The 288,358-nt window shown below is 45.7% G+C and overlaps 1 protein-coding gene and 1 pseudogene across 1 annotated transcript; both read right to left on the bottom strand.

Moving 5' to 3' along the window:
- Window positions 1-68,034: 68,034 nt before the first annotated feature.
- LOC144769997 (erythroid membrane-associated protein-like) lies at window positions 68,035-269,283 on the bottom strand. The gene is made up of 5 exons (XM_078654193.1): window positions 269,232-269,283; window positions 167,513-167,608; window positions 165,869-166,000; window positions 159,920-160,063; window positions 68,035-68,528 (listed from the first exon to the last, which is right to left on the bottom strand). The coding sequence occupies exons 1-5, from the start codon at window positions 269,281-269,283 to the stop codon at window positions 68,035-68,037; spliced, it is 918 nt and encodes a 305-aa protein (XP_078510319.1).
- On the bottom strand, window positions 191,830-191,982 carry LOC144771157 (5.8S ribosomal RNA; annotated as a pseudogene).
- Window positions 269,284-288,358: the final 19,075 nt, after the last annotated feature.

The following is a 288,358-nucleotide window of genomic DNA, read 5'->3' as shown; positions in this document are numbered from 1 at the left end:
CTCTTCCTGGCAGACACCTCACAGATCCATTGAGAGAGCAGCGGAGGGCCCTCCCTCTTCCTGGCAGACACCTCACAGATCCATTGAGCCAGCAGCGGAGGGCCTGCCCTCTTGCACCTGGCAGACACCTCACAGATCCATTGAGCCAGCAGCGGAGGGCCCTCCCTCTCTCTGGCAGACACCTCACAGATCCATTGAGCCAGCAGCGGAGGGCCCTCCCTCTTCCTGGCAGACACCTCACAGATCCATTGAGCCAGCAGCGGAGGGCCCTCCCTCTTCCTGGCAGACACCTCACGGATCCATTGAGCCAGCAGCGGAGGGCCCGCCCTCTTCCTGGCAGACACCTCACGGATCCATTGAGCCAGCAGCGGAGGGCCCGCCCTCTTCCTGGCAGACACCTCACGGATCCATTGAGCCAGCAGCGGAGGGCCCGCCCTCTTGCACCTGGCAGACACCTCACAGATCCATTGAGCCAGCAGCGGAGGGCCCGCCCTCTTCCTGGCAGACACCTCACAGATCCATTGAGCCAGCAGCGGAGGGCCCTCCCTCTTCCTGGCAGACACCTCACAGATCCATTGAGCCAGCAGCGGAGGGCCCGCCCTCTTCCTGGCAGACACCTCACAGATCCATTGAGCCAGCAGCGGAGGGCCCTCCCTCTTCCTGGCAGACACCTCACAGATTCATTGAGCCAGCAGCGGAGGGCCCGCCCTCTTCCTGGCAGACACCTCACAGATCCATTGACCCAGCAGCGGAGGGCCCGCCCTCTCTCTGGCAGACACCTCACAGATCCCTTGAGCCAGCAGCGGAGGGCCCTCCCTCTTGCACCTGACAGACACCTCACAGATCCACTGAGCCAGCAGCGGAGGGCCCTCCCTCTTGCACCTGGCAGACACCTCACGGATCCATTGAGCCAGCAGCGGAGGGCCCGCCCTCTTCCTGACAGACACCTCACAGATCCATTGAGCCAGCAGCGGAGGGTCCGCCCTCTTGCACCTGGCAGACACCTCACGGATCCATTGAGCCAGCAGCGGAGGGCCCGCCCTCTCTCTGGCAGACACCTCACAGATCCATTGAGCCAGCAGCGGAGGGCCCTCCCTCTTCCTGGCAGACACCTCACAGATCCATTGAGCCAGCAGCGGAGGGCCCGCCCTCTTCCTGGCAGACACCTCACAGATCCATTGAGCCAGCAATTGAGGGCCCGCCCTCTTCCTGGCAGACACCTCACAGATCCATTGAGCCAGCAGCGGAGGGCCCTCCCTCTTCCTGGCAGACACCTCACAGATCCATTGAGCCAGCAGCGGAGGGCCCTCCCTCTTGCACCTGGCAGACACCTCACAGATCCATTGAGCCAGCAGCGGAGGGCCCGCCCTCTTCCTGGCAGACACCTCACGGATCCATTGAGCCAGCAGCGGAGGGCCCGCCCTCTTCCTGGCAGACACCTCACGGATCCATTGAGCCAGCAGCGGAGGGCCCTCCCTCTTGCACCTGGCAGACACCTCACAGATCCATTGAACCAGCAGCGGAGGGCCCGCCCTCTTCCTGGCAGACACCTCACGGATCCATTGAGCCAGCAGCGGAGGGCCCGCCCTCTTGCACCAGGCAGACACCTCACAGATCCATTGAGCCAGCAGCGGAGGGCCCGCCCTCTTGCACCTGGCAGACACCTCACAGATCCATTGAGCCAGCAGCGGAGAGCCCTCCCTCTTGCACCTGGCAGCTAAGGCTTCCACCTGTATCTCAGGACCTCACCGCATGCAGCAGCAAACAGCTCCAGCACTTCCAGTCCTTAACAGGTGATTTGCTGCACTCTATGAATGCTTAATTGATTGAGGGGAAGAGAAAATGCAACTTTAGATGGAGGAGAATGACCTCTTGATCACTGAGGTGACAGAGCGTTAACATCGGCTATTCGTCACTTCCCAATTGCCATTCAGAAAGAAAGAGCCCATTTTACAGTCCATAGTGGCCAAGATCAACATCGTGGGACAAGCTAGGAGGGCCGTCACCAACTGTAAACGCTGGCACGAATATAAGCCCAGAACAAGAGAAAAACTGACCATAACCAAAAGACAGCCATGCCAACTGGAAGAGGCAGCCCTGCGGCACTTCTAGTGGGAAGTAAAACATGAATCACCAGAACTACAATCCCAGAATACAAAGCAAAAAACATTGAATGGAACAACACTTCATGCATGGACACATTAACCCTGCCCAGCCCCACTATGCTGATGCAGGCCACCTTGCACTAGGAGGCCACTGCACACAAGTCTGAACTGTAAAGGGATGCAATGGAATGGGCCTGTCAGAAGAGAAACTGCACATCTGAGAGGGGTGTCAGGTGTGGTGCATGTGTAGGATTAACACATAGGAACATGCCAAGAGACATGTGTATAGTAAACTGCATGAAACTACATAGCACGCAGCTGGTCTGATGTGCGGGGTGAGAGGACACAGGTGTCAGCTGCCATGGTAGGGACCTGCTGGACATGTGTCATGAACGATATCACACTGGGTGTGGGGTGAATGCAAGTAATGCACCCCCGAGGACCATGTGTGTTGAAAGAAAAGATGGCGTGTGGGCCCCTGCTAGTGCAGTGCATTGTAGGTGTGGCTGAGCACATTGGACTGGCACTGTGTCTGAAGGGGAGAGTTTGCACAGCAAGGAGGTGAGAAGGAATATGTGTACTGCAAGGAAGCCTGACCAAGGCACATGTACTGTTGTGTCTGACAGTGTCACACTTGTGTCACAGCTGGGAAGGGATGACAGAGAAGAGAGACCCTTGTGGAACCACATCCCACATTTGATGTGTTCCTGGGTGAAGATGTAGCACGTGGCAGGAGGGAGTCAGAAGGCAAATTGTCTCACCACGCCACATCTGTCAAAGTGGAATGATGTGAAACAGGGATCTATCTAGGATGAACTACTTTGCCGTCACAAAGGGCGGTAGTCAGGGATGGTGGAGGCTGATGTGGATGGGCCCAGTTGAGTGGCAAAGCTTGGTAAGTGCATGTCAGCACTTCCAGCACTGCCACCCTGTGGGCTACAGCTTGACTCATAGTCATGTCAGTCCATTGCTATGGTCACGCATATTGTTGGTGTTGTAGTCACATGAGAGTCAATGTATGATCTGGGTTACATGAGTGTGTGGCAGTATGTTGAGTGCCTGACCCAAAATCAGGATTTCCAGAGGAGGCACGTACACTTGCAAGTGAGGGGGCCTGAGTCAAACGATGGGTGAAACTCGGCAGATTACCAGCTCTGGCAATGATGAAATGACTGGGCCCATCCTCTTAGAGTTGGTTCAGTCCAGTTTGTGCTATACACATCTAAACAAATGTTGACCTGAAAGTGAATTAGTAGGAAGTCTGAATGTCAACCTGATGCCTCATATCACCATCTAACATAGATCAACATAGATCTATTTCATTGCAGTGGATGCACCAACAACTCCTGACCAGCTGCCTGTCCCAGATGAGGATCCTGATGAGGATGACAGAGGCCAACCCTTGACCGAGACACCCTCCAGCAACTACTGTCTCCATTCAGACACCATCTCTGGTCACGAGAAGGGCGGGCATTGTTGCCAGGTCTCCAGAGGATTCGCTTTTCACCCAACAAACACCACCGGCCAGCTCACCAACCCCAGCCCTGCACTCCGAGGACCCCCAAGTTGAATTCTGACTTGTGGTAGGAGCACAACAGGAGCTGGTAGATGAGGTGCAGGCGGCGATGGAGACCATGAGGGGGCCCCTGAAGGGAGTCCGAAGGTGCCTCAGACCCAATAAGGACACCTAGGAGGCTACTAGAGACACCTACCCTCCGCTCCATGGCTTGGAACAGTCCCTGGCTGACATCACTGGTGTCATCTCCCTGCCAACGTGGCACCACCAAGGTTGCCACCCAGCTGTGGGTGATCTGCAGCATCCTGGAGGCCATGGAGAGGAAGTTGGACTTGCTAAATAGCAGCAATGGGTGTCGTACACCACAACATTGTCTCTGTGCTGGCAAACCAGCAGGCCCTTCTCAGTGCTGTTCTGTCTTACTTGTTGGTGCAGAGAAATTCTGCTGGGGACAGGGGATCAACATCTTTAGGCCCTGATGTGTGTGTGCCTCCATTGCCTCTGGCACCGACAATACCAACCTCACACATCAGAGGAGAAAGATGTGGACTGCACGTCTACCTACCGGAAAACTGTCCATCTGTGGACTGTCGATCTGGCCAATCTTCCGTAATGGCAATGTGGTCCTCCTCCTCACTGGTACACTCCTCTCCTCCACAAGCCCTGTGACAAGTGTCCCTCAGGGACCATGTCTGGACATCCAGCGGCTCACAAACTATGTTGCGGTTCTTGCTCCAAGGACTGCCACTTGCTCCTTCCTTCTTGGTTCATATGTGAATAAACTCACTTACCTGTACCAGCGTGTTGTATGTCTGTTCATGAACGGACTAAGTAGACCACGGTGGGCGTGTTGACCCTAACAACACACCTACCATCTAAAGGGAAGTGTGTTACAGAGACCCGTCGGAAAATCTGCACAGACCAAGGGTAATAGTATATGTGAACCCTATGTGTATCTAAACTAGCAAGTAGTTACCCAAGGTCCAAGAATCTCGGGGAGAGGATGAGTCCCAGTGGCTAGAGTAGTCGACCTCGAAGCAGGCGAACAGGGTTCAAGTGTGGGCAGGGACGATCAACATCCTGCGATTCTGAGCAAATCACTTAATCTCCCCGTGCCTAACAAAATGAATGTGTCCTTCTGTAACGCAACTGGTTTCTCATGTAAAGCGCCCTGATACCCTCGGGTCAAGTTTGTGCTATATAAAACTCCCGAAAAATGCATGAAGTGCAACGAGTAGCATTTAGCCAATGGGAAGGGTGAATGACGTTATAGCACAGGTGAGGAGCACTTCCATGGATACTAGCCAGCAAACAACACTGCTGCGACAATAACATGATGCAAGGGTGGCTGGGATGAGTGTGTGAGCCGAAACATCCCAGAATACTGACAATTGTTTGGCATGATCATCCATGTAGCACATGTAGCACTATTCACATGCGCACTGGAACAGTATGGGGATACCTGTGTGTCCATTCTCAGCAAGAGTGACACTTTCATTGTCCAATCATGTGTGAAGATCCCATAAGTGAATCCAGTGAAACCCTGACAGGATCATCCATGTAGCACATGTAGCATTACTCACACACATGCTGCAACAGTATGCCTGTAGGTATTCCACCTAGTCAGACATGTAAACGAACACTGCATGGAAACTCCACCGCATGTGTCTGACACCACCTAACCATAGACGTCAACTCCTACGCAGTTAATCACAAAGGAGTTGGGAAAGTAGAACACATTGTTTATTCATATCTAATTTCAACATATGAAATCAAAACCTAACTACACTAATTTATCCTGCCTATTATAAATAAGATAATCCTAAACTAACCTTACATCTCTAACCTACACTAACTTATCTAGAAACTACCTTAATCTACCTATCCCTAACGTTGTTCTATTCTACACTATACCACAATAGACACGCAAATATATATTTTTTACTACATTTTTTTATTTTCTGTTTTTATTTTTTCTACAGATAATAAACATCAAACCCCTTCCTTAACAAACAACCCACCCATATCCCCACCCAACAAGATAAAAATAATACAATCTTTAAAATTACTACCACAAAACTATCCCTATTCTCATGTCTAAACTAACCTATGCTACTGTACAAAGAGTAAAATTTACTTAAAAATAAATGAGAAAGGGCAGGATGAAAAAGAGAGTCTCAAATGTTTGCAGCAATCCAGTCCACCACCTGCTGCAAACTACTATGGTTCCACATTATAATGTCTAGCTCGTGCTCTATTCCAGCAACACGTCTCTTGGCTGCCCTGGGCTGGTGGGTGTACCTGTGGTGAGGTTGCCATTGGGCCAGTAGAGGTTCTAGGAAGTGACACGTCTCTTAAGTTCTACCAGGTCATTCAGCGCCTGCTGCTCCAAGCCAAGGGCTGCCCTGGGGTGGTGGTGTACCTGTGGTGATGTTGCGGTTGGGCCAGTAGAGGTTCTAGGAAGTGACACGCCTCTTAAGTTCTGCCAGGTCATTCAGTGCCTGCTGCTCTCAGCCAATGGCTGCCCTGGGGTGGTGGGTGTGCCTGTGGTGAGGTTGCAGTTGGGCCAGTAGAGGTTCTAGGAAGTGACACGCCTCTTAAGTTCTACCAGGTCATTCAGCGCCTGCTGCTCCCAGCCAATGGCTGCCCTGGGGTGGTGGGTGTACCTGTGGTGAGGTTGCCGTTGGGCCAGTAGAGGTTCTAGGAAGTGACACACTTCTTAAGTTCTGCCAGGTCATTCAGCGCCTGCTGCTCCCAGCCAATGGCTGCCTTGGGGTGGTGGTGTGTCTGTGCTGAGGTTGCCGTTGGGCCAGTAGAGGTTCTAGGAAGTGACACGTCTCTTAAGTTCTGCCAGGTCATTCAGCGCCTGCTGCTCCCAGCCAATGGCTGCCTTGGGGTGGTGGTGTACCTGTGGTGAGGTTGCAGTTGGGCCAGTAGAGGTTCTAGGAAGTGACACGTCTCTTAAGTTCTGCCAGGTCATTCAGTGCCTGCTGCTCCCAGCCAATGGTTGCCCTGGGGTGGTGGTGCACCTGTGGTGAGGTTGCAGTTGGCCCAGTAGAGGTTCCAGGAAGTGACCCATCTCCCCGCCATGGGGCACATTGGCTGCCTGGCTGGGTCCTGCCTTGGTTGCTCCTTGGTGACCCTGTTGTCCTGCAGCCATGTGCCAGTGGCCTTCTTATCTACATATCTGTGGCCCATCCTCCTGTATGGCTGGGCAACATGACTGAGGTGGCGGTAAAGTTTCAGCCTGATCCCAGGTGCCTTCACCTGGTCTGTCGTCATGTCTGTTGGTAGAGGATGGAAATATGTATCAGACAAAGCTGAGCCTGTAGCTATTTGATTCAACATTAGGCTTTAGTCAACAAAAGCATCACATGTCACAAGTCCTGACCATAAATTTACATTTTGAAAGTGACAAGGACTCTTTTGAAATATATACGTCTCCAAAAGTAATCATGCAAAGGTGCTCATGTTTCAAGACTGTGGGTATATAAAATAACAGGGTATGCCCCAATATTCCTGTAAAACTAAAGTGTGTTGAACGTTGCAAACACTCACCCCCAGTCAACTGATCTGGGTTTAATCCATCATCATTCTTTAGCTCACTCAGCCACCCCAGTTCAGCCATGTCCAAATATACCTGTACACATAATAAAACTGAAACAGATTTGCAGATGTGATGTTGTGCATACAAGGAATGGCACACATGGTGACAGAAGCTACTCCCTGGGGTGATTCAAGCAACATGCAATAGGGTTGATCCATAGATTGGGGGTGGACAGCTATCCTCCCGTCATGCTGGTCTATTGGACACGTCTCCAATCTCGACACTTGTAAACACATGGAACCATACACCAAGCTCTGAGTACTGAGTTCAAGCAGAACCATGTGGCCCTAGACACACCCTAGTGTCTGCCCCAACAGGTCAGTTTGGTTTGTTACCATGATGTACATTTCCTCAATCCACAGCCATGTGATGAGTGTGTGCACGAATGCCGCCGTTCTCGTATGTGTGAGTACCCTGTGCTGTCCCTTGAATGTCTTTTCCTAGTTAATCAAGGCTGACATTTTTCATAGTGACCCAGTCTGGGTAACACAACAGTAGTTGGACTGTGTGATGGCACGTACGCAGGCCACACAGTGCAGACATGCATGTGTACCATTGAGTTGGGTAACAATATACATCTGTTATTCAGCGCCTTGAGACCCTTGGGTGATATGTGCGCTTTACAAATACACATGTGTTATGTTCATGTGCACATTGTCCTATCACTTCCAAATATATTAGAATTGTATGATCACGTGTTGCTCATGGGTCATTGGGCACAGTAGGACATGAGTCAGGCTTTTAACTGCATTGCCCTTTGTGGACTGGTGACATGTGCCATATCTAGTCATACCTGATTGGCCTACACTGAGGTAACAATGTTTACATCCTGTGTGGCCCTGACTCAGAATATGACCACACACTTCCATGTGTACAACCACACTGACCACATGCAGCGGACAGGCAGATTGCCGTCGACCCGTCTAAAGGCATGTTCAGATGGTCTTATATCAAACAGCATCAGAAAACAAAGTCATGTTAGACATTCATCCTCAACCTCCCCTTCTCACATTTCACTGATCTGCAGCAATCTGAGGGATGCTCTGGTACCCTTGATGCGGGATGACACTTCACACATATCAGGATACATGTGGTCGAAGGAGTCTATCCAAGTACATGTTTGCCACGGCAGTCACACACAATCCTCACAGAGCACAGAAAACACTCATATGACACTCACTGGTGGCATTGGGATCCCTGAGTGTTGTCACCTCCCCCGCTGTGTATGGTGCAGGTCCGCCTACAACACAGACCCATGGAACCATGCTCTGTGAACTTAGGACAGGTACACTGTGTACATAAGAAGCAAAGTAATTTATGTCTCAAATGTCTCTTAAAATCTGCACATTAGACATGCAGCATAAGGCAAAGTTGATATGGCCTAATGGTGAACATAGGTATTCCATGCTGCAGTGTTTACTGGTAATACCAGGGAAGAAAAATATCAACTTCGCAGAGTGCATACCAAGGGCCTCATTCACTGTTTTGAAACGTAAGGGAGCACAGCATGTCACTTTGCTGCACCGCCCTGCATCAAAAGAAAAGGGCAGGAATGTACTGTATCTATGAGATACTCTCCTCTTCCACTGTGCTGGCACACGCGCCATACACAGGTAGCCTTGCATCATGGTGCAAGGGTGTCTGCATTGTAGGAAGGAACACTTTCCTGCAAACAATCACACGGGGTGTTGTGAGAAGCTGGGTTTCTGTTGCAGTAACCCCCCCCCGACCCCACTTTTTGCCAGACTACTGATGCACTTTGACTTGATGTGCCCTGGGTCCCTGCCAATCACGTTCCCAGGGAATATGTTATTTCCCCAAAACTGTACCAAACCCAATCGGCATCTCTGACCACAGGCCAGGCCCTGGTAAATGGTACCATAGGTACCCAGGGCACTGTGTCCAGGGAAGACATCTAAGAGCTGCAACACTTATTATGCCACCCTTAAAGGCTCTCTACCTTTACACTCACACACTGCCATTGCAGGCTGAGCGTCTTGGTGCAGAACAAGGTGAAGAGTCGACATGGCACACATCCCCGTGTTATGAATGGTCAGCGCACTCCTCTAATATCCAAACAAAATGATTCCAAAATGAATCAATGTTGCGTGCTACCCAGTGAGCGGCAGCCAGCCTCGAATACATGCAGCACTGCAGGTGAATGTTCACCAGTACGCTGGGTGCACAGCGGATAGATAGAATCAAGCTCCACCAAACTGAATACAACAATCAAACAAAACACACGTTGCTTTAAACACGTACGAACAGTATTATCACCAATGACAGTGGAGTCAAATGAATGAACAAGGAAACTGCCGCTAAAGCGGCTATAATGGGCTTGATAATATGCCCTTGTGAATTCCCCTAGAAGACCAGGTTCTGGTGTGAATAGGAGAATAGGCAATGCAGTGTTAGACCATGATAGATATAACTGAGTGAAAAGAAAAGACCAGAAAATACTCACAAGGTGAAATGATCAACCAAAAAAAATTCAAATATAAAAAATTTAAAATAAAATATTGAAATGACACACGAATCATACCACGAACCAACCCGGTGATCTTGATGCAATGTGTCCGACCTCATCAGAGGAACTAGCTGTCATGCGTGAGATACCAACATGCAAGAACAAGCATCGTGAATGTTGAATAATGACTCACTGTTTGCTGTGTCAGCCACATGCCACTATCTACTACTATTGTTCAATGGAAATGGTGCTGGATCTAAAAAATTGCATAATCAATGTCCTCCCTGTTCGCTCTCTAAACGTACTGGTCTTAGACAGCGTGGGCCAGCTAACAAAACCAGGGTTACCTCAATGATATATCTAGCTGAAAAGGTTCCTCCGTTGTCTTTACTTAATAATCTGCAAGATTCTAATAACTATAGGCTCGTCGCAGTAACAACACTATCCACCACCTGTACCGAACTGCACCATGACCTGTTCAACGGGGGGGATTTTATTTATTAACCAGGAATCTTAAAAACCATTTTAAGGAAGCAAGTAAGACTTTTATCTAAGCGAAACGACCTGGGGTTTATAGAGTCCTCCAGCAGTAATATTGGGATCTTAGCCAGTGCCTACAAGGACAAACTGAGCCAGCCATATCTTGACTCGACACGGAACAAATCAATCTTAAAGCAACACTTGTCAGTCAGACTCATGGTCATGCCAATAAAAGACATCAACGCTGGCTGCAAATCCCTCGAGACGATCACCTCCTGCGGATTGTGTCATCAGTATGAGGAGTCGTTCTCCCCCTAGTCTGTATCTGTCCACATCTGAGTCAATCACGCTTCACTTTATTGAAACCTCTGTACTCGTACTTGCCGTGAAGCAAGAAACTTCTTTTTAACCTAGAGACCCCCATGGAACTGGCTAGGCTAGCAACGTTTGCACAACAACCTAAAGAACTAACTAAGTGTTCCGTGTCAGCAAGGTCGGTGCTTCTACTGTCATGGTGATGGACTTTGCCTTTACACTGTGTTAAGTTAGCATGAGCTTATTAGAAGTGTAAACACCATTTTCCCCTCTGCTGCTTTTGCACACGGCACATGATATTATAAATGTTTAGAGTCTAGCAGAATATTTTGCTTCACACGAGAATAATATTTTTTTCCTATAGTATCAGCCTTGCTTGGTAAGCTATGTCTGCACAGTGAGTGCCGAGACCTTCAAGGTTATTTCAACACAGTGGTTGTTGCTCAGTCTGATGAGCGCACGTTCTAGACATAACAAATATGCATCTGTGGGCACCTCTGATTTTGGCGCGTTTAATAAAGCACTGCGCAGAGCACGCAGACACAGTTTTGAGAACATTCGCATGCAGAGAGCTGGAGTAGAAAATGATGTGATACCTTTCTACTAGGACCAGAGGTAAGCGGCCGCCCTTGTGATCCCAAGAGACCTTCTGTAGATATAATATATTATACAAGCAAGGGAGGGTAAGATTTAGGTGCCATTTAGCCTTCTTCCCTTTAGCATTTTAACATGCTTTCTCCCTTTGTATTTTATGGAATTGTAACTATGCTGATAACCTTGTTGCTTATAGTATGTTTGCTTGTATTAGCTAAGATACTGCGCTTGAAAACACGGCATTAGAGATTAAATATTTCATTCATTTGATAACTTTATTTCGGTCAAGAGACCATAAAAGTGCAGGTAAAATACATACAAGATAGCACAAAGCAATAAAACAATAAATAAGAATCCAGTCAGATATTAGACATAAAAAATGTATTAAACTAGATGGTTATCAAAGACAAAAAAGTATAAAATTCATGATTAAACACAGGTGTTATACATAACTTTTCCTTCTGCACCACATACCAAATAGGAACCGTGAACCGTGGTACAGCAAAGACAATAGGGGGTGAGTATCATACCTTAACCCCTTCGACGCTTGTGACGGAACCATTCCGTCATCAGTCCCGGTTGAGCTGTGCTGATGACGGAATGGTTCCGTCACGACCACACCCGCGATTGGAATGTTCAGCACAGCACTGAAATTCCTGCCGCACGGAAGCTGTTAAAACCCTACAAGCTTGAATACAATGTCTAAAACCTAGGTTCCGGCATAGTGGAATCAACCAGCATTTCCTTATTGCTTGATAGGCGGGGCTGAAAAACAGAACGTGGCATACATATTCTTGCCTATGGTTACCTGCAGGGCAAACAGTATTTTCTAATTTAGCCCATTTACAGGTAAGTGCCCTGAGTGGTCGACTGCCATGTCTAAACTGGATGTAGAGTTTTCTCGCAAGAGATGGATAGATTACATCTAAGAATTCCTCCATTCTTGATTCAATTTTTACTTTGAGGAACTCTACTGTCAGTCTTCCCAGAGTTGTTGATCTCTGTAGGGCTAGTAGATTCTGGTGCCTCAGCCGACACAAGAGTTCTGATTTAGTTATCCCTGAGCAGCTTACCTCAGGATTCTCCCAAAGCTCGGATAAACCAAGCCGAGTGCTGAGAGCCCTGATATGGAGTAGACACAGGATACACTTACTTTTTAGAAGAGCCCAAACCTCTATGAATGCCTCTCCATAGGATGCCAGTTCAGGCACTGACCGGAGTCTCTTCCAATAGAGCATGGGCCGTGCGGCTACTAGCTCCTCTATCGGTTCCAGCCCCAAATCCAATCGCAGGAGGGTAAGCGGTGTACTTACTGGTAAGCCCAGGAGGTTCCTCATAAAGCCATGCTCCACCCTCAGGAGGTTAGATGTACTTTGATGGCCCCATAATTCATCTCCATACATTGAGGCCGTTCTAGCCTGTTGTGTATATATTTCAGTGACCGGGGCTGCTGGTTTGAAATCCGAAGGTATGTGGACTTTGCTAACACCCCCCGCTACTTGGGATAACCTAAGAGCTGCTATAGCAATTTGAAAACCCCAATCAAAGTTCTCCGTCAGGGTGATACCGAGGTAATCAAATGTCTTAATTCTTTCTAGGGGAGCAGCATTCAGATAAAGGTTGGGGCGGGTCTGCTTCGGGGGATTAAAAATCATAAACTTAGTCTTGTCCAAGTTTATCTCCAATTCGCGCAAAGCACAGAAAACTGCAAAGCCATCCAAAGAACGCTGGATGCCCGTTGATGTTTAGACAACAACAAACTGTCGTTTGCAAACATCAGAGCGGGCACCCGCCCGGTGGCCAGCCTTTGGGCGTCATTGTCTTTTACACCAAGTAAAGGGTCTACTAGGCCATTGATGTAGAGGCAGAATAACATTGGCGCCAGGACACACCCCTGGGGTACCCCCTTCGATACAGGAAAACGGGCCGACAGGTCACCATGCCTCCCGCACCTTACTTGGGCATAGTTGTTCATGTGGAGTCTAATTAAGATGTTCAATATGTAGGTCGGAAGACCCAGCTCTGCTAAAACTCTCCACAGCTTCTCCCTTGGTACTAAATCAAAAGCGGCCCGCAGGTCAACAAAGATGAGGAAGAGGCTGCCACCCTCCACTCTCACCGTTTTCCAAAATAATACCTGGAGCCTAAATATTTGATCAAGAGTTGAAATGCCCATCCTAAACCCAGCCTGGAATGTAGTCAGAGTCTCGTTTTCCTCAATCCACCCCAGGATTCTATCTAAGATGATCCTGCCCATTAGTTTTTGTGGAGTATCTATCAGACTGATGGGTCTTTATTTAGATGGAGTTAACGGGCAGCCTTTTTTATGAACAGGGACAATCTCAGCTCCAAGCCAAGTGCCTGACAGGTCAGTCCCCTTAAGTATTGCATTAAATAGGACAGCCAAGTATGGTATCCAGATTTTGGGTTTGGACCGAAATAGATCCCCGGGCATTTTGTCTAGTCCCAGGGCCTTATTAGGTAGCAGTTTAGCTATTGCGGACTCAACCTCCATGAGGGTGATGACCTCAAACCCATCTAGTTGGTACTCATACCTGGGGGACACAGCATCCTGTGTCTGTTCAGCATCCAAGGGCCCCGCCAATCGATACTCATGGCGGGGTCCTGGGATAGTCAACAGAGGAATCTCAACAGCTTCTCCAAAGTCCGAATCCAACATCCCCACCAATCTATACTCATGGGTGGGTTCGGGATTAAGGAGCAATACGATCTCTTCACCACAATTGGCATAAAGTGCTCCGAAATGGGCTTCCCAGACTGCAGGTGCTATATTCGGCAATGGTGCTGGTACACCACCTCTCGCACCAGAACTGACAATGGCCCAAAACGCCTTAGAATCCTTATGGGAAAGTGCTGATCTAAGTTCTTTCCATCTGTTCTCCTCCCAGTTGTTCTTTCCCCTAGTAATAGCCTTTTTATACACAAGTCGGCATTGCTTTATGCTGGTTCTATCCTTTGCTTTTATTGCAGTTAGCAGATCTTTTTTTGATTTCCTGCAGGATAAGTCATACCAAGGATGTGTTCTAACTGGGGTATCTTTCTTACTACCCACAGGGTAGAACACATCAACAAGTTTGGCGACCAGATGCTAGTGAGTTTCAGAGGCCCTAGCCTGGGAATATGGATCCAAGTCCTTATTGCCGATTTCCCCCATTTCTGATAGCTGCGGTAGTACCAGCTGGTATATTTCAGCAAGTTTAGTTGGAGAGCCCTGACAATGAGACCAGTTATTCCTCCGCCTATTATTAGATAGCAAAAGGGGCGGCAGAACACTATTGGGGTTGGGGGCAGGATTAGACAGCCCAAAGCTCCCAGGTTTAAGTGTTAAGACGAGGGCGTTGTGGTCACTATCATGCCTTGGGTAAACCCTAAAATCCCGCACCTTATCCCAGTGTCTAGCTTCCATCATTATATAATCGGTTATAGAAGTTTGCCCTAATCTGTTAAAGGTAACTAACCATAAAGCGTACCATAAAAGGGGTATTTTGGGAAAATCTTACAACTACACATGATATTTTGTTAGAGGAGGCTGACTGGCCCCCACCTTTTGTTCTCGCAGCTCCGCGAGGGGAGGAGGTGATCCTCCCTAGTTTCGCGCACACAGTCTCGAAGGAGCATGCGCTGAATTTTGCAGAAGAGTGGGCTAAGTACCTTGCACCAGCTCTATACCGTACGCATTGTGGTTGGGATGTATTTTCCCCAAACCACGAGATTCCCTTACGGTCTATGCCACAGCCTCAACCTCCATATCCATCCGACGTGAAGCTAAGGCTTCCGTGGCGGAAATCCTTGAACAATTGGAATATCAATGTGTAATTGAAACTCGTGTGTTACCAATGAATAACCCACTTTTTACTGTGACCAAGCCTGACGGATCGTACCGCTTGGCATTTGAACTCACATTGCCGTACCTGTGCAGTACAGAATACCCACGGCTCTGCCTTAGTGGATAGTCTTGAGCGAAAACGGTTTAAAACCACGCTTGACATATACAATGGTTTTTTTGCCCACCATTTGGATGGTCTAAGCTCCAAATGGACCAGTTTTACAAGTGGCGGTAAACAAGGCCACTTTAAACGCTTACCTGTGGGCTGTAAGAATGGTCCGGGTGTGTTTGCTACCCGCATTGTCTCTCTCTTAGAGAGAGTTGACCCAGATGCGTGTTCGTATGTGGATGACATTTACCTCACAGACAACAAAATGTGGGCGCATCTGTGTCGCGTTGACTGCATAATTTGTAGCTTTGCGGACTTCGGTTACAAACTTAACTTTGCAAAGGCTCACATTGCAGAGTACACAGTGTTGTTCCTGAGCTACGAGCTCAACAATGAAGGTCGAGGGTTGGCCTCTCACTTCATGGAAAAATGCGCACAGTTGCGCGCTCCTTCAGCGCTGAAAAAACTACAGTCCTTGCTGGGTTTTTGGAATTTCGGGCGTATTTACATTCCCGAATATTCCCAGCGTATCAAGCTTTTGTATGCTTTGATACAACCTACTTTCAACAAATCGTGCTGGCTGCCTGACCATACAGGTACAAAAGGGGGTGGTGATGGACGGAGCATCTGAACCAATCAAACACTCACACCCAGTCAAAAGATCTGGGTTAGATCCATCACCGTTCTTTAGCCCACTCTGCCACCCCAGTTCAGACATGGCTATATGCAAATCAGTCTGACCCTGTGCCTCATGGGAACAGTCCAGCCTGAACTGCCAAGCCATGCCTTCCCTGGACCGGAAACAAGCTTCCGAGGACCGGTTTCTGGCATTCCAGCCGTCTTCATCCCGGCTTGCTTGAATCCAGTGGCAAAGTGAGCAAGGGACTGACGTCTGAGCATACCCTGCCACACTTAGGGTGGCCAAAGCGGTACAAAAGGGGGTGGTGATGGACGGAGCATCTGAACCAATCAAACACTCACACCCAGTCAAAAGATCTGGGTTTGATCCATCACTGTTCTGACCATACAGCCATTTTGCAATCTTTGCAGGCTAATCTTTTAGAATCGAAATTCTTACTGACTCGTGATAACCACACCAACCTGGTGATAAGAATCATCCCTGGGGTGGTGGGTTTCACTTACCTTACTTTTAATGAAGGAGACACAGTGCCTATTGCTTACAAGTCACACTTGTACACTTCGGCTGAAATGCGGTTTTCCACTGTGGAAAAAGTTTTGACAGCAGTGCAGATGGCGATTCTGAAAGAACGTGCAATGTTGCAGGGAAAGCGCATGTTGGTTGTTACCCCGTATCCTGCACTAGAGGCAGTGACGAGAGCCAGTGTACCTAATTCTAAAGCTTTGCAACTTCGGTGGATACAATGGGCAGCATCTTTGACGTCTCCGGATGTCACGTTCATTTTTGATGCCTCCTTACAGTTACAGGAGTTTTTGCCGTATGAGTTTGTTCATCCTGCGCCATTGACTATGCGGCCTTTGGAGGATTTCCATTGTATCATTTACACTGATGGACCAGCGCAAGTTGCGCATGGGTCTAAACATGCATACTCTTCTGCTTGCGCTATTGTGGTAGGTACCATGGTGAATGATGAATTCAAGTCCAAGGTCGTGCACACGCAGACTTTAGGGGACTGTACCGCACAGAGCTCTGTGCTCTGATGCTTGCATTAGAGTACACTGATCCTAGTTTGACGACTCTTATTGTGAGTGATTCCTATTACTGTGTCCAGTCTTACAATGAGAACCTGAATTTTTGGATTCAGAATGATTTTCGTGATTCCAAGGGTAGCACAATAAAACATAAAATGATCTGGGTCTGAGTGGTTGGGCTTAAAAAGCAGTTGCCACTCGTGTATGTCATTAACACTCTCGGTCATCAGCGTGTGGGAGTTCACGCTGTTTTCAATTCTTTGGCTGATGAAGCCGCAAAAACAGCAGTATGGACATGTTTGGTTGCAGCAGTTACACGTTCTAAAAGTAAGATTGATGATGAAATCTTAGCGGCTGCTGCTGCCACTGAGAAGGGAAGTAAATATCCTTAGGGGTTCCCTTCGAAGTATTCTTATCACTTAAGTTCTGATAAAGCCTGTTAGACCTGGCATCATTGGCATGAGTCTCTCCCCCATTTTTTCTGTTTGCCTCCTCTGTTTACAATGTTTTTGCTGGTATAATGCTTTGGGCACTGTGCCACTGCTGATCAGTGCCACAGTGCAAGTGCTCCCTATGTGAAATTGCTGTATTGATTGAATTCCATGTTTGGCTTATTTGGTTTACTGTCAGTCCCTAGTAGAGTGCACCAGGAGTGCCAGGGCTTGTAAATACAAATGCTGCTAGTGGGCTTGCAGCACGTGTTGTGCCACCCACAAGAGCGGCCTAGTAAAAGTATGTCTACAGGTCTGCCATTGCTAGACCTACGTGCAGTCTGGTACTGTCACGCAGACTGCGCAAGTACACCTACTTGCCAGTCCCTAAACCTTCCCTTAACTTCACGTTAGTCACCCCTATAGTAGGCCCAAGGGCAGGGTGCATTGTAAGCATAAGGTAGGACACACCTGACAAGGTTGGCATGTCCTAATAGTGAATTACAGCCATATTCGTTTTTCACTATTGTAAGGTTACCTGCTCTCCATCAGTTAGAATGGGCTGCCAGGATTATTAATGCTATAATCCCAGCGGGCTCGGGGAGCATGGTGCAATGTCGAGTTTGGTATCCCTGAACTCAAGGTTTAATAACGCATCCGTTTGTGTGGATGGTTTTTGGACTCTGTGTTTGAAAATACCACTTTTAGAAAGTAGCTATTTTCTTGTCTAACTGTCTACCGGTCTCTGCTGGTTCTGGTGTGCGTGTGAGAGGAGCTGGGTGGCTCCAGAGGTCTGAACGAGTCAGTGTGGTGTGAGTGGGGCATTTGCATTGAGAGTAGGGGAAGAGTAGGTCCTGATAGCCTGCCCTGCTGGCTCCGCCCCCCTGCCAGGTGACTGATGACTCTGAGCCTGCCAGGGACTTTCCTGGCCCCACCTCCTGCCGGGCAACTGATGGCCCTGCCCCTGCCAGTGACAATGCTGGCTCCGCTCCTGCTGGGCGGCTGAAGACTCTGCCCTGCACAGTGAATAGACCAGGTGCCTAGGCCTGGCAACACCCACAACAAACCCAAGATGGGGGGAAATTCCCCTGCATGGACAAAGGGATCAAAGCCAAAAAGGGGTATAAGAGAAGGACCCCTGAACCAAGAATTTAGATCACTTCTGACAAGGAAACCTGAACCAAGGACAAGAAGCCTGCTGATCCAAGGACTGCCTACCCCTTCTGCCAGAGTGCTGTTTGTTGGGGGAATCCTGCAGTTGCTTCTTTATTTTTTCCAAGGAACCAGGAGAGAGGAACTGAGTGTGTACTCTCAAACTTTGCCAAGGAAAATCTCCAAGGGCTGGAAGAGTGCCAGCCTCCTGTTGAAGTCACAGGGGCAAAGGACTTCATCTATTTGCTAAAAGTGCTTGTTGCTGGAACCTGAAATCCAGCACCTCTGAAGAATCCAGCAATCTCGACGCCGACGGACGCCGCCGAATCCAGCTCGACATCATGAGTAACGGCTCCAGTGTCCCGCACCTTCGACGCCGGCCGCCGGGCCCGATCGACGCCAGTAGCGACGCCAGTGAGTAGCGAGTTCGGCTCCAGCTACAAGTGACCCTGTGTCGACGCCACTGCTGATCGCATCGACGCCGAGCCCTATGGACGCCGTGAGAGCTGCTCACTCTTGCAACATCGACATCGACGACGACGCCGTATCCTGCTTCACCTCGTGAGCGCTGCTCCTGCCTGACTTCGGTCGACGCCGCTGCAGATCGCCCAGACTCCGAGGCCCGATCGACGCCGAAGACGCGACGCCGGACATCTCGACGCCGCTGATCATCGAGTGCTTCACTTTTCCAAGGTACTGTGTTGTGGGGGTCTGTGCGACTCCGGGCTCGACGTAGCGCTCCTCGCGGTCGACGCCGAACCTTTGGATTAACTTTGCCTCGACGTCATGTGACTCCCGTGTGGGTTACATTGTTGCCAAGAACTGTGTTTTAAAGAAGAAGAGTTGCTTTTGTTACTAAAGACTTTGTGCTAAGAAGAAACCGTGCTTGAACTATTATTTTTCCTTCCAAGAGTATTTATTAAGATTGTGGTATATTTTTGTCGTTATTTGGTCTTGTGCTAAGCCTTATATAAACATTCTTATTTTTATAATACTACTGTGTCGTGTCCATTTGTAGTGTATTTACTTTATTACTGTATGCGGTCATAAATGCTTAACGCACTGCCTCTGAGATAAGCCTGTCTGCTTTGCCAAGCTACCAAGGGGGTGAGCAGGGGTTATCTAAGTGTGTGATCCCCTTGCCCTGACTAGAAAAGGTGTGTCCCTATTTGTCAGAAGTGCATACCTCTGCCAACTAGAGACAGCCGCTTCTAACAAAGCCCCTTATGTGAAAATACCTGATGTTGGTGAACGGTTGATTCCCAACGCTGACCCAGACCGCATGTCCACACTGATTACAGCTGCCCATGAAGGTGTGGCGTCTGCACATTCGGGTGTTTCGGCTACTGTTTCTCAGTTGCAACGACGTTTCTGGTGGCAGGAGCTGTACAAACAGATGCGTGATTATGTCCTTCAATGTGACGTTTGCCAGCAGATTAAACCTTCAACTGCTGCGCGTCCTCCCCAGACACAGTTGTACATTTCTAATAAACAACTTTGTTGTGTTTATTTAGATCACTGCGGTCTCTTTTCTTCTGATACTGCTTAAAGGTACATCTTAGTAGCAGTTGATTCATGCACACGCTTTGTGTGGGTGTGGCCACACAGCAGCGCTGATTCGCGAACTGTCATAAGAGACTTGCGTGTCTTTGTAGGGATTATTGCCTGTGGCACCTTCCAGTCGGATCAGGGTCCTGCTTTTGCCTCTAAGGCGTATAAGGATACCATGGCTTCGTTGGGGGTCCAAGTCAAGTTTTCGTCTCCATACAGACCTGAGGGTAATTGTGTTGTGGAACGAATGAACTGTGTTTTAAAGCAGTCTTTGACAGCTAGCGTTATAGACACTAGCAGGAACTGATTGGCCCACCTCAATACCGTGCAGCGTGCCCTTAATAATCTCCCTTGAAGGTCTCTGGGTGGGCAGACCCCATACAAAATGCTCTTTGGTATTAATATGTTCGTCCCGGACCTTGACGGTGTAGACCAGGCGGCTGTTGCTGCCTCCTTTAACGTAGATGAACATTGCAATGTTTTACAGGATCTACAAAAGACGAGAGACAGTCTTGCAAAGGAACATTTGCCCGGCACATCTGAGGCTGCGTTGCAGATTCCGGTAGTTGGCTGGCTACCCCAAGTTGGAGAACTGGTTCGAGAGAAGATCGAAAACAAGAAGGAATTTGTTCCCTCATATCAAGCTCCATTTCCAGTGCTTGGAGAGAAGGGCCCAGTCATTTGACGACCACTTCCAGGTAGTAAAGAAAAGAGGTATATCTCCATTGACAATGTTAAAATACACAGAGTGGCAGATTCTTCTTAGTATGACCCCGGCAGTCTCATGTCCAACGATTTTGAGAAATTCTGTTTTGGCCCGGCTTCCAATCCTAGACCTGATGTTGCCCTCGAGATGCCTGCAGTTTCAAGTCCTTTATTGAGTTCACTGCCTGGTGCTCACCTTGATGAGACTGACTATACTTACCCCACTTACTTATCGATGCTTGATTTGCAAACTCGTTTGGCTACAGAATCCAGATTTTCATTTGACACTGACTCTCACACATCGAAGACCCCTTTGAAGTACTGGGTTTTTCAGAACTCAGAACCGCTGAAAAGTTCAAGGCATAATGCAACAACGTTAAATTCACAAGGGAAATTAAAAATTGAAGAGAAATCTGAAATAAAATCAACAAATAAAATAAAATAACAAATAAAGTGGACGACACAGTAAAAACCAAAGGAGGATCAGTCCTGAAACAGCAAAAACCGCAGGTAAATGTCCAAACACAATAACCTCATTGTGAATTGCAGGCACAAAATTGTTCAAAATGGCTTACAGGAGGAAATAAGGAAAAACCAGTAATCACAATTAAAAAAAGATACGAGTTGCAAAGCCCAAGTAGATCAATTCATGAAAACGAACACACGCTTAACCATCACGGTAGGAAATAAAGGAAGGATATGTAATGCTCCGCTAGGAATCACACAAAGGGATATGGAGAGACCAATCATAAGTCACATACCAGTTGAGTTAGAAACTAGGCACCACAACGAAGCGGTGATATTATTAGGGTTTAGTCCATCAGAAGTATCCACTGTCGAGCGCCCTAGACTAAATAACCCTCGGGATCAAACAGAGGAAAAAAGTGAATTTAGCCAGAAACAGAAATTCCAAACGGTCTCTATAGAGACAGGCTGTAAACTATTATTCAGGCCTGAATTTCAAAGAAAAGGAAAATGGACATACTGAATCTGGGGAACATACTGAGATTGTTTAAAGAGATTCCTAAAATAAGGGGAATAACATCAAAGGACCTCATAGCAGTAGAATTTGTTCAAACACACAAGGATATAGAAGAGGAATCAAGCAGTACCACATGGGCATCAAAAGAAATAGTGGAGCTCATTTTTTCAACAAGAACAGATTTTGCAGGATGGGGAATAACATAGGAGTATTCTATGCCCATAAAGTACCTATTTCCACTATTAAACAGCATGGTTCCCCAATCGAAAAATACAAAGGGAAAAACATCCTCTATTTTAATTGGAGCAAGAAATAAAACAATCACCCAACAAACAATGAGGGAACCCGCGTCCAACAGTGCAAAAACAGGACAACCAAACCACGGGTCGAAGGAAGAGCAGGATTGCTCTTGGATAGCACAAGTCTTAAATTCTCATCGATCCTGATGGAAGCAACTCAGTACACAATAAGCAAGCGCAAAACATAGAGGTATGCAAGAAACCAGAGAGAAAAATAACATTTTTCTCTTGGAACGTTCATGGTTTCAAAGAAATGGAACAAGATCAAGAGACAATTGCCTTTCTGAGTAAATTCGATATAATACTCCTCCAGGAAACATGGAATGTCACCCCCAGACAAATTGCTGGTTACGAAGAACACCATGTAATAGCGGAGAAAATCGCAAAGTATGGGCACCCAAGGGGAGGATTATCCACATACATAACAAACGACCTTTATTGGAAAACAGAGACACTTGATCCAGGGGTAAATTGGATACAAGTCACTAAGCTAGAAACTAAATAACGTAAAAACGAAGCAGGGTGGAAGTTACTGACCTTAAAAATATATATTCACCCTGAGAAGGCCACAAAAACCAAAAAACTGTTAGTGCTACTGAATTTAATAAAGTTCTACAAATAACACATCAATCCCATGGGATGTTAATTACAGATGACTTCAACAGCAATTTGACAAGAGTCATGGGTAATAAAAGCAAAATCCAACGAGCTGGAATCTTTGGGACTAATGACTCTAAATGGAAATACGAAGGGCGATCAACCCGCAAGAATCACCTTTTCGAGTGGAATCAAAAATTCCTCAATAGACTTCACACTAATCAGTAAAGACCTTATACAGTTGGTCAATCACTTCGGAATCACAACCCGACCAGAAAGTGACCACTTCCTGCAAGAAACCATACTAAGCTTAAACATCGAAGAAAAAACAAGCATAGCGTCACTAGCTATAATCCCAGAAATATATAATTTGAAGAAACTCAAATGGAGAGGTCCGATAATTAGCGAGATAATGGATACAGTGTTTACGCACGTAACGAACACGAGGCCCTGGAAAACCAATCACTTGAAAAAACTTGGGAGAACTTACACACGCTTGTGTTAGAAAAATGTCCGATAAAACCAGTAGTGAAACATGCATATGATTCCAACAAAGAGCCATGGTACACTACAAAGTTAAGAGACGAAAAAAGGGAAATCGCTAAAAAACTAAGAATAAAGGCCGCGAAAAAAAGGTTGGGAAAAGATATAGAAAATAACGAAAAACAGAAAATGAGAAAAGAATATAAAGAGGAATGTAGAAAGGCAAAAAGGTTTCACACTGGGAAAATTTGGGAAGATCTGCTACGTACCAGCAAATTACCTAACAGCAGTGAATTCTGGGGCATAATAAATAAATTATCAAAAGGAACGGGAATGCAGCAAAACATAGGAATAAGTGAAACTACATGGCTACAATATATCGACAGCCTATATAACACCCACATGTACTAACTCCCGCTCAAGGAATTGAATAAAGGCATAGTAAAAGGAACACAGCCGGGAGGTGTAGTAATCAGATATGAAATAGACAAACGAGAAGAAGATCCGCCTAGTGGTGAACCGGAAGACCTGCCCTTTTTGACAACAGTAAAACAAACAACCGCCCTGATAAAAGGATTGAAAGCCGAAGGAGCCGCAGGCCTCAATGGACTACCAAATGCCTTATTCAAACACGACCCCGATTTTTGGGCAAATTACCTCACTCCACTCTTTAACCAACTGTTCATGGAAAATAAGATACCCCGGTCCTGGCATGGCAACATATTCCATCCTATATACAAAAATGGGTGTAGAATGGAACCCGGGAAATATAGGCTGATAGCCCTTATCGATGTAGAGGCAATGCTTTTCGCATCCTGCATATTGCGTCATCTACAGGAATGGATAAACAAAAACAAAATAGTACCGAAATTCCAAACGGGATTTAGGGAAGGCATGGGTTGCACCACAAATCTCTCAGTTCTGGTGCTGTTAATCGAGAGAGCTGAAAAAAAGAAGGCAGGACTATTGGCATGCTATATCGATTTAAAATCCGCCTACGACCGAGTTCCAAGAGACCGTTTGTGGAAAAAACTTGAATCATGGGGTCTCCCTCAGAAATTAATTGACATTATAATAGCTTTATATAGCGAAACATGGGCAAAAGTAAAGCTTGGAGATGGGAGAAGGATATACTCAGAAATAAACACAAGAAACGGCCTAAAACAGGGCTGTGGGCTCTCTCCAAGCCTATTCAATGTATACCTAGCAGACTTAGAAATTCATCTGCAGAATGTCAACGGACAACCACTGATGGAGCGAGATTTTAAAATAAATTTGTTTTAACTCGCAAAGTTAAACTTCCATAATAAAAATAATTGTATTAATATGTGTGGAGTGAATATTATTAACCAACCTAGATTAAATTGCAAAATATGACATAAGGGATTAATATGTGTGCTCATATATGTGCTTTATGTTGCAAATGCTTGTTCGTGAAAAATAATAAACTAATTTCGTTAATTATTATGTCAGAATTAAATGTGGCTGTTTTATTAATGGCATGTGCTTATTTCTGTGTGCTCATGTTTTGTCTTTTCGTCTTTGTGTGGCACAATTCTGTTTGTTGCTAAAATGCTTTGGCTAGGTAACATTTATTAATGGGTTAATAATTAGCAAAGGTGGGTGGGTAACAGAATGATTTCTAATTCTTGTATGAATTATTTTTTTGTGTTTGTTTGAACATTAGTTAACAAGAAAGAGTCTTGAGGCCTAGCACGAATTAAACATGGTTTTGCCGAGTATCTGTCCAGAAAAGAGCAAGAGCCTGCGTGGAAAGTTTTATCACTTTTTAAAAATGCAAGTTCCATTGAAAAATGTATTATTCGTGCTCTCGGATGGACTAAAACCAAGGACGGTGACCGGTAGAGATTGCCAAGCTAAGGAAGTCACTGACTGTCATTTACAAATGTTTCATTTTGGAGGAAGCTGCGTGAATTGTGAATAAGAGACAATAGACTCTAAGAGAAAAGTTTGAACCAGGCTTCGAATAGATGACGACACCATATGGGTTGACGTCTGTCAACCAATGAGAACTTTGGATGGCAGGAAAGAAAGAATACATTTAGTGAGATTAGTTAGGGAAAAAGGTATAAAAACTGTCCCCATGGGAGGGAGGGGGCTCTTCTTCTCCCGATTCCTGTTAGGCGTGACGTGCTGACGGACTCTTTGGAGCATGTAAGGATCAATAGGGTTAAATTACTTTTTACCTTATATTCTTTTAGGTGAAGTGAATTTTAGACAGGGAAAATAGGGCTTAGATGATGGAAAACTGTTTATTCTTCATTAAACATGCTATTTGATTTTGCTTGAAACTGACAGACTATTTTGCAATTCCTCAAACAATGCGGCTTAAATAAAGAGTTTCTAATAAAATGCGCTTTCTTTGAATAAATAGTTTATAAATAAGATTTTTGAAAAGACAAGCTGGTCTTGTTATTTCATGGTCTTGTTACCATCAGCAGATCCATTTGCCTAAGTGACTTAATTGAATGCTAAGTTTTACAAAAACCATGGTGAAATCATTATACTGCAGTTGTATATAAATGTACATATATATATATATTTTGTGAATAGGTTTTATTAATTAGGTCACATGATTCAGTTGCTCAAAAATATGTCTTGTTAGTTTATGGGCCTTGTGAGTGTTTTATGATTAATAGTGAGTATTGTGGAGTTGGGTAGTGTTGTTATGACATATTTTCTATAGGGGCGCTGGATCAAATCTCTGGTAGCAGAGTCCGGTTGCTATGTTAACTGACATGTTACATGGTAATTACATAGGATCCATGACTAAAACATGTTAAGTTTGTCAAAGTTGTTATATGTTGTCGAAAGGTTTTTTCCAGCAGTGTGAAAATTCCTAGTTATGCCGGCATATGAGTGGTGTGACAAGTGAAGTTGCACAGTGCATTTGTTCTGTTTCAAAATAGTGGTATTGTCATATATCACTAGTGTTGTGGACGTACAACACAAGTTTAGGGATTTTAGGTGTGCTAGGTAGAATGTATAGTGAGGATTGTCTATGAAATCGTAGCTTTCGAGTATAGGGTCTTAGAGCCTGTTTTAAAACTCACTGCGAAAAGAGTAGTAGAATTTATCCAAACTTGAGTGAAGGGTAAAGTAACGTTGTTTATTTTACTGATGAATGTGGATTTCTATGGTTGGTTAAAGTCCTGCCAGGATTTCATGTATGTATGGTTAGGGAAACTTTCCGTTTGAAAGTGCGTAAATGATTTTGTAATTCCGTTCGAGTTAAACTTTGAATTGCTACTTTATGTGCATTCAGTGGGAAACGAGTTTGTTATTACCTGTTAGAAGGGTAGAGTAAAAGTTTACTTTATCAACGATTGTATATTCTGTGAGAATAGCGTCGTCTATTCCACGCAAAAGAATACTTGTAAGACTGTAAAAGCTATCACTTTATTTTAGCGAATCAGACAAATGGTTTGTTTTTCTGTTGTTATTAACTGAAATTCATTGAAAAAGTGTTCTTAAAATGGCGCTGTGAAAAGATTTTGTAAAGGAGGGGTGAGCTCTAGAAGTGAGAGACGAGAAGCTGCAGCGGCTGTGTACGTCACAGGGTCCGCGCTGTGATTGGCTAACATACGTCACAGCTAGCGCACTGATTGGTTCGCGTGACTGAGTCAAGCCGTAAGCTGATTGGCTCTTCCAGAAAGCAGCAATTCTATTGGTTGAGCAAGGTGGTGACGTAGCTTAACCTGATTGGCTTGTTGGAGAGTTTCGCGCACGGATTGGCTGGTTTTGCGGAACAACCAGGAAACATTTACGATCATTTTGAATTAAACGGATTTGATTAAAAACATGAGTTATTATTACAAAAAAAAGAGAAGAAGCTTACATGGCTTCAAAAATTGAAAAATATATTTTCACCTGATAAGAAAATTGAAACGCGAGGTGGAAAATTACTTCATAAGTACAAAACACCTGCAGCCTATATGGAAGGTGAATATGGTTATCATACTTGTCTTTGGTTTGACAATTGGATGGATTACACCAAAAATGATGGTGTGTTAGCATGGCCAGAAGATGGTTCATTTAATATGAGGGTTTTGAAAAATTTAAGAGAAAAAATGATGGCTCTTGTGCCGAAGCCTAGACCTACACAATTGAGGCTTTAGTTGAATGGGAGGATGAGATGTTTGAACTTCAACGAGAAGCAACGAGAGGTATAACAAGAGGTCCAAAATTAAACACTCATAGAGAAACACATGAGGATAGAATGCGTTGATGGAGACAGGCAGACATGTGTGATGGTTTATACCCAGTAAGAGTGATTGTTACTGAAATACCAGGTCAAAAGAATACCCAAAAGAAAAATAATATTGAAGAAAGGGAATTAGAAGATCCAGTTGTTTTAGAAGAGATTTATATTACAAATCAGAAACAGACTCCTTTTAAACCAGCTTGTACATGGTCTACCCCAATGGTTTCTCCAGGAACCACTCCGAGTGCACCACCACTTACTGAGGAATCACCCAGATTTTACCCGAATAATCCTGAATCTCCTGAAAGAGTAGAAACGAGAACTAATTCTAGTGCATATGGAAATTTTCCTGAAACCCTAAATTTGGGAAATGAGGCTTCTAGAAATCTAGTGGGAGCAGGAAGAGACGAGGGAACTCCAAGTATATCAGAATATTTACGATCAAAAGAAGAATGAATTCATCAGTTAACTAAAGGCATGGAAGCAGTGACAGTACCAGTAACGATTGGTCCTGTTCAACCTGTATTTGATCAGGGAGAAATTAGAAATCCAGGTTTAACTATTCCGTTAAGTGCGGAAATTCAGAAAGTGGCTGAAATTTTTTATTCAGAATCAACTGAAATACACCGAGAGAAAACAACGATGCCTGATTTAACTTTTAATCAAAATTCATCATGCAGAACTCCAGCAGGTGCAGAGTCAGATACTGAATCCCCAGAAAAGAGTGCTGAGAAAACAGATTCAACCCCAAAGCTTGATGTTGCAAGACTAAAAGCAGATTTAGAGGAATTAATAATTGGCACAATTGGTCCTGACAATTTGAAGCATTATCAAGATGATGAATTGTTATTCATTTGCAAAAGTGTACAGTGGAAAACGAAAAATAAATATGAACAGTTAGAAGAATTGGCTGCAGAATTAGAGATTGATTTGAGCAAACAGAAAAATTTGGGAAAACATTACAGATTAGAATTTTCTGAAAAAGATATTGAGAATTTTAATACAATGGGAAGAATTCTGCATATAAAAGATTTGATTGTGTACATAAAAAGGTTGGGTGATTTGAGCAAATGGAGAGTGAAATGGACAAAGAAAAGAGAGGAAAAAAGGAGAGAAAGAGGCATGGTGGCTAATCAGTACCCAATGGGAGAAATAGCAGGAGGTGGTTATGTGCATGTTCCCTGGTCAAGACAGGACATCTTGTTGTTCACAAATGATTTTCCTCGGTTGAGAGAAAAGCCAGTGGAATGGTATCGACAGGTGGACAGATTCATAAAGGTTTCGAAAGTTCTGTGGATTGATCTTGATGGATTCTTTGACATTGTTGTCCCATCAGATCTTTGGACAGAATGCAAAATTGCTGTAAGTTGGCCAAAAGTAGAACCTGCTCGAGATGCTTCAACAGGTGCACCATCATCAGAAGTCATGGGACTGTATGATAAAGTGATTTACTGGTTGAAAAATAAAATTCCCCCGAAAGAAGTTGATTGGGTTAAAATAGACAGAACAAATCAGGAGCCAAAAGAATCAGTTCATTCATTCTATGAGAGATTACTGTTGATTTTTAAACAGTACAGTGGCTATGAAAAATTAAGTGAATGGTATTGTCGGATGGCAATCACTCTCAGTTGATGATATACTGAGAAAATCAAAATACTGCAGTGAAGAGATAGATGCAAAGCAGAAAAAGCTTAAGGAAAAGGCAATGTGGGCACAGGTGAAAGTAGCTGAACAGCAAATTGCAAATTTGCAAAACAAAAATGTCAATGTTAATCAGAATCAGGGTCAAGGAAAATTTAAGGGTAATTTCAATAAACCGAAATTCAATGTTAATATTGAAGAGCTGAAACAAAAGCTACCTTGTTTTAATTGCGGCGAAATTGGACACTGGAAGCGTGAATGTAAAAATCCGCCCAGAAATTTAAAAAATGCATCATTAAATCCACAGATGCAGAATGATGTAAATCTGCAGCAACAGCTACAGCGACAGTTAAATGAGCTAAATCTACAGCAACAGCTACAGCGACAGTTAGTGAATCAGCAGAGTCAGATTCCACAACCACCACTTCCAAACTGTGTGAATGGTCAGAGGTACAATTCGGAAACAGGATTCTACGGAGGTGATCAGGTAATCAGACCGCAAAGAGTGAATGTGCCAAATGTTTCTCAACAATTTTTGTTGACAGAAAATGGTGGAAGTGGTTCTGAGGATTACTTATGATGGTGCCTGAGAGAGGGGGAAGAGTGTGTGCTTGGAGCCACTCTTGAGGTTGACCAGTCTGGTCCATATGTAAATGGTAAAGTGAATGATGTAGAAATCACTTTTCTTGTGGACATTGGTGCTACCCGTTCTACTGTTAGATCAGTGGAATTAGAAAACCTGCCTCTCTCTGGGGAAAGCATCCAAGTAGTTGGCGTAGCTAATCAACAAATTAAAACAGATTTGACGGAGCCTGTTAAGGTAGAAATTGGCAAATTTAAGGACAGACACAGATTTGTAGTTTGCAACAGCAGTCCTGTAAACTTGCTGGGAAGAGACATCCTATGCAAGATGAACTGCAAAATATACTGCTCACCGGAGGGTATTGAGCTTCAGACACTAGAAGGAGATGGGCTGTACAAATTAACAATGTTAATGGTTGAAGCAGAGGAAAGCAAATTATTTCCTGCATTTGATAAAGACAATTTACCTGAAGAACTGAAAAAGACAGTCAAAGCTGAAATTTGGGATTTAACAGGAAGTGAGATGGATTTGATGAAAAATGTAGACCCAGTTAAAATCACAGTGAAACAAGGAATAGATTTTCCAAACATTCCTCATTATACAAAATGAAAGCAGAAACAATTGAAGGTGTCATTCCTGTAATTGACAAATTCATAAAACAAGGTGTTCTAAAAGAAATTGAAAGCAGTCTATGTAATTCACCGATTATGGGGATCAAAAAGCCAAACGGAACGTACAGAATAGTTCAGGACCTGAGAAAGGTTAATCAAATAGTTGTTCCATGTTGCCCAGTGGTTCCTAACTAACCTGGGCGAAGCACTACGCTACGCTCGCGTAGTTTGCAAAGTTTGCGCAACTTCGCACTACGCGAGCTGCACGTAGCACAGTGCGAACACGCGTAGTGCAAGGTAGCGTAGTGCAGCAGTCATTTTTTGCTTGTTCACGGTCCTCAGCGTCATGTTCGCGACCGCGAGCAAGCAAAATGACATCCCGGCGAGATTCTCAACGCGGGGAGGTCAGGTTTCTCATTGCGAGTGGTTGCGCATGCTTGCGACTGCTCGCAATGAGAAACTACCAGTTCGCGTTGAGAAAGCTGCTGCTCGAGTAAAAATCTACCCGAGCAGCAGAAAACTACAGCTCGCACTGTGCAAGATGCCGTTTTCAATGATTGCACAGTGCCGGGTGCTTGTTCGCACTGTGCAATCATTGAAAACGCATCTTGCACAGTGCGAACATGCTACTACGCAGCTCGCGTAGTGCTACGTGAAGTTCGCGTAGTGCAAAGTGCACTTCGCGTAGCTTCGCGTAGCTTCGCGTAGCGCTACTTCGTGAACTACGCCCACCCTTATTCCAAACCCAGCAGTGATTCTTAACCAAATTCCGCATGATGCAGAATGGTATACAGTCATCAACCTTTGCAATGCGTTCTTTACTGTTCCATTGCATCCAGATAGCCAGCAAATGTTTGCATTCCGGTTCCAAGACCGCATATTAGCATGGTGTCGCATTCCTCAAGGGTATACAGAGAGTCCATCTATCTTTAATCAGTTGTTAAAGCAATCTTTGGAGAATCTAGAGTTACCTGGAAAATCGACATTGGTCCAGTACATAGATGATCTCATTGTTGCAGCAAAAACCCGAGATAACTGTGTCACAGATACAATTACTCTTTTGAATCATCTGGCAGATGAGGGACATAAAGTGTCACCTGCAAAATTACAGTTTTGTAAACAAGAAGTGAAATACCTTGGTCACAGAATTGCAATTGAAAGAATAAAAATAATTCAGGGATTGCAACCTCCCAAAACACAAAGACAGGTCAGAATGTTTCTAGGAATGGTTGGCTATTTTCGCCAATGGATTAGTGGATTTTCAGTAATTGCAAAACCACTGCAGAGACTAACAAAAACAGATATAAAAGACCCAATTGTTCTTACAGAAATTGAGATGGAAGCTTTCGAAAAGCTAAAAAGAAGCTTGTGTGAAGCTCCATCTCTAGGCATGCCAGATTACGAAAAGGATTTTGAACTGTACTGCAGTGAAAGAGAAGGATGTGCACTGTCAGTTTACTTCAGAGACACGGAAAACTGAGAAAGCCAATAGCATATTTCTCAGCAGTGCTTGATCCTGTTGCAAAAGCATTACCAGGCTGCTTAAAAGCAGTAGCTGCAACTAATGTGAGCCTTGAGCAAAGTGAGGGAATCATAATGGGATTTCCTGTAAAAGTCTATGTACCACACTCTGTAGAAATTCTCCTTACCAGAAGCAAAACACAGCATTTAACGAGTAACAGGCTTACAAAATACGAGAACGTTATTCTGGGATCAGATAATGTCTCGATAGCAAGGTGTGTGAATTTAAAGCCTTCCACATTGTTGCCTGATGGTACTGTAACAGAAATCAGAAATGAAAACGACATTGATCATGAATGCTTAGATGTTTTGGAATATTGCACCAAGCCTAGGCAGGACATTAAGGATGTTCCTTTGCCTGTATCAGATTGTGTTTACTTTGTTGATGGTTCTTGCCTGAGAACAGAGGAGGGTTTTCTGGGAGCAGCATATTCTGTCTGTACAGTTGCTACTGTGATCGAAGCATCATGTCTCGAAGGAATTCGTTCAGCTCAAGTAGCAGAATTGATTGCTTTGATTCGTGCATGTGAAAGAGCAATAGAGTTAAAAATCACCATAGTGACTGATAGCCAATATGGGTACGGAGTTGTTCATGATTATGGTCAGCTCTGGCCTCAAAGGGGTTATTTTACCTCTGCAGGAACACCAATCAGAAATGCAAAATTGTTCAAGAGATTGATCGATGGCATTCAGTTACCAGAACAGATTGCTGTCGTGAAATGTGCAGCTCACAAAAAAGGTGAAGATTTTATCACTAAAGGAAATGCCTATGCAGACGAGATAGGCAGGTACTGTGCGAAAAACAATTGTTCAATTAATCGGGAAAAAGATGATGAACATGTCTTGAATTCACTTATGCTAACATCTGTAGTAGAAACATGGCAGGGAGTAAAAGATTTACAAAATGAGGCAAGTGATGAGGAAAAAGACACATGGTTAAAAGGATGTTGCAGACAGCGAGAGGAGGACGAGATTTGGGTATACAAAGATGACAGACCAGTTTTACCAAATAGCATGATTGCTGACATGGCTAGGATGTACCATGGTCAAGGACATATTGGAAGAGATTCCATCATTAGGCTATTCAGACAAACTTGGTATAACCCAAAGTTCAGAATAATTGCAGAATCTCTTTGCCAAAGGTGCTTAGTTTGCCAACAAATGAACCCCAACATAAAAACAGTTGTAAGCATGGGAACCATAGGACGGGAGGGTGGTCCTTTCACAAGGTTACAAATGGATTTCATTGACATGCCACCACATAACAAGCTACGTTATGTAATAGTAATAATCTGTTTGTTTTCAAGGTGGGTTGAAGCGTTCCCCACACGTCCCAATGACTCAGTTACTGTTGCAAAATTACTTTTAAGAGAGATCATACCAAGATACGGTTTCCCGGTGACTGTGGAACACATTTTGAAAACAGATTATTACAAATGATTTGTGAAGCTTTGAACATAAAACAGAAATTACACTGTGCATACAGACCAGAAGCATCAGGTGTTGTTGAGCAAGTGAACGGAACTATTAAAAATAGGATTGGCAAAATGTGTCTAGCTACAGGTATGAAGTAGACTGATGCACTTCCACTTGTTTTGATGTCACTAGGAGGTACCCCTGATAAAAAGACAGGTCTAAGCCCACATGACATTTTCATGGGCAGAGTCATGAGACAAGCATTTATACCAGTAGGAAAGCTGATGAGTATAAATGATAGCGTCATTTTGGAATATTGCAAGAACCTGTCTGACGTTGTGACTTCTGTGTTCCATCAGGTGGGAACGGAAGTGCAAACAAGAGAAAAAGAGCAAGCACATGATCTGTTACCAGGTGACTGAGTGAGGACAAAAGTTCATCGAAGAAGAAACTGTCTGGTACCCAGGTGGCAGAAAGCAAGGCAAGTCATTCTTGTCACAACAAATGCAGTGAAGTGCAAGGGTTTGAAGAGGTGGATTCATGCAAGCCACACCATTCGTGTACCTCCACCTGAAAATCCTGACGAAGAAAGTGACACCACTACTGATTCAGATTCAGAAGAAGAACCTGAGAAAAATCCAGATCCTGAAGATCGACAAGAAAGTCGACATCTGGAGAGTTCAAATGCGAATCAGGCATTGAATGAAAAAGATTTGGAAATTGTGATACTAGACTCTGACAATGATGAAGATGTGCTAGAAAAAGAAGCAGAAAAAGAGTCTGAACAAGTTGTGACTCAAGACCAGGAGAGTATTGAAAAGCAGAAAAGAAGCTCTGAAAGCAGGAACAAGAAATCTGAAACTGGGAAGTTGTAGGTAATTGAAGAAGAAAGAGAAGACGAATTACCAAGTACCAGCTATAAAGATGATGTTCCTAACGGAGTGAAGCTGCCGAGTAAAGAAAGTCCTAAGTACAAATTTCAAGTATCAGATACAGAATCTGAAGAGAGTGATGAAGATTCTGATATAAGAAAATTCAGAAAAAGAGCTTGGAGAGCAGAGTGTAATGTGACCGAGCCAAAGAAGAAATTACTGAGAAAAGGTGATAACTGGCCAAGAGAAAATGAAGGCCTGAAATTCAAATTGGTAAACAGATCAAAGGAGCAAGTAAATGAAATATCAAGTCAAAAAGGTGATCCTGAAAAGAAAAGTGAAACAGGAAAGAAAATAGAAGTCATTAGTAGTAGGGCAAAAATAGTTGTGAAACCCAACCAGAAGTACAAGTCCCCTGAATGGACTTACATCATTATTCCACCTGTAGTGGAAGTTAACAGTAGTAGTCAGGGAGAGATAGATGACAATAGTGACAACGATTGAAATATCTTCTGTTAAAATTTTAGGTTTTCGTTTTTGGCATAAGGCTGAAGAAATTGTGTTAAGTGACACGAGGTCGAAGAAATTGTGTTAGCTGGAAAAACACATTGATGTAAGACGCAAGGTCGAAGAAAAGCTGTTAGAAGGTGGGTTTTTTTTCAAAAAAAAAAAAATTAAAAAGGGGGGTGTTAGAAATTAGAAATTTTAAGAAATTTAAAATTTTTGATTTTTGTTTTCCTTGCAAGGCTTTCTTAACAGAGTGAAAATGCCTTACACTTTTACTAATAGCAAATAAAGATGTTCCATTTTTAGGAGATGCTGCAAAATGTCTTTGATTTGTGTGGTCCTAATAATCTTGCTTTGGTTAGTTTTAGCTGTCATTTTCCCTTGTGGAATTGACAAGGAGATGTATACAGCTAACATGACGAGCAAAGCTTTAGTTAAACAAGATAAACATGGTCTAACAAGCAAAACTAACAGAGTTATTGATCACAATCCAGAGATTCACCAAGATAGATCTGTTGGTGATTTTTCTAGCAATACTTTTTCAAGGCTTCTGGCTGAGTATGTAAAGGTTATGGAAGCCAAAGACTGTTACATATGTGTGAAATTGCCTGCTTCTGTTTCGGAGGGAGTTACCTACAACATGCTTCCTCTTACTTATGGCATAACCTGCAGTGTGATAGCTAGCTTATTTTATCAGACTGGTCGTTTAGAATATTACTATTCGATCCATGGCGAGATTTTTGCAAACCTGAAAATTGAGAAAAGCTTAAATAAGCACAAACAAGCTAAACTGTTGAGGGAATTTTTCATCGTGACAAATGAACTCACCTATGAGTATGCATTTAAGAACAATTTGACTTGTAAATTGAGAACTGAGGAAAAATCTTTCCTGAATTTAGTTGAGGAGAAAAGAGCAATTTATAAAAGAAATGAGATGCTCAAACAGACCAAATCTAAATTCTGGCAGTTAGAGGATGAAAAAATTAATGGAAAATCTTTTGAAAATGTTGCTATTCACATTGACAAACCAATTAGTGGAAAATTTTGTATCAGGAGAGATAACACATTGTTTGACAATTATTTTGTGGGTGCAAGTCATTGTGAGGACACTTATCAAATCATGTGGGGTTGGGGATTCAAAGGTGGCAAGGATACAATTTTCCCTGGAATTTATTTTGTATGTGGAGACAAAGCTTACTACAACCTCCCAGATCACTGGTATGGGACGTGTTTTGTTGGATTAGTTTTTCCCAAAATATTCCATGTTGACAGAAATGCAGAAGGTTCATTTGAAATCAGCAATCATCTGAATAGATTTAAAAGAGAAAGTTTCTCAGAAATTTTGGGAGACATCTTTCAAGCAGCAATACCTTTAGTGGGTATAACCCTGAATGCAGGAAGAATCAGAAAATTGTCTACAATTGTTGACAGGTTGTCAACTGATACAGCAAGTGACTTTCAATTAGTGGATACTGAGCTCATTGCTATACGGTCCATGGTAATGCAGAATCGTCTTGCTTTAGACATTCTGCTAGCAAAAGAGAGAGGAGTTTGTGGTATTTTACATGTCCAACACTGCTGTGCCTATATCCCTGACAAGAGTCAGAGTATTGAGATGTACATTAAAAACATCACTGAGTTGCAATCAGAAATTATACCCTTAGAAGAGGATGATTTTTCAGAATGTTTGAGCAAAAGATTTGCAGCAATCAAAACCTGGTTTCAACAGATTGGTGGTTCAATTCTTGGCAAAATACTGACACCTTTATTAGTTATAGTCTTTGTGATATTGTTGTTGAAGATCAGTTGCATGCTACACAAGAGAAAGAAATACTTGAGGGAAAAGAAGAGAATATACAAGCTTAGAAAGGAACAGGAGAGAGGAATAGAACTGGGCGAGTTTCGTAGAACTCAATATGAGAGTTGCAGACAAACAGCTGAGACAAGACTTTAGAAATACTAACACAGTGAAAATCAAAACATGTTCTTCTTTGGGATAAAAATTTAGCTACATTATTTGGGTGTAGTTTGGTGATTTTGAAATCACCAGATGAGGGAGTTGATGGAGCGAGATTTTAAAATAAATTTGTTTTAACTCGCAAACTTAAACTTCCATAATAAAAAATATTGTATTAATATGTGTGGAGTGAATATTATTAACCAACCTAGATTAAATTGCAAAACATGACATAAGGGATTAATATATGTGCTCATATATGTGCTTTATGTTGCAAATGCTTGTTCGTGAAAAATAATAAACTAATTTTGTCTATTGTTATGTCAGAATTAAATGCGGCTGTTTTATTAATAACATCATGTGCGAACATTGGCATATGGACGCACCCGTATATATGGGCACTCTCTTCAGGTTCGGTCAAATAATGACAGACTCCTCTTTGATTTATCATCAAGTTCTTAGTTATTTTTAATGTTCATTTCATTTTTAATTTCAGTTCCATTGGTCAAATCATTTTCAAATCATACTTCATTATATTGCTCAATTGCTCCGATGCATTTCGGGCAAATGCGCCCTTTTTCCAGGAGCTCTGAAATGATTAAACACGAATAAGCATTTATAATCATGAAACCATGGTGTTCATCAAAAAAAATCCATACATCATGCTCTTCAAATCATCATTGCGTGCTTGACCCGGTATGTAACGTTATTAAAGTATCACAGGGGGATAGAGTGCTGAGGTGGGTGAACCCGTGATAGTGGAACAGTGCACGAAAATGTGAAAATGCAAACCGAACGGGTAAATAAAAAAGCTTACGTGTCCAGTTCGGGCAAAAAATCACTCGAATCTGAGAACGAAAAACATACGTGATGTTAGGTTGCTAAAAGCATTGAGCTCGGAAAGCTCAGTGCGGGAGCCATGGCGAGAATGATTCTCGACTTACTTGAAATTATCTGGCCGTTGCTGATGACGGGACGCTGATGGAACAGAGGTACGGGAAGCAGGTGAAACAGCAGTTCGCATGGCTAGATTGGTGAATCGTTTTTAAAGCCATATAAACAATCAAAGGAAGCGGATGTGACGAAAACCGGCACTGTAGCAAAAATAAAAGAAGGACTCGGAAAAAGTGATCGACTGCTGTGTCAGCCATGTTGGATGTGTAAAGGATTCAACATGAGGTGTAGAGCATGGGATGAAACATAAAGTACAAGAAGCTTCATAAGCCACAAGGGTGCATAGTGTCATAAATGCCACGAATTTTGATTACAAAAAACAACTTAATTCAATACGGTCATTAAGACCGAACGGTTTTTGTGATTGCAAACGATAGATCCATGTCAATTCACGTTGTAGGAGGGTTTTATTGTTGTCCCTTCCCTCTTTCTTTTCAATGATCTCCAATACCATAAATTTCAGTTGTGCCACATTGTGTTGATGCTCAGTAAAATGTGTCGCTATGCTTGATTTGGTGTTTTTTGTCCGTATATTAGATTTGTGTTCGTTTAGACAAACCTTTATTTTCCTTTCTGTCTTTCCAATATAAATCTTCCCGCAGGGACATTTAAGAAGGTAGATTAAATTGCTGGAGTCGCAAGTTGCGTTGACATTTAATTTGATGTTATTGCCCTTCATAGGGTGGCTTATTGTATTGCCTTTTATTACGTTGTTGCAGCTGTTACAGTTCAAACATGCTTGAGTACCTTTGTATGTGACTTGCAAAGATGGTTCCTTAGATACGATCTCTTTGAGATTGTCAGCTCGTGTGAAGGCAAATATGGGTGGTTGTTTGAATAAATCCTTGAAATCAGGTTCTGATGATAGAATTCTCCAATGATTTAGGATTATTTTTTTATATCTTCCACTGAGGGTTGAATACTTAGACACTATAACCATGCGCGTGTCTTCTGTTTTCTTTACTCTACTGAGTGCTTTCTCCCTTGTGATGCCTGATGCTCTGTTAACTGCTTCCTTCACCATATCTTGTGGGTATCCTCTCTCTAGGAACCTTGTACTCATCTCATTCATGCGTTGAGCGCATGTTTCTGGGTTTGAGGTAATGCGTCTAACCCGTAACATCTGGCTGTAAGGTAAATGGCGTTTTAAGGAATTCTGGTGGAAACTTGAATGGTGAAGGGTATTATTGCGATCAGTCTCTTTCCTGAATAGATCAGTCTCTAATCCTGTGTTTGTGCGTTTGATTGAAACATCCAGAAAGGTTATTGCGTACTCACTCAGTTGCCATGTGAGTTGTATCCTGTGGTCTTTTTCGTTTAGTTCCTCTAGAGCTGTGATTAAGTTCTCTCTTGTGTCTTTCCAGATGAAAAATAAGTCATCGATGTATCTCACATACATCTTTAAGTTGTTCATCCAGTTGGAGTTGCCATAAACGTTTGTAGATTCGAATTCTGACATGTAAATATTCGCATACGTTGGCGCTGCACAATTGCCCATGGACATCCCTGATAATTGTTGGTACCATCGGTCTTCATGCACGAAATAACTGTGGTATAATGTAAATACCATCAGTTCCATAAGGAACACTTGCATTGATTTAGGAATGTCGCTGTTCAGTATTGCCTTTTCAATGGCATCGATAGGTTTACACCTGGGCAGAAGTTTATGCCCAACGCCGCCGAAACAAACCTTTCAGCCAACAAACGGATACATCGTCATCAGGCAGTGAGTCGTCCAATCGTTCATGCGCATTCCCCGTGGACTCAGGATTGCACTTAAACCTTCCCTTTGCAAGAAGTCAAAAGAATTCCAAGACAAGTGGAATGCAATCTTAAACAAGTGCAGCCTTGATTTAATTCTGCTGATAGTGGAGGAATTATCAAGCATCCTTAACGATCTAACCAAAGAAATTGATGACATTGAGAAAGAATTGAAAGGCTTCACAACATCTGAGGAACTTAAGAAAATTAAATATAGGGAAATATAGGCTGATAGCCCTTATCGATGTAGAGGCAATGCTTTTCGCATCCTGCATATTGCGTCATCTACAGGAATGGATAAACAAAAACAAAATAGTACCGAAATTCCAAACGGGATTTAGGGAAGGCATGGGTTGCACCACAAATCTCTCAGTTCTGGTGCTGTTAATCGAGAGAGCTGAAAAAAAGAAGGCAGGACTATTGGCATGCTATATCGATTTAAAATCCGCCTACGACCGAGTTCCAAGAGACCGTTTGTGGAAAAAACTTGAATCATGGGGTCTCCCTCAGAAATTAATTGACATTATAATAGCTTTATATAGCGAAACATGGGCAAAAGTAAAGCTTGGAGATGGGAGAAGGATATACTCAGAAATAAACACAAGAAACGGCCTAAAACAGGGCTGTGGGCTCTCTCCAAGCCTATTCAATGTATACCTAGCAGACTTAGAAATTCATCTGCAGAATGTGAACGGACAACCACTGATGGAGCGAGATTTTAAAATAAATTTGTTTGAACTCGCAAAGTTAAACTTCCATAATAAAAATAATTGTATTAATATGTGTGGAGTGAATATTATTAACCAACCTAGATTAAATTGCAAAATATGACATAAGGGATTAATATGTGTGCTCATATATGTGCTTTATGTTGCAAATGCTTGTTCGTGAAAAATAATAAACTAATTTCGTTAATTATTATGTCAGAATTAAATGTGGCTGTTTTATTAATGGCATGTGCTTATTTCTGTGTGCTCATGTTTTGTCTTTTCGTCTTTGTGTGGCACAATTCTGTTTGTTGCTAAAATGCTTTGGCTAGGTAACATTTATTAATGGGTTAAAAATTAGCAAAGGTGGGTGGGTAACAGAATGATTTCTAATTCTTGTATTAATTATTCTTTTGTGTTTGTTTGAACATTAGTTAACAAGAAAGAGTCTTGAGGCCTAGCACGAATTAAACATGGTTTTGCCGAGTATCTGTCCAGAAAAGAGCAAGAGCCTGCGTGGAAAGTTTTATCACTTTTTAAAAATGCAAGTTCCATTGAAAAATGTAGTATTCGTGCTCTCGGATGGACTAAAACCAAGGACGGTAACCGGTAGAGATTGCCAAGCTAAGGAAGTCACTGACTGTCATTTACAAATGTTTCATTTTGGAGGAAGCTGCGTGAATTGTGAATAAGAGACAATAGACTCTAAGAGAAAAGTTTGAACCAGGCTTCGAATAGATGACGACACCATATGGGTTGACGTCTGTCAACCAATGAGAACTTTGGATGGCAGGAAAGAAAGAATACATTTAGTGAGATTAGTTAGGGAAAAAGGTATAAAAACTGTCCCCATGGGAGGGAGGGGGCTCTTCTTCTCCCGATTCCTGTTAGGCGTGACGTGCTGACGGACTCTTTGGAGCATGTAAGGATCAATAGGGTTAAATGACTTTTTACCTTATATTCTTTTAGGTGAAGTGAATTTTAGACAGGGAAAATAGGGCTTAGATGATGGAAAACTGTTTATTCTTCATTAAACATGCTATTTGATTTTGCTTGAAACTGACAGACTATTTTGCAATTCCTCAAACAATGCGGCTTAAATAAAGAGTTTCTAATAAAATGCGCTTTCTTTGAATAAATAGTTTATAAATAAGATTTTTGAAAAGACAAGCTGGTCTTGTTATTTCATGGTCTTGTTACCATCAGCAGATCCATTTGCCTAAGTGACTTAATTGAATGCTAAGTTTTACAAAAACCATGGTGAAATCATTATACTGCAGTTGTATATAAATGTACATATATATATATATTTTGTGAATGGGTTTTATTAATTAGGTCACATGATTCAGTTGCTCAAAAATATGTCTTGTTAGTTTATGGGCCTTGTGAGTGTTTTATAATTAATGGTGAGTATTGTGGAGTTGGGTAGTGTTGTTATGACATATTTTCTATAGGGGCGCTGGATCAAATCTCTGGTAGCAGAGTCCGGTTGCTATGTTACCTGACATGTTACATGGTAATTACATAGGATCCATGACTAAAACATGTTAAGTTTGTCAAAGTTGTTATATGTTGTCGAAAGGTTTTTTCCAGCAGTGTGAAAATTCCTAGTTATGCCGGCATATGAGTGGTGTGACAAGTGAAGTTGCACAGTGCATTTGTTCTGTTTCAAAATAGTGGTATTGTCATATATCACTAGTGTTGTGGACGTACAACACAAGTTTAGGGATTTTAGGTGTGCTAGGTAGAATGTATAGTGAGGATTGTCTATGAAATCGTAGCTTTCGAGTATAGGGTCTTAGAGCCTGTTTTAAAACTCACTGCGAAAAGAGTAGTAGAATTTATCCAAACTTGAGTGAAGGGTAAAGTGACGTTGTTTATTTTACTGATGAATGTGGATTTCTATGGTTGGTTAAAGTCCTGCCAGGATTTCATGTATGTATGGTTAGGGAAACTTTCCGTTTGAAAGTGCGTAAATGATTTTGTAATTCCGTTCGAGTTAAACTTTGAATTGCTACTTTATGTGCATTCAGTGGGAAACGAGTTTGTTATTACCTGTTAGAAGGGTAGAATAAAAGTTTACTTTATCAACGATTGTATATTCTGTGAGAATAGCGTCGTTTATTCCACGCAAAAGAATACTTGTAAGACTGTAAAAGCTATCACTTTATTTTAGCGAATCAGACAAATGGTTTGTTTTTCTGTTGTTATTAACTGAAATTCATTGAAAAAGTGTTCTTAAAATGGCGCTGTGAAAAGATTTTGTAAAGGAGGGGTGAGCTCTAGAAGTGAGAGACGAGAAGCTGCAGCGGCTGTGTACGTCACAGGGTCCGCGCTGTGATTGGCTAACATACGTCACAGCTAGCGCACTGATTGGTTCGCGTGACTGAGTCAAGCCGTAAGCTGATTGGCTCTTCCAGAAAGCAGCAATTCTATTGGTTGAGCAAGGTGGTGACGTAGCTTAACCTGATTGGCTTGTTGGAGAGTTTCGCGCACGGATTGGCTGGTTTTGCGGAACAACCAGGAAACATTTACGATCATTTTGAATTAAACGGATTTGATTAAAAACATGAGTTATTATTACAAAAAAAAGAGAAGAAGCTTACATGGCTTCAAAAATTGAAAAATATATTTTCACCTGATAAGAAAATTGAAACGCGAGGTGGAAAATTAATTCATAAGTACAAAACACCTGCAGCCTATATGGAAGGTGAATATGGTTATCATACTTGTCTTTGGTTTGACAATTGGATGGATTATACCAAAAATGATGGTGTGTTAGCATGGCCAGAAGATGGTTCATTTAATATGAGGGTTTTGAAAAATTTAAGAGAAAAAATGATGGCTCTTGTGCCGAAGCCTAGACCTACACAATTGAGGCTTTAGTTGAATGGGAGGATGAGATGTTTGAACTTCAACGAGAAGCAACGAGAGGTATAACAAGAGGTCCAAAATTAAACACTCATAGAGAAACACATGAGGATAGAATGCGTTGATGGAGACAGGCAGACATGTGTGATGGTTTATACCCAGTAAGAGTGATTGTTACTGAAATACCAGGTCAAAAGAATACCCAAAAGAAAAATAATATTGAAGAAAGGGAATTAGAAGATCCAGTTGTTTTAGAAGAGATTTATATTACAAATCAGAAACAGACTCCTTTTAAACCAGCTTGTACATGGTCTACCCCAATGGTTTCTCCAGGAACCACTCCGAGTGCACCACCACTTACTGAGGAATCACCCAGATTTTACCCGAATAATCCTGAATCTCCTGAAAGAGTAGAAACGAGAACTAATTCTAGTGCATATGGAAATTTTCCTGAAACCCTAAATTTGGGAAATGAGGCTTCTAGAAATCTAGTGGGAGCAGGAAGAGACGAGGGAACTCCAAGTATATCAGAATATTTACGATCAAAAGAAGAATGAATTCATCAGTTAACTAAAGGCATGGAAGCAGTGACAGTACCAGTAACGATTGGTCCTGTTCAACCTGTATTTGATCAGGGAGAAATTAGAAATCCAGGTTTAACTATTCCGTTAAGTGCGGAAATTCAGAAAGTGGCTGAAATTTTTTATTCAGAATCAACTGAAATACACCGAGAGAAAACAACGATGCCTGATTTAACTTTTAATCAAAATTCATCATGCAGAACTCCAGCAGGTGCAGAGTCAGATACTGAATCCCCAGAAAAGAGTGCTGAGAAAACAGATTCAACCCCAAAGCTTGATGTTGCAAGACTAAAAGCAGATTTAGAGGAATTAATAATTGGCACAATTGGTCCTGACAATTTGAAGCATTATCAAGATGATGAATTGTTATTCATTTGCAAAAGTGTACAGTGGAAAACGAAAAATAAATATGAACAGTTAGAAGAATTGGCTGCAGAATTAGGGATTGATTTGAGCAAACAGAAAAATTTGGGAAAACATTACAGATTAGAATTTTCTGAAAAACATATTGAGAATTTTAATACAATGGGAAGAATTCTGCATATAAAAGATTTGATTGTGTACATAAAAAGGTTGGGTGATTTGAGCAAATGGAGAGTGAAATGGACAAAGAAAAGAGAGGAAAAAAGGAGAGAAAGAGGCATGGTGGCTAATCAGTACCCAATGGGAGAAATAGCAGGAGGTGGTTATGTGCATGTTCCCTGGTCAAGACAGGACATCTTGTTGTTCACAAATGATTTTCCTCGGTTGAGAGAAAAGCCAGTGGAATGGTATCGACAGGTGGACAGATTCATAAAGGTTTCGAAAGTTCTGTGGATTGATCTTGATGGATTCTTTGACATTGTTGTCCCATCAGATCTTTGGACAGAATGCAAAATTGCTGTAAGTTGGCCAAAAGTAGAACCTGCTCGAGATGCTTCAACAGGTGCACCATCATCAGAAGTCATGGGACTGTATGATAAAGTGATTTACTGGTTGAAAAATAAAATTCCCCCGAAAGAAGTTGATTGGGTTAAAATAGACAGAACAAATCAGGAGCCAAAAGAATCAGTTCATTCATTCTATGAGAGATTACTGTTGATTTTTAAACAGTACAGTGGCTATGAAAAATTAAGTGAATGGTATTGTCGGATGGCAATCACTCTCAGTTGATGATATACTGAGAAAATCAAAATACTGCAGTGAAGAGATAGATGCAAAGCAGAAAAAGCTTAAGGAAAAGGCAATGTGAGCACAGGTGAAAGTAGCTGAACAGCAAATTGCAAATTTGGAAAACAAAAATGTCAATGTTAATCAGAATCAGGGTCAAGGAAAATTTAAGGGTAATTTCCACAAACCGAAATTCAATGTTAATATTGAAGAGCTGAAACAAAAGCTACCTTGTTTTAATTGCGGCGAAATTGGACACTGGAAGCGTGAATGTAAAAATCCGCCCAGAAATTTAAAAAATGCATCATTAAATCCACAGATGCAGAATGATGTAAATCTGCAGCAACAGCTACAGCGACAGTTAAATGAGCTAAATCTACAGCAACAGCTACAGCGACAGTTAGTGAATCAGCAGAGTCAGATTCCACAACCACCACTTCCAAACTGTGTGAATGGTCAGAGGTACAATTCGGAAACAGGATTCTACGGAGGTGATCAGGTAATCAGACCGCAAAGAGTGAATGTGCCAAATGTTTCTCAACAATTTTTGTTGACAGAAAATGGTGGAAGTGGTTCTGAGGATTACTTATGACGGTGCCTGAGAGAGGGGGAAGAGTGTGTGCTTGGAGCCACTCTTGAGGTTGACCAGTCTGGTCCATATGTAAATGGTAAAGTGAATGATGTAGAAATCACTTTTCTTGTGGACATTGGTGCTACCCGTTCTACTGTTAGATCAGTGGAATTAGAAAACCTGCCTCTCTCTGGGGAAAGCATCCAAGTAGTTGGCGTAGCTAATCAACAAATTAAAACAGATTTGACGGAGCCTGTTAAGGTAGAAATTGGCAAATTTAAGGACAGACACAGATTTGTAGTTTGCAACAGCAGTCCTGTAAACTTGCTGGTAAGAGACATCCTATGCAAGATGAACTGCAAAATATACTGCTCACCGGAGGGTATTGAGCTTCAGACACTAGAAGGAGATGGGCTGTACAAATTAACAATGTTAATGGTTGAAGCAGAGGAAAGCAAATTATTTCCTGCATTTGATAAAGACAATTTACCTGAAGAACTGAAAAAGACAGTCAAAGCTGAAATTTGGGATTTAACAGGAAGTGAGATGGATTTGATGAAAAATGTAGACCCAGTTAAAATCACAGTGAAACAAGGATTTTCCAAACATTCCTCATTATACAAAATGAAAGCAGAAACAATTGAAGGTGTCATTCCTGTAATTGACAAATTCATAAAACAAGGTGTTCTAAAAGAAATTGAAAGCAGTCCATGTAATTCACCGATTATGGGGATCAAAAAGCCAAACGGAACGTACAGAATAGTTCAGGACCTGAGAAAGGTTAATCAAATAGTTGTTCCATGTTGCCCAGTGGTTCCTAACTAACCTGGGCGAAGCACTACGCTACGCTCGCATAGTTTGCAAAGTTTGCGCAACTTCGCACTACGCGAGCTGCACGTAGCACAGTGCGAACACGCGTAGTGCAAGGTAGCGTAGTGCAGCAGTCATTTTTTGCTTGTTCACGGTCCTCAACGTCATGTTCGCGACCGCGAGCAAGCAAAATGACATCCCGGCGAGATTCTCAACGCGGGGAGGTCAGGTTTCTCATTGCGAGTGGTTGCGCATGCTTGCGACTGCTCGCAATGAGAAACTACCAGTTCGAGTTGAGAAAGCTGCTGCTCGAGTAAAAATCTACCCGAGCAGCAGAAAACTACAGCTCGCACTGTGCAAGATGCCGTTTTCAATGATTGCACAGTGCCGGGTGCTTGTTCGCACTGTGCAATCATTGAAAACGCATCTTGCACAGTGCGAACATGCTACTACGCAGCTCGCGTAGTGCTACGTGAAGTTCGCGTAGTGCAAAGTGCACTTCGCGTAGCTTCGCGTAGCTTCGCGTAGCGCTACTTCGTGAACTACGCCCACCCTTATTCCAAACCCAGCAGTGATTCTTTACCAAATTCCGCAGGATGCAGAATGGTATATAGTCATCGACCTTTGCAATGCGTTCTTTACTGTTCCATTGCATCCAGATAGCCAGCAAATGTTTGCGTTCCGGTTCCAAGACCGCATATTAGCATGGTGTCGCATTCCTCAAGGGTATACAGAGAGTCCATCTATCTTTAATCAGTTGTTAAAGCAATCTTTGGAGAATCTAGAGTTACCTGGAAAATCGACATTGGTCCAGTACATAGATGATCTCCTTGTTGCAGCAAAAACCCGAGATAACTGTGTCACAGATACAATTACTCTTTTGAATCATCTGGCAGATGAGGGACATAAAGTGTCACCTGCAAAATTACAGTTTTGTAAACAAGAAGTAAAATACCTTGGTCACAGAATTGCAAAAGGAATCAGACAAGTGACAATTGAAAGAATAAAAATAATTCAGGGATTGCAACCTCCCAAAACACAAAGACAGGTCAGAATGTTTCTAGGAATGATTGGCTATTTTCGCCAATGGATTAGTGGATTTTCAGTAATTGCAAAACCACTGCAGAGACTAACAAAAACAGATATAAAAGACCCAATTGTTCTCACAGAAATTGAGATGGAAGCTTTCGAAAAGCTAAAAAGAAGCTTGTGTGAAGCTCCATCTCTAGGCATGCCAGATTACGAAAAGGATTTTGAACTGTACTGCAGTGAAACAGAAGGATGTGCACTGTCAGTTTACTTCAGAGACACGGAAAACTGAGAAAGCCAATAGCATATTTCTCAGCAGTGCTTGATCCTGTTGCAAAAGCATTACCAGGCTGCTTAAAAGCAGTAGCTGCAACTAATGTGAGCCTTGAGCAAAGTGAGGGAATCATAATGGGATTTCCTGTAAAAGTCTATGTACCACACTCTGTAGAAATTCTCCTTACCAGAAGCAAAACACAGCATTTAACGAGTAACAGGCTTACAAAATACGAGAATGTTATTCTGGGATCAGATAATGTCTCGATAGCAAGGTGTGTGAATTTAAAGCCTTCCACATTGTTGCCTGATGGTACTGTAACAGAAATCAGAAATGAAAACGACATTGATCATGAATGCTTAGATGTTTTGGAATATTGCACCGAGCCTAGGCAGGACATTAAGGATGTTCCTTTGCCTGTATCAGATTTTGTTTACTTTGTTGATGGTTCTTGCCTGAGAACAGAGGAGGGTTTTCTGGGAGCAGCATATTGTGTCTGTAAAGTTGCTACTGTGATCGAAGCATCATGTCTCGAAGGAATTCGTTCAGCTCAAGTAGCAGAATTGATTGCTTTGATTCGTGCATGTGAAAGAGCAATAGAGTTAAAAATCACCATAGTGACTGATAGCCAATATGGGTACGGAGTTGTTCATGATTATGGTCAGCTCTGGCCTCAAAGGGGTTATTTTACCTCTGCAGGAACACCAATCAGAAATGCAAAATTGTTCAAGAGATTGATCGATGGCATTCAGTTACCAGAAAAGATTGCTGTCGTGAAATGTGCAGCTCACAAAAAAGGTGAAGATTTTATCACTAAAGGAAATGCCTATGCAGACGAGATAGGCAGGTACTGTGCGAAAAACAATTGTTCAATTAATCGGGAAAAAGATGATGAACATGTCTTGAATTCACTTATGCTAACATCTGTAGTAGAAACATGGCAGGGAGTAAAAGATTTACAAAATGAGGCAAGTGATGAGGAAAAAGACACATGGTTAAAAGGATGTTGCAGACAGCGAGAGGAGGACGAGATTTGGGTATACAAAGATGACAGACCAGTTTTACCAAATAGCATGATTGCTGACATGGCTAGGATGTACCATGGTCAAGGACATATTGGAAGAGATTCCATCATTAGGCTATTCAGACAAACTTGGTATAACCCAAAGTTCAGAATAATTGCAGAATCTCTTTGCCAAAGGTGCTTAGTTTGCCAACAAATGAACCCCAACATAAAAACAGTTGTAAGCATGGGAACCATAGGACGGGAGGGTGGTCCTTTCACAAGGTTACAAATGGATTTCATTGACATGCCACCACATAACAAGCTACGTTATGTAATAGTAATAATCTGTTTGTTTTCAAGGTGGGTTGAAGCGTTCCCCACACGTCCCAATGACTCAGTTACTGTTGCAAAATTACTTTTAAGAGAGATCATACCAAGATACGGTTTCCCGGTGACTGTGGAACACATTTTGAAAACAGATTATTACAAATGATTTGTGAAGCTTTGAACATAAAACAGAAATTACACTGTGCATACAGACCAGAAGCATCAGGTGTTGTTGAGCAAGTGAACGGAACTATTAAAAATAGGATTGGCAAAATGTGTCTAGCTACAGGTATGAAGTAGACTGATGCACTTCCACTTGTTTTGATGTCACTAGGAGGTACCCCTGATAAAAAGACAGGTCTAAGCCCACATGACATTTTCATGGGCAGAGTCATAAGACAAGCATTTATACCAGTAGGAAAGCTGATGAGTATAAATGATAGCGTCATTTTGGAATATTGCAAGAACCTGTCTGACGTCGTGACTTCTGTGTTCCATCAGGTGGGAACGGAAGTGCAAACAAGAGAAAAAGAGCAAGCACATGATCTGTTACCAGGTGACTGAGTGAGGACAAAAGTTCATTGAAGAAGAAACTGTCTGGTACCCAGGTGGCAGAAAGCAAGGCAAGTCATTCTTGTCACAACAAATGCAGTGAAGTGCAAGGGTTTGAAGAGGTGGATTCATGCAAGCCACACCATTCGTGTACCTCCACCTGAAAATCCTGACGAAGAAAGTGACACCACTACTGATTCAGATTCAGAAGAAGAACCTGAGAAAAATCCAGATCCTGAAGATCGACAAGAAAGTCGACATCTGGAGAGTTCAAATGCGAATCAGGCATTGAATGAAAAAGATTTGGAAATTGTGATACTAGACTCTGAAAATGATGAAGATGTGCTAGAAAAAGAAGCAGAAAAAGAGTCTGAACAAGTTGTGACTCAAGACCAGGAGAGTATTGAAAAGCAGAAAAGAAGCTCTGAAAGCAGGAACAAGAAATCTGAAACTGGGAAGTTGTAGGTAATTGAAGAAGAAAGAGAAGACGAATTACCAAGTACCAACTATAAAGATGATGTTCCTAACGGAGTGAAGCTGCCGAGTAAAGAAAGTCCTAAGTACAAATTTCAAGTATCAGATACAGAATCTGAAGAGAGTGATGAAGATTCTGATATAAGAAAATTCAGAAAAAGAGCTTGGAGAGCAGAGTGTAATGTGACCGAGCCAAAGAAGAAATTACTGAGAAAAGGTGATAACTGGCCAAGAGAAAATGAAGGCCTGAAATTCAAATTGGTAAAAAGATCAAAGGAGCAAGTAAATGAAATATCAAGTCAAAAAGGTGATCCTGAAAAGAAAAGTGAAACAGGAAAGAAAATAGAAGTCATTAGTAGTAGGGCAAAAAGAGTTGTGAAACCCAACCAGAAGTACAAGTCCCCTGAATGGACTTACATCATTATTCCACCTGTAGTGGAAGTTAACAGTAGTAGTCAGGGAGAGATAGATGACAATAGTGACAACGATTGAAATATCTTCTGTTAAAATTTTAGGTTTTCGTTTTTAGCATAAGGCTGAAGAAATTGTGTTAAGTGACACAAGGTCGAAGAAATTGTGTTAGCTGGAAAAACACATTGATGTAAGACGCAAGGTCGAAGAAAAGCTGTTAGAAGGTGGGTTTTTTTTCTAAAAAAAAAAAATTAAAAAGGGGGGTGTTAGAAATTAGAAATTTTAAGAAATTTAAAATTTTTGATTTTTGTTTTCCTTGCAAGGCTTTCTTAACAGAGTGAAAATGCCTTACACTTTTACTAATAGCAAATAAAGATGGTCCATTTTTAGGAGATGCTGCAAAATGTCTTTGATTTGTGTGGTCCTAATAATCTTGCTTTGGTTAGTTTTAGCTGTCATTTTCCCTTGTGGAATTGACAAGGAGATGTATAAAGCTAACATGACGAGCAAAGCTTTAGTTAAACAAGATAAACATGGTCTAACAAGCAAAACTAACAGAGTTATTGATCACAATCCAGAGATTCACCAAGATAGATCTGTTGGTGATTTTTCTAGCAATACTTTTTCAAGGCTTCTGGCTGAGTATGTAAAGGTTATGGAAGCCAAAGACTGTTACATATGTGTGAAATTGCCTGCTTCTGTTTCGGAGGGAGTTACCTACAACATGCTTCCTCTTACTTATGGCATAACCTGCAGTGTGATAGCTAGCTTATTTTATCAGACTGGTCGTTTAGAATATTACTATTCGATCCATGGCGAGATTTTTGCAAACCTGAAAATTGAGAAAAGCTTAAATAAGCACAAACAAGCTAAACTGTTGAGGGATTTTTTCATCGTGACAAATGAACTCACCTATGAGTATGCATTTAAGAACAATTTGACTTGTAAATTGAGAACTGAGGAAAAATCTTTCCTGAATTTAGTTGAGGAGAGAAGAGCAATTTATAAAAGAAATGAGATGCTCAAACAGACCAAATCTAAATTCTGGCAGTTAGAGGATGAAAAAATTAATGGAAAATCTTTTGAAAATTTTGCTATTCACATTGACAAACCAATTAGTGGAAAATTTTGTATCAGGAGAGATAACACATTGTTTGACAATTATTTTGTGGGTGCAAGTCATTGTGAGGACACTTATCAAATCATGTGGGGTTGGGGATTCAAAGGTGGCAAGGATACAATTTTCCCTGGAATTTATTTTGTATGTGGAGACAAAGCTTACTACAACCTCCCAGATCACTGGTATGGGACGTGTTTTGTTGGATTAGTTTTTCCCAAAATATTCCATGTTGACAGAAATGCAGAAGGTTCATTTGAAATCAGCAATCATCTGAATAGATTTAAAAGAGAAAGTTTCTCAGAAATTTTGGGAGACATCTTTCAAGCAGCAATACCTTTAGTGGGTATAACCCTGAATGCAGGAAGAATCAGAAAATTGTCTACAATTGTTGACAGGTTGTCAACTGATACAGCAAGTGACTTTCAATTAGTGGATACTGAGCTCATTGCTATACGGTCCATGGTAATGCAGAATCGTCTTGCTTTAGACATTCTGCTAGCAAAAGAGAGAGGAGTTTGTGGTATTTTACATGTCCAACACTGCTGTGCCTATATCCCTGACAAGAGTCAGAGTATTGAGATGTACATTAAAAACATCACTGAGTTGCAATCAGAAATTATACCCTTAGAAGAGGATGATTTTTCAGAATGTTTGAGCAAAAGATTTGCAGCAATCAAAACCTGGTTTCAAGAGATTGGTGGTTCAATTCTTGGCAAAATACTGACACCTTTATTAGTTATAGTCTTTGTGATATTGTTGTTGAAGATCAGTTGCATGCTACACAAGAGAAAGAAATACTTGAGGGAAAAGAAGAGAATATACAAGCTTAGAAAGGAACAGGAGAGAGGAATAGAACTGGGCGAGTTTCGTAGAACTCAATATGAGAGTTGCAGACAAACAGCTGAGACAAGACTTTAGAAATATTAACACAGTGAAAATCAAAACATGTTCTTCTTTGGGATAAACATTTAGCTACATTATTTGGGTGTAGTTTGGTGATTTTGAAATCACCAGATGAGGGAGTTGATGGAGCGAGATTTTAAAATAAATTTGTTTTAACTCGCAAACTTAAACTTCCATAATAAAAAATATTGTATTAATATGTGTGGAGTGAATATTATTAACCAACCTAGATTAAATTGCAAAATATGACATAAGGGATTAATATGTGTGCTCATATATGTGCTTTATGTTGCAAATGCTTGTTCGTGAAAAATAATAAACTAATTTAGTTAATTATTATGTCAGAATTAAATGTGGCTGTTTTATTAATGGCATGTGCTTATTTCTGTGTGCTCATGTTTTGTCTTTTCATCTTTGTGTGGCACAATTCTGTTTGTTGCTAAAATGCTTTGGCTAGGTAACATTTATTAATGGGTTAATAATTAGCAAAGGTGGGTGGGTAACAGAATGATTTCTAATTCTTGTATTAATTATTCTTTTGTGTTTGTTTGAACATTAGTTAACAAGAAAGAGTCTTGAGGCCTAGCACGAATTAAACATGGTGTTGTCGAGTCCTGTCCAGAAAAGAGCAAGAGCCTGCGTGGAAAGTTTTATCACGTTTTAAAAATGCAAGTTCCATTGAAAAATGTATTATTCGTGCTCTCGAATGGACTAAAACCAAGGACGGTAACCGGTAGAGATTGCCAAGCTAAGGAAGTCACTGACTGTCATTTACAAATGTTTCATTTTGGAGGAAGCTGCGTGACTTGTGAATAAGAGACAATAGACTCTAAGAGAAAAGTTTGAACCAGGCTTCGAATAGATGACGACACCATATGGGTTGACGTCTGTCAACCAATGAGAACTTTGGATGGCAGGAAAGAAAGAATACATTTAGTGAGATTAGTTAGGGAAAAAGGTATAAAATCTGTCCCCATGGGAGGGAGTGGGCTCTTCTTCTCCCGATTCCTGTTAGGCGTGACGTGCTGACGGACTCTTTGGAGCACGAAAGGATCAATAGGGTTAAATGACTTTTTACCTTATATGCTTTTAGGTGAAGTGAGTTTTAGGCAGGGAAAATAGGGCTTAGGTGATGGAAAACTGTTTATTCTTCATTAAACATGCTATTTGATTTTGCTTGAAACTGACAGACTAATTTGCAATTCCTCAAACAATGCTGCTTAAATAAAGAGTTTCTAATAAAATGCGCTTTCTTTGAATAAATAGTTAATAAATAAGATTTTTGAAAAGACAAACTGGTCTTGTTATTTCATGGTCTTGTTACCATCAGCAGATCCATTTGCCTAAGTGACTTAATTGAATGCTAAGTTTTACAAAAACCATGGTGAAATCATTATACTGCAGTTGTATATAATTGTATATATATATTTTGTGAATAGGTTTTATTAATTAGGTCACATGATTCAGTTGCTCAAAAATATGTCTTGTTAGTTTATGGGCCTTGTGAGTGTTTTATGATTAATGGTGAGTATTGTGGAGTTGGGTAGTGTTGTTATGACATATTTTCTATAGGGGCGCTGGATCAAACCCACCAAAACTGGCAAAAGAATCGATTCAGTTTCTACAATATGCCGACGATATCGTGGTATAAAGTCAAACCCCGATAGGCCTGCAAAGGGTCATAACCAAATTAACTGAATATTTCGACCTAGTAGGCCTGGAACTGAATACCAAAAAAACAAAGGTAGTGAGATTGGCGGGCCCAAGCAGAGGAGCATTTAAATGGTATACTAAGAATACACAAATCGAGGAGATAACCTCATACAAATATTTAGGTGTCAAACTAAGCAAAAACATGTCCCTGCTGAATAAAAAACGGGATATTACAGCTAAAGCTCAATCACTCATTTTCGCTTATAAACTGCTTCAAAAGAAACTTCAATGCCCTTCATATGGTCATCTTTTAAAAGTAATGGCAGCCGAATTATTACCAACCTTGTCCTACGGGTTGGAAATATGGCATGGGAAAGAAACTGATACCCTAAACAAATTACAGACAAAAATATATAAATCTGTGTTTAATCTTTACAAAGGATCATCTCCAGCGCAAATACGACTGGAATTTGGCCTGCAAAACCAAGTTTACCACAGGAAAGCTGTCTTTGCAAAATGGTGCTGGAAACTTAGATCATCAGAAACAGGATCACTAAATAACATATGTTGGCTGGAAATTAAGAAACAATATGAACAACAGGATCCAAACTCTTGGGGTGACTACTTGCGAACAGCCCTGGAAACTTTAAACATCGAGGAGATTTGGAACAGCCACTTGGAACGAGCATCATTTAACAAAAAAATGTGCAAACTGAATGCAAAGGCTCTATCCTTGGTAGAAGATAAAAGGAGTTTGGCCAAACGCCGTCATGCATGGACCGTAATACATTCAGATAAAAGATTAAAACCGCAACCTTATCTTGAAGCCCAATTCCGGTTATGATTAAAAATGAAATTTATGGCATTCAGATTGGGTGATCATTGCTCAAAAGACTTGATTCTGACGTGGAAAAATAAACAGCAAGAAACGTCATGCCGACTATGTGGGTACCACACAGAAAATCTGTATCATCTAATGTGCACGTGTGAGACAGTAAAAGAGGAAAGAAGAACTTTGTTGAAATCAGTTCTAAACTCCCTACAAACTCGCACCTGCAGGTAGGCAGTCACAAGCTGGATGGGTGCTGCTTCGAACATTTCATATGCCGCGGTGTAAAATTCATGACCCTAGTAGAGACTCTACTCTCAAAAGTTGAATGAGTTTAAGACATGGGTCTGGAAAGTAAACCTTTTTTTAGAAATATAAATATTTTAAGAATATGAATTTTATTTTTTATACTTGATTGCTATTGTATATGTATACTTTATGGTTGTGATAAACCAAATAAAGTTAAATTTGACTGACTGACTGACACTCAGTACCTCCTGAGCATGACCTCACCAGCATCACCTCAGGATCACTTTGCACCACCTCAGGGTCACTCTGCACCACCTCTGCAACTCTCGATACCACCTGAGCACCACATCAGGATCACTCTGCACTACCTCGGCATCACTCTGCACCACCTGAGCACCACCTCAGGATCACTCTGCACCACCTCTGCATCACTCAGTACCACCTGAGCACGACCTCACCAGCATCACCTTGGGATCACTTGGCATCACTCAGTACCACCTGAGCACCACCTCACCAGCACCACCTTAGGATCACTCTGCACCACCTCTGCATCGATCACTACCACCTGAGCATCACCTCACCAGCACCACCTCAGGATCACTCTGCACCATCTCTGCATCACTCGGTACCACCTGAGCACCACCTCACCAGCTCCACCTCAGGATCACTCTGCACCACATCTGCATCACTCGGTACCTCTGCACCACCTCTGCATCAAACTGAACCACCTAGGCACCACCTCACCAGCACCACCTAAGGATCACTCCGCACCATCTCTGCATCACTCGGTACCACCTGAGCACCACCTCACCAGCACCACCTCAGGATCACTCTGCACCAACTCTGCATCACTGTGTACCACATAAGCACCACATCAGGATCACTCCGCACCATCTCTGCATCACTCGGTACCACCTGAGCACCACCTCACCGGCACCAGCTCAGGATCACTCATTTCCCAAACTCCACCCTCCCATTTGTCTCCCCCCACCCATAGCAAAAAAGTTATTACAAACCAGCATTAGAATAGGCAGAAAAAATTTGCGAGCATTTTAAGGACAAAAAAAACGTAGATAATATTTTCTACGTTCATTATTTTCTTAAAAGGGTCGGTCACTTGTCCATAATGTCTTCTTAGTTATATATAAGGTGACAAAATTGCTTTTAACACTTTTTTATCATAACTTTTCAACATGCTGCTGAAAAGGCACACAGCTTAAAAACATTGGCGAAGCCAATAGCTCTGGCTAAACACTTATAAGGTGCCAAAAGTGAGACCAATTGTCTATGCCATTGCTTGTTACAAAAGTCATCATTTGCTAAGGTTTCAGCTCCAACTTTGGAAACCTGGCTAAGTGCCTAGAAGCCTCAATGAATGAGTGCGGCAGACTGGTGTATTTTACACTTTAAGAGTACGTGTGGTTTCTGCAGTTTTTTTCAGGTCTCGCCTACACAGCGCGCAAGCGCTGCATAGGAGACCTTTAGCCGTTGTTCTGCTCTTTTTCGAAGCACATACTCTTGCTTGTGGCAGCATCCACATAGCGGGAGCGAGCAGCAATGCACCACAAGCACGAGTATGTGCTTCGAAAATAGAGCAGACGCTCTCCCAAGTGCACGCGCTGCACGGCTTATTTCTTTTTTACTTTTAGAGCGAGGCGCTCACACGCTTGTTTGCTTAGCTATCTGTCCCTCCCTGGTTTCACAGCACATGAGATTTACCCCATCCCACATCAGTTGAGGCATGCCAAGTGTTGGATTTAACCTGCTGAAACGGTTGTCTATTAACAGAAAGTAAAGGAACTGTTTTTGTTAATTAAATAAAATATGGACTCGGAGTGCCCCACAGATTCCCCCGTCTTGAACTTGGATTGAGGACATGAAATGAGACTGCAGCCCTCAAATGTGGCCCTGTCCTGGTTGCCAAACAAACTTCCTTCACCCACCCTTGCTACAGCTCCAGCCCCTCCCCTCCTTCTGAAACTCACGCTGCTCCTTAGGATTTACATCGGCCTCCCAAACCTACCCTTTAGCTCAACCCCTGCTCTCCACTCAATCGCTCCTGTCCTTAGGGTTCATTAGAAGTTCACCTTCCAACTGTAGCCTTCCAATCTTCATTCAATTAAATGCCAGAGCTTTTCCGTCGTTGAATGGCACCTTCCTTCTAGCCTTACATTCATCCTTCCTGCTCACTCTTTAGCACAACTTCTTGCAAACAAGAGGTGATAAACGGTGGAACAGCATACGTTATTCAAGTAATGTATAGAAATCATCAACATCTTACTACTCATTCATACTGACTTTCCTAGAATCATCCCCATGCATTCCATTTACAACATCATTCTCTATTTACATATTACACATCAGCAAAGCCATTATGTGCATACCATAGTAGACTCACACCCTTTCAGACACTCTGAACACCCCCACCCCCAAGAAGACAATTTCTCAAAACATATCCACATTATATCACAAAATGATCAAATCTCGTCCTTCCTCCAGCTATGAAGGTGAGGCACAGCAACACAACGCTATGAAGGTGAGGCACTGCAACACAGCGCTGTGAAGGTGAGGCGCAGCAACACAGCGCTAAAAAGGTAAGGCACAGCAACACAGCACTATGAAGGTGAGATGCAGCAACACATCCATGTGAAGGTAAGGCGCAGCAACACAGCGCTATGAAGGTGAGGCTCAGCAACACAGCGCTAAGAGGTAAGGCACAGCAACACAGCGCTAGGAAGGTGAGACACAGCAACACAGTGCTGTGAAGGTGAGGCGCTGCAACACAGCGATATGAAGGTGAGGCGCAGCAACACAGCGCTAAGAAGGTGAGGCGCAGCAACACAGTGCTATGAAAGTGAGGCACAGCAACACAGTGCTAAGAAGGTGAGGTACAGCAACACAGCGCTATGAAGGTGAGGCGCAGCAACACAGCGCTAAGAAGGTGAGGCACAGCAACACAGCGCTAAGAAGGTGAGGCACTGTAACACAGCGATATGAAGGTGAGGCGCAGCAACACAGCGTTATGAAGGTGAGGCACAGCAACACATCGCTAATAAGGTGAGGCGCAGCAACACATCGCTATGAAGGTGAGGCGCTGCAACACAGCGCTATGAAGGTGGGGCACAGCAACACAGTGCTAGGAAGGTGAGGTGCAGCAATGCAGCGCTATGAAGGTGAGGCACAGCAACACAGCGCTAAGAAGGTGAGGCACAGCAACACAGCGCTAAGAAGGTGAGATGCAGCAACACATCCATGTGAAAGTAAGGCGCAGCAACACAGCGCTATGAAAGTTAGGCACAGCAACACAGCTCTATGAAGGGGAGGTGCAGCAACACAACGCTATGAAGGTGAGGCACTGCAACACAGCGCTAAGAAGGTGAGGCGCAGCAACACAGCGCTATGAAGGTGAGGCACAGCAACACAGCACTATGAAGGTGAGGTGCAGCAACACAGCTCTATGAAGGTGAGTCACTGCAACACAGCGCTGTGTAGGTGAGGCGCAGCAACACAGCGCTAAGAAGGTAAGGCACAGCAACACAGCACTATGAAAGTGAGATGCAGCAACACATCCATGTGAAGGTAAGGCGCAGCAACACAGCGCTATGAAGGTGAGGCTCAGCAACACAGCGCTAAGAAGGTAAGGCACAGCAACACAGCGCTAGGAAGGTGAGGCACTGCAACACAGTGCTGCGAAGGTGAGGCGCTGCAACACAGCGCTATGAAGGGGAGGCGCAGCAACACAGCGCTAAGAAGGTGAGGCGCAGCAACACAGCGCTATGAAAGTGAGGCACAGCAACACAGTGCTAAGAAGGTGAGGTGCAGCAACACAGCGCTATGAAGGGGAGGCGCAGCAACACAGCGCTAAGAAGGTGAGGCACAGCAACACAGCACTAAGAAGGTGAGGAACTGCAACACAGTGATCTGAAGGTGAGGCGCAGCAACACAGCGCTATGAAGGTGAGGCACAGCAATACAGCGCTAATAAGGTGAGGCGCAGCAACACAGCGCTATGAAGGTGAGGCGCTGCAACACATTGATACTTAAAACTCTCCTGAGGTGGAAGCCAGGAGACAGCACTTGTAAGCTACTTTTAATGCACTGTATTTGACTGCTTTTTAACCACAAGCAACTCACCTCTGGGCACTTTCCCACGAAATTCGCCATCACCATTTCCCCCGCGCAGCGGATCTTAGCGCTGCCGCGGGCTTGGGAAAGAAACCGCCGCCATCATGCGCCAAGCTCCCTGGCCACGCCCACTCAAGTGAGGCCACGCCCACTTCTCCTCAAGCCTTCATAAGCGCGCAGACTGCTAGACGCGCCATTGATACTTAAAACTCTCCTGAGGCAGAAGCCGGGAGACAGCACTTGTAAGCTACTTTTAATGCACTGTATTTGACTGCTTTTTAATCACAAGCAACTCACCTCTGGGCACTTTCCCACGAAATTTGCCATCACCTTTTCTCCCGCGCAGCGTATCTTAGCGCTGCCGCCGGCTTGGGAAAGAAACCGCCGCCATCGCGCGCCAAGCCCCCGGCCACGCCCACTCAAGTGAGGCCACGCCTCCCACCACCCTATTTCAATGTGCAATCACCAGACGCGCAGCGGACAAGCGCAGCGGGCGAGCCGTCAGCGCGCCAAAGGCAAGCCCGTCTGCGCCCGTCCGTGCCAGACCGGGCCCAGGGCCCGTAACCCCTGGAGGAAACACACCTGCACTAAGGGTTTGTGCACCCGAGATGCTACTCTCCCTGAGACTCCCTGTCAAGCAAAACTGCAAGATCCTACATAATGACCGGCACAGCTCAATCTCTTGTCCTTCCTGCAACTTTCAGCTTGGGGTCCCTCTGCCGTGTCGGCCCATTTTCACAGGCCGCAAGCTGTCACACACGTGGCATCTCAGCAGCCTAAATTGCAGGTCTCTCTGCAAACAGAAAAGAAACATCCACGACCTTCTGTCAGACAACTCACTGGACGCTTTATTTCTCACAGAGACGTGGCTGCATGCCAGTTCAGGCCCAGACATTGCAGAAACCCTACCGTCAAACTATGCCATTGTTAGAAAAGATAGAACTACCGGTGTGGGGGGCGGCATAGCAGTCATTTTAAAAAAAACACTGCAATGCACTTTGGAACCGGTCTCCTTAAATGCCTGTGAGATGGCCCTTTTTAAACTCCAACCTCACCCGAATTTCACCTTCACAGGTCTTCTGATCTATCGACCACCTGGGCCCATTCTTCCATGGGCCACTCAACTTGTGGACTGGACCGCATCGGTTCGGGTAAACTACAGCAATCTGTCCATCATAGGTGACCTGAATATACACTTTGACGATCCACGAAACAAACTAGGCAGTAATTTAATTCACGATCTTGCTGCTATGAACCTCACTTTGTGGAACTCGGGAGCAGCACACAAAGGAGGTCACCTCTTGGACCCTATTTTTTCCAGCATTCCCTTGTCACACTGCCTTCCAGCCTTGCCCCTGCACTGGTCAGACCACTTTCTCATTAATTTCAGCGTGTCTGATCCAAGGGCTTCTAGCCCTCCTAGCTTGGCAGGACAGTCTGGTAAAAGGAATTGGAAGATGCTGGACATAAATCAATTCATTTCCGTCCTTGACTCTGCACCCTTGGGTGAGATATTTGATACGGAGGACATAGAGATTGTAGCCTCAAAGATTAACAAATGGCTTTTAGGAGCCTTGGACGCTTGCCTGTCTTTGGCTCACAATAAATATAAATCCCACAATACTCCAGCGCCATGGTATAATGAGTCACTGAAGGCTGCAAAATCCAAGTGTAAACGTTTGGAACGCCTTTGGAGGAAAGACTACTCCCCTGCAGCCAATTCGACCTACAGAAATGAACTCAAGCTTTACCACAAAGCCTGCACCACAGCTAGAGCCACTTACGTTGCGAAAACAATTTCTGAGGCCACAAACAAATCAAAAACATTGTTCAATCTTGTAAAAGAGTTAGCAGGCTCTAACACCACAGCCAAACCCCCTCCATTGAATAATGTTCAATGTGAAGAATTGGCGCAGTTCTTTACAAACAAGATTGAGACAATCTATCAGGATATCGTTAAACATCACCTAGCACAAGCAGCGACGGATCCGGATCTTGGCCCGAAGGCGGAGGTCATTGCCCTTCCGCCAGACCTGTCCTACGAGCCATTGAGATCCTGGCCAGAAATTAATGTCCAGGGCCTTCAAGACATCCTAGGGAAAGTAAAATCCGGCTCTCCCATTGACCCCCTCCCAATTTCCGTACTCAGACTCCTGGACACCCCACAACTCTCCATCATCTGCCAGACTTTGAATCTATCCCTCTCCACGGCAAAGGTCCCAACCATGTGGAAACATGCCATGGTCTCACCCCTTCTCAAAAAACCATCGGCAGATCCGAAAATCCTGGCCAATTTCCGTCCAATATCCCTCCTGCCTGCCTTCTCTAAAGTATTGGAGAAACATGTCCACGGACTCCTCGCCAGGTACACGGAGGTGAACGACATTCTTCACCCCTCTCAATCGGGTTTCCGCCCAGGCTTTTCGACAGAGACGACATTACTCGGTGTGATGGACAATCTTCGCCTCCTGGTAGACAGAGGGGATTCTGCTGCGCTGATTTTACTTGATCTCAGCGCAGCATTCGATACCATCGCCCATAACATTCTGTTAAAATCGCTCTCTGCCATGGGCATCAGGGGCAAAGCATTGGACTAGCATCTTTTCTGACACTCAGGACATTTCAAATCACATCCAGTACCTCGTCCTCAAATGTCCATCTATCCCCCTATGGAGTCCCCCAGGGCTCGGTGTTGAGCCCTCTGCTCTTTAACCTATACTTAACCCCGCTCACCCAGATCGCAGAAGCAGCAGGTCTAAATATGTTCACCTATGCCGACGATTCGCAGATCGTTTTTTCACTGTCCAATGGAGACCAAGACTCCTCCTCCCTCCTGCAGTCAGGCCTCAGGAACATTGCTACCTCGATGAGTGACAACATGCTCAAATTAAATGGTAGCAAAACAGAGGTTTTAATACTGGGTGCAAATCACCATCTCTGGAACCCAAGACACTGGCCATCTGAAATGGGTTCCCTACCCTCCCCGTCGCAACAAGTATGCAATCTAGGCATTATCATCGACAATGACCTAACCATGGAGCCCCAAGTCACTAACCTCACATCAATTTGATTTACCATCCTGAGGTGGCTCAGGAAAATTATCTGGATGCTACCTGACGACACACAAAAGTCTGTGGTCAACGCATTAATCACCTCCCGTTTAGACTACGGTAATGTCCTCTACCTAGGGTCATCACAGGCAGTCATGAGACGCCTTCAACTTGTGCAGAATGCCGCCGCTAGATTGCTCTGCAAGTGCCACAGAATGGAACGCATGTCCGGTCATCTCAGGGCACTCCATTGGCTACGAATTGAAAACAGGGTCAAATTTAAAACACTTAGCCTTATGCACAGAATTAAATGGGGCAACGCCCCCAGATACTTACAAGCCCTCGTGCAAACCTATACGCCGGCTCGCTGCCTGAGATCCTCATCTCAAGGCCTCTTCTGTGTGCCCAAAGTGCGCCGAGCGAGGATGGGGGGAATATCATTCTCCCTATTAGGCCCCAAGCTTTGAAATTCCCTCCCTCAGCAATTACGCTTGGAAACCTGCTACACCCATTTCCGCAAAGCCATTAAGACATGGCTTTTTAACCAGTAGCTTGCTCCTGCCTTTTCCCTGAGTTTTTACGATCCGCTCACTGGTTAAGTATATCTTAGCGCCGGGAAACCCTTTTTGGGTAGCTGTCGCGCTTTAAAAGCCCAATAAATAAATAAATAAATATGAAGGTGAGGCACAGCAACACAGCGCTCTGAAGGTGAGGCGCAGCAACACAGCGCTATGAAGGTGAGGCGCAGCAACACAGCGCTAAGAAGGTGAGGCACAGCAACACAGCGCTATGAAAGTGAGGCACAACAACACAGTGCTAAGAAGGTGAGGTGCAACAACACAGCGCTCTGAAGGTGAGGCGCAGCAACACAGCGCTAAGAAGGTGAGGCACAGCAACACAGCGCTAAGAAGGTGAGGCACTGCAACACAGCGATATGAAGGTGAGGCGCAGCAACACAGTGCTATGAAGGTGATGCACAGCAACACAGCGCTAATAAGGTGAGGTGCAGCAACACAGCGCTATGAAGGTGAGGCGCTGCAACACAGCGCTATGAAGGTGAGGCACTGCAACACAGCGCTATGAAGGTGAGGCGCAGCAACACAGCGCTAAAAAGGGGAGGCGCAGCAACACAGCTCTATGAAGGGGAGGTGCACCAACACAGCGCTAAGAAGGTGAGGCACAGCAACACAGCGCTATGAAGGTGAGGCCCAGCAACACAGGGCTAAGAAGTTGAGGCACAGCAACACAGCACTATGAAGGTGAGGTGCAGCAACACAGCGCTATGAAGGTGAGGCACTGCAACACAGCGCTATGAAGGTGAGCCGCAGCAACACAGCGCTAAGGAGGTGAGGCGCAGCAACACAGCGCTATGAAAGTGAGGCACAGCAAACACAGTGCTAAGAAGGTGAGGCTCAGCAACACAGCATTAAGAAGGTGGGGCACAGAAACACAGTGCTAAGAAGGTGAGGCAGAGCAGCACAGCGCTAAGAAGGTAAGGCACAGCAACTCAGCACTATGAAGGTGAGGCGCTGCAACACAGTGCTATGAAGGTGAGGAGCAGCAACACAGCTCTAAGAAGGTGAGGCGCAGCTACACAGCGCTGTTGGACTTGGGCCTTAGGGCAGGTTCACCCCTAATCTTTTTGCTTTTATTTGTGACCCTGTGTAGTGATTTTTGGGTCTCTGCGCACTTTTTCCCTGTGTCCCAGAGTGAAAGTGCGTGCGTGTAGTATGGCTGGCCTGCCCTCCCATAGGAATGCATGGGGAATGTGTGTGTCCATGTTAGTTCCTGATGCGTGGGGAGTGCAGGCTTGAGTTTGGTATGTATGAACTCGTGAGAATGAATGCTGCGCAATGGTATGTGCGGCTTGTATGTGTCTAGAAGGGAAGTGCTACTTCTGGACATTGATGTATGTGTGCAGTGAGGATACTGGAGCGTGATTGGCTGGAGCTGGCTGGCATGCCAGGCTCCAGGAAGTCTGGATGGGTCTGCCCGGTGGTGATTGTGAGATCAGCATGAGTGATGTGTGGGAGGAGTGCACCTGGGTCCTGGATGGGCTGGGTTTTTCCCCACACAATGCTGGCTCGGCCCCCCTGTGGTGTGTCTAACGACCCTAGCCTCCCCAGTGAAAGAAATGGGTGGTTGGGCCCTCAAGAGTGCTCCAGAACCAGCTGCAACTGGTTTTCCCCCCCACCCTGCACCTTGAAACAAAGGATTTGTTAGTATAAGAAGGGGCTGTGTCCCCTTGGAAAATGTTCCACTTTTGGATCCTTGCCAGAGGGGGCTGTTGCTGCTGCTGGGGCCAGGAGGACCGCCACTTGGACTGTCTCCCTGCCTGGAGACCCAGTGTGCTGGCTCTGGCCCAGCTTTGCCCCCCCTGTCTGCCTCCAGACCTTGCTGGAGCTTTTTGCTTTTGGCCAGAGCGCCTAGAAGCGCTTTATTCCTCCCCTCAGCGCTGGGAGCGCTTTTGCTTATATTTCTAGCGCTGTGAGCGCTTTATTTTGTCCCTGAAGCGCTGGGGAGCGCTTTTCGTGCAGCCGGTGCCCACCCGGCATCTGCCCGTTTTATTTTGCCGATTTTCGGCATAGCAAGTGCCCACCTCGCTTTATCTTTAATCTGGAAGCCGGTGCCCACCCGGCATTGCCCCGTCTGTGGATATTGAAATTATCACGAGGGAGCCCACTCCTCGGATACTGAGAGCCCGCCTACCTGCCTGATACGAGCCGCCGCGCTGCCCGCGGCGACCCGGAAGTGATTGGTGGGCCGGCCAATCCCTGCGCGGCCTGACCGAGAGACCCGGAAGTCCCGCCCTCGGCACTGCGCGAGGAGAGGAGAGAGGCTGCCGGTGCTCACGGGGCTCCCGTGAGGAGTGGAGAGCCCCGCACTGCCAAGAGGAGAAGCCCAGCCAAGAAGAGCCGACGCCGCGAGGAGACGCCGCCTCCCGAGGTATCTGGTGAGTGCGGGCGTGCCCCGGGTCGCGTCTCTGGCAGGGCATTCCGTTGATTTAGAGCCACGCGGCTCTGGGGGCATTTATTTGTTCTGAGTCCCCCGTGAGGGACTCCAACGACCGGCCCCATTGTGGGAGAGCCAGAGAGGCTCCAAGGCACCCACCACTAAGTTGTATTCACGAGCCCCGAGGCTCGAGGGGGGCAGTTCTTTGTTCTTCGAGCCAAGTAGGCTCACGGCGCCATTTGTTCATGAGCCCCCGGGGCTCCCAGCCCATGATTGATTTACGAGCCTGAGAGGCTCTAGGGGCACTTTATTGTTTAGAGCGCTGAGGCTCTTTAGTGCCTATTTGCTTTGCTAGTTGTTCTACAAAGCCCGGAGTAGGCTCACAGCGCCCACATTTGTTATTGAGCCCCAGAGAGGCTCTTGGGTGCCACATTTGATTTGCGAGCCCTGAGAGGCTCGAGGTGCCCTTACTTCACAGAGGCTCTTGGGGGGCACAGTTCGTTGGTTAGAGCCCCGAGGCTCCCACACTGTGTTTGGCCCCCTCACCCTTGTTCTTGAGCCCACGAGGCTCCAACGTTGGCCAACAGTATTCACAACTGTCCAGCACTTAGTGGACAGTTGCTTCGTTTAAGCTTTGTGTTCTGTGCTGCCTGCGCAGCTGCCCTGACATTGAGACTCAGGGCATTTCAGCCCCTTTCGAGGCCAGTTGGCCTGGGGGACAGTTCTAGTGTTGTGCTACATGCACCCTGCGCAATTTATGACCTGCTTAGGTGATTCTTTATGTTTTATTCCCCTTTGCTAAAAGTGACCTGCTTAGGTAATGCCTTGTGTTTTTATTCCCCTTTGCTAAAAGTGACCTGCTTAGAGGAATGTTGATGGTTTATTGCCTTTGCTAAATGTGACTTGCTTAGGTGATTATTTTAGGTTTCCTTCCCTTTGCTAAATGTGACTTGCTTAGGTGATAGGTTTTCCTTCCATAGGTCCTGATGTTAAGGTCCTAGTTCCCTGCGTGATTTCCCTACAGTGTTTAGGGTGGCGTAGGAGGTATTTACCCTTTACCAGGAAGTCCTGGTTGTGTGCTACATGTAACTATTTTGTGTGCTACATTCATTATATGTTTATGTGCTAAGTGTTATACCTACAAATATTATTTCTGAAAAGTGCATACCCCTGACAGTGGTCCAGGTGGCCCTGTCCTGTACATAATCCCTTGTAAATCTTGTCCGTGCCTGTTGGCACATTGTAAAGTGTGTGTCTTATCTAATGTGTTTTTATTATAATACAAAGGCTATTTTCATATAACCTTGTGTGGAGTTTCCTTTGTGGTGGGCCTAGGGTGTTGTTGCTGGGGTGCGCGCGCAAACGCTTTACACATCGCCTCCGAGATTAGCCTTGCTGCTCGCGCCACGTTACCTAGAGGGTGAGCGGGGGTTATCTTGGTGTGTGACTCCTTTGCCCTGACTTGGAAGTGGTGGTCTCTGACTGACGTTGGCGCAAGCCTTGGCCAGCCAGAGATCCCGTTTCTAACAAGCGCTATGAAAGTGAGGCACAGCAACACAGTGCTAAGAAGGTGAGGCTCAGCAACACAGCACTAAGAATGTGAGGCACAGCAACACAGCGCTAAGAAGGTGAGGCTGAGCAACACAGCGCTTAGAAGGTGAGGCACAGAAACACAGCGCTAAGAAGGTGAGGCTGAGTAACACAGCGCTAAGAAGGTAAGGCGCAGCAACACAGCGCTAAGAAGGTAAGGCACAGCAACTCAGCACTATGAATGTGAGACGCTGCAACACAGCGCTATGAAGGTGAGGCACTGCAACACAGCGCTATGAAGGTGAGGCACTGCAACACAGCGCTATGAAGGTGAGGCACTGCAACACAGCGCTATGAAGGTGAGGCGCAGCAACACAGCTCTAAGAAGGTAAGGCACAGCAACACAACGCTAAGAAGGGGAGGCGCAGCAACACAGCGCTAAGAAGGTAAGGCACAGCAACACAGCACTCCATTTATTTATTTTTTTTATTTATAAAGTTTTGTATAGCGCGGACTAGATCCCGAAGGATATCAGAGCGCTTTACAATTATAGGGAAAGGTAACAATCAGATCATGAATCAAACATGGGTCGTAAAATAACCATGAGATCAAATAGTTCACACATAACAATGCAATTATAAGTCCAGAGTGGGCAAGGAGGGGGCTATATGATGTAGCGTGGTGATATAAGGGTAGTAAGTGAATAATCATATCCAGGAATAATAGTCAATTCTTCAGTAAAATCTAAACATGAATAATATGGGGCTTTGATGAAGCATTAAACCAAGTGGTGAACAACTAATAGAACATTTTACAGACCTGGGTGAGCGCGGGACGGGCAAGACGACGTCACATCATGATTAAAGGGAAGAAAACACAATAATAATGTACAGGAATCAAATCACTACCAAATAATAATCATTTACAGGAATGAATCAGACGATACAATGTCCGATGCATTACGGGTGAAGATAAAGTACAAGAAAGGTATATATAATGTCCCTCCTATTAAGGTAAGAACTTCTTCATGAGGAATTTTTTTGCTTCTAATTCGACAGCGGCCTTGGAAGAGATCCACAGAATGTCGGGTGGAAGAGAGTTCCAGATTTTAGGAGCAGATCCAGAGAAAGCTCAGAGGCATCTCCCATTCCTACCACCCTCGGGAACATCTCCGGCTCCCCCCTCCCACAGAGACATCTCCCACTCCCCCCTCCCTCAGAAACATCTCCTTCTCCCTCCTCCCTCAGAAACATCTCCTGCTCCCCCTCCCTCAGAGACATCTCCCGCTCCCCATCCCTGAGAGACATCTCCCGCTCCCCCTCCCTCAGAGACATCTCCCGCTCCCCCCTCAAAGTGGACTCTATCAGTGGATGAAAGGAGGTCTTTCAGTGGATGAAAGGAGGTCCATCAGGGGATGAAAGGAGGTATATCAGTGGATGAAAGAAGTTCTATCAGTGGATGAAAGGAGGTCTTTCAGTGGATGAAAGGAGTTCTATCAGTGAATGTAAGAAGATCTATCAGTGAATGAAAGAAGATCTATCAGTGGATGAAAGGAGGTCTATCAGTGGATGAAAGGAGGTCTATCAGTGAAAGAAAGGAGGTATTTCAGTGGATGAAAGGAGGTCGATCAGGGGATGAAAGGAGGTCTATCAGTGGATGAAAGGAGTTCCATCAGTGGATGAAAGAAGTCTATCAGTGGATGAAAGGAGGTCTATCAGTGGAAGAAAGGAGTTCTATCAGTGGATGAAAGGAGGTCTATTAGTGGATGAAAGGAGGTGTGGAGTCCCCTGGGGAGGGGGTTACTAGATGCAGGGAATCAGAGCGGGTATGAAAGGGGCTGGGGGACTCCTGTTAGCTCCTCTCTGCCCTGTTACAGTCCTGGTGGGGGCCAGGGGGGGCTCTGTTACACCAGGCGGAAGTCTGCTCCTGGCCAGACCCAGAAGAAGGGGTGCACCCCCCCGGTGAAGGTGACATTGAAGGTGGAGAGATGCTCCCAGGTGTCTGCGTTGTAGAAGGACAGCCGCCCCCCCTCATAGTCCAGGTAGAGCCCCAGCTTCTGGGGCGGACGGGGGGACAGGAGGGGGGGAATGACGGCAAGAGTCTCGTAATGACCATGATCCATCCTCACAGTGTGTGCTTCGCCCCATTGGCAGTCCATGGTCTCCCTTCCCAGACTCCTCCCTGCAACGCCCACATAACCCAACCCCCCCTCCTCCAGCACCTCCCAGTAATGTCTCCCCGAGGTGAACCCCTCCCCCCCCAGAACACAGGAACAGTTAGTGAATCTCTTGGGATTGTCCGGACGGGGCTGAGGTCTGTCTGTCCCTCTCACACGTCTCCCGTCCTCAGACAGGATCAGGCGTTCATGAGCCGTGTCTGGATCCAGAGTCACCAGCGCTGCAGAGAGAGAGAGAGAGTTAATGACACACTGTGTGACCTCACACAAGTCACTGTCCCACCCAGAGACCCCAGCACTGCAGAGAGGAGAGAGTTAATGACACACTGTGTGACCTCAGACAAGTCACTGCCCCACCAGAGACCCCAGCACTGCACAGAGAGGAGAGAGAGTTAATGACACACTGTGTGACCTCAGACAAGTCACTGCCCCAGCACTGCAGAGAGAGGAGAGAGAGTTAATGACACACTGTGTGACCTCAGACAAGTCACTGTCCCACCCAGAGACCCCAGCACTGCAGAGAGGAGAGATAGTTAATGACACACTGTGTGACCTCAGACAAGTCACTGTCCCACCCAGAGACCCCAGCACTGCAGAGAGAGGAGAGAGAGTTAATGACACACTGTGTGATCTCAGACAAGTCACTGTCCCACCAGAGAGCCCAGCACTGCAGAGAGAGAGAGAGAGAGAGTTAATGACACACTGTGTGACCTCAGACAAGTCACTGTCCCACCCAGAGACCCCAACGCTGCAGAGAGAAGAGAGAGAGTTAATGACACACTGTGTGATCTCAGACAAGTCACTGTCCCACCCAGAGACCCCAGCGCTACAGAGAGAGGAGAGGTAATGACACACTGTGTGACCTCAGACAAGTCACTGTCCCACCAGAGACCCCAGCACTGCAGAGAGGAGAGAGAGTTAATGACACACTGTGTGACCTCAGACAAGTCACTGTCCCACCCAGAGACCCCAGCACTGCAGAGAGAGGAGAGAGAGTTAATGACACACTGTGTGACCTCAGACAAGTCACTGTCCCACCAGAGACCCCAGCACTGCAGAGAGGAGAGAGAGTTAATGACACACTGTGTGACCTCAGACAAGTCACTGTCCCACCAGAGCCCCCAGCACCGCAGAGAGAGGAGAGAGAGTTAATGACACACTGTGTGACCTCGGACAAGTCACTGTCCCACCCAGAGACCCCAGTGCTGCAAAGAGAGGAGAGAGAGTTAATGACACACTGTGTGACATCAGACAAGTCACTGTCCCACCCAGAGACCCCAGCACTGCAGAGAGAGGAGAGAGAGTTAATGACACACTGTGTGACCTCAGACAAGTCACTGCCCCAGCACTGCAGAGAGAGGAGAGAGAGTTAATGACACACTGTGTGACCTCAGACAAGTCAGTGTCCCACCCAGAGACCCCAGCACTGCAGATAGAAGAGAGAGAGTTAATGACACACTGTGTGACCTCAGACAAGTCACTGTCCCACCCAGAGACCCCAGCGCTGCAGAGAGAGGAGAGAGAGTTAATGACACACTGTGTGACCTCAGACAAGTCACTGTCCCACCCAGAGACCCCAGCACTGCAGAGAGAGGAGAGAGAGTTAATGACACACTGTGTGACCTCAGACAAGTCACTGTCCCACCCAGAGACCCCAGCACTGCAGAGAGGAGAGAGAGTTAATGACACACTGTTTGACCTCAGACAAGTCACTGTCCCACCCAGAGACCCCAACGCTGCAGAGAGAAGAGAGAGAGTTAATGACACACTGTGTGACCTCAGACAAGTCAGTGTCCAAACCAGAGACCCCAGCACTGCAGAGAGAGGAGAGAGAGTTAATGACACACTGTGTGACCTCAGACAAGTCACTGTCCCACCCAGAGACCCCAGCACTGCAGAGAGAGGAGAGAGAGTTAATGACACACTGTGTGACCTCACACAAGTCACTGTCCCACCCAGAGACCCCAGCACTGCAGAGAGGAGAGAGTTAATGACACACTGTGTGACCTCACACAAGTCACTGTCCCACCCAGAGACCCCAGCACTGCAGAGAGATGGGAGAGCGTTAATGACACGCTGTGTGACCTCAGACAAGTCACTGTCCCACCCAGAGACCCCAGCACTGCAGAGAGAGGGGAGAGTGTTAATGACACACTGTGTGATCTCAGACAAGTCACTGTCCCACCCAGTGACCCCAGCACTACAGAGAGAGATAATGACACACTGTGTGACCTCAGACAAGTCACTGTCCCACCCAATGACCCCAGCACTGCAGAGAGAGGAGAGAGAGTTAATGACACACTGTGTGACCTCAGACAAGTCACTGTCCCACCCAATGACCCCAGCACTGCAGAGAGAGGAGAGAGAGTTAATGACACACTGTGTGACCTCAGACAAGTAACTGTCCCAGCAGAGACCCCAGCACTGCAGAGAGAGGAGAGAGAGTTAATGACACACTGTGTGACCTCAGACAAGTCACTGTCCCACCCAGAGACCCCAGCACTGCAGAGAGAGGAGAGAGTTTGTGGTAAATAAATAATTAATTACCGGATCTATTTTTGACTGGATACGATATAAACAGATAGCTCAATAAATAAGAGTCAAGATTCGAGGTAGCTGGAGTTTTGCAGGTTTTAATATATCATATTAAATATCATATTAATATATCATATTTAATATATCATATATCACTTGCCTATTTGCACTTACTTAATTGTGACACTGGTCACACTGTTTTCTGCTCCCTCCTCGGACCGCACAGCAGATTGAACGCTGTGGCGGCTCGAACCGGGGTCAGCCGCCATCTTAGGGAGGTGCAGGGATCGCGGTCTAGGCTTTCAGACCCTCCCGCCCTCCCGGGGTACTTAAACGCCCTACTTGCACTGACTGGTGATTGATACCAGCGCGTTTATTCTTCCTGAGGCGAAAAGCCGGGAAGCATCATTATTGCACATCCAAATAGCGTGTAAAAGTGTGACTTTATTTTTTCTACTGTTCTTTGCTTTTAAACTTTTAAAACTTGCCTATTTGCACTTACTTAATTGTGACACTGGTCACACTGTTTTCTGCTCCCTCCTCGGACCGCACAGCAGATTGAACGCTGTGGCGGCTCGAACCGGGGTCAGCCGCCATCTTAGGGAGGTGCAGGGATCGCGGTCTAGGCTTTCAGACCCTCCCACCCTCCTACTGTATAAATGTGCATCTTTTCCCGTCCGCGCAGCGGGCGGGCGCAGCGGGCGCGCCGATGGCGCGCCGAAGGCGCGCCAAAGGCGTGCCCGTCTGCGCCCGTCCGCGCCCAACCGGGCCCCGGGGCCATAACCCCTGGTCCCTTTCCATCGGCTTTGCGCCCATACTCCAGAAAACAATTACTTGACTTAAGATCTGTCAATACGCATATAACGCACTCCTTTGATTTGCTTGGTAATTTTCCTCTGCATTGCCCTGATTGTCCTTTCCTATTGAATACTACTGACTTATGCAAAAGTCAGCAACATTTAGTTACCAATCCCTTTCCTCCTGGTTTTACATTCATCAGCCACAACTGTCGCTCTCTACCCAAACATAAACGCAATCTTTTTGATTTGCTTACTGATGAGGCGCCTGATGCACTATTCATTACTGAGTCTTGGCTCAACGATAATTCTGGCCCTGATATCGCCGAAGCATTGCCCAGTGACTATGCTATTGTCCGCTGCGACCGACCTGTAAGGACAGGTGGCGGTGTGGCAATAATTTTTAATAAAAAATACCAATGCCATGCGGATCCCATTACTTTGAGCAAATGTGAGGCTCTCCACTTCAAGCTCACTTTAAACCCCAATTTTACTATTACTGGACTTTTAATGTATTGTCCCCCTGGCACTACTAATTCCTGGTACACTCAATTCCTGGATTATATGGCTTCTGTGCTTGTATCGTCCAGTAACTTTTTTGTCATTGGGGATTTAAACTTGCATTTGGACAACCCCAATGATAAGGCTGCTGATAGCTGCATTACTGATCTTGCTGCTATGAATTTAACTCTACATAACATGGGCCCCACCCACAGGGATGGTCATCTTTTAGATCCTGTTTTTTCAAACTCCTCTTTTATTACAAGTTTTCCTGCCTTACCTGTCCCTTGGTCAGATCATTATCTAGTTAAATTCACGGTAGCTTCCAATAAGACTCAGGCCACATCCAATTCCTTTTTTAATCTTAAAAGGAGAATCTGGAAGAATTTGGACATTACAGCGCTCAACGTAAAACTGCTTGATCTTTTGCCTAAATATCAACTCAATTTAGATAACATGAACCTAGCTGCTAATTCAGTGAATTCTTGGCTGTCAGATGCTATAAATATTTGTCTCCCTCTCACAGACAAGAAAAATGTTGTCCATAATTCTCCTGCCCCATGGTTTAATGAAATTCTTCGCCTTCACAAAGCCCAATGTAAGAGATTTGAACGGGCTTGGAGGAAGGATTACTCTATTGCTGCTGGGCTTACGTATAAAGCCGAATTGAAATTATACCACAAGGCCTGTGCTCACACCAGAGCCACCTATGCCACAAATTTGATTACAGAAGCCATGAACAAATCGAATGTTTTGTTTAAAGTGGTAAAAGACCTTGCTGGCTCTCAGACAGTCGCCATACCCCCTCCTCTTTCGAGTAAGAAATGCGACGAACTTGCTCAGTATTTTACATCTAAAATTGACATAATATATAGAGATATTAAATCTCTTGAGGAATCTATTGACTACCCTGGGCCATCCCCTGTTAGCACGGTTCCCCCCCTGGCTTCTCTGCAGACCTGGCCTGATCTTGTACCTGCTACTCTCTTAGAAATTCTAAACAACATCAAATCTGGCTCACCCATGGATCCCGTACCTATTTCGGTTCTACGCCAGCTTGAATCCTCCCAACTTGAAGTGATCTGCTCTTTGCTCAATGCTTCCCTTGCTTCTGCCACGGTCCCCCATTGCTGGAAACATGCAATGGTTACTCCGCTCCTCAAGAAACCTACTGCAGATCCTAATGTCGCTGCCAATTTCCGGCCTATTTCATTGTTGCCAGCTTTTTCAAAAGTTTTGGAAAAACACATTCATCTACATCTCTCACGTTTTGTCACTTCTAACAATCTTCTTCACTCATCTCAATCTGGCTTTCGCCAAGGATTCTCTACAGAAACCACCCTATTAGGCGTTACTGAGAACATTCGCCAATTATTGGATCAGGGTCAAACAGCTGCACTGATTCTGCTTGATCTCAGTGCAGCTTTCGATACTGTCTCCCACAATATCCTCCTCGATAGCCTTGCCTCTTTTGGCATTTGCGACAAAGCCTTACTCTGGTTTTCGTCCTTTCTTTCCGATAGGACTTTTCAAATCTTTTCAAATACTTCCACTTCGAACACCCACTATTCCCCTCACGGTGTCCCCCAGGGTTCTATTCTTAGCCCTCTCCTCTTTAATCTGTATGTTGTTCCGTTAGCCCATGTTGCACAGCTTTCTGGTCTCAATCTTTTCACTTATGCTGATGATTCTCAGATTGTTTTTTCTTTATCTCAAGCAGATCCTTCTTCACCTTCTTCTCTGCAATCCGGTCTCAGCGACATTTCCCGCTGGATGAGCCGTAATTTTTTAAAACTTAACAGTGAAAAGACGGAGGTGCTTGTCTTCGGTAACAAGCCTGACCTTTGGAGTCCGAGACACTGGCCATCAACCATGGGCGTTCTACCTACTCCTTCTGAACGTGCTAGGAACCTCGGGGTTCTCATTGACAGAGATCTGTCGATGAAAGACCAAGTGAATAAAGTCTCAGCCACCTGTTTTACTATTCTTAGATGGCTGAGAAAGATCTTCTGGATTCTGCCATCTGACACGCGGAGATCTGTTGTGACGGCCTTGGTGACCTCTAGATTGGACTACAGTAATGTGCTCTATCTGGGGGTTACCAAGGCGGTCTTGCGTCGTCTCCAATTGGTCCAGAATGCTGCTGCTCGACTCCTGTGTGGATGTCGGAAATATGATCCTATCACGAAACGAATTAAGCAACTTCATTGGCTTAACATCGAAAATCGTGTAAAATTTAAGGCACTATGCTTTATGCATAAGATTAAAACTGATGTTGCTCCTACTTATCTTAGAGCACTCGTCAAGCCTTATTTACCCATCCGCTCACTCCGTTCTTCTTCCCAACATTTGTTCTGTGTACCTAGATTCAGACTTTCTAGAATGGGAGGCCATTCCTTTGCTGTACTGGGACCCAAATTGTGGAACTCTCTTCCTATGGACTTACGAATGGAGCAGTGCCATCTCCGTTTTCGAAGAGCCTTAAAGACCTGGCTATTTGCCTAATAATTCTTCTCCTCAGGATCAACTATGTGCTTACTGTCAATCAGCGCCGGGAAACCCTTATGGGTAGCTGTCGCGCTCTATAAGATTAATTAATAAATAAATAATAAATAAATAAATAAATCATAAAGGACAGGAACAGGACAACCTGCACGGGAATAGGATGGCAGCTGCCGGGGGCCGGATCGGGACAACAGCTACTTTAATAACAGTGCATAACATATATATACTAAAACAATTGCATTACAGTCAATACAGTAGGCGTAGCAGTAGGCGGGGTTTGTAGCAGTCGCGAAAGATAAGGCATAAAGTGGGTGTAACAAGAGGTGTGTACAGGGCGTATACATAGACATGTGGTGTAAACGTAACAGAATATGTCATAAATGGGGCGGAAACATGGAGGGGGCTACCTAAGGAGCCGGGACCTTTAACCTAGTGGTGCGCGCAAGCTGGCAATGACGTGATACCAGGAGGAACTGGGGGCTATGGCTTCTGCACTAGAAGAGGAGACTAAAGTCTGGAGTGTCAGAGCGACATGTACCTAAACACTATCTAGTATCTGATGTTTAGAGAACATGTTGATAGAATCCAAAAGAGTTATCAGGGCAAAGGCTAACAGACTCTAAGACTGGTGCATGCATTATTCTACATGTAGCGCGTGTGCAAGGAAGATTTTATGAATATTAATACAGTATTTCTCTTACATGGAGACATAAAGGCTAGACCATGACGGAAACTATTGATGCGATTCAGTAGCTTAGGAATGCAGAGAAGGAGAGCTGGACTGATAACTAGAATCATAACATACTCTTGGCAGACTGAGAGGCAGAGCCAGGCCGGGCCGGGCACTGTGAGGCAGGAAGTAAGTGAAGGGTCAGGGATGCAGGTGGGGGCTGTATCGCTCCTCGGAGAGGGTTCAGGAGACAGGAGCTGAATCTGAGTCCGGGCCCTTTTGAGGCCTAGAAACGGGGACAATTCAATGAATTAACGTGCACACTGTAAAACGTGGCAACATAGGCTTACATAGGCCTAATACTCGTAGCTTTCACGAGAACTGGAAACTGGCATACTAGAGTTGGACACAACTGTAATTGCGTCTTTAATTGATCAGAAAGGGAATACATGCATATTAATCATGCACATATAACATAAGATGGGGGAACACGTAGGGACACAGAACATGGCAAAATTTACTTTTCCACATTCCCTCCTTGTCACTACGTTTCCATCAGGAAACATCAATATTCATGATACCATTTATCATTTCATACAGTATCATTTGCTCGTCTCGAATTGGCTTGGAACGGGACTTAGAACTAGGAATACAGGATGTAGCACAAATGCCGCAAATCGCAGGGCCACATTGTAAACAGAGGCAGCAACTGAAAATGATCATTACTGCTATACCTAGGAATGACAATACTTTCCATCCCCAGGCAGAAATTATACTCCAGAGCCAACCGGACCATGTCCAGGTGCCTGGATTCTGGTGTAACTGATGGGCAATTTTATGAAGTCTGGTTATAGCTGAATAAACAGACGGTGCGTTATTAGGAATAAAAATGCAGCAACTAGATCCGATGACTCTACATGCTCCTACTCTATCGGCCAGTATGACGTCAAGAACGAGACGATTTTGGAGCACGACAAATCTCATAGCAGATTGCTCTTCGGTTAAGTTACCTAGAGCAGAAGTAGTCTCATTCACTACTGCTTCAAGGGTTCTGGTTAATCTACGGATTAACTTACTATTCTGGATAGGTCCTATAAAGAAGAAGAAGCCTTTATTAAAATCTTGATACTGTTCTAGAGCAGTTTCAGTTTGATCGACAATTGGGGACTCGATCTCCCTTCTATGTCTAATGTGTACTAGATGTGTGTTTCTATGATAATCAGATGGGGCTAGAAAAACTGGTGGCAGTAGGAAGGCAATATAACATGTTCCATCCAAATCGAGGGGCAGACGAACATATGCGGTCTGACCACAAACAAAATAAGAATGACGTGAGGCTTTGAAAATAGATTTCCCACTGTCACTATACTTGACAATAGTAGTACAATCACTATGTCCTACATGTGTGGAACCATTCTTTCGGACACATAATTCGCCTTTGACTGGTAGTACTGAAATAGCAGGTAAATCTGGAGTAGTATCGGACTGAACATTCAGGATCATAAAATTCGAAGAATAATTACCTAAATTATAAACTTCATTTTCTAGATCTAACCCTGTTCTATGGGTGAGACCTTGCTTGTCTGGATAACATGTACTATTCAGAAGGGACATATCAGTTGTGGATGACGTTAACGTGGGCCAGGCTCCACACGAACCATTATGTGAAAACGGATAAGGAAAGAGTGGCAGAACTCCCTTCGGTGTCTGGAAAGGGGGGAGTCGACCACACACCCAACAATTAGTGGCATTGCTGGTCTGGTGTGAATAGTGTAACATTCTGATAAACGTATTGTTTCTCATAGCAAGACGATAGGATAGCTCGTGAGGAGGCAGATCACTAAATGTGTGCTCTACTGTAGCATTAGAAAACATATTTACATGTGAACTTGGAAAACATAAATGTAATGCATAACTTGTGCAGGTAACCATAAGACTTAGAAACAATATAAAACTTAGAAAAACGATACATCTGATAGAGTTTTGACTAACTCTCTCACTATGGGGGTCTATCTCATACATGTCAGGGACCTGTCTAACCGCTTCACCCGAGGGGGACTTAGACAATTAAACTGGCTGACTTATTTTACTAGACCTGAGTTTCTTTTTATACTCCTGCTGCGGAGTTTCCTCTAACAGGGGAGGCTTGGATTCAAAGTCAATTGTTAGGCAGTCCTTAGAAATGTTCTTGGCAAATGTTTTTATGCGACATCCATGGAATTTCTTGACGTGGGACAGGTGGACCCACCCCTTGCGGCCTTCCAACTTCACGGCCGTGCGGGTGGTCAGGAGGACAAGTTGCGGCTGTTTCCAACGAGGCTCCCGCGGACTTGAACGATCAAAGTTCCTTACAAGGACTAGGTCGCCTGGAATGACCTCATGCGGTTTCACTTCGGTATTGTCTGGAAATGCGGCGGCAACCTGTGAACGACAAGAGTGTAGGGCAGACATCAAGGAAGCTAGGTAATCTGTCAGCATATTACTGGAAACATCTGTAATACTTCGGGGTCTAGGTGTACCCCACATATTTGGGGGGCGGCCGAATACGACCTCGTACGGGGACAGACCTGATCTTGAATGTGCAACCATGCGCATATAAAATAAAGCGACTGGCAGAGCTACGAGCCAGTCTACACCTTTCTCTTTACATACTTTGGCAATGCGGATTTTCAGAGTCTGGTTATGTCTCTCTACGAGACCTGCTGCTTCAGGATGGCGTACACAATGAAACTTCCACTGGTACCCTAACAGAAGGGACACATGCTTCATTAGTTCAGATGAGAATGGCTGGCCGTTGTCTGAATACACGACCCTAGGGAGTCCATAACGAGGAAAGAATTCACGAACCAACTGCTTGGCAGTGGTCGCGGCTGTGTAATCTGGGACTGGATATGCCTCTGTCCACCTGGACAAAGCGCATACAACTACGAGGACATACTTGAAACCTCGACATCGCTCCATCTGAATATAATCCATCTGGAGGACTTCAAAAGGGTGGTCAGGAGGTTGGAATCCACCTTGTTCCACCGGGACACTTTTACCTGGATTGAACTGGCAACATATCATACAGGTACGGACTTTCTGCTTGGCTCCAGCTCGTAAATGCTTGTTGAACCAAATGTTCTGGATACTGTCTAACATAGCTTTTTCTCCTAGATGTGCTGGACTATGTGCGGTATTAATAATGACTTGAACCATTGAGTCGGGGAGAAACCATGTGGCTTTTCCCTTCGTCAACCATCCCTGATCTGTCTGGACCCCTCCTTGTTCGGACCATTTCTTGATTTCATCGGGAGTAGCATGTAACTGTATATCTATGACATCTTGTGTAGGGTCCTTAACTGTCATACATGTAGTCGGATCTGGAGTGGATGTCGGTGTCGTGTTAACTGGAATGTCTGGAGTCTGAGCTGTAAGCTTGGCTGTTCGATCTGCTAGATCGTTACCTTGGGAGATGATATCAGTAACTTTCGTATGTGCTTTGCACTTCATAATAGCGATAGCTGTCGGTAAATGTATTGCATCTAACAGAGCTTGAATGAGGAGACCATGCTGAATCTTGGTTCCATGAGAAGTCATGAAACCTCTCTCTTGCCAGAGTACTCCAAAGTCGTGTACGACTCCGAATGCATAACGTGAATCTGTGTAAATATTAACTTTCAGGTTCTTGGCACGTATGCAGGCTTGGGTCAGAGCGACTAGCTCTGCGGCTTGAGCGGACAGGATATCAATACGTTGTGTCTCTATAACTTCAGTGTCAGTAGTCACTGCATACGCGGCTACTAGTTCTCCTGTACTTGTTCTCATACATGAACCATCCACATAAAGTGTCAGGTCGGGATCTGGTAATGGAATATCTGTCAGATCTTGTCTTGGCTTTGTCATGGTGTTAACTACTTCCACACAGTCCTGTGTGGTAGGATTTGAAGTAACTGACGGTAACAGTGTAGCAGGATTTAGAACGTTGCAGCGTCTGATTTCTATGTGTGGCTGGAACAGTGTCAGTTCATAACCTGTTAAACGTGCAATTGTCAAGTGCTGAGTCTGTGTTCGGTTTAAAAGAACTTCCACGGAGTGTGGAACTTGTACTGTCAGGGAGTGTCCTAACACTATGGAATCGCTTTGTCTGATAGCTAGAGCTGTGGCTGCAACTGACTTGAGGCACGCAGGCAGAGCCTGGGCTACTGGATCTAATGTGCTCGAAAAATAAGCACAGGGCTTGTATTGTCCTGCTTGATCTTGTGTGAGAACAGATAATGCGGTACCATCACGTTCTGTGACAAAAAGTGTAAAAGGCTTACTGTAGTTCGGTGTTGCTAGAACAGGTGCTTGACATAAGGCTTTCTTTAATTCATTAAAAGCAAGTGTATGTTCAGATGTCCAAGGGAGGACAGTCGATACGGCTGCCTCCTGTGTCGTTAACTGTATCAGTGGCTTGGCTAGAAATGCATATTGAGGAATCCATTGTCTGCAATAGGAAGTGAGGCCGATAAAAGCTCGTACCTCTTTCTGGGTCTTGGGCTGAGGAAGACTCGCTATTAACTGGGTACGGTCAGGCGTCAACTGCCTACCCCTCTTGGACAGTAAGTGTCCTAAGTAGACCACTTGCTGGACACAGAATTGAAGCTTTGAAGGGGACACCTTGTGCCCCATTTCGGCTAGGAAATACAGAACTGTAAGTGACGCACGCTCGCAGTCACGTTCAGAACGGGCTGTGATCAGTAGATCATCGACATACTGGAGCAGGGCAGTGTCAGTTGGCATGTGAATATTGTCTAGTTGTCTCTTAAGTGCTTGACTGTAAATACTAGGACTTTCTGTGAAACCTTGAGGAGCTCGTGTGAATTTATAGCTCCTTCCATTTAAACAGAATCCGAAAAGGAACTGGCTGTCTGGATGGATCGGGACACTGAAAAATGCATTCTTGAGGTCTATGACAGTGAAAAATGTAGCTTCAGAATCAATGGCTGTCAATTGGGAAGAAATATCTGGGACCACTGGGTACTGGGGTATGATACATTTATTAAGTTCTCGAAGGTCAATCACTAATCGATATACTGGAGGTGCATTTGGATCAGTACGTTTCGTGACTGGAATGATAGGAGAATTACATACATTGGAGTCAGTTTCTACAACCACTCCTTGAGCAATGAGCTCGTCAATAATTTTGGATAAGGCTGCTACAGCCTCAGGTGGCAATCTATACTGTCTGATTCGGGGTAACACTATACCTGGTTTCAGAGTCACACGATGGGGTGTGATTTTCATACAACCAACATCAGTTGGACCTTGCGCCCATAGATGCTGCGGGACATTCAATAGTCTTGGATCAAAATCACGTAATACATAGTGACCTTTAAAGTCTCTTAAAAACAATCGGATTCCTTCTGGGGAGCAGCAAATAACTGCACCTAATTCTTTCAGTGTTTTAATGCCTAATAGATTTTCTGGACATGACTTCGTAAGTAATAAATCAGTAGTTCGGGACAATGGACCTACTTCTAGAGAAACTGGTTTTGAAATCTCGTTAACAATTGGTTTTCCTGAAAATCCAAGGGAAACATTTTTAGAGCCTGAGAGCGGAGCCCCTGGAACCTCGTCATGACTGATTGTAGTCCTACTTGCCCCTGTATCAATCAGAAACTTTCTGTCTTTCCCTAATACTTGACCGTGAACATAGGGACCCTCTTGATCTACAGGTATCTCGATGAGAGGCAAGCCTACCTCCCTCTCTAGGCTGTTTCATGAATACTGCTGATAGTCTGGATACTCGGACTGTGCATACTGGTACATCTGCTGTGTAACATGCTGTGTTGCAGCTATAGGCTGCGGTGCTGATACTGTCTGTTGTGCATTCTGTGATGTCTGAGAAGTCTGTGAAACTTGTTCTTGTCTAGGCGGACGTGGTCTTTCTTTAGTCTTACCGGTAGCTATGTTGTGTTTCAGAACTGCACACTCGTTTATAAAATGACCTGGCTGTTTACAGTAATTGCAGGTCCCTTTAACAGGAACTGCAGGATGACTGGCTTGATTCGGACCCCTCTTCTGACTGTCTTGTGGAACAGATTGTGCAACTAATACTTTCATTTTCGTGTCTTTCATACGTTTCCTTTCGTGTTCTTGCTCTTCTCTGATTCTATTCTGGTGATACTGGAGCATCTGAAGCATTTGGGACGGGGTATTAGCTTGCCAGGTACTTTCGACTTTCAAAACTCGGTTTTTAACTTGTGGACTTGAATTCTCGACTAGTTTAGTAACAAAAAGATGAGGGTATGACTCGCTACTTGTCTTCAAACCACTGTTAATAATAAAACATTTTTCAAATCTAGAATAAAAATCACTAGTATCTTCGTCTGGTTTCTGTTTACAGGCTGAGATTGCATCCCAGTCTTCCTTTTTCGTGGCTAGTAATCTTGGCAAGACCTGTATTAACAGTTCAGGCAATTCTTTACATTTGTCTCCTAGACCGGTACCTGGTACTCGTATTTTATCTTCAGCTTCTAGAGCTGTCCAATCAATCTTTTTCTCTCCCACCTCCCATTCTTTTTCCTTGAGTTTCTCATATACCCCTGCGGGCAACAGGACCTTTAGCATTTTAATAATATCTGGATATGTGTATTCTCCCATACGGAGCATGTCTTTTAATTCTCGATGGAACCCTGCTGGATCTTTGTCGTGACAGGGAATTAATTTCTTCATCTCTAAGAGTTCCATCTTTGTGATAGGGGTGTAAACAAATACTCGTTGCATTTCACCACCCGCTGTCCTAACTGGGTGTACTTCTCGTAACGGATGCTGTCTATCTATGTAGAATGGTTTACTTTCTGGGGGTGAGACATGAACAAAATGCGGATTCAGAAATGTTCTATATTTGTGGCGCTGTTCCAGAATGATACTAATTAAATCGGTACCTAGACCTTTCCATCTATACTGTAGTAACTCGTTTAATACATCATGTAACGGACCTGGATCAGAATGCTGACCCTCATACAGTGTAATGAGGTGCTGGATCATATACATACCCACCAGTCTCTGCTCGGCTGGGGGCAGCTTCAGAAACATTTGTGCCACTATTTCGTCTGGAAAAGTGGTAGAATCAGTAGCCCATCGGACTGCTGATCGGGCTAGTTCTTGTTCATGCATAGTACTAAGTTCACTATAACCGATTCGTGATTTCAGAATGTGATCGGTAACTTGAAATACTTGCTCAAGAGAACCTTGTTCTGGTGCTGGAAGAGGAAAAACTTTCTTGTGTTCTAGACGTGAATGTCGGTCGGAAAGTCTAGTTCTTCCTACATACGCTATTCTGGTGGGATTCTCGTCGTTTACCTCTTCAGTATCAGAGTTGTCTTCTTTCTCGCTTACTTGTGCTGCTTTGCGTTTCTCGTGTAACCTTATTATTTCCGTACGAATTTTCTTGTACATACTCTCTATACTACTGAGTGTCCTGTGTCTTCCCTCTGCTATATGATCACTCCACTTTGTCAGGACTTTCATTTCGGTCGGATCTTTATCTGGATAATCTTGTTCCCTTATTAAACAATTAATTAGAAAGTTTAAAAGCATGAGCTGGGTCTCAGCTTTCCTTTGAGACATGGCTTCGCCAATACTTTCTGGGTCTGTTCCTGTACGAATGAAACGATATATTCTGTCTAGATCTTCTTTCATATTCGGTAGGGTGTCCAAATACTCGGTCACCCGTCTTACACGCAATGAATATATGACCATATTATCATCGCCTGGGACTGGATCATAACGGCATTCGGTAAGAGCTCGCCTGATATCTGCAACGGACTGATGTTTGGGCGTACGCTGTAACGCACGCTCATGTAACTCGACTAACGTTACACGTTTGTGTGGCGGCGGGGTACCAGGAGGACCTCCCCCCGCGGCCCCTAAACTGGAATCATCGACTGATACTCTTCGTGCTGGCAGAGTGACCGATGTAGCGGGTACTTGTACTGTAGGCTGGACCGGGGGTACCGTAACAGGTGCTGTAACAGGTGCCCCGGTGGCTGGAGGAACAGAAATTACATTATTTACAGGAGCTGGCGGAGCAGGATTTGCATATTCTGGGACTGTGTCGTCCAAATAGGACGAGAGAAAAATATCAGCTGCGGTCGGTTTATGACGTAGCTTGGTTGGAACTAATGATGGCGGGAAATTACTAGATGCCTCCGGGGTTGCCTTTGGCAAGCCCTCGGCAAGAAGAGGGTACATACCCTTAATAAGGGCATTCCTCTGTCTGTCTGACTGTTCTGTTTTAACTCGTTCACCTATTTCGATTAATTCCCTTTCTTGGGCTCTTTCTGAGGACTCCCTACTTAATTCTGTCTTTCTGATTTCTTTTTCTGTTCTTTTATGAGATTCTTTGCGCCATAACTCGATGGCATCTTTCTGGGACTGTCTGGCTTTCTTTTTCCATAATGCTTTTTCTACTCGCATGATGCACTCGGCATCCCATGTGCCTGATACAGGCCATCTATATTTATCTTCTAGTTCTTTAGTATACTCGACCCATAAGTCTAGATATAATATGGCACTTATGCCATGCTTATGATACATAAAATGACCTGGACTGTCCCTAAGCAGGACAGGAACTGCTTCCTCGAGCAGACCTTTTCTAGTTCTTAACTGACGTAACTTGGAGAACAGAGGCATGATTTAGACTAGAATACTGAACACAATACAATATACGATAAACACAATAATGACTGAGAAAACAAATCATTCATACCACGACATTGAAAACACATTGAAAATACATTAGAATAACAGTTCGGACAGAAACATTACCTGGAACACATGAATTTCTCGAGAACAGAACTTACTAGAATTACTAGATGCACTGCTGAAACAGTACGAAACATACCGGTCCCATAAAGAGACACGTCAGGACCCGCATCCACCTAGGTGGACACTTCGTGTTGGATTTGCGTACCCAAACCCACGGACCAGAGACAAATTAATTGACCCTGTCTAGATACTACCCCAGCAATGGTACTCACCGGGCAGCAAGAACGGAAGGCCTCGGACTGGACTGGACTGCTACGACGACGGACTATGAACTTCGGACTTCAGTTACAGGTGGGCCTCCGGATACCTCGGACCTTGGACTCTCGGCTTGGGCTCTGGTCGGGACTCGCCGCGTTCCTCCACCGCCTCGTCTGGACGCTAGACCGCAACCTCCGTCTCCTCCGTGGGCCTGAGGGATACTTGAAGCAGAAATATCTGCACGTGCACGGTATGGCTCCGTCACGGCTGCAGAGGGTCAGGGGGCTTGCGTGGCTTCTCCGGCGCGTGGGGAAAGGGCAAGTCCCTATTCGGGCGCCATTATGTGGTAAATAAATAATTAATTACCGGATCTATTTTTGACTGGATACGATATAAACAGATAGCTCAATAAATAAGAGTCAAGATTCGAGGTAGCTGGAGTTTTGCAGGTTTTAATATATCATAAAGGACAGGAACAGGACAACCTGCACGGGAATAGGATGGCAGCTGCCGGGGGCAGGATCGGGACAACAGCTACTTTAATAACAGTGCATAACATATATATACTAAAACAATTGCATTACAGTCAATACAGTAGGCGTAGCAGTAGGCGGGGTTTGTAGCAGTCGCGAAAGATAAGGCATAAAGTGGGTGTAACAAGAGGTGTGTACAGGGCGTATACATAGACATGTGGTGTAAACGTAACAGAATATGTCATAAATGGGGCGGAAACATGGAGGGGGCTACCTAAGGAGCCGGGACCTTTAACCTAGTGGTGCGCGCAAGCTGGCAATGACGTGATACCAGGAGGAACTGGGGGCTATGGCTTCTGCACTAGAAGAGGAGACTAAAGTCTGGAGTGTCAGAGCGACATGTACCTAAACACTATCTAGTATCTGATGTTTAGAGAACATGTTGATAGAATCCAAAAGAGTTATCAGGGCAAAGGCTAACAGACTCTAAGACTGGTGCATGCATTATTCTACATGTAGCGCATGTGCAAGGAAGATTTTATGAATATTAATACAGTATTTCTCTTACATGGAGACATAAAGGCTAGACCATGACGGAAACTATTGATGCGATTCAGTAGCTTAGGAATGCAGAGAAGGAGAGCTGGACTGATAACTAGAATCATAACATACTCTTGGCAGACTGAGAGGCAGAGCCAGGCCGAGCCGGGCACTGTGAGGCAGGAAGTAAGTGAAGGGTCAGGGATGCAGGTGGGGGCTGTATCGCTCCTCGGAGAGGGTTCAGGAGACAGGAGCTGAATCTGAGTCCGGTCCCTTTTGAGGCCTAGAAACGGGGACAATTCAATGAATTAACGTGCACACTGCAAAACGTGGCAACATAGGCTTACATAGGCCTAATACTCGTAGCTTTCACGAGAACTGGAAACTGGCATACTAGAGTTGGACACAACTGTAATTGCGTCTTTAATTGATCAGAAAGGGAATACATGCATATTAATCATGCACATATAACATAAGATGGGGGAACACGTAGGGACACAGAACATGGCAAAATTTACTTTTCCACAAGTTAATGACACACTGTGTGACCCCAGACAAGTCTCTGTCCCACCCAGAGACCCCAGCACTGCAGAGAGAGAAGAGAGAGTTAATGACGCACTGTGTGACCTCAGACAAGTCACTGTCCCACCCAGAGACCCCAGCACTGCAGAGAGAGGAGAGAGAGTTAATGACACACTGTGTGACCTCAGACAAGTCACTGTCCCACCCAGAGATCCCAGCGCTGCAGAGAGAGGAGAGAGAGTTAATGACACACTGTGTGACCTCAGACAAGTTACAGTCCCACCCAGAGACCCCAGCACTGCAGAGAGAGGAGAGAGAGTTAATGACACACTGTGTGACCTCAGACAAGTCAGTGTCCGACCAGAGACCCCAGCGCTGCAGAGAGAGGAGAGAGTTAATGACACACTGTGTGACCTCAGACAAGTCACTGTCCCACCCAGAGACCCCAGCACTGCAGGGAGAGGAGAGAGAGTTAATGACACACTGTGTGACCTCAGACAAGTCACTGTCCCACCCAGAGACCCCAGCGCTGCAGAGAGAGGGGAGAGCGTTAATGACACACTGTGTGACCTCAGACAAGTCACTGTCCCACCCTGAGACCCCAGCACTGCAGAGAGAGGAGAGAGAGTTAATGACACACTGTGTGACCTCAGACAAGCCACTGTCCCACCCAGAGACCCCAGCACTGCAGAGAGAGAGGAGAGAGAGTTAATGACACACTGTGTGACCTCAGACAAGTCACTGTCCCACCAGAGACCCCAGCACTGCAGAGAGAGAGAGAGTTAATGACACACTGTGTGACCTCAGACAAGTCACTGTCCCACCCATAGGCCCCAGCACTGCAGAGAGAGGAGAGAGAGTTAATGACACACTGTGTGACCTCAGACAAGTCACTGTCCCACCAGAGACCCCAGCACTGCAGAGAGAGGAGAGAGAGTTAATGACACACTGTGTGACCTCAGACAAGTCACTGTCCCACCCAGAAACCCCAACACTGCAGAGAGAGGAGAGAGAGTTAATGACACACTGTGTGACCTCAGACAAGTCACTGTCCCACCCCGAGACCCCAGCACTGCAGAGAGAGAGGAGAGAGAATTAATGACACACTGTGTGACCTCAGACAAGTCACTGTCCCAACCAGAGACCCCAGCACTGCAGGCAGAGGAGAGAGAGTTAATGACACACTGTGTGACCTCAGACAAGTCACTGTCCCACCCAGAGACCCCAGCGCTGCAGAGAGAGGGGAGAGCGTTAATGACACACTGTGTGACCTCAGACAAGTCACTGTCCCACCCAGAGACCCCAGCACTGCAGAGAGAGGAGAGAGAGTTAATGAAACACTGTGTGACCTCAGACAAGTCACTGTCCCACCAGAGACCCCAGCACTGCAGAGAGAAGAGAGAGAGTTAATGACACACTGTGTGACCTCAGACAAGTCACTGTCCCACCCAGAGACCCCAGCACTGCAGAGAGAAGAGAGAGAGTTAATGACACACTGTGTGACCTCAGACAAGTCACTGTCCCACCAGAGACCCCAGCACTGCAGAGAGAAGAGAGAGAGTTAATGACACACTGTGTGACCTCAGACAAGTCACTGTCCCACCCAGAGGCCCCAGCACTGCAGAGAGAGGAGAGAGAGTTAATGACACACTGTGTGACCTCAGACAAGTCACTGTCCCACCCAGAGGCCCCAGCACTGCAGAGAGAGGAGAGAGAGTTAATGACACACTGTGTGACCTCAGACAAGTCACTGTCCCACCCCGAGACCCCAGCACTGCAGAGAGAGGAGAGAGAGTTAAAGACACACTGTGTGACCTCAGACAAGTCACTGCCCCACCCAGAGACCCCTGCACTGCAGAGAGGGGAGAGAGAGTTAATGACACACTGTGTGACCTCAGACAAGTCACTGTCCCACCCAGGGACGCCAGCGCTGCAGAGAGAGGAGAGAGAGTTAATGACACACTGTGTGATCTCATGCAAGTCACTGTCCCACCCTGAGACCCCAGCACTGAAGAGAGAGGAGAGAGTTAATGACACACTGTGTGACCTCAGACAAGTCACTGTCCCACAAAGAGACCCCAGCACTGCAGAGAGAGGAGAGAGAGTTAAAGACACACTGTGTGACCTCTGACAAGTCACTGTCCCACTCAGAGACCCCCGCACTGCAGAGAGAGGAGAGAGAGTTAATGACACACTGTGTGACCTCAGACAAGTCACTGTCCCACCAGAGACCCCAGCACTGCAGAGAGAGGAGAGAGAGTTAATGACACACTGTGTGACCTCAGACAAGTCACTGTCCCACCCAGAGACCCCAGCACTGCAGAGAGAGGAGGGAGAGTTAATGACACACTGTGTGACCGCAGACAAGTCACCGTCCCACCCAGAGACCCCAGCACTGTAGAGACAGGAGAGAGAGTTAATGACACACTGTGTGACCCCAGACAAGTCACTGTCCCGCCCAGAGACCCCAGCACTGCAGAGAGAGGAGAGAGAGTTAATGACACACTGTGTGACCTCAGACAAGTTACAGTCCCACCCAGAGACCCCAGCACTGCAGAGAGAGGAGAGAGAGTTAATGACACACTGTGTGACCTCAGACAAGTCAGTGTCCGACCAGAGACCCCAGCGCTGCAGAGAGAGGAGAGAGTTAATGACACACTGTGTGACCTCAGACAAGTCACTGTCCCACCCAGAGACCCCATCACTGCAGGGAGAGGAGAGAGAGTTAATGACACACTGTGTGACCTCAGACAAGTCACTGTCCCACCCAGAGACCCCAGCGCTGCAGAGAGAGGGGAGAGCGTTAATGACACACTGTGTGACCTCAGACAAGTCACTGTCCCACCCAGAGACCCCAGCACTGCAGAGAGAGGAGAGAGAGTTAATGACACACTGTGTGACCTCAGACAAGCCACTGTCCCACCCAGAGACCCCAGCACTGCAGAGAGAGAGGAGAGAGAGTTAATGACACACTGTGTGACCTCAGACAAGTCACTGTCCCACCAGAGACCCCAGCACTGCAGAGAGAGGAGAGAGAGTTAATGACACACTGTGTGACCTCAGACAAGTCACTGTCCCACCAGAGACCCCAGCACTGCAGAGAGAGGAGAGAGAGTTAATGACACACTGTGTGACCTCAGACAAGTCACTGTCCCACCCAGAAACCCCAACACTGCAGAGAGAGGAGAGAGAGTTAATGACACACTGTGTGACCTCAGACAAGTCACTGTCCCACCCCGAGACCCCAGCACTGCAGAGAGAGAGGAAAGAGAGTTAATGACACACTGTGTGACCTCAGACAAGTCACTGTCCCACCCAGAGACCCCAGCACTGCAGGCAGAGGAGAGAGAGTTATTGACACACTGTGTGACCTCAGACAAGTCATTGTCCCACCCAGAGACCCCAGCGCTGCAGAGAGAGGGGAGAGCGTTAATGACACACTGTGTGACCTCAGACAAGTCACTGTCCCACCCAGAGACCCCAGCACTGCAGAGAGAGGAGAGAGAGTTAATGACACACTGTGTGACCTCAGACAAGTCACTGTCCCACCAGAGACCCCAGCACTGCAGAGAGAAGAGAGAGAGTTAATGACACACTGTGTGACCTCAGACAAGTCACTGTCCCACCCAGAGACCCCAGCACTGCAGAGAGAAGAGAGAGAGTTAATGTCACACTGTGTGACCTCAGACAAGTCACTGTCCCACCCAGTGGCCCCAGCACTGCAGAGAGAGGAGAGAGAGTTAATGACACACTGTGTGACCTCAGACAAGTCACTGTCCCACCCAGAGGCCCCAGCACTGCAGAGAGAGGAGAGAGAGTTAATGACACACTGTGTGACCTCAGACAAGTCACTGTCCCACCCTGAGACCCCAGCACTGCAGAGAGAGGAGAGAGAGTTAAAGACACACTGTGTGACCTCAGACAAGTCACTGCCCCACCCAGAGACCCCTGCACTGCAGAGAGGGGAGAGAGAGTTAATGACACACTGTGTGACCTCAGACAAGTCACTGTCCCACCCAGGGAAGCCAGCGCTGCAGAGAGAGGAGAGAGAGTTAATGACACACTGTGTGATCTCATGCAAGTCACTGTCCCACCCTGAGACCCCAGCACTGAAAAGAGAGGAGAGAGTTAATGACACACTGTGTGACCTCAGACAAGTCACTGTCCCACCCAGAGACCCCAGCACTGCAGAGAGAGGAGAGAGAGTTAAAGACACACTGTGTGTCCTCTGACAAGTCACTGTCCCACCCAGAGACCCCCGCACTGCAGAGAGAGGAGAGAGAGTTAATGACACACTGTGTGACCTCAGACAAGTCACTGTCCCACCAGAGACCCCAGCACTGCAGAGAGAGGAGAGAGAGTTAATGACACACTGTGTGACCTCAGACAAGTCACTGTCCCACCCAGAGACCCCAGCACTGCAGAGAGAGGAGGGAGAGTTAATGACACACTGTGTGACCTCAGACAAGTCACCGTCCCACCCAGAGACCCCAGCACTGTAGAGACAGGAGAGAGAGTTAATGACACACTGTGTGACCCCAGACAAGTCACTGTCCCGCCCAGAGACCCCAGCACTGCAGAGAGAGGAGAGAGAGTTAATGACACACTGTGTGACCTCAGACAAGTCACTGTCCCACCAGAGACCCCAGCACTGCACAGAGAGAGAGAGAGTTAATGACACACTGTGTGACCTCAGACAAGTCACTGTTCCACCCAGAGATCCCAGCACTGCAGAGAGGAGAGAGTTAATGACACACTGTGTGACCTCAGACAAGTCACTGTCCCACCCAGAGACCCCAGCACTGCAGAGAGAGGAGAGAGAGTTAATGACACACTGTGTGACCTCAGGCAAGTCACTGTCCCACAAGAGACGCCAGCACTGCAGAGAGAGGAGAGAGAGTTAATGACACACTGTGTGACCTCTGACAAGTCACTGTCCCACCCAGAGACCCCAACACTGCAGAGAGAGGAGAGAGAGTTAATGACACACTGTGTGACCTCAGACAAGTCACTGTCCCACCCAGAGACCCCAGCGCTGAAGAGAGAGGAGAGAGAGTTATTGACACACTGTGTGACCTCAGACAAGTCACTGTCCTACCAGAGACCCCAGCACTGCAGAGAAAAGACCAACCCCAGGTGCTGATGCTCCCTCCACCCCAGGTGCTGATGCTCCCTTCACCCCTGGTGCTGACGCTCCCTCCATCTCAGATGCTGATGCTCCCTCTACCCCAGTTGCTGATGCTCCCTCCACCCTAGATGCTGGTGCTCCCTCCACCTAAGGTGCTGATGCTCCCTCCACCCCAGGTGCTAATGCTCCCTCCACCCTAGATGCTGATGCTCCCTCCACCTGAGGTGCTGATGCTCCCTCCACCCCAGGTGCTGATGCTTCTTCCACCCCAGGTGCTGATGTTCCCTCCACCCCTGGTGCTGATGCTCCCTTCACCCCAGGTGCTGATGCTCCCTCCACCCCAGGTGCTGATGCACCCTTCACCCCATGTGCTGATTCTCCCTCCACCCCATGTGCTGATGCTCCCTTCACTCCTGGTGCTGATGTTCCCTCCATCCCAGATGCTGAAGCTCCCTCCATCCCAGATGCTGAAGCTCCCTCCACCAAGATGCTGATGCTCCCTCCACTTAAGGTGCTGATTCTCCCTCCAACCCAGGTGCTGATGCTCCGTCCACCCCTGGTGCTGATGCTCCCTCCACCCCAGGTGCTGATGCTCCCTCCACCCCAGGTGCTGATGCTTCCTCCACCCCAGGTGCTGATGCCCCCTCCAACCCTGGTGCTGATGCTCCCTCCTCCCCAGTTGCTGATGCTCCCTTCACCCCAGATGCTTATGCTCCCTCCACCCCATGTGCTGATGCTCCCTTCACCCCATGTGCTGATGCTCCCATCACCCCAGATGCTGATGCTCCATCCACCCCAGGTGCTGATGCTCCCTCCACACCAGGTGCTTATGCTCCCTTCACCCCAGGTGCTGATGCTCCCTCCACCTGAGGTGCTGATGCTCCCTTCACCCCATGTGCTGATGCTCCCTTCACCCCAGGTGCTGATGCTCCATCCACCCCAGGTGCTGATGCTCCCTCCACCCCAGATGCTGATGTTCCGTCCACCCCAGGTACAGATGCTGCTCCCTCCACCCCAGATTCTGATGCTCCCTCCATCCCAGATGCTGATGCTCCCTCCACCCAGGTGCTGATGCTCCATCCACCCCAGGTGCTGATGCTCCCTCCACCCCAGGTGCTGATGCTCCCTCCACCCCAGGTGCTGATGCTCCCTCCACCCCAGGTGCAGATGCTCCCTCCACCCCAGGTGCAGATGCTCCCTCCACCTATGGTGCTGATGCTCCCTCCATCCCAGATGCTGATGCTCCCTCCACCTAAGGTGCTGATGCTCCCTCCACCCCAGGTGCTGATGCTCCCTCCACCCTTGGTGCTGATGGTCCCTCCACCCCAGGTGCTGATGCTCCCTCCACCCCAGGTGCTGATGCTTCCTCTACCCCAGGTGCTGATGCTCCCTCCAACCCTGGTGCTGATGCTCCCTCCACCCCAGGTGCTGATGCTCCCTCCACCCCAGATGCTTATGCTCCCTCCACCCCATGTGCTGATGCTCCCTTCACCCCATGTGCTGATGCTCCCATCACCCCAGATGCTGATGCTCCATCCACCCCAGGTGCTGATGCTCCCTCCACCCCCGGTGCTGATGCTCCCTTCACCCCAGGTGCTGATGCTCCCTCCACCCCATGTGCTGATGCTCCCTTCACCCCAGGTGCTGATGCTCCCTCCACCCCTAGTGCTGATGCTCCCTCCACCCCTGGTGCTGATGCTCCCTCCACCCCTAGTGCTGATGCTCCCTTCACCCCAGGTGCTGATGCTCCCTCCCCCAGGTGCTGATGCACCCTTCACCCCATGTGCTGATTCTCCCTCCACCCCATGTGCTGATCCTCCCTTCACCCCTGGTGCTGATGTTCCCTCCATCCCAGATGCTGAAGCTCCCTCCATCCCAGATGCTGAAGCTCCCTCCACCAAGATGCTGATGCTCCCTCCACCTAAGGTGCTGATTCTCCCTCCAACCCATGTGCTGATGATCCCTTCACCCCTGGTGCTGATGCTCCCTCCATCCCAGATACTGATGCACCCTCCACACCAGGTGCTGATGTTCCCTCCACCTAAGGTGATTATGCTCCCTCCACCACAGGTGCTGATGCTCCCTCCATCCCAGATGCTGATGCTCCCTCCACCTAAGCTGCTGATGCTCCCTCCACCCCAGGTGCTGATGCTCCCTCCACCCCTGGTGCTGATGGTCCCTCCACCCCAGGTGCTGATGCTCCCTCCACCCCAGGTGCTGATGCTTCCTCCACCCCAGGTGCTGATGCTCCCTCCAACCCTGGTGCTGATGCTCCCTCTACCCCAGGTGCTGATGCTCCCTCCACCCCAGATGCTTATGCTCCCTCCACCCCATGTGCTGATGCTCCCTTCACCCCATGTGCTGATTCTCCCATCACCCCAGATGCTGATGCTCCATCCACCCCAGGTGCTGATGCTCCCTCCACCCCATGTGCTGATGCTCCCTTCACCCCAGGTGCTGATGCTCCCTCCACCCCATGTGCTGATGCTCCCTTCACCCCAGGTGCTGATGCTCCCTCCACCCCTAGTGCTGATGCTCCCTCCACCCCTGGTGCTGATGCTCCCTCCACCCCTAGTGCTGATGCTCCCTTCACCCCAGGTGCTGATGCTCCCTCCCCCAGGTGCTGATGCACCCTTCACCCCATGTGCTGATTCTCCCTCCACCCCATGTGCTGATCCTCCCTTCACCCCTGGTGCTGATGTTCCCTCTATCCCAGATGCTGAAGCTCCCTCCATCCCAGATGCTGAAGCTCCCTCCACCAAGATGCTGATGCTCCCTCCACCTAAGGTGCTGATTCTCCCTCCAACCCATGTGCTGATGCTCCCTTCACCCCTGGTGCTGATGCTCCCTCCATCCCAGATGCTGAAGCACCCTCCATCCCAGATGCTGATGCTTCCTCCATCCCAGATGCTGATGCTCCCTCCACCCCAGGTGCTGATGCTCCCTCCATCCCAGATGCTGATACTCCCTCCACCCCAGGTGCTGATGCTCCCTCCACCCCTGGTGCTGATTCTCCCTCCACCACAGATGCTGATGCTCCCTCCACCCCAGGTGCTGATGCTCCCTCCACCCCAGATGCTGAAGCTCCCTCCACCCCTGGTGCTGATGCTCCCTCCATCCCAGATGCTGATGCTCCCTCCACACCGGGTGCTGATGCTCCCGCCATCCCAGATGCTGATGTTCCCTCCACCTAAGGTGCAGATGCTCCCTCCACCCCAGATGCTGATGCTCCTTCCACCCCAGGTGCTGATGCTCCCTCCACCCCAGGTGCCGATGCTCCCTCCACCCCAGGTGCCGATGCTCCCTCCACCTGAGGTGCTGATGCTCCCTCCACCCCAGGTGTAGATGCTCTCTCCACCCCAGGTGCTGATGCTCCCTCCACCCCAGGTGCTGATGCTCCCTCCACCGAAGGTGCTGATGCTCCCTCCACCTGAGGTGCTGATGCTCCCTCCACCCCATGTGGAGAAGTGTGGCTCAATGGTTAGAGCGGCAGACCTTGATCCAGAGGTGTGGCCCGGGACCAGGGTTCAATTCCTGCCTCGGGCGGGTCTTGGTCTCAAATTACCTCGGACCTGATAATTCTCGCCTCGATGCCTATTCTAATCATGGGTTCCACTCTGCAACTCTGGGCAATAGCTTGCTTAATCTCCACAACGGCCCTAACAGCGCTGGGATGCCTGGCTTCACCTTGGGGGTGCCCAGGAGTGGGCATTTCACAGGTAAAAACCAGGAAGGGTTCCACATCGGTATGCGTACAGCGCCAAGACACCTCAGGGTATAAGTGCGCTATACAAGTGCAAATTCATTTCATTTCATGTGCTGAGGCTCCCTCCATCCCATGTGCTGATGTTCCTTCCATCAGAGGTGCTGATGCTCCCTCCACCCCAGGTGCTGATGCTCCCTTCACCCCAGGTGCTGATGCTCCCTCCACCCCAGGTGCTGATGCTCCCTTCACCCCAGGTGCTGATGCTCCCTCCTCCCCAGGTGCTGATGCTCCCTCCTTCCCATGTGCTGATGTTTCTTCCATCTCTCCACCTAAGGTGCTGATGCTACCTCCACCTAAGGTGGCAAGCTATTAGAAGATAGCCGCCAGTTCACGTCTATTTTCAGGCGACATTATTGGTTTCCACTTGCTGCCTACAGATAGACGATTACTGGAACAGTTTACTGTCCGTGGTCCGACTACTTGGAAACCAGTACTTGCCTATCCATGTCGGGAATGGATGAGATATAGGTAGGGAGGAAGGGGTGGTCCTGTTTAAATTGCTTTTTTATACAAACGTTGTGGATATAAATTTCATGACTAACCAATTGGTTTTGGCCGCATGTTACACATGGAGAGTGCGCATCCTTTATTGCTTTACACATCACACATTAGATGCAGACTACCTCCTTAGACACTTTAAGATGGCCGCGCTTTCTCTAACTGAAGTCATGTGATCTATTTGGCTGACACCCTCTCATAGTTTCTTTCAGCTTTTTGGATATTGGGCGTAACTTTGTTGCTGCATTTACTTTACCGTGATGGTCGATCATGACCGCATTACTTTTTTCAATTCCTGACATTAGTCTTGTACGTATTTCTTGAAGGGCCTCAGTCTATCCTTTAGGCTGGGACTCCTATCTTTAACATCGATACTCCAAGATGGCCGCCACTATTTCTGACCGAGTCCCGTGACCTACGGATTCCGCGCTCTTCCATCCGCGTGCTATTTAAGCTCTGGTATTCTCACTGCTTATCTCTGCTGCTGGACGGACCCCAGTACCTTTGTCGTCCGTGGTGACCGCGTTCTTGGCCGTGACCATTATATTACGGAAAGCGATACCAATGGTGGTTATTCCCTTCGTATACTGGGAGCTTTGGGCGTCGTGGCTATTCCCCTTGCATCTTTCGACGACTTTATAATTATTATGATTGTGGGAAAATATTTTGTGTACTAGGGTTGGAAGGACTGGGCTATCAATATGCGAAGGGAGTTGGACTTACTTGTTTTAACTGGAACTCGGCATTACATCTTTTCTTCCTCCCATGATGGCTGTCTTTTGATAAGTAATCTGAAATGCGCACTGGGGATAACTTCCCCACCCAGCCTTGTATACTGATGTCAGGCTTCTTTTATCTCCTTATGCCTAACAGAGCCTGGTGGTTATGCCTGATGGGGCATTTCCTTCTACAAATTAGGTGATTCAAGGACATTATTTTTAGGTAAGATGGAGCTTGCTAAGTAGTGTACAGATCTCTTTACAACTATAACTGTTCCTCTGGGTGTAATTGATTATAGGTCCTGTGACTAGAGAATGAACCAGGTGTCTCATGTCGTACTTAATAGACTTATGATTAGGGTAATATCATGAGTTCAGTGTAGATGACGTGATGTGCTTCTCACATTATAATTATTATTGTTTTTTCCTTTGAATTAGAGACATTATACGTGGTCCCCACCTCCCCAAACTCTCGGGGTTGCGGTGATAGAATCACTGGATCAATCTAATGGTTAATTTTCACTTGCCCATCGCGAGAAATGCGCATGCGCGGCCGCCCGCACATGCGCATTGGTTACCAGACGGCGCCGTGAACGAGCAGAGGGAGCCCCGGGCCGCCGCGGACAAGGTAAGTGTATTTTATTTATTTTTTGTGCCCATTTAATTAAATTAGGTATGTTCGGAAGGGCGGGAGGGAGGCGGGTGGCGGGCAACTTCGCTACGCCCAAGGAGTGGGCGTAGTGTTGCCTGCTTCGCCTACTTTGCAAAGGGCGAAGTAGGCAACACTACGCCCACTTCGTGGGCGTAGCGAAGTTGCCCGCCCAGGGTTAGTGATTATGGGGAAATACTGAAGAATTTAATCCCGGGCCCCTTTGTTTCTTTCTGCTGGGAAAATCGGAGGAAGGAGTCTCCATTTCTTTTGTCTCTTCTCCACGGCACTGGAGGACCGCATGGGGCTGGAGGCAGAGGCGGAGTTACCAGCACACCACTGCTACCCAGTACGTCGCTCCAGGCTCTTGTTTCGGGCTGCCACAGCGAGCGTTTGTTATCATGGCACTGAGGCAGCTTGTGCTGGGACACCGCGACATGCAGCAGTGGTGGGGCACGACACAGCACAGCATTGCTCCGTCCCACGCCGCAATTTGGTAAGATGGGTGCTGGGGGGAAGTGAGTGTTGGTGTATGGATCCAGACCTCGCTCCCGCCCCAGATTTGTTAAACAATCCTGGTATAAGTGGATGTGGGGCAGTAGCTCTGCAGTTTGTAAAGAGTAAGACTGATCCTCTGGGAAAGCTGCAAGCAGGGGGGGCACCCGTATTAAAACCATCTCATGGTAAAAATCGTTACCAATTGCGCTCCAAATCTGAACTTAAGTCTAAAGGGGGTCAGGACGTTGCAGAGAATAGTGTGGCCCCTTTAACACCACGTAAAAAGAAAGTTGAAAAATCAGGGGAAGTTAAGAAGTTAAGGGGGTCCAAAACAATACGCCCTCCATTAAAGACAACACCCTCTCTAAAATCTTATTTCAGGATAATGGAGCAGTCAGTGATATCAAGAGAGGCAACTTCCTCCCTGCAGAGCTCATTTCCAATTCCTTTTGAAAACCGCTTCTCTCCTTTTGTGGGTATTTCGGGAGATGGGGGGTCAAACAACTCGCCCTTGTATCTGGTGATACTCCTCCGGTAGTAGCTGTTATTTCTTCTCCCACGGATGCTGCTGCTTTAGCTGTCTACTCTTCTCCGGTTGTACCTCCTCCATTAGCTTTATCAGCTTCCTTGCTTCCGGTACCTGCCTCTACCATAGCTACTGTGGCTAGAGATAATGATTTAGTAGCAGTAGCTAAGGAAACAGACGAGGAGTTTATCCCTCAGGCCCCAAGGGGGGAGAGATCAGATATATCAGATTACGGTCAGTCACAGTTGGAGTCTTTGTTTCAGTCCCTTAGGGGCGATTTGCTCTCCAAGTTTGAGATATTGGAATTCGTGAGAAATGTGAAGCGATGGAGACAAAACTTGATGATATCTATGCACGGACTGGGTCTCTCGAACTTGAAGTTAAATCCCTCGCCGAAACGGTGTAAGACAATACGAAAGATATAGAATCCATGGAACAGTCTACCTGCCGAAATTCGCCATATCCCTCATCTCCTCCCATTCAGGAAACGTATCAAAACTTGGCTCTTTCCCCTGTCCCTATAACAAAAATAACTGGCCTTTTCCAGCTCCCCCCCGTCAATAAACCACAGAAGTAGCTATCAGCGCCAGGATACCTGCCAGGTGACAGTCGCGCTTTATAAATATTTTAAATAAATAATAAAAATAAACTCAGAACAGATCCCTACAGGCAGATATGGAGAGGCAGGAAATGCAAGCACGGAAGAATAATCTAAGAATTCTTAACATACCAGAAGGATCTGAGAAAGAAGACATTAAGGGATTTGTGTGTAAATTATTAAGAGATGGAATTTTGAAGGACAGAGAGGATATTGATTTGGAATTTGAGATCCAGAGGGTGCACAGAGATCCTTTTAAGTTGCACTCGGACAGGAAAGCGCCAAGGAAAATATTAGTTAATTTTCAGATGCATACGGTCAAGGAATTGATTCTGGGGAGAGCCTTGTCCCAGAAGGCTCTATATTTTGATTCTGGGCTGTACCAAATACGTTCTGACATCGGGAAGAGAACTGTGCAAAGGCAGTGGGAGCTTGGCTCCAGAATGCCAGAGTTAAGGAGCCTGGGGGCTCAAGTACAAATGAAATTCCCCGCATTGCTTAAAGTAATGTGGAAGAACAAAATGCGCAATTTTAGTTCCCCAGAGGATGTAGATTCTTTTTTGGCCGAGATGAAGGATTAGTCATGATTATATAGGATTTTGAGAAGCTTCCATTGGAACATGGGTAGAATTGGATGGAAAATAACTAAAAGTAGATACAGAGAGAAAAATTTGTAATGTAACTACTTGCAGAAAAAAAAGGGAAAAGAGGAGAAGAAAAAGAAAAAAGCGTAAGAGATGAAAAAAGAGAGAAAAAGGAGAAAGTAAACAAGAATGTAAAGAGAAGAGGGGAAAGGAAGGGAAACAAAAGGGTAGAGGGGAAAGGTGAAGAAAAAGAAAAAGAAATAAAAAGAGAGAAAGGGAGAAGGAAAAAAGAGGAAAATGAAGGAAGAAGAAAAAGAGAGTTTGAAAGTACAGAGTTTTTGGGGCCTAGGGTTTATATGGTTAGTACTGGGTGCTATTGGCCTTTTTTTTTTCTTTCTTTTTTTTTCTTATGTAATAGCCCTTGCTGATCCGAAGGGAGGTCCCGAATAGGCGGTTCGTATCGCCAAGGGATGTCAGGGGTGTTCCTCATGGGGGGGGCGAGAGGGGGAGCACTGGGTGTGGGGGGGTTTGGGTGAAAAATGGGAAAAAATGTCCTCATTCATGTCATGATGGAATGTTTTAGTTTAAGTTGGGAAGTTCTCCGCTTTAAATATGAGTAAGCTGAATAAAATCAAATTCCTTACCTGGAATGTCAATGGTTTGAGAAATGGGATTAAGCTGTCTCGGGTTTGCGAGTTTTTAAAGGGTAGTGAAGCTCATATTTGCCTGTTAGAGGAAACCCACTTAGAGGCTCCGGAATGTAAATCGGGGTTTAGTAAATTAAGCTGAGTGCAGGACGTATTATGTTCTAAACAAACGGGTTGCACGAGGGGGTGGCACTAATTGTAAGAGGAAACGCAGGGATTAAGGTGGAAAAATCAGATACAGATCAGTCAGGGAGATGGTTGGTGGCCAGCCTGACAATTTGTAGTTCCCCATTAGTCTGCGCAGTTTATTATGGGCCGAACAAAGACAACTCAGGGGCTCTTGTGAATTTAGAGGGTAGTTTGTTGAATACCTTGGGCCCGGTTATAATGGGAGGTGACTTCAACCTCATATTTGATAAACTGTTGGACCGGACCTCGAGAGTTAGATATGTTAGTCCACCCGGGACATTTTCTGTCCTTAAAAATATTATTAAGGGCTTTAATTTGTTAGATATCTGGAGGGTAAAAAACAGCAATCGAAGGGAGTTTTCGTTTTATAGTAAGAAATATAAGAATCACTCCAGAATCGATTATTTTTTGGTGGATCATATACTATTCTCAGAGCTTGAGTCCATAGCTTAAATTCCAGCTATTTTATCTGATCACTCTGCTGTTGAATTGGTTTTGAACTTCAGGCATAAAGAGCGTCAGAGGAGATAGGCATTGCTATCAAATGAGGAGGTGAGGTTTGAGCTAGAAAGGAAAACAGAATAATTCCTCAGGTTCAATATAGACACAGCCAAGGATCAAATAGTTTGGGAGGCCTTTAAAGCCTATTTAAGGGGACTGTTAAGCTCTATTATGATCAATAAAGGAAGATCCTTGAGAGAGGTGAATGCTGACAAGATAAAGAGAATTAAGGAAAATGAGATTAAGTTACAACAGGCGGCCCTGGTTGCCCGGAATCTTATGCCACAGCTGGAGAGAGAGTTGGTGCTTCTGCAGGCTGACTTTCAAGCGAATATTGATAAGACCTTGAAAGATCGATGGGATGCCGGCAAACTGCAGCATTTCGCATATGGCGAAAAATGCGGCTCCCTTCTGGCTTGGAAGTCTAGGGTGGATAGGGTCAGGAGTCATTTAAAGTGCCTGGTTCAAAGTGGGTCAGGGGCCATATTGCATGATGATGACTAAATTAGAGAGGAGGTAAGGTCATTCATGCATGTCCTGTATAGGGAAGATATTGATTCTAGTCCAGAGGAAGTCAGGGAATGCCTCCCCCAGCTGTCTGAAGATGATAGGCGGTTTTTGCTTACTAGCATAACTGAGGGAGAAATCAGAGCGCAATTAAAGAAAATGAGCAGGGGCAAGGCAGCCGGTCAGGAAGGACTTCTGGTGGAGGTTTAACATGGGTTACTGGATAGGGTGGTGCCGGTTTGAAAAACTCTCTTTTATAAAATCTATATACAGGGAGAGTGCACCCCCCTATCAGGGTCAGAAGCAACAGTATCCTTAATTCTTAAGCCGAATAAGGACCCACAGAAAGTTGACCCGTATGGACCTATCTCGCTTTTAAATGCTGACCATAAAGTCTTTGCTGGGATACTGGCCACGAGGGTAGCGAAAGTCATTAAGTCTGTTGTACATCCAGACCAGAGAGGGTTTATACCTGGCAGGCAGCTCAATGAGATAACTTTTCAAGTTATATGGGCAATAGATGTTGCAATGGACCAAAACCCGCCACTCCCAATAGTTGCTATAGATGCCGCTAAGGCATTTGACCAGGTCAACGGATTCTATCTTTGGGAGACCTTGCTTAAATTTGGTTTCCCGGGAAAATTTCTACAGGCTGTTAAATCACTTTCTTTCAACCCTCAAGCAAAAGTTTTAGTTAATGGCACTCTTAAGGAGTGGTTTCGTATTTCTAGAGGCACCAGGCAGGGCTGTCCTCTGTCACCATTATTATTTAATCTTTATATTCTCTTAGACCCCCCTATTAGGTCTTTTAAAATCATGGATCTAGAGCTTAAGTTTGCCTTATATGCAGATGACCTTCTCATGTATACCTCGAATCCTACAGAATCTATCTCCAGGCTGTTTGATCTGGCTGAGATATTTGGCAAGGTCTCGGGGTATAAAATCAATAAGGAGAAGACGGATATAATGCAATGGAACTGTTTGAATACACTACAGGGGGCGAGGTGTCAAATGAGATATCTAGGGATTCATCGAGCTCAGACTTTGGCAGACACAGTGAAGATCAGTTGGAATAAGGTGTCTAAAGAGCTTGGCAGTTTACTGTTACGTTGGGTAAATCTTCCATTGAATGTTTACGGGAGAGTCAACCTTGTTAAAATGGTAATTTTGCCCAAATTAACTTTTTCCTTTAATTCCATTCCATTATCTTTCAGTGCTAAGGATATTGCTACACTTCAGGGTAAAATTGGGTCTTTTATATGGGCCAATAAAACTCTGAGAATTGCTTGGAAGAAGCTCAGGAGAGGGTTAGGATTGGGGGGTCTTGCTTTACCTGATTTGCTCCTGTATTGCCATGCATTCCGCTTTAAGAATTTTAGAATCCTGGCTAATAAAGTGGATTCTTCATCTCTAGGCTTATTATTTCAGGCTTTGTTAAACGATTTACCGCAGGGACATGATTTATTTTTATACAAATTTGGTGATCCCAAATTTTTTAAGAAAGTTCGACTAAAGATCTTGTGAGCATCACTTAATAACTGGATTTATGTCGAAAGGGCCCTGACAATTCCATACTATGCTGTACAGGCCCCAATCTGGGGATCCCCTGGCACTCCGGAATGCCTTCAGGACCAACTATGCCAGCCACTTAGATTAGCAGGTATCAGAGTCTGGGGAGATCTTCAGAAGGACTCGCAGTTGATTAGTTGGGAGGCACTCTCCGGCTTGACAGGTGGAACACTGACACGGTTAAAGTTCTACCAGCTATCCTCATGGTGGGCAACATAGTCATGGGGGGTGGTTAATGTAAGTTCTAAATCCGATTCAGTGTCCAGAACAGACATGTGGAAACGTGAACCTTCATTCTGGTATGGGGCCTTACTGGAAGCTGGGGAGTGTCCGGAATTGGAAGTTTGGAAACTCTGGAACAGTGTTTTTGGGGGAGAAGTGGAGACACTATGGAAACTCAGGTGTGACTCCTTTATTATGTTACAGGCAGTGGTAAAACCAGCTACACTCAAGAGGAACCACCTTTACACTACTTACAGAGTTTATTGGACCCCTAAGAAACTATCAAAAGTAACTGGGGGGATCTACGGTTCTCCCTAGCAACACACGGTTTCCCGTGTGCTGTGATCGGGAGTGGGACTGGGAAACAGCTTTACCTTGAGGGATAATTTCGCTCCTCTCCCACTGGCATTACACAAGGGTGGCACCGACCGTGTCTGTTGGGAAGGTGTGGAGGAATGCCATTCAGTATGTACCCGCAGGCATGTATGAGGACTTAAAAAGATATATATATATTTTTTTTAAAAGAACTCTTGAAATCTAATAGTACTGTGGATTCTTTTTGTCGTTTATTGGTCTTGTTGTAACTCTATATAAAATGTACTTATTTTTTATATAAAACCTTGTGTGGTGTCCATTTGTAGTGTTGTCACTGGGTTACTGTATGTGGTTACAAATACTTAACTTACAACGCCTCTGAAATAAAGCCTTGCTGCTCGTGCCAAGCTGCCAAGGGGGTGATCAGGTGTTTTTTTGGAGCCTGGAGAGGCTTGAGGCCATGAGTGTTTCGGCCCAGCAACAAGGAATGTGTGTAGCTCAGAGATTGAGCTTTGCTGAGTTGGAGGTGGAGTCCAGATCAGATGGTGGCAGCAAAATTGAATTTTGTAGTGCTGAGGGAGTAGTACACACACACCCAGAGATGAGGCACCTGACTTGGAGGGGGTTAGCATACACCAGGAGGTTCAAGGACATGAGGTAGCTCCAGTAGTGCGCAGTGTCCTTGAGGGGAATAGGGTAAAAGGCGTAGGGGTTCATGGTCCTAGTGGTGGGAGGGACACTCTACTGACTCTAGATGAGAGGTGCAGGGAGCGGGGTTCCCCCAAAGTTGAAGTCCTGGTATGTGAGTATGGAGACCGCCCATAAGAGTGTGGGTTGTGTGACAGAGACAGTCAGATACTGTCTTGCCAATCTCAGGAGAATGGTGTGAAGTACCTGTGTGAGGCACTGGACGGTGAGGTGAAGGATAGTTTGGTTAACCCCTGTAGGGGGCTGTGTGATACAATTGTGTGAGAGCATATTGTAAGTCCCAGTTTTCCAGAGCTATGCCAACACCTGTTGGAGACTGAGCTTTCTGACCCCAGGGAACTCACATTGGAGGCAGACCTTTTGGTGGATTCCAGAGGGTCTAGAGAGGCATGGGGGAGTGACCCTGTGGGGAGTGGCTCAGGTATCCTACAACCAAGAGTGGTGGAAGTCGTTCATAGTAGCCCAGCTAGATCCGGTTGTAGTGGGAGAGGTGTAGGGACTCACGGTCTGTCTCAGTGGAGAAGGAGTGAGTGTGGGGCTGCGTTTTCCCAGGTGCCTGAAACCCAGTCTCAGGGACTGCATGGTTCTTTAAGGGTACACCAGGTGGGGAGCCTAGGCTATCCTGATGGGCCGCCCGTTGAGGGGGATCCCCTAGTATCTGGTGAAGAAGGAGTGTCTGTAAGTAGGCATCCGTCAGTTCTGGTGTCTGGCAGTGCCGCTCCTAAATGGAGGGTGCAGAAGTCCAGAGTGAGGGGTGAGAGGGGAAAAGAGTCACCAGTGGAAGAACCAGTGGGTCGGGGGCCAGCCAGAAGGGCTGCGTTACCAACGCATGACCATGGTGACACCACTTCTGTCCTGAGGGATCTTCACGCACTGTCAGATGGACCAGGCAGACTGTCACACAACACATGAGTTATGTGTTACCCTCGGGGGGGGGCATGCATGTGCCCCAGGAAGACCTGGTTTGCCAGGCAAGTGTTCAACTGCGGGGTTTTGTCCCTGGGTTGGGAAGCCATGTTCAGGTGTTTTCTGACCTGGACGAAGGGGCAATTGTAATCAGTGTCCTGACCGAGGTAGCTTCTAGGGGTACCACTCCAGTTGGGAGGGTGCAATGCTCTGGGAGGGGGTGCAGAGGGAGGGAGTCCTCACCTCAGACCCCAGTGCAGCCTGAGGGTTTAGACCCTATGTTGAAGGGCCAGGTTCAGGGTGTCTCCCATGACCTGGTACCCCAGTTGCAGGATAGAACCCTGAATTGGTGGGCGAATTGTGCATGACACCTGCTATAGGCACCCTGATAATTCTGGAAGGGAGTACAGCTCCAGTTGGGAGGGTACAAAGCCCCAAGGAGGAGGACCGGGTGTGGGAGAACCCACCCCAGTCTCTGGTCCAGCCGCCGGGTACAGGCCTGGGGCTTGTGGGTCAGTGCCAGGATGTTGTACCTGGCCTGACAAGAGGGAGAGTGGACAAAGGGTGCCAAGCACCTGGGGCTACTGCCCCCCGCTCTTAGATGCCACAGAGGTTTGAGAGCCCTGAGAGGCATAAGGCCTGGGTCTCCTCCCTGACTACTGTCAGTGGCCACTGTGACTTGCTGTCTGTCTGTTGGGACACACCTGTGAGCAACTTAAAGTTAGATGCTGAAAAGGTGGTGTCCACAGGTGAAGAGAAGGGTTCCCCATGGATTAGCATGGTGGACCCTGACAGTATGGCCAGAGGAATTGAAATGGGTTCAGATTGGCATAGAACTGGAATGTGCCCCTGCTGTTGAGGGCCATGTCCATTTTCTATCACCCAAAGCAGAGAAGCCCATCAAGGTAGTGATTGGTCTACCCTGCATTTTGGCTGGAAGTGGGTTGTGTTGAACTTAGCCCTTTTTGCAGGGTCATCCCTGAACTTTTTGCCTTCCTCCTATATTTTTGCTGACCTGTTGGCTATTTTATGACTCTAGGCACTTTTACCACTGCTGACCAGTGCTAAAGTGCATATGCTCTCCCTATTGTAAATACATATATTAATTGGTGATTCCATGATTGACTATTTGGTTTACTTGTCAGACCCTAGTACAGTGCACTGAGTGTGCCCAGGGTGTGTAATTCCAAATGCTGCTAGTGGGCTTGCAGCACTGGTTGTGCCACCCACAGAAGCGGCCTTATAAAACGTGTCTAAAGTCTGCCATTGCAGAGCATGCATGCAGTCTGGAACTGTCATGCTGACTGGGTAAGTGCACCCACTTGCCAGTCCCTGAACCTTCCCTTTTATTCATATTAGTCACCCCTATGGTAGGCCCACGGGCAGGGTGAATTGTAAATATAAGGTAGGACAAGCCCTGATGTGTATGGCATGTGCTAATAGTGAATTACAGCCATTTTTGTTTTTCACTATTGCAAGGCTACCTGTTCTCCAAAGGCCAGAATGGGTTGCTAGATTATTACATGTTTATAATCCTAGCAGACTCAGAGACCATGGTAGAAACTCCAGTTTAGTATGCCTGGACTCAGAATAATAGAATACATCTTTTAGTGAAGTTTATTTTAATATTCTGCGTTTGCAAATACCACTTTTAGAAAGTAGGTATTTGCTTGCCTAACCATTTGAGCCTGCCTCTGCGAGATTGTGAATTCCTTTGTCTGGTTTTGTGAGTGACAGGGCTGGGGGATTCCAAGAGACAGGCAGGGGCAGCCCGGTGGTGAATAGGGAGATCTGCATCTATTTATTTATTTATTTATTTTTGGAATTTTTAATGCGCAACTACTACCCTTGGGTGTCTAGGCGCAGTGAGATACTCTGGGATGCACAAAATTCAGAGCGTGAACTTATTGGTTGAATAGCCATGTCTTCAAGGCCTTGCGAAAGGCAATGAGTGTTGGTGCTGTTTTAATATGCAAGGGGAGTGTGTTCCACAGTTTGGGAGTTGCTACCAGGAAACGTCTATCTCCCCATGTGGCCGTTCTTGTACGGGGGACATGCAATAAACAGCTTGCCGCTGATCTTAGATCCTTTCCAGGTATGTACACCTGAAAAGCTTCTTTTAGGAATTTCGGTCCAATCTGATGGATGGCCTTATAGGCGATACAGAGCGCCTTAAATTTGATTCTGCTCTCCACCCTTAGCCAGTGTAGATGGCGTATGGCTACTGAAGTGGGGTGTCGCCAGGGGATATTAAGTAGGATCCGTGCTGCCATATTTTGCACAGACTGTAGTTTATTCAGAATGTATTTGTGTGTACCAAGGAAGAGGGCGTTTCCATAATCCAGCTTTGAAAACACTAAGGTGGTAATGAGTGTTTTCCCTGCCGAGGCAGGCAGGTATGGCATGAGTTTTTTTATTTTCTTCAACACGAAGAATGCAGCAGAGACCACCTTATTTACATGGTAACCAAATGATAACTTGTTATCAAAGATAACTCCCAAATTCCTAACCTTAACAGCAGGAACCGGGGGGGAGCCCATCTGACTGGGCCACCATGTTGAGGACCATTCGGGGGAGATCTTACCGAAGGTCATCACTTCGGTCTTCTCTGCATTAAGTTTCAGGCAGTTACTGTGCATCCATGATTGTACATCCAGTAGCCCCTCCTGAAACTTAGCTGCCACCACTGGACCATTCTTGTGTACTGCCAACACAAGTTGGGTGTCATCCGCATAGGTAGTCAATCGCATCCCATGAGATTTAATGACCCTCGCCAAGTCCGCAACGTAGATATTAAAAAGCGTGAGACTTAGCGAGGATCCTTGAGGGACCCCACAGAGCAATTCAGAAGTGGGCGAGTAGTAGTTGCCCAATTTGACTGCCTGTTTACGATTGACTACGAAAGAGGCTATAAGATCTTTAGCCAGATGACTGATTCCAAGAGCTGCGACACGGTCGACCAAGATGACATGGTCGACCGTGTCAAAGGCAGCAGACAGGTCCAACAAGATAAGCACTGCTGCGCCTCCCGAATCCATGATCTCTCGAATTTCATCCGAGGCTTTTACCAATGCTGTCTCAGTTCCGTGTTCCTTCCGGAACCCGAACTGAGTATCATCCAAGAGCTTATGTTGTTCAATGAACTCAGAGAGCTGTTTATTCATTATTGCCTCTATTATTTTGGCAGGGAAGGGAAGGCAGGCAATAGGTCTGTAGTTGGAAGTGATGGTAGGGTCTAAGGAAGGCTTCTTAATCAAAGGTTTAACAATAGCCTTCTTCCAGATCTGTGGATAGACACCGGTTTTAAAGATGCTATTACATATGTTGGTCAGCGGCTGAGTAACCACATTGTGTAGTTGGTTCATTATGGTCGGAGGGCATGGGTCCAAAGGAGAGCCTGATTTAATCCTGGCAATAAGTACGTTGACCTGATCTTCGGTAGCTGACTGAAACTGAGTAAGGGAAGGATACTTCAGTGCTGGTTGAATGGTTAAATCAGCAGTTCTTCCTGCCAGCTCTTCGGAGAAGGTGGAATAAATATCCATTACCTTAGTGGTGAAAAATGTGGCTAGTGCGGTGCAAAATTCCTGCGAATTCTCTATTGTAGATCCAGCTGGAGGATTGGACAGAGAGTTCACCACTTGAAATAGCATCCTAGCTGAGTTCTGTGCGTGCTCAATTCGACCAGTGAAGAACAGATTCTTTTGTATACTGATGGCTTTTTTATATATTGCTAGAGCACTTTTATATTCTTGTTTAGCCGAAGGACTATAGTGCTTTCTCCAGCGCCTTTCTAAATTTCTACAGAACTGGCGCTGGAGCCGTAGCTCCTCTGTGTACCATTGAGCAGAAGGAGTCGCTCTGTTGGGGCGATAGATTTTTTCAGGTGCAACTTCGTCCGCTGCTTTTGAGATCCATTCCTGAAATTTAATGGACATGGTTTCAGTATCGCCTCCGTTTTCCGGGGCTGATGACAACAGTAGATTGGAAAGATGTGGTATATCTACATTTTTCCACATCCGCGCCCCCACTGATGCTCTAACGCTAGTCTGAGGGGGTTTTTAGGGGGTAGTTAAATGGGAGCGAGGAGTTGCACCTGGGACCTGAATAGGGCTGTGCCTTCCCTCTACAATGATGGCTCCACCCCCTGTGGTGCGTCTGATGTCTCTGCCCTACACACCAAAAGAAGAGAAGGTAGACTGTCAACAAAGTGCTCCAGGACTGTACTTGCCTTCCACAATTCTGGCTCTACCTCCTGTGGGGCGTCTGATGTGCCTGCCCTGCGCTGTGAAAGGAAAGGAGAAGTCTGGTAAACAGAGTGCTTCAGAACTGGCTTTAACTGGGCACAGGCCCCTCTCTCCTCAGAGAACAAAGGATTTTGGGGTATAAGTATTGGGCCCCTGATCCCATGAAATTAGATCACTTCTGGATTTACAAGACAAAACCTCTGCTGAGGAGAAGGAACTTGAAGAAGACTGAGGAGAGACTTTTCTCAAGCTGAAATGCTGTTGGGGGATTGGCCTAAAGTAGTCATCTACTGTTGAAGGGAGGGTAGGAAGTTGGGGTATCAGTACTATTGTTAAAATGCCCATTCCACAAACTCAGAAGGTTACTAATAAAACCTTTACTTGCATTGACAATGAAGGCAGTGCATGAGCCTTTGCCTTGGATGCCTGATTGCCAGCAGTCTTTTGAGCAATAAAAAACTGCGCTATGTTCGGTTCCGGTGCTTGGCACACCGAATTGTAAGAAACCATTTGTGCTCTATCTTCATGAAATGGCTAGTTGCGCACTTTCTGTCTTAACACAAAAGTTTGGGGACAAACAGAGGCCTTGTGCATACTTTTTGTCTGTGCTTGAACCTGTCGCAAGAGCCCTCCTGAGCTGTCTGAGAGCAGTCGCGGCTGTGGCCACTTCAATCAGACAATTGGCTGGACTCATACTTGATACAGACCTCAGAGTTATGGTAACACATGCTGTGGCTATACTTTTGAAAAAGACAAAGACACACCACCTTACCAGTGCACATCTTACTGGCTATGAATTCATAATGTTTGCTAAACACATTACAATCAAAAAAAGTGCCACTCTGAATCCAGGCACATTACTACCCCTCCCTTCTGAGAACGATGCAGTTGACAAACATGACTGGATTTTCCCGACGGAAGAAGAGACGAAAGGATGGGTAGACCTAACTGATGTTCTTTTATATGACCTTCAAGATGAACTATATGTTGATGGCTCCTGTTTTAAATTAACAGATGGCACCACTATTGCAGCTTATGCTATCTCTACGCTGCGTACTCTGGTAGAGGCATCACAGGTCCCCTATCAGTCGGCTCAAGATGCAAAGCTTGCTGCCCTTATTTGAGCTTGTGAATTGAGTGAAGGGTTGGTTGTCAATATTTAAACTGACAGCCAGTGCGTATTCGGGATCGCTCGTAATTTTGGGCAACTCTGGGCAGAGAGGGTTTCTTACTTCTCATGGTACCAAGATTCTACATGAGCACTGTATACTGTGGCTTTTGTCTGCTTTATTGCTCCACAAGAAATTGGCAATAATCAAGTGCAGCGCCCATAGAAATGTTACTGATGATGCGGGTAGGGGAACTGCTTTTGCAGATCAGGTAGCTAAGGAAACGGCCAAAGTAAAATGAAACACGTTTGTTGCAGGTCCAGCTAGGTGGGTTCCCGAGGTTGTTATGTTTGAAAATACCCTTGAGAGTGTAAAGGAGATATAAAGTGAAGCCATGATAGGGGAATTAGAGAACGAGGAAGGGTGTTGGATTGATAAATCTGGAGAACAGAAATGGATGTTGCCAGATGCATAACAATCAATCAATCAGTTAAAACACTTGTAAAGTGCACTTCTTACCTGTGTGGGTCTCAAGGCACTGGGGGGGAGTGCTGCTACTGCCCGAAAAGCCAGGTCTTGTTGAGTCTTCTGAAGGTCAGCGACCACAATGGTTATAATTTTACGTTCGGCACAACGCTGACACTCCAATGGTAAAAACAGGCATGTACTTAATGTCCTGAAGATGGTCCCGTTTATCCTAGCACAGGGATCGAAACGCCGTCGACACCATATACACTATATGTTCATGACTGTATTATTATGAAACTGGCACAATAGTGTATTCAAGTTCCAACGGTCTGCATGATCAGATTGTACGCAGACCTTGCTCCTGCCTTGCCTGATACTTTCTCGTATGTCATAATTGTCTCTATGCGGTAGTTGGACACAGGCTCTGTCCCACTTGGATTTATATGGATAACTGACTATCTTGAGCACGATATATCAAATTCTGTCTGGCTGGACAAAGAATATAGAAACAATTTTGATCTATATTTATTTTCTCTTTCCACTTTATGTTGTCTAGTTCCACTGTCCACAAAATACTAAAATACCCAAGATCCTTGACCTATTGCCTCAATTGGGTTCCCTTGTACTTGGAAACAGTATGGTAACAGAGTACAGCTCATTTGAACGTGAACGAGGCAGGGTGTTGGATTGATAAATCTGGAGAACAGAAATGGATGTTGCCAGATGCATATGTTCTTCCTGTGGTTACCATGGCACATGGTTCAGCTCATTAGTGCCAAAGGCATTTTTAAATTGTTACCCCTGTACGGCATAATGATAACATCTCCAAGACAGCTGCGCATTTGGTAAAATATTGCACCACCTATTTTTCCTTTTGAGGTCATCCAAATGGACTATATTGAATTAGAGAGATGCAATAATCTTAAGTAAGTGTTAGTGGTCATATGTGTGTTTAGTAAACGGGTTCAGGCTTACCCCACTAGAGATAATACAGCCATTACAACTGCGAAAGTACTCCTTAAAGAGTAATTTCCTCGTTTCGGCTTGCCCCGAATTATCTGGAGTGACAATGTAAGTCTTTTTTAATGGGAAAGTGATTAAATTGATTTGTGAAGGTTTGCATGCTAAACAGAAATTCCATGCTGCCAATCATCCACAATCAGCGGGTTTGGTTGAGAAGTACAATGGTACTCCCAAACTGAAATTGGAAAAAATTCAGGAGACAACAGGGTTGAAATGGCCAGATGCTCTACCGTTTGCTCTTCTGTCTAGAACGGGATTGTCACCTTATGAGGTTGTGTTTGGACGCCCGGCAAATGTATGGGGTGTCCCACGTCCTCGTAAATACTCTGATATTGAATATCCTGTATTGCTTGATTATCTTGGCCAGTAAACAGAAAGTTTACATTCTATTCACCAAAAGGTGTGGAAGTCCCTACTTTCTACACCAGAGGAGCCTGACCACAACATTCAGCCTGAAGATTTTGTTCTCGTAAGGAACTATCAGCGGAAGTAAAGTGAGGAGCCACACTGGAAAGGTCCTGAGCAGGTTCTGTTGGTGACACAGATGCTGTAAAGGTTGCAGGTCGAAAGAACTGGGTGCATGCCACCCACTGCCGGAGTATTCCTTTGCCGTTGCCATACAACCAGTGGGTCAAAGAGGGCGTCAGCGACACCGAATGGGAGCCAGTGCCCAGGTTTGTTCCTTTTAGTGACGTCAAGTTGATCTAGACACAAACAGATGAGGAGAAAGACGATGTTTCGAACAAGGCTGTCCTATCAGAAATACGAGCTATCCAAGAGTCTTTGTTCACTGATCACACAGTGCCTTGGACTGCCAGGTACAATTTGCGCCCTCAGCTGGGGGCTATTGAGTCCAAGGAGGAGAAAGATTAGGGATGAGCTGTGCAAGATAGGTAGTGCTGGGTAAGAGTACCAACAGAATTAATTGAAATTAGTGGAGAATTTTGCACTTACTTTGCCTTTGTTGTTTGAATATTATTTCGGGAGAGCAGAAGTATTATTTGAGGGTACGCCACCTTTATCAACATGGGATAGATTAAAAGAGCTTAGGACAGAGCAAGCTGCAACGCCGGTGCTCAAGAGTGCCAACTGATTGATGGCCGATAGGAGCCTGTACCAGTGAGGCTCTGACGGACACTGGGAATTTGTATAATTTCTTGCGTTTTTGTCTCTTTTAATTAATTATGCATCCCTTTGGTAGAAAGGTTACTGAAGAGGAGCAATTAATGGTTCTTGTTGCACAGCATAATATGATGTGGACACGGAAAAGCAAAATAGTATGTATTGTTCTTTTGATTCTGCTGACAATAATACTGTGTGGGGTGTCAGAGGTTTTGGAAAAGGATCAAAGTGTTCTTTTACGCAGCAAGGGTAAGGTTATCTCCCTGAAATGAAATAAAAAAACAGCGCCGAGCAATGTATTTATGGAAACGCATAAGACGTTCTTCGGAGAGGGGACCGCTTGTTACCCCCATGGAATCTGTCTCGGGTTTGTGGACTGCATACCCATTGTCACTTGTAAATTATACTTATACTCAACTGCCTCAGTTTACAGAAGTAAAAGGAGTGTTTGGTTATGGTTATCCAGGGCCATACATATCTATACTACTATTATAAAGAGAGAACTTGCACCTTTTGGCTAGGTAAACTCGGAAACCACAGCGCCAATCTACACACCCGATACATCTATGAAAATGTCAGGGTGTGTAGATGGACATAGGCTACATAAATTTAAAAAAAAGTAAATAAAAAAAATTACGTTTGAAAACAAAGTAGTCCCCTGAAAGTAGCGCCGGCCGCGACACGACGTGCGTGATGACGAAGAAAGGAGGAGCGGCGGTGCAGTGACGAGCGGCGGCACAGGTAAGGAAAGGGAAAGTTTTCGAGCTTTTCCTAAACTCTAGAGTCTGGGGAAATTCAAGCAATGCGGATCTGCCCGGGAGATAACAGGGCAGAATTGTGGCTTTCTATTACTCATGCCTGGGAGGGTGGAAAGGGGCTGAGGGAAAAGTGAGCGATGGAGAGGGAGGATAAGTCTACTTTGGCAGCAACCTAGTGCACCTGGATGTCATCACAAGCAACTTTAATAAGCTTGACAAAACACTGCATTTTTGTATAATGGAAATATTCAGACAAAAATGTGTGGATACGGAAAAAAGCTGTCATTTTAGTGGGATAAAATAACGGTCCCCGACTTTGAGGTTTTACTTCGATTTTTTCAAGAAAGGTTGCAGCCGCGTGTTTTACAACCTTCGTACATCCCCTGCGGTCATCGTGGACACGTATTAATGAGGACACCATGTCGAGTAATCGTTTTCTTTAAAGTAAACTGGACAGCTAAAGCAAAAGACCTTTGGCTCCCCCTAGTGGCGTGCACTTAAAGAGATGGATACATTTTAGTAATGGTACCGATTCTATTATACATACTTAATGCAACTTTGCAGATCGCGGTTTTATTTAATGCAGTTTTATATAGCGTGCCATATAAAAATGTCAGAGCGCTTCACAACAGAACCAAGTACCTTACATAAGGAGAGGTACACACAAACAAATTACAAATACAATTAGGATAATTAAAACATGCAAAAATAAAATACGAGGAGGCAAAATTAGGTTAATGCAGGTATAGAAGACATATTTACAACGTTGAGCTCAAGTGAAAGCCAAGCGGCCTGAAGGTCATGAAAGAGAGTTGAATTAATCCTTGAAGTGCCTGTGAGAATAACAAAGTAGAGTTTGGTGATGAAAGAGGAAAGGTGGTGTAGTGTAGTTCCTATTATCCCAATAGGCTCTGCGCATTGGAATAATAACTTCAATAGTATAGACCTAGGGCAGAGGTTAACTAGGTCTTCTACCGACGATATTAGACTTAAAGTTTTGTGTTTGCCAGCTAGCTCAGAGTTCACTAGAAACTTTCTCGAATAGGCAAGGAGGATTTTAACCTCCCTGGATAGACAAGAAGGGATTTAGTTTCTGACAACCATAGAACATGACAACTTTGCTCTCCCCTAATCAAGAGTGTATCTCTAGAGTCGTGTGAAAACAAAAGACAACGTATTTTACTCAGTCAGTACGTGCATTCTTAGTTTCACCAGATTGTAGAGAAAAGGAAGAGACGGGCGTGTTCAATAAAAGATGGTATTTATTGATCAGTCTCTTTTCTCATACAAGAGAAATGGATCGCTATTATTGCAATACTTGTAGTTAAGTAAAGTGCATACAGTAAAGACAGAATTATAAAATAATACTGTAAAAGCATTGATATGGTTTCTAAGCCATATGATATTTAAAATGGATAAAATATATACATACATACATACATTTGACTAATCGTACTCAACTGGTGCTTCTAACCACGCCTACTCCAGTGTACCTGACCTAAGCCTAATACGTGGGCGGGAGTAGATAAGTAGCAGTTTAAGTTAAGTTTGTTTTGCCAAGGGACTGACTCAAGAATTCTCTGCAAGGGGTTATTCAGTTCTGTACCTGGGATCTAGAAGGTTTGAGGGCTGGTATCTCTTATCCCAGGTCTTGATATTCCAGCTGCCTGCGAAGTCTGCGTGGAAGCGCCGGAGCTGGATTTCTCGGCAGGAGAAAAGCAGCGTCTCGTTCTCAGCGCGTCAGGAAGGCGGGGCAGCGTCTGTGGGCTTCGCTCCCAGCTGGGCTCCTCGGCAAGTCTCGCTGCTCCAATCTCGTCACCACCGCGTGTGTTTGCTTAAGGCAATGTCGGTAATATTTATACCTGAAAGGTGCCGAGATTGACGTAAGGATGGACATATATACGTCAATAAGGATGTCATACGAACGGGTTCGTTCGCACATTCTTTTACTGAAGTTCTCGGTGAAATCAAAACAATGGCTACGGGAATTTCCCAGGTCGCTGTAGGTTTGATTTGTTTTGAGAACTCCGTATGCCTTATCAGGGGCTGGAGGAATATCGCTTGCCTAATTAGATGGCATGCGTTATGACCTAATCAGATAACGCGCTTCTGTGCCGTGGTGTGGCTTAATCAGATAACGGTTTTTGCACCGTTAGATGGCTGCTAGTTAATTATTAACCAAACCAGGGTCAGGAATAGGGGAATCGATACAGTACCTATAGAAATACATCACACCCACTCCACGTAGACTATGTCCATATTTACAAATCTAGGCATAGTGAAACTAGTAGCGTTTGTGTATACCGTACCACCCCAAAATACATTCATATGCATTCTGAAAGTTGGAATTATGAAATATACGAAACACAATCATATGTACTATATGCACAGGCAGTATAATAATGCTAAACATATAACGCATATTTCAAACTCAGCACGAATAAATGCGAAAACTACACATGAAATGGCTCTTAATACAGAAGAAAAGTGCGAGACCCTTTCATCACAATCATAAAGTTTTGTATGAAAATGCTAGAGGGTAGCTAATGTATCTTGACTACCTAAAATAGAAATTCAGTTCTCTAAGAATAATGTCTACTTTAAGCAGAAGATAAGTGTCCCAAAAAATTGTAAATATTTTGGAATTTGTAAAAAAAGGTTCTCGCTGTCTTCACACTGATGAGAAAAAATTCCCATATCGCTTTTGAAAAGTTGAAGGCCAAATTCAGGATGTAGGGAACTCCGTGTGCTAGCTTGCTCAAAGTCATTCCTTCTGCTCTGGTGAAAACATCATATCATTTAGACGGTTGAAAAAACTGTCAATAGCTTCTTGCGAAAGTTCTACCAAGTCTGTAAAAGTTGTTACCATGCATTCATGAGCATGATTGCCTTCATTGATGTTTTGATCAGCATAGGTGACTGAAGGTCGTACCTGATCGATGCTGCTTTCATCTCGTACTTCACTACCCCTCAATCGTAGTGGTGAAGTCTCCACGAATGCCGTCATCAGGATAGGTAGCCGCTGGGGGCAGCACAATGCATGAGCCGTTACCGGACCCAACAAGGTTTCTGCGTCCAATGGCACATCCGATTGTAGTGTCAAACATGTGTCCAACACGCATTCTTCGCCGCATAGCAAGCACCTTAATACAGGCATAACACAATGTTGCCACATCGGTCTAAATGAAAGAAACCAAGTCATGTTCAAGTCTCGAAGCCGTGCTAGTCCAAGGACTTTAGTTATGCGGTCCCGGTAGCCAATGGCTAGGATCGTTTCTTCCCTTGTCGCAGGTGTTTTGTCTGTGACATGGTTTGCCATAGCGAAATAACAGGATCAAAAATAGGACACCTGCCACCAGTCCCAAAAGTAGAGGAAGTCCGCCAAAAATGGAATGGACAAGGTCAGGAAAAATACCCAGGATGGCTTTGAATGGTGTTAAAACTCCTGAAAACACTGTCTTAAATACACTTGAGACACCACTGGTATCAGAAATATTTAAGATCTCGTTCAGTATTTCTGCGAAATGTATGGGGGAATTAGTTGATAACAATGAATGAATCTCTGCCGTTGTCCTTGCAACTTGGAGATCATACGTTTCTTTTGATGACGTTAGCCTGGTCGGCGTCTGTAGGAGCACTGTCTTCATTCTGCTTAAAGTATCAATTCGAATAGAAGCAATTTTCAAATCGGGCCATAACCTTGCCTCCCTGTCTGGAGAATCGTTCGGGAACAATACTCGTTCACAGCACATGACCTTCCTAGTCACAGTTATGAGATAAGGTTTTCCGGGCAGCAAACTACAACATCTGCGATCTACAATTAGAATGTAACTCCCGTTCGAGAGTCTCCTAAAGAATGGTTCTATTTGTGTTGCTGGTGTGCCTAGCTGGTAACATGAAAGGTTATTTGAAGTCCCTTCACAGGCTCCATGCAAGCTAATACCCTGACACAGAAGTGTACCGCTTAGTGATCTTGCACAATTATTGCCACTAAGAAACACTTTCTGGCCTTTATTACTGACACATTCGTGTGTATAGGGCAAGTTCCATGTTAATTTAATGTACCCTTTACCCAACCTTTCATACTGGCCTGCCTGTATATATTTTTGGCAGTATTGAAACTGGAAAGTAGTTATTGGAATATTTATTATTCCATGTATTATCCATTCAATGACAGGTCGTTCTGACATTGTCAATGGTAATCTCTCAAGTTTTTCAATGCTCAGAATTGTATAGTCAGCACCCTTCTGTGCCAAACTGATTTGTTTATCAGTAAGGTTAAAGATATTAAATAATGACGTTGTGTTGATTAAACGCCAAGGCACATAGCCTGAACGCAGATTTTGTAACGTCCAGCCAAGCTGTACAATAGAACGCAATTGGGACTGACCGTGTTGTAACATCAGTAAGTCTTGCGATATTATATCGATTGCTGAAGACACAATGCTGTCCAGAGAATATATTCTGAAGGACAGAGTCATTAACCCATTGTCCACCTGTGGTAAATAAATAAATTATTACCGGATCTATTTTTGACTATAATCAATAAACAGGTAGCTCAATAAATAAGAGTCAAGATTCGAGGTAGTTGGAGTTGACAGGCTTTAATCAAGCATAAAGGACAGGAACAGGACAGCCTGTACGGGAATAGGATGGCAAGGCCCGACAGCTGTCGGGCAGGATCTGGGAATTGGCTAGCAAACTTTAATATCCGTGCACAATATTTATATATAAATAAAATACATTTCATTCAATACAGTAGGCGTAGCAGTAGGCGGGGTTTGTAGCAGTCGCGAAAGATAAGGGCAACATGATGTGACAAGAAGGCGTGTACAGGGCGTATGCATAGACATGTGGTGCAGACGTCACAGAATATGTCATAAACGGGGCGGAAACATGGAGGGGGCTACCTGAGCAGCTGGGACCTCTAACCTAGTGGTGCGCGCAAACTGACAATGACGTGTTACTAGGGAGAACTGGGGGCTATGACCAGTGGCGGCTGGTGACATTTGAAAGTGGTAGGGCGTAAAATTCTTGTCATACTGCACGCAGCGCGCGAGCATAGCGAGCGCGCTCAAACAACCTAAGGGGGGTTCGAAAATTTTGAAAAAAAGAGTGGACAAATGGTGCATATTCAAGCAAATTTGAGAAAGCAAGAAGGATATAAATGTACTTCTGCAACATGCGGGCAAAATAAACTTCAGATATTAACCTTTGTGCCTCGGGAAAACAACGGCCGTCATTGCTACCATAAAGATATTTTTTCTGACATTTAACTATGATCAAGCTGGCCAAAATCTACTTACTTGTTTCCAAAATGTACATTAGGATAATAATTGTTTATAAAGCGCCCTGTTGATTCTCTAAATAAAAACAGGTTTTGTTTTGTGAACCTGAGTAAGAGCCTTACTCGGTGTCAGTGCAAGAGTGATTTCCTACCCTTATATTTGCATCACATATGTCTTTGGTGCTCCCAGAACTAGCTTCAGTCCATTGATTGACACAGCAATGCCCGCTGAGCACTAGAACTCTCTGCATAGGGTAACACATGCAACCCTGTTTATTCCCAAGCACGGATGGCAGCAAATGGAACTGAATGTGCAACAGGATGTAACTGAACCTGTAATGTTTCAGGGACAAGACACTTATGAATGTGTATTGTTTGTCCCCATGTATATGTTGTTTTTTGGGATCAGCCTAGTGTGCGTGAAAAGCTGCATTGTTGGCAGTGGGCTGTTTAACTGTTTTGTGCACTTTTATGGAGGATACCGATGTCTATTGTGTGTTTTACCCTTGTGTGCTGTGTGTGTACTTGTTACATGCGAGTTGCCTTTTGTGTTATCACAGCTAGACGTTTGTTGTCCACCCCCAAGCGCACCTGTAGTGTTTTCTGTGAAGCTCTGGGCAGGTCTGAGCCTGCAAATATAAATATAACTCACTGAAAAGGAAAAACGAAACCAGCACATCACAGGAGGGAGGGGAATGTGCACATGTATCCGTGCAGACACAGGTGTGCCAGAACCACCAATCACCCGAGATATCACACCCTGCTCTGACACAGCACCCCAGACCTTATGTGCAGCGCCACTACGATTCCAGACCAGTGGTGACACTCGCACAGACAGGCCTGCCAGTGCACCTCAACCCTTCCAGGCTGCGCCCATCTAATCAAATAGAGGGACGGGTCCGCACACAGGTCGGCCAGGACACTCCAGTACTGAGGCCTGCTTGCAGCTCTATCAGTGTACCTCAATCCTCCCCTGCAGGACCCCTTAAATTCCGATACTGGGACCAAGGCACAGCCCTCCTAATGAACACAAGTCAGCCCAGCAGCACTCCTTCTATGGGACCCTATCACAGCTCCGTCATTGCACCTGAATCCTGACGTCATAAGTACCAGCTGTTTGAGAAGAGAGGCCTAACTATATGTATTCTCTGGTTTTCCACTGCTGTTACCAACATAGTCAAAACAGCTCAATCCAGAAATGCAGCGCCTCGTCCTCTCTGTATTTGACCCCTGACATGGCTGACAATACACCTCAGTTCTGTGTAACAGTGTCCCTTTGATCCGTTTCTCCACTGGTGATCGGCAGCGCTCCCACTATTCCACTGTAAATAGCTGGAATTTATTAAATCCACTATTGCTATGCGGCGCTATATCAAAAATTAAAAGTAAACAAGTACAGTTACTACGTAGAGCTGTGCCAGCACATGTCACCCTTGACCGCTTTGGAACTCTATAATATCAAAAGCATTCTATCTTTGCCCCCGCCCTCACCCTGTCCTGCACCGACCTCACTCTGCTGTTCAAGACACGCCACAGACACACAGGTGCGCCGATGCACCTTGTTAACAGATTTCCCAGGAAATAATACCCGGCGCATTGAATGTGCACTTTAGAGGGCCGAGCAAAATGCTCATTAACGTTAAGTCAAACTTAACTTACCTCAGGCTCCGCTTCCCGCCTTCAAGTCCCGACTCCCGCGGCGCCGTCCTTTTGAAATTCCCATGGTGCTCGACTCGTCGTGACGCAGCAGGAAGGCTGCAGGCAGCCTCCCTCCCCTCCCCTCTACCACAGCACAGCGCTGTGATTGGTTCGGCCGGCTGCCCTACCTACGTCATTTCACTCTGTATGCTGCAGCATACAGAGAGCAGGGAGAGTGGGAGGGGTTACTCGAGGGCAGGGGGAGCGGCTTGCCCACTGTTCTTAATACAGTTAATACTGTCTGTTTGGACAGCCTCTCAGGCTGTCCAAACAAACAGTATTAATAACAGTGGGAAAGCCACTCCCCCTGCCCTCGAGTAACACCGCCCACACACGAACTTCTGCTTTGAGCGCCGTGCGAAAAGGCAAGGCAGAAACAAATGGTAGTTATTATCATTGGTAATAATAACTACCTTTGTTTGCCTTCTCGCACGGCAAGAAAACAGGGGGGGGGCGGCGCCCAAACGCCCCCATAGACCAGCCGCCGCTGGCTATGACTTCTGCGCTAGAAGAGGAGACTAAAGTCTGGAGTGTCAGAGCGACGTGTACCCAGGCATATCTAGTATCTAGTGTTTAGAGAACATGTTGATAGAATCCAAAGGTTATCAGAGTAAAGGCTAACAGACTCTAAGACTGGTGCATGCATAATTCTACATGTAGTGCGTGTGCGAGGAATATTCTATGAATATTAATACAGTATTTCTCTTACACGGAGACATAAAGGCTAGACCATGACGGAAACTATTGATGCGATTCAGTAGCTTAGGAATGCAGAGAAGGAGGGCTGGACTGATAACTAGAATCATAACATACTCTTGGCAGACTGGGAGGCAGAGCCAGGCCGAGCCGGGCACTGCGAGGCATGAAAGTAAGCTAAGGGTCAGGGATACAGGTGGGGGCTGTATCGCTCCTCGGAGAGGGTTCAGGAAACAGGAGCTGAATCTGAGTCCGGGCCCTTTTGAGGCCTAGAAACGGGGATAATTCAATGAATTAACGTGCACACTGTAAAACGTGGCAACGTAGCTTTACATAGGCCTAATATTCGTTGTATTCACGAAGACTGGAAACTGGCATACTAGAGATGGATACAACTGTAATTGCGTCTTTAATCGATCAGAGGGGGATACATGCATATCGATCATGCACATATGACATAACAAAGGGAACACGTAGGCAGATACAACATGGCAAAATTTACTTTTCCACATTCCCTCCTTGTGCCCTACGTTTCCATCAGGAAACATCTATATTCATGATACCATCTATCATTTCATACAGCATCATTTGCTCGTCTCGAATTTTCTTGGAACGGGACTTAGGACTAGGAATACAAGAGGTAGCGCACATGCCGCAAATCGCAGGGCCACATTGTATACAGAGGCAGCAACTGAATATGATCATTACTGCAATACCTAGGAATGACAATACTTTCCATCCCCAGGCAGATATAATACTCCAGAGCCAACCGGACCATGTCCATGTGCCTGGATTCTGGTGTAACTGATGGGCAATTTTATGAAGTCTGGTTATAGCTGAATAAACAGACGGCGCGTTATTAGGAATGAAAATGCAGCAACTAGATCCGATGACTCTACATGCTCCTCCTCTATCGGCCAGTATGACGTCAAGGACAAGGCGGTTTTGGAGCACGACAAATCTCATAGCAGATTGCTCTTCGGTTAAGTTACCTAGAGCAGAAGTAGTCTCATTCACTACTGCTTCAAGGGTTCTGGTTAACCTACGTATTAACTTACTATTCTGGATAGGTCCTATAAAGAAGAAGAAACCTTTATTGAAATCTGTATACTGTTCTAGAGTAGTTTCAGTTTGATCGACTATTGGGGACTCAATCTCCCTTCTATGTCTGACGTGTACTAGATGTGTGTTTCTGTGATAATCAGATGGGGCTAGAAAAACTGGTGGCAGTAGGAAGGCAATGTAACATGTTCCATCCCAATCGAGGGGCAGACGAACATATGCGGTCTGACCACACACAAAATAAGAATGACGTGAGGCTTTGAAAATAGATTTCCCACTGTCACTATACTCGACAGTAGTAGTACAATCACTATGTCCTAAATGTGCGGAACCATTATTTCTGACACATAATTCGCCTTTGACTGGTAGTACTGAAATAGCAGGTAAGTCTGGAGTAGTATCAGACTGAACATTCAGGACCATAAAATTCGAAGAATAATTACCTAAATTGTAAACTTCATTTTCTAGATCTAACCCTGTTCTATGGGAGAGACCTTGCTTGTCTGGAAAACATGTTCTATTCAGAAGGGACATATCATTTGAAGATGACGTTAACGTGGACCATGCTCCACACGAACCATTATGTGAAAACGGATAAGGAAAGAGTGGCAGAACTCCCTTCGGTGTCTGGAAAGGGGGGAGTCGACCACACACCCAACAATTAGTGGCATTGCTGGTCTGGTGTGAATAGTGTAACATTCTTATAAATGTATTATTTCTCATAGCAAGACGATAGGATAACTCGTGAGGAGGCAGATCACTGAATGTGTGCTCTACTGTAGCATTAGAAAACTTATTTACATGAGAAATTGGAAAACATAAATGTAATGCATAACTTGTGCAGGTAACCATCAAACTTAAAAACAATAAGAAACTTAGAAAAACGATACATCTTATAGAGTTTTGACTAACTCTCTCACTATGGGGGTCTATCTCATACATGTCAGATACCTGTCTAACCGTTTCACCCGAGAGGGACTTAGACAATTAAACTGGCTGACTTATTTTACTAGACCGGAGCTTTAACTTATACTCCTGTTGCGGAGTTTTCTCTAACAGAGGAACTTTCAGTTCAGGATTCAGATCAGTGTCTGGTTTCAGGCAGTCTTTAGAAATGGAACAGTCCTTAGAAATGTTCTTTGCAAATGTTTTTTCTCGAAGTCCATGGAATTTCTTGATATGGGACAGATGGACCCACCCCTTGCGGCCCTCCAACTTCACGGCTGTGCGGGTGGTCAGGAGGACAAGTCGCGGCTCTTTCCAACGAGGCTCCAGCGGACTTGAACGATCAAAGTTCCTTACAAGGACAAGGTCGCCTGGAATGACCTCATGCGGTTTCACTTCGGTATTGTCTGGAAATGCAGCGGCAACCTGTGAACGACAAGAGTGTAGGGCAGACATCAAGGAAGCTAGGTAATCTGTCAACATATTACTGGAAACATCTGTAATACTGCGGGGTCTAGGTGTACCCCACATGTTTGGGGGGCGGCCGAATATGACCTCATAAGGGGACAGACCTGATCTGGAATGTGCAACCATCCTCATGAAGAATAAAGCAACTGGCAGGGCAACTAGCCAGTCTACACCTTTCTCTTTACATGTCTTGGCAATACGGATTTTCAGGGTCTGATTATGTCTTTCTACGAGACCGGCTGCTTCAGGATGGCGCACACAATGGAACTTCCACTGGTACCCTAACAAAAGGGAAACATGTTTCATTAACTCGGATGAGAATGGCTGGCCGTTATCAGAATACACGACCCTAGGGAGTCCGTAACGGGGAAAGAATTCACGAACCAGCTGCTTGGCAGTGGTCGCGGCTGTGTAATCTGGGACTGGATATGCTTCTGTCCACCTGGACAAAGCGCATACAACTACGAGGACATACTTGAAACCTCGACATCGCTCCATCTGAATATAATCCATCTGGAGGACTTCAAAAGGGTGGTCAGGAGGTTGGAATCCACCTTGTTCCACCGGGACACTTTTACCTGGATTGAACTGGCAACATATCATACAGGTACGGACTTTCTGCTTGGCTGCAGCTCGTAAGTGCTTGTTGAACCAAAGGTTCTGTATACTGTCTAACATAGCTTTTTCTCCTAGATGTGCTGGACTATGTGCGGTATTGATAATGACTTGAACCATAGAGTCGGGGAGAAACCATGTGGCTTTTCCCTTCGTCACCCATCCCTGATCTGTCTGGACCCCTCCTTGTTCGGACCATTTCTTGATTTCTTCAGGAGTAGCATGTAACTGTATGTCTATGACATCTTGTGTAGGGTCCTTAACTGTCATACATGTAGTCGGATCTGGAGTGAATGTCTGTGTCTTGTTAACTGGAATGTCTGGAGTCTGAGCTGTAAGCTTGGCTGTTCGATCTGCTAGATCGTTACCTTGGGAAATGATATCAGTAACTTTCGTATGTGCCTTGCACTTCATGATAGCGATAGCTGTCGGTAAATGTATTGCATCTAACAGAGCTTGAATGAGGAGACCATGCTGAATCTTGGTTTCATGAGAAGTCATGAAACCTCTCTCCTGCCAGAGCACTCCGAAGTCGTGTACAACTCCGAATGTGTAACGTGAATCTGTATATATGTTTACTTTCAGGTCCTTAGCACGTATGCAGGCTTAGGTCAGAGCAACTAGCTCTGCTGCTTGAGCAGACAAGGTGTCAATACGGTGTGTTTCAATAACTTCAGTGTCAGTAGTCACTGCATACGCGGCTACTAGTTCTCCTGTACTAGTTCTCATACATGAACCGTCCACATAAAGTGTCAGGTCGGGATTAGGTAATGCAATATCTGTCAAGTCTTGTCTTGGCTTAGTCATAGTGTTAATAACTTCCACACAGTCATGTGTGGCAGGATTTGAAGTAACTGACGGTAACAGTGTAGCAGGATTTAAAACGTTGCAGCGTCTGATTTCTATGTGTGGCTGGAACAGTGTCAGTTCATAACCTGTTAAACGTGCAATGGTCAAGTGCTGAGTCTGTGTTCGGTTCAAAAGAACTTCCACGGAGTGCGGAACTTGTACTGTCAAGGAGTGTCCTAATACTATGGAATCACTTTGTCTGATTGCTAGAGCTGTGGCTGCAACTGACTTGAGGCACGCAGGCAGAGCCTGGGCTACTGGATCTAATGTGCTCGAAAAATAAGCACAGGGCTTGTACTGTCCTGCTTGATCTTGTGTGAGAACAGATAATGCAGTACCATCACGCTCTGTGACAAAAAGTGTAAAAGGCTTACTGTAGTTCGGTGTAGCTAGAACAGGTGCTTGGCATAAGGCTTTCTTTAATTCATTAAAACTAACTGTATGTTCAGATGTCCAAGGGAGAACAGTCGATACGGCTGCCTCCTGTGTCGTTAACTGTATCAGTGGCTTGGCTAGAAATGCATACTGAGGAATCCATTGTCTGCAGTAAGAAGTGAGGCCAATAAAAGCTCGTACCTCCTTCTGTGTCTTGGGCTGTGGAAGACTCGCTATTAACTGGATACGGTCTGGTGTCAACTGCCTACCCCACTTGGACAGTAAGTGGCCTAAGTAGATCACTTGCTGGACACAGAACTGGAGCTTCGAAGGGGACACCTTGTGCCCCATCTCGGCTAGGAAATACAGAACGGTAAGTGACGCACGCTCGCAGTCACGTTCAGAACGGGCTGTGATCAGTAGATCATCGACATACTGGAGCAGGGCAGTGTCTTTTGGCATGTGAATATTGTCTAGGATTTGAAGTAACTGACGGTAACAGTGTAGCAGGATTTAAAACGTTGCAGCGTCTGATTTCTATGTGTGGCTGGAACAGTGTCAGTTCATAACCTGTTAAACGTGCAATGGTCAAGTGCTGAGTCTGTGTTCGGTTCAAAAGAACTTCCACGGAGTGCGGAACTTGTACTGTCAAGGAGTGTCCTAATACTATGGAATCACTTTGTCTGATTGCTAGAGCTGTGGCTGCAACTGACTTGAGGCACGCAGGCAGAGCCTGGGCTACTGGATCTAATGTGCTCGAAAAATAAGCACAGGGCTTGTACTGTCCTGCTTGATCTTGTGTGAGAACAGATAATGCAGTACCATCACGCTCTGTGACAAAAAGTGTAAAAGGCTTACTGTAGTTCGGTGTAGCTAGAACAGGTGCTTGGCATAAGGCTTTCTTTAATTCATTAAAACTAACTGTATGTTCAGATGTCCAAGGGAGAACAGTCGATACGGCTGCCTCCTGTGTCGTTAACTGTATCAGTGGCTTGGCTAGAAATGCATACTGAGGAATCCATTGTCTGCAGTAAGAAGTGAGGCCAATAAAAGCTCGTACCTCCTTCTGTGTCTTGGGCTGTGGAAGACTCGCTATTAACTGGATACGGTCTGGTGTCAACTGCCTACCCCACTTGGACAGTAAGTGGCCTAAGTAGATCACTTGCTGGACACAGAACTGGAGCTTCGAAGGGGACACCTTGTGCCCCATCTCGGCTAGGAAATACAGAACGGTAAGTGACGCACGCTCGCAGTCACGTTCAGAACGGGCTGTGATCAGTAGATCATCGACATACTGGAGCAGGGCAGTGTCTTTTGGCATGTGAATATTGTCTAGTTGTCTCTTAAGTGCTTGACTGTAAATACTAGGACTTTCTGTGAAACCTTGAGGAGCTCGTGTGAATTTATAGCTCCTTCCATTTAAACAAAAAACGAAAAGGTACTGGCTGTCTGGGTGAATCGGAACACTGAAAAATGCATTCTTGAGGTCTATAACAGTAAAAAATGTAGCTTCAGAATCAATGGCTGTCAATAGGGATGAAATATCTGGGACTACTGGGTACTGGGGTATGATACACTTATTAAGCTCTCGAAGGTCAATCACTAATCGATATACTGGAGGTGCATTTGGATCAGTACGTTTCATGACTGGAATGATAGGAGAATTACATACATTGGAGTCAGTTTCTACAACCACTCCTTGAGCAATAAGCTCGTCAATAATTTTGGATAAGGCTGCTACAGCCTCAGGTGGCAATCTGTACTGTCTGATTCGTGGCAAAACTATACCTTGCTTGAGGGTCACACGATAGGGTGTGATTTGCATAAAACCTACATCAGTTGGACCTTGGGCCCATAAATGCTGCGGTACATTGGATAATCTTGGATCAAAATCGCGTAATACATAGTGACCTTTGAAGTCACGCATAAACAATCGTATTCCTTCTGGGGAGCAGCAAATTACTGCACCTAATTCTTTCAATGTTTTAATGCCTAATACATTTTCTGGACATGACTTCGTAAGTAACAAATCAGTAGTTCGGGACAATGGACCAACTTCTAGAGTAACTGGTTTTGAAATCTCGTTAACAATAGGCTTTCCTGAAAATCCAAGGGAAACATTTCTAGAGCCTGAGAGCGGAGCCCCTGGAACCTCGTCATGACTGATAGTAGTCCTACTTGCCCCTGTATCAATCAGAAACTTTCTGTCTTTCCCTAATACTTGACTGTGTACATAGGGACCCTCTTGATCTACAGGTATCTCGATGAGAGGCAAGCCTACCTCCCTCTCTAGGCTGTTTCATGAATACTGTTGATACTCTGGATACTCTGTCTGGGCATACTGGTACATCTGCTGTGTAACATGCTGTGTTGCAGCGATAGGCTGCGGTGCTGGAACTGTCTGTTGTGCATTCTGTGGTGGCTGAGAAGTCTGTGAAACTTGTTCTTGTCTAGGCAGACGTGGTCTTTCTTTAGTTTTACCAGTAGCTATGTTGTGTTTCAGAACTGCACACTCGTTTATAAAATGACCTGGCTGTTTACAATAATTGCATGTCCCTTTAACGTGAGATGCAGGATGACTGACTTGATTCGGACCCCTCTTCTGACTGTCTTGTGGAACAGATTGTGCAACTAATACTTTCATTTTTGTGTCTTTCATACGTCTCCTTTCGTGTTCTTGCTCTTCCCTGATTCTGTTCTGGTGATACTGGAGCATTTGAAGCATTTGTGACGGGGTACTAGCTTGCCAGGTACTTTCGACTTTTAAAACTCGATTTTTAACTTGTGGACTTGAATTCTCGACTAGTTTAGTAACAAAAAGATGAGGGTATGACTCGCTACTCGTCTTCAAACCACTGTTGATAATAAAACATTTTTCAAATCTAGAATAGAAATCACTAGTGCCTTCATCCTGTTTCTGTTTGCATGCTGAGATTGCATCCCAATCTTCCTTTTTCGTGGCTAGTAACCTTGGCAAAACTTGTATCAATAACTCGGGCAATTCTTTACATTTGTCCCCAAGACCGGTACCTGGTACTCGTATTTTATCTTCAGCTTCTAGAGCTGTCCAATCAATCTTTTTCTCTCCCACCTCCCATTCTTTTTCCTTGAGTTTTTCATATACCCCGGCGGGCAACAGGACCTTAAGCATTTTAATGATATCTGGATACGTGTATTCTCCCATACGGAGCATGTCTTTTAATTCTCGGTGGAACCCTGCTGGATCTTTGTCGTGACAGGGAATTAATTTCTTCATCTCTAAGAGTTCCATCTTTGTGATAGGGGTGTAAACAAATACTCGTTGCATTTCACCACCCGGTGTCCTAACTGGGTGTACTTCTCGTAACGGATGCTGTCTATCCATGTAGAATGGTTTACTTTCTGGAGGTGAGACGTGAACAAAATGCGGGTTCAAAAACGTTCTATATTTGTGGCGCTGTTCTAGAATGACACTAATTAAATCGGTACCTAAACCTCTCCATTTATACTGGAGTAACTCGTTCAAAATATCATGTAACGGACCTGGATCAGAATGTTGACCCTCATACAGTGTAATGAGGTGCTGGATCATGTACATACCCACCAGTCGCTGCTTGGCTGGGGGCAGTTTCAGAAACATTTGTGCCACTATTCCATCTGGAAAAGTGGTAGAATCAGTAATCCATCGGACTGCTGATCGGGCTAGTTCTTGTTCATGCATGGTACTAAGTTCACTATAACCGATACGTGATTTCAGAATGTGATCGGTAGCTTGAAATACTTGTTCTAGAGAACCTTGTTCTAGTGCTGGAAGGTGAAAAACTTTCTTGTGTTCTAGATGTGAATGTCGGTCTGGAAATCTAGATTTACCTACATACGCTATTCTGGCGGTATTCTCGTCTTCTACCTCTTCGGTATCAGTGTTGTCTTCTTTCTCGGACACTTGTGCTGCTTTACGTTGCTCGTGTAACCTTATTATTTCCTTACGAATTTTCTTGTACATACTCTCTATACTACTGAGTGTCTTGTGTCTTCCCTCGGCTATATGATCACTCCACTTTGTCAGAACTCTCATTTCGATCGGATCTTTAGTCGGACAATCTTGTTCCCTTACTAAACAATTGATTAGAAATTTTAATAGCATGAGCTGAGTCTCAGCTTTCCTTAGAGACATGATTTCGCCAATACTTTCTGGATCGTCTCCTGTACGGATGAAACGATATATTCTGTCTAGATCTTCTTTCATATTCGGTAGGGTGTCCAAATACTCGGTCACCCGTCTTACACGCAATGAATATATAACCATATTATCATCGCCTGGGACTGGATCATAACGGCATTCGGTAAGAGCTCGTCTGATATCTGCAACGGACTGGTATTTGGGCGTACGCTGTAACGCACGTTCATGTAACTCGACTAACGTTACACGTTTGTGTGGCGGCGGGGTACCAGGAGGACCTCCCCCCGCGGCCCCTAAACTGGAATCGTCGACTGATACTCTTCGTGCTGGCAGAGTGACCGATGTAGCGGTTACTTGTACTACGGGCTGGACCGGGGGTACCGTAACAGGTGCTGTAACAGGTGCCCCGGTGGCTGGAGGAACAGGAATTACATTATATACAGGAGCTGGCGGAACTGGATTCGCATATTCTGGGACTGTGTCGTCCAAATAGGACGAGAGAAAAATATCAGCTGCGGTCGGTTTGTGACGTAGCTTAATCGGAACTAATGGCAGCGGAAAATTACATGGTGCTTCCGGGGTTGCTTTTGGCAAGCCCTCGGCAAGAAGAGGATACATACCCTTAATAAGAGCATTTCTCTGTCTGTCTGACTGTTCGGCTTTTACTCGTTCACCTATTTCGATTAATTCCCTTTCTTGGGCTCTTTCCGAGGATTCTCTACTTAATTCTGACTTTCTGATTTCTTTTTCGGTTCTTTTATGTGATTCTTTGCGCCATAACTCGATGGCATCTTTCTGGGACTGTCTAGATTTCTTTTTCCATAATGCTTCTTCTACTCGCATGATGCACTCGGCATCCCACGTACCTGATACGGGCCATCTATATTTCTCTTCTAATTCCTTGGTGTACTCTACCCATAAATCTAGATATAATATGGCACTTATGCCATGCTTTTGATACATAAAATGACCTGGACTGTCCCTAGGCGGGACAGGAACTGCTTCCTCGAGCAGACCTTTTCTAGTTTTTAACTGACGTAACTTCGTGAACAGAGGCATAACTTAGACTGGAATCTGGACACAATACAATACACGATAAACACAATAATAACTGGAAAACGAATCATTCATACCACGACATTGAAAACACATGAAATAACATTTATAATAACAGTTCAGACAGAATACTACCTGAAATACTGAAAACAGAGCACATGAATTTCTCGAGAACAGAACTTACTGGAATGACTAGATGCACTGCTAAAACAGTACGAAACTTACCGGTCCCATAAAGAGACACGTCAGGACCCGCGCCCACCTAGGTGAACACTTCGTGTTGGATCTGTGTACCCAAACCCACGGACCAGAGACAAATTAATTGACCCTGTCTAGATACTACCCCAGCAACGGTACTCACCGGGCAGCAAGAACGGAAGGCCTCGGACTGGACTGGACTGCTACGACGACGGACGGACGAACTTCGGACTTCAGTTACAGGTGGGCCTCCGGATACCTCGGACCTTGGACTCTCGGCTTGGGCTCTGGTCGGGACTCGCCGCGTTCCTCCACCGCCTCGTCTGGACGCTGGACCGCAACCTCCGTCTCCTCCGTGGGCCTGAGGGATACTTGAAGCAGAAATATCTGCACGTGCACGGTATGGTTCCGTCACGGCTGCAGAGGATCAGGGGGCCTGCGTGGCTTCTCCGGCGCGTGGGGAAAGGGCAAGTCCCTATTCGGGCGCCATTATGTGGTAAATAAATAAATTATTACCGGATCTATTTTTGACTATAATCAATAAACAGGTAGCTCAATAAATAAGAGTCAAGATTCGAGGTAGTTGGAGTTGACAGGCTTTAATCAAGCATAAAGGACAGGAACAGGACAGCCTGTACGGGAATAGGATGGCAAGGCCCGACAGCTGTCGGGCAGGATCTGGGAATTGGCTAGCAAACTTTAATATCCGTGCACAATATTTATATCAAAATAAAATACATTTCATTCAATACAGTAGGCGTAGCAGTAGGCGGGGTTTGTAGCAGTCGCGAAAGATAAGGGCAACATGATGTAACAAGAAGGAGTGTACAGGGCGTATGCATAGACATGTGGTGCAGACGTAACAGAATATGTCATAAACGGGGCGGAAACATGGAGGGGGCTACCTGAGCAGCTGGGACCTCTAACCTAGTGGTGCGCGCAAACTGACAATGACGTGTTACTAGGGAGAACTGGGGGCTATGACTTCTGCGCTAGAAGAGGAGACTAAAGTCTGGAGTGTCAGAGCGACATGTACCCAGGCATATCTAGTATCTAGTGTTTAGAGTACATGTTGATAGAATCCAAAGGTTATCAGAGTAAAGGCTAACAGACTCTAAGACTGGTGCATGCATAATTCTACATGTAGTGCGTGTGCGAGGAATATTCTATGAATATTAATACAGTATTTCTCTTACACGGAGACATAAAGGCTAGACCATGACGGAAACTATTGATGCGATTCAGTAGCTTAGGAATGCAGAGAAGGAGGGCTGGACTGATAACTAGAATCATAACATACTCTTGGCAGACTGGGAGGCAGAGCCAGGCCGAGCCGGGCACTGCGAGGCATGAAAGTAAGCTAAGGGTCAGGGATACAGGTGGGGGCTGTATCGCTCCTCGGAGAGGGTTCAGGAAACAGGAGCTGAATCTGAGTCCGGGCCCTTTTGAGGCCTAGAAACGGGGATAATTCAATGAATTAACGTGCACACTGTAAAACGTGGCAACGTAGCTTTACATAGGCCTAATATTCGTTGTATTCACGAAGACTGGAAACTGGCATACTAGAGATGGATACAACTGTAATTGCGTCTTTAATCGATCAGAGGGGGATACATGCATATCGATCATGCACATATGACATAACAAAGGGAACACGTAGGCACATACAACATGGCAAAATTTACTTTTCCACACACCACAGAAAGTGATTTTTCCAAATTAATACGGTCAATTTCCCGTATTTTCTCTGCTGTCTCAATTTGAGTTTCTTTCCAGGCTTCGTTATAAGCTGCATATATAGAGGCCGCTATGAAACGTTTTTGACGCTGTTTGCGTGGTCCCATAATGAAATCACGCACGTCAGCACCTTCTGTAAGTAAAGTTAGGTGTTGCTTAATTTCTGCCAGTGTGGACGTTTGTAGCCATTGAAGGCAGAGCTTGCCCACGCTGTAAGTGGTTACTATCCCTGGATGTTGTCTTTGGGAATATCTAGGGTCTGGCCTGGTCAATGTGAACCCCTGTATTTTTTTCAGGAATCTGTCTTGACAGTTATTTGTATCTGTGGGCCAGATCAACCATTCTTTCCATTCAGGATGTGTTCTGTTTTGGTTTAATATATGGTTTACGTCTATCTCAACATCTATAGAGCTATTATCATTCACTGTTGGCTTTGGAATAGACGGTTTGTTTAAATCTTTGATTTTGGCTAAGCCAAGACAGGTAGTTTGTTGAATAGTGTCATTCAAAAATATAATTTGTTCTGGGATCATGCAGGCTCTAAACAATGATTCTATACCCTGTACTTGCCAATCTCTTGTACCCCAAACAGTTTTTGCTTCAATATTATTGTTCCAGAAATCAAAACCAAATGTATTCATTTGCTCAAAAAATGAATCTGAATATATCAATTTTGTGTTTGTAAGCATGGTCTTCATACCTGTCTTATTTGACAATTTGAAATAAAATGTTTCTGCATTACTTGCGTTAAACCCTGAAAAGTATGAATATTTATCATAAAATGTTTTCGAGCTACCTTTTGGAGGAGTAGCACAATGTTCCCATTGGTTATAATTTAAAACATTTCTAGGTTGTGCAGATTTATGTAGATAATGGTTACCATAGTGGTTGTAGCAGAACATCTGATCATAATTAGACGAACCCTGCAAATAATCATGTTCTGTAAATTTAGCAGACATCACTAGGTCAGACATCATATCATTAATACTTTCAAAGTCCCAATCATCAGCAAATGTGCTTGGTTTTACAAAGTCACTCAATGAGATCTTGAATTGGTGTGGATACTTCAGGATTTCAACCGGACCATAGATTTCATAATCAGTTTTGTCCCATGCTACCCCGCCGGGTATAAGGTTGGTTGTGAAGTTGACTGAAGAAAGTTCTCTTTTCTCGATGTGTGAAGATGTGTGTGGTTTAAGGACCAAGTTGATTTTCTGGCTTGCTGTGTCCATTTTAGCATATTTTCCTTCAATGAAATGTCCCAAGCATAGTACCATGATGAGCCAAAGTATGAGGATAAATGCACCTAAGGCCACCCAAAATTCAATCCATGGAGAAATCAGATAGGTTTCTTTCAGCTGTTGAAAAAGTTCCTTAGCTTAATCTTTAAAAATTTTTGTTGATGGCTGTACTTCTGGTTCACTTGGATCTTCAAAAAATCATCGAAGTTGATGAAGTAGCCGGATGCCGTTCTGTCAATTGTTCCAAGTGCTTCTGGATTACTTTTTGTGCTAGAAGTTTCCTTTGTTTTATCAGCATACTCATATGTTACTTCATTGTAGGTTGGTGTGTCTCGACTAAATGTTTTTATTTGGGTTTTTAGAGGTTCAAGTTCCATTGCTTTGTTGCATACTCCTTGTTGATGTTCTGTGGGCATTTCGAATGTGATTAGCCTCTTAGTTTGAACCTCTGGATTTGTAGCAAACATCGGTGTTCTGCTACTTCTTGGGAGTCCACTTGGCCTACTGTTTGTTATCGGCCTCATGATTGTGGTTTTACCAGGTCGATGGATACAACTCGGTTCTCCTTTTTACCAGCAAGGGGCGGTAGTACTACTGATCTTGTCCCGTTGACAGACAAGACAGGAACTGCTTTTCTGTAAGAAGGCCCAAATTCCTTCTTTACCGCGATCTTCTCTCTGACTAGATCCCTGACTTTTGGAATCCAGACAGGCCTTGCTGGGACAGGTGGTTTCTCTTCAGTGGTTGTTGGCTGCTGTTTCAACTTGTTTTTGCTCAGGTCTTTCCTTGTTTCATTTAAGTCCTGTAAAATAGCCAAACGATCTTTGATATCAAAGCATTTATCTTTAACCACTGAAGTCTGACTATCAAGATCTTGGATCGTCATTCTAGGCCCGAACAATAGTTCGTACGGACTGAATCCTTTCAGAGAATTTCTTGGCAGGTTATTTAGACTACGTTGGACACTTATTAAATGTTTGACCCACCCAGCTCCCGAACCTAATAACTTTTCTGTTATAGATAGCTTTATGCCTTGGTTTTTTCTTTACACCATCCCGTATCCCTCAGGAAGGAAGTGAGAAGAGTCCCGCTATGCAATGCTCATTTGGCCATGCTTCCCCATAAGCTTGAGGGCTAAAGGGAAAATATCAGTCAAAACGTAGCATGCTCCTAGCGTATATGCCATTATAGACTCGCAAATCTTTTTATAACAGTCCAGACGTCAGCCGAGCGCTGGGGTCTACATTTATAAGTGAAAATTAGTCTTTTTATGTTAATATGACGCTTTTTCATGATGGGTACTTTGTTAATGTTGTTGTTTATCTGGAGCGAAATGCCATGGCAATAGTCCTCCTCGCTCGCCACTGCGATCTCTGTTGCAGCCTGGGCAGTTTTTTGCAAAAATGTGATGATGCAGACTCATGCCTGGCCACCAGTACACTGATTGTAATTCTTCTAGGGAATCTTTTAGCTTGAGGTGTCTAAGACCCTCACCCAGATGTGCTTCTGCGATTAACAAGCTTCTCCTGTCCATGTTTGGAATTACTCTGTCCCCCACTCCAGGGATTCGAGCAAAAGGAACGGAGTTTGCATCGATTATGTATGTATAGTTGAGTGGATAGTTGATCGGTAGTGCTGAGCAGTCGCCTTTTGATGACGTTTTTACCGCCAGCACTGTTTCACCGTCAATGTATTTTACTGTACGCTTTTTTGTAGCTACGGAAGCCGATTTAGTTGCAACCGCTGTGGCTGTCTCAGCCAATGAATTCCCTGCAACGTGAACGCCATCACGCCGATGACTCACTGAATGTATCACGTGAGTTTTTGGTAGTTCTTTCTTTAAAAGAACTACTTGTTCCCAAAGCGCTTTCTGCTTTATTGTGGCACCTGTGTCATCTTTGTAACCATTCTGAATCCATTTCTGCAAATCGTTATTGTATGATTTGACGCAGTAATGCGAATCGCACACTATAAGTGTCGGGAATTCGCGATCGGCATTATCTAGCGCCATTTTTAACGCTATAATTTCAGTTTGTTGTTCTGAATTAGTTTCTACTGAGTGTGTTTTTATTAATAGAGGTCTCAGTTTTCCTCCACGCCATACTTTTTTGTAATTTCACATGTGGGGTTGTACGCTTGTTCTCCCCACCCAGGTGGTTGAGCATGGCCGTCTGTATGAATTACACAGGCGTACTGTCGTAAGGGCAGAATGTTGATTGGCAGATGGTATTCTCTCTCATATTCTAGATATTTTAATTCTTTCAATTCTGGATCAAAATAGTATTTTATTTTGTCCGTAGCAATTGAATTTACCCATTGTATCCACTCTGGATTCGATGCTGTAGTAGGTAAATTACATGGGGTTGTTAATGCCTCAAAGGCTGATTCTGCTGTTCTGACTGAAATACGTCTACCGTCAGCTTGGTCTTTTTCTCTTGCTATAGCCGTTTGAACTGCATGAGCAATGTTTTCTTTTACACTGAACTTCTTTTCAGCTTCTGTGTACAAGTGTGATTTGTATGCAATTGGTACCTTTTCTCCCTCATTAGAGGTCAGGTATGTGAATCCGCATCTTCCTGGGATGACTCGAATCACAAGGTTGCGTGTGTTATCACGTGTTTTTAATTTTGTTTTAACTAACATGTCTGTTTGTAAGGATCTCAAAATTTCTGTGTGTTTTTGAGTCCAATTGATTCTTTTAAAATCTGGTTTTATTAGATCATAACGGGGTTTGACCCTCTCTGCGTAATTTATAATGTAAGTTCTTCCGAAATTCAGGAAGCCTAGAATTGATTGTAAGTTTTTTAGTGTTCTAGGTGCTTGGATTACAGCACATTTCTCTAGGAAATTGTCAGCCAGGCTTTTGCCTTCACTTGATAGTTCATATCCTAAAAATAGGACTGTTAGATGGGCAATTCTTGACTTTTTAAAGTTGAATTTGTAACCCTCTGCTGCGAACCCAAGTATTATGGTGTTCACTCGCTTCAAGTGAGTATCCAAGTCATCATCTGTTAGATAGATGTCGTCGACATAAGATAATGCCTCATCATCATATGTTTGTAGTAATTCTGTTACTCTCGCTGAGAATAATCCTGGGCTGTTCTTGAACCCCTGGGGCAAACGACAGAATTTTTTTTGCGCGCCATTTATTGAGAACGCCGTCAAATATCTGCTCTCTGGTGCTATATTTTGACAAAAGAATCCATTAGAGATGTCTAATGTTGTTTCGTATTTTTTGCGCACTATGTTATTCATTAGTGCAGCACTATGCGAGTTTTGTACTGCAAAGGTTTTGCAACATGAGTTAAGATGTCTGTAGTCCAAAACTAGACGATATGAATCGTCTGGCTTGGAGACAGGAAACAAAGGATTGTTCATTTGTGAGGTGCAAGTTTCAATCACCCCCTGGTATTCAAGTTGATCTAGGATCTCTTTTACCTGTTTTTTAGCTTCTTGCTTAATTGGGTACTGCCTCTGTGCAGTAGGTTGTGATTTTAACTGGATTTTGTGAGGAGGAGAGTCCTCATCCCATCCCACATGATTTTTATATAAGGCAGGTGCTTGAGCTACTGCCCACTTTCTTGCAAGTGTATATTTTTTATGAATTGGAACATGATTTGAGAAGGCAGGCATAATTATTTCTTCGCCATGTGGGCACTCCCTGACAAACTCGGGTGGCCAGTCTCGTTCAGCTAGAAGGATGTCATAGCCCTCGGAGAGATTATCCCAAAATAGACCCCTTATTTTTCAAGTCTTATCCCCCTCTATACGCAATGTTATTTCATATATTTTATGAGGTTTGCTAACTCTGGTATCTGCAGTTTCCACTTGAATGTATTCATTCGTGTCCACTGTCTCCAGATGATTCATAACGACTTTGCGAGCTATGCTCACTTCTGCTGCGCTGTCTAGCATTGTCTGAGCCCATTCTCCGTTTTTCAGCTTTGTCCTCAGTATTCTCGGCATTGTTGATTACTTTAATACTGGCTACCTTCTTTTTTGGAAATTGTAATTTTTTATTCAGATGTGCAGGTTCCTTGTCTTTGGACTTGACGTGCTCTTCCCTGTGTTCTGATCGTCCTCTTCTTTCCGATTTCTTCGAGGAAGTCTGAAAAGGTTGAGAGGGACGTGCATCAATATCTTGATATCTATCAGGTTTTTTTATATTATCCCTATTCCTAAGGTTGTATCTTTTCAGAGGGCTCCCTCTGGGGAGACTTGCGTCCTTGGTCCGGAGATCTTTCTCTCCGCCGTGGAGACCTTCCTCTGGACTGGAATCTTTTTTCTTTAGGATTGGATTGTTTATTTCCATCCCAGCTCTTTTTTTGAGTGTTTAGATTATTTTTAATAAATATCTTTTCAGGACTTTCAATTAGTTGGGGTTTCACCGGTATTTCACCCAAGCTATCTCTTCCTAGTTCCTCATAGGATTTTTCTATGATTCTGGCAATTTCAGATGGTTGGTCTGCTATATTTGTCTCTTTTAACCTCTGACGGATTGCCACATTTGCTGCTTCTCCCTTTATATTGGCTAATAATATTGCCGAGACCTGCTTGAAGTCTTTTAGTAATTTCATACCAAGAGTTAAAGCAGGTTCTGGACCGTATTCATCTTGAATTTGTTTTAGCACATCTGGTATTACTGACAAGGATGGAACACCATGTGTTTTTGTGTAAACAGAAGCAAAGACTGTACCCCAAGTGTCACAGTCCTCCACACGTGGTGCGATTCCCATTGGAAGACAGATAGTCAGAATTCTGTGTTTCTCAACAGAGGTGGTATCAGGGAACACTGCCTCTATTTGAGTGATTTTTTGTGCTAACCAGAATGGAATTTGTTCCCGTTTTGCGGGTACTTTACCTAGACAGGACTGTATGTTCTGTGGTGTAATTTTATTTGTGTTCCCCTGAGTAGGGGTCAGCTGTGGAATTTTAATTGCTGGTTGGACTGTTGAAGTCCGCATTACATATTGGACTAATTGTCTATGTATTTTAATTAGTTGTTTTAGTTGTACTAAAAGATCTGGTGCAGGCATTTCTTCAATGTCTGGATGTGGTGTGTATCCGGCTAGGACCGGCCACGTTGCTCCTGGTCTACCTAGTGGACCGAGCCTGGTGATGTGATTATTATGTTTTAGGGCGCCATTAAACAAGAGCAGGTGCTCTTGGTATTTGAGTGGTATTTCCACCTCCTCGAAAGGAGTGTACTCATTCGGAGGTTCCTCTATTTTGTAATAGTGGAAGTCCTTTGTTACAGCGTTTGCTGCTGGAAAGTTTATCCATGAATAGAATACCTCTGTCTGCCGATATTCGTGTGCCTCAATTACGAATATGACTGTACCACCTCTCGGTGTCAGCCCATTTTCTATAAGTTTTAAAGTTATAATTTTTCTTATGTTGACCGGGATTAGTATTGCGTCCGGGTCTTGCAGTAGGAGACTATTGTCAGCTGCTAGGAGTTCAGCTGCTACTCTAGCTGTCTCCCTTCCTTCTTCACTGTCTGACATTTTACTGACAGGAAGGTTATTTTGTTTATTTGCAGATCAGGTTTCTATGGAAACAAAGATTAGATGCACAATATTTTGGAACAGTGTTATCCTTCAACGTTGAATAAACCAAGAATCATACACAGGAGTCTCCTCCTACGAAGTTTGGCGGATATAACCTTTCACCCACTCCAGACGTCTTTGGAGTATTATGGGGAAAAGGGTCTGAGTGAAAAAGCACGACTGAGTTACTCTAATGTCTTACGTTAGATTTATCGCCTATCCAAACCGTTGGGCGCCATGTAGTGTAGTTCCTATTATCCCAATAGGCTCTGCGCATTGGAATAATATCTTCAATAGTATAGACCTAGGGCAGAGGTTAACTAGGTCTTCTACCGACGATACTAGACTTAAAGTTTTGTGTTTGCCAGCTAGCTCAGAGTTCACTAGAAACTTTCTCGAATAGGCAAGAAGGATTTTAACCTCCCTGGATAGACAAGAAGGGATTTAGTTTCTGACAACCATATAACATGACAACTTTGCTCTCCCCTAATCAAGAGTGTATCTCTAGAGTCGTGTGAAAACAAAAGACAACTTATTTTACTCAGTCAGTTCAGTGCATTCTTAGTTTCACCAGATTGTAGAGAAAAGGAAGAGACGGGCGTGTTCAATAAAAGATGGTATTTATTGATCAGTCTCTTTTCTCGTACAAGAGAAATGGATCGCTATTATTGCAATACTTATAGTTAAGTAAAGTGCATAGTGTAAAGACAGAATTATAAAATAATACTGTAAAAGCATTGATATGGTTTCTAAGCCATATGATATTTAAAATGGATAAAATATATACATACATACATACATTTGACTAATCGTACTCAACTGGTGCTTCTAACCACGCCTACCCCAGTGTACCTGACCTAAGCCTAATACGTGGGCGGGAGTAGATAAGTAGCAGTTTAAGTTAAGTTTGTTTTGCCAAGGGACTGACTCAAGAATTCTCTGCAAGGGGTTATTCAGTTCTGTACCTGGGATCTAGAAGGTTTGAGGGCTGGTATCTCTTATCCCAGGTCTTGATATTCCAGCTGCCTGCGAGGGCTGCGTGGAAGCGCCGGAGCTGGATTTCTCGGCAGGAGAAAAGCAGCGTCTCGTTCTCAGCGCGTCAGGAAGGCGGGGCAGCGTCTGTGGGCTTCGCTCTCAGCTGGGCTCCTCGGCAAGTCTCGCTGCTCCAATCTCGTCACCACCGCATGTGTTTGCTTAAGGCAATGTCGGTAATATTTATACCTGAAAGGTGCCGAGATTGACGTAAGGATGGACATATATACGTCAATAAGGATGTCATACGAACGGGTTCGTTCGCACATTCTTTTACTGAAGTTCTCGGTGAAATCAAAACAATGGCTACGGAAATTTCCCAGGTCGCTGTAGGTTTGATTTGTTTTGAGAACTCCGTATGCCTTATCAGGGGCTGGAGGAATATCGCTTGCCTAATTAGATGGCATGCTTTATGACCTAATCAGATAACGCACTTCTGTGCCGTGGTGTGGCTTAATCAGATAACGGTTTTTGCACCGTTAGATGGCTGCTAGTTAATTATTAACCAAACCAGGGTCAGGAATAGGGGAATCGATAGAGTACCTATAGAAATACATCACAGTGGCACTTATGCCCAAACTCCCATTTAGGTGGGAGACTTCCGATTTTCTAAGCTAGAAAATGATATTTTTCTTCTCCTTAAAACATCCTTCCTTTAATGCAAGGTAATGAGGGCAGTGACTTCTGAATATCTCTCCTATCTATCTATATCTATACTACTATTATAAAGAGAGAACTTGCACCTTTTGGCCAGGTAAACTCGGGAACCACAGCGCCAATCTACACACTCGATACATCTATGAAAATGTCAGGGTGTGTAGATGGACATAGGCTATATAAATAAAAAAAAAGTAAATAAAAAAATGAAGTTTGAAAACAAAGTAGTCCCCTGAAAGTAGCGCCGGCCGGGACCTAGCGCTGGCCGCGATGCGACGTGCGTGATGACCGCGACGCGACGTGCGTGATGACGACGAAGGAGGAGCAGCGGTGCAGTGACGAGCGGCTGTGCAGTGAGGAGCGGCGGCACAGGTAAGTAAAGGGAAAGTTTTCGAGCTTTTCCTAAACTCTCAGTGCGAGACTGTGTGATGCAGGGGGAGGCGTCCCGGGGGGGGTGAAGTGAGGCAGACAGACGACATGTCGATGGCCTTCCTAACGCATCTGCACATGATCACACTTCAGAAAAATATCTTGAAAGAGCCGGGAGCACAGAGAGGAGGCCAGGCGACAGAAGCACGGAGCTTTAAGTGGAGAAGTGTGGCTCACTGGTTAGAGGAGGCAGACCTGGAAGCAGAGGTCAGCCCGGGACCAGGGTTCAATTCCCGGCTCTGGGGGTCTTGAGTCCTAAAATGTCCATGGACTCGACAATTCTCACTCCGGTGCCTACTCGATTCACGGGTTCACACTCTGCGACTCTGGGCAATAGCTTGCTTAATCTCCACAATGGCCCCTCGCGGCGGGATGCCTGGCTTTCACCTTGCGGATACCCTGCCGGGGTTATCTCACAGGGGAATACCAGGACGGGTTCCCTAAGCAAGCGTTTATAAACCGCTCGGTGAATTGCGCTATATAAATTCCTGTACATTTACATTTACATAAATAGAAATCTTTTCTCAAAAGGAAGCCAGGCTGAAGCCTCAGACGGAAAGTATAGATTCAATTTTCCTACTTCCAGGCAGAGCACGGCACCCGAAGTTTAGCCGGAGCCAGATGCTTTTGTTTTTGGGCAGATAGAGGAAGGCAGAGTTACGTCAGCGAAATCTTCCTGGGGTGTCTTGGCAATGGTCCTCCTGTAGGGCAGGTGTTCAAAGAAGGACCTTCGCAGTGCTATCAGCTGGAAGACGCAGCAGTCATCATCTTTTTTGAATATGAGGCAGCTAGGAACGGAAAATGTCGGAGCGGGAGTGAGTCGGGCGGGAGGGAGTCGGGGCGGGAGGGGGGCCTGGTCCGTGTCCATGCATGGGCATGCACAGACAATGTCAGGGCGGGCGGGGCTCTGGGCGGGCAGTTGACCCTGAAGCCTCATTGCCCCCAGGCAACGCTGGGGCGGGCTGCTAGTACTATATAAAGCCACTGGGGGGGGGGGTTATATAGGTTGTGATAACAATACATATTGCACCAATTTTTACATGGAAAAACAGAATGTCACATTGGTGGGTTGGCATTATACGGAATTGATAGTTCCCCGAGAGGCTGGTTATTATCCTGCTTGTTGCATCATTGTGAATATCACTGATACTTCACTGTATATAAATTGCTCAGGAATAGTGTTGTACAAAAACATCAAGTACTTTTGGAATGAAGTCCAGGTATGCAGCGGTAGATTATGAGGGACCGATTTATGCACACCCAGGGTTTTTCTTTTTGTATAATGGGTCGTATTATCTCTTATCAGTTGGCCTCTCTTCCATCGTATTTGTCCTGCACATAATCCCTGTATCTAAAACTATGGTTTATGTCACTTAGACTGGGGGAGTGGTGCTTTTTGAAACATCTACCCCTTTGGCGTCGCCTATCAGGTGAGCTTCTGTGCAGGGACTGTTGGGAATCGGTGGGGTCCTTGGAGCACGTCGTATGCCTTTGTCCAGTATTGCTGTCTTTGCGCAGATCAAAATTGAGGCCATAGTGGAACAGATTGGAAGTCCGGTCTTGTAGGCAGGGTATCATTGCGGCATTGAATCCGGAGAACACAGCTTTAAACATCAGCATCACACTCTTTATCCATCCTGCATTCCGCAAGCTTAATCAGTAATTCACAGCCTCTGTGTTAAAACCAGGGAACAAGCACAGGTGGCTACAATAAAGGTACATCTTTGAAGCTGGTCCCCAGCAAAACCAGTGTATTCAGCCCCAGCCTTACAACACGAACTCAAACTTAATGGCTTGCCATTGACTATTGATTGTTGTCACTTTGCTCTGCACAATAACTTTGGGATGCTCTTTTATAAGTTGGTTTTATCTGCTGCTTTTAGAAGCAACCTCTATTTTTTATTAATTGTATTTATCGATATGTGGTTTCACTTAAGTGAAGGTTACCTTGTTTTAGAAGAAATCTCACACTAACAATTTTATTGCTTTACTTTTATTTGCGACCGATGGGTGGAGTTCAGTGAAAAATATTTTCTAATGTCTTTTAAGCTCGATTTTTATATGTGCATTGTAATGATTTAATTCATCAAACAATAAAGTGTATATATAATGGGACGTATTCCAATGTCCATAATGGTACAGTTGATGTAGCTCTTAGAATGGTATTGCCTTTGATTGTGCCATGTAAATATGGCAGTTTAAGAAACAAGGGTACCCCATAAAGTGAACCTGGGGTTGTAACTTATTGTGGGAGAACAATGGTTCGGGGTGGCCTAAAAGGTCCTGAACAACAAACTTTAATCTAGTAGTGAGTCAATCTTTGGAGCAAAAAATGTAGGGTAACATGTGAAAGAATATTTATTTCATATTTTCACATGTAAAGATACGTTCAGGTGCTCACATGAGTGACAGGGTGCATAACGTGACTTGAGTGAACAAAGTGAAAATATACGAAATGTCACATAAAAACAACAATCCACTGAGGTGGGGGAATTTCCTTGGGTTGGTCGACGACGTTTCGATCTTTAATGATTTAAGATCATCATCAGGACAGGGAGAGCTTCCTGAAATTGGCGGTCAGTGTCATCTATTTCCGTGGTGCCTTTACTGTTTAGGGGTTTCTTCTCTTGGCGCCACGATCAATAAGGCACACGGGGTCCCGTCGGGAGTTAATCACCACGGTCCGCGGCTGTATTTGGGTTTCTGCCTGCCTCACTGCTCATGCGTCTTCCGAGAGTAAATATGGCAAGCCTAACATACGATGGGTTAAAAGGACCCTGAGTAAAGAATTCTGTGAGTGAGTGACCAATATAGATGTCAATAATGATAGTAATGGGATCACTTTTGGATACATCCTTTCTTCCATTTTTACATTGGGTGGTACGTCCATGGGCTGAGGTGAAAAGGTTAGAGAATACTTTAGATGCAAGCTGCAAATTTGATCTAATACTACAGTAGCAGCTTTGCTCGACATCACCACTCAGTTGGATAGTAGGTGAATATTTTTGGAACAGACTAGATATGCAGTGGACTTTATTCTAGCTAAGAATGGTGGTGTATGCGAGGTAGTTGGCAATCAGTGTGTGATCGTGATCAAGAATATGGAAAAGAATATTACTAAACACATTTTAAATATCCTCGAAAATAAAGGAATGGAAAGTGGGAATTGGAGTTGGTTCCCTTTAGGCAGCTGGGGTTAGATTCTCTAAAAAGCGATTTATCATTTGGTGTTAGTACTTTGCGGAGCAGTGAGGGTTTCCCGAACACGGCGGGTTCGCAAATTGAGTCCTGTGTGCGGCTAGAGCAGCAAGGATTTCCCGAACGCGGCGGGTTCGTGAATTGAGTCCTGTTTGCGGCCGGAGCTGCGAGGATTTCCTTAACGCGGCGGGGGGCCATGAACTGAGTCCTGTGTGCGCAGGAAGCAGCTACTGAGGAGGCGAAGTCCTGCATGCGGCCGGAGCCGCAAGGGTTTCCCAGGGTCGCAAATTGAGTCCTGTGTGTGGCCGGAGCCGGGAGGATTTCCCGAACGCGGCGGGGGCCACGAACTGAGTCCTGTGTGCGGCCGGAGCCGCGAGGGTTTCCCGAACGCGGCGGGGGCTGCAAGTAGAGTCCTGTGTGCGGTCGGAGCTGTGGGTGGTCTCCTTAACGCGGCAGGTGCCGCAAATAGAGTCCTGTGCAATAGATACAGAGAGTTTTTTGATGGAACTATGCTTACAGCGCTGCATCTGAATCACTGGAGGATCTGAGTGAACTGAATCACTTGCGTGAATTGGAAGCAGGAAGAGGGGGCCGCTAATTGAGTCCTGTGTGCAGACGGTGCCACAAGGGTTTCCCAAAATGCGGTGGAGGCTGCGAATAGAGTCCTGTGTGCGGCCGGAGCCGCTGGTGGTCTCCTGAACGCGGCGGGAGCCGCGAGTAGAGTCCTGTGTGCGGCATAAGCTGCGACTCCTTCCCGAAGGTCAGTGTTTACCGTCTGTTGTGGCTATTGCTAGTCTGGTATTATAGGACGCTACAATGCTATTGTGTATAAGCAAGGATGAATATCCGGGCGGGGCGGGGGAGGAATGCCCTCACGGGCGGAAGTGGTAGGGACACTTGATCAATTTCTAATAAGTCTGTTTTGCCCCATGAAATTGCCCTGACCGAGCGTCATCTATCCCTTGATCCACTGCAAGCAAAACACTTGTCACTGGGGGGTTCGATGTCGGTACGCTCGCCAGAACGATGTTTGGCAATGGGTCTAGTTTCCCACGATTTGGAAGGTCCCATAAGTCATTCTCCTCCTTCTCCGTTGGATATTCTTGCGATAAATGCGCTACCAGCTAGCCTTGCCCTTCCTGTATTAGCACATGAGGGTTCAGTGGGCACTTCAATCCAACGTGTCACTGCAAGATCTGTACCTAAATCCAAGTCACAAGTTTTGGAAATATTACCAGAGCCAGCAGTAAAGAGGAAACGAGGAGGGGGCCCTCAAGGACAAAAGAATGCTAAGATGCCTAAAACGAATAAGAATGGAGGGCCGGCGAACCTTATTCCACAAATGTCTGCTCAGCCTCAGCCTATTACTCCTCCTTCTGGAGCTCAAAATACGGACCAAGTTGCTGTGTCTGTGCTTGACTTTGTACAAGGATTATGGGCTAAAATGAGGGACCTTATTTCGGTTTCTTTACCTCCGTTATCTGAGAGACTGATTCTAATAGAAGAGAAACTAATGAATCTAGAACTTCTTGCTGTGACTAATTATGGTTCCATTATGACCTCTTTGGCGGAAACTATTCAGCCATCTGAAACGGTAACTGAAGTGTCTTCTAACCCCATAGTTGCTAGTTGTCCATCACTTATTCCTTTAATATCTGACCCATTGCCTTTGTTACATTGTAGGAATAGAGGGGTGGTTGTCAACTTGGGAATTGGTGAATTTGTTCAGAGTGGTAAATTGAAACATATAGGGCAGACTTTTCATTTTCTGTTTTGGGTCTACTTCTCCCCTGCTAGTCTGCCCTTCATCTGCTTCAGGGGGCCCCGAATTACATTGGCGACTGCGTAGTTGCCAACTTTGCCAACTTTAATAACATGCATGTGGTTAGACTCCTACTGGAATGCTTGGGAACTAGGAATGTTGGGTATTTCCCCAGAAAAATATCTAACCTTGCCTTAGGGTTTTTCTATAGACCGCACCGCACTTCCCTGGTCGGTGGGAGGTTATACACGGGTGTTCCACACCAGGGTGCTCTCCGGAGAGTAACAGACCATCCCTTCGACTTAAATTTAGTCAACCGATTTGCCCCACTGTCAGGATTAGATGGTTGCGATTGACTGTCATCTGCATTACCATCTGGGTTAGATAGCATTGTTATTCACCTTGATACTGTCCATGAACGAATTCACACGGTCGGCAACGGGTAGTGGGCTACTGAGTTCCGAGGATTTGAAAAAGCCAGAACAGGGTGTAGACTCTACCCGTAGATCACTAAGCATTCTCTCTTGGAATATTACGGGGTTGCTTTCAAAGACTAGTTCCTCCGACTGGTCTGATTTTATTGAACCTTACGACACTGTTGTTTACCAGGAGACTAGGTCATTGGAAACTATTTTTCGGCCAGGTTTCTTGTAATTTGCTAAACCTGCATTTGCTAGCTCTAAAGAGTACCCATCAGGTGGCCTGATAATCTGGGTCAAACAACGGATGGGTTTCCAGGTAGAAGACCTTGCTATAGACACCCCGGATATTCAGGCCATTAAAATAAGAGTGTTTCCCTGTATTTATATTGATAAATGTCTATGCCTGGGGGCTAGTAGGTGGAAAGGCATCTAAGTCCATCTCTAGTTTGGATATATTAATTAAAACATTGGAAGGGACTCGTAACTGAATTATTGCGGGGGATTTTAACTGCACGTTCGAGCCACTCGGTATGGAAGACGGGAACCTAACTAGCGATGAGGATGCTATTTGGGGTGTCCCGTCTCTAACGTTGGCACCAATTAAGAAATGGACTGAAGCTGCTCTTCAGTTAAAAAGCCTAACTCTGGACAGGGGGCTCCGTGCGGTTAATGGAAGAACTATCTCGGACAACAAAGGCAACCCCACTTGCTTCAGTGGGCTAAAAGGTAGTAGGATTGATTATTTTCTTGTTAATTTAGAATTTTGGCAAAGGGTGAGGGACATGGAGGTCGTGAGAAGGACAGAGAGTGACCCCGACCCATTGTCATTGACATTAGATGTGAATTGCTGTTCGGCCACGACCGGCAGCATGGACGTGGTAACAGCTGATGTCATTAAGTCCAAAGACTGCCGCAGGTTAAAGAGGGCACAGGTGTCCGTGGATGAGGGAACTCTGAGTCAAATAAGACGGCGTTTGTAGATTCCCTTATTGCCCTCTCACGACTCAAGCCTTGTGAGGACACTTTTACAGCATTTTTAGCAGTTCACGATACCCTGTTAGCCAAGCTGAGATCCTTTTTTATGAAACCCAAAAAAATTAGTTAATAGGCCTGTTGTGCCTAAATCAGCAGAATGGTATGACGGGGAATGCAGGAACACCTACGGGGCTTTATCAAAAGCAATAAGGGTAGGTTTAACTCAGGAGGTAAGGAGACTGAGGCGTGCATATAAGGCTACCCAATATCATGCAAAGAAGCCTTTTGACGAAAGTAGATAGAGGGACCTATTTGTGGCAAGTCTGGGAAAAACTGGTATTGATTCTGGCAACTCATTAGGAGGGCTAGTGATAATGCTGGTCTGGTACCAGCTATCAATGTCCCCCCAGAAGCTTGGGTTGCTCATTATCAGAGACAATTCTCCTTGCAAGGAAATGATTGTGAACAGTATCTGAATGTACCCCCGGACTCAGTTCTAACATTTACTTTAGTGGAAATAGAACATGCATTGGACAGGGTAGCTGCAGGTAGAGCTCCGGGTCCGGATGGCATTCCGGCGGACATATTTAAAGCTGACCGAGCAAATTGGTGGAAATATATTCTCATTTTCGCAAATGGACTGGCAAGAGGCGTTCCAATACCGGAATCCTGGCACGGCGCTGAAATTGTGCCCATATATAAAAAAGGGGATTGTGCTAGCCCAATTAATTATCGGCCCATTAGCCATATTGATTCTATGCAAACGTTGGTGGCTAGATTAGTGCTAAGTAGGGTTAATAGGTGGATTGATGACAATGGAATTTTATCCACCTATCAAGCAGGATTTCGTTCTCATGTTAGCACAATTGACCACGTTTTTAGATTCATCATGATATATTGGAATACTGTGGTGCTAGCTGGGGGCACCCTTTATGCAGCGTTCATAGATCTTAAATCGGCATTTGATCTAGTGCCCCGTAGTAACCTAAGGAACACACTTAAGGTAGTGGGGTTGCTTGTTGAGATTTTATCACTTATCATAAAATTGCACAAATCTGCTTATGCCCAAGTCTGGTGGGGTAAGCTGGGTGAGGTAACTGAACGTTTCCCTGTTAACAAGGGAGTTCGGCAGGGGTATATTCTAGCCCCTACCCTCTTCTCTTTGTTTATGAACAATGTTATCTCATATTATACTTACTACCCTACGGATGCTCCCACTCTCGCTGGTTCGAGGGTATCTCTTTTAATGTTTGCAGACGACACCTTAATTTTGTCTAAAACACAAGTCGGTCTGCAAAGAGCCTTCGATAGATATGGTCTTTTTTGCAAGGACCATGATCTTGTTGTCAATGTTGACAAAACAAAGTTCATGGTGCTGCAGAAGTATAAATCTGTCAAAGCTAGAGTAGAAATGAACACCGAGAATCTCGAACAAACTGATTCCTTTACATATTTAGGTGTTACAATGGGCAAAAGGATGAATTGGAAGCCACAGATGGATTTGCTAGTCCTAAGGCACAACCAACTGGCAGGGGCGCTTTTGAAAGAACACCGTTTATCTCAAACTAAACCAGTTGCTCCCGTTTTAGCTATATACCAAGGGAAGGTCAGGGCCTCAATAATTTATGGTGCTGAACTATGGGGGTTTGAAAATGTAGCTTCTTTAGTCCAAGCGCAGAATACATTTCTGAGGGTATTGATCGGCCTCCCTCAGTACACACCTCCTAGGCCATTATATCAAGATTTGGGGTATATTTCCTTTGAGGAGGCCGCGGGCTTTAGACCTTTTGCCAATTGGTGAAGGCTTTGGACTACCCCAGAGTTGACACCTTATGCACAGGCCGTTAAGCATATTAGAAATGCTGATAAAACTAATAAAATATCTTGGTCACAAAGGATTAAGGCTACATTAGCGGACATGGGTCTCACCCATTTGTGGCATGACCCAGAAGGGAATATTTTCTCCTCAAAAAAGATTTTAAAGCCTCATATAGGGACATGGTAAATTTGAAATCTATTTTCCAGGTGAATGCTACTTCACTAACAGGTCTCTTTCTCGATCATAAAATTGATTACAGGTTGGAAGCCTACTGGGACATCAAAATGAGTCCCATTGATAGGAAGCTCTATTATCAATTTAGAATGGGCACTCCCCACTTAAAATATTTTTCAAGTGAGTGGGGGACGTTACAAGACTCAAAATGTTACTGTTTCCCCTGCATGGAAGATACTTCATCGCATGTTCTGTTTGCGTGTCCTGCATATAAGGGTCCTCGCCATAAATGGCTCAAGCCAGTCTGTGCTACAATAGGAACAAGATCTTGCCAAACTGCCTTATGTATCTTGAGAACTGATACTAGTGACGTCATAGTTATTGTTATGGCTAAATTTTGGAGCTGGACATGGGTCCTTAGAAGGAACAGGTTGCAGACATTATGTAACTGATGTTATTTGACACGGCTTAATAGTTTATTAACTTGCACATGAGATTGCGGTCCTTATCTAACCCTGTGTATTTTTAGCCTTTTTAACTTGATATGTTTTTTATGGGACCTTTTATGAATTTTACTATGTGATTGTTTTAAAAGTCATTTTTGGATTCTTAATACTGTGTTTTATGTGTCTTTTATGATTGTTCAAATTGAATAAAGTCTAATTGAATTGAATAGTACTTTGCTGTGTTCTTGTTCAGTGTCTCCCCTTTTGTTGCTCCTATTCTACCACTATTCTCACACCCAAAAAGAAGATATCAATTCTTGATATAAATACCACTATAATGATTCAAAAGGATGTTGAGGTTCTGATAAATATCGATGAGGGAATATTCGAAAATTCATCCTTCCTTGCTTTTTCACTTTCCGATGCTGATGGTATGGAATGCTCATAACAGTATTTTAATGTGCTATAGAATTATTGCTTGAAATATATATTTGTATTCTTTACGGTTGAAAATGTTTTAGCTCATGCTAAAAGGAGGGCTGTTAGAATAGAAACTGTTTATGCTTACGCAGTGCTTTGTGTAAGTTAGCATTTGCTGCACTATTTGCTTTCCAGGTGCCATTTCAGGCTGTTTGAACCTGATCTCGTCCAATTCCGAGAAATGCACCCTCGTGAGTTTCATTTCTATAACAGTAGGTTTTATTTCAGTAATGAGTACACTGTTCTTATTAGTGCATACCTTTCTTACTAGATAGAGGCCCTCTACCAATTGTCTGGTGGCGGACCCAGGATGGAACAACCTTGGACTATGTTAGTTTGTGTAAGATATGAGAGTTGAAAACTTTTTTTGTATTTCACTGTTAAGCTGCAACTTCCTGGAAATTTCCACTGTGGGCGTATTTTTGCCCAGTTATGAAACATACATAATGTATCTTTATGCTTGTCGATTTCAGTCCTCTCTGTAGCACTCTTATCGACTGTACAGATGGGGCTCCACTCTGAGTGCACATAAATAAACAGGTATTGGTTTGTATTCTCTACTTTCTCCCTCCACCCCAGGTGCTGATGCTCCCTCCACCTGAGGTTTTGATGCTGCCTCCACCTGAGGTGCTGATGCTCCCTCCACCTAAGGTGCTGATGCTCCCTCCACCTGGGTGCTGATGCTCCCTCCACTCCTGGTGCTGATGCTCCCTCCACCCCTGGTACTGATGCTCCCTCCACCCCAGGTGTTGATGCTCCCTACACCCCAGGTGCTGATGCTCCCTACACCCCAGATGCTGATGCTCCCTCCACCTGAGATGCTGATGCTCCCTCCACCCCAGGTGCTGATGCTCCTTCCACCCCAGGTACTGATGCTCCATCCACACCAGGTGCTGATGTTCCCTCCACCTAAGGTGCTTATTCTCCCTCCACCAGAGGTGCTGATGTTCCCTCCACCCCAGGTGCTGATGCGCCCTTCACCCCAGGTACTGATGCTCCCTCCACACCAGGTACTGATGTTCCCTCCACCTAAGGTGCTTATGCTCCCTCCACCATAGGTGCTGATGCTCCCTCCACTCCAGGTGCTGATGCGCCCTCCACCCCTGGTGCTGATGCTCCCTCCACCTCTGGTACTGATGCTCCCTCCATCCCAGGTACTGATGCTCCCTCCATCCCAGGTGCTGATGCTCCCTCTACCTGAGGTGCTGATGCTCCCTCCACCCGAAGTGCTGATGCTCCCTCCAACCCAGGTGCTGATGCTCCCTCCTCCCTAGGTGCTGATGCTCCCTCCATCCCATGTGCCAATGCTACCTCCACCCCAGTTGCTGATGCTCCCTCCATCCCATGTGCTGATGCTCCCTCCACCCCAGATGCTGATGCTCCCTTCACCCCTGGTGCTGATGCTCCCTACACCCCAGGTGCTTATGCTCCCTCCACCCCTGGTGTTAATATCCCTCCACCTAAGTTGCTGATGCTCTCTCCACCAGGGACGGACTGGTCATGCAGGGCACCGGGCAATCCCCCGGTAGGCTGGATGGGGTGGGGGCCGGATTTGTGACCGGAGGCCGGTTCTGTTGTTGGGGCCTATTTGGACGGTCGGTCCAAATCGGCCCCAACAACAGAACACAGACATTAAGCACGATCAGGCCGCTGGCCTGTCTGAGAGGGAGCACGATTCCTGACCAAAATGAACTAATTTATTTGATATCGGCGCAGCAGTGCCAGCATGAACCCCTTCATTTCTGCTTTTTATGACTCCTGCCTCTTGAAAGCCTGGAGCACAGTGTGAGAATGAGTAAATGATGTCATTATTAATGACATCACTGTTATTATTTACAAGTAATCAGTGATGTCAACAATGATGCCATTAAACATGTCATGAGTGATATAATATGTAAGCTCATATGCGGGTAAACTATACCTGGCACTGTGTCGTGGGTTTGGGCCATCAATCAAAGTAAGTATTAGGTTTCTACATATTTGAAAAAGCATTCATGGTGTAAAGCAATACTACCTTGGAAATACTTCAGTACCAAAAATTAAACCCCTGCATGCTGATGACGGCCCCCGTCCGTCATGCACCGCGGTGCTCGTTTGCTGATGACGGCTGGGGGCCGTCATAAACCCGCCCACTTGCGATTTTGCCGGACAGGCGCAGAATTGCGGCCGCATGCAAGGGGTTCATTAATATATGTATATATATGTTTAAACATTGTAAATACACTGTAATACACTAATACACTTACACTTACTATTACACTTTATTTCACAAATATAGTGAACTACATTGTATTTACAATTTTAAAAATAAACCATGCAGTACTGCAGGAGGAGCTAAAAATTGCTGTTCAACTTTAAAGAAAATTACCAAAAAAGGGAAACATTTTACGCTACCCCATTATACACCACTCTACTCTATGCAGCTCCAGTATATGATATTCCACTCTACGCGACTTCATTGTACATCACTTCTCTCTACACACCAATACACTCAATGCTAATACACGCTACGCAACTCCACTCTAATCTGCTACACTTTGTACGATAATCCACTGTATGCCACTCCACTGTACACCACTCCACTGTACGGCACTCCACTGTACACCACTCCACTGTACGACACTTCTCTAAGGCACTCCAAAGCATGCAACTCTACTCTATGTCGCTAGATTATACGCTATCCCATTGGATGTCTTTCTACTGTATGTCACTCAATTGTATGGTAATCCACTTTACCATTCTCCACTGTGTGCCACTCCTGTCTATGCCACTGTACCCCACTTTACTCTATGCTAATACATTCTATGCTATTCCACTTTACTCCACTTCACTCTACTCCACTCTACAGTATGCCACTGTACACCAGTACACTCTGCACACTCCAGTCTACGCTATTAGGCTGTATGCAACTCAACTCCACACCACTCTACTGTACAGTATTCCACTCTACCACACTCCATTTTCCACCGACAGTCTTCATGTCTCCACTATACACCACCCCACTGTAAGCTACTTCTTGGCACACTATTCCACACTACTCCCCACCACTGTATGCCACAACACTGTATGCTATGCCACTCCATGACACTCCACTGTACCATACTCCACTCTACACCACTCTAGTGCATGCCAGTCCATTATACACTATTGCTTTATACACCACTCCACTGTATGCTATCCTACTCTACTCCACTCCACTCCACTCCACTGTACGCCGCCCCAGTCCACGCCACTGCACTGTACGCCACTTCACTGTACGCTATTATACTCTACGCTATTCCACTCTATGACACTGAACGCTACGCCACTCCACTCTACCCTATTACACTCCAATGTACACCACTTCACTGTACCACACTGCACTATATGACACTCCAGTCTACGGCACTCCACTGTACACTATTCCACTGGACTCCAATCCACTCTACACTGTACGCTATGGCACTGTGCACAAATCCACTGTATGGAACTGTATGGTACTCCACTTTACGCTATTTCACTTCACAACACTCCACTGTACTCCACAGTACACTATTACCCTGTACAAGACTCCACTGTACACCACTACACTGTATGCCACTGCACTCAACCCCTCTTCACTGTATGCCACTAGGCTGTACACCAATCTTTGCATGCCACTCCACTGTATCGTACTACACTGTAAGCTATTCCACTCTATGCCACTTCACTGTACTCCGCTCTATGCTATTCCACTCTATGCCATTGTAGTCTTTATGCCACTCAACTCTACACTATCACACTGTATGCAACTACACTCTACGCCACTCCACTATATGGTATTCAACTAGACCGCACTCCACTGCATGCCTCTCCACTCTATTTCACTACACTGTATGCCACTCTACTGTGGCTACCCTAGTATACAGTATTCCACTCTATGCCTCTCCAGTGTACACAACTAAACTGAAATGTATTCCACTGTATGCTACAACACTGTACGACACTCCACAGTACTCTATTACATTGTTTTCCACTCTACTGTGCGCTACTCCACTCTGAGCCATTTCAATGTACACCACTCTACTCTACAATACTCCATTCTATGCTATTCTATTGGACGCCACAAATACTCTATGTCACTCGACTGTATGCTATTTCACTCTACCCCACTCCAAACTGTGCCACTCCATTGTACGTCACTCCAATGTAGCGTATTGAACTCAAGGTTATTTCACTGTATCCCACTCCTTTGTACTCCACTGTCTGATATTCCAGTCTATGCCAATCCACTCCACACTACTCAAATATACTCCACTCTACCACACTCTATGACACTCAACGAAAGTCTATGTCCCTCCACTGTACAAAACAATAATCCACTCTATAGCACTCCACTCTACACCACTTTACTCTACTCTATGTAAGTGGACATCACTCTAGTTTACTTTATGCTGCTAAACAACACTTTACTATACTCAACCACACTCTACACAACTCTCTCTGTGTCACTCCTCCTCACTTTACTCCACATAAATCTATCACATACTTCTCCACACCATTCTGTCATGGGGCTGAGCCTTGCCTTTACACTGTGTTAAGTTGACATGAGCTTATTAAAAGTTTAAACACCATTTTTCCTTTCTGCTGCCTTTTTGCACAAGGCACACATTATTATAAATGTTTAGAGTTAAGCAGAGTGTTTTGCTTCACACAAGAATAATATGTTTTTCTATATTAGCAGCCTTGCTGGGTAAGCTTTGTCTTAACAGTGAGTGCAGAGGCCTTGAAGGTTATTTCAACATAATGGTTGTTGTTCGGACTGATCAGCGCACGTTCTAGACATAACATATATGCAGCTGTGGCCACCTCTGATTTTGGCGCGTTTAATAATGCACCGCGTAGGCATGATCACTCACTTGGAGAACATTAGCATGCAGAGAGCTGGTGCAGGAACTGATGTGATTCAGTTCTGCTAGGACCAGAGGTATGGGGCCGCCCTTGTAATCCCAAGAGACCTTCTGTAGATATAAAATAACCTACTAGCAAGGGAGGGTGAAATATAGGTTTATTCTAACCTGTTTCCATTAAGCATTATAAGATGCTTTCTCCCTTTGTATTTTATGGAATAGTAACTATGCTGATAATCTTGTTGCTTATAATATGTCTGATTGTATAAGCTAAGATACTGCACATAAGAACACGGCATTAGAAATAAATATTTCAAACTTGCACGTGTCTTCTTTTACTCCCTGTTTTGGACTGTGTTGGACTTTGCCCTTCTGGCAGGTTCACCCCTGAACTTTTTGCTTTTAATTTTGACCTGGTGTTAGTAATTTTCCGTTTCTGCGCACTTTACCACTGTGTCCCCGGGTAAAGTGCATGCGTGTGGTAAGGTTGGCCTGCCCTCCCATAGGAATGCATTGGGAATGTATGTGTCCATGTTAGTTCCTGATGTGTGGGGAGTGCAGGCTTGAGTTTGGCATGTGCAGACTCGTGTGATTAAATGCTGCGCGATGATGTGTGCGGCGTGAATGTGTCTAGTGTGGAAGTGCCACTTCTAGAAGTTGGCCTGTCTGTGTATAAAAGGTAAATTGGCTGTCTGGCTTGTGATTGGCTGCGACTGGCTGGTGTGCCTGGCTCCATGAGTCAGGATGGGTCTGCCCCGGTGGTGAATGGGAGATCTGCGTGAGTGATGTGAGGGAGGAGTGCACCTGGGACCTGAATAGGGCTGGGCTTCCCCCACACAATGCTGGCTCCGCCCCATGTGGAGCGACTGATGACCCTACCCATTCTGTGAATAGGCATAGGGGCTGAGCAAAACAAAGTGCTCAGGAACCAGTTGCATCTGGTTCGCCCCTTGCCTGCACCCTTGTAGACAAAGGATTTCTTGGTATAAGAAGGGGCTGTGTCCCCTTACAAAATGTTCTCTATTCCTGATCCTAATCTGAGGGTGGCCTGCTGCTGCTGGGCGCCAGCAGGACTGCCACCGGGACTGCCTTCATGCCTGGAGGGCCCAGTGAGCTGGCCCCTGGGCCCAGCCTTTGCCCCCCCTGCCTTTTTCTTCCTAAAGGCCTTGTAGCTGAACTTTGGACCTGGGACCTTGCTTCTAAAGCACCTGGGAGCGCTTTTGATTTTATTTATTCCAAGCGCTTTGTTGCCCCCAGAGGAGCGCTGTTTGACGGGCCACTTGCCCTTTTAAAAAAAAAAACAGGTGCCCACCCTGCATTTTGCCCACCTTGGGAGCCGATTTCGGCGCAGGTGCCACCCCGTGTATTTATACTTTCTTTTAACCCCTGACGGGTGCCCAACCCGCCAGGTACCGCCTCATTAAACCGGGAGTCTACCCCGGATTGCCGCCGTGAGCTGCCCCCCACGAGCCGCAGCGCTGTCTGCGACGACCCGGAAGTCCTTAAACAGGGAGAGGAAGCGGCCGGAAGTCCCGCCCCCGCAGTTACGGAGCGAGAAGAATTCTACAGCAGCCGTCTTGTCCTCGGCGAAGCTCTTACGAGTGAGAGAGTCCCGCCCGCTGCCCGTGAGAAAACCCGGCCCCCAGGAGCGGGACCGGGTGAGAAGGAGACCGGAGCAGGAGGAGAGCGCTGTGTCCGCCCCAGAGACCGGTGAGTGGGGCTCCTAGGGTCCTGGTTGTGAGAGGGGCATCGGGGCACATTGCCGGGGCCCGCCCGCTCCCCTCCTGCGGGTGCTTATTCGTTTTGGGCCACATCTTCCATGTCCGAGTCCCCAGAGCGGGACTCCCAATGACCGGGGGCATTTTTTCTTCAAGCCTGAGAGGCTTCAACGTCAAAGGGGGCATTTTGGTTATTCCCTGAGTCCCCCGAGCAGGACTCCAATGACGGGGGCATTTGATTTCGTGCCTGAGAGATGCACAGTAGTATTTCGAGGCTCCACCTACATTCTGGGGGCATTTTGGGAGGTAGAGCGGCCCCGGTTGGCAGCGGGCCGCTCTCCCCAGTGTGGTGGCAATTATTTCTTGAGCCCACAAGAGGCTCCCAGGGGCATTTCCGTTTTTAAAGCCCATGAGGCTACACCGGGCATTTTGTTTCTCGAGCCCAGGAGGCTCCAACGACCCCGGGGGCATTTCTGGTGGTAGAGCGGCCCCAGCTGGCAGCTGGCAGCGGGCCGCTCCCCCAGTGGTGGCAGCATTGTTCTTTTGAGCCTACGTGGATCCACCGGCGTGAGGGGCATTTTGGTCATTTAGGAACCCAGAGGAGGCTCAGAAGGCACGCTGGTGCCCATAAGCAATTCCACAGCTGCCCAGCACTTAGTGGGTAGCTGCTTTAGGCCCCTTGCGAATTTTCTTTGGCTGCCTGCGCAGCCTGCCCTGACTTTGCTGGACACAGGGCGTTTCAGCCCCTGAGAGGCAAGGTTGGCCTGGGGGCAGTTCCATGTGTTGTGCCCTTGCGGTGGGTACGTGTTTATGCCCTATGTGATCTTGTGCACAATTGTGATTTACCTGCCTAAATGAGATTTCTGCATCATGTGTAATGCTTTATACCTCTGAATGTATGTGATGCTTAGGAGGTTGTTTTTCCTAACATAGGTCCTACTAGTGAGTTCCGGATTCTCTGCGTGATATTTTCCTAAGGCAGTTAGGATTGCGTAGGTATTACTTACCTCTTGCCAGTGGTTACTGGTTGTGTGCTACATTGGTTATTTGGTGCTTCAATTATATGTTCTATGTGATAAATATTATTCCTACAAAGTGCTAATTCTACCAAGTGCTAGTTCTAAAAGTGCTTATTCCTGACAGTGGTCCATGTGGCCCTTTCCTGTACATATATCCCCTGTACATTGTAAAGTATATGTTTTTATCTAATGTGTTTGTTATAATACAAAGGCTATTTTTATACATAACCTTGTGTGGAGTTTCCTTTGTGGTGGGTCTTGGGTGTTGTTGCTGGGTGCGTGCGCAAATACTTAACTCACATTGCCTCCAGGAATGAGCCTTACTGCGCGCGTCACGTTGCCTAGAGGGTGAGCAGGGGTTATCTTTGGTGTGTACCTCCCTTGCCCTGACTAGAGTGGTGGTTTCTGCCTGGCTTTGGTGCAAGCCTTAGCCAACCAGAAATCCCATTTCTAACAGACTGGTATGAGAGTATAACGAAAGAGTGTTCATGTGTTCCACATTGCCTGAGGTAATCTAAGTTCCATGTTCTGGATTATCTAATCATTGGTGTTATGGAAGAACCAATGAGACACAAATTGCTAGTCTGGTAGGGGATATTGGCTAATTCACTGAGGTTCCAAGTCTCTATGCACAGTTCTGTGTAGGAGCAGAATCCCTGCTACAATTTCACAGTATTCCACCGCTCCTCTCCACACTACTCCACTCTAGAAAACTCTTTGACAATCAACTCAATCAGACTTGATGCCATTCCCCTCTACCACACTACAGCGCACTTTACTCATCTCCACTCCACAACACTCTAATACACTCTGTGCCTCTACATTATACTCCACTGCATGACACTTTCCAACAGTGTAACAAAAGAGAGTTCACTCCACCATATGCCATACCACCCACTCTCTGACACATTACTACATGCTGTGCTACGACAGACACTCTACTCCAATCCACACTAAAACATAACACTACACTCTGACGCTTTAATTCAGTCTATCCTGCACAACTCCAATTGACTACACTTCTCTACAATCTACGAACTCTACACCACTGTGCAATGCTCCTCTCTACATTGCTCAGCTCTACCACACTCTCCTTCACTCTTTTCATCTGTAATCTACAAAACTCTACTACACTGTATGCCACCCTTCGACACTGTTCTCCAATTCAACCACATTAAGTCCACTTTGCAACTCTATACTCAATTCTATCCAACAACACTCCACTGCACAACACTCTACGAGACTTTCCTTCTCTGTGTGATACGACCCTCTACATAACAACACTCCTCTCGATAAGATTGGACTCTATGATTTGAAACACATTAAAATATCATTGAAATTTAAAGAAAAAAACCAAACGTTAAAGCTTAGTTATAGCTAGGGAATCTTTATTTTTCCTATAAAAAATGATCAAATTGCACAATTAGAAATTACAAAGTTATAGTTATACCGTTCAATTAAACATAATCAAACTCTTTCAAAATATTGTAAGTGGTGCACCTCCAAACACACTCCTTCTAGCTCGCTTGCCAGACAACCCTAACTATAGTGTGATAGTACGTTGTATAGTTTACATAGTGACGGATAATTACCATATTACTTCTATTCTAATTTTGTTTATCCTGTGTCCACCTGATGGATGTCAATGTTTACAGAAAGGGCAAGCAATGGTAAACCTTAAGTATATGCAGAGTGTGTGTTCAGTGCTGTCCAAGAGCACAGGTGGTTTCAATGTATGAAAGGCAGTGACCTGCAAAAAGTACACTCACAACAAATAGTGTTCTGTTCCAGTCTTGTATTTAACATGTAAATATCCAGAACAACATGTATATTTATTCAAAAACAAATGTATGTGTAGAAAGTTAAAAGGTACATTTCTCTCACCTCTGTGGAGACACAGAGTCTCTCTCAGATGAGGCTGTAAATCTCTCCATGGAGAGGAATCTTCTGTTCCAGGCTCATTCCTCACCCTGGGGCAGCTCTGTCCAGGGAGACGTCCTTGTCTGTCAGGAGGGTTGTCCTGGGAAACTGGTACAGAGGAGGGAGAGACAGGTACAGAGGGAGGGAGGGAGGGAGAGTCAGGTACAGAGGAGGGAGAGCCAGAAGGGGTGGGGACAGGTACAGTGAGAGGGAGAGAGGGAGAGACAGTTGCAGAGAGATAGAGGAAGGGAGTTGGGAGGGACAGGTACAGAGAGAGGGAGGGAGGGAGAGAGAGAGACAGAGAGAGGGGGAGAGAGAGACAGGTACAGAGAGAGGGAGGGAGAGACAGGTCAGAGAGGAGACAGATACAGAGGAGGGAGAGAGACGGAGGAAGGGAAAAGCAGAGAAAGAAAAACGAAAGGGAGCGAAACAGTAATAGAGAAAGAGAGTGAAAGAGATAAATGAATAAATGAGAGGCAGAGAGTTGGCAGAGACAGTGGAAGCGAGAGAGAACGAGTGTCAGAGAGGGAGAGAAAGAGAAAACGAGAGGAGTCCAGATCAACTGATGAAGTGGTTCATGCAACAAAGTGTTGAAATGTTTGTTGTGACCTGAGAGTGACTCCTCTTTGTGGGTCTGGCCGCAGAATATTGTGGAATAAATATTGTCTGATAAAGATATTGTGCCTTAAGAATCACACATGAGAGTCAGAAAATCTACACTTAGAGAGATTCACTTTTTGTAAATGATATTTTCGACACTATATTAAAGTCAGGCATTATTTTAGTCCATGGCACTGACACACAACCCTCTGTGTGTTTGTGTCTCTGCTCAGCTGTAGATAGAAGTGCTGTCCACAGTAACACAAGAGCATCAGCAGTGCTGGAGGGACCACAGACCAGGGATGAAGGACTGTGAGGGGTGTGAGCTTGAACAGACTACTACATACAACATGAGATGCTAGGAACATATGTACATGTAAGAGTGTGAGGTGGAAGGGTGTGAGGCAGGGGCGTATCTACCAAGCGTGCAACAGGTGCAGTGGCCCCGGTGCCAAGGGCTGTGAGGCATGTGAGCTTGAACAGTCTAGTACATACAACATGACATGCTAGGAACATATTTACATGTGAGAGTGTGAGGTGGAAGGGGGTGAGGCAGGGGCGTACCTACCAAGCGTGCAGCAGGTGCAGTGGCACCGGTGCCCAGGGCTGTGAGACGTGTGAGCTTGAACAGTCGAGTGTAATACAACATGACATGTTAGGAACATATTTACATGTCAGAGTGTGAGGTGGAAGGGTGGGAGGCAGGTGATACCTACCAAGCGTACAGCAGGTGCAGTGACACCAGGGTCCAGGGCTGTGAAGGGCCCCAGGGCTGTGAGGGGCCCCAGGGCTGTGAGGGGCCCCAGGGCTGTGAAGGGCCCCAGGGCTGTGAGGGGCCCCAGGGCTGTGAGGGGCCTTAGGGCTGTGAGGGACCCCAGGGCTGTGAAGGGCCCCAGGGCTGTGAGGGACCCCAGGGCTGTGAGGGGCCCCAGGGCTGTGAGGGGCCCCAGGGCTGTGAGGGACCCCAGGGCTGTGAGGGACCCCAGGGCTGTGAGGGTCCCAGGGCTGTGCAGGGCCCCAGAGCTGTGAGAGGTCCCAGAGCTGTGAGGGGCCCCAGGGCTGTGAGGGGCCCCAGGGCTGTGAGGGGCCCCAGGGCTGTGAGGGGCCCCAGGGCTGTGAAGGGCCCCAGGGCTGTGAGGGGCCCCAGGGCTGTGAGGGGCCCCAGGGCGGTGAAGGGCCCTAGGGCTGTGAGGGACCCCAGGGCTGTGAGGGGCCCCAGAGCTGTGAGAGGTCCCAGAGCTGTGAGGGGCCCCAGGGCTGTGAGGGGCCCCAGGGCTGTGAGGGGCCCCAGGGCTGTGAGGGGCCCCAGGGCTGTGAAGGGCCCCAGGGCTGTGAGGGGCTCCAGGGCTGTGAGGGGCCCCAGGGCTGTGAGGGGCCCCAGGACTGTGAAGGGCCCCAGGGCTGTGAGGGGCCGGGACTGTGAGGGGCCCAGGGCTGTGAGGGGCCCCAGGGCTGTGAGGGGCCCCAGGGTAGAGAGGGCCCAGAGGGCTGTGAGGGGCCCCAGGATTGTGAGGGGCCCCAGGGCTGTGAGGGGCCCCATGGCTGTGAGGGGCCCAGGGCTCTGAGGGGCCCCAGGGCTCTGAGGGGCCCTAGGGCTTTCAGGGGCCCCAGGGTTGTGAGTGGCCCCAGGGCTGTCAGGGGCCCTCTACACTACAATTGTAGCTGCTTCAGAGCTCTTGGCATCCTTGCTCCACCACTGGTGTGAGGCAGATATGTCCCTTGAGCTGCCCTCGGTAGTAGTAAGAAGTCAAAGTCAAAGTCAAAGAATTTATATAGCGCACTACATACCCAGAGGGTCTCAAGGCGCTTAGGGAGGGGAGGAGGATTACTTGTCAAATATCCACGTTTTAAGTTGCTTTCTGAATGCTAGGTGGTTCTGGGTAAGGCGAAGGTGAGTGGGGAGTGAGTTCCATGTTTTAGCTGCCAGGTATGAGAAGGATCTGCCTCCCATGGAGGTCTTTTTGATGCGAGGTACAGTGGCGAGGGCTTGGCTGGAAGAACGTAGTTGGCGGGAGGGGATGTAGAAGGACAGTCGTGAGTTGAGGCATTCTGGTCCGATGTCGTAGAGTGATTTGTGTGCGTGGGTGAGCAGTCGGAAAGTGATCCTCTTATTGACGGGTAGCCAGTGGAGGTCTTTCAGGTGACCAGAGATGTGTTCGTTACGCGGGATGTCTAATATGATCCTGGCTGAGGCGTTTTGGATTCGTTGGAGTTTCTTCTGGAGTTTAGCGGTAGTACCTGCGTAGAGGGTGTTTCCGTAGTCCAGTCGGCTCGTGACCAGAGCATGGGTGATTGTTTTTCTGGTTTCGGTGGGGATCCAGCGAAATGTTTTTTTGAGCATGCGAAGAATGTTGAAGCAGGATGAGGATACGGCGTTGACTTGTCTGTTCATTGAAAGTGAAGAATCCAGGATAACGCCTAGGTTCCGTGCGTGGTCTGTCGGGATGGGTGCTTTTCCAAGGGCTTCCGGCCACCAAGAGTCGTCCCATGCAGAATGGGATGTACCTAAGATGAGGACTTCTGTTTTATCTGAGTTCAGTTTCAGACGGCTGTGTTTCATCCATTCGGCAACTTCTTTCATTCCTTCGTGTAGGTTAGTTTTGGCTGTGCTGGGGTCATTGGTGAGAGAAAGGATCAGTTGAGTGTCATCCGCGTAAGAGATGATGTTGAGGTTGTGTTGGCGGGCGATGGCCGCGAGGGGGCTCATGTATACGTTGAAGAGGGTGGGACTGAGTGAGGATCCTTGTGGTACGCCACAGATGACTTCAGTGGCCTCGGACTTGAATGGTGGAAGGCGGACTCTCTGGGTTCTTCCGGTGAGGAACGAGGTGATCCATTCAAGTGCTTTTCCTTGTATTCCGATGTTTCTAAGGCGTTGTAAAAGGGTGCTGTGGCAGACTGTGTCGAAGGTTGCAGAGAGGTCGAGGAGGATGAGGGCGACTGTGTCTCCATTGTCCAGTAGAGTTCGAATGTCGTCTGTTGCTGCGATGAGGGCGGTCTCAGTGCTGTGTTTTGCTCGAAAGCCAGATTGTGAGGAGTCGAGGGATTTGTTGGCTTCGAGGAAGGCGGCGAGCTGGTTGTTGACAGCTTTCTCGATGACTTTGGCCGGAAAAGGAAGGAGCGATATGGGGCGGTAATTTTTGAGTTCGGTGGGGTCCGCTGTGGGTTTTTTCAGAAGGGCGGTGAGTTCAGCGTGTTTCCAGCTTTCCGGGAAGGTGGCGGAGTTGAAGGAGCAGTTGATGACGTCTCGGAGGTGCGGTGCTATGACGGAATCTGCTTTGTTGAAGATGTGGTGAGGACATGGGTCTGTGGGGGATCCTGAGTGGATGGAGTTCATCAGGCGGATGGTGTCCTCAGTGGAGATTGGGTTCCAGTCGTTAAGGGTGTTCAAGGGGGGAGAATGTTCAGCGTATGGTTGGGTGGGTTGGTGTCCGGGTTGGTTGTCGAAGCTTTTGTGGATGGCTGCAATTTTGTTGTGGAAGAATAAAGCCAGGGAGTCGCAGAGGGCTTGAGAGGGGGTGATGTCGTTGGAGTTGGCCGAGGGGTTGGTAAATTCCTTGACGATGTTGAAAAGTTCCTTGCTGTTGTGGGCGTTGTTGTCTAGTCGATCCTTGAATGCTGTTTTCTTGGCCTTTCGGATTAGTTGGTGGTGTGTGCGGGTGGCGTTTTTGAAGGCGTCCTTGGTGCTAGTGGTTGGGTCTTTTTTCCAGGTCTTTTCAAGGGATCGGCAGAGTTTCTTGGACTTCTTAAGATCATCGTTGAACCATGAGGCCTTCTTGCTGCCAGGTTTGCTTTGACGTTTTTTCAGTGGTGCTAGGATGTCGGCGGTGTTGGATAACCATAGGGTGAAGTTGGCGGCGGCTTGGTCTGGGTCAGAAGAGTGCGCTGGGGTGTTTAGAAGGAGCGATGAGGAGATCTGGTCTCTGGTGATTTTGTTCCAGTTTCTTTGCAGAGTTGGTTGGAGGTGGTTGGTGGGTTTCGGCTTGTTGTATGTGAAGTGAACGGAGCTGTGGTCAGTCCAGAGGAGATCCGTAGTATGGCTGAAGGAGACATGATTGCTGGAGGTGAAGATGGGGTCGAGTGTGTGACCTGCGATGTGGGTGGGGGAAGTGACCAGTTGTTTAAGTCCGAGGTTGGCGAGGTTGTCCAAGAGGGTGGTGGTGTTGCGGTCGTTGTTCTTTTCAAGGTGAAAGTTGAGGTCTCCCAGAAGGATGTAATCTTTGGAGGGGAGCGCGTGTGGAGTGATGAAGTCCGTGATGTCTTCACTGAATTTTGCTCGGGGTCCTGGTGGTCTGTAGAGGAGGGTGCCTCTGAGTGTGGTCTTGGGGTCGATGTGGATCTGGAAGTGGAGGTGTTCAGAGTTGGCGAGGTTGACGTCAGAGCTGGTTGAGATGTGGATTGATTTTTTATGGACGATAGAGATTCCTCCTCCTGTGTGGCCGGTACGGTCCTTGCGTGTGATTTTATAATCTTCAGGGATGGCAATGGTGATGTCTGGGGCGGAGGAAGCGTTCATCCATGTTTCTGTTAGGAAGGCGACGTCTGGAGAGATGGTGTCTAGTAGATTCCATAGGTCAATGGGGTGTCTGTGGACTGATCGGGTGTTGAGAAGGATGCATTGTAGGTGGTTGGGGTCGGGAATCTGTGGTGTGGTCGTAGCGGAGATGTTGTCGGTGCCGGTGAATTTGCAGGAGTAGCAAGAGAAAGGTCCATGGGTGTGTCCAGGAGCGGCTTGGACGCAGTTGGGGGCGCGACCGGGGTTAAGGGCTAGGAGGGTGGCGACATCGTAGGTAATGCGGGAGGGTTGGGCGGGGCGAGGGGCAGGGGGTCTGGCGCTGGGCGCGGTCCAGGCGCGGACGGGCGTAGACGGGCTTACCTTTGGCGCACCTTCGGCGTGGCCGTAGCGCGTTGAGACATCTGGCATTTGAAGGATAGTGGAGGGGGCGGAGCGTGGGAGGGGCTGCTGGGAGGCGGGTAGCGGGGAGGAGACACGGTCCACGAGTGACCAAAGCCAAAATGGACGGGCGGAAACCAAGCAGGGATTGCAATCAGAGCGTCTAAAGTAAACAAAAACACTTTTAAAGCAGCGCAATATGCAAGGAGATGCCTTGCGTTGTAAAAACGATACCAGGCGCTATGAAGCCTGCATTTACCACTACTACCCCAGACTGCGTCATCCCTGCGTCATCAGCCCCCGCCCTCACTTTCAGCATCTACTGTGCCAGAGTGACGTCACTAACATGGCTGAACCCCAACACACATGAACATGTCATGCACCACAACATGCAGAAACAAGAGATGAAAGGTGTTTACCTGGACGGAGACACAGAGAGGTTTTCAGAAGAGAGCGCGGAGGATTCTGGGAAGACTCTGGACCATCTGCAGCCTCGTCTGGGAGCCCAGCACAGCTCTGCACGCTGGGGCTGTAGAAGACTGCTCTCTCCACTGCAGGGGGGACAGGAGAGAGGGAGAGAGAGAGGGAGAGAGAGAGAGAGAGAGGGAGAGAGGGAGATGGAGGGGAGAGAGAGAGAGGGAAAGGGAGGGGGAGAGAGAGGGAGAGAGAGAGAGGGAGAGGGGAGAGAGAGAGAGAGGGAGAGAGAGAGGGAGAGGGGAGAGAGGGAGAGAGAGAGAGGAAGAGAGAGAAAGAGAGAGAGAGAAAGCATACACAAACAGGAGAGATTAACTGAGGAAGGAAGGGTTGAATTTATTTTCCTGTCCCAACTGCAGGGCCCTAATTGACTTCACTGTCAATAAACAGGAAGTGCTTCAGCCCTCTCCACCCTCCAGTAGTGCAGTGGCAGGGGTTAGACATGTTTACCTTCAATGCGCTATTAATACTGAGTCTTTCTTATTCATTACCAGACCCTTCACTCTGCATCTCTATGCTCTACGTGGTTCTTATACCACTTTCTTAGTATATGGTTTGTGAGGCCCCTAGGGCAACATGTATACTGTGCTAATTTACTTTGTGCTATTTAAGTTCTTGTATTGTACTTTTGCCTCTATCCTCATAAAGAGACTAGAGGGATATGTTTAGAATAAATACATATATTTTATTTATATACCTGGTGTGGTTCTTCTTTCATGCGATCATTCATGTGATTCTAGACTGGTGAAACAAGCTGCTTTACATTCCTTCAAGACTTAGCCCGAAGGCTGCTCTCCACAGATACCACTAGGATAGCTTTCTATAAAGGTTGTCTAAACCTACCACCAATAAGGGTCGTTTGGAGTGGTGCACGGTGCCCACTAGAATAGTGGACATCATATGCCAGGCAAACTTGTCACAGTATTTACAGCACTTTCACATTTCATCAGCAACAGCTCCTCACAGTAACACTTTCTAACGCATTATCATCAATCACCAACAGGGGCGCCCCCTTCAGGAGCCTTATGTCACTCTTAACACTCAGTACAGTTAACACTTAATAATAATAACCATCATCATAATCACCATCAACATCATCTCCATCATCAACATCATCATCTCCATCATCATCTCCATCATCATTATCATAATCAGCATCAATATCATCTCCATCATCATCATCATCATCATCATCATAATCACCATCAACATCATCTCCATCATCAACATCATCATCTCCATCATCATCATCATCATCATCATCAGCATCAATATCATCTCCATCATCAGCATCAGCATCTCCATCATCAGCATCCTAACCCTCATGATTGACCATCACTAACTCTCAGCACTCGGAACACTTAATTATCATCATCTTCAGTATCATCACCATCTCCATCTTCATCATCCAGCAGAATGTACATATTAAACAATGTTTAAGACAAATCTTTGAATCAGACATTAATGCTGAGGCCGACGACCACCACCTCCTTTTATCTGTGGTTTTTCTAATCATGTCTGAGGCAGAGAAGGCCTTTCATGTGCAATGGGGTCTTAGGGTGTCTGAAAGTCAACTCCACACTTCTTACCCAGACGGTAGAGCACGATGTTTATGAATACGTTGACGGCAATCATCACTCCGAGGGTTATCGCCTGTCTCCTTAGACGAGGGATCTCCTCACCACCTGGAGAAGAAATCACAGAATTTGGTGTTTAACTTTAAATGTGGGAGTGGATCGCCTGCCTGTAGCTGGAGTACAATATCACAGAACAGCCTGTAATATCCTCAGTTAATGTGTGCCAAGTCACTCCAATGACAATCAGTGTGCGCCAAGACTGGTCACTGAGTCTTAGTGTGTACCAAGACTGGTCACTGAGTCTCAGTGTGCACCAAGACTAGTCACTGAGTCTTAGTGTGTACCAAGACTGGTCACTGATTCTCAGTGTGTGCCAAGACTGGTCACTGAGTCTTAGTGTGTACCAAGACTGGTCACTGAATCTTTGTGTGTGCCAAGACTAGTCACTGTGTCTCTCTGTGTGCCAAGACTAGTCACTGTGTCTTGATGTGTGCCAAGACTGGTTACTGAGTCTCGGTGTGTGCCAAGACTAGTCACTGAGTCTCGGTGTGTGCCAAGACTAGTCACTGAGTCTCAGTGTGTGCCAGATTGGTCAACGAGTCTCAGTGTGAATTAAGACTAGTCACTGAGTCTCTGTGTCTTCCAAGACTGGTCACTGAGTCTCAGTGTGTGCCAAGACTGGTCACTGAGTCTCAGTGTGTGCCAAGATGGTAAGTGGCTCTACTTATTTGCCAAGATCGACCAGTGGTTCTCTGGATATGCCAAGATTAAACAATGAATCTGAGTGTGCACCAAGACTGATCAGTGTGTTCTGGCTCCAGCCAAGAATCAGTGAAGTAAGGAGAGTGACCCTTAGTGTGTGTGCCAAGGCTGGAAATAAGTCTCAGTTTGATGCAAGACATGTCAGTGACTCTGTGTGGCTCCAGAGACTGGTTAGAGACCCTCAGTGTGTGCCACATCTGGACTGAAACTTACTGTATGTACCAGGTCTGTATTGCATGATCCTTTTCCAGCTGCCACTTACAGTCTATATAAGTCTGTCAATGTGTGTGAAATGTTACCACAGATACTCAGTTCATGTCAAGGCTGACCAGAGAGATTTGGTGTTTCTTAAAGCTGGACAATCTGTGCTGGTGTGCATGTCTGGGCACCACTCCTGAGTATCGCCTCTCAGTGTGTGCCAATCCTGGCCATCGTCGCTCAGTTTATGCCGCTGTACACCAGGCCCTCTCAGTGTGCGTTAATGCTGACCATCACCTCTCAGTGTCTGCCAATAGCTGAGAGTTGTGCTCCTGAGGCGGAAGCCGGGAGCGAGGCACTACTTTTTAAAAATTGTTGTCACAGATTACTTGTGTTTTTAAGAATTTGACTGTCACAGATTACTTGTGTTTTTAAATTCACTTACTTGGGGAACTAGTCGTCTGACGCAGCGGAGCCAGCGCTGACGCAGCACGCTGGTCGCCAACACCCCTTCGCGCCCTCTCGCCACGAGCAGAGGCCACGCCCCTTTTTAGGCCACACCCCCTTTTAGGCCACGCCCCCAGCCGACTCCTACTTATAGACGCCGATTCAGGGCGCCGAGCAAAAGCTGAGAGTTGTGCTCCTGAGGCGGAAGCCGGGAGCGAGGCACTACTTTTTAAAAATTGTTGTCACAGATTACTTGTGTTTTTAAGAATTTGACTGTCACAGATTACTTGTGTTTTTTCACTTACTTGGGGAACTAGTCGTCTGACTTAGCGGAGCCAGCGCTGACGCAGCACGCTGGTCGCCAACACCCCTTCGCGCCCTCTCGCCACGAGCAGAGGCCACGCCCCTTTTTAGGCCACGCCCCCTCGACCCACAACCCGGAGCAGTATAAATCATGTGCATATTCCGGTCGCGCAGCAGGCGAGCGCAGCAGACGAGCGCAGCAGACGTGACGTTTGCGCGTCGAAGGCGCGCCTCAGGCAAGCCCGTCTGCGCCCGTCCGCGACCGACCGGGCCAGGGGCCACCCCCCCTGCTCATCCAACATGCCAACCCATCACCTACCACCCACAGTTTCTACACCAATTAAACCAGACAGTTAGTTCACCCTGTCTACACACATGGGACCCGTCTATCGAGCAGCCCGCTTGTAATCAGTGTGGATTTCACTTCACCCACAGTACAAAGAAACCCACATCAATTTTGATGTTACTGCTCAACTGCCGTTCACTCCCCAAACACTCCACGGAAATCGCCTTATTGTTGGAGGAAAAGAGCCCAGATGTTCTTTTCGCCACAGAAACATGGCTTCAGGAACACTCTGAACCTGATCTAGTTCAAGCGCTCCCACCCGGTTATCAACTACTTCGCCTAGACCGTAAAAAGGGTATTGGCGGTGGCCTGGCAGTAATCCATAAATCAGACTACGTTGTTACTAGCACCCCTATAAACTTTCCGGACTGTGAATGCCTTCCGTTTTTTATAAAATTCAGCGCCACACATACCTTCTCAGGTATACTTATATATCGTCCGCCAGGACCACAAGGACAGTTTCTCTCGGATCTCGCCTCAATAGCGGCAAATCTTGCAGTCTGTTCTGCCAACTTTACTATCTTAGGCGACCTCAACATCCACCTAGACAACCCAAATGACTCCATAGCCAGAGAACTTTCCTCTAGCCTACTCGCCCTCGAACTACACCAACGCGTTACTGGGCCCACCCACCAAAAAGGACACCTCTTAGACCCGGTCTTTAGCAACTGCAAAAACCTCCATGTTGGAATTCCCTCCCCCCTTCCTTGGTCTGACCACTTCCTCATCCCACTCACCTGGACCCTGCCCCTTCATCTCCCCCCCAAACCCCCGACAACTCAACGCTCCCGCAACTGGTCCAAACTCCCTTTAACTGAGTGGCAGGACCTCCTTCAAGGCACTCAACCCATTAACACCTCCGTTCCCACTTTAGACAATGAGAACTATAACAACTGGATTAGCAGTGCCCTAGACACAGTATTACCACTTAAAAACTCCCATCCTAAAAGGGGCAATCCTACAGCCCCATGGTATACGAGTGATCTACGTGAGGCCAAACGTGTCTGTAAACGACTCGAGAGGAAATGGCGCCTCAGTTACCTTCTAGCAGACAAGGCAAGCTATCGAACGGCAATCAAAAACTACAAAGCAAACATCCATCTAGCTCAGGCTAAATACTTTGAACTCAAGATTGAGAAGGCAGCCTCCAAACCTAGGGAGATTTATCAGATAGCAAAATCCCTTTTGCAACTTCCTGAGGCCCCAAAGCATCACAATAATACTCAGACCCACTGCGAGGAAATAGCTGAGTTTTTCTACCAAAAGATAGAAACCATTAACACTTCTTTTCCCCCCGCCGTTACCCTGATCTCAGACTCCGTCAACATAGACCACATGACGGCTCCCTCCTGCGTTCTCAATAGCTTTCCCCCACTAGAACTTACCAAACTGGAACTACTCATGAGCCAGGTTAAATCTGGATCACCCACCGATCCAGCTCCTCCCAGTGCTCTCACTCAGATAACCCATCTGATCTCGCCCACCATACAAGACCTGCTCAACTCCTCCCTCCAGACTGGCACTGTTCCGCCTCCATGGAAAAGGGCAATGGTTAGAGCTCTATTAAAAAAGCCCAATCTGGATCAATCCAACCCCGCTAACTATAGACCTATATCCCTTCTACCATGGCTTAGCAAACTTCTTGAGAAGCATGTAAACATCATTCTCACTAACTTCCTGGAAGCCAACAGCATACTAGACCTCTCTCAGACTGGTTTCAGGCCCCGTCATGGCACGGAGATAGCACTTATTGCAGTGACGGAGGAGGAACGGAGGATCTTGGACGATGGCGGGTCCACAGCCATCGTCCTACTAGACCTGAGTGCCGCCTTCGACACTGTCAATCATAACATCCTACTTCACCAGCTTAACAAAATAGGAGTGTCAGGCACAGCGCTCAATTGGCTGAGGTCCTTCCTTACGGATAGATCCTTCCAGGTCTTTGAAAGGGACTTCACCTCAGCCAGTAAACCCCTCACTTGTGGAGTGCCTCAGGGCTCCTCCCTGAGCCCTACCCTTTTTAATGTCTACCTACGCCCCCTAGCTGATGTCGTCTGCCCATTTGGGGTGAAAATCGTCACCTACGCGGATGACACGCAGCTTGTGGTAGCACTGGACCCCCCCCTGAACTCACATGATTACATATCTGCCTTGAAGCCGTCGCTGCTTGGATGTCTAGCTCTTGCCTCAAAATTAACGGGGACAAAACAGAGATAATGCTCCTTGGAAATAACATCTCAAAATCCATCAACTCCATCTGGCCTCTCTGCTTAGGAAGCCCCCCGCAACCCAAGGAGCAAATCAAGAGCTTAGGAATCTGGCTCGACCACACTCTAACCTTCAACTACCAAGCCACCAAGCTTGCTGCCACCTGCTTCGGGCTGATGAGACTTCTCCGCAAAATTCCCCCCTCCGTTTCACTCAAGACAGATTATGGTTCAAGGCCTGATCCTCTCCCGTCTCGATTGTGGAAACGCCCTATATCTGGGGGCCGCACAATCTACACTTAACAAACTCCAGGTCATTCAAAACTGTGCGGCAAGAATCCTCCTGGATATCCCCCGCCGAACTTCAGTCAGAGCCAGACTGAGGGATCTTCACTGGCTCCCGGTGAGATCCAGAATCGAATTTAAGAGCATGTGCATCGCACACCGATCCTACTGGGGTACAGGCCCCTCTATTAACTCCCCCCTGGTGAAAGCCTATCTACCCTCCCGTCCACTCAGATCGGCGACCTCCCACCTCGCCTCAGTACCACGCATTAGGAAGGCCAGGTGCGGAGGCCGCTCGCTTTCCTACAACCTGGCTAGGATCTGGAACTCCCTTCCCATCCCTATCAGATCAGAACCTAACCTTCTCACCTTCCGTAAATTATTAAAAACTTGGCTCTTCAGCAAAATTCCAATCTAACTCTTCATTCAGCTTCTCACACTCCAGCCTCACCAGCCCAACTCACTCCTTCTTATAGCGCTGGGACGCCGCTGGGTAGCCAACGCGCTTTACAAATCATCAATAAAATACAATACAATACAACACAATACTGGCCATCGTCACTCAGTTTATGCCAGTGTAAACCAGGCCCTCAAAGTGTACACCAATGCTGCCCATTTCTTCTGAGTTCCAATGTCCACCATTGCCTCTCAGTGTGTGCCATTGCTGACCACCGATGGTCAGTGTGTGCCAAGAATGAGTTGCTGTCTCATTTTGCATCAAGACTAATCACTGATTGTCAGTGGATGTGTATTAACCCCTTCGGTGTTCATGACGAAATGGTTCCGTCATGAGCACCAGTGCTCCTGTGCTCTTGATGGAACCATTCCGTCATGAGGACAGGGGGACAAAATCCTTCTGCTGCAAACAGTTGAGGGATTTCCAACATTTGTTTTGGGCCTCGGGAGGTGGGGAAGAGCTTCCCCAACCTCACGGGGCCCTTCACAGGTTTCCAGTCTAATGACGAGGCGCACATGGCTCGCTGTCTCATTAGACGGATAACAGAACTGAAATTTGGTTTCAGTCTGAATGTTTCAGTGCTCGTGGGGCTAGGTGGGAGAAAGGGACAGTAGCCCTCCCAGTTGCTACCCGGGGGGGGGGGGCAGAAAACCCACTAGGCCACAGGAATTAGTTTTTTTGGGGAGTGGGGGCATTGGCATGACCATTCTGGGAAGCCCCTACCCCCAAAAAATTACCAGTCTTTCTGCCCCCCTGAGAGGCAGTTGGGGGCAATAGCCCCTTGTCTGCCCCGTCGGGTGGGTAGAAAGCCCACTAGGCATGAGGGGTAAATGTTTTTCACAATTCAGGGGTGGGGGCTGCACATAATGGGGATGCCAATGCCCCCACCCCACCACAAAAGATGCCACTGTATTTATGTCCCACCCAGGAGGCAGATGGGGGCAGTAGCACCTGATCTGCCCCCCGGGGGGCAGGGAGCCCACGTGGCACCAGCAATTATGCTGGCTTTTTTTATACGTATTGGTGGGGGGTGCCCAGAATGGGCATCCCAATGTCCCCACCCACCCAAACAAAATAGCTAGTCTTTCTAACCCCCCCTTGGGGGCATATCGGGCAATAGCTCCCGATTTCCCACATCCTCAGGGCGGCAGAAAGCCCACTAGGCACAGACTTTTTGCGGAATGTGCCTACCTCTGGATTTTAGGTCCTAGCGCAGCTAGTACCCAAGGAAACGTAGCAAACCTATACATTTTTTAAAACTAGACACCCAGGGAAATCAAGGATGTGGTGACTTGTGTGGCTCTTACTGGGTTCTGTTACCCAGAATCCCTTGCAAACCTCAAACTTTGTAAAAAAAGAACTAATTTTCCTCACATTTCTGTGATGGAAAGTTATGGAATTTGCGTGGATCTACAAAATTCCACCCAACAGCGTTACCAAAGTCTTCCAAGAAAAAGAGTACCTCACTTGTGTGGGTCGGCTTAGTGCCCGTGACAGGAAACGGCCCAAAACACAATGTGGACACACAACATTTTCATAGTGAAATCGTGCTCTGTTTTTGCAAAGTGCCTAGCTGTAGATTTTTAACCCTAGCTTTGCTGGCACCTAACAAAACCTAGCAAACCTATACATTTTTACAAACTAGACACTCAGGGGAATCCAGGTGACTTGTCTGGCTCTCCCCAGGTACTGTTACCTCGAATCCCTTGCAAACCTCAAAATTTGTTAAAAAACACACATTTTCCTCACATTTCTGTGGTGGAAAGTTCTGGAATCTATGTCTCGATCAAAATTATACCTCACTCGCGTAGGCGGGTCAAGTACCTGTGACAGGCAAGGGCCCAAAATGTACTGAGGATTAATCAAAATGACCGATCATAAAACAACCTGGTTTTGAAAGGCGAGTCACCTGGTTTTTTGGACTCGGGCTCGGTGGCCATCTTGGGAAACCTACCAAACCCACACATTTCTGAAAACTAGACACCCGGTGGAGTCCAGTGAGGTATGGCTTGTGTGGGCCTCCCAAAGTTTTCATACCCACAATCCCCTGCAAACCTCATATATAGCTGAAAAAAGCACTTTTTTCTCAAATTTCTGTGTGTGAAAGTTCTGGAATCTATGTGGCTCCACAAATTACCTGCCACCCAGCATTTCACCAGGTCTCCCAATAAAAATTATCCCTGACTCGCGTGGCAAGGGCTCAAAATGTATTGTGGAGACATCAAAGTTACCTATCACATAACAACCTGGTTTTGCATGGGGGTCACCTGTTTTTTTGGCCCTGTGCTCAGTGGCCATCTTGGAAACCTACCAAGCCTACACATTTCTGAATACTAGACACCCAGGGGAGTCCAGCGAGGTATGGCTTGCGTGGATCCCCCAACGTTTTCCTACCCAGAATGCCCTGCAAACCTCAAATTTATCTGAAAAAAATACATTTTCCACATATTTTTGGTGGAATTACCATGCTGGCACAATTGTCCTAACCCACAGCATTTCACTTAGTTTCCCAAGTAAAATGATACCTCACTTGTGTGGGTGGGGCACGGACCTATGACTGGGAAGAGCCCAAAACATAGGGATAAGGGTACAGCACAGAGAATTCTAAGCCCTACAATTTTGTTTTAAATATATTTTTAGCCAATTCTACATTGGACACCCACACAAGTGAGGTATCATTTTACTCGGGACACTAAGGAGAGGGCTGTGGGGTATTTGTGCCGGCACAGTGATTCCACACAAAAATATGTGCTAAATTTGAGGTTTGCAGGGGATTCTGGATATGGAAACTTTGGGGGATCCACGCAAGCCATTCCTCATTGGACTCCTCAGGGTATCTAGGGCCTCATTTATGAGGCCTTGCGTCAGTTTTGCGCTTCCGATGCGTCACTTTTTGTGACGCATCGGTGGCGCAAAACATGCCTCCTGTTGCGCACTATTTACAAAGTGACGCATCTAAGCAGATGTGTCACTTTGTAAACCCCTGCGCTACATTATACCTGCATCAGGTATAATGTATGCAGAGGGGGCGTTCCCCCACAAAAAGCCTCGTAATAGTGATGTAGTGAAATCTATGAGATTTCACTGCGTCACTTTTAGGACACTGTTGCGTCAAAATCTTGCGCCTGCCTCACAGCAGGCGTAAGACCAACGCAAGCCCTTTCACGTGGGCCTTGCCCCATGTGAAAGGACGCATTGCTGGAGTTGCGTCACTTTTGTGACACACTCCAGCAATGCGTCACTTTTGCACTTACAGATACATCAGAAATACTGACGTATCTGTAACTCCTTGCTACATGATGCGTCATACATTAAATATGACGCATCAGGTATGTCGAAAGGAGTGCACACTGAAAAGTGACGCAGCGATGCGTCATTTCTCATAAATGAGGTCCCTAGTTTTCAGAAATGTGTGGGTTTGGTAGGTTTCCTTAGATGGCGGCGAGCCCGAGACCAAAACAACAGGTACCCCCCCCCAAAAGCAGGTAGTTTTGCTGTAGGTAATTTTGAAGTCTCCACAGTACAATTTGGGCCCTTTCCTGTTGCAGCAACTATGCCTCCCCTCACAAGTGAGGTACCATTGTAATCGGGAGAACTTGGGGAACACTGGGTGGTAGGAAATTTGTGTCAGCTCGGTGATCCTACAACTTTCCCACACAGAAATGTGAGAAAAAATTGATTTGTTCAACAAAATTTGAGGTTTGCAGGGGATTCTGGGTAGGGAAATGTTGGGAAATCCATGCAAGCCATACCTTACTGAACTACTCCCCTGTGTGTCTAGTTTTAAGAAATGTGTGGGTTTGGAAGGTTTCCCTAGATGGCCGCCGAGCCCAGGGCAATAAACTCATGGGACCCCCATGCAAATGTGATTGGTAATTTTGATGTTGCCGCAATAGGTTTTGGGCCCTTGCCTGTCGTGGGTACTTGACCCACCCATGCGAGTGAGGCACCATTTTTATCAGGAGACCTGGGGATCCACACAGATTCCAGAACTTTCCCACACAGAAATTTGAGAAAAAAGTGATTTTTTTCAGCTAAATTTGAGGTTTGCAGGGGATTCTGGGTAGGGAAATGTTGGTGGATGCACACAAGCTATACCTTGCTGGACTCCCCCGGGTGTCTAGTTTTCAGAAATGTGTGGGATTGGTAGGTTTCCCTAGATGACCGCCGAGCCCGGGGCTTAAAATCTAATGGCACCCCCCTTGAAAAACCAGGTTGTTTTGTGAGAGGTAATTTTGATGTTGCCTCAATAGGTTTTTGGCCCTTGCCTGTTGCGTGTACTTAACCCACCCACACAAGTGAGGCACCATTTTTATTTGAAGATTTTGGGGAATTTGGGATGGGTGGAATTTTGAGGATCCACACAGATTCCAGAACTTTCCACCACAGAAATGTGCAGAAAATGTGTTTTTTTGGACACATTTATGAGGTTTGCAAGGGATTCTGGGTACAAGAACCTGGTGAGAGCCAGACAAGTCACCCCATACTGGATTCCTCTGGGGGTCTTGTTTTAAAAAATATATAGGTTTTCTAGGTTTCCCTATGTGCCGGCAGAGCTAGGGTTCAAAATCTACAGCTAGGCTCTTTGAAAAAAACAGGGCCAGTTTTCACCGTGAAAATGTGGTGTGAATTGGGCTGTTTCCTGTCAAGGGCACTACGCCAACCCAAACAAGTGAGGTACCTTTTTTTCTCAGAAGACTTTGGGGAATGCGGGGTGGTTGGAATTTAGAGGATCCAGGCAGATTCCGGGGGCCCGATTCACAGAACTAACTTAAGACAAAATCAGTTTAGGAGTCCTAAAGTTAGGAGTCTTAACTTTACTACTCCTAAACTGAGAAAAATCCTAACTTTAAGACTTTCGGTATTCACAGAAGGCATTTAGGAGTCCTAAAGTTAGGAGTCCTAACTTTACTACTACTAAACTGACACAAATCCTGACTGTTAGACTTTCGGTATTCACAGAAGGCATTTAGGAGTCCTAAAGTTAGGAGTCCTAACTTCTGTGAATACCGAAATGAGTAAGTGCCTTCTGTGAATACCAAAATGAGTAAGGGCCATATGTATCATACAAATTTGCATTCGCAAAGGACGAAATTTGCAGAATTTTAGCCTTTGCCAATGCGAATTTGCTAAATGGGATGTATGAATGAAAATCCGGTGCAAAATAAGGAATCGCAAAATTTGCGATTCCTTATTTTGCAATTGCATTTAAGGAATCGCTAATTTTGCAATTCCTTAAATGCAATGTATGAAGCTAAAGAAAATTGCTAATTGTCCCTAAGGAATCGCAAATTACCATCAACTTCAAGTTGGTGGTAATTTGAGAATTTCTTGAAAAATGCCCATTTTTGCATTTTTCTAAGTGCCATGTGATGCACATACATCCCCTTAGGGCATGTATGTGCACCACATGTGCACCCATGCTTATTTCAGGGGTGCAACAGGGTGTCCTTTGGACACTCCTGCGCCCTTGAAATTATTCTCAATTTGCGATTTACAAATTGTGAATCGCAAATTGAGAATAAATTCTCATTCCTTCCTATGGGCCTCCTGGCTCATAGAAATGAATGGGAAAGTATTCCTTAATTGCGAATTCTCAATTTGCGAATTCGCAATTAAGGAATATCAAGAAATCGCAAAAATGTTGCGATTTTCTTGATACATACCAATTAGCGATTCTGAAATAGCGATTTCTTAAAAATCGCTATTACAGAATCGCTAATTGGTACCTTGATACATATGGCCCTAAGTGCCTTCTGTGAATTCCAAAATGGTAGTAAGTTTAGGATTTTGTCTTAAGTTGTTTCTGTGAATCAGGCCCCAGAACTTTCCACCATAGAAATGTGAGGAAAATGTGTTTTGTTTTACAAATTTTGAGGTTTGCATGGGATTCTGGGTAACAAAGCCTGGTGAGAGCCAGACAAGTCACCCCATCCTGGATTCCCCTGGGTATCTAATTTTAAAAATGTATAGGTTTGCTAGGTTTCCCTAGGTGCCGGCAGAGCTAGGGTACAAAATCTACAGCTAGGCACTTTGCAAAATAGTGTCAGTTTTCACTGTGAAAATATAGTGCATCGACTCTTTGTTTTGGGCCATTTCCTGTCACGGGCTCTAGGTCTACCAACACAAGTGAGGTACCATTTTTTATAAGGAGACGTTGGGGAAAGTGAGGTGGGGGGAATTTTGTGGATGCACGCAGATTCCAGAACTTTCCACCACAGAAATTTGAGGAAAATATATTTTTTAAACAAATGTTGAGGTTTGCAAAGGGTTCTGGGTAACAGAACCCAGTGAGAGCCAGTCAAGTCACCCTATCCTGGATTCTCCTGGGTGTCTAGTTTTCAAAACTGTATAGGTTTGCTAGGGTTCCTGTAACGACCTGGGGTTGCCCCAAACAGTGGTATGTGGTCCAGCTACAAAGACGAAAAGGTCAAACTCTACCTCTAACCCATTGTACCCTCTGCAGAATGTCGACACGAACATAGACTCTCAAACAGAACACTGGCCCTTTAATGAGGATTGGGAATTCCAATGGGAGGAGTCACGTCAGGACACAGAGACGTTTTATGCCACGGAATACGAATCAGTACTGTGCTTGTTCACCCAGGAGGAGGAGACGGAGAAGCGGAGCGGAGTAGGAGAGAGCGTCGAAGCCGAGCGGAGTGCGGAGAAGCGGGACGAGACGAGGGCGGGAGTCGTTGCAGGAAAGAGTGAGGACGAGAAGCCAGGAGGCCACCGACACCACGAGCCGCCCAGCCATACACCCGCGGGAGGTGTATGGCTCAGCCAGGTACGTGACAAACTCCGGGGCTGGGTCAAAGGCAAAACTACGAGTACCGTCGAACCCTGAGGCATCCCCTACCTATCTTGGTGTACCCCTTTCCTGAGCACTAATTCCCCATCACGTCGGCATCTAAGTTAGGTGTGTTGCACCGGTAGGGTGACCCTCACTCCCTTTCCCCAGTGAGCAAGTAGAACGTGTGAACAGAACACTGATACCTGCTATCTTTCTCTCCCTGTGCACTCAACCGAGCGGCAAGACGGAGATTGACGAGCCTGTTCCGCGAAGAAGACTCGACAGGGAACACCGAGCCTCGGCAGCGGAATCTGGGATCAGGAAAGCCGCGAGAAGTCGTTCTCCAAGGGGGAAGTTAACATCTAAAAAGAAAAGTTCAGACTCTTTGTATCTGAAAATAAACCCTACGAAAACTAAGATCAGCGTCTTGCCTATTCCTCCCGCACCCGTAACAGTTCCCTATGTGCTGGCAGAGTTAGGGTTCAAAATCTAGAGCAAAAAACGGGTCAGTTTTCACTGTGAAAATGTGGTTTTGGGCCGTTTCCTGTCATGGGCACTAGGCCTAACCACACAAGTGAGGTACCATTTTTATTGGGAGACTTAGGGTAACACAGAATTGTAGACTGTTATTAGCTATTGACCATCGATGCATTTCTGCCTTCCAAATGAAAGACAATGTGTAAAAAAGAAGTCATTTTGAAAAATGACCTATAATTCTCATGCTAGTGTGGGTACTATCTGCTGCAGGCTTCTCCAACGAGTAGCTCGTGAGCTACTGGTAGCTCTCTAGCTACCTGTGAGTAGCTCTCCTGTGTGTTGTCCAGCCTACTAAATTAGAAGCTTTTGTTTGATTGAAATAATGTCATACCTGCTAGCTTACAACAAATTTTCACTTTTTGAGGGGGCAGGGCCTGGTGCTGAGAGTGCAGAGGCACGCTGACCCTCGCCAAGTCCCCTACCCACTCCCCTTTAAACACAAAAAAAAGGGTCATCGAGGCTGTCCCTGATGTTCTAGGGTGTTTTTACACCTTTTATGCACCTTGGCTGGTTACTGCCTTCAAAAATGAGCTGGAAATGCACTGTTTACAGTGGTTTTCAGCTAGTTTTCTCTACCACCGTGAGATTTCAGCTCCTCCCGGGGGGACTTGTCAAGGGAGCTGAAATCGTGTGACACGCGATGGCACCGTGTGAGTTGGCAGGTCTGTAATATATGTATCAAACCTAAAACAATTGCCTTAAACTATCTGGGCCCTTCCAGAAATAATTACCGTTTCCTATAGTGAAAAATATCTTTATTTTAATTATTTACATGAAATGTTTTCACAGTGTATGAATCAAAGAAAAAATCCAAAACAATCAAGTGCTTCCATAAACAAACGTCACCTATACATGAAGATTTAAAAAGTTCTCTAAAATAAACCACCTATATCTTATGGGCACCGCTTATAATTCATACTTTCTCAACATTTTGAATATATACAATAAAAAGTAGCTCAAGTTTCACAAATATTGTTTCTGAGCAAGTCGTTTATAGAAATACTGTCAAATCCTTTATGGAGATACTGTTATCGAGGCTGTCCCCGATGTTCTGGGGTGTTTTAACACCTTTTGTGCACATCAGCTGGTTACTGCCTCCAAAAACAAGCTGGAATCCACTGTTTGCAGTGGCTTTTAGCTCGTTTTCCCAACCGCAGTGGAATTTCCAGTCCTCCCTGGGGGACTGTGTGAATGGAGCCTAAATCGTGTGACACACAGTGGCACCATGTGAGTTGGCAATATATGTATACCAACATTGAAAAGTGCGTATTTGATATGAAAATGTATGTCTTTTCAAACCCCATAATTTCTAAAAGCTATTTAGATCTGGAATCTGATTGATAAATATGAGATATAAAATGATAGAATTATTACTAATGTTATTACCTTGGTGCCAGGGGGCATTGCATCTGTGGCTGTTATGTATTGCCCTTGTAGGGGCATTCCAAATTGCATTGCTGCTGGCAATCCTACACTGAGGAGATCGTGGCTGGTAACCGTGCATAGGGATACCACTAATATACTCCTATCTGATGTGTTCAAAACAAATACTATTAGTAGCTCGTGAGGATTTTCATTGAGCATAAGTAGCTCTTGTAAGTGGAAAGGTTGGAGACCCCTGATCTACTGTTTCTAAACTCTATATTTTGTTCCAATTTCAGAAATACATAGGTGTCTTTTATGCCGATTTTTCCATATATATGTATTTTCCCAAATTAATTGCTATGTACCCTGTACATAATAAAAAAATCATTGCAAGACGCTGCTCAGTTATTGGCTCTTGGTTCGGGGGGTTCATGCTGAACCCACAAGTCCTATATATCCCCACAACCAGAAGGGTCCAGCGGATGTAACAATATATTGCTTTCAAACAATTGTCATAATTAGAAGAAGTTACAGGTGAAAACGTTGACACAAATGGCTGTTTTTTTCAACTAATTTTCAATGTTTCCTATATTCAACGGTCAGTTTCTATAAAGAAACCTTGAAGGATTTATACAAATGACTCCTTGCTGAATTTATAATTTTGTCAACCTTTCTAAAATGTATAGCTATTCAGGATCCATTATTGCTTTCAGACCCATTTATACCATTAACTGGAAGGAGGTTGAAAGCACAAAAAATAGCAAAAATAGGATATGTCCCAGAAAAATGCCAAAACTGTGTAAAAAAATGTAGTTTTCTGACAAAAGTCTGCTTTTCCTGAAAGCTGGGAGGATGTTGATTTCAGCACCACAACCCCTTTTTTGATACCATTTGCTTTCATCTTTATCCCTTTTCCCCATTTTTCCCAAAAACTAAACAAAATTTCGGCTAACTTCTGGGTCCGCTCCAGGGGAATCCACAAACCCTGGGTACCTTTAGAATCCCCATGATGTTGGAAAAAAAGATGCAAATTTTGCGTGGATACCTTATGTGGTCAAAAAGTTAGAGGGGCCTAAGCGTAAACATCCCCAAATGGCAAAAAAAAGGCTTAGCTCAGGGCAGGGAAGGCCTAGCAGCGAAGGGGTTAACATATGAAATATAGAAATATTAACCTGCACAAAATGTCAACTACCAATGTACAGATTGCATGTGCGTTGCGGGGCTCAGCATACGTCCTAATTATTGGGGTCCCTCTGAGTTTGTTTCAGTATAAGACTTCACACTGGAAGGGTCTGCTTCTACTACAAATCCTATGGATTGCATGTGTGTATTGGGTTCAGCACACGTCCTAATGACTGGGATCCTTCTGAGTTTAAGTATAGGACTTCACGCTGAAAGGGTCTGCTTCTACTACAAATCCTATGGATTGCATGTGTGTGGTGGGCTCAGCACACGTCCTAATGACTGGATTCATTCTGAGTTTAAGTATAGGACTTCACGCTGAAAGGGTCTGCTTCTACTACAAATCCTATGGATTGCATGTGTGTGGTGGGCTCAGCACACGTCCTAATGACTGGATTCATTCTGAGTTTAAGTATAGGACTTCATGCTGGAAGGGTCTGCTTCCGGTACAAATCCTATGGATTGCATGTGTGTGGCGGGCTCAGCACACGTCCTAATGACTGGGATCCTTCTGAGTTTAAGTATAGGACTTCACGCTGAAAGGGTCTGCTTCAGTACAAATCCTATGGATTGCATGTGTGTGGCGGGGCTCAGCACACGTCCTAATGACTGGGATCCTTCTGAGTTTAAGTATAGGACTTCATGCTGGAAGGGTCTGCTTCAGTACAAATCCTATGGATTGCATGTGTGTGGCGGGGCTAGGCACAGGTCCTAATGAATGGGATCCTTCTGAGTTTAAGTATAGGACTTCACACTGGAAGGGTCTGCTTCCTGTACAAATCCTATGGATTGCATGTGTGTGGTGGGCTCAGCACGCGTCCTAATGACTGGGATCCTTCTGAGTTTAAGTATAGGACTTCACACTGGAAGGGTCTGCTTCCTGTACAAATCCTATGGATTGCATGTGTGTGGTGGGTTCAGCACGCGTCCTAATGACTGGGATCCTTCTGAGTTTAAGTATAGGACTTCACACTGGAAGGGTCTGCTTCCAGTACAAATCCTATGGATTGCATGTGTGTGGCGGGGATCAGCACACGTCCTAATGACTGGGATCCCTCTGAGTTTAAGTATAGGACTTCACACTGAAAGCGTCTGCTTCCGGTACAAATCCTATGGATTGCATGTGTGTGGTGGGCTCAGCACACGTCCTAATGACTGGGATCCTTCTGAGTTTAAGTATGGGACTTCACACTGGAAGGGTCTGCTTCTACTACAAATCCTATGGATTGCATGTGTGTGGCGGGGCTCAGCACGCGTCCTAATGACTGGGATCCCTCTGAGTTTAAGTATAGGACTTCACGCTGGAAGGGTCTGCTTCCAGTACAAATCCTATGGATTGCATGTGTGTGGCGGGGCTCAGCACACGTCCTAATGACTGGGATCCTTCTGAGTTTAAGTATAGGACTTCACGCTGGAAGGGTCTGCTTCCAGTACAAATCCTATGGATTGCATGTGTGTGGCAGGGCTCAGCACACGTCCTAATGACTGGGATCCTTCTGAGTTTAAGTATAGGACTTCACGCTGAAAGGGTCTGCTTCCACTACAAATCCTATGGATTGCATGTGTGTGGCGGGTTCAGCACACGACCTAATGACTGGGATCCTCCTGAGTTTAAGTATAGGACTTCACACTGGAAGGGTCTGCTTCTACTACAAATCCTATGGATTGCATGTGTGTGACGGGTTTAGCACACGTCCTAATGACTGGGATCCCTCTGAGTTTAAGTATAGGACTTCACGCTGGAAGGGTCTGCTTCTACTACAAATCCTATGGATTGCATGTGTGTGGCGGGTTCAGCACACGTCCTAATGACTGGGATCCCTCTGAGTTTAAGTATAGGACTTCACGCTAAAAGGGTCTGCTTCAGTACAAATCCTATGGAGTGCATGTGTGTGCTGGGTTCAGCACACGTCCTAATGACTGGGATCCCTCTGAGTTTAAGTATAGGACTTCACACTGGAAGGGTCTGCTTCCACTACAAATCCTATGGATTGCATGTGTGTGGCGGGGCTAGGCACAGGTCCTAATGGCTGGGATCCTTCTGAGTTTAAGTATAGGACTTCACACTGGAAGGGTCTGCTTCCTGTACAAATCCTATGGATTGCATGTGTGTGGTGGGCTCAGCACACGTCCTAATGACTGGGATCCCTCTGAGTTTAAGTATAGGACTTCACGCTGAAAGGGTCTGCTTCCACTACAAATCCTATGGATTGCATGTGTGTGGTGGGCTCAGCACGCGTCCTAATGACTGGGATCCCTCTGAGTTTAAGTATAGGACTTCACGCTGAAAGGGTCTGCTTCCAGTACAAATCCTATGGATTGCATGTGTGTGGCGGGTTCAGCACGCATCCTAATGACTGGGATCCTTCTGAGTTTAAGTATAGGACTTCACACTGGAAGGGTCTGCTTCTACTACAAATCCTATGGATTGCATGTGTGTGGCGGGCTCAGCACACGTCCTAATGACTGGGATCCTTCTGAGTTTAAATATAGGACTTCACGCTGGAAGGGTCTGCTTCCATTACAAATCCTATGGATTGCATGTGTGTGGCGGGCTCAGCACACGTCCTAATGACTGGGATCCTTCTGAGTTTAAGTATAGGACTTCACGCTGGAAGGGTCTGCTTCAGTACAAATCCTATGGATTGCATGTGTGTGGCGGGGCTCAGCACACGTCCTAATGACTGGGATCCCTCTGAGTTTAAGTATAGGACTTCACGCTGAAAGGGTCTGCTTCCTCTACAAATCCTATGGATTGCATGTGTGTGGTGGGCTCAGCACGCGTCCTAATGACTGGGATCCCTCTGAGTTTAAGTATAGGACTTCACGCTGAAAGGGTCTGCTTCCAGTACAAATCCTATGGATTGCATGTGTGTGGCGGGTTCAGCACGCATCCTAATGACTGGGATCCTTCTGAGTTTAAGTATAGGACTTCACACTGGAAGGGTCTGCTTCTACTACAAATCCTATGGATTGCATGTGTGTGGCGGGCTCAGCACACGTCCTAATGACTGGGATCCTTCTGAGTTTAAATATAGGACTTCACGCTGGAAGGGTCTGCTTCCATTACAAATCCTATGGATTGCATGTGTGTGGCGGGCTCAGCACACGTCCTAATGACTGGGATCCTTCTGAGTTTAAGTATAGGACTTCACGCTGGAAGGGTCTGCTTCAGTACAAATCCTATGGATTGCATGTGTGTGGCGGGGCTCAGCACACGTCCTAATGACTGGGATCCTTCTGAGTTTAAGTATAGGACTTCACGCTGGAAGGGTCTGCTTCTACTACAAATCCTATGGATTGCATGTGTGTGGCGGGGCTCAGCACACGTCCTAATGACTGGGATCCTTCTGAGTTTAAGTATAGGACTTCACGCTGGAAGGGTCTGCTTCTACTACAAATCCTATGGATTGCATGTGTGTGGCGGGCTCAGCACACGTCCTAATGACTGGGATCCTTCTGAGTTTAAATATAGGACTTCACGCTGGAAGGGTCTGCTTCCATTAAAAATCCTATGGATTGCATGTGTGTGGCGGGCTCAGCACACGTCCTAATGACTGGGATCCTTCTGAGTTTAAGTATAGGACTTCACGCTGGAAGGGTCTGCTTCAGTACAAATCCTATGGATTGCATGTGTGTGGCGGGGCTCAGCACACGTCCTAATGATTGGGATCCCTCTGAGTTTAAGTATAGGACTTCACGCTGGAAGGGTCTGCTTCAGTACAAATCCTATGGATTGCATGTGTGTGGCGGGGCTCAGCACACGTCCTAATGACTGGGATCCTTCTGAGTTTAAGTATAGGACTTCACGCTGGAAGGGTCTGCTTCTACTACAAATCCTATGGATTGCATGTGTGTGGTGGGGCTCAGCACACGTCCTAATGACTGGGATCCCTCTGAGTTTAAGTATAGGACTCACGCTGGAAGGGTCTGCTTCCACTACAAATCCTATAGAGTGCATGTGTGTGCTGGGTTCAGCACACGTCCTAATGACTGGGATCCCTCTGAGTTTAAGTATAGGACTTCACACTGGAAGGGTCTGCTTCCACTACAAATCCTAAGGATTGCATGTGTGTGGCGGGCTCAGCACACGTCCTAATGCCTGGGATCCTCCTGAGTATAAATATAGGACTTCACGCTGGAAGGGTCTGCTTCCACTACAAATCCTATGGATTGCACGTGTGTGGTGGGCTCAGCACACGTCCTAATGACTGGGATCCTTCTGAGTTTAAGTATAGGACTTCACGCTGGAAGGGTCTGCTTCAGTACAAATCCTATGGATTGCATGTGTGTGGCGGGCTCAGCACACGTCCTAATGACTGGGATCCTTCTGAGTTTAAGAATAGGACTTCACGCTGGAAGGGTCTGCTTCAGTACAAATCCTATGGATTGCATGTGTGTGGCGGGCTCAGCACGCGTCCTAATGACTGGGATCCCTCTGAGTTTAAGTATGGGACTTCACGCTGGAAGGGTCTGCTTCAGTACAAATCCTATGGATTGCATGTGTGTGACGGGCTCAGCACACGTCCTAATGACTGGGATCCTCCTGAGTTTAAGTATAGGACTCCACACTGGAAGGGTCTGCTTTCAGTACAAATCCTATGGATTGCATGTGTGTGGCGGGCTCAGCACACGTCCTAATGACTGGGATCCTCCTGAGTTTAAGTATAGGACTTCACACTGGAAGGGTCTGCTTTCAGTACAAATCCTATGGATTGCATGTGTGTGGCGGGCTCAGCACACGTCCTAATGACTGGGATCCTTCTGAGTTTAAGTATAGGACTTCACGCTGGAAGGGTCTGCTTCCACTACAAATCCTATGGATTGCATGTGTGTGGCGGGGCTCAGCACACGTCCTAATGACTGGGATCCTTCTGAGTTTAAGTATAGGACTTCACGCTGGAAGGGTCTGCTTCAGTACAAATCCTATGGATTGCATGTGTGTGTCGGGCTCAGCACACGTCCTAATGACTGGGATCCCTCTGAGTTTAATTATAGGACTTCACGCTGAAAGGGTCTGCTTCTACTACAAATCCTATGGATTGCATGTGTGTGGTGGGGCTCAGCACACGTCCTAATGACTGGGATCCTCCTGAGTTTAAGTATAGGACTTCACGCTGAAAGGGTCTGCTTCAGTACAAATCCTATGGATTGCATGTGTGTGGCGGGCTCAGCACACGTCCTAATGACTGGGATCCTTCTGAGTTTAAGTATAGGACTTCACACTGAAAGGGTCTGCTTCAGTACAAATCCTATGGATTGCATGTGTGTGTCGGGGCTCAGCACACGTCCTAATGACTGGGATCCTCCTGAGTTTAAGTATAGGACTTCACGCTGAAAGGGTCTGCTTCCGGTACAAATCCTATGGATTGCATGTGTGTGGCGGGCTCAGCACGCGTCCTAATCACTGGGATCCCTCTGAGTTTAAGTATGGGACTTCACTCTGGAAGGGTCTGCTTCCACTACAAATCCTATGGAGTGCATGTGTGTGCTGGGTTCAGCACACTTCCTAATGACTGGGATCCCTCTGAGTTTAAGTATAGGACTTCACGCTGGAAGGGTCTGCTTCCACTACAAATCCTATGGATTGCATGTGTGTGGCGGGGCTCAGCACACGTCCTAATGACTGGGATCCTCCTGAGTTTAAGTATAGGACTTCACGCTGAAAGGGTCTGCTTCCACTACAAATCCTATGGATTGCATGTGTGTGGCGGGGCTCAGCACACGTCCTAATGACTGGGATCCTCCTGAGTTTAAGTATAGGACTTCACGCTGAAAGGGTCTGCTTCCGGTACAAATCCTATGGATTGCATGTGTGTGGCGGGCTCAGCACGCGTCCTAATCACTGGGATCCCTGTGAGTTTAAGTATAGGACTTCACGCTGGAGGGTCTGCTTCCACTACAAATCCTATGGATTGCATGTGTGTGGCGGGCTCAGCACACGTCCTAATGACTGGGATCCTCCTGAGTTTAAGTATAGGACTTCACACTGGAAGGGTCTGCTTCCAGTACAAATCCTATGGATTGCATGTGTGTGGCGGGGCTCAGCACACGTCCTAATGACTGGGATCCTTTTGAGTTTAAGTATAGGACTTCACGCTCTAAGGGTCTGCTTCCTATACAAATCCTATGGATTGCATGTGTGTGGTGGGTTCAGCACACGTCCTAATGACTGGGATCCCTCTGAGTTTAAGTATAGGACTTCACGCTGAAAGGGTCTGCTTCCACTACAAATCCTATGGATTGCATGTGTGTGGCGGGCTCAGCACACGTCCTAATGATTGGGGTCCTTCTGAGTTTAAGTATAGGACTTCACACTGGAAGGGTCTGCTTTCAGTACAAATCCTATGGATTGCATGTGTGTGGCGGGGCTCAGCACACGTCCTAATGATTGGGATCCTTCTGAGTTTAAGTATAGGACTTCACGCTCTAAGGGTCTGCTTCCTGTACAAATCCTATGGATTGCATGTGTGTGGTGGGTTCAGCACACGTCCTAATGACTGGGATCCCTCTGAGTTTAAGTATAGGACTTCACGCTGGAAGGGTCTGCTTCCACTACAAATCCTATGGATTGCATGTGTGTGGCGGGGCTCAGCACACGTCCTAATGATTGGGGTCCTTCTGAGTTTAAGTATAGGACTTCACACTGGAAGGGTCTGCTTTCAGTACAAATCCTATGGATTGCATGTGTGTGTGTCGGTGCTCAGCACACGTCCTAATGATTGGGATCCTTCTGAGTTTAAGTATAGGACTTCACGCTCTAAGGGTCTGCTTCCTGTACAAATCCTATGGATTGCATGTGTGTGGCGGGTTCAGCATCTGTCCTAATGACTGGGATCCTTCTGAGTTTAAATATAGGACTCCACACTGGAAGGGTCTGCTTCAGTACAAATCCTATGGATTGCATGTGTGTGGCGGGCTCAGCACGCGTCCTAATGACTGGGATCCTTCTGAGTTTAAGTAGAGGACTTCACGCTGAAAGGGTCTGCTTCCATTACAAATCCTATGGATTGCATGTGTGTGGCGGGGCTCAGCACACGTCCTAATGACTGGGATCCTTCTGAGTTTAAGTATAGGACTTCACGCTGGAAGGGTCTGCTTCCAGTACAAATCCTATGGATTGCATGTGTGTGGCGGGCTCAGCATCCGTCCTAATGACTGGGATCCTTCTGAGTTTAATTATAGGACTTCACGCTGAAAGGGTCTGCTTCCAGTACAAATCCTATGGATTGCATGTGTCAGGCGGGGCTCAGCACACGTCCTAATGACTGGGATCCTTCTGAGTTTGTTTCAGTATAGGACTTCACGCTGGAAGGGTCTGCTTCAGTACAAATCCTATGGATTGCATGTGTGTGGCGGGGCTCAGCACACGTCCTAATGACTGGGATCCTTCTGAGTTTAAGTATAGGACTTCACACTGGAAGGGTCTGCTTCAGTACAAATCCTATGGATTGCATGTGTGTGGCGGGCTCAGCACGCGTCCTAATGACTGGGATCCTTCTGAGTTTAAGTATAGGACTTCACACTGGAAGGGTCTGCTTCTACTACAAATCCTATGGATTGCATGTGTGTGGCGGGTTCAGCACACGTCCTAATGACTGGGATCCCTCTGAGTTTAAGTATAGGACTTCACGCTGGAAGGGTCTGCTTCCAGTACAAATCCTATGGATTGCATGTGTGTGGCGGGCTCAGCACACGTCCTAATGGCTGGGATCCTTCTGAGTTTAAGTATAGGACTTCACGCTGGAAGGGTCTGCTTCCATTACAAATCCTATTGATTGCACGTGTGTGGCGGGCTCAGCACACGTCCTAATGACTGGGATCCTTCTGAGTTTAAGTATAGGACTTCACGCTGGAAGGGTCTGCCTTCAGTACAAATCCTATGGATTGCATGTGTGTGGCGGGCTCAGCACACGTCCTAATGACTGGGATCCCTCTGAGTTTAAGTATGGGACTTCACGCTGGAAGGGTCTGCTTCCAGTACAAATCCTATGGATTGCATGTGTGTGGCGGGTTCAGCACACGTCCTAATGACTGGGATCCCTCTGAGTTTAAGTATAGGACTTCACGCTGGAAGGGTCTGCTTCCAGTACAAATCCTATGGATTGCATGTGTGTGGCGGGCTCAGCACACGTCCTAAAGACTGGGATCCTTCTGAGTTTAAGTATAGGACTTCACGCTGGAAGGGTCTGCTTCCGGTACAAATCCTATGGATTGCATGTGTGTGTCGGGCTCAGCACACGTCCTAATGACTGGGATCCCTCTGAGTTTAAGGACAGGACTTCACGCTGGAAGCGTCTGCTTCAGTACAAATCCTATGGATTGCATGTGTGTGGTGGGTTCAGCACACGTCCTAATGACTGGGATCCCTCTGAGTTTAAGTATAGGACTTCACGCTGGAAGGGTCAGTCATAGCAGATACATCTCCACACCGTTTTTTCCTTCTCACCTGTGCAACATTTGATTTAAGATTCCTGTAGATCAAGAGGGTCCCTATGTACACAGTCAAGTATTAGGCAAAGACAGAAAGTTTCTGATTGATACAGGGGCAAGTAGGACTACCATCAGTCATGACGAGGTTCCAGGGGCTCCACTTTCAGGCTCTAGAAATGTTTCCCTTTTCTCACCTGTGCAACACAGTAGTAAACTTTACTGCTGCATTGTGTATGCTGCAAATAGGTGTAATTCCTACGTTCGCCCGGCACAGACAGTGCACTCACTATAATTCTTTTACTCTGGACAGACTGCATAAGGCACACTACTGGATAAAAGAGGGGGGTCTTCAGACTGTAGAACACTAACCATTGCCTTCAGATGATGTTTAATCCCCTCCGTATTATTAGGCTACATCAAAATTACCTGTAGAAGAGGTTGGATTCATTCTCTGATTCATTCTCTGATTCCTTCTCTGAGCCCTCCTCGATGCCATTGGAGCCTTCACTGTTGCTCGGGATACTCAGAGGAGCATGAAGCATTGAGCGGTATTCAGGTATGAGTTGCGTCTCTTGAGCTGCTAGGGAGGGATATATATAACAGATACAGAGACAGGAAACTCCACTTAGAAAGTGCTGATGGCAGCTTTCTGCAATCTGTGTGTGAGGGGAGATGAATGATGGGGGTGCAGACCCACGTGTCACTGTGCACCGTATGTGTGTATGTATGTGTGTGTCTTTTCAACTTAAGGGGTGGGCAGAGAACGTCCCTCCACCACAGGAGGGGAGTTAGCCAGCCACAACCCCCTGCCCCAGGCCTGGTCCCTGCTTCTGAACCCAGCCAGGTCGGGTGAGCCTGCCCTGTCCCCGATGCACCCCCGTTCCCAGCAACTGGACCCTCGGATGGCTTGCAGGACCGGGAGGGCTCCAGCACCCCAGGGACTGCCAGACGGAGCTCAAGCCCCGGTCTGACCTTGTGGGGGGATGAAGGGAAGTACAGCTAACCCTGCGATGGCCCTCAGACAGGCATATCCTCAGGAGAAACCCGGCCCGCTAGGTGCGTTCGAAGTGTCGATGATCAATGAGTCCTGAAATTCATACAAATTTTCGCAGCTAGCTGCATTCTTCATTGATGTGCGAGCCGAGTGATCCACCGCCAAGAATCACATTCAACTTTTTGAAAATGTTCACCTACCTGTGGGCACAGGAGAGGTGGGAGGAAGGCGACGGCCTTCCATCCACCACCCGTGCGGCAGACGACCCGGGCACCCTGTTTAAGGCTTCCCCTCTGGAAGTCAGAATGCACCGTTGGGAGAAAAAAAACACGTTACCATTCACTTGGCCTGGGAGACCCACCCACCTGCGGGCAAGGGGGCTCCCAGTGTGATGGGACCAGGCAGCCCCACCACTGCCGGTCCCTCCTGGATTAACCGGGAGGGACTGCATGATACTTCAAACCCCTCAGCCTGTACACCCGGACTGCCCGAGCCATGCCAGCCGGCTAGTGAGTAGCCCACCCCACCCTTGCCCGGGTAGGAGGTGCCGAAAGGAAGAGCCAGGCGGCTCCCCATCCCGCATACCTCCTACTGAGAGCAGCCCAGGTTCCCCTCGGAGGCCCTTAGGCCCTTCTCGGCATCGTTTATGGTCGGAACTATGACGGTATCTGATCGTCTTTGAACCTCCGACTTTCGTTATTGATTAATAAAAACATTCAAGGCAAATGCTTTCCCTTTGGTTCATCTTGCGCCAGTCCAAGAATTTCACCTCTAGCGGCACAATACGAATGCCCCCGGCTGTCCCTCTTAATCATGGCCCAGTTCTGAAAACCAACAAAACAGAACTGGAGTCCTGTTCCATTATTCCTTGCTGAAGTATTCAGGCGACTGGCCTGCTTTGAGCAGTCTAATTTTTAAACTCTTCTGTGTCAACTTTTAATATACAATAATATTCCTTAAAAATCACTACTGTAACCAAAACACTTTTACTCAACTGTTTACAGGAGATGTCCCAGGACTGAATCTAGGATCCAGTTCTGTGGTTAGAAAAGTAGTCCATAAAGTAACTAATTGCATCTAACTAGAAATTCACATTGAGCTCAATGTTGCATTGTGTTTGAAATTGTGTTGCCCATTGCAACAACTGTAACTACTGTACTTAAAGGTCTATTGCTTATTTGCAAAGTATTTGAACTAAATTAATTCATTCTGAGAAAGTATATATTGTAATGTAATGTATAATGTAATTATAATGTAATTTAAAAAATAAAATATCCAAAAATAAATAGTTTAAAAATATGTAGTAAATCAGTATCAAAAAAATAAATATAACAATTAATATATTTAAAATTGTCATTTACAAAAACTTTGAAATTCACTGGAAAAAACATAGGCTTCGGACATGTTATAGTTAGGAATTAGCATTTAAAAAACCTTTGAAATTCACTGAAAAAATCATAGGTTTCAGACATGTTATAGTTAGGAACGAGCATTAAAAAAACCTTAGACACGTCTCTGATACCAACCGCCCCCAATTGGGGGCGGTTGGTATCAGAGATGCGTAAACAACTGGATCGCTGTGAGTTCCTCCATCTGACTATGGTGGGAAGATGCAATGTTCTTAAAATGTTGATCTTGCCGAGAATATTATATTTATTTAGGGCAGTGCCTTTGGAGACTCCGGAAAGTAGTCTTGCTTTGTTGCAATCGATATGTGCCAGATTTATATGGGCCCAGGGCAAAGCACGTAGTGCAATGCGGTATATGGTCCTACCTAGGGAACAGGGGGGTTGGGCTGTTCCAGATTTTACGTTGTAATATTTCGCATGTATGATGCAGCATATGAATATACTTTTTACTGGTGCTGAATCAGCAACCAATGCGGAATCCCCCTCCATTTATCAAATGTTGCTAGGATGCCAAAAATTGATTGTTTATTAACGTGGATGGGAGTTACTACAAGCGCACTCGGTTCAAGGTTATTATCGCTGCTTACAAAGTATGGACAGCGGTTAAAAAAAAGTATGGGGTGGAGAAGATATCTTGGTATACGCCTTTAACAACAACTATCCTTTTTTTATCAGTATTTTGGGACCGGTTGATGTGTAAATGGCGGGACAAAGGGGTATGTACAGTTAGTGACTTATTTCTGGTAAATGACATGAAATCTTTCGACCAATTAAGTGATCAATTCCGTTTACCTCGAGCTGACTTCTTTAAATATTTACAAATTCATGATTATTTTTAAAAAATCAGATGGAGAATTCAAGCTAATCCTCTTGTTGAGGCTGTCAGGAAATGCTCACAGATTGGCACACTGTATACCTTAATGTTGGATATATTAGATAACGATTTGGAAGCTCAAAATCATAAATTGGACAACCGATTGGGCGGTCAGGGTATCCAACTGGAGACTTCCTTAGAGCTGGCTGGACGATTATTCATGTCAGCAAATTTGCACGCCCAACATTTTAAAACAGCGTTCTATTTATATTACATGCCAGCCAAATTGTCCGGTTGTGTAAATGGGGCTAAGTGTTTTTGCGCTGTGGGACCAACGCTGCTGATATTGTGCATGTATTTTATTCATGTATGGCGCATTAGCCACGTTTACAGGACATATAGAGAAATTTCTGGCTGAGATTTTGAGGGTACCAATACAATTATCTGCCACTCAGGTTCTGTTGGGGGTTTAAAAGGAATCGACAGCTGATACTTTACCCATACATTCTGTATATTTGATTTTTCTTGCTACGGTCGTTGCAAGACTCTGCTTTGCATCAATGTGGCTACAAAAGGACCACCCATCTTTTGAGTTATGGAGGGCAAGGTTTCTGTCAACTTTTAATTTGGAATATAGTCTTTCTGCCGTGAAAGGCAGACGAAAAAGGAAACTAGATTGCCAGATAGGGGGGGCAGTTATGATTTACATGGAGGAATAAAAGTAGTACCTTGTGCTTTCATTATATCTCTCTCTCTTAGTTAGAATGAGTGTATTTCTGTTTTCCAGATAGAAGCAGTTATAACAAGATTATTTGCGATTAGTTTTTGTAATTATAGGCAATGGACAGTCGGGATTGATTATAATTTTGATATGTTGTATTGTTTTTTTTTTCTGTCTTCGCTGTGAATTATTTGTTCTTTGAGAGAAATTATGTTATCTAATTTGTTGAGTTTATGAATGTATTTATACTCATGGACTTTAATAAAAATACATTAAAAAAAATAAAATACATAAAAAACCTTAGAAATTCACAACCATGGGTTTCAGGGGTGTTATAGTTATGCTGGACATTTCACTCGTACAAAACCATTGAAATTCCTCAGTTATAGTTAGGTCTACCAACTGTAACTCGTGCGCCTGCAATCCACTGCTGCTGATGTCACATATTACATCATTCATTAAATGGTCAGTGACATCACTGATGACATCATTGATGACATCTCAAATGATATCACTGATGACATCATCCATGTGAAAATCTGGTACACCTCATCAGACACTAGTATAACCTTTCAACACTCATTATAAAATATGGAGTACCATATTTGAAACCATTGACACACCAATACAAGTTTCTAAAAACCCATTCAGGGATTCCTAGATCTACACATACATCTAAACACTTACCTATAGATTCACTTATACATGCTGACAAAGATCAATAGAACACTATCAAATATACTTATACACCTACATCAACATTACGCACCAACATACATCCTATTCACAAATGTAATCATCCTACTCACTTATGCAAACAATTGATTATACTTACATTTACTCAGCTACACACTTATACAAACACCACTTCATTTATTCATGTAGTGTATTATAAAATCACTATTACGAGTTTACGCTTATCCATACAGTCACTTGTACAATCACTGAGTCTTATGTATACTTATTTATATACAACAACTGTCACATACACTGCCTTTTAAATTTGTACTTTGTTGGACATGTATAATTGAACAATATATTTACTCATCACTACACCCATAAAGACATTCACTCACCCAAACAACTGTTTCTACATGCAGTCTTAACTTCATATCCCTACTAAATCAATTATTTACACATCTTTGGACAGTCACACACCTCCCACCCAACCACACACACATTCACTCTCCCATACAAATACTCACTTAACTAATCAGTAACTAATATAGACTTTCACATAGCTACTAACCAACCTATGCAGTAGGTTACACAACAAGAGACAGAGTGATACAGATATTCACACAGTTTAATCACTATCCCACATATTTAGTAAGACACTTTAAATTAGTTACTTAAACAGTCAATCACACTGCTAGTAAATCCTCCATCTAGAGATCCATACTTCCACTCATTCTTCAATGCACATTGCTATATATATAATACATATTTAAATATTGACCCAAACCACATTCACTGGATGATGCCATCAGTGATGTCAATTGAGATGTCATCAGTGATGTCATCAGTGATGTCACTGACCATGTCATGAATGATGTAATATGTGACATCATCAGCAGTGGATTGCGTGCGCTCGAGTAATAGTTAGTAGAACTAACTATAACGGAGGAATTTCAATGGTTTTTGTACGAGTGAAATGCCCAGATAACTTTAACACCCCTGAAACCTATGGTTTTTTTCAGTGAATAAATATATATATTTATATATATATATTACCTACTGGCGGTCGCCAGTAGGTAGTTTTAGTTAGGACCTATTTACCATAGGAAAATGGTAACATTCTATTCCCAATAACTTTGGCGCCGGTTGATGAATCTTCGCGAAATTTTGAAAACTAATTCTTCGTTGAAATCAGCTCCTATGTTTAAAGTTTGGGGGTGAATTGGCAAGAGGGGTCAAGAAAAAAGGGGGGTCCCAAAACGTGTTTTCTCCATGTTCATTTCCGTAGGAAACTTTAGACACGGCTACAGGTCGAACGGGTGAACGGAATTACCCCAAATTTGGCAGGGAGTAGGGTCTTGGTCTAGAAAGCATGCTTTTGTTTATTTGGTGTAAATTCATTCAGTAGTTTTTGAGAAATATCGAAATTTACAGATATCGAAATTTGGGAATTCTGCCATCTGATTGGCTGAGGCGTTACGAGCACGAGCTTGCTGCTTATTGCCTTGCTTGCTGCCCTAAGCCTACACCTCTCCTTCCGTCCTATAGCGCCAAGACGCCTCGGCATAAGAGCGCTCGAAAAATAGTTCAGTCAGTCAGTCATTGGCTGTGATGGTGTTGCAACTAGGAACTGTTGGCCGCCATTTTGGGATTCCTTAGAAGCGAGTAAGGGGAAAAAGGGTGAAAAAAGTAGGAAAGGAGGGTAGGAGCACTGTAAGCTTTTTGGGGGAGTGCGAAGTGAAGTAGTAACGGTTACCGGTCTGAAAGTGCGGTGTTGATCAGAGTGACATGGTGATGATATGATATGGTGCTACACTCGGGTATGAAACCGAGATTCTAAACCCTGAGGTCATTGCTGCAAAGTGATGTGGTCTGGTGTTTGCAGCATACATGTGCAAGTAGTGTTAGTAGGCGTTTATACCATACAAGGAGTGGGAAGAGAACTACTGACCGCTACTGTGTGTTTATAGTATAGTGGAAGCGGGAAACAAAGTATTTACGCCTACCGGTGTGAAGACTTGGGAATCAAACCAAACTGATTGCTGTAAAGTGATGTGCTCTGGGCATTGTAGGATACTAGCCGCTGTAGTATAAGTGTGTAAGTAGTGTTAGTATGCGATCATAATATATAGGGAGTGGGAAGCAAACTACTCACCCCTACTGGTGTGAAGACTCAGGGATTAAACCGTGAGCCCAAATTGTGAGCTCATTGCTTTAAAGTGATGTGCTCTGGGCGCTGTAGCATACCTATGGAAGAAGTTTTAGTTTACGTTTATACAATATAGGGAGTGAGAAGCAAAAAACTTACCCCTTCCCGTCTCAAGACTCGTGGATAAAGCCATGAGCGCATTGCTGTAATGTCATGTGCTCTGTGTAGCTTTCCAATGTAAGTCATAGTAGAATGTCAGTATGTAATTCTACTAGAATCTAAGTATGTAATGTTAGAATGTAGGGCTGTCATGAGGGGAACCTTGCAGAGTTTGTACACGGTGCTGGAGAAGACGGTTGCCTTGCTGTCTGCTCCTGTTGGTGTTTTTTCAGGTGTCTTGTTTTCTTGTAATAAATCTACTTACTGGATCAACTGCTGTCTGCCTCTTCACTACGTAAAATTGGCGACGAGCGGAGAAGTTAAAAAGAAAGCACCACTCACCAATATTTCAAAATTGCTTGGGTTGTGCTGAAGACCTGTTTTAATCGTGTTGCTGTTTCTACTCATGTCAGGGTCATCGGCTCATTGAACTGTCATCCGACTCCTGGTAAGATTTATATTTTGCTCTTCCTCTGCTTCTTCTGTACATTCATGAAGGCTGATAGCCAGAAACCGGTCCTTGGATGCTTGATTCCGGTCTGGGAAAGACATGGCTTGGTAGTTCGGACTGGACTGTTCCCATGAGGCACAGGGTGAGAGCTGATTTGCATACAGCCAGTGTCTAACCCAGGTTGGTGTGGAGTGCAAAAAACGATGGATTCAGGCCCAGATCCTTGTACTGGGGTGAATGTATGACACTGTTCTACATTCTGTCCATCAACTGTGTTTTTTGCAATTTTCACCCAGAGTGTGCTGGGTATGCTCAGACGTGAGTCCCAGGCTCTCCACACCACTGGAGTCAAGCTATCCAGGCTGATGAAGGCTGATAGCCAGAAACCGGTCCTTGGATGCTTGATTCCAGTCTGGGAAAGACATGGCTTGGTAGTTCGGACAGGACTGTTCCCATGAGGCACAGGGTCAAAGCTGATTTGCATATAGCCAGTGTCTAACCCAGGGTGGTGTGGTGTGCAAAAAAACGATGGATTCAGGCCCAGATCCTTGTACTGGGGTGAATGTATGACATTGTTCTACATTCTGTCCATCAACTGTGTTTTTTGCAATTTTCACCCCGAGTGTGCTGGGTATGCTCAGACGTGAGTCCCAGGCTCTCCCCACCACTGGAGTCAAGCTATTCAGGCTGATAGCCAGAAACCTGTCCTTGGATGCTTGATTCCGGTCTGGGAAAGACATGGCTTGGTAGTTTGGACTGGACTGTTCCCATGAGGCACAGGGTCAGAGCTGATTTGCATATAGCCAGTGTCTAACCCAGGGTGGTGCGGAGTGCAAAAAAACGATGGATTTAGGCCCAGATCCTTGTACTGGGGTGAATGTATGACATTGTTCTACATTCTGTCCATCAACTGTGTTTTTTGCAATTTTCACCCCGAGTGTGCTGGGTATGCTCAGACGTGAGTCCCAGGCTCTCCACACCACTGGAGTCAAGCTATCCAGGCAGATGAAGGCTGATAGCCAGAAACCGGTCCTTGGATGCTTGATTCCGGTCTGGGAAAGACATGGCTTGGTAGTTTGGACTGGACTGTTCCCATGAGGCACAGGGTCAGAGCTGATTTGCATATAGCCAGTGTCTAACCCAGGGTGGTGCAGAGTGCAAAAAAACGATGTATTCAGGCCCAGATGCTTGTACTGGGGTGAATGTATGACATTGTTCTACATTCTGTCCATCAACTGTGTTTTTTGCAATTTTCACCCCGAGTGTGCTGGGTATGCTCAGACGTGAGTCCCAGGCTCTCCACACCACTGGAGTCAAGCTATCCAGGCTGATGAAGGCTGATAGCCAGAAACCGGTCCTTGGATGCTTGATTCCGGTCTGGGAAAGACATGGCTTGGTAGTTTGGACTGGACTGTTCCCATGAGGCACAGGGTCAGAGCTGATTTACATATAGCCAGTGTCTAACCCAGTGTGGTGCGGAGGGCAAAAAAACGATGGATTCAGGCCCAGATCCTTGTACTGGGGTGAATCTATGACATTGTTCTACATTCTGTCCATCAACTGTGTTTTTTGCAATTTTCCCCTCGAGTGTGCTGGGTATGCTCAGACGTGAGTCCCAGGCGGCTCTCCACACCACTGGAGTCAAGCTATCCAGGCTGATGAAGCCTGATAGCCAGAAACCGGTCCTTGGATGCTTGATTCCGGTCAGGGAAAGACATGGCTTGGTAGTTCGGACTGGACTGTTCCCATGAGGCACAGGGTCAGAGCTGATTTGCATATAGCCAGTGTCTAACCCAGGGTGGTGTGGAGTGCAAAAAAACGATGGATTCAGGCCCAGATCCTTGTAATGGGGTGAATGTATGACATTGTTCTACATTCTGTCCATCAACTGTGTTTTTTGTCATTGTTGTGTTAGCAAGCACTACGGGCAGCAGTGCTCACAATTCAGATGGAGTGTTAATTTCAGCATAGTGTACACCTCATGGGAGAAAGCGAATGGGGGGCCGCTCCTTTGGCTTTACGGCATCCAAGCTGTGGAACGACTTACCACGGTCACTTAGGGGCGCTGAAAACTTTCTGTCTTTTAAAAAAGAATTAAAAACATATTTGTTCCCTAGACCAGTATAGACCCTCTTTTTGCTGACAAGGCTTTTAACTGTGGTGTGGGACCTGCTTAAGCACAGCGCCAGGATGCCCGTCGGGTGACAGTAGCGCTTTATAAGTAGGTTATACATACATACATACATACATGGATCCCTTTCATAGATGACGGGCAGTAGGGCTCACTATTTAGAGCCCGTGTTGATTGCCAGGATGGTGTACACCTCATGGATCCATTTTTTTATTGCACATTGTGATATGTGGCCGTATCACCTGAGGGAGTGTGGAAGAACAGGGAAATGTGACATCATCGTTATCCTATTTATACGTACGCAAAGTGGGCTGGGCTTGCGTATGCCAGGCCAGGCCAGCATAGGATTGTGAATTACTATTCCGGGGACCTGGGCGTTGTTCAGTTCTTCTTTGGCCAGGAAGTTTATTTATGTGTTTTTTTTGTAGTTTTGACCTTGCAGAATGTGCAATTTAGATTAGTACAGCATGTGTCGGGAGGGCGGAAACTATCGATAATGAGATGGTGCTTGAAAAGATTGAATGGTGAACCTTACATGTCTTTGTCAAGGTTGTGGATATGCGCAGACATGCATGTCAATGGTGTGCGGTATTATTGAAAGTGTTGCTATCGCAAGGCATACACATATGAATGTGCTTGGATGGAGGGAGGATCAGCAGTGAGACTACGTCATACACAGTGATAACGCTCATTACAGTCAAGCAATGATGTCAAATGTGAATCTGAAAGTCTCACATATAACACACCACTATATTGGTAAAGCCAGACAACAGAGGGTACAGCAAAATAAATCTACACATTGCTGTTTACTGTTTATCACATGTGATCTAGGATGTACACTCTGCCCGTGGCTACTGATACTTCTTAGAGCCTCAAACGTAATAGTTAGTTAGACATTTGACCCATCCAAAGCCAGAGAAATGTGCATATTATCAAGGACCGGAGTTAAAATTATCGCAGTTTTATCGTATTCATAGCGTATGCTGAGAATGATTAGCAGTAGAAACTATGGTGCGATCACTCTCTCACTGTCAAATGAGAGCACAGGGCAAGCTATGAGAATAGTCAGAAGTGGTCACTTATTGGAGATCCAATTCAGCTGTGTGGCTTATTGTGCGATGTTAGCAGCCAATGCTTACATGATTACGGTAACTGAGCGTGTGGTTTGCTATAAAAAAGTTGTGTTTACTCCTCTGCATTGGAAGCTGGATGTTTCGATCTGGCTGTCGATTCCGACCTTGAAAGAAGAGTCAACGAAATGAGCCGTATAAGAGCGCTATTATCTCAAAAAGAGGTCGCTCTTACATCTGCTAGAGAAACATTTGTCCTTCATGTAGCAAACACCCGCACGGAAGTGTATGCTTTGTTAAATACAGACATGCCGTGGAATTTTAGGGAGTTGATTTAGACTATCTTTAATGCGTCCTCGAGTAAGGGGTTAGCTTACTTTTTTAAAGTTATAAGAATTGATCTTGTGACTTCTGTAGAAACTATATTTGGTGTCTTGTTGGTGTTCTTTCATTGCATTTTTTCCAGTATCTTTGGTGAATTGTGCTTAATGGTCACATTAGTTGCCGGTGTGCTTGTATTAATTTGTTTACTTAAAAATGGATGCACATCTTGCAGCAGACGACAATATTTCTTGGTTGTTGCTGGTCCGCAACCGAATACTTAGTTACTATGGAGCGCTGCCTCGTGCAACGTTAAGTGCAGCTTAAGGATTATTGTTTCGGTTCTCTTTTTTTTTTAATGTATATTTTTATTGATTATAACACAAGAGTAGAAATGTACATAACGGGTGTCATTCGGTGGGACATATGACAGCGGTGAACGGGCGAAGGAATTGTGGAAATACATTACAGTTATAGGCATTTGAAGAATATAAATACCAGTTTAGAGCTGAGGCAAAACAATACGATACAGTTGACCATAAGCAAACCGTATCAGAACCCGCCCACCAAGAATACAGGATAAGCAAATTGAACACTCGACACCCGGATATGAGGAACAAAAAGATCAGGAGAATATGCCACATCTCTTGTGAAGAAGGGAAAAGGGAATAGAAAGGTCATAGAACAAAATAAAGAAAAAAAAATAAACCTCAACCCCCCACCCTGCACCCCTGCAGATGGCTACGACCTAACCCCACTAGCAGCGTGCCTGTCGCCCCCTAAACTACACCCCGGGGAAGGGAAAAGACGGAGGAGGAGATGTAGTACAAGACGATACGGGCTCCCGGACTCCCCTCCCCCCCCGCCAAAAGCGGACATCCCCTACCGTGGTATTAAGCAAGTTGGAACAGACTAAAAAGCAAACCAATAGGGGAGCCCAGCCCCCGGTACAACTGAGGCAACAAATCCCTTTTCGATCGCAGCAGTCACACCAAACCCAGACAATAAGAATTCCATCTGGCCCACACTCCCACAGATACAACCCAGCTGAGTCAAAAGATAGTCACTGTACCAAATTCAAGTCAAATTCAGCCCTGGCCATTACGATCCATTGCACAAACCCCATCCAGGAGAACCAAGACAGTAGCAAAAGAGTCAAAGCGTTGCTGAAAAAGGAGATCAATATCGCCTGAAAGAGTCAAAAAGGTTAAGTCTCGAAGTCTATCGGATACATGAAAGTCAATCCCAAAAATATTAGTGGAGGTCTCAAGAAGAGAAGGAAGAAGCGAGTCCTGTGCGGGCGATGACTTCGCCGATCTTGCTAGGTGTTCAGGGGCTCCAGTCACATATCACTGTAATCGTGCGGGTACAACAGGCACCAGTTTCAGAACATATTCGGGGTTCTCCTCTCGAGGTAGATCAAGCTTCGCGGGGGTAACCGTATGGTGCAGGTCTGACACAAGGCTGTAGTCCGGTCTCAGGCAAACAGTCTCGATGTGCGCAGTCAAATTGTGGAGAGCAGCCTCCATTTGCAGGTGAAGAGTCCCGATGGCGGCCATTACGGTCCCCAGGGTCGGTCCACACACCGTCCGATCCATCTCCGCGTGAACGACAACAAAGCAGATCTTCAACCCCGGAGGCCGGCAACTCCGGGGGAACCAACAGGTGCGGAGTGGACGGAGGCAACTGGCGACTCACAGGCTTGGCAAACGTTACACCACTGCCGAGAGCGGGGGCCCCACCCGCGGACCCCGAGGGCTGCAGCAGGGTCCCGGGACGTGGTCCCCCACCCACCGTGGCAACCACGTCTCGTCGCCGTTCGTCCAGTATTCGCAGGGACCAAAGACCACCACCAGGATGGAGAATATATTCCACTCCGATGAGACCGGACTCTGCCGGGCACCCGCGGCCGATGTTGTTCAACTGAAACCCAGCTGGGTCAGTACTCGAGGCCCCGGCTTACACACTGGAGGAGGCCCAAAAATGAAAGAAGGTGTAACTTCGTCAATAAAGGCGAGAAAAACTCTGGGATCGCCCCCCTGGGCTCAGCAACAATTCAGACACACGGGAGTCTGGCGGGAGGTCAGGATGAAGTTCAGGATGAGTCCGCCAGCGACCAAGGTCAATGGAGCCGGGAGCTTATGCGGCCATCTTGGTTGCTTGCGTAGCTCCTCCTCGGTTCTCTTTTTTTACATGCGTTCAGTCTGTCTTCCATTGCCTGAGCTGTGATTTCGACTGGGCCCTGGATTTGTGTCTCTGCAGTACGGTGTCTCCCAACACGGATTACGACCAGTTGATGAGTCCTTTAGTGGTTCATGACGTGCTCTGTTCCGGCGGCGGGATTATGGCTAGCAGCAACACATGGAATATTGGGACGTTGGAATGTTTTTGCATCGGCGCTTGAGTTTTTGGCACGCGGTTACATTGAAGATGACCCGAGTTTTCCTCCGATGTTGATAGAGGCTCCGGTCATTGAGGAACATGTATGTTCATTCCCACTATTGAATTGGATGGCTGAAATGTTTTCAGATGAGAACAATGACTTCCTGTTGGAGGCTGTTGCTGCATGCTGTGCTTCCACGCTGTTTGATTAAGACTCTTTGATTTTTCTGCGTATTCTTTATTATTTAGCTACTGCTTTCTATCAAAGCGCGAATAACTTTTTTTTGGAAATGTGAACTTGACTTGGTTTTTAGTCTTGGAGTCTGCGTTTCTAATTTGCCCACGTTTATATCACGTGATTTGATGAAGAAAGGGTGCCGTGGGGCTGAGCCTACCACTCACACCCTGTTAAGTTAGCATGGGTTTATTAGAAGCTTACACTCTATTTTTGATTTCCTGCTCTGCTTTGCACGTGACACATACTTGTGATATTGTTTAGAGAAGTCTGAGTATTTTGTTTAATATGAGAATAATTTGGTATGCTAGATTTGTAAAGTGCCTCGCTAGTTTTGTGTGTATAGTGAGAGCATGGAACATCAAGGTTATCTTGAATAGTGTGTCTGTTATTCAGAATGATCCTCAGAAGTTCGAGCCATAATACATATGGGGCTGTGGCCACCTCTGATACTTGCGCGTTTCATAAACCATTGTGGAGGCAAAGTTACACACAGTTGGAGAACATTCATATGTTGACAGTTTGTGGAGCACTGAATGTGATCCACTACTGCTGCGTACCAGAGGTATGGGTCTGACCATGTAATCCTATGAGACTTTCTGTAGTTATAAACTAATCTGCTAGGTAGGGAGGGTGAAATGTAGGTATATTTTAAATTTGTTTACCTTTAGTATTATAGGATGCTTTTTCCGTTTGTATCTTATAGAATAGTAACAATGCTGACAACCTTGTTTGTGATAATAGGTTTGGTTGTATTAGCTAAGGTACTGTGCATGGGATTTTGGCGTTAGAAATAAACATTTCAAAGTTGCACGTGTCTTTATTTACATCTTGTATTGGACTGGTGTAAGAGTATAATGAAAGAGTGCTATTGTTATCCACGTTACTTCATGTAATCTAAGTCGCATGTTCTGGGTTGACTAGTCATTGGTGTTTTTGCTCTAGGGCAGTGGTTCCTAAACTTTTGACTCCTGAGGACCCCCATAGAGTCACCACTGGAAGCCGGGGACCCCCAACCAATTTGTAGAATTTAAATTTCAAACATTAAAACTGTAATTCGGAAAAAATGAACACACATGTGCACACAAAACAAATACTCAAATTGCTCATGATTTCAGTGGCATATTTACAAGCCCCTATCACCATGGGAACATCACTTTCTGAGACTTTCCTGTGGCGATAGGGGCTTTGCCTTATTTACAAGGCAACGTTAAGCCACTTAACGCTGCTTAACGGTCCCATGTAAATAAGACCCCCTTTGACACAATGCTTAGCGTGAAAGGGGTGGGCAGTGCGTGTTGTGGTGGGCGTTTCCCCAGCGACACCCATTGATTTTGACGCAGCCCCCTATTTACAAGAGCAGCGTAAATGGGAAGCAGCGCCAAAATTAGGGTCGGGAAAACCTGGTCTTAACCCGGCGAAACAATGAGAAATGCTTCATTTCTCTTCGTTTTTGTAAAACGCCTTGGATTGTTTATGTTCAGGAAGGCGAGCATTCCTGCACATAAACAATCTTTAAAAAAAAAGGACATTTTGTAACTTCCATGTGTGATGCATTAAGCAGTACACATAGAAGTGACAAAATGACATTTCAAGAATGTTTATGTGCAGGAAGGGGGACCTTCCTGCACATAAACAATCTTCCTCTGTTAAATGTAGCGCCAGCGCAGGGGAAACGCAGGGCTGCACCATATTCTTGTAAATATGGTGCAGCCTTGCGTTTCTGAAGTAGTAGAGTATGTTGTTAAGCCAAGGAGCACAAACTTAAGGAGTGCTGGTCTGGAGAAGAACAAACTCAGGATTCAGAACATAACACAGTGGTTAGCATTGACTTTAACAATCAAAATGTATTTCCACCCAAAGAAACCTTTTTCGAAGCATCAGGATACTGAAAGATTGAAAAAAAAGCATGTCACTAACTTGTACCTTGCAGTTTGCTGACAGTTTTTTGGTCACTGTGCTAGATTACGATTGTCACTTATGAACTGCACTGTAACAAAAGAATCTCTGAAGGACTGGACTTTTAACAGTACCAGCGGTGCCAGGGAACAACACCTATAACCTTCATGGGATACCTGTTTCGGCGCACAAACTACAGAGACACGGGACACTTCCTTCGGCGTCAAAGATCAGCGTTTATTACTGCAGGGAGGCAAAAGTCACAAGAAGTACAACAGTGTGTAGGTTCTGAGAGTCTGCTTCAAATTGTGTTTGTAGGTCGCTCTCTTTTATACAGAATGTTGCCATTGCATAACATGTGGACAAAAGATTACAATCCGGTTCCCACAGTAGACTTCAAAAGGGTCGCTTTCATGTGTTCAGAATCCCGGAACATCATTACAATAGCCATGCCGGTTCCCAACTGTAAAAGTACATCTTCCCACCATTAGGCACACCCATTAGAGTTGTAAATGACAAAGAAGAAGAGACAAGAGCAGCTGCAAGGAAGTCAGACACGTGTAGAGAAAAGAGTGTGGGGGTAATATCGGAAGCATGATCGTAGGATCAAAGAGTTGGATCCCATTGCCTGCAAGGCTGTCACAATAAGCCGGCACGACCAGATTACCCTCAAGCTGAGCCATTTGCCTTTGCTGTGTCATTCCTCCGGCCATAAAGACGCATGAAAGGAATATGCGTCTTCCGCAAGGCTTGGGAACTAGAGGGTCAAGGGGCGAACAGTTACCTGCTCGCTGACTACGTGAGGGCAAGAAACAAAATGGATGCCGTATCTAAAATGGAACCCAAGGGTTCGGATGAAGAACACGTAATATTAGACGAACCCTGGCAGGTAGCGTAGCGAAAACACACACACTTGCCGAACTCGCCATTTACGGTTCGTAGATACCAAACTCGTCCATATTCGGCAATGCCCAGAACATCGTAATAATTTTTACGGAACCTCAGACGGTCCTTTTGCCCTCATGTAGGCAAGCACTAGTCGGAATCATAATCGATTTCGATACTCATCAGATCATCCAGATGTTGTTGACACATTATTCTATCCTTCAATGCCTCTTTGGTGACAACGGGCTGTCTTATACACGTCGTAGCACAAAGGCCACATAAGGCAGGACCACATTGCACACAAAGACAACATGAGAACAGAAATGTCACAACAACCCCTATGATCATCAGAATCTTCCAACCCCAAGTTGATATCAGACCCCAAAACCATCCCAGGAGCGTCCAATTTCCTTCGTCCACGTGTATGGACTCCGAAATTTTGTGCAACTTAGAGATGGCTTGATAAACCGTTGGAGCGTTATCAGGTATAAATATGCAGCAGCTCGAATGGATGACTTTACAAACCCCACCTCTATCTGCTAGAACGATATCTAGAACCATACGGTTCTGCAACGTCATCAGTCTATCCGCCTGGAGCTCGGCTGTCAAATTACCAAGGGCATTTGCAGTTATGTTGGCAGTTGATTCTACTACACGAGTTAACTGCCTCAAGTTCCTGCTATTAACCATCGGTCCCCAGAACGGTAGGAAACCCTTAAAGAAGTCTCCCGCTTCTTGTCCGGAAGTATCTTCTTTGCTAACCACACCTCTCACAATTCTATTTCTGTGATAATCAGAGGCCACAGTGAAAGTGGGAGGCAAAAGATTCGCAATATAGCAGGTACCCGAGAAGTCATGAGGTAACCACGTATAGGCTCGATCATAACATACAAAGTAAGTACCCTTGGCAGGCAGGAAGACAGGGGAGGAGAGCGTCGGTAAGACATACGTCTCGGTACAAGCACTCTCCCCAAACTGAGCTCTCGGATTTCGACCAAGACCTTTCAAGCAGAAATTACCAAGGTGAGGTACAATCCATATCGGTGGCGAGCTTTTAAGCTGCCTCTCACCCACTGATAAGCTGTACTCAGCCTCACTTAGTTCCTTATATGCTCGCACCTCTTCCTCTGGGATGAGCGATGCGTCAAAAATATCTCTATCTAAGTCTGCAATAGCTCTCGCCAGAGTCTTGTGGTACGGGCCAGGACCAGAGTTTGCTGAGCGTGGTTCTCGATGGGGGTAGGAATCTAGTGCGCTACGGAACATAGTTTGTAATGCTCGAGCTGACCCTTGTGCACTATAAGGCAGAACTAAGTACGGAATACCCTTATCCATGGTATGTGGCATTAACCCACACACCCAACAGTTGGTAGTGTTTACCACTAACTGATGCTGATGCAAGAGTTGAATAAAAGAGTTGTTTCTGAATTCCGCACGTTTGACTTGTTCGTGTTGAGGCAGAAGATAAAAGGAATGTGGAGAGACAGTAGAAACGAAATATAGATCACGAGATAGGAGAGTAGATGTAGCAGAAGACAATAAGAATTGGGACCCATAATATACTCCTCCCACCAGCAACATAGATATAGTTAGGAATAGCATGACCACCTGTAAGGAAAACCATTTCGTATGAAATATTTTATGCAATGCAGATCTTTGCGCCAAAATTTCCTCTCTTTTCGACAGCTCAGACAATGATGATTCCATCCCCTAACGACCGTCCGCGACGTTCTTGACGCACTTCGTTCTGAGTAGCGGTTATCAATTTCCAGGAGTTCCCAGAAATCGATAATAGAAACCAACCTTGTGTCGATAGCTGCTAAACAGAAGGAAGTACCCGCACGGCCTTACGGTCAACCTGGATGGTAGGTTCTAGCTAAATAATGTTCTTGGCTGTACGAAAAAGAAAAAGATACACAATATATAATGTCCACTGTTTTCAGAGCAATGTAGAACCTAGAAACAAAAAAAAAATCTTTTTATTTGTGGCTTGTTCGTGGACGAAGAAAATATCGGCTACTTCCAGGGTGAGTCTGATCTTCAAACAGTGGATTGGACGGCAAAGGAGTGTTCAATTGTTCAGGTGATTGTTCAACAGTCAAATTTTCCAAGGTTGACTTGGAGGAAATTGTTTGAGGGGAATCAACAACGGTGTCAGATACAAGCCGAGCTTCGCTGAATGGAACGAAACGTTGTGGAGTGTCGGTCTCAGATGAAGAAAGACCTCTTCTCATCCAGGTGTCCGACGGCAGAGGAAGCGGGACTCTTTTTGTGTGGGTAGCATGTACCCAGTTCCGACGTCCGTGTAGTCGAACCGCCGTCCTCGTAGCCAGCTGTACCTGAAACGGGCCCACAAATCTTGGTTCAAGGTTTCGTTTTCTTCCGTAGTTCCGTATGAGGACCCAGTCCCCTGGTTGAAGTCGATGACCAGGACCCTCTGTTTGTGACGGCAGAGCCTCAAAGACCTGTTGGTGAATCAAACTCAATTTAGCAGTCAGATCATAGAGATAATCAATCAACATAGGGTATTCAATTCTGTCAAATTCTTTAGGTCTTGGGACTCCCCATATATTAGCAGGACGGCCGAACACAATCTCATATGGGCTGAGCCCTACTCGAGAGTGTACAGTTGCCCTGGTCGACAGGAGAGCCAGAGGCAAAGCGTCGGGCCATGATAAACCAGTTGTTGCCTGAATTTTAGCCAATTTCAGTTTTAGAGTGCCATTATATCCTTCCACCAAGCCTGCTGATTGTGGATGGTTTGCACTATGAAATTTTTGTACTATCCCTAAACCGCGACACACACTCTTCATCACACTCCCAACAAACTCACTTCCGTTGTCCGACCATACGACCCGAGGCATTCCGTAGCGGGGAAAATATTCTTTGAGCAAAATTTTTGCCGTGGATAAAGCCGTATTATCCTTAAGGAGGTAGGCCTCAATCCACCTAGAGAATGCACACACCACAACCAACACATACTTCAAGTTATTACATCGGTCCATGTGGATAAAGTCCAACTGGATGACTTCGAAAGGGTATGTAGGAGGGGCAAAATGGCCAGGTGGAGTGGGGGTGCCCTTACCAGGATTGTGCATCAAACACACCATACAATTCTTAACCACTCTCTCGGCACACTTAGTAATCCCATCATTCTTCCATACATGAGACAACAACTTGCATATGCCTTTCGTGTTGATGTGCGCCATACCATGAGCCATTGTAACAACAGCGAGCACATACGCATCCGGTAACATCCATCTCTGCTTCTCTGATAAATCAACCCAACATCCATTCTCATCCAATCTTCCCGTGCTCTCTCTCCATTTAGTCCTCTCTGTCTCAGTGGCTTCATTCTGTATTCCTTTCACACTTTCAAATGTGTCTTCACACATACCAGTCTCTGTTGGCCATCTCACTGAGCTCGTAACATACATTCTGTTCGTCAAATCTTTAGCCGTCTCTTTAGCCGTTTCATCCGCAAACGCATTTCCACGACCCACATCATCTGTTACTTTCTGATGTGCGCTACATTTGACTATGGCCACTTGTTTAGGCAATGTGAGTGCATCTAAAAGATCATTTACAAGCTGACCATGTTGAATCTTCGTGCCATGCGACGTAAGGAATCCTCTCTCTCTCCACAGTCGTCCAAAACTATGTGCCACGCCAAACGCATACTGGCTATCTGTAAACACATTCACCCGTTTATCTTTAGACAACACACACGCTCTCGTCAATGCGATTAACTCGGCAGCCTGAGCCGAATTCTGACTTAATCTTGCGCTTTCCACAATCGTTCTCAATGTTACTACAGCATACGCAGTTGTCACATCACCGTTCGGCAACTTAAAACAGGAACCATCCACATACAAAGTACCATCGGGATCTGTCAATGGAGTATCTTTTAGGTCAATACGACCCTTAGTTTCCTCCTCAGTTCTGAGATAGCAGTCATGTACTGCTTCACCACTTGATTCTGTGTCGATCGGCAGCAATGTTGCTGGATTCAACACATTACATCGTTTTATCCGTATGTGACTGGCCAGCAACGTCAACTCATATCCAGACAATCTTGCACTCGTCAGATGTTGAGTTTTCGTTCGATTCAATAGAGTGTCAACTGCATGCGGAACCATTACCGTAAGCATATTATCCATGACTAGACCTGCGGACTGTCGAATGGACGCCGCAGCTGCCGCCGTTGCCCTTAAACAACTTGGCAAGGCTCTTGCTACTGGGTCTAAAGTCGAAGAAAAATAGGCACATGGGCGTTGTTTGCCGCCAAAAGGTTGTGTCAGAACACTCAACGCACAACCATCCCTCTCGTGAACGTATAGTGTAAACGGCTTACTGTAGTCAGGAGTACCCAACACAGGAGCCGAACACAACGCATCACGCAATTCCGAAAAACTTTTCCGACACTCTTCAGACCAAGGCAATGGGGATGAAACATCCTTGCACGTAAGGGCTATCAATGGTTTCGCCAACAATGAAAAATTTGGAATCCATTGTCTGCAATAGGACGTAATACCTAAAAAGGCGCGAACATCTCTCTGGGTTTTTGGCACAGTCATTCGGGTAATCGCTGCAATTCTCTCTGGGGTCAATCTTCTCCCTTCTCTTGACAATAAGTGACCTAAATAGGTTACTTCTTGACAACAATACTGTAGCTTTGAAGGCGATACCTTGTGGTGTAAGTCATGTAGATAGTGCAATAATGATACTGTAGCCGTTTTGCAAATAGCTTCTGTATCAGCTGCCACTAAAAGATCATCAACGTATTGAATCAAAGCTGCACCCGTTGGTAAAACAAAGGCATCAAGCTGACCTTTAAGTGCTTGGCTGTAAATTGACGGACTCTCACAGTAGCCCTGTGGAGCGCGTTTTAGCCTAAAACTGTGACCACCTAATGAGAATCCGAATAGGTCTCTGCTTTCCTCGGCAATCGGAATACTAAAGAAGGCATTCTTTAGATCGATCACCGTGAACCAGGAGGCAGATGCCGGAATCATTGTTAGTAAGGCCGTAATGTCGGGAACCACAGGAAATTGTGGAACCACTATTTTGTTCACCTCTCTTAAATCTATTACGAAACGATACACAGGAGGTTTAGTTGGGTCAGTTCGTTTCAGAATTGGCAATACAGGGCTATTACACACGTTTCCACGAGTTTCTTCAACAACACCTTTTCCAATGAGATCATGAACGATTGCTAACAGCGCTCGTTCGCCCTCAAGAGAAATACGATATTGAGGTAAACGTGGTAATCGCGCATTTGGTTTCAATTGAATCACATAGGGTGGAATGTCTAACAGGCCCACATCATTGGGACCTGTGGCCCATAGGGACGCAGGGAGGGAACTCAATTCCGGTGGGAATTTATCGACCGACAAATACATGGGAGAGATCACTCTCCGTCCCAACGTAAGCTCCACTCCTTCGGGGGAACAATACAATGTTGCATATAGTCGTTTCAACAAATCCAGGCCCAAAAGATTTTCACCACAACCTGTAGATAGAATCAGTGGAGCCGTTAGCTCACAAGGTCCAATCATAAGAGGCAAAGGATTAGAGACTGGGTTACTAACAGGGGCGCCGGAGAATCCAACGGAAACGTTCGTTAAGCCAGACAAAGGTGCGCCAGGGAGTTTCGAATGCATGATGGAACTTTTTGTCGCACCAGTGTCTAACAGAAAAGGCTCAACTACACCCGATGTAGCCACTGCAACGTAAGGCCCACTCTGATGGACCGGAACTGACACTACTCCCTCTCTTTGTCGTTGGCTATCCTAGTAATGGTCATTTACAACAGTCTCATGCTCTACGTAATAATCATCCACATTATACTGTGCAGATCGAACTGACCCCGCATTTCGCTGGTCGAAACAATTATTCGCATCCGATTGATTTTGATGGCGATCAATCTGATTTTGGGATGAACCACGACCTCTACCTCGTGATGCCTGTTGGGGACCACCACCACGGTTTCCACGTGTCGACACACCATTCAGACGGTCCCGTAAGGCAAGACAATCATATTTTAGGTGTCCCTCTTTCCTACAATATGCGCACTGATTATACCCAAGTGAAGATCTATAATCAAAGTTGTCAGAGCGCGGCTGCATCCTATCAGGCTGTGCTCGTGGTCGATACTGCTGTTGTGAATCATTTTGGTTTGATCGTGGAGGGTATGCTTGCTGCAACAAAACCTTCGTTTTGAGCTCCTTCGTTTTCTTTTTTACACGATCACTTTCTTCCTTTTCCCTATTCTCATAATACTGGGCCGTTGCTAGTATTTGCGCAGGGGTTGAAACTGCCCACGCACTCTCCGAATTCTTCAATTTGTTGCTTAGTTCAGGCAACAAATTCGATACGAACTTGTCAACAAATAACCGCTGGCCTCCCTCAGCGCCCATGTCCTGGCCGCTGTGGTCGACAAACGCTTCCTCAAACCTTGTAAAGAAATCCGAGACACTCTCGTCTTTCTTTTGCTTACAAGCTGATAACTTATCCCAGTTCACCTTCATCGCTGGCATGAGAGTTTTCATGAGCGTAATTATTTTCTGAGGCAAATCCAAGATCAACTGGTCAGGTTTAGCCCCACCAACTTGTAGTCCATCAGCCGCTATCAATGCAGCCCAATCACCCCCTAATTCAACTGCGTGATTGGCTTGACGAATTTTAGCCCAAACTGGTTGCGGTACAACATTACCGAACAACATGTCGATATCGGCAAGGTTCATAATAGAAGCTTCCACCAGTTGTGATAACTCCTTATAATAACCAGCCGGATTTTTACGCGGATCGGGCAAGGATTGTTTCACTTGCAAAACTTCCGATCGTTTCCATGGAAGATGTATCCATACCCTTCGAAAATGCGGTAGAACCACAGGGTTTGCATTAGGATCACCAGGCACCCACAGTGGCGGAACCTCTCTCATAGGATACTGACCAGGAGCCGCTTTCCAATTCTCAGTGGTATCATCTGAGGACACCCGAGAATGTGCTGTGGATCTGAACGCTAATAAGCGTTCCACGGCACGTCGTACATCTTCACCTACGATCATACCGTTCGAAAAGTGATTCTGGAGTTCAATTATGTCGGGCGGTACGTTATCTACATCATCATTATACCATTCTTCCCTCAAAAAGTTACACATCTCTTCAAACACGAATCTCTGCGTAGGCTCATTAAACTGAGAAAACGTGTCAAAGACCACACGAGGAGTGTAGTTAGCAGAATGTCTTATCCACCTATGTGCCATGGTTACTAACGTCTCTTTCTCCCTACCACTAGGGATCTGACTCCGTCTTTGAGGAGTTTCAGATAAATTAGACGAAAATAATGGACCAGAAAGAGGTGAATAAAGGGTAGCAACAGAGTTAGGAACACGCTTACGAACAGAAGGAGAAAGAAAAACAGGGGCAACAACACTGGAGGTGAAGGAAGGCATAGTAGGAACGGACAAGGTAGTCGGAGTAGCAGAAACAACAGTCTGCGAAGGTACAGGTACAGGAGCAGTAGGATCAAGGACAGGTGGTGGAACATACGTAGGGTTGACAACGGGCTGACCCACAGCCACTGGAGCAACAAGGGGAGCTACAGGAGGAACAACAGGAGCAGCTACAGGAGCAGTAGCACCCTGTACATAAGGAGGTGGTGATTTCATCAAATATGACAACAAGGAATCCTCCTTCAAATCTTCTTCTTTCCTTTCTAGATTATTCGGTAAAACCGGATAACATTTATCTATTTTCATGTTATGCAATCTAGTAGAGATTTCCATTTCCTTTTCTTCTTTTTCCTGTTTACATTCTCGTATAGTTTGCATTATCGGAATGAACCCTTGCTTTTGATCCTTTTTAAGTTGTTTGATTTCTTTCTGCTTGGCCTCTTTACGCCATATCCGAAAGGAATCAAACATAGCTGGCCTAGCTTTCTTTAAAAATAATTTAGCCTCAAGATTATCTAAAATCGAAAGTTCAAAAGTTCCATGTGGTGGCCATCTAAGGTCACCGTCTTTCTTTGTATAGCGGACCCAGTAATCATTATATATTATAGGACCCACCCCATGTCGACTATAAAGATCATGTATCGGAGTTCCAACTGGAGGTATCGGACGCAAGTCCTCCAACAAGGAATCCATTGCGCAACATTGGAAAATACGAAACAAACCACTATGGCTAGGCATCGTGCGCACTAACCTAGTATCAAACTTCAAGGATTACCGAAGCAATAAAACCTCGTGTAAGTCAAAACCCTCGGTTTTTGGCAATTGCAACTGTCAAATAATACTAAGAACCAATACTAAGAACCACAAATGCAATGGAACCATGCAATACAACAAAGCCTTAAGGCTATCACAAAGCTCGGAGAGCTAACAACAAAGCCTGAGGAGGCTATTACAAAGCTCGGTGAGCTATTACAACAAAGCCTTAAAGGCTACAACAAAGCTTTCAAAAAGCTAGAACAACCACTAAGGACTGGGAGCGACCCACAAATACTTAACTCAGAACTTCAATGGCGTCACCAGGAAGGCCCGTCTATCGTCTCGCTTGTACGTAAGGTCTGCGCCGGGCGTCGAAGACAGGTCGACAGTTAGGGCATCGGTCCGTCGCAGCCGTCAGGAGGCGGGAATCTTCGCAGGGAAAAACTTCGGGCCACTTATTTCGACAACAGGATCGATGAAGCGGGGTGCACCTTCCCTCGGAGATTTCACACGAAGTTCCTCACGATCATCAGGCTTTGGACCGGTACCGCTGAAGTCGCCCTACGTTGGGCGCCAACTGAAGGACTGGACTTTTAACAGTACCAGCGGTGCCAGGGAACAACACCTATAACCTTCATGGGATACCTGTTTCGGCGCACAAACTACAGAGACACGGGACACTTCCTTCGGCGTCAAAGATCAGCGTTTATTACTGCAGGGAGGCAAAAGTCACAAGAAGTACAACAGTGTGTAGGTTCTGAGAGTCTGCTTCAAATTGTGTATGTAGGTCGCTCTCTTTTATACAGAATGTTGCCATTGCATAACATGTGGACAAAAGATTACAATCCGGTTCCCACAGTAGACTTCAAAAGGGTCGCTTTCATGTGTTCAGAATCCCGGAACATCATTACAATAGCCATGCCGGTTCCCAACTGTAAAAGTACATCTTCCCACCATTAGGCACACCCATTAGAGTTGTAAATGACAAAGAAGAAGAGACAAGAGCAGCTGCAAGGAAGTCAGACACGTGTAGAGAAAATAGTGTGGGGGTAATATCGGAAGCATGATCGTAGGATCAAAGAGTTGGATCCCATTGCCTGCAAGGCTGTCACAATAAGCCGGCACGACCAGATTACCCTCAAGCTGAGCCATTTGCCTTTGCTGTGTCATTCCTCCGGCCATAAAGACGCATGAAAGGAATATGCGTCTTCCGCAAGGCTTGGGAACTAGAGGGTCAAGGGGCGAACAGTTACCTGCTCGCTGACTACGTGAGGGCAAGAAACAAAATGGATGCCGTATCTAAAATGGAACCCAAGGGTTCGGATGAAGAACACGTAATATTAGACGAACCCTGGCAGGTAGCGTAGCGAAAACACACACACTTGCCGAACTCGCCATTTACGGTTCGTAGATACCAAACTCGTCCATATTCGGCAATGCCCAGAACATCGTAATAATTTTTACGGAACCTCATCTCTCTGACAAAAGCAGTAACCCACTGACCGATGCATATCAAATACTGTTTTTTAAAATGCATGGTACACTTCTTTGCAGCAGGCATATTAACCCTCTGTGTTACTTTAGTTCAGTCACAGCTGCCACTGGACATAACTCTCATGTCTCTCCAGCAGGGAAATTAATCACTGTTGTTATCTCGACACTTTTATTGTTCTTTGAAAACTGCTAATTAAACAAGATACTTTGCAGTGCTTTTAAAACTGCTGCCTGCGGACCCCCTGGGAATGTGTCAGGGACTCATGGGGGTCCGCGGACCACAGTTTGGGAAACCCTGCTCTAAGGCGAAGTACCAATGAGTCACTGATTGCTAGTCAGGTAGGGGGGTTGTGTAGTAAGGTGGGTTTTGGTACACCGTAATTCACTGAGGTCCTAAGTCTTTATGCACAGTTCTGTGTAAGAGCAGAATTCCTGGAACAGTAGTTACAACAAAATAGGCTCGATAAAGGGCTTGCACTTTTCATTTGAATATAAAATAGAAGAAAAGTTGATAATCACAGCTAAGGAATGCAGCAATTAGATGTGTGTATGTGAGGATGATGTGTAGATTAAGTGGAAGATGAAAAACGTGAAAAATAAGAAAGGTTGGAGAAATGCAAACTACCCACTGCATTGTCAGTGAAGTGGATCTTTCGATTTCCAGGTCATTACCCAGATAGGGTGTTGGATTCCGCAGTGGGAGCAAGAGAAACTAGTACCATATCTAAGGAAGAAAGCTAGTGCATAAAGTACACACAATTGGGCAGATTTATAAGGTCGTGGGAAAAATGATGCAAAAGGGGCACAAGGGGTTTGTAAACCTGCCGCAGTGTGTGGTACAAAAGACGTAAGAAAGGACGGAAGTCTGCAAAATACCCACTGCTATTCACGGGTAGTAGTTACCAAGAAGGCTGAATAAAGGGCCTGCACTTTGAATTTGAATTAAAGAAGAATAATTGATAAGCTCAGGCAAGAATGGTAGCAAGTAGGTGTGTGTATTTGTGGCTGTGTTGTTGATTGTGTGGAAGATGACTAAGGTGAAAAATTAGAGAGGTTGTAGAGATGCACACTTTCCAGTCCTTTTTAAAGGAAGTGGGTGTTTAGTTTTGCAGTGCATATACATATACACTGAAAAAAACATAGGTTTCAGGCAAGTTATAGTTAGGAATAAGCATTTAAAAAACCTTAGAAATTCACTGAAAAAAACATAGGTTTCAGCCACGTTATAGTTAGGAATAAGCATTTAAAAAACTTAGAAATTCACTGAAAAAAACATAGGTTTCACCCATGTTATAGTTGGACATTTCTCTCATACAAAACCATTGAAATTCCCCCGTTATAGTTAGTTCAGCTATGCACTGCTTATGACATCACATATTAAATCACTCATGAAATGGTCAGTGACATCACTCATGACATCACTGATGACATCTCAAATGACATCACTGATGACATCACTGATGACATGATCCTTGTGAAAGAGTGGCAGACCTCCGTCTCACCCTAATATTACCTTTGATACACACATTCAAAAATAGGAACTAGCATTTTCAAAAAATGGAGATACCAATACCAGTTACAACAAATTATTTAGTAATTCCAGCATCTACATACACATTCACTCATTCAGCAGTAGTAGTATATAGTCACTCATAATGTACTCACTCATCATATGTACTCATACACGTATACATCCTGTTACACACCTACACTTATACATAGAGTTATTCACACACATACTCACACATGGAAATAAACTATCAAACATCCATTTACTTGCATATACAGGTCTACACACACCACTACACTTATTTCTACAGAAACGTACACATACTTACTCTCCTAAACAATCAGTTATAGAAACACATACTTATTTATACAGGAACTCTTCCAATCTGTCACTGTCATTTATAATCACTTATATACATCAATGCTGATATATACTAGATTAAAACATATGTATTTACTTATTAGGATACTATTTAGACAGTCGTTCACTCACTAACACACCCATATACACACTCATCCACCCATACAGTGCTGCACACATGCTGTCTTCAAAACACATACAAACAGTGAGTCACTCATTGATGCATCTATACGCTAAGTAATATCTCTCACCGAACCATACAGACACTCATACTGATACTCAAAAAACAAACTAATAACCCATATACACACTCATAAAGCTAGTCACTAACCCATGCAGCCACTTATAGACAAAGTGAGACACTGATACAGATATTTACATATTTAAACATTACTCGCTAATACATGTATTCACTAAGATACACTTAATAAGTGAGTTATGCAATCATTTTTACAAAAAAACATCCATCCAGACACTTATTTACCCATTTATTCTTCCATCGACCTTTAGATATACATATATTAAAAATATCTATTTTTCAGAAAAGCACACATTCACTGGATGATGCCATCAGTGATGTAATTTGAGATGTCATCAGTGATGTCATCAGTGATGTCACTGTCCATGTCATGAGTGATGTAATATGTGATGTCATCAGCACTGCATTGCGGGTGCGCGAGTTATAGTTAGCTGAACTAACTATAACGGGGGAATTTCAATGGTTTTGTATGAGAGAAATGTCCAGCTAACTATAACATGGGTGAAACCTATGTTTTTTTCAGTGAATGTCTAAGGTTTTTTAAATGCTTATTCCTAACTATAACGTGTGTGAAACCTATGTTTTTTTCAGTGAATATATATATATATATATATATATATATATACACCTGCATACGTTTATAAATGCGTGCATACATAGATGCATGCATACAAGGTGCTAATTAGCACGGTGGGTTTGCACTTAATGGAATGAAAAAGATAGTTTTCTACAACAATAAAGAGCCACAATGTTATTTCTGCAAATGCGACCGCTCAGCAGAAAAGGAATCAACACCACAGATCTCCTGATGACAATCAGACTGGAAACATCCAGCAGCTTCAGCACATCTCACCGAGGGGGATCTCCGACTGTGGCGTTAGTTATGGAGAAGCCCTGCTCACAACAGCACGTAGCCAACATGAGACTGACATGAGCCTCACACGGGCTTCAGGGGGGCTGCCATGAGGCAACAAGAGGCTGACATGAGCCTCCCACGGGCTCCAGGGGGGCTGACATGAGGCCAACAAGAGGCTGACATGAGCCTCATACGGGCTCCAGGGCGGCTGACATGAGCCTCCCACGGGCTCCAGGGCGGCTGACATGAGGCCCAGAGGCTGACATGAGCCTCACACGGGCTCCAGGGCGGCTGACATGAGGCCCAGAGGCTGACATGAGTCTCACATGGGCTCCAGGGCGACTGACATGAGGCCAAGAGGCTGACATGAGGCTCACATGACCTCAGTGCCCATCTTTCTGTGTATCTTGTGGTGTGGATTTTATTTTGTCCTGGTGTCAGGCATGTCTGCCAAGGCCTAGGTCTGTCCATGACAATATAAGGTCCAGGATCTGTCCTGCGACCGCCACGTGTGCACTCATAGTGGGTTGAGGACCATTACCACATGCGGGATTCAGTACATAAAGGCGTAGCAGCATTCTCAAGTGTTTTGTGATCTAATCTTTGAGAAGACCATTTATCAGGGGTCGGCAGAGATGGTGGAATTTAATTTCACGGAAATCCACAAAGGGGGAGCGTGGGCGTTTAGCGCAATTTTCTTAGCGCAAAATGCACTCTTGCATCTAAAAATGGATGTGAGGATGCATTTTGTGCAGTGAAGTTTTTGAAGTTTATTTATTATGCTTGATTAATTAAAACCATTGCATACAAAAAAAATCTTAACATTTTTGATAAAACTATTGAAAAAAAATCCCAACTTTTTATCAGCAACAATAATTAAGGTGATTAATAAAATTTTACGAGACGTTAAAGAAAGTGCACAAATTATTAAAATATTCTGCACGTGCATTGTTTTGACTGTGTCCGTTCATATACTGATTATGTCAGTTCTTGTAGTAAGTAGTCATTGGGCGACTCGGTCCAGTGTTTCAATCTTTTTGCAGCTATGTCAAGGTATTTAATTAACTGGCAATTTAGCTGGACCAGCTCAGGGATGAAACACGGGATTACCGCTTGTCTGCACGATCTAACTCCATACTGCTTTACCGTCCTGAACTTCTCAGAAGCGGTCGCTCCCCTCGCTGCTCCCTGCTCAATCTTCTGGTATGGTAGCGCTTACTGCCAGACTGCCATCTATCACGCATTGCTCGCACTGCTGAATTTTGTGTTATCGTAGCGCTTTACTGCTAGACCGTGCTTCGATATTTATCGTGCCATTGTGTATCACTCGCTTTGCCTGCTCAGAATATTGTTGCCTGACTGTGCTGTCTGTTGATAGCGCTTTATAAGATCGTGCTCCAATCTCGTCCTATTTTGCTTTTGGCTTGCTGCCATTTTGTTGTTTGTTGTTGTGCCTCCCCGCCCGGCTCTCCACCCCACTCCCGCCTCCCAGCTGCTCCTCCCTCCCACAGAAAATGTGGGCTCCACTGTTCCAGAACGAGCGCTGTGACCGTCCTGAGCTTCTCAGAAGCGATCGCTCCCCTCGCTGCTCCCTGCTCAATCTTCTGGTATCGTAGCACTTACTGCCAGACTGCCATCTATCACGCATTGCTCGCACTGCTGAATATTGTGTTATCGTAGCGCTTTACTGCTAGACCGTGCTTCGATATTTATTGTGCCATTGTGTATCACTCGCTTTGCCTGCTCAGAATATTGTTGCCTGACTGTGCTGCCTGCTCATAGCGCTTTATAAGATCGTGCTCCAATCTCGTCCTATTTCGCTTTTGGCTTGCTGCCATTTTGTTGTTTGTTGTTGTGCCTCCCCGCCCGGCTCTCCACCTCGCTCCCGCCTCCCAGCTGCTCCTCCCTCCCACAGAAAGTGTAGGCTCCACTGTTCCAGAACGAGCGCTGTGACCATCCTGAGCTTCTCAGAAGCGGTCGGTCCCCTCGCTGCTCCCTGCTCAATCTTCTGGTATCGTAGCGCTTACTGCCAGACTGCCATCTATCACGCATTGCTTGCCTGAATATTGTGTTATCGTAGCGCTTACTGCCAGACTGCCAACTATCACGCATTGCTCGCACTGCTGAATATTGTGTTATCATAGCGCTTTACTGCTAGACCGTGCTTCGATATTTATTGTGCCATTGTGTATCACTCGCTTTGCCTGCTCAGAATATTGTTGCCTGACTGTGCTGCCTGCTCATAGCGCTTTATAGGATCGTGCTCCAATCTCGTCCTATTTCGCTTTTGGCTTGCTGCCATTTTGTTGTTTGTTGTTGTGCCTCCCCGCCCGGCTCTCCACCCCGCTCCCGCCTCCCAGCTGCTCCTCCCTCCCACAGAAAGTGTAGGCTCCACTGTTCCAGAACGAGGGCTGTGACCATCCTGAGCTTCTCAGAAGCGGTCACTCCCCTCGCTGCTCCCTGCTCAATCTTCTGGTATCGTAGCGCTTACTGCCAGACTGCCATCTATCACGCATTGCTTGCCTGAATATTGTGTTATCGTAGCGCTTACTGCCAGACTGCCAACTATCACGCATTGCTCGCACTGCTGAATATTGTGTTATCATAGCGCTTTACTGCTAGACCGTGCTTCGATATTTATTGTGCCATTGTGTATCACTCGCTTTGCCTGCTCAGAATATTGTTGCCTGACTGTGCTGCCTGTTCATAGCGCTTTATAAGATCGTGCCCCAATCTCGTCCTTTTTCGCTTTTGGCTTGCTGCCATTTTGTTGTTTGTTGTTGTGCCTCCCCGCCCGGCTCTCCACCCCGCTCCCGCCTCCCAGCTGCTCCACCCTCCAACAGAAAGTGTAGGATCCACTGTTCCAGAACGAGCGCTGTGACCGTCCTGAGCTTCTCAGAAGCGGTCGCTCCCCTCGCTGCTCCCTGCTCAATCTTCTGGTATCGTAGCGCTTACTGCCAGAGTGCCATCTATCTTGCATTGCTTGCCTGAATATTGTGTTATCGTAGTGCTTACTGCCAGACTGCCATCTATCACGCATAGCTCGCACTGCTGAATATTGTGTTATAGTAGCGCTTTACTGCTAGACCGTGCTTCGATATTTATCGTGCCATTGTGTATCACTCGCTTTGCCTGCTCAGAATATTGTTGCCTGACTGTGCTGCCTGTTCATAGCGCTTTATAAGATCGTGCCCCAATCTCGTCCTATTTCGCTTTTGGCTTGCTGCCATTTTGTTGTTTGTTGTTGTGCCTCCCCGCCCGGCTCTCCACCCTGCTTCCCCCTCCCAGCTGCTCCTCCCTCCCACTGAAAGTGTAGGCTCCACTGTTCCAGAACGAGTGCTGTGACCGTCCTGAGCTTCTCAGAAGCGGTCTCTCCCCTCGCTGCTCCCTGCTCAATCTTCTGGTATCGTAGCGCTTACTGCCAAACTGCCATCTATCACGCATTGCTTGCCTGAATATTGTGTTATCGTAGCGCTTACTGCCAGACAGCCATCTATCACGCATTGCTCGCACTGCTGAATATTGTATTACCTTAGCGCTTTACTGCTAGACCGTGCTTCGATATTTATCGTGCCATTGTGTATCACTCGCTTTGCCTGCTCAGAATATTGTTGCCTGACTGTGCTGCCTGTTCATAGCGCTTTATAAGATCGTGCCCCAATCTCGTCCTATTTCGCTTTTGGCTTGCTGCCATTCTGTTGTTTGTTGTTGTGTCCCCGCCCGGCTCTCCACCCCGCTCCCGCCTCCCAGCTGCTCCTCCCTCCCACAGAAAGTGTAGGCTCCACTGTTCCAGAACGAGCGCTGTGACCATCCTGAGCTTCTCAGGAGCGGTCGATCCCCTCGCTGCTCCCTGCTCAATCTTCTGGTATCGTAGCGCTTACTGCCAGACTGCCATCTATCACGCATTGCTTGCCTGAATATTGTGTTATCATAGCGCTTACTGCCAGACTGCCATCTATCACACATTGCTCGCACTGCTGAATATTGTGTTATCATAGCGCTTTACTGCTAGACCGTGCTTCGATATTTATCGTGCCATTGTGTATCACTCGCTTTGCCTGCTCAGAATATTGTTGCCTGACTGTGCTGCCTGTTCATAGCGCTTTATAAGATCGTGCCCCAATCTCGTCCTATTTCGCTTTTGGCTTGCTGCCATTTTGTTGTTGTTGTTGTGCCTCCCCGCCCTGCTCTCCACCCTGCTCCCACCTCCCAGCTGCTCCTCCCTCCCACAGAAAGTGTAGGCTCCACTGTTCCAGAACGAGGGCTGTGACCGTCCTGAGCTTCTCAGAAGCGGTCGCTCCCCTCGCTCCTCCCTGCTCAATCTTCTGGTATCGTAGCGCTTACTGCCAGACTGCCATCTATCACGCATTACTTGCCTGAATATTGTGCTATCGTAGCGCTTACTGCCAGACTGCCATCTATCACGCATTGCTTGCACTGCTGAATATTGTGTTATCATAGCGCTTTACTGCTAGACCGTGCTTCGATATTTATTGTGCCATTGTGTATCACTCGCTTTGTCTGCTCAGAATATTGTTGCCTGACTGTGCTGCCTGTTCATAGCGCTTTATAAGCTCGTGCCCCAATCTCGTCCTATTTCGCTTTTGGCTTGCTGCCATTTTGTTGTTTGTTGTTGTGCCTCCCCGCCCGGCTCTCCACCCCGCTCCCGCCTCCCAGCTGCTCCACCCTCCCACAGAAAGTGTAGGATCCACTGTTCCAGAACGAGCGCTGTGACCGTCCTGAGCTTCTCAGAAGCGGTCGCTCCCCTCGCTGCTCCCTGCTCAATCTTCTGGTATCGTAGCGCTTACTGCCAGACTGCCATCTATCACGCATTGCTTGCCTGAATATTGTGTTATCGTAGTGCTTACTGCCAGACTGCCATCTATCACGCATAGCTCGCACTGCTGAATATTGTGTTATAGTAGCGCTTTACTGCTAGACCGTGCTTCGATATTTATCGTGCCATTGTGTATCACTCGCTTTGCCTGCTCAGAATATTGTTGCCTGACTGTGCTGCCTGTTCATAGCGCTTCATAAGATCGTGCCCCAATCTCGTCCTATTTCGCTTTTGGCTTGCTGCCATTTTGTTGTTTGTTGTTGTGCCTCCCCGCCCGGCTCTCCACCCTGCTTCCCCCTCCCAGCTGCTCCTCCCTCCCACAGAAAGTGTAGGCTCCACTGTTCCAGAACGAGCGCTGTGACCGTCCTGAGCTTCTCAGAAGCGGTCGCTCCCCTCGCTGCTCCCTGCTCAATCTTCTGGTATCGTAGCGCTTACTGCCAGACTGCCATCTATCACGCATTGCTTGCCTGAATATTGTGTTATCGTAGCGCTTACTGCCAGACTGCCATCTATCACGCATTGCTCGCACTGCTGAATATTGTGTTATCGTAGCGCTTTACTGCTAGACCGTGCTTCGATATTTATCGTGCCATTGTGTATCACTCGCTTTGCCTGCTCAGAATATTGTTGCCTGACTGTGCTGCCTGTTCATAGTGCTTTATAAGATCATGCTCCAATCTCATCCTATTTCGCTTTTGGCTTGCTGCCATTTTGTTGTTTGTTGTTGTGCCTCCCCGCCCGGCTCTCCACCCCGCTCCCGCCTCCCAGCTGCTCCTCCCTCCCACAGAAAGTGTAGGCTCCACTGTTCCAGAATGAGGGCTGTGACCGTCCTGAGCTTCTCAGAAGCGGTCGCTCCCCTCGCTGCTCCCTGCTCAATCTTCTGGTATCGTAGCGCTTACTGCCAGACTGCCATCTATCACGCATTGCTTGCCTGAATATTGTGTTTTCGTAGCGCTTACTGCCAGACTGCCATCTATCACGCATTGCTCGCACTGCTGAATATTGTGTTATCATAGCGCTTTACTGCTAGACCGTGCTTCGATATTTATTGTGCCATTGTGTATCACTCGCTTTGCCTGCTCAGAATATTGTTGCCTGACTGTGCTGCCTGTTCATAGCGCTTTATAAGATCGTGCCCCAATCTCGTCCTATTTCGCTTTAGGCTTGCTGCCATTTTGTTGTTTGTTGTTGTGCCTCCCTGCCCGGCTCTCCACCCCGCTCCCGCCTCCCAGCTGCTCCTCCCTCCCACAGAAAGTGTAGGCTCCACTGTTCCAGAACGAGGGCTGTGACCGTCCTGAGCTTCTCAGAAGCGGTCGCTCCCCTCGCTGCTCCCTGCTCAATCTTCTGGTATCGTAGCGCTTACTGCCAGACTGCCATCTATCACGCATTGCTTGCCTGAATATTGTGTTATCGTAGCGCTTACTGCCAGACTGCCATCTATCACGCATTGCTCGCACTGCTGAATATTGTGTTATCATAGCGCTTTACTGCTAGACCGTGCTTCAATATTTATTGTGCCATTGTGTATCACTCGCTTTGCCTGCTCAGAATATTGTTGCCTGACTGTGCTGCCTGTTCATAGCGCTTTATAAGATCGTGCCCCAATCTCGTCCTATTTCGCTTTTGGCTTGCTGCCATTTTGTTGTTTGTTGTTGTGCCTCCCCGCCCGGCTCTCCACCCCGCTCCCGCCTCCCAGCTGCTCCTCCCTCCCACAGAAAGTTCTCGTCCTATTTCGCTTTTGGCTTGCTGCCATTTTGTTGTTTGTTGTTGTGCCTCCCCGCCCGGCTCTCCACCCCGCTCCCGCCTCCCAGCTGCTCCTTCCTCCCACAGAAAGTGTAGGCTCCACTGTTCCAGAACGATCGCTGTGACCGTCCTGAGCTTCTCAGAAGCGGTCACTCCCCTCGCTGCTCCCTGCTCAATCTTCTGGTATCGTAGCGCTTACTGCCAGACTGCCATCTATCACGCATTGCTTGCCTGAATATTGTGTTATCGTAGCGCTTACTGCCAGACTGCCATCTATCACGCATTGCTTGAACTGCTGAATATTGTGTTATCGTAGCGCTTACTGCCAGACTGCCATCTATCACGCATTGCTTGCCTGAATATTGTGTTATCGTAGCGCTTACTGCCAGACTGCCATCTATCACGCATTGCTCGCACTGCTGAATATTGTGTTATCATAGCGCTTTACTGCTAGACCGTGCTTCAATATTTATTGTGCCATTGTGTATCACTCGCTTTGCCTGCTCAGAATATTGTTGCCTGACTGTGCTGCCTGTTCATAGCGCTTTATAAGCTCGTGCCCCAATCTCGTCCTATTTCGCTTTTGGCTTGCTGCCATTTTGTTGTTTGTTGTTGTGCCTCCCCGCCCGGCTCTCCACCCCGCTCCCGCCTCCCAGCTGCTCCACCCTCCCACAGAAAGTGTAGGATCCACTGTTCCAGAACGAGCGCTGTGACCGTCCTGAGCTTCTCAGAAGCGGTCGCTCCCCTCGCTGCTCCCTGCTCAATCTTCTGGTATCGTAGCGCTTACTGCCAGACTGCCATCTATCACGCATTGCTTGCCTGAATATTGTGTTATCGTAGTGCTTACTGCCAGACTGCCATCTATCACGCATAGCTCGCACTGCTGAATATTGTGTTATAGTAGCGCTTTACTGCTAGACCGTGCTTCGATATTTATCGTGCCATTGTGTATCACTCGCTTTGCCTGCTCAGAATATTGTTGCCTGACTGTGCTGCCTGTTCATAGCGCTTCATAAGATCGTGCCCCAATCTCGTCCTATTTCGCTTTTGGCTTGCTGCCATTTTGTTGTTTGTTGTTGTGCCTCCCCGCCCGGCTCTCCACCCTGCTTCCCCCTCCCAGCTGCTCCTCCCTCCCACAGAAAGTGTAGGCTCCACTGTTCCAGAACGAGCGCTGTGACCGTCCTGAGCTTCTCAGAAGCGGTCGCTCCCCTCGCTGCTCCCTGCTCAATCTTCTGGTATCGTAGCGCTTACTGCCAGACTGCCATCTATCACGCATTGCTTGCCTGAATATTGTGTTATCGTAGCGCTTACTGCCAGACTGCCATCTATCACGCATTGCTCGCACTGCTGAATATTGTGTTATCGTAGCGCTTTACTGCTAGACCGTGCTTCGATATTTATCGTGCCATTGTGTATCACTCGCTTTGCCTGCTCAGAATATTGTTGCCTGACTGTGCTGCCTGTTCATAGTGCTTTATAAGATCATGCTCCAATCTCATCCTATTTCGCTTTTGGCTTGCTGCCATTTTGTTGTTTGTTGTTGTGCCTCCCCGCCCGGCTCTCCACCCCGCTCCCGCCTCCCAGCTGCTCCTCCCTCCCACAGAAAGTGTAGGCTCCACTGTTCCAGAATGAGGGCTGTGACCGTCCTGAGCTTCTCAGAAGCGGTCGCTCCCCTCGCTGCTCCCTGCTCAATCTTCTGGTATCGTAGCGCTTACTGCCAGACTGCCATCTATCACGCATTGCTTGCCTGAATATTGTGTTTTCGTAGCGCTTACTGCCAGACTGCCATCTATCACGCATTGCTCGCACTGCTGAATATTGTGTTATCATAGCGCTTTACTGCTAGACCGTGCTTCGATATTTATTGTGCCATTGTGTATCACTCGCTTTGCCTGCTCAGAATATTGTTGCCTGACTGTGCTGCCTGTTCATAGCGCTTTATAAGATCGTGCCCCAATCTCGTCCTATTTCGCTTTAGGCTTGCTGCCATTTTGTTGTTTGTTGTTGTGCCTCCCTGCCCGGCTCTCCACCCCGCTCCCGCCTCCCAGCTGCTCCTCCCTCCCACAGAAAGTGTAGGCTCCACTGTTCCAGAACGAGGGCTGTGACCGTCCTGAGCTTCTCAGAAGCGGTCGCTCCCCTCGCTGCTCCCTGCTCAATCTTCTGGTATCGTAGCGCTTACTGCCAGACTGCCATCTATCACGCATTGCTTGCCTGAATATTGTGTTATCGTAGCGCTTACTGCCAGACTGCCATCTATCACGCATTGCTCGCACTGCTGAATATTGTGTTATCATAGCGCTTTACTGCTAGACCGTGCTTCAATATTTATTGTGCCATTGTGTATCACTCGCTTTGCCTGCTCAGAATATTGTTGCCTGACTGTGCTGCCTGTTCATAGCGCTTTATAAGATCGTGCCCCAATCTCGTCCTATTTCGCTTTTGGCTTGCTGCCATTTTGTTGTTTGTTGTTGTGCCTCCCCGCCCGGCTCTCCACCCCGCTCCCGCCTCCCAGCTGCTCCTCCCTCCCACAGAAAGTTCTCGTCCTATTTCGCTTTTGGCTTGCTGCCATTTTGTTGTTTGTTGTTGTGCCTCCCCGCCCGGCTCTCCACCCCGCTCCCGCCTCCCAGCTGCTCCTTCCTCCCACAGAAAGTGTAGGCTCCACTGTTCCAGAACGATCGCTGTGACCGTCCTGAGCTTCTCAGAAGCGGTCACTCCCCTCGCTGCTCCCTGCTCAATCTTCTGGTATCGTAGCGCTTACTGCCAGACTGCCATCTATCACGCATTGCTTGCCTGAATATTGTGTTATCGTAGCGCTTACTGCCAGACTGCCATCTATGACGAATTGCTTGAACTGCTGAATATTGTGTTATCGTAGCGCTTTACTGCTAGACCGTGCTTCGAGATTTATCGTGCCATTGTGTATCACTCGCTTTGCCTGCTCGGAATATTGTTGCCTGACTGTGCTGCCTGTTCATAGCGCTTTATAAGATCGTGCCCCAATCTCGTCCTATTTCGCTTTTGGCTTGCTGCAATTTTGTTGTTTGTTGTTGTGCCTCCCCGCCCGGCTCTCCACCCCGCTCCCGCCTCCCAGCTGCTCCTCCCTCCCACAGAAAGTGTAGGCTCCACTGTTCCAGAACGAGAGCTGTGACCGTCCTGAGCTTCTCACAAGCGGTCGCTCCCCTCGCTGCTCCCTGCTCAATCTTCTGGTATCGTAGCGCTTACTGCCAGACTGCCATCTATCACGCATTGCTTGCCTGAATATTGTGTTATCGTAGCGCTTACTGCCAGACTGCCATCTATCACGCATTGCTCGCACTGCTGAATATTGTGTTATCATAGCGCTTTACTGCTAGACCGTGCTTCGATATTTATCGTGCCATTGTGTATCACTCGCTTTGCCTGCTCAGAATATTGTTGCCTGACTGTGCTGCCTGTTCATAGCGCTTAATAAGATCGTGCCCCAATCTCGTCCTATTTCGCTTTTGGTTTGCTGCCATTTTGTTATTTGTTGTTGTGCCTCCTCGCCCGGCTCTCCACCTCGCTCCCGCCTCCCAGCTGCTCCTCCCTCCCACAGAAAGTGTAGGCTCCACTGTTCCAGAACGAGCGCTGTGACCGTCCTGAGCTTCTCAGAAGCGGTCGCTCCCCTCGCTGCTCCCTGCTCAATCTTCTGGTATCGTAGCGCTTACTGCCAGACTGCCATCTATCACGCATTGCTTTCCTGAATACTGTGTTATCATAGCACTTACTGCCAAACTGCCATCTATCACGCATTGCTCGCACTGCTGAATATTGTGTTATCGTAGCGCTTTACTGCTAGACCGTGCTTCGATATTTATTATGCCATTGTGTATCACTCGCTTTGCCTGCTCAGAATATTGTTGCCTGACTGTGCTGCCTGTTCATAGCGCTTAATAAGATCGTGCCCCAATCTCGTCCTATTTCGCTTTTGGCTTGCTGCCATTTTGTTATTTGTTGTTGTGCCTCCCCGCCCGGCTCTCCACCCCGCATCTATCACGCATTGCTTGCCTGAATATTGTGTTATCGTAGCGCTTACTGCCAGACTGCCTTCTATCACGCATTGTTCGCACTGCTGAATATTGTGCTATCGTAGCGCTTTACTGCTAGACCGTACTTCGATATTTATCGTACCATTGTGTATCACTCGCTTTGCCTGCTCAGAATATTGTTGCCTGACTGTGCTGCCTGTTGATAGCGCTTTATAAGATCGTGCCCCAATCTCGTCCTATTTCGCTTTTGGTTTGCTGCCATTTTGTTGTTTGTTGTTGTGCCTCCCCGCCCGGCTCTCCACCCCGCTCCCGCCTCCCAGCTGCTCCTCCCTCCCACAGAAAGTGTAGGCTCCACTGTTCCAGAACGAGCGCTGTGACCGTCCTGAGCTTCTCAGAAGCGGTCGCTCCCCTCGCTGCTCCCTGCTCAATCTTCTGGTATCGTAGCGCTTACTGCCAGACTGCCATCTATCACGCATTGCTTGCCTGAATATTGTGTTATCGTAGCGCTTACTGCCAGACTGCCATCTATGACGAATTGCTTGAACTGCTGAATATTGTGTTATCGTAGCGCTTTACTGCTAGACCGTGCTTCGATATTCATCGTGCCATTGTGTATCACTCGCTTTGCCTGCTCGGAATATTGTTGCCTGACTGTGCTGCCTGTTCATAGCGCTTTATAAGATCGTGCCCCAATCTCGTCCTATTTCGCTTTTGGCTTGCTGCAATTTTGTTGTTTGTTGTTGTGCCTCCCCGCCCGGCTCTCCACCCCGCTCCCGCCTCCCAGCTGCTCCTCCCTCCCACAGAAAGTGTAGGCTCCACTGTTCCAGAACGAGAGCTGTGACCGTCCTGAGCTTCTCACAAGCGGTCGCTCCCCTCGCTGCTCCCTGCTCAATCTTCTGGTATCGTAGCGCTTACTGCCAGACTGCCATCTATCACGCATTGCTTGCCTGAATATTGTGTTATCGTAACGCTTACTGCCAGACTGCCATCTATCACGCATTGCTCGCACTGCTGAATATTGTGTTATCATAACGCTTTACTGCTAGACCGTGCTTCGATATTTATTGTGCCATTGTGTATCACTCGCTTTGCCTGCTCAGAATATTGTTGCCTGACTGTGCTGCCTGTTCATAGCGCATTATAAGATCGTGCCCCAATCTCGTCCTATTTCGCTTTTGGCTTGCTGCCATTTTGTTGTTTGTTGTTGTGCCTCCCCACCCGGCTCTCCACCCCGCTCCCACCTCCCAGCTGCTCCTCCCTCCCACAGAAAGTGTAGGCTCCACTGTTCCAGAACGAGCGCTGTGACCGTCCTGAGCTTCTCACAAGCGGTCACTCCCCTCGCTGCTCCCTGCTCAATCTTCTGTTATCGTAGCGCTTACTGATAGACTGCCATCTATCACGCATTGCTTGCCTGAATATTGTGTTATCGTAGCGCTTACTGCCAGACTGCCATCTATCATGCATTGCTCGCACTGCTGAATATTGTGTTATCGTAGCGCTTTACTGCTAGACCGTGCTTCGATATTTATCGTGCCATTGTGTATCACTCGCTTTGCCTGCTCAGAATATTGTTGCCTGACTGTGCTGCCTGTTCATAGCGCTTTATAAGATCGTGCCCCAATCTCGTCCTATTTCGCTTTTGGCTTGCTGCCATTTTGTTGTTTGTTGTTGTGCCTCCCCGCCCGGCTCTCCACCCCGCTCCCGCCTCCCAGCTGCTCCTCCCTCGCCCCACCCCCCTACACTATCCATTTATGACAGATGCTTCTGCGCGCAGCGTCCACGCGCAGCGGTCGCGCCCCCTGCGCGCCGAAGGTGCGCCAAAGGTAAGCCCGTCTACGCCCATCCGCACCTTGATCGCGCCCAGCGCCAGACCCCCTGGCCCCCGCAAAATCCACTCCGCCCGCATAACATACGCCGCCGCAACCCTCTCAGCCCTTAACCCCGGCCGCCCACCAAACTGCTACCAAGCCGCCCCAAGACACACCCATGGACCCTTCACCTGCCACTCCTGCAAGTTCAACTGCATTAGGACCCACACCAAACTCAAAGATTCCAAACAGAGCTCCGTCACTAACCACCTAAAGTGCATCCTGCTCAACACCCGCTCGGTCCACAGACACGCCATTGAACTCTGGAACCTACTCGACACTACAGCGCCGGATGTCGCCTTCCTTACAGAAACCTGGATGAACGCCTCATCAGCACCCGACATCGCCATAGCCATCCCGGACGGCTACAAGAACATCCGAAAGGACCGCACCAACCAAACAGGAGGAGGCATCGCCATCGTCCATAAGAACACCATCCGCATCACGACCAGTTCCGACGACAACCTCGCTACCGCCGAACACCTTCACTTCCAGATCCACTCCAACCCCAAGACCACACTCAGAGGCACCCTCATCTACAGACCACCAGGACCCCGCACACAATTCAGCAAAGACATCACTGACTTCATCAGCCCACACGCCCTCCCCTCCGAGGACTACATTCTACTGGGAGACCTCAACTTCCACCTGGAGAAGAACAAGGACAGCAACACCACCACCCTTCTGGACAACCTGGCCAACCTCGGACTCGAACAGTTTGTCAATACCCCCACCCACTACGCCGGACACACGCTCGACCCAATCTTCACCTCCAGCAAGCACATCTCCTTCAATCACACCACAGCTCTCCACTGGACGGACCACAGCTGCGTTCACTTCAACTTCAAAAAGACCACGACCCACAACCCCCCACAACACATTCCCTGAAGAAACTGGAACAAAATTACCACCGACCAGCTCTTCACATCGCTTCACCAGAACCCTCCTACCAAATCATTGGACCCAAACCAAGCAGCCACCAACCTCACACAATGGATCGCCCACAGCGCCGACGAACTAGCACCCTTGAAAAACCATCAAATCAAGCAAGGTAGCAAAAAAGCCCCCTGGTTCAACGATGACCTTAAAAAATCCAAGAAGCTCTGTCGTACCCTCGAGAAAGCCTGGAGAAAAAACCCAACCACTGACAACCTGGCCACCCTCAAGAACGCCACCCGCAAACACCACCAACTGATCCAATCCACCAAGAAATCAGCATTCAAGGATCGTCTTGACACCAACGCCCAAAGCAAGGAACTATTCAACATCGTCAAAGAATTTACCAACCCTACCGCAGGCACCAACGACATCACTCCCTCCCAAGACCTCTGCGACTCCCTAGCCTCATTCTTCCACAACAAAATCGCCGACATACGTAACAGCTTTGAAAACCAGTCCGAAGACCAGTCCACTCCACCCACCTCCGGCCCAAAACCGCCCTCTAACAACCTTTGCGCCTGGAAATCAATCACCACTGAAGACACCATCTGCCTGATGAACTCCATCCACTCAGGATCGCCAACCGACCCATGTCCCCACCACATTTTCAACAAAGCAGACTCCATAATCGCACCCCATCTCCGTGACGTCATCAACTGCTCCTTCAACTCCGCTACCTTCCCGAAAAGCTGGAAACATTCCGAACTCAGCGCCCTTCTGAAGAAACCCACAGCAGACCCCACTGAACTGAAGAACTACCGCCCCATCTCGCTCCTCCCATTCCCTGCCAAAGTCATTGAGAAAGCCGTCAACAGTCAGCTCGCCGCCTTCCTTGAATCCAACAAATCCCTCGACTCCTCACAATCCGGCTTCTGAGCCAAACACAGCACCGAAACCGCCCTCATAGCAGCAACAGACGACATTCGAACTCTACTGGACAACGGAGAAACAGTTGCCCTCATCCTACTTGACCTCTCCGCAGCCTTCAACACCCTCATACAAAGCCTCAGCAACGTCGGAATACAAGGAAAAGCATTAGACTGGATCATCTCGTTCCTCGCCGGAAGAACCCAGAGAGTCCCACTCCCCCCTTTTAGATCCGAGGCCACCGAAGTCATCTGCGGCGTACCACAAGGATCATCACTCAGTCCCACCCTCTTCAACATATACATGAGTCCCCTCGCATCCATCGCATGCCAACACAACCTCAACATCATCTCCTACGCAGACGACACCCAACTGATCCTCTCCCTCATCAAAGACCCAAACATCGCCAAACCAACTTGCACGAAGGAATGAAAGAAGTAGCCGAGTGGATGAAGAGCAGCCGTTTAAAACTGAACTCGGACAAAATGGAAGTCCTCATCTTAGGTTCTTCCCCCTCTGCCTGGGATGACTCATGGTGGCCACCGGCCCTAGGAACAGCACCCATACCTACGGACCACGCACGTAACCTGGGCTTCATCCTGGACTCCTCCCTCTCGATGACCAAACAAGCCAACGCCGTCTCATCATCATGCTTCAACATCCTACGCATGCTGAAAAACATCTTCTGCTGGACCCCCACCGAAACAAGAAAGACGGTCACCCACGCACTGGTCACAAGCCGCCTGGATTACGGAAACACCCTTTACGCCGGAACCACAGCCAAACTACAGAAAAAACTCCAACGCATCCATAACGCCTCAGCCAGACTCATACTGGACATCCCCCATCAAGCTCACATTTCTGGTCACCTGAAAGACCTCCACTGGCTCTCCGTCAACCAGAGAATAACGTTCCGTCTCCTCACCCACGCACACAAAGCCCTCTACGACCTTGGACCCGAATGCCTCAACACGCGACTGTCCTTCTACACCCCCACCCGCCAACTACGATCGTCCAATCAAGCCCTCGCCGCAATTCCTCGCATCCATAGATCCACCATGGGGGGAAGATCCTTCTCCTACTTAGCGGCCAAAACCTGGAATTCTCTCCCCACCCACCTCCGCCTTACACAGAACCACCTCTCCTTCAGAAAGCAACTAAAAACTTGGATATTCGATAAGTAAAGTACCCCCCCCCCCCAAGCGCCTTGAGACCCTCTGGGTGAGTAGTGACTATACAAATTTTTGAACTTGAACTTGAACTTGGCTTTAACAGGGTGATCCTTACATCTTTTAGTATGTTACAGGTGCATATGACGTGAAATGCGTCCTCGACACCGCTGCCGCATAAACGACAAGACTGGACTCCTCTCTTTCTCTCCCAAGGTGGCATGAATTGATTAAAGGGCCCAACACCCAGCCTGAGTTTTAGGAATTTTTCCTTGGTATTAATTTTTTTTCCCATTTTCAAGTAGAACTGGGGTTTAAGTGTTTTGTATGTGTTGTATCCTCTATTGCAGATAATAAACGGGATACCTTTGTTACTTTTTTTAATGAAATGGTTCATCGGGACGTTCCACAAGTCTGTTAGATCTAAGCGTATAATAGATTCCTGGAGGAATAGACTTATTGGTGATTTTCCTGGGTGAGAAAGTTCCATCTAAAGATGGTCATTCAGGGTTCTTTTTTCATCGCCTTTGATCTTATGCCAACATTTCACATATGCTCCCATGCGTTTTAAAGATTGTTTTTGTAGCTCAAATTCCAGTCGGATTTGTGCTGGGGAGACCATTCTGGGGAGTTGAAAGATCGCTCGGTATGAGTTGGAAATTATATTATCAAGGGTTGTTGCATCTTTTCCCTTCAGTGCTTCGCTCCCATAGGTTATTGTTGGCTGGAGTTTAGCTTGCAGAACCCTTAGCACAGGGTCAAACGTCAGATTCAGTAAAAGCTTCTTTAGGGGCTTTATGGCTAGGTAAGTCATTACCCCCTTTCTCCGGAAGGATTCTATTTGCGGTTTCGATGAATTATTTTGATCCAGTTACCCCTATGTATTTGTAGCTTACTGCTTGTTCCAAAGGATGTGGGTCGAGGAACCAATTAAGGTGTTTCTTCTTTCGATAATTGACTGCCATAATTTTTGTTTTGTTGAAGTTTATTTTTTGTGTGTTTTCTTGCAAAAGTCTATAGGTTACATTCAGTAAATGCTGGAGTTCAATTGGAGTCCTAGTTATCAGGACTACGTCGTCCGCGTATAACAGGTTTGACAGAGTGGAATTCCCTAGTTTTGGTGCATGGGCTGCACAGCTGTTCAGCTCCCCCGGAAGGTCTGCTAGGAAAAGATTAAAGAGCAGAGGGGCTAGAACGCACCCTTGTTTAAGCCCTTTAGTTGTAGGATATTTTTTTGATATATGTAGACTTCACCAAGCTTTATCCTGACCCGTGTATTAGTGTGGAGGTTCCTTAGTTGGTGTAAGCGAGTTGAAGGGATCCCCCAGCCGTCCAGTTTTTGCCAAAGTTTTGTTCGGTCGATGTGATCGAATGCTGCAACAAAGTCTATGAAACAAAGAAAAAGCGGGTATTTTCCCTGTTTAGCTGCATCCATGAGCAAGGTCAGGGCCATTATGCTGGTTATTGTACCTTGCCCTTTCCGAAATCCTGTTTGTGTTGGCGGTATTATGTGATTCTCTTTGGCTCAAGTGGCTAGGTCATTTAAGAGGAGCCCTGCAAAGTATGTAGCCTCGATGTCAATCAGGGTTATCAGGCGATAGTTTTGCGGCTCAGACCTCGCACCTTGTTTATAAAGTGGGTTTATAATTGAGCCTCTCCATGACTCAGGAATTGTGGAGTTTCTATCTGCATACTTAGAGACAGGTTCAAGTGCGTTGCTCCAGTTGTCTGGGTCATTTTTTAACTGTGTTGGTGGAATGCCATTGGGCCAGGGGCTCCAGCCAGTCGTCCCCTTGCTATTTGTTTCTTTATATGTTGGGTTAGTTGGCGTTTGTGCACCTCCTCTAATCTCCGTGTATCATTTTGTGCAGAAGTTGGAGTTGTTAACCGTTGTTATTGGGATGGCACTGTTTGTTCTCTATCCTCAAATGAAGGTGGGCAATGTTGTATTAGCTCCTTTGCAATCCTGCTGGAACTCTCAGATCCCAGATCTTTAGGTTGTTTAGCTATTTGTTCTGTGTCATTAAAATGGTTAGAAAGGAAGTCTACCCAGGCCTCTTCAGTGATGTAAGAGTTAATTCCGAGGTGATTTGGCCGATGTAATTCATTTAGGGATTGACAAAATTTGGCACTGTTTTTCTGTTTTGCGCCAAAGAGAAGTTTAGCCCAAAATTTGTTATTCATGGTAATTTTCCTGATCGGTCTTCTTCGCTTAAAAAGGGCCTTTGAATCACAAAGAGACTGCTGCAAGCTCTGATTTCCCGGTGTTCTCCAGAGTTGTCATAATAATTGATTTATTGTTATTTTCAGTTTCTTACAGTCTGGGCTCTTTACTATCATCATCGGTGGGTCGTTTCTGTTCTTTCGTTTTGGGCCTGTTTTGGTAGTAAATTTATCGTCAAGGGAACTGATAAAGTATTCCCAACTTTCCAACGGTTGACGTAGGTTATCCTATACTTGCTTAAGAACTTCTTTAGCTGTAGCTGCTCCTGTTTCTATATTTGTTGACTTGCACCTCATACATTTGAGGTCTGTTGTTCCTACCGAAATGATGAATTTGTCGGCCTCCAAGGATAATATTGAGGTCAATGGAAGTTTAATTTCTTGTGGCATCTAATCGCTAAGTATGTTCTTGCCTATTTGGAATGAGGCTATCCTGTCAAACATGGATAACGTAGTGAATGTAAAATCAAGGTAGGAAGATGTTTTGGCTGAATGTTATGTATGTACTGGAGGATTGTCCCCCTTAAAATGGCTGTTTACTGCCATCAAGTTCAGATGCTCGAATTCTGAGTGGAGGTAGTTTGAACTCTTCGCTGATCTGGATTCCTTCGAGGGGCCGTGACTCGGAATTCTCCATGCACCAGTCAGGTCTTTTGTGAGGTCGTCTTCCTGGCTATTCCCTAAAAGGTGCATATTAAAATCTCCAGCCAAGATAACGATATCTGTATCCTCTTCTTCCATTACTCTTGTGACTTCCTTGATCAGTTCCTTGGATGTTTTTAGTTTGTGCTTAGGGTGTAGGTAGATGCTTATCAGTATTACTTTCTGTGCTGTCTGGTTAGGAATCAACTTCACTATTGAAGCCTGAAGACAATTTGGAGGGGTGATGTAAATTTTTTTGGGGTGCATTTCTCCAATTTTTGCTATGAAAGGGAGGAGGAGTAGACCCCCAGAGCGGCGTCCGAAAATGGATCCCTTAGTGGCCAGAGTGAAGCTGGAATTGTAGCCTTGTAAGTCAATGGGGTTTGTCTTCCCAGGTCTCCTGGAGTAAAATGAAGTCAAAAGTTTCAAGGAAGTTCAGAAAGTCATAGTCGCTTAGGTTGGATTTTAAGCCGTTGACGTTCCAGGTACATATTTTAACTTCATTGGGGCCCAAATGAAGGTTTGATTGAGGGGGGGAACTATGTCAATTTGATTGTGCTAAGAGAATTATACGTTGTAGCCCTTGCCTTCTGTTCGTTGACAAGGATTCCTTTGGAAGGTTTTGGACGTCTGTTGGGGAGCGGACCCTTGCTCCCCTTAGGACTGAAGTCGACAGTCTGATTTGACTGTCTATGATTAGAAATGGAGCTGCGTATAGTGGTTTAGACATTGATTTTAGGGTGATCCCCCAGCTTTGAAATATTTTACCTTCTTGAATAATTCTACGAGCTATCTCTGATGTTTTCCAACTAGTTTTGGAGGCTTCGGAGTTTGGCAGGTAATTGTTTGCTAGAAACTCAACAAACAATAGATCGGAAGTATGAATATTGGCTATTTTTGGGATAGCTTGCAGAAGCCGTAGCATGTTCCCTCTGTTTAAGATGTCTGCACAGCCTCGAGACTTGTATTAGGGGGCAAAGATGATCATGTCAAACTCCTCCTCTTGGGTGGATTCCTGGGTCGAGGGCTCAGGGTAGTGACTAGTAACGGTTGTAAACAGATGTTAACTAAAGATGTCAGGGACGTTTGTTTTACTGTCAATGCTATCATCAATGGTTGATAATTGGCCTTGGGGAGCCCAGGTTTTTTCTTGAGTGTCTCTAGTTAGCTCTGGGTTTTTCGTTAGTGGGTAATGTAACTCTCTGCTTGTGGACTCTGATATTATTAGTCTCTCGTCTTCCCATAGTAGGTTGCGGACATGGGGGGACTTGCCTTGGGGTTTTATGAAGTATGTACGCTCCTGAGTTTTACTGGTGGAATTTGGGAATATTTCTGGTTCTTTGCTGAGTTCGTTTATTTCCATTACTGGAGCACTGGCCTCTATTTGTTTGGTTTTTGGAGTGTGAGTCCCTTTGCAGTGTTTTTTGCCATTGTGTAGATTCGTCTTTTGTGCCTTCTTCTAGTAATGAAACTGAGGAACAATGGTTGTTTATAGCTTTGATATTCGTGACTAGTGGTCGTCATGGTAACCGATTGATCAGATGTTGAGTCTGAGCAGTAGTTTTCTTTTTATTCCCCTTCCTTTTGTTCCTGCGACGGGTATTCGTTGGCGTAATTTTATTAGTTGATTCTGATAATTTTATTACTACTTTTTCTGGAGTGGCTGTGTTGGAATGTTGCGAAGTCCCACTCTCTCCTGTTTTTTTGGTCCTATTTAAAGTCAACGTCTCAGTATTTTGGGGTTCAGTTTTTATTTCCCTCTTTGTCAGGGCTTGCCGCTGTCTGAGTAACAGTTACTGCTGCGATAGATAGTAAATTGCCCAGTAGTGTTGGTAACAAGGATAGTTTGTCTATAATTGGGGCGCAGGTACATTCTTGCTGAAATAATTTGTTGTTGAAGGCTTTTTCTTGCCTCCCTTTATCAATCCGTTTAAGTCGGCCAGCTTCCTATCAATTGCAGAAGTGAAATCTGCTAAGGATTGAAGCACTGTCAGTTGTAAATCCATTTTATGGGATTGATATTGTAGCGTTGCAGTTGAGTATTGCATCGTGCTTAATACTGTTTCCCAAAATGTGTCTTTGATCGATTTGCTTTTGTCACTAGGATCCTTATCTTTACTCTGTTTGTTGTGTTTTTTGGGTCATTGCTATATGAAGCCACTAGTTCCTCCCACTCTTGAGAGGCTAGAAAGGACATGTTGCAGTTGGAGTTATGACGGGTGTTTGTGGGGGTCGCCTGATTATGCCCCCGCGGGGTGTTTTCTTCAATTATTATTGCTTCGTTCTCCAGAGCAATTGGCCGGTGTTAAAGGGATGCACTGGTAATCTGCACACTGGATGCCTTGGATTTTTGTTCTACTCTGTGTGCTGTGTTATTTAGACTCGCCTGGTAGACACTTGAGTCAGCCGTGGTAATTGGTCCTTGTTGATTCGAATTTTGAGTGTTAACCGGAGGGTAAGATTCCTCTGTCGTTAAGAGCAGCTGTTTACGTTTAGTAATTGTGCCTTTGTCTGGCCCTTCTTGCTGCCATGATATTAGCGTGACTATCTCAGGGTCCCTTCTAGCCGTTATCAGGGAGAGGTGAGCAGATTTGTTGGAGGGGGACCGGGTGGGCCCTGCACTCGCATGTGGGAACGGGTCTTGAGTCCTAACCAGCAAGGCTAAGTCAAATGTAAACTAAACTAATGACACAACTGCCAGTACTGGGCTAACTTCATTTCTAATAGCCAAAGATCTGTTATGAATAAAACATATCAGTCTGATGTAACATTTGTTACTAGTTTATTTCAATACTTTTTTCAAAAGATTTCTTATTTTTTCAAAAGAATTTCTTGTGCATATCCGAAATATATACAAAATATACAAATAGATACAACTTTTTACAAAACAGATCATAAACCACTATACAACACATCCACACTGAATCTTTCACACAACAGACATACCACTACTGTTCCTATGAACAAAAACAAATACCTCTGAGGTATGGGTCCGTGTCAGTGTAAACATTTCATTAAATCATATAATACAGTATACATTGTCGTTTATAATTTTGAAAATACAAAAATTTGGTCAGAACAGATCATATTGTATTTGACTCAGTATTTTAGATTCTTATAACTGGCACTGGACCTACGGGGTCGACGCGTTTTGAACCCCCTATTACGGGGTGCTCCTCAGGACCAAACACGATTTCTACAAGACAAAAACGGTTATACCAAAGTTAACCTATCTGAGGGACAAACTTGCGTTTATACACAGCCACCAACCGGCTTAACACCGCCTACCTTAATTCTCCTATTTATGTTGTCACAATGTGGTCAGATGTGGAGTTATCCCAAATGGTCGAAACAAAAAAAGACGAAAAAATAACATTTATGACAATCTATGGTCTCTTTGTAACATTCATTAAGCGTGGACTGTGCCAGTAAAAAAGCTCACCTTCACACTTTGTGGTGTCGGCTTTGGGTACCTAAATGAGAGGTTAGAGTCAGAAATGTCTACTCGAGGATTGAACATAATGTGCTTGCTTAAAGGAAGCATTGCAGGTCATGAACACTTACCCGGTCTTAGCGTGGTTGTCGCTTAGCCGGGACTTTTCGTGGCGTAGATTGGAGCAAGCCGTGGCTTTTTATGTTTTTGTCCCGCGGTTCCCACAAATGAACTGCAAAAAGAATTAAAATTACTCGTACCGCCTCTAACCCGTCGGCGTATGATTGCATAAAACAAATTTAATCTCCCGGGAGCGTTCTTACTTGTGCCGCAGAGCGGTCTCCTCCACAAACGAAAACAGAGCGTTGTCGGTGTGAGCGAAAGAGCCTACTTCCTGATTATACTAATGGTCATGTGATCACTCGACTGCTTAAAGGGACATCGACCTTTAGGCAATTGTTGTAACTTTTGAAGCATTTCTATTTGCCGAGAGCATTTGGATGTTGTGTCTAATGTTGGGCCGGGTTATAGTACTGTATGTCTTGCGGACTGGAGAATACTCTCCTACTAACTGGTTACAAATGTTGCAAAAGCCCACGCAAAGCATTCTGGTAATGGTAGTCTAACTCAGATGTGATTCTGGTATTGCAGCTGGAACACATTGTCTAAATGAGAAGATAATTTCAACCAGGGGTCCCCCTGTAAATCTCAGAGATTTCATTTGGCCCTGTTATGGCCGTATTATATTTCATTATTAGAAATGCTTCGCATTGAGCCAGTTTTAATTCCATATCACCTCCCCGTGAATCATGTTCAATTTTGGAGATGATCGTCCAGCGTAAGGCATTTTCTTTGTGTTCATGTGTACACCAGTGTTGGACCAAGGGTGCATTGGGTACCTGTTTTCTGATTCTTGACTTATGCTGGGTAATTCTTTGTCTTGCCTCCTGTGTCGTTTTCCCAATGTAAAGTTTTGGGCATGGGCACCAAATCCCATACACTATGTTTTTTGTTAAACAGTTAGTAAAAGTCAAATGTTTCCAGTAAATTTTATCGAAAGAGAAAACAGTGCCTTCTTCCGTTGATTCACAACAGGTACAGTTCCCGCATTTGTGGTGTCCAACCACTGGGGGTAAACCCATCATGGCTCTTAATGTCAATTTCAGTTCTCGTGGCAGAGCTGCTCTCACGATATGATTGGCCACGCTTTTTTCTTTTTTGTATGCAAAAAGTGGAGGGTCCAATAACTCACAATGGAGATTTTTCACTAGATGCCAGTTTTGCAAGACTAACTTGCGTAATTGATGTGTATTGGGACCGAAGGTCGTGACCAATGTTCCCTCTAATTATTTTCTTCTGGGTGCGGCAGAGTAAGGTCTCTGTGCGCTGCAGCCAAGGCTATGTGCGCCAAGAACCTGACCGCGCGTGTAGACCAGGGTTTTGAGTGGGATGAAAATACTCGGGGATCTTTCGAAGGGGGGTAACCGATGCAAATAAGGGTGTGGCTTAAAAACAATTAAGCTAAAAATATGTGCATTGCATAGTGTGCCACCCTACTGATATTTTGCTGCTTCTGGTTTTGCTCCGGTTATGGACTCATCAGACTGGGCACAGCTTGGGTCCAGTGGCACAGTGATCACGGGACCCACATCTAGGCACACCCTTACTACTTTGGGCGTTACATAAAAGTCACAAAAGTTTATGTGAGTTTGGGGTTCTAAAGCATTGTAGTCTAAATATTATGCAATATCCGAGTAAATTCTGACAAATAAAACGTTGCTGAAAAACAGTTGTGCTAATTACATTCACACGCTTATTACTACAGTGCAAAGTGCACAGGTCAAATTCCATGTGGTGACCACTGTAAAGCCTGATTAAGTCAAGACAATGTTTCCTACTGCCCCAGAGTCCTCACTATTAACCCAATGCTACAGCACCACTACTCAAAAGTCAAATCTAATGAGATTTGGTCTCGCTGCATAGGTCTGTCCGCTTATGTTCCTGCTTCTTGTAAGTTCAGCCCATGAAATAACATGCTGCAAACTCTGCCTGTACATATTAGGTAGCAGTCTACTATTGCCATTGTTGATGGAAGGAAAGATATCCTAACCAAAAATGCTTCACCTCTTGTGACCATTGGCCTCTTGTCCACACTATGCAATGTGTATATCCTACTACGCTTTGCAAATCTGCATCTATATAATAGAGCCTGTGGCACTTAAAAGGTTGAGCCTCAGTGAATTTTTGGGCCTTCCCCTTTAATACTCAGACGAGGCAGGGTTTTAGAAAACAGAAGGGGGCTGGCTTAAAGAAGTGTGATGCCCTCTAAATATAGTGGAAATATGCCTATTGAAAAAATTTACATTGAAGAAAACTATTGAATGTAAATATAATAGAACAGTAAGGTACTTTCTAGCAGGTAGATGTAGAAGCCTTATATAGTTTTAATTAGGGATGTGTGAAATTCTTGTAATGTGCTTTTGTAAAAATGTGCATAATTCTGCAAAATGCAAGTCTGTCATTTTGGACTATATTTTAGCTTGAAATGCACCCTTGCACCAAATTTTGACACGGGGTGCATTTATACAATGGCACTGCGCACAACAGCCGTTTGTGTTCTGTTGCTGCTGTGCGTCTACTTCTAAATCTTTATGGCGGATGGTGCATAACTACGTGAAGTGGCATAATTTCGGCAATTATGTGCAACAAGCGTACCACAAAATTTTCCAAAATTACAAGTTACAGCAGCTTAATTTAAACTTCGCTGAGGCTTAGTTTTGATGCACATCACAGGAAAATGATCCATATTGGTGTTTTGAAGTACTGGAATCCGAAGAGCTATGTTAAAAACTTATGGTGGATTAAAATCATAAAAGAAAATCCCGGAAAGAAAATAGCATTGGAACAGTAAAGTATTGGCCCACCATCTCTTGCATTGAAGCACGCTTATTTTTATGCAGATGTGTATGTGGTCAAGAGAAATACCATTGCTCACAGAAGAGTCGTAGCGCTTTCGTGGGCCAGGGCGATATTTCTGCATATTTTTACGTCTATTTCTCCCTCATTGCAGCCGTGGTGGTCTGTTAATGTGGCTATGTGAAGATTGGTCTGTTTGGAGTCCTGTTCGATTGTACCACTGATTCACAGTGACGTGTAAGATGCGTCATATCCTGTCAGGAACTTTGTATAACATGGGTCAAAGGATTTTGCATCTCTGGGACTTTCGCTTTTATCTGCCAAGTATTAGCTAAAAGGATCCAGCATGCTAAGCACTGTTGGCTAAAAAAGAGTTTAAATAATCTTAATATGGGACCATTTAGAAGTAATTTTTATGGAAGCTGGCAAACGCAACCTAGCTACCAGGTGACTTGACCTCGAGGAGGTCCTGGCACAGCTTTTACAAAACCTATGTATGCTGGGACGTGTAGGCTCAAACTAACAATGGAAACTTTAAACTACAGGTCTCAGAATACAAACTACTGCTGGATGTTAACCCTTGTCTGGTTTGAGGTGGCAAATAACTGGGGCTACCTGCCACTCGTGTGCTGCAATCCATATCAATCTATTATAAATTGAGACTTCAACTCCCAGAATGCACTGGAATGGTCTGTCAGACACTGTATTGCACTTCATATACATAAAAGAATCTGGTGGGTACCAAAGCCCCATTGATGTATGCAAAATAGTGTCTGCTAATTGCAAATGGTCTAAAGGTAGACAGACCACTGACAGATTGCAGGTGGAAAAATCTCATTTTAGAAACCACAGATATTTAGTACAAGAGGCCACAAAATAAATAGATAGATAGATTCCATACCCAAAGTGATAATATCAGCCCGCCCAGGGGCTGACCAACCTAAGCCTTGTCTCCTGGTTTACTGTTATAGACTGAACCTTAAAGCGGCAGGTTCTGAGTAGCTGCACTTCATTAGGAAGAGGAGGGTACCAGCACTTCTCCCCAGGGGTGAAATACTATTTATAGGAGAGCACCCTCACTTAGCAGCAGACAGGCACCCTGGGAGAGTTAATACATGCACTTTTATATTTCTGATTATAAGCATCTCTCTTAAAGTGCTAACGTGCCGAAAGTACTGTTTACAAAGCCGGGCTGGCCTGAAGGCGTCACAAGTTGACACTGGGGTATGACACAAGAGGGGAATTCCGCGTTAAATACAGCAATACATTCAATGGGGGGCTTTAGTGGCCAGGTGCCAGACCATGCAGAAGAGAACACAAGTGAGAAACAGTGGGGGGGCTACTACCCGCTGGGATCCGACAGCTTCTGAATCGTAAACAGACACATCAAGCTTGCATGCAGGAAACGACTGAAAAACGTAACAGCCAGCGTCAGTTCAAAACTTCACCAAAGACGCCTGAACTGCTAGAAATCTCAAATAAGGATCACAGAACTATGGACGAAACAGTAGCAAGTCGTGCTTTCAAATTTGCTTCATTTCTTTTCTAAATACAGTGCTGATTGTGGGCCAGTGTGAAAATATTCCTGTTAATCACAGCGCCCGTCATGCGCTGCAATTAACAGGAACATTTTTCCAAAAGACTCAGGCAACCGGGGAATTGCCGTTTTTCGCCGCTCGCATTTTAAAAGCGGGCGGCGGCAAGAACTCGTGCGCGCTTCACTGGGGACACTGCGCGCTCGGTGCCTTAAAGGTGCGCGATAGCGCAGGCGCGCACGTTAGGGGGAACACTGGTCGTGACGCAAACAAACCTTTTCAGTTCCTGTCGTGTTTTCTTTTCCAACAATGTCTCTCTAGGGACCCACCAAGCCCTTTTCAGAGAGTGTTTTAAAAGTTTTTTTGGGTATCCCCTTGCGAGTAACCGATCCTTTAGACTGTTAGCATGTATGAAGTATTCCTCTTTGCTGGAACAATTCCGCCGAATTCTTAAAAATTGGCCAAAGGGTAAGTTTTGCTTGAGGCTCCTAGGATGATGGCTGGTAAAATGTAATGCCTTATTTCTGTCAGTGGATTTTCGAAATAAAGTTGTGCCCAGTGTGCCCTCTGTTGAATATACTTGGACGTCCAGAAACGTGATGTTCTTGTTAGATGCAATGTAGCTAAATTTTATGTCTTCCGTCCTCATATTAAGCTATGTCATGAATTCTGTCAATCTATCCTGTGTTCCTGACCAAATGAAAAAGACGTCATCTATATATCGCATGTACTTTGTGATATATTCAGCAAATGGGTTGACGTTATATATGAATCTGTCTTCATATAACCCCATGAGCAGGACCGCTAACTCCAGTGCAAAGGGACAGCCCATTGCTACCCCCTTGATTTGATAAAAAAACTCTGTGTTGAACTGAAAATAGTTTTTTTGCAATGCAAATTTAGCCAGTCTCAAAATGAAATTAGTTGGGACTCTGCTGGGTTGCTCCCTTTGGTCTAAAAACAACTCCAAAGTTTCTAACGCCTGTTCTTGGGGGATTTGCGTGTATAAAGACACGACATCCATTGTAACCATCAATTGGTGTAACTCATCAAATTTGATGGATGTTATTCGGTTGATAAATGCTGTTGTGTCTTTTAGATGCGCCGGGACTTTGTCGAACATTGGTTTAAAAAATGGTCGATATATTTTGATGTTGGCTCTGTGAGAGATTGACATCCTGAAATTATTGGACGGCCAGGGGGTTCATTTGGATTTTTATGTATCTTGGGCGAGACATAAAATATGGGTGTCCTGGGATTTTTATTTTGAAGGAATGCAAATTCTTTCGGTCCAAGTACTCCAAGGTCAAGACCTTCCTGCAGGATACTAAAAAGCTCATTTTGTAATTCCTTCACTGGGTTGTGATTGATTTTTCTGTAACAAAATGGATCGTCAAGCAGCCGTTTAACCTCCTTCTTGTACCTGTTGATGTCCCATAGGACAACTGCACCCCCTTTGTCCGCCTGTTTTATTATTAGTGATTTATCATTTTTTAATGAAAACATGGCGTCCTTTTCACTCTCAGGTAGATTAAATTTGACAAATTGTTTCTTCTTTTCAAGGGCATTTATCCCTGATAATATTGCTCTCTCAAAGGTAATAACCTCTTTGGGGGTTCTGTTGGTAGGTGGACAAAAATTGGATTTTGTCGAAGTCCTGTGGTTTCGGTGTTTCTTACTTCCGAACAAAGAGGACGAGACGCCAATACTACAGGAGTTAACAACGTCATCTTTGTTCAATCTATCGGATCGAGTCTTATCAACCCCGAAATAGCAGTGCTTGAAAGGGGCTCTCCTTTGTGCCTGTTCGACCAACGGACTTTGTAAAAATGAAGTTGGAAGCGAGCAAATTCTGTAGAAAAATATGTCTGAAGACTTTTTTTAAAGACACCCCGGAAGTAAGAAACACCGAAACCACAGGACTTCGCACAAAATCCACTTTTTGTCCACCTACCAATGATAGAGGAAGATTTTGCATATTACGCGACTTGCTTGAAATCAAGAACCTCGAATAACTTATAATCATGTAACTCAACCTGTGCGTCTTTCTAATTTCCCTTATTCTGAACATTTTGGGTGTCCTAGTGATGCTTGCCTATGTGTTTACTAACTCAATAACTCTTGTTCCTAAAAATGGCCGCTGCTTGGTGGGTTTTCTTCTGCGCATGCGTTAGTCACACTCACGTGACGTGACGTAGTTGCAGTTCTGGTGGGAAACTGTGTGCCTGCGTACTTGCTTCTAAAATGGCTGTCTGTGTCCTAACGTGGTGAAGCTTGCGCAGGTGCTCTCGTATTATTGTCTGTTGCACTAATTATAATGCCATAGTATATATTTTTAAGTAAGGGGTATAGAGTAGCTACTCATGGTATACAGTGAATTCATTTATTTCTATGTTTTAATTTGTTTTCGCTTACTTTTCATATACCGCGATATTGGGGGTCTGAGTGAGACGCGAACCATCTTCAAAGTCCCTACTGCACATGTCGCCATGGCAGAGAGAAGGCAACCTTGAGCAATGGAACTTAGCCAGCTGGCAGCCACAGTCAAGATGCTCCTGAGAACACGACCTGCGACCCAGCAGGATGGAGCTGAACTGTTCCTAACTTGCAACAAATGTTATTTTCTATTGTATTCTGTCAAATATATCGTGGGAACCCCAAAACCAATAGGCGGTACTAGAATATGTAATGTGATTGGTGTGTTTGGTGTGTTGACCTATCCTACTTGGGGACCAATTGAAATTGGGGATTCTGACACTTGCAACATTTGGGGGGTGGTACACTGACCCGAAAACAGTATAACTAGCCTAGGTTTAGCTAGAGAAATTGTCCGACTTGTCTGAATAGCTGACCTGTCACTGACCCAACGCACTCAATAGGTGACTGAATACAGAGGGCTGCGGAGCACTCTGTCCGAAATATACCATAGACTCTGGAGGTTTTACTAAACCTTAAGTGCTGGCGGAGCACTTTGCTGGGGAGTTCGCTAACCCAATCGGTGTTTTGACTGATAGCTGCAGAGAGGGTGGAGCGCAGGCATTGCTTCCAAACTGCGGGTGCTGGTCGTTCCTTGGTGGTCCTGTCCTGATCCTAATCTGGTTTTCCTGTCCTGTCCTGGGGTGTCCATTCTGCACCTGCTGTCCCATTGATGACTGTCCTTCCTTGGGGTTTTTCCTGTCCTTGACTGATCCGTGTCCAGGGTTGGTCTTCACACCATTCTAGGTAAATATATAGTGCTGAGAACTCTATACTGCACCTTTCTATTTTTCTGTCTTTGCTTCAATAAAGACATACTTTTGCGCATAATTGATTTTCCATGCTTTCACAAAGCTACTGAATGAAAGCTCAAACGTCATCGCTGTTTTTCTAGCATGTTCCTATCTTACCCTTCCTTTAAGCTAAATTCTTCATACCGTTTATGAGATATAGATGTGGTTTATAAATTTCCCCTTTCTCACGCTGACCGAAGTAATGTCGATAGAATTATAGCGTGTTCCATTTTTCCCCTTCCTATAGAGGTATAGGATTTTTTCCTGACTTTTATCTTACCCTTGAAGTATATCCCAGTAGGAAAACTCTAGTACGTGCTTAAGTTGCCCGTTTATAATTATCCATTAATAATTATCCATTCTTGAAGTTCCATTTCTGAAATCTGTTTAGCTTGTTCCCTGTTCTCACCTCACATAAGATTCATAAATGGTTGCCCTGATATTCTTTCTATATGGTTATGTGATTTTCGTTATCTTGATTATTGACTTCCTCTTGGTGGTAAATTGTATGCTTTCCGATTCTGAATTTTAGATAAACCTTTAAAACTTCCCAGTCGTCTGTGGTCATTTTATGGATATTAAAGAAAATATAAAGTTGGTATAGTGTTTGCCTGCCTTTCTTTTACAGCTAGCTCCCTGATCCATTGTGGTCATAGGTACCCGTAACGGTGGATTGGTAAGTCGGGTACACGAGAAATAAATAGGAAGGAACCAGGGTTACTGGTAGTAGAGTGTAAGGTCACCCGAGTAATGTATATGATTTAATTGGAGAAAAAAAATATATGGGCCTGGTACGTGTATGGTGAAATTATTGGCCGGGTGACCTGCGATCTCTATCAGAAATTTTCTGGTAGCAGAGCTATGGTTAGGGACTAGTTAAAATTAGGTAGGACTAGTTAAGCTAGATAGGTTGGATGCTGCTAGAATTTTATTGCTGCTAAAACAGCGAACTATTTTTGTGACTTGATCAATCACGTGAAATGTTTGCTTGAAAAGAATTATGAAATGTTTTAAATTGTTTTTCTTATTGTTATATTGACAAATGTATTAATCTATTCGTTAGTAAAGTGTTTTATGTTTGTTGGGAATCCCCGGGGAATTGAATAGCGAGTGGTGAAGAGAATCCACTTCCCTTTGAGGTCACTTACTTAAGGAAATTTGGTGCAGGTTAGGCAGAACTGGAAGCACTAATTAGGGTTTTCTGAATGTATGCTTGAATAAATGATAGCAACGAGTTCGCTGGCAAAACTTCTATTGTGATATAACCTAGTAAGGGTCACACCAGAAGGAGTAGCAGGTTCGTCGGAGCTTGGGTGATAGCAAGGGGGTTCGCTGGTGAAACTTTAGGCTCTGTATATATCCCGAAAAGAAGTGGATGAGTCAAAGAAGTAGCAGGTTCCCTAATGCTTGAGTCAAGGGTAGGCAGAAGAGATCTATCCGTAGTGTGTGAAAAGTAAATGGAAGTAGTTTACTTGCAGTGAAACAAATCTTTACTGTCTAGACACTTGAGTACAGTGGCGAATGTGTTTATGTTGTTAATTAACTAAAGCACTTGCAGTTTAAAAGAGAAATCAAGTTTCCGTTACCTTGTGAAGGAGGGAGTCAGTTGCGAAGCTGCTCTGACGTCACTCGGTGCCGCGCTGGGATTGGTAGACACAGCGGGTGTGTAGCGGAGCTGGAATTGTAAAGGAGGGGTGAGTGCCGAAGCGTGAGAACTGTCTCGCGAAAGGCCGCGCACCCATTGGTAGAGATTATTTTAAACCGTGCACTTCATTGGTCGCACGAAAATAAAAGACGCACTTGGATTGGAAGTGATTTTGTAAACAAAGTCACTCGCAGAAATCGTATGTGGCACTCGTATAGACCACATACCAGACCTGATCCTCGATATTTAGGGTTTGAGAACGATCAGTGGAAAGGTCATAAAACCGACATTATGTACGGAAATAAGAGAAAATTGTCCCTTGTAAACAAAGTAAAGAATTATTTCAAAGAGGACAAACCGATTAAAACTAGAGAAGGTGTTGTCATACCGCCACCTAATACTCCCGCATCTTTCATGATGTTTGATAAAGGGTATCACTCATGCGTATGTTTGGAAAATTGGGCGGAATACACTAAAGATGATGGAATATTGTCTTTCCCGTTAGAAGGTACATTCAATGGCAGGATTTTATTTAATTTGAGAACGCGCATGAATGACTTACATCCCAGACCTAGACTAACGCAGTACGAAGCACTAGAGGAATGGGAGATCGAGGCTTTTGAAAGGGATAAACCTCGAATGGATAAAGGGTTAACGAAATTAAAACAGGAGACCCGAGACAAAAAGATGAAACTTTGGAGACAGAATGTGATAGTAGAAGGACTGTTTCCAATTATGCCAATGGGTGGTCCTCCTGCGGGGGAGAAGAAGACAGAAAAGTGCAAACATTGGGTGCCCATTGGGGAGTCGGATGATGAACTGTTAGACGACATGTTTATGAGAAGTCCGCCTCCTTATAATGAAGGACACAGACCCTCTAGTGTAGGGGATAATTCTCGAAGACCTCCTCCCCAGGATGAGGCCAGATCTGTAAGTGTAGGAGAGGGTTGTCTAAAACCTCCCTATAACGAGGGTTTAGGACCCATAGCTGCTAGAGATATCTGTCAAAGAACACCATTTAGTGGGGAGTCAAGATACTCAAGAGAAAGAGACTTCTGCTCTAGACCTCCCTACGAAGGTGAGGCAAGACCCTCAATTTCAGGGATTCCGTTCTCAAGACCCCCGTATGAGGAAGAACCAAGATCCCTAGGCACAGGAAGCTTGTTCCCAAAACCTAATGATGGTGAGGGACCAAGTGAAACGCATCCCACTGCCCCGAGTTATGCTCCTACTTTGACCCCGCAGGTATTACATGAAAAATCCTTAGACAGGTTATTGGAGGAAAAGGAGCGAGAGGCTCTAGCCAAGCAGAGAGCCGAGATCATTCAGAAAATCTCCCAGTTAAATACAAGCCCTGAAGCATTGACAATCCCGGTAACTATTGGACCAGTGGTTCCGTTGTATGGGGACCGACAAGGGAGTCCAAAAACTCCAGTTATTACCCCAGTTATAGCACAGCCGAGACCAGAGCCCTTAATCGTGGATGACCAGACAAGTGAATGCGAGTCTGAGGTCTCGCTAATGGATCTGCCCATTAGGGATGCAGGTAAAAGATTACAGAAGAGACATAATCCTTTCAATACTAGGGAGATTCAAATGGAATCAACTTCGGGTACCAAGAGTGTCACATTAGTGACTCCTGAAGAAATTGAAAGATGGAGTCGAGAGTTAGAAAAACAAACTCCTCAGTCGAAACCTTTAGATATCTACAAACTAAGAGTAGAAATGGAAGAACTGATGTCAGGAAATGTGGGGTTTGACAGATTAAATACCTATTCCGAGGAAGAGCTACTGTTTATAAGGCAAAAGTCTTACCCGGAATACCAGAGTGCTCCATGAGAAGCTGACAGACACTGCAGCTAGTATGGGAATAGATATTTCAAAATCAAAGCCATTACAAAAACCCTATTGAGCTGATTTTTCAGACAAAGACTTGGAAATCATGAATGTGGCAGGAAAAAAGGCACAAATCAAAGAATTATTGACTGTGCTGCAAAAATGGGGAGACATAGAAAAATGGAAAGCCAGGTGGGCAAAGAAGAAAGATGAGGCTAGATCTAAACTGACGTCTTCTGAGTTCGTTCTAAAAGAAGCTGAAAAGCCAGAGCAATTATACCCTATGCGTGAAGTGCCAGGTGGAAAATATGTGCACGTTCCATGGTCCAGACAGGATATTGTGTCCTTTACCAATGACTTTCCCAAATTACGAGAAAAGCCTGTGGACTGGTACAGGCAGGTGGAAAGGTTTGTAAAGGTGCAAAAATGTCTATGGAAAGACCTGGATGGGTTTTTCGACATTGTGGTTCCTGTGGATTTATGGACCGAATGCAAGGTGGCAGTTGATTGGCCTAACAAAGAATACACAAGGGACGCTATTACTGGTGCTCCCTCAGATGAGGTGATGAGAAAATATGACCAGGTCATGTTACACCTAAAGAAAAAGGTGCCTGCAAAGGAAACCGATTGGACCAAGATAGATAGAACCACGCAGGAAAGGGATGAGACTGTGCACTCCTTTTATGAAAGACTGTTACAGGTGTTTAAAATGTACAGTGGTATAGATAACATCGAGATGAAGGACATGACCCACTTCATTTACAGGTTTGTAAACGGTTTAAGACCCGAAATTTGTCAGTGGATCAAAGACAATAAAATTTGTTGGCAGTCTAAGAAGATGGATGAGGTTTTACGATATGCAAAGTATTGCGAGGATGAGATGGCAGACAAGCGAAAGGCTCTGAAGGAAAAGGTTATGTGGGCACAGGTAAAGTTGGCAGAACAACAGAAAAAGCAACTGAATAAAATGAATAAGAATTCCCAAAATCAATGCTCTGGGGGTGGAGGGAAGCCCAAAGTAAAAATGAGCAGAGAAGAAGCTAAAAAGAAATTTCCCTGTCACCAGTGCGGAGAAATCGGGCACTGGAGAGACGAATGTCCATATTTACAGCATGGTAACACCCAAACCACTGATTTAACTCCACAGACGCAGAATGAGAAACCAAGAAAGACCCAGCATCAGGTAAAGGCAAGTCAATTGCCCCGAGCGCCTAAACCGAATTATAAAGGAAAAACACCTCAGGGTGATGATATAGAAATCTAGGGAGGCAATGAGGATAGAAATGCAGCAACTTCGCAATTCTTATTGAATGACACTTTTCTCTGTGACGATCAATACTGACGGGGCCTGAGAGGGCAAGTACAGGGTAGTGCAGGACCTGAGAAAGGTAAACAAAATTGTCGTTCCTTGCTGTCCTATTGTTCCAAACCCAGCAGTGATCCTGTATCAGATTCCCTGGGATGCTGAGTGGTTCACCGTGATAGACCTATGTCACGCTTTCTTTTCGATCCCATTGCATCCAGACAGCAAATTTCTTTTCTCATTTGCATTCGACAGTCACGTGTTTGTTTGGAATCGCGTCCCTCAAGGGTATACTGAAAGTCCCTCTATCTTTAATCAGATTCTGAAAAAGTGCCTTGAATCTTTAGTCTTACCTGGAAAATTAGTTTTGGTGCAATATATAGACGACCTCTTGGTGGCGTCTAAAAGTCAGAGAGACTGTGTTGTTGACACCATTGCCTTACTGAATCACCTAGGTGAAAGAGGACATAAAGTATCCCCTGACAAATTGCAGTTCTGTACAAAGTCAGTAAAATATCTGGGACACCAGATAGAAAAAGGCATCAGAAAAGTCACTTCTGAGAGAGTCAGAATTAAGCATGGGCGTAAAATCCTTTCCGCTCGCGGATTTTGCGGATTTTCGGCAAATTCGCAATCCGCGAACTCTCGCGAACTTGCCAAAAATTCGTAAATCCGTGCGAAGCGGATTTTTTGCTTGGTCGCACTTGCCAACTAGAATACTATACAATTTCGCGGGAGTAAACACTTGCGAACACGTAGATGCGACGGGCAGCGACAATCTCGCAATTGCGAGATTGCAAAATTTGCAATTTCGCACAAGAAATCCACCAGCAGGCAGCATAAACCTTGAAAATTATGATTTTTATCAGAATAACTCCTCAGGTTGACATTTGCCTGCACTTTGTTTTTGCAAGGAGTCCATTTTGGGGGGGGGGGTGGGAGGAGGAAGGAAGTGCCCCACAGTCTCCAACTTGCTGTTCCTGTCCAGCAGGCTCCTCCCAGTGCTTTCTTCATGTGCTGGTCACTTTGATTTGGATCTTGACCTGGAAGGATTACTTTTTCTTTTCTTCTTTTTTTTTTCTATTTATATAGCGCGCGATTGCCCAAGGGCGTCTTGGCGCTGAGAAATTCCCACTAGCTCATAAAGATGTATAATTAGAGCTGTTTAGGGAAAAGCCATGTTTTAACTTCCTTTCTGAAGGATTTCAGGGATGGACTGGTTTTTATGTCTAGCGGTAGTTGGTTCCATATTCTTGCCGTCTGTACCAGAAAGCTTCTACCGCCCCAATTGGTTCTTCTGAATCTAGGTACCTTTATGAGTTTCAATTGACTGGATCTGAGAAGTCTGTTTGGCTCATATAGTTGCAGATGTGTTTTTAGGAATTTTGATCCAGTTCCATTTATTGCTTTGTATGCCAAGCATAGTGATTTAAATTGTATCCTGCTTTTGATTGGGAGCCAGTGCAGACTTTTTAGTTTATGGCTTACTTTTTCATACTTTGGTATTTCAAGTTTCAGCCTAGCTGCTGCGTTCTGCAGGCGTTGTAACTTAAGGAGGATTTTCTTCCTTGCTCCGGCATATAGGCCGTTTCCGTAGTCCAGTCTGGACAAGGCCAGTGCTGTCACCACTGTTTTGCGTGAGTCATACGGTATGTAAGGTAAAATCTTTTTTATCATTTTTAAGATGTACCAGAGTGATGAAGCTAGTTTACTTGCTTGAGCGTCAAAAGAAAGGTTAGTGTCTAACATTATTCCTAAGTTTTTCACCTTTTCTGACGATTCTGGGCATCTTCCCATGTCTGTAGGCCACCATAGAGGGGACCATATGTTTGTGTCTCCTCCTAGTATCAAGACTTCACTCTTATCGCCGTTTAATTTTAAGCAATTCATGTTCATCCATTGGCTGATTTTTGTCATACAGCATTGGAATTTTTCTGCTGTGTCTTGTACCTCCTTGCTTATTGACACCACAATTTGGGTGTCGTCGGCGTAGGATATAGGGGTGAAGCCTTTGTTCCTTATTATTTGAGCCAGTGGAGCTACATATAGATTAAAAAGAGTGGGGCTCATTGATGAGCCCTGCGGGACTCCGCATGGTAGGCTGAACAGATTGGATTTCGCTTCTCCTGATTCAACTGAGAAGGTTCTGTTCTCTAGGTAAGAGGCTATAAGAGCGCAGGCTGACTCATGTATGTTTGTTGTTTTTAGCCGTTTTATGAGGATTTCATGGCTGACCGTATCGAAGGCCGCTGATAAGTCGAGTAGTATCAGCGCGGCCTTCGATCCATTATCCATTATTTTCCTGAGTTCCTCCACTGCTGTGATCAGGGCTGTCTCCGTCCCATGTTCTGCCCGGAAACCAAACTGAGAGTAGTCCAGCCAATCTCCGTCCATCAGATGTTGAGATAGCTGTTTATTTAACAGCTTCTCCAGAATTTTAGCAGCAAAAGGGATCCTGGCTATTTGTGGATGCTGCTGGATATTTGGATTTTTGCAAAACTGAAAGCACTCAGCAGGTGCAAAAGTTCAATCTTATCATTAGTAACCATTCCCTGTAGTGCCTGGAAGGATTACTTTTTGTGGATGCTGGTGGATATTTGGATTTTTGCAAAACTGAAAGCACTCAGCAGGTGCAAAAGTTCAATCTTATCATTAGTAACCATGCCCTGTAGTGCTTCCTGAGGGGCCCCTTCAGAGTTCAGTTGCCTACTTGCAACTATTCTATGACCCTGCTCTGACCCTCACAGCAGGCTCAGAGAATAGCTTCAAGTATACAACAAAGGTCCTGTTAAAAAAAAATACACTGCAACAGAAAGCAATTACAGATAAGGAAGCAGGTGCCAGCCTGGAAGTTCAAATTCAGTGACACATTAATCAGCCCCTAATTCATTCATGTCAGTTGAGGCAGGGCAGGTGTGCTTTTCCCCCCATAATCTACAGTGATGAACTAGAGGGTGGCTTGGGTGAGCCAGAGGGTGGCATGGGTGAGCCAGAGGGTGGCAGTGGTGAAACAGAGGGTGGCAGTGATGAAACAGAGGGTGCTGTGATGAACCAGACGTAGAAACAACATGGTCGCGACCGTTGCTACCCGACAAGTAAGTTCGCATTTGCAAGCTGGTAAAAAACCCTTGCGAAATGGCAGAAACACTTGCGAACACAAAAAAAAGGAATCCGCAAAATTCGCGAGAGTTCGCGGATTTTGCGGATTGCGAATCCGTAAATATGCAATTTCGCGGATTGCCAATTCGCAAAATCCGCCCATGCTTAGTCAGAATAATTCGGAACATGCAGTTACCCCGTACTCAGAAAGAAGTCAGAATGTTCCTTGGAGTTGTAGGTTACTGCAGGCAATGGATTTTGGGATTTGCAGTCCTAGCAAAGCCTTTGATAAAAATGACCAAGAAAGGAGCAAAGGACCCAGTGGAATGGGATGATGAAAGCTTGACAGCATTTACTAAATTACGAGAATGTCTGTGTACAGCCCCTGCTTTAGGGATGCTTGATTATTCCAAGGAGTTTGCACTGTTCTGTGACACACGAGATAATTGTGCACTGTCGGTCTTAACTCAGGAGCATGGTTTGACTAGACGTCCAGTGGCATATTTTTCTGCCACTTTGGATCCAGTGGCTGCTGGATTACCCGGATGTCTGAAAGCAGTAGCTGCTACTTGCACGAGTTTAGAACAGAGTGAATCAATTGTTATGGGACATCCTGTAACTGTATATGTTCCACATGCAGTTGTAATTTTAATGACCAGAACTAAGACCCAGTATCTCACCCCTAGTCGGCTGACTAAATACGAGAGGATTCTCATGGGTGCTGCAAATGTAGTCATTACTCGGTGCAATATACTGAATCCAGGTACCCTGCTTCCTGAATCAATGATTGCAGAAGCCAAGGGAGAGGACGAGCATGACTGCATTGACCTGACAGAATTCAGTTCTTAACCCAGCCCAGACATTAAGGAAGTGCCTTTGCCTGTGGAAGATGAGGAGCTGTTTGTGGATGGCTCATGTATGAGACACGAACTTGTAGGTCTAAGTGCTGCTTATGCTGTAGTCTCAGTAAAACGCATTGAAGAAGCATCCTGTTTATTTGGAGTGAAGTCTGCACAAGTAGCCGAATTGATTGCATTAATAAGAGCTTGTAAAATTGGAAAAAATAAAAGAATAACAGTATATACTGACAGCCAATACTGTTATGGGGTTGTGCATGACTTCGGCCAATTATGGCTACAGAGGGAGTTTCTGACTTCTTCAGGTACTCCCATCAGAAATGGAAAGGTTGTACAAGATTTACTGGAGGCAATCCAATTACCAAAAGAATTGTCAGTGGTCAAATGTGCTGCTCACAAATCTGGCACTGATCATGTGACCTTAGGAAATCGATTTGCTAATGAAGTGGCCCAACATTGTGCCAAACATCGCATGTCTGTAAATATCAAATTGGGGGGACATGGAAACAGCTGCCAACTTATGGTGTTTGAGGATGTGCCTACCTGGGAAGAGTTGAGAGATTGGCAGCATGCTGTGCCATCAAAAGAAAAGGAAAAATGGAGGAAACTTGGGTGTCGACAGAGAAGTGAGGATGGTGTCATTGTGGGCCCAAATGGTATGCCTGTGTTGCCTAGACATCTGCTTGCTTCAATGGCCAGGTTGATACATGGAGATTCACACATTGGTAGGGACGCCATGGTTCTAGTTTTCCAACAAACATGGTACAATCCGAAGTTCAGGAAGGTAGCAGAGTCACTCTGCCAGAGGTGCTTGATATGTCAGCAGTTCAACGCTGGGAAGAAAACAGTAGTCGAATTGGGAAAAATTGGAAAATCAGGAGGTCCCTTTGTAAGAGTACAGATTGACTTCATCACACTGCCTCGGTGTGAGGGAATGAGATATGTCCTTGTCATTGTCTGCCTGTTTTCAAAATGGGTGGAAGCCTACCCTGCTAAAAAGAATGACGCCATAACTGTCGCCAAATTGCTACTGCGAGAATTAATACCAAGGTTTGGGGTGCCAGTCACAATTGAATCAGATAGAGGCGGACATTTTCAGAATGAGGTAATTGATCAGCTCTGTAAAGCATACAAGATCACACAAAAGCTGCACTGTGCATATCGTCCAGAGGCTTCTGGAGTGGTAGAACAGATAAATGGCACTATAAAATCGAGATTAGGAAAGATGTGTGAATCTACTGGCATGAACTGGATAAATGCTTTGCCTCTTGTTCTGATGGGACTCAGAAGTATTCCAGACCGAAACAAAGGCCTGAGCCCCCATGAAATCCTGATGGGAAGAGTGATGAGACAAGCATGGGTACCAGGACATAAACTGATAAACATTTCTGATGATTTGGTACTTGAGTACTGCAAGCAACTGGGTGACCAAGTGCGTTCTATCTCTCGCCAGATTGGGGAAGACGCCGTCGCCAATCCAACGACTCCAGTCCATAAATTGGTTCCAGGCGATTGGGTCGTAATAAAGAAGCATACTCGTACAAATTGCCTTGCACCGAAGTGGGGAAAACAACGCCAAGTAATACTGGTGACCACGACAGCGGTGAAGTGTGCTGGTGTTCCAAAGTGGATCCATGCCAGCCATACACAGAAGGTGATCCGAGACGAGAAAGCTGACGCTGAAGGTTGTCCAGCTGAGGGGTCTGCAGACGTTGGTCCTGAAGTAGCTGATGACGAACAACCGAGCACCAGTCAAGATGAGTGGATACCCATAATCGACCTGACTAATGACCCAATCAGAACAAGAAGTCAAACCTACGAAGATAGAGAGTGGAATAGAGAGGAAGAGACAGGCACAGGCGAAGACAATCAGATTATTGAAATCCATGTAAAAACTGAAGACGAAGAAGGTCAGACAGGGACAGAGCAAATGATTGACACACCTCCACAAACTCCTGAAATTGAAAAGGGACAGACCAGAACTAGTGTAAAAGTTCAAGGAGAAGAAAATCAAGGGTTCAAAGTGCTTGAACAGGACCAGATAGAAATAGAAGAACGTGTTCAGGACACAGAAAAAGAAACACCCGAAAGCCAAAACCAGAATACACCTGAACAAGGCCAGCTTAGTAACCAGGCAGAAGAAATAGAAATAAGACCTGGGACTAGTCAGACAGGAAGGGAAGGAACAGAAGCAGAAGTGCCACAAACACATGAAAATAAAAGAGCATTAGAAGAAAGCCAAATCACAGTGCCAGCTAAAAGACTTAAGAAAAAGAAAAATATCGAACCTTGATATATTAAGAGACTGAGACTGAGACTAAAAACAGTAGAAGAGAAACTTGCAGAAAGAAAGAAAAGTTCTCGTATAGCAGAACAAGCTGGAGAAAGCTCCAAAAGAAAAAGTGATCGAATAAAAAGACTGAACGAAAAATAGCAACATCCTGAATGGACTTATCTGATTTTGGAGGAATTTGAGGATCTTGATATAACTGACGAAAGTGACGAAGAACAGATTGCTGATCTGTCTGCTGAAGAAGACGAACCAACCTGAAGTTGCTCAGTGTAAAATACCTGTGCAAAGTTAAAAAGAGGGGTTGAAAACTTCTTCTGAGCGAAAATGTCTGATTCAAATGTGAATGGAAGGCCTAGACGCAATTGTTGCAAAACATGCTGCAAAGTATGTATATGTAGTGTAGCTATAGTGTTAATAGTTTGGATAGGACTAACAGTTTTTATTCCTTATATGGTGAGCAAGGATACTAATATTGACCCTACACAGACTGTGACCACTGACACTGAAGAACTGACAACACGAAGTGTAGAAAGACGTGAAAAAGCACTTAGACAAACAAAATCAGACTTAGAAGCATCAGATGAGGAAGGACTACACTACCACGGAGTTAAGAACCAAACACATTTAAATGTTTTTGCAAACCTGTTAGTGCACTACGTAGAAACTATGGAAATAGAAGACTGCTATGTCTGCAGGAAGCTACCTACTTCAGTAGCTGAAGGCGTGACTTATCATCACCTGCCCTTGACTTATGGAATTTCCTGTAGTATTTTAGCAAGCTTATTTTACAAAAGAGGACCGTTACAGTACTACTACTCTAACTCTGATGTGATATTTTCTGAACTTCCAATACGTGGAAATCTGAATCCTGTACATACTAAAAGTGACGTTACACGTTATATGGGAGAATACTTTCTGACTATAGGTACCATAGATTTAAATGAAGCACACCGAGATAACTTGACCTGTTCATTACATGAACAAGAAAAAATGTTTTTAAACATGGCAGATAAAAGAAGGGAGAGTTTCCAAAGAAAGGCAAATGATAAAAGACAGAAAACTCCTAAATGGGCTGAAAACATGGAAAGCACCTCAAATGGTGGGGCGGGTCCTGCTTTGTTGCTGGATTTCGAGAAAAGGGGGAAACTCTGTCTTCACCGCGAAAAGACTAGTTATTATAATAACATTTTCATTGGTTCCAGTCAATGTGAGCACAATTATAAGGTAATTGGAGGTTGGGGTTTCAAAAATGGGTCAGAGCCTGAGTTTCCCGGAATTTATTATATATGTGGAAACAAGGCTTCTTTCAAATTGCCGGATCACTGGTATAGAAGCTGCTACTTTGGCATTGTCTTCCCGAAAATATACCATGTGAATGAAATTGCTGGAAGCAATGAAAACACTAATGGCTTAGTGCGTAGTAAAAGAGAAAGCGTAAGTGAAATAATGGGTAGTATTTTTAGTGCACTGATACCTGGAGTGGGAGTGGTTCTGAACACACACAGAATTTGCAAATTGTCTACAATAGTGGATGTGTTGTCTACTGACACAGCTCATGGATTTCTGCTGGTCAATACCGAAATGGTTGCGATCAGATCAATGGTTTTGCAGAACAGACTTGCTCTTGACACCTTATTAGCAAAAGAGGGCGGAGTCTGCCGGATGTTGAAAGCGCAACATTGTTGCACTTACATACCGGACAAAAGTGTACAAATCAAAAAGTATGTGAAGAACATTACTAATTTGGAAAAATAACTCAAACCACTGGAGGTTGATAGGGCCTGGAAGAGACTTACTGATGGTCTCTCCGCTGTAGGTCATTGGTTTTCTAATTTAGGTAAAGGTTTATTGTTTAAGGTACTGATGCCAATTGGAGTGATAGGTTTCGTCATATTTCTCATATTTGTCTGTTGCAAGCACACAAAGAAATACACTGTAAATAAGAGAGGTGTGAAACGGAGTGTGGATGAACTTGAGTTGGAAGATTTAAATAATCAGATTTACAAAAAGATGAAAAATTCTCACCCTAACAAAGATGTGAAAGAAAAATTGAATCGAATGTTGGAAGAGATGGAAATGTATAAGGTTAGAAAGAAGTTGGCATCTGAATCCATTAGTTTGTGATGATAGTAAATATCATCAAAGAGGGGATTGATAGAGCAAGATTTCGCATATTACGCGACTTGCTTGAAATCAAGAACCTCGAATAACTTATAATCATGTAACTCAACCTGTGCGTCTTACTAATTTCCCTTATTCTGAACATTTTGGGTGTCCTAGTGATGCTTGCCTATGTGTTTACTAACTCAATAACTCTTGTTCCTAAAAATGGCCGCTGCTTGGTGGGTTTTCTTCTGCGCATGCATTAGTCACACTCACGTGACGTGACGTAGTTGCAGTTCTGGTGGGAAACTGTGCGCCTGCATACTTGCTTCTAAAATGGCTGTCTGTGTCCTAACGTGGTGAATCTTGCGCAGATGCTCTCGTATTATTGTCTGTTGCACTAATTATAATGCCATAGTATATATTTTTAAGTAAGGGGTATAGAGTAGCTACTCATGGTATACAGTGAATTCATTTATTTCTATGTTTTAATTTGTTTTCGCTTACTTTTCATGTACCCCGATATTGGGGGTCTGAGTGAGACGCGAACATCTTGAAAGTCCCTACTGTGCATGTCGCCATGGCAGAGAGAAGGCAACCTTGAGCAATGGAACTTAGCCAGCTGGCAGCCACAGTCAAGATGCTCCTGAGAACGCGACCTGCGACCCAGCAGGATGGAGCTGAACTGTTCCTAACTTGCAACAAATGTTATTTTCTATTGTATTCTGTCAAATATATCGTGGGAACCCCAAAACCAATAGGCGGTCCTAGAATATGTAAAACTAGGCTTATAGAACTCGAATGTGATTGGTGTGTTGACCTATCCTACTTGGGGACCAATCGAAATTGGGGATTCTGACAATTGCAACATTTGGGGGGTGGTACACTGACCCGAAAACAGTATAACTAGCCTAGGTTTAGCTAGAGAAATTGTCCGACTTGTCTGACTAGCTGACCTGTCACTGACCCAACGCACTCAATAGGTGACTGAATACAGAGGGCTGCGGAGCACTCTGTCCGAAATATACCATAGACTCTGGAGGTTTTACTAAACCTTAAGTGCTGGCGGAGCACTTTGCTGGGGAGTTCGCTAACCCAATCGGGGTTTTGACTGATAGCTGCAGAGAGGGTGGAGCGCAGGCGTTGCTTCCAAACTGCGGGTGCTGGTCATTCCTTGGTGGTCCTGTCCTGATCCTAATCTGGTTTTCCTGTTCTGTCCTGGGGTGTCCATTCTGCACCTGCTGTCCCATTGATGACTGTCCTTCCTTGGGGTTTTTCCTGTCCTTGACTGATCCGTGGCCAGGGTTGGTCTTCACACCATTCTAGGTAAATATATAGTGCTGAGAACTCTATACTGCACCTTTCTATTTTTCTGTCTTTGCTTCAATAAAGACATACTTTTGCGCATAATTGATTTTCCATGCTTTCGCAAAGCTACTGAATGAAAGCTCAAACGTTATCGCTGTTTTTCTAGCATGTTCCTATGTTACCCTTCTTTTAAGCTAAATTCTTCATACCGTTTATGAGATATAGATGTGGTTTATAAATTTCCCCTTTCTCACGCTGACCGAAGTAATGTCAATAGAATTATAGCATGTTCCATTTTTTCCCTTCCTATAGAGGTATAGGATTTTTTCCTGACTTTTATCTTACCCTTGAAGTATATCCCAGTAGGAAAACTCTAGTACGTGCTTAAGTTGCCCGTTTATAATTATCCATTCTTGAAGTTCCATTTCTGAAATCTGTTTAGCTTGTTCCCTGTTCTCACCTCACATAAGATTCATAAATGGTTGCCCTGATATTCTTGCTATGTGGTTATGTGATTTTCGTTATCTTGATTATTGACTGCCTCTTGGTGGTAAATTGGTTGCTTTCCGATTCTGAATTTTAGATAAACCTTTAAAACTTCCCAGTCGTCTGTGGTCATTTTATGGATATCAAAGAAAATATAAAGTTGGTATAGTGTTTGCCTGCCTTTCTTTTACAGCTAGCTCCCTGATCCATTGTGGTCATAGGTACCCGTAACGGTGGATTGGTAAGTCGGGTACACAAGAAATAAATAGGAAGGAACCAGGGTTACTGGTAGTAGAGTGTAAGGTCACCCGAGTAATGTATATGATTTAATTGGAGAAAAAAAATATATGGGCCTGGTACGTGTATGGTGAAATTATTGGCCGGGTGACCTACGATCTCTATTACCAACACAACCCCCAAAGAGGTTATTACCTTTGAGAGAGCAATATTATCAGGGATAAATGCCCTTGAAAAGAAGAAACAATTTGTCAAATTTAATCTACCTATGAGTGAAAAGGACGCAATGTTTTCATTAAAAAATGATAAATCACTAATAATAAAACAGGCGGACAAAGGGGGTGCAGTTGTCCTATGGGACATCAACAGGTACAAGACGGAGGTTAAACGGCTGCTTGACGATCCATTTTGTTACAGAAAAATCAATCACAACCCAGTGAAGGAATTACAAAACGAGCTTTTTAGTATCCAGCAGGAAGGTCTTGACCTTGGAGTACTTGGACCGAAAGAATTTGCATTCCTTCAAAATAAAAATCCCAGGACACCCATATTTTATGTCTCGCCCAAGATACATAAAAATCCAAATGAACCCCCTGGCCGTCCAATAATTTCAGGATGTCAATCTCTCACAGAGCCAACATCAAAATATATCGACCATTTTTTAAACCAATGTTAGACAAAGTCCCGGCGCATCTAAAAGACACAACAGCATTTATCAACCGAATAACATCCATCAAATTTGATGAGTCACACCAATTGATGGTTACAATGGATGTCGTGTCTTTATACACGCAAATCCCCCAAGAACAGGCGTTAGAAACTTTGGAGTTGTTTTTAGGCCAAAGGGAGCAACCCAGCAGAGTCCCAACTAATTTCATTTTGAGACTGGCTAAATTTGCATTGCAAAAAAACTATTTTCAGTTCGACACGGAGTTTTTTTATCAAATCAAGGGGGGTAGCAATGGGCTGTCCCTTTGCACTGGAGTTAGCGGTCCTGTTCATAGGGTTATATGAAGACAGATTCATATATCACAACAACCCATTTTCTGAATATATCACAAAGTACATGCGATATATAGATGACGTCTTTTTCATTTGGTCAGGAACACAGGATAGATTGACAGAATTCATGACATAGCTTAATATGAGGACGGAAGACATAAAATTTAGCTACATTGCATCTAACAAGAACATCACGTTTCTGGACGTCCAAGTATATTCAACAGAGGGCACACTGGGCACAACTTTATTTCGAAAATCAACTGACAGAAATAAGGCATTACATTTTACCAGCCATCATCCTAGGAGCCTCAAGCAAAACTTACCCTTTGGCCAATTTTTAAGAATTCGGCGGAATTGTTCCAGCAAAGAGGAATACTTCATACATGCTAACAGTCTAAAGGATCGGTTACTCGCAAGGGGATACCCAAAAAAACTTTTAAAACACTCTCTGAAAAGGGCTTGGTGGGTCCCTAGAGAGACATTGTTGGAAAAGAAAACACAACAGGAACTGAAAAGGTTTGTTTGCGTCACGACCTTTGGTCCCAATACACATCAATTACGCAAGTCAGTCTTGCAAAACTGGCATCTAGTGAAAAATCTCCATTGTGAGTTATTGGACCCTCCACTTTTTGCATACAAAAAAGAAAAAAGCGTGGCCAATCATATCGTGAGAGCAGCTCTGCCACGAGAACCGAAATTGACATTAAGAGCCATGATGGGTTTACCCCCAGTTGTTGGACACCACAAATGCGGGAACTGTACCTGTTGTGAATCAACGGAAGAAGGCACTGTTTTCTCTTTCGATAAAATTTACTGGAAACATTTGACTTTTACTAACTGTTTAACAAAAAACATAGTGTATGGGATTTGGTGCCCATGCCCAAAACTTTACATTGGGAAAACGACACAGGAGGCAAGACAAACAATTACCCAGCATAAGTCAAGAATCAGAAAACAGGTACCCAATGCACCCTTGGTCCAACACTGGTGTACACATGAACACAAAGAAAATGCCTTACGCTGGACGATCATCTCCAAAATTGAACATGATTCACGTGGAGGTGATATGGAATTAAAACTGGCTCAACGCGAAGCATTTCTAATAATGAAATATAATACGGCCATAACAGGGCCAAATGAAATCTCTGATATTTACAGGGGGACCCCTGGTTGACATTCTCTACTCATTTAGACAATGTGTTCCAGCTGCAATACCAGAATCACATCTGATTTATACTACCATTACCAGAATGTTTTGCGTGGGCTTTTGCAACATTTGTAACCAGTTAGTAGGAGAGTATTCTCCAGTCCGCAAGACATACAGTACTATAACCCGGCCCAACATTAGACACAACATCCAAATGCTCTCGGCAAACAGAAATGCTTCAAAAGTTACAACAATTGCCTAAAGGTCGATGTCCCTTTAAGCAGTCGAGTGATCACATGACCATTAGTATAATCAGGAAGTAGGCTCTTTCGCTCACACCGACAACGCGCTGTTTTCGTTTGTGGAGGAGACCGCTCTGCGGCACAAGTAAGAACGCTCCCGGGAGATTAATTTGTTTTATGCAATCATACGCCGACGGGTTAAAGGCGGTACGAGTAATTTTAATTCTTTTTGCAGTTCATGTGTGGGAATCGCGGGACAAAAACATAAAAAGCCACGGCTTGCTCCAATCTACGCCACGAAAAGTCCCGGCTAAGCGACAACCACGCTAAGACCGGGTAAGTGTTCATGACCTGCAATGCTTCCTTTAAGCAAGCACATTATGTTCAATCCTCGAGTAGACATTTCTGACTCTGACCTCTCATTTAGGTACCCAAAGCCAACACCACAAAGTGTGAAGGTGAGCTTTTTTACTGGCACAGTCCACGCTTAATGAATGTTACAAAGAGACCATAGATTGTCATAAATGTTATTTTTTCCTCTTTTTATGTTTAGACCATTTGGGATAACTCCACATCTGACCACATTGTGACAGCATAAATAGGAGAATTAAGGTAGGCGGTGTTAAGCCGGTTGGTGGCTGTGTATAAACGCAAGTTTGTCCCTCAGATAGGTTAAATTTGGTATAACCGTTTTTGTCTTGTAGAAATCGTGTTTGGTCCTGAGGAGCACCCCGTAATAGGGGGTTCGAAACGCGTCGAACCCGTAGGTCCTGTGCCAGTTGTAAGAATCTAAAATACTGAGTCAAATACAATATGATCTGTTCTGACCAAATTTTTGTATTTTCAAAATTATAAACGACAATGTATACTGTATTATATGATTTAATGAAATGTTTACACTGACACGGACCCATACCTCAGAGGTATTTGTTTTTGTTCATATGAACAGTAGTGGTATGTCTGTTGTGTGAAAGATTCAGTGTGGATGTGTTGTATGGTGGTTTATGATCTGTTTTGTAAAAAGTTGTATCTATTTGTATATTTTGTATATATTTCGGATATGCACAAGAAATTCTTTTGAAAAAATAAGAAATCTTTTGAAAAAAGTATTGAAATAAACTAGTAACAAATGTTACATCAGACTGATATGTTTTATTCATAACAGATCTTTGGCTATTAGAAATTAAGTTAGCCCAGTACTGGCGGTTGTGTCTTTAGTTAAGTTTTGATTAATGGTGCCAGGTTCCGCTACATTTTCTAGGCCTCTTGTCCCTTCTAGTATGTCATTTGGTTCTTGGTCTTTAGTAGGTCTGTTGTTGATTACGTTACTGTTGCTTGTTCCGTTTGATTCTTGTGGTTGTTGTGGGTCCGTTGTATGGATTTTTACTACTGTTTGTTTTGAGTTTAATTTTGTGTCGGACTGGAGGAGTAAATTGAAGTTGCTTGGTTTCAGAGGAGTTTGCAATCCTTTAATACCGCTAGTTTTTGAGAATATTATGGTGCCTGGATCTTTCAGAAGCGCAAATTTGTTGTACATCTTGGGCTGGAAGTAATGTGGAGTCTTCCGTTGGAAGGAGCCCTCTATTGTGATTACATTTTTTGTTCCCGGGCCCGGCCTTAAGTTGGGTGCTGGGTTTAACTTAGTATCTTTAGGTGTTTCTTTGGGTGATGTCCCGGTCTGGTTTAAAAAGGCATCGTAGGGGGTTCTGTCAGGGCTGTTGTGTACTAAACTGTCAGTTGGGGGGTTATTGAGGGGCTGCAGATCTCTTCAAGCAATTAGATATCGCTATTGTCATCAAACTTCCCACATTTGACTTTTTAGGAGTCTGAATCAGAGCCAGGGGTGGTCGTCGTCCTTGCTCCAATTGTCAAACATTTTTTCGTCTTCATTGATTTTGTCGTTTTTTGCTTTGGCTTAAAGGTAGTCGGGGTCTTTCTTACTCTGCCAAACCTCATGTTTGCCCCGTTATTATACTCTTTTTTTTTTACTGGTGTTGTTTACTGGTGTTATCCCCCAAGGACCTTGGTATCTGCCCAACGTCTCTTTTCGGTCTCTTTTACATCGTTGTTATGATGAGACTTGGTTCTGTCTTGTTGATGTCGAATTAGATTGATCATTTTAATAACACATTTGATACAAGCCTTCTGTGGGAAGCAGGGATGAGGCAGGGAGAAAGCTGAGCCCATCTTGCGTCTCCTTGGTCAAAGCTTGTGTCAAAAACTTGTATCAGGAGGACTCCCAGGGCTACGCAGGGAAGGGGCTCGCCTCGGTCTTGATCTGGTGCCTGATGTTGATGTTAGTTTGGTAATTCACAGCAAGCCCCCAGGACGCCCTGCTGTCAAAGCTGTCGAAGCTTCCAAGCTGCCAAGTGCACCTAGCTCTGTGTCACATGCCCCCCACTGCTCGGTGCTCTCACCTGCTCCGTACCCTCGCTCCAGCCTCAGCCCGGTGATCTCCCGCAAGGCCATTGCTCCGTTGTTCCTCAGCTAGCAATGGATGCTCTTAGTTAAATGTTCAGTTCCACTCTACAGAACGGTGAGAACGGTGAGAGTGGAGGCGGGAGCTGGGTGAAGCACTGTAAGCGGTGAGAAGCGATAAAGGGTGATGAGAAGTAGTAACAGGTGGGGTGGGTGAACACCAGCCGGCACCAGGTGGCGCCGGCAGCCACCGCTCTGTGATGGGAGCGGGAGCGGGGGGAGCAGCCAGTCAGCCAGCCAACCAGAAGCGGAGGTCCGGTCCAGTCAGGTCGGCAGGGGCGGCTCTAGGCTCATGGCGGCCCTGGGCGGGGAGCGTAGGTAGGGGGCCACCGGAGCGTAGGTAGGGGGCCCCCAGAGCGTAGGTAGGGGCCCCCCGGAGGAACGCAGGTGGGGAGGCCAGTGAAGAGGGGGGGTCAGGGTGTTTGGAAGTGGAACAGAACCGGAGGCTGCCAAATCCCTGCCAGGGGCCGCCACGCAAATATGTATCCATCCTCGGAGGATTAATATATTAAAGGATATATATTGCCATGGCGGCCCCTGGGGTTTGGTGGCCCTGTGCAGGTGCACAGCTTGCACATGCCTATGGCCGCCCCTGAGGTCGGATCCGGCCGGACTGGGTTGGGACGCTGCCGGACGCTGCGAGGCAGCTCCGGGCTGCTCGGCCCCCAGGAAGCACAGTGAATTCAGGCTACGCAGGCTTCAGCGGGTTTTTATGGGCTTCTGCGGACTGTCCGCTGCCTGAGACGGGAGTGGCGGCGGAATCAGAGGGCTGGACGAGGCAAGCTAGGTCCTGCAAGACGCTCACAGACGCTCACAGTAGCAGCAGTAGCAAACAGGCACTTGTGCAGTGGGATGTATGTCATCATAACGCATGCTTTTACTGCGCTGTAAAGGTACTGCGTTGTGAAAGTTGCATCGTAAAGGATGTTTCCCCTGCAGTGGGTACCCCTCAGTGCATGCGCCACTGCTGTGGGACCCAGGACAGATAATGAGAGGCACCGGGCTTTTCTTGTCATCGTGTGTTGGAACCACACTCCCATTTTTCATGTCATAGTGTACTTAAATGACATCCCCGTTTTTTTGTGTAAAAAAGAGGGTGAGAAATATGAGATAGTCTGGCAGTCGCAATACTCGAGAGAGGACTGATTGTCTCTAATGTAATGAAAGTGTCCTCCGCCTCCTGTCCAAGTGAGATGTTCGAGGTGACTTTTGTAGCAAGATCTTGTAAAGTTTAACCAAATCAGCACATCCTAAAACCAGTTCTCTACACTAGCAGGTTATGCCTGGAGTAGATGCTAGTGTCACTGAAGCTGGGCACAGGTCAGCGTGAGGGATTTGAATATGACCAGAAGACAGGGGTCCTGCATGAGCTGTGAAGTCATGAATGAGATGTCATGAGCGGGGAAGGTAGAACTGATGTGAAACCGGGGTTTCTTTCTGCTATTCCTTTGATGGTTAAGTGAGAAGATAAGTGGACCCATGCTTTGCATTGGTCCAGGTAACAGAGATGAGTAACAGCCCAGGCCATACTGGAAAAGGGAAGAACTTTGAGGATTCTTGAGTAGCATGGGAGCTGCAAGGGCCACTCCACCGGACTCCACTGGACTGACCACAGCTGCATCCACTTCAGCTTCAGAAGAACAACGACCCACCATCACTCACAACAGATTCCTCGCAGGAGCTGGAGCAAGATCACCACCAAGCAGCTCACCACCTCCCTCCGCCAGAACCCTACCGCCAGCACAACGGACCCTAACGAAGCAGCCAACAACCTCACACAGTGGCTCACCAACTGCGCAAATGAACTTGCACCACTGAAGAACCCCCCCAGCAGACCCGGCAGCAAGAAAACCTCCTGGTTCACCGACGAACTCAAGAACTCCAAGAAGAACTGCCGCACCCTTGAGAAAGCCTGGCGTCACGACCAAACCACAGACAACATGACTGCCCTCAAGCACGCCACCCGCAAACACCACCAACTGAGCCGTACCACCAAGAAGACAGCATACACAGAACGTCTGGACAACAACGCCCACAACAGCAAGTAACTCTTCAGCATCGTCAAAGAGCTCTCCAACCCCAGCGCCGGAACAACGAATTCACGCCCTCTCAAGACCTCTGCGACTCACTCGCCTCGTTCTTCCACTGCAAGATCGCCGATATACACAGCAGCTTCGGCGCACCTAGCACGCACCCAACCACCGAACCAATGCCCCCCCACCACCACCCTCCGCGCCTGGACCCCAATCAGCACCGAAGACACCACCCGCACGATGAACACCATCCACTCCGGATCACCAACAGACCCCTGCCCCCACCACGTCTTCAACAAGGCGGACTCCATCATCGCACCCCAACTCCGGGACATGATCAAGACCTCCTTCAACACCGCCAACTTCCCGGAGATCTGGAAGCACGCCGAGCTCAGCGCCCTCCTGAAGAAACCAACAGCAGACCCCACCGACTTCAAGAACTACCGCCCCATCTCGCTCCTCCCTTTTCCCGCCAAAGTCATCGAGAAGACCGTCAACAGACTGCTTGCCACCTTCCTCGAGACGAACGGATCCCTCGACCCCTTGCAGTCCGATTTCCGAGCCAACCACAGCACCGAGACCGCCCTCATCGCAGCCACTGACGACATCAGATCCCTGCTCGACAACGGGGAAACAGCGGCCCTCATCCTCCTGGACCTCTCTGCAGCGTTCGACACCGGCTGCCACCGCACCCTAGTGCAGCGCCTCAGCAACATCGGAGTCCAAGAGAAGGCACTGGAGTGGATCATCTCGTTCCTCGCCGGAAGAACCCAGAGAGTTTGCCTCCCCCCGTTCAGATCCAAGGCCACCAAAGTCATATGCGGCGTACCTCAAGGATCATCACTCAGCCCAACCCTCTTCAACATCTACATGAGCCCTCTCGCAGCCATCGCACACAAACACAACCTCAACATCATCTCCTACTCCAACGACACCCAGCTGATCCTCTCCCTCACCAACGACCCCGCCACCGCCTGAACCAGCCTGCACGAAGGGATGAAAGACGTCGCCGAATGGATGAAGAACAGCCGCCTGAAACTGAACTCAGACAAGACGGAAGTCTTCATCCTGGGATCATCGCCCTCCACCTGGGACGACTCCTGGTGGCAGCCTGCCCTGGGCAGCGCACCCAAACCAACGGACCACGCACGAAACCTGGGCGTCATCCTGGACTCCTCCCTCGCAATGACCAAGCAAGTGAACGCAGTCTCATCATCCTAATTCAACACCCTGCGCATGCTTCGAAAGATCTTCCGATGGATCCCCACCGAAACCAGGAAGACGGTCACACAGGCCCTCGTCACCAGCCGTCTGGACTATGGAAACACCCTCTACGCTGGAACCACGGCCAAACTCCAGAAAAGACTCCAGTGCATCCAGAACGCCTCAGCATGACTCATCCTGGACATCACGTGCCACAGCCACATCTCTGCCCACCTGAAAGACCTGCACTGGCTCACCGTCAACAAGAGGATCACGTTCAGACTCCTCACCCACGCACACAAGGCTCTCCACTACTTGGGCCCGAAGTACCTCAACAGCCGCCTCACCTTCTACACACCCACCCGCCAACTCCGATCCGCCAGCCTCGTCCTCGTCTCCGTCCGAAGAATTCGGAAATTCACCGTCGGAGGAAGATCCTTCTCCTACATGGCAGCAAAGACATGGAACTCCCTCTCCACTCACCTCCGGCTGCCCCGGGATCACCTCTCCTTCAGGAAACTACTCAAGACCTGGCTGTTAATGCAGTAGAGACCCCCCCTCAGCGCCTTGAGACCCCTACGGGTGAGTAGCGCGCTATACAAATTTCATGATTGATTGATTGATTGAGTACAATCGCAAATAGTATCAAACGTTATTAGAGGCAACACAAATACCAACAACAGTCACATAGAGCAGACACACTTAAGGGTTGATTTTGAACTGGCAGCGACTCTGGGTGGGTCAAGCTGCAGTAGCCCATTGATGAGAGCCCGGGCACTTATGATTTTACAAACTAAGCACTGGGCACAAACATTTGAGGCTGAGTCTGAAACAGGTCAAACAGAAGTGAGACTTCAAAAATAAGACACAACCATTGTGAGACCCTAGAAAACCAGGTGCAGTGATATAACATTTGTATCCTAGGGATTCCAGACAAGCTGGAGGTGCAGACCGAGATGCAGAACCATGCAGCTGGATCACTAAAGCAGCCCCAGGAATGGGAGCACGAGTTGTTTTGGAAGCACAGAAACAAAGAGCCAGACACACAGGATTTTGGAGGTTGATCTGAGACAGAAAAAGGTCAAGAACCAGGTTCAGTTTTTTGTATGTGTTTTAATCTTTTCAGCACTTGGGAAGTTCGTTTAGGACGAAATGCGTTGGCTGGTCTGAATTTATATTTACATCTACAAAAAGAATAGAAATAAATCAAGATGTTTTCATCAAGACCTGTGACTCCTGTGTGTTACTAATGGACACTCCCATAATTGCGGGTTGGACACTTCATATATTTGGTCTATATTAATTATGATGTCCAGGCATCATCAATGATGGAAAGGTGAAGTTTCTAAAAAAGGGTAATGATATTATCAATACTGACACATATGTAGATAATAGACACTCCTGTCCTGTATGTGCTAGGTAGTTTTGTTTAGTGATTTGTTAGTGGTAGAATCACAAACAGTTGAGTGTCCGGGTCTAACTAATGAACTAAGACGGATAAATACTAGTGCGACTGTCATATAGCCCTAGGGCCTTTCTTTGTCTTATAAGAAAGAGTTTTTAACTGATGTCTCTTGGGACCACGCGCCATAATGTAAGACTTATTAAGATTAGTTTGTAAGCCCAAGGAGCCCATAAAATCCATGAGGGCTGCACTCGTGGGTGCAGGGGTGTAGGCGTTAGAACTGCGTCATCCAGATATGAGAGCGAGGGGTGCGACGTGCCTTTGACTTGTGTTACATCTGATGTAACATAGGTTAAAAAAGGTGCAACTTGTTTATATAATAACATGAATGAAAGTGGGGCTGATACACATGCTTGTCTTACCCTACAGAGTACACATATATCATCGGAAACTCCACCCTCAGACTGATTCTGATTCTGGTTTTCATGTCCCTGTGCAAATATGATAGAAAGTGTTATGTTATTTTATGTAATGGCTATTTTTAATATATTCACTTTACATTTTTAGAAGGCTTCCTAATAGTGTGCAGGATGTCGCGAGCATTCATTCTACTTAATCTGATTAAGGAGAACAACATTCCATGAGCAGTCTTTTACAGTATCAGACCAATGCCTGATATTATTATATTAAAAAGGTTCAAAAATTCCTCCCTGAATAACCCAAACCCTGGCACCTTCTCGGGCTCCCTCCTCTTCCTTCCTCACTCACTCACCCCCTCTCCCTCTCTCTCCCACCCCCTCCCCTCTGTGCTGAAAGGCTCTCAGTGCCGTGTCTTGGACCTCAGCCCTGGAGTCCACATTCAGAGCACATGATCTTCCAATGAGATAGAAGCATCCGGAGATGGCTTCTGCAAAGATATCCAATCAGAACAAGAGGAAAGGAAGACCACACACTTCCTGATGCCAGTCACACACGAACCTCCTGCAGCCTCAGCTCATTCCACCCAGTGCCATCTGCACGTCTCTGGCTGTGGGCACAGGGTGGAGGGAGGAGAACATCAGACCCTGAGGCTGGCACCAGGAGAGGCTTGAGTGAAGCCTGCCTTCTTGATCTGTCAGTCACCCGTGAAGGTGAAGTCTTTACCTCTGTTAAGGACCACCTCCCCCTCTGGGAATGGAGGTCTGAAACTGTGCCAGTCCCCAGACCATGACAAACACAGTCTGGGGTGCAGGTTGTACCAGTCCTTCTGACAAGCCCCAGAGCCCCAGCTCTGCAGGAGACCGTCCAGAGGCCTGTGCTGTGCTTCAGGGGCTCACACTGGTGCCTGGCTCTCCTTCTCTCTCTTGACAGTGCCCTGTGGTTCAAGGGATATGTGGGTGCACCAGATCACACATTGCGTCATGTGTATCCCAATGCTCACCTGTTATGGTACACAGTTTCATCCGCAGGAACAAATCTCAGGGCTCGTCTGTACCATCTCTGACAGAGCACAAGAGAAGTACAGACAATGAATAGTGATGAACCAACCACCTGCTTTTCCATTTATAAAACTTGGAAAAAAACAATGGGACAACGACCAACTTCTAACCAAATATCACCAACAGTAAACAGGTAACATGCCACCTGCCTCTCCGTGTCAGCGATGAACAGGAACCGACCACCTTCTTCTAACTCAGTGTGAACAATGAACGGTGCACAGGCCGCCTTCTTCTCACCCAGTGTGAACAATGAACAGTGCACAGCCGCCTTCTTCTCACGCAGTGTGAACAATGAACGGTGCAATCAATCAATCAATCAATCAATGAATCAATCAGAGTACTTGTAGAGCGCGCTACTTACCTGTGAGGGTCCCAAGGCGCAGAGGGGAGGGGGAGGTGCTGCTACCGCTCGAAGAGCCATGTCTTGAGGAGTCTTCTAAAGGCGAGTAGGTCTTGGGTCTGCCGTATGTGGATGGGAAGGGTGTTCCAGGTCTTGGCTGCGAGGTAGGAGAAGGATCTGCCACCGGAGTTCATTCGTTGGATGCGGGGGACAGCGGCGAGGGCGAGGCTGGTGGAGCGGAGCTGGTGGGTGGGAGTGTGGAAGCTGAGTCTGCTGTTCAGGTCGGCTGGTTCGGCGTTGTGGAGTGTTTTGTGTGCGTGGGTGAGGAGCTTGAAGGTGATCCTCTTGTCGACGGGGAGCCAGTGTAGGTCTCTCAGGTGGGAGGTGATGTGGCTGCGGCGGGGAGCATTGACGTTCAGTCGGGCGGAGGCTTTTTGGATGCGTTGTAGTCGTCGTAGGTGTTTTGACTGGGATTCCTGCATAGAGTGCATTTCCGTAGTCCAGTCTGCTGCTGACGAGGGCCTGTGTCACCGTTCTTCTTGTTTCAGTCAGGATCCACTTGTAGATCCGGCAAAGCATGCGGAGGGTGTTGTAGCAGGAGGAGTAGACAGAGTTGACCTTTTTAGACATGGAGAGGGAGGAGCCGAGGATGAATCCTAGATTGCGTGCATGGTCGGTGGGTGTTGGTGCTGTTCCCAGTGAGGTCGGCCACCAGGAGTCGTCCCAGGCGAGGGGGTGTATCCGAGGATGAGGACCTCCGTCTTGTCCGAGTTCAGCTTCAGACGGCTGCTCCTCCTCCAGTCGGCGACGGCCTTCATTCCCTCATGGAGGTTGGTTTTGGCAGTGTGTGGGTCCTTGGTGAGGGAGAGGATGAGCTGGGTAAGCATGGGCGTAAAATCCGCTCCGCTCGCGGATTTTTCGGATTTTCGGCAAATCCGCAATCCGCGAACGCTCGCGAATTTGTCGAAAATCCGTGAATCCGCTCGCGGCGGATTTTTTGCTTGGTTGCGGCGCGCGGCGTGGTGCACGGCGTTCACTTTCCGTCATTTTAGCGTTTGCCGAGTTGTTTTTCTTTGCGAGTGACGCGCCATTTTAGATCTTGCTGCGTGTTCCCGCGGGAGTTTGTCGCCCGCGAATACGTACTCGCGGCTTGCCACCTTGCACAGCACACCTCGCGAGAGTTCGCAATTGCGAACATGTAGTTGCGGCGGAAAGGAACAATCTCGCACTTGCGAAATAGAGATTTTGCAATTTCGCACAAGAAAATCACCAGCAAACAGGATAAACCTTCAGAAAATTATGATTTTTATCAGAATCACTCCTCAGGTTGACATTTGCATGGCCTTTTTTTTTGCAAGGAGTCCATTTTGGGGGGGGGGGGGGGAGGAAGGAAGTGCCCCACAGTCTCCAACTTCCTGTTCCTGTCCAGCAGGCTCCTCCCAGTGCTTTGTCCATCTCCTGGTCACTTTCATTTGGATCTGGAGCTGGAAGGATTACTTTTTGTGGGTGCTGCTGGATATTTGGATTTGAGGCCTTTTTGACTGTCTTTGGATCACTTTTGGATTAGAAATCAACTTTCACAAGTAAGTTTGTTTGGGGCATTACAGTTGCTGCAAGTACAATTTTGGAACTTTTTCAGAAAATTAAATAAATTATATTGTGGGTAGCCACAGTATCCAGTAGGACCAGGGTTGGTTATGGGTGCATGATACAACTGTTTTGTTGAATTTAAACACCATTGAGGCCATGGATGGGCTGGGATTGTGCAGATTTTATTGTTTTTTGTCGTTTTTTTGGGCCTGCTGGTGTGGCCCTTTGCCCAGGGGTGGTGAGTGTTGCATGGGCCTAGTCTTTCTGTGGGGTGTCTTCTTGAATTTAAACATAATTGAGGCCATGGATGGGCTGGGATTGTGCTTATTTTATTGTTTTTTGTCGTTTTTGGGGGGCTGCTGGTGTGGCCTTTTGCTTGCCCAGGGGTGGTGGTGGTGCATGGACTGAGTGTGCCTGTGGTGTTGTCTCACTCTCTTTGATGTAAACATCATGGATGGCATTGGATTGTGGTGATTTCTGGCTGTTTTTCTGTTTTTTGGGGGTGTACTGTTGATGTGGTCTGGCCATGTGGGTGGTGGTGGTGGCCATCTTGAGTGCTGGCTGGTACAGGCAACATGTGCTTGGGGTGTAAGGGGGCCATTTTGAGGAGAGGCAGTGTCTGAGGCCTGCACTTATTTTGCCTACTTTTCATCCCTTATGCCCAGGGGTAGTGAGTGTTGCATGGGCCTAGTGTTTCTGAGGGGTGTCTTCTTGAATTTAAACACCATTGAGGCCATGGATGGGCTGGGATTGTGCAGATTTTATTGTTTTTTGTCGTTTTTTTGGGCCTGCTGGTGTGGCCCTTTGCCCAGGGGTGGTGAGTGTTGCATGGGCCTAGTCTTTCTGTGGGGTGTCTTCTTGAATTTAAACACCATTGAGGCCATGGATGGGCTGGGATTGTGCAGATTTTATTGTTTTTTGTCGTTTTTTTGGGCCTGCTGGTGTGGCCCTTTGCCCAGGGGTGGTGAGTGTTGCATGGGCCTAGTCTTTCTGTGGGGTGTCTTCTTGAATTTAAACACCATTGAGGCCATGGATGGGCTGGGATTGTGCAGATTTTATTGTTTTTTGTCGTTTTTTTGGGCCTGCTGGTGTGGCCCTTTGCCCAGGGGTGGTGAGTGTTGCATGGGCCTAGTCTTTCTGTGGGGTGTCTTCTTGAATTTAAACATAATTGAGGCCATGGATGGGCTGGGATTGTGCTTATTTTATTGTTTTTTGTCGTTTTTGGGGGGCTGCTGGTGTGGCCTTTTGCTTGCCCAGGGGTGGTGGTGGTGCATGGACTGAGTGTGCCTGTGGTGTTGTCTCACTCTCTTTGATGTAAACATCATGGATGGCATTGGATTGTGGTGATTTCTGGCTGTTTTTCTGTTTTTTGGGGGTGTACTGTTGATGTGGTCTGGCCATGTGGGTGGTGGTGGTGGCCATCTTGAGTGCTGGCTGGTACAGGCAACATGTGCTTGGGGTGTAAGGGGGCCATTTTGAGGAGAGGCAGTGTCTGAGGCCTGCACTTATTTTGCCTACTTTTCATCCCTTATGCCCAGGGGTAGTGAGTGTTGCATGGGCCTAGTGTTTCTGAGGGGTGTCTTCTTGAATTTAAACACCATTGAGGCCATGGATGGGCTGGGATTGTGCAGATTTTATTGTTTTTTGTCGTTTTTTTGGGCCTGCTGGTGTGGCCCTTTGCCCAGGGGTGGTGAGTGTTGCATGGGCCTAGTCTTTCTGTGGGGTGTCTTCTTGAATTTAAACACCATTGAGGCCATGGATGGGCTGGGATTGTGCAGATTTTATTGTTTTTTGTCGTTTTTTTGGGCCTGCTGGTGTGGCCCTTTGCCCAGGGGTGGTGAGTGTTGCATGGGCCTAGTCTTTCTGTGGGGTGTCTTCTTGAATTTAAACACCATTGAGGCCATGGATGGGCTGGGATTGTGCATATTTTATTGTTTTTTGTCGTTTTTTTGGGCCTGCTGGTGTGGCCCTTTGCCCAGGGGTGGTGAGTGTTGCATGGGCCTAGTCTTTCTGTGGGGTGTCTTCTTGAATTTAAACATAATTGAGGCCATGGATGGGCTGGGATTGTGCTTATTTTATTGTTTTTTGTCGTTTTTGGGGGGCTGCTGGTGTGGCCTTTTGCTTGCCCAGGGGTGGTGGTGGTGCATGGACTGAGTGTGCCTGTGGTGTTGTCTCACTCTTTTTGATGTAAACATCATGGATGGCATTGGATTGTGGTGATTTCTGGCAGTTTTTCTGTTTTTTGGGGGTGTACTGTTGATGTGGACTGGCCATGTGGGTGGTGGTGGTGGCCATCTTGAGTGCTGGCTGGTACAGGCAACATGTGCTTGGGGTGTAAGGGGGCCATTTTGAGGAGAGGCAGTGTCTGAGGCCTGCACTTATTTTGCCTACTTTTCATCCCTTATGCCCAGGGGTAGTGAGTGTTGCATGGGCCTAGTGTTTCTGAGGGGTGTCTTCTTGAATTTAAACACCATTGAGGTCATGGATGGACTGGGAATGTGCAGATTTTATTGGTTTTTGTCGTTTTTTTGGGCCTGCTGGTGTGGCCCTTTGCCCAGGGGTGGTGAGTGTTGCATGGGCCTAGTCTTTCTGTGGGGTGTCTTCTTGAATTTAAACACCATTGAGGCCATGGATGGGCTGGGATTGTGCAGATTTTATTGTTTTTTGTCGTTTTTTTGGGCCTGCTGGTGTGGCCCTTTGCCCAGGGGTGGTGAGTGTTGCATGGGCCTAGTCTTTCTGTGGGGTGTCTTCTTGAATTTAAACATAATTGAGGCCATGGATGGGCTGGGATTGTGCTTATTTTATTGTTTTTTGTCGTTTTTGGGGGGCTGCTGGTGTGGCCTTTTGCTTGCCCAGGGGTGGTGGTGGTGCATGGACTGAGTGTGCCTGTGGTGTTGTCTCACTCTCTTTGATGTAAACATCATGGATGGCATTGGATTGTGGTGATTTCTGGCTGTTTTTCTGTTTTTTGGGGGTGTACTGTTGATGTGGACTGGCCATGTGGGTGGTGGTGGTGGCCATCTTGAGTGCTGGCTGGTACAGGCAACATGTGCTTGGGGTGTAAGGGGGCCATTTTGAGGAGAGGCAGTGTCTGAGGCCTGCACTTATTTTGCCTACTTTTCATCCCTTATGCCCAGGGGTAGTGAGTGTTGCATACTTGCATGTCCCTAGTCTTTCTGTGGGGTGTCTTCAATGTAAACATCATGGATGGCATGGGATTGTGCTCATTTTTCTGTGTTTTGTCGATTTTTTGGGGTGTATAACTGAACTGATGTTCCTCTGTCTTCCATTGCTTTTAGGTGCACAAGAAGACTCAATAGAACCACCAGTGCCAGGAAGAAGTCCTGCAGCGGTGTGTGCAGCATAACGTCACGCGACGTCACGTCTGGACACAGAACCCTCTGCAACTCGTGCAACTGCTGCCTGCTGACCTGCTCTGAAGAAGATGGCCCCAAAAAAAGTAACCCGTAGCTCCTCTAGCAAGAAAGGTGCCAGTAAGGAGCAGAAGAAGCAAGTTACCAAGGACACTGGTGTGCCGCCCGCCCCTTTTTTTGTGAGTAAAAAAAAAAGTATGCCTGCAGCAGCTGCAGCGGGATCTGCTGGGGACCAAGCTGGCAGCAGCACCCCCGCTCCATTGGGCTCAGTGCCACCACCACCACCACGCCAACTTAAGTCCAAGCCCTTGAGTGCTGCAGAGGCAGCCAGTATACTTCTTCAATCACCATCGACCAGTGATGTTGGCTCATCGCAAGAAAGCAGCAGCAATGTCCCTCAATCAACACAGGTTGTTGTAGCTCATCTGACGAGTGTTGAACAACCACAGCGGCAACAACAATCACATGTGCAAGTACAAGCCCAAGTACATGTGGAAGGAGAGGCAGCGCAAGGAGATGCGCATGCAGAGGTGCATGGAGGGTCACAACAAGTGCCCACAATAGTTGTTCCTCCCGAAGTAGGGGCACATCAGGAAATCGACAATCAAGGCGAGGTATCATTTGAGGAAGCCACTCCTCCTGATGATCCTTCATTGTCTTCCACAACCCTAGCAAGGAAGAGATCAAGGGTGGTGTCTACATCCTCTTCAAGCACACCTCCTTCTGATGATACGGATCAAACTTGGGAACCAGCACCACAGCCGTCTGAGAGTGAGGCACACCATGATCCAACAAAGGTACTTAAGCGTAAAAGGAAGCTCGTCCAAAGTCTCAGACTTATGGAGTGTGATGAGGCTCAACAAGAAGTGGCGGATACTGCTGCTGATGAAGACTCTGCCAACGACGACCCAGTCATCATAAAGGTCACTGCAGCCCCAGCGGGCATGCAGCAAACAGACATTTTGACCCTAGCCCGAAGAGCTGCTGCGCGTGATGATGATGATGATGATGTTGTCGATGAGGAGGCAGTGGAAACACCACAATCATTGGAGTTAAGTAGTACACCAACTCGTCCCGCTTCCATATTTCTTTCTGGCAAGAAGAGACCTGCGTCAACCTCGACCTTAATTAGTGGCGGTGAAAGTGGAAAACGTACAAAAGTTGGCCAATCCAGATCCTCCACTTCATCTGGCATTAGCTTCATGACCACCACCACCACCAGTATCGCCGCCTCCTCCAGGTCCCACAGACACTTCAAGTCCCCAGTTTGGGACTTCTTTACTGTTTGTCCCAAAAATCCAAGGTTTGCCATTTGTACCCTTTGTAAGCTTGCAGTTAGTCGTGGTAAGCCAGGTAGCAACTATGGTACCGGCGGCCAGAGTGGTCATCTTGACAGAAAGCACGGTGTCCAATGGTTTGCGCACCTAGCTGCGATCAAGAAAGGCCAAAATCAAGGAAACGTTGATGTTTCATCTGATGTTGACGAGCAGGAAGAAGACGTGTCAAACACTTCCCTTACACCCAGTACCCCTCTCAGCAGCACACCCAATGTGAGGCACACTAAGAGTGTTGGAGCGAGTGAGACACCAACGCACAAAAGTTCACCAGCGAGCAAAATTGGGTCAACGAAGTCATTATCAGCCCGTAAATGCTTGGTCCAGGCCAACATTAGAACAATGCTTACTTCAGACGTGCCATATGAACGCAACCACCCACTGACGCGTCTGTATAACACTAAGCTGGCTAAAATGCTAGCTGTGGACCTTCTACCTTTTTCTTTTGTAGAAGCGGTAGGTTTTCTTGAATTAGTTGCAACGCTCTGCCCTAAATGGAAGGTTCCGAGCCGGTTCTATTTTGCCAGAGTTGCGGTTCCAGCACTACATGAAGATGTGCTGCAGGCGATTGGGGCAGCTTTGCAGAAGAGTGCTGTTCACACAATACATCTGACAACAGACATGTGGACCAGTGGCCCAGGCCATGATTACATGTGCATCACTGCACACTGGGTCTCTTTTTCAGGTGTTATAGCAAAGCTAAACGCAGGTGTTGACCCGGACCAAGTTTTCAAAGCTGCTCGGAAACATGCAACACTAGCCATGTTTGCCTTGGAGAAAAGTCACACAGCAGAAAACCTTTTGGAAGAGTTTGACAAAAAGGTGTTGTCAATGCTATCCCCCCTAAAACGCAAGATTGGTTATGTTTCCACGGATAATGGCGCCAATGTAGTTAAGGCCATGTCACAGGGTCACCATGTTAGAGTGCCGTGTTTGGCGCACTGTATCAACCTGGTAGTTCAAAAATTCTTGAGTGATAAAGAGAGTCCAGCGTTCGAGGTAATGGCCACCTGCCGCAAAATGTGCAACCATTTCAGCCATTCTTTTAAGGCCCGGAAGCATCTGCGGAGACTGCTACTTCAACGTGGAATGCCAGTGAAAGCACTCATCCAGGAGGTGGCAACACGTTGGAACTCAACCTTCTACATGCTTGAGCGTCTGCATGAGCAGTATACGGTACTCGATCACTATTTCTTGACAGAGGCTACATCTCAGAAGGAGGACCTGCGGATGAGTAAGGCGCAATGGGCCATAGTTAAAAGCCTGACAGACATGCTTCGTCCTTTTGAGTTCTTCACGCGTGCAGTCAGCCAGGAGGACTGTAATTTGGGAAAAGCTATCCCATTGTTGTGCATACTGGAGCACCAACTGATGGCGGTTTCTTCTGAGTTTGAAAAAGATGAAAAAAAAAAAAACCATTTCATTTTGTCTGAGAAATTATTACATCGCCTACGTGGTGATGAACGTCTTAAAAACATCAACTCAGATCAGCATTACATTTGTGCTACTATTCTGGATCCACGCTACAAAAAGGCGCTGGCAGACAACGCATTCTTTCCTTTCGCTGATGCAGATGTTCAAAAGTACAAACATTGGTTAGCCTGGTCAGCCAAGAGGTTTGAAAAAGAACGGCAGGTTATTGAAGGAGAAGCCAGTACATCAGCATCAGCATCAGCAGGCCATCCGCAGTCACAAGAATCCACTTCTGCACCTGTGGCTGGGGCACAAGTGACCTCTCAGCCGTTAAAGACACCGGCAACTGGATCATCTGCACCACACACAATGACAACACTAACAGTGGCTGGGGAGGAGGATTGGCTAAGTTTGATGGGGTATGGTTCTCTAAAAAATGTCACAGGCACAGCAAAAAGTAAGCAAAGTGGAGGAACAGTTGATGACCTTGAGTCGATGGTGCAGGACTATCTGAATGACTCAACAGTGGTCTTTCTTAATGAGGAGCCATTGCAGTATTGGCATGGCAAAAAACAATTGTGGCCACAGCTCTACAACCTGGCTATAAACTATTTGTCTTGCCCACTCGCAAGTGTGTCTTCTGAACGTGTTTTCAGTGCTGCTGGTGGCATTGTAACTGCCAAACGGAGCCGCCTATCGCCCAAAAATGTGGAGCGGCTGACAATGATCAAGATGAATCAGCACCTCATACCACCAGATTACAAAGTGCGAGAAAGCACGCCACATGAAGACGATGAGGACAGCAACGTAGATGAGGGGATTTTTTCTCTGTTCGGTGCCACTGACCTCATCCAGCCTGAATTCGCAGAGTATGATGACGAAATCTTGTTCTTATTCCCTGACACCGAGCCCTGAAAATGAGACAATCAATCAAGAACTTTCTTTTTCGTCCTTATTCACTTTTATTCCTGTGTGCTTTGTGTCTCTCTTTCTTTGTTTTGCACAGTTAATTTAATTCAAACTTTAATCACCTAATCCTAAAAACAAGACCATCATCAGAACTGTCTTCACTTGTTTGCTTATTGATTTGAAGGTGCCGCAGTCTACATTCCTCAGGTTCACAAGTTCTGAAGAACATGCTCCTCTATCCTCCTCCTCCAGACTGCGATTTCCCTCCAAGCAGAGTGCTGGATTACGCACAATGAAGAAAGACTCAGCACTTGTGGGGGTGTTGTACTTCTTTGCGGGTGAGTTGACGGTTTTGGGCCCATTGCTGTGAAGCTCTAATAATGGATAAAAGTGTTTTGGACCAAATATGAGGTGGAAATTTCTTGCCGTTTTTGCTGACTTGCTTGCCTTTGAGGTGCTCTTTGGCGGGGTTCCGGGGGTTTGTGTGTAATTTTTGGTGTCTGTCGAAGCACTGCTGCGACAGTCTAATCTTGATTGCATTTGCTTTTCAGGAAATCCGTGGTGGAAAACAGGAGTTATGATGATTGATGATGACCTAGCTGCACAGCGCGTTACTTTGGACCGAAGGCCGAGAGATATTGTAAGTATGAGATTTAGCTTTTTCGCTGTTTGGGGGTGTTGTCGGGTGTTTTTTTGCGGGTGGGTTGGCGCCGGCGGGTCTTGCCTGGGGCATTCCTGGGAAGGTCTAATACCGGATACAAGTGTTTTGGACAAAATCCATAAGGAACAGCCTTTTTTTTGCCATTTCTTCAGACATCTTGCTCAATGTAGCCTTTTGGGGGGCTTCCTGCTGTTCGTGGGTGGGTTGCGGCCGGGGTCTCTGTCGAAGCACTGCTGCGACAGTCTAATCTTGATTGCATTTGCTTTTCAGGAAATCCGTGGTGGAAAACAGGAGTTATGATGATTGATGATGATGACGACCTAGCTGCACAGCGCCGCGTTTGGACCGAAGGCCGAGAGACATTGTAAGTATGAGATTTAGCTTTTTCGCTGTTTGGTGGTGTTGTGTCGCGTGTTTTTTTGCGGGTGGGTTGGCGCCGGCGGGTCTTGCCTGGGGCATTCCTGGGAAGGTCTAATACCGGATACAAGTGTTTTGGACAAAATCCATAAGGAACAGCCTTTTTTTTGCCATTTCTTCAGACATCTTGCTCAATGTAGCGTTTTGGGGGGCTTCCTGCTGTTCGTGGGTGGGTTGCGGCCGGGGTCTCTGTCGAAGCACTGCTGCGACAGTCTAATCTTGATTGCATTTGCTTTTCAGGAAATCCGTGGTGGAAAACAGGAGTTATGATGATTGATGATGATGATGACGACCTAGCTGCACAGCGCCGCGTTTGGACCGAAGGCCGAGAGACATTGTAAGTATGAGATTTAGCTTTTTCGCTGTTTGGTGGTGTTGTGTCGGGTGTTTTTTTGCGGGTGGGTTGGCGGGTCTTGCCTGGGGCATTCCTGGGAAGGTCTAATACCGGCTAGAAGTTAGTTGGACAAAATCCATAAGGAAACACCAGTTTTGGCACTTTTTGTAAGTTAGGGTTCGTTAGGGTTAGCCCTAGCAGCAGGATTGCATGTGTTTAGGGGGGTTCTATTGCAACGCGGTTCTGTTGTTGTAGAGCACTGTTGGAGCGATGCTGGCTATGGATACTTTTGCTTGCAGGCAAGTGGTTTGAATACAATCCACGGTCTGTATTTGGGTCTACTGTTACTTTCAAAGTACGTTTTGTAACCATTTTTCTGCTAGGCATCGTTTTTGGAGATATGATTGGGTTCTTCTACATTTTTGCGACTGGCTTTAGTAAGGGTCTTGGTGGGAGCATTGCTGGGAAGGTCAAATTTTGTTCTAAAACACAGTAGTACACCCACCTTGAGGGGAAAGATCCGCTATAATATTTTGGCCATACTTATTGATCCTTAAAAAGGTGACTCAGACAGAGCACGCAATTTCAAAAATATTGTACTGTCTATTAGGGAAATCAAAGTGTGACTTTTTGAACCACACAGCGTACATACCTTTTATTTATTTATCAGTGGTATTGTAATAGCACTTCCTGTTTTCCGTTCAATAATTACAGGCCGGGTTTCAGTCAACATCCGCCAGGCAGGCAGTGGACAGGGTGTCTCTTCTGTCAGTGGTCACCACCACATTGATGGACGAAGCGTCAGCTGGAATGGAGGAGTGCCGCCAATAAGAGGAATTGTTTGCTGCATGCAACTTACTTACCAATTTCAACAGGACAACTCCAACAACATACGCAATACAGATACAGTATCCATTGTTGTCTTTTATTCTATGAGTGTGACTGCATGTGCTTACCTTTACTTTGTAACCAAAGATTGTCTGTAAACTCTGTATCTTCAATTATTGTTTGTCCATGCTCTGCTTTTTTTTTCTTCTCTCAACAAAACCTACCCAAAAAGAAACCCCCATTCCCATCCATTTTACAAACCCTAACCCTCTTCCCCCGGGCTGTGTTGTTTTGCTTGATGTCTGACTAAAATGACATCAATAATTCCACACACTTGCTGGGGAGGATAAGGTGATAGCAGCAACAGGCTGGTGAAGGAATACGAGGATATCTTCTAGACTTACTCAGCTTCAGTACTATATCTTCTAGTAGTAGTAGCCAATGTCAAATAAATTCAACGCAAGTACTAGTTATACTTGCAATACTTTACCATTTGTTAGGCTACATTATGGCACTGTTCTAGTGTACTGTCACCTGCTATTTTCTCGATCGTACCGTAACCGTTGTAATGCTACAGTAAGGAGTACAAACAAGGTTTCGTTTTCTTTTTTTCCATAGGCATGCAACTGCCACTGTGTCACACCACTAGTAACACCGCAATGAGGAAATGTCACCCGCCCAGGAATGACAACGTTAATCCCCATTTCACCTGGAGCCAGCCCTGGGCCTAGCCCTAATTTCTAACACAAATTACAGGTAAGATAAGCGTTTGGTGGGAGGTAGTATAATGGAGTATTATTTCGGAGTAGACAAGAGTTTGACGGTTGTACTACTAAAGTCCTACGACTGTTCAGGAAAACAAAGTTACTGTTACACCCCCGCCCCCCACCCACCAGACTGAAAAGCAGTAAAAAACAGGTATGGTCAGATAAAGTAGTTGAAAAATATATTTATTTATCCCTAACAAAATAATCTCCCTCACCCACCCTAACCCCAACGATTGTCTCTGAAACGTCCCAAAACGATCCCAACTCCCAAATCCCACCCCCCAAAAGTCTATAAAAAAAGGGCAAGGGACACTCCACTACTGGAGGGTGCTGGTGCTGGTGCATGATGCGGCATGGGCATCATACTCCTTGCGGAGGGTGGCAAGCTCGGAGCGGAGGCCCTTAACCAAGGTCTTATACCTCAGGACCTCCTGCTCCAGGTTGGACATGCGGACTCGTAGGCGGTGTTGGCGTTCCTTGCAGCTCCTGTGGGGGGCAGCTGGTGTTTCGGGTGCTTGGCGGTGGCGGTCGGCTTTCTTAGCCCGGCTCGGTCCCGCTGGTTTAGTCACGGAGGAGGATGCAGTGGTCACAGTCGAAGATGTTGCCCCGCTCGACTGCGTGTCCTCCTCCTCCTCCAGGGCCACCAGCCGCCGATACTCGGCGACTGTGGCCTCCAGCCTCCGTTGCCGGGCCAATCTAGCCTGCTCCCTCCTTGTTGTTGATTTGGAAGGAGCAACTATATGAAGAAAGAAAGACATAGTCTGTAACCAATGCTCCTTATTAATAACACAAAGTGATTGAGCCGAAAGTTGGGTCACAGAGTACAAGTAGCAAATTGAAAGCACAGTACATAACTATTGAGGACAGTATCTATGTAACCCTCCCACTTCTGCATCCTTGCTCTAACAGTAGTGGTAGTTTAATGAACTAATTCTACGACCACTATGGACTTCCATTACAGTCGACTATGACAGTACACC

Source organism: Lissotriton helveticus, chromosome 7 (genome assembly GCF_964261635.1).
Source record: "Lissotriton helveticus chromosome 7, aLisHel1.1, whole genome shotgun sequence".
Classification (NCBI taxonomy): Eukaryota; Metazoa; Chordata; class Amphibia; order Caudata; family Salamandridae; genus Lissotriton; species Lissotriton helveticus.
This window is presented reverse-complemented; position numbering and strand designations above follow the sequence as displayed.

Bases quoted from the DNA above. Each gene is read 5' to 3' on its own strand.
- LOC144769997 (XM_078654193.1), bottom strand. From the start codon at position 269,283: ATGGCCTTGCGGGAGATCACCGGGCTGAGGCTGGAGCGAGGGTACGGA. The intron at 167,609-269,231 runs GTGAGAGCACCG...TTTCTTCTCCAG, and splicing joins GGAGCGAGGGTACGGAGCAG to GTGGTGAGGAGATCCCTCGT. The intron at 160,064-165,868 runs GTAAACACCTTT...CCTCTGTACCAG, and splicing joins CTCTCTGTGTCTCCGTCCAG to TTTCCCAGGACAACCCTCCT.